The 252130-nt window shown below is 36.7% G+C and overlaps 8 protein-coding genes and 3 long non-coding RNA genes across 20 annotated transcripts; 7 read left to right on the top strand and 4 right to left on the bottom strand.

Moving 5' to 3' along the window:
• Positions 1 to 1508: 1508 nt before the first annotated feature.
• Positions 1509 to 13220, bottom strand: LOC115924576. Of its 3 annotated transcripts, none has more exons than XR_004064369.1 (7): positions 13108 to 13220; positions 7423 to 7536; positions 5823 to 5912; positions 5062 to 5199; positions 4216 to 4321; positions 3371 to 3508; positions 1509 to 2667 (listed from the first exon to the last, which is right to left on the bottom strand). It is a non-coding gene; the product is annotated as an uncharacterized LOC115924576 (long non-coding RNA). The 3 variants fall into 3 exon arrangements; XR_004064370.1 differs by having other exon boundaries at positions 1509 to 2656; XR_004064372.1 differs by lacking the exon at positions 4216 to 4321.
• A 1373-nt stretch (positions 13221 to 14593) lies between these two features.
• Positions 14594 to 21087, top strand: LOC579848 (ras suppressor protein 1). Its single transcript, XM_779942.5, has 8 exons — positions 14594 to 14816; positions 15676 to 15726; positions 16417 to 16537; positions 17531 to 17649; positions 18079 to 18161; positions 18725 to 18839; positions 19902 to 20034; positions 20642 to 21087. Exons 1-8 carry the CDS (start codon positions 14708 to 14710, stop codon positions 20739 to 20741), a joined length of 831 nt encoding a protein of 276 aa, XP_785035.2. The 5' UTR covers positions 14594 to 14707; the 3' UTR covers positions 20742 to 21087.
• A 5604-nt stretch (positions 21088 to 26691) lies between these two features.
• On the bottom strand, positions 26692 to 29533 carry LOC581354 (HIG1 domain family member 1A, mitochondrial). Its single transcript, XM_781360.5, has 3 exons — positions 29455 to 29533; positions 28635 to 28818; positions 26692 to 27387 (listed from the first exon to the last, which is right to left on the bottom strand). Exons 2-3 carry the CDS (start codon positions 28720 to 28722, stop codon positions 27203 to 27205), a joined length of 273 nt encoding a protein of 90 aa, XP_786453.1. The 5' UTR covers positions 28723 to 28818; positions 29455 to 29533; the 3' UTR covers positions 26692 to 27202.
• A 1934-nt stretch (positions 29534 to 31467) lies between these two features.
• Positions 31468 to 65619, top strand: LOC756083 (WASH complex subunit 4). 2 transcript variants are annotated; one of them, XM_030987039.1, is made up of 36 exons: positions 31468 to 31603; positions 36601 to 36740; positions 37233 to 37286; positions 38920 to 38985; positions 39731 to 39776; positions 41192 to 41259; positions 42763 to 42845; positions 43250 to 43292; positions 43735 to 43838; positions 44353 to 44473; positions 45904 to 46021; positions 47113 to 47240; positions 47849 to 48012; positions 48614 to 48731; positions 49224 to 49349; positions 49792 to 49899; positions 50186 to 50276; positions 50870 to 50925; positions 51103 to 51182; positions 51956 to 52061; positions 52782 to 52898; positions 53450 to 53618; positions 54506 to 54660; positions 55154 to 55228; positions 55701 to 55895; positions 56420 to 56573; positions 56869 to 56935; positions 57362 to 57448; positions 58140 to 58203; positions 58509 to 58592; positions 59120 to 59216; positions 59827 to 59921; positions 60343 to 60429; positions 61183 to 61294; positions 62532 to 62597; positions 63712 to 65619. In XM_030987039.1, the coding sequence occupies exons 1-36, from the start codon at positions 31546 to 31548 to the stop codon at positions 63759 to 63761; spliced, it is 3552 nt and encodes a 1183-aa protein (XP_030842899.1). In that variant the 5' UTR covers positions 31468 to 31545; the 3' UTR covers positions 63762 to 65619. The 2 variants fall into 2 exon arrangements, with proteins under 2 accessions (XP_030842899.1, XP_030842895.1); XM_030987035.1 differs by having other exon boundaries at positions 37233 to 37292.
• Positions 65620 to 85520, bottom strand: LOC755639. The gene is made up of 20 exons (XM_001191000.4): positions 85431 to 85520; positions 84087 to 84402; positions 83574 to 83742; positions 82861 to 83104; positions 82081 to 82382; positions 81124 to 81435; positions 79667 to 79816; positions 77763 to 78065; positions 77126 to 77287; positions 75900 to 76109; positions 75184 to 75314; positions 74540 to 74700; positions 73033 to 73175; positions 72512 to 72702; positions 71818 to 71935; positions 71105 to 71298; positions 70410 to 70568; positions 69582 to 69794; positions 68044 to 68654; positions 65620 to 67616 (listed from the first exon to the last, which is right to left on the bottom strand). Exons 2-20 carry the CDS (start codon positions 84354 to 84356, stop codon positions 67331 to 67333), a joined length of 4329 nt encoding a protein of 1442 aa, XP_001191000.4. The 5' UTR covers positions 84357 to 84402; positions 85431 to 85520; the 3' UTR covers positions 65620 to 67330.
• Positions 85521 to 85635: 115 nt separating this feature from the next.
• On the top strand, positions 85636 to 122607 carry LOC105437219. 2 transcript variants are annotated; one of them, XM_030987015.1, is made up of 6 exons: positions 85636 to 85690; positions 88426 to 88777; positions 100706 to 100807; positions 119901 to 120035; positions 121628 to 121834; positions 122423 to 122607. In XM_030987015.1, exons 2-6 carry the CDS (start codon positions 88445 to 88447, stop codon positions 122597 to 122599), a joined length of 954 nt encoding a protein of 317 aa, XP_030842875.1. In that variant the 5' UTR covers positions 85636 to 85690; positions 88426 to 88444; the 3' UTR covers positions 122600 to 122607. The 2 variants fall into 2 exon arrangements, with proteins under 2 accessions (XP_030842875.1, XP_030842868.1); XM_030987008.1 differs by lacking the exon at positions 85636 to 85690 and adding an exon at positions 87517 to 87720.
• Positions 122608 to 125511: 2904 nt separating this feature from the next.
• On the top strand, positions 125512 to 131290 carry LOC115924564. Of its 3 annotated transcripts, none has more exons than XR_004064360.1 (3): positions 125512 to 126061; positions 128678 to 128904; positions 130921 to 131290. It is a non-coding gene; the product is annotated as an uncharacterized LOC115924564 (long non-coding RNA). The 3 variants fall into 3 exon arrangements; XR_004064358.1 differs by having other exon boundaries at positions 125512 to 126066; XR_004064357.1 differs by lacking the exon at positions 125512 to 126061 and having other exon boundaries at positions 128485 to 128904.
• Positions 131291 to 138066: 6776 nt separating this feature from the next.
• LOC115924561 lies at positions 138067 to 145495 on the top strand. Of its 2 annotated transcripts, none has more exons than XR_004064354.1 (5): positions 138067 to 138186; positions 142520 to 142612; positions 143091 to 143227; positions 144053 to 144169; positions 144918 to 145495. It is a non-coding gene; the product is annotated as an uncharacterized LOC115924561 (long non-coding RNA). The 2 variants fall into 2 exon arrangements; XR_004064355.1 differs by having other exon boundaries at positions 144896 to 145495.
• Positions 145496 to 145874: 379 nt separating this feature from the next.
• LOC115918674 lies at positions 145875 to 193786 on the top strand. The gene is made up of 7 exons (XM_030986573.1): positions 145875 to 145938; positions 160104 to 160281; positions 169541 to 172028; positions 174027 to 174068; positions 177939 to 178165; positions 186443 to 186597; positions 187196 to 193786. Exons 1-7 carry the CDS (start codon positions 145875 to 145877, stop codon positions 187408 to 187410), a joined length of 3369 nt encoding a protein of 1122 aa, XP_030842433.1. The 3' UTR covers positions 187411 to 193786.
• A 7574-nt stretch (positions 193787 to 201360) lies between these two features.
• LOC115918686 (transmembrane protein 209-like) lies at positions 201361 to 215805 on the bottom strand. The gene is made up of 14 exons (XM_030986985.1): positions 215634 to 215805; positions 214431 to 214583; positions 213540 to 213736; positions 212495 to 212793; positions 211668 to 211794; positions 211075 to 211164; positions 210500 to 210744; positions 210029 to 210125; positions 209241 to 209366; positions 208064 to 208161; positions 206140 to 206254; positions 205068 to 205162; positions 204528 to 204601; positions 201361 to 203812 (listed from the first exon to the last, which is right to left on the bottom strand). Exons 2-14 carry the CDS (start codon positions 214571 to 214573, stop codon positions 203758 to 203760), a joined length of 1761 nt encoding a protein of 586 aa, XP_030842845.1. The 5' UTR covers positions 214574 to 214583; positions 215634 to 215805; the 3' UTR covers positions 201361 to 203757.
• A 3234-nt stretch (positions 215806 to 219039) lies between these two features.
• LOC115924548 (E3 ubiquitin-protein ligase MARCH8-like) lies at positions 219040 to 249984 on the top strand. 3 transcript variants are annotated; one of them, XM_030986970.1, is made up of 4 exons: positions 219040 to 219183; positions 242652 to 242850; positions 244261 to 244415; positions 247828 to 249984. In XM_030986970.1, the coding sequence occupies exons 1-4, from the start codon at positions 219139 to 219141 to the stop codon at positions 248359 to 248361; spliced, it is 933 nt and encodes a 310-aa protein (XP_030842830.1). In that variant the 5' UTR covers positions 219040 to 219138; the 3' UTR covers positions 248362 to 249984. The 3 variants fall into 3 exon arrangements, with proteins under 3 accessions (XP_030842830.1, XP_030842822.1, XP_030842835.1); XM_030986962.1 differs by lacking the exon at positions 219040 to 219183 and adding an exon at positions 221824 to 222564; XM_030986975.1 differs by lacking the exon at positions 219040 to 219183 and adding an exon at positions 231994 to 232145.
• The last annotated feature ends 2146 nt before the right edge of the window (positions 249985 to 252130 follow it).

Genomic DNA, 252130 nt, shown 5'->3' with positions numbered 1-252130 from the left:
AATGATATATTAACCCTTTATGAGGTACTTTCACAAAATTTGTGTTTCCTATCGACCATTCATCAGATCTATAAAATATTGAATTTTATCTACTTTGTTACAGAATGAAATTGTGGTCATTCAATATTTAACAAAGCTAATTAAATTTGATGTACAGTTGATATGAAACTTCATTGTTTTGAAAGACCTCACATTAGTTTAAATATTTCATCAAAACACTTGGAATTGACCTTTATGGTTTCTATAATTGATTTTGTACTACATGTGGTAGTACAAAATACAATACCTCAAGGATTAGCAATAGGTGTTTGGAAAGTTTTGTTTTGATGTTGGTGCTGAACGACAATGTATGTGGAATAAGACTGATTGAACAACATTCTCTCGGTTTTTATAATATTTGAAGGCATTATTCTGTCCCACCAATATGATTAGGTTCTCAACTGGTATGCTACGTTACACAACCTGGTTACAATTCATCATTAAAATTTGCGTAATCATGTACAGTATTCAGTTTGTGTGTGCAACAGTTTGTTTATTCTTGTGACATGGTAAAGAATCAATTATATTCATGAAAGCCGATTTTTGAATTTAAGCTCTGGTATTGTAAATGAATATGTTTGGCAATTTGTGCCAGCATGTTGGTCTGGATGACTAGCTAGATTTCCTTTCTTCTCTCTTTGCCAAAATTCTGACCCTATTTTTCCCCATTATTTTCCAATTTTTCTTTCTCAAAAGGGGGGGGGGGGAATGTTGTTAGATGCCATTTTTCCCCAGAATCCTCTTCTTTTTTTTCTACTCAAAGGGGGCATGGTTGAGGGGGAAAAAAAGTACTGGAAATCTCCCATTGACAATTCAGACCAAGTGAGGTGTCGAAAGAATCATCCATTATGTGAGTACAACAAATTTGTACATAATTTCTAAAATAATGCAGTCAAAAATCATATTTTCCAATGTGAAATCAATAAAGGTGCCGAATGATACACTAGAAGCAATCTCGTCAAAGGTAAGATGAAAATCTAAAGCTCGTAATATATCATGGAAAATGTAACATGAAAATAGATGTGAAATTTCGAAGACTTATGAACTGTTGTACAGTTCTTGCAGGTTATACCACATGACCAAATGGCTAATGCGAGATCCCGTGTAGCTACAAAAAAATTGCAACAAAATTAAGTATACATCATTCGTACTCCAACTTACACAAAGCCTGCTTTAGAGTACTACCGTTAAAACAAATAAAATGACTCATACACCCATAATACTTTGATTTCTGACATTTATTGCAGCTAGACCTCGTTTCATTGCTTATGTAACACTTTGAAGAATTAAAATATAATCTGTTTTGTATTGGCCTCTCATTGCCAAGGTTTGGACCACTGGACAGTTCATACACTCATAATAAAATCATGCTAAACACATGTCATTAAAGTAAGGTTGCGTTCATCTAAATAATAGGGCATTTACAATGCATTTAAAGACCCTTGGGGGTTTTTCCCACATTTTTTGAGTTTCATTGGAATTGGAAAGCAATCACTTATAAGCATGAAAAACCTCAAAGATTGGTTTTGGCAAATGCTCACTATCAAAATGCCAGTGAGTTATTCAGGTTTTCACTCGAGTGAGTCTCCCTACTTTTGGGTATGTCCCATGCAACTTACAGCGGCAAAATTGAAATTAAAAGTTGTATTGTTTACTAGCTGTAGGTCTAAAATTCCTACAGCACTGGGGCCGTCCTCTAGATGTCTTCAGTTGAGTTATAAGTCCACTTGCATTTTCTCACAGATAGCTTTAAAATGCCCTCCAGTTCTTTTGAATCAGATCTGATGAACCAGCGATGTTGACCAAGCTTTGGACAGAGAGAAAAATAAAAATAATTTAATGATCAAATAACGAAACGTCAAAGATATCTCATGTGACTTATATAATACCTAAAATCTCACCACATAAGTCGCAACATAATATGAGTGATGTCCCTACAATAACCACATTACAATATTTCGTAATGCACATAAGTCCATTTCGAAATTGGTTTGCAAAATGTGCCCTCAGACATTGATTCTCACCAAACTGGTTCAAACTGCAAACATCCCATAGAGAATGAGAGGGAAAATAAGGAAAGGAAAGAAAAGAGAAACAAGAGCAGGAGAAGAGTAGCATTAGAATGTAAGAAAGGTGTATGATGGGATGTTCACACCCCAGTTTCTGAATAAGGCATCTTTTGTCATCACAGGGCAGTCTCCATACTTCATGATTTTCTGTCACCAGCATTAACAGAATCAGAAGAATATTGCTGTTGTATAATTAATAAGATATCTATTCGTGATTAAAACATTGCCTCACAACATACACACCCCATTTTACCTTGAAATGCTTTGTATATATTTTAGTGTTTGCATATTTTAAAAAATAAATAAAGAATGAAGTGAAATATAAAACATCCAGAATATTTTTGTATGGATCAGGAAAACAATATACTTCTACATTCAGAATTGCATAACGGGTACAACCCCCCCCCCCCCCCCTCAATTTGAAAATGTCAGATTAATTGTAAATATACACTTCTTTGTATGAGTTGAGTTGACAGAAAATGCAACTTGATAGCCCATGGTTTACTAACCTTAGGCAACTGAGACGGGGGGAACAGCTAATCCAAATGCTGTACAGCATCTACAGGGGAAAAAACAAATAAAATACAATGAACATTCAATTTTGAACCAAAAGTGAGATTTCCTGAACGCAAGAAAGTTTTTTCACTTCATGAAATGTCTGTGTCTAAATGCCCTCAGCTCTCATAATCTGAAAATCATTAGCTGCTCAAAGGCAATCCTTTCAGCAAAGACTAAGAAGGGAAGAATACAGAAAGGGAAATCAGAAAATACAGGTAGAATGTAGCTGAGTTCAGAGAGTATATAGAAAGAAAGGGACTTTGCTGTTAGAATCACCAGCTAGCCTCAAGATTGTCATTTACATCATTGGGCACAAAATGTATAATTACAACCTAAATATATAGCGGAGTTGAAAATTGTGTCGATCAGACAGTATGAATACATGTACAATATGGTACCTCCTGTATGTCATGGACAACTGAAGGCATCAATCGGGGGGGGGGGGGGGGGGTACATCTATCCAAGCAATTAGCTTGTCCTTGATTGCAATTTCATTACTTTCATTTAATTCAGGAAGAATAAAAATAGTCTTACTAGGCCAGCAGATTTACTGTGTTTCTTTCTATACGGAATAAAGATAAAGGTAATGTGGAGGGAAATGCATTATCCTTGAGATATATATAGAAATTTCATACTCCAATTTCAATTCTAGGATGAACTTGATAAACAGCAAATCAAATGTAAAGCCATGCCAACCATCTTACCCTGCAATGTAGATCTTCATATTCCCAATGACTCCACAGAGTTGCCATTGATGTGATGTTGTGTCTTCTCTCACATCTCCATTGAGGAGTTTTCATCTCTCGGCTCCATGCCCCGGCATGATGAAGGCAGCCAATCATCTAGATGAGACAGATGGAAGTGATTGGGAAAATTTGTAACCTGCATTTCCATGTAGCTAATGTAGCTAAAGTGGAAGCAAGCGACTTTATTTGCTTCAATGAATGTTCAAAGCTAAACTACAGATTAATCACTACCAATGCCCTCAGCTCTCATAATCTGAAAATCATCAGCTGCTTTTGAGATAGAGCAATCCTTTCAGCAAAGACTAAGAGAAGGGAAGAATACAGACAGGGAAATCAGAAAATACAGAAAGAATGTAGCTGAGTGAAGAAAAGATAAAGAAAATAAGGGACTTTGCTGTTAGAATCACCAGCTAGCCTCAAGATTGTCATTTACATCATTGGGCACAAAATGTATAATTATAACCTAAATATATAGCGGAGTTGAAAATTGTGTCAATCAGAAAGTATGAATACATGTACAATATGGTTCCTCTTATTTGTCATGGACAAGCTTGTCTTTGATTACTATTTCTTTATTTTCATTTAATTCAGGAAGAATACAAATAGTCTTACATTGCCTAGTACTATAAATGGACACCAGATTTACTCTGTTTCACTCTATACGTAATAAAGATAAAGGTAATGTGGGGGGAAATGCATTATACTTGAGATAAAATATTAAAAATGTCATATTCTTTATCAATTTTGGAATGAACTTTATAAATAACATTTAATCAAATGTAAAACCATGCCAATCATCTTACTCTGCAATGTAGATCCTCATATTGCTGATGACTTCACAGAGTCATTGATGTGATGTTGTGTCTTCTCTTGGCGCCATCCTCTGGCATGGTGAAGGCAACCAATCATCTAGATGAGACAGAAGAGAAGAGCTTATGAAAATGTGATAATCTGAATTGTCTAGTAGTAAGTGCTATAGTGGAAACAATAGACTTTATTTGCTTCAATGAATGTCTAAAGCTAAACTACGGATTAATCACCACTAATGCCCTCAGCTCTCATAATCTGAAAATCATCAGCTGCTCTAAGGCAATCCTTTCAGCAAAAGACTAAGAGAAGTAAAGAATACTGACAGGCAAGTCAGAGAATGGAGAAAGAAAGTAGCTGAGTTCAGAGAAAATAAGGAAAGAAAGGGACTTTGCTGTTAGAATCACCAGCTAGCCTCAATATTGTCATTTACATCATTGGGCACAAAATATATAATTATTACCTAAATAAAAGTACAGCAGAGTTGAAAGTCCAGCAGACAGTATGAATCCATGTACAATACGGTTCCCCTGGCCCATAGTTGTCATGGACAACTGAAGCCAACAATGGGGGGGGGGGGGGCAACTGTTGCATCTATCCAAGCAATTGAATTAGCTTACCTTTGAATTAATCTCATTTAATTCAGGAAGAATACAAATAGTCTTACAGGGCCTAGTACTATAAATGGACACCAGATTTACTCTGTTTCACTCTATACGGAATAAAGATAAAGGTAATGTGGGGAAAATGCATTATCCTGGAAATATAATATACTTTTTATCAATTTTTGAAAGATATTTATAAACATTTAATCAAATGTAAAGCCATGCCAACCATCTTACACTGCAATGTAGATCCTCATATTCCTGATGACTTCACAGCGTCATCGATGTGATGTTGTATCGTCTCCTCTCACATCCTCATCCTGGAGTTTTCATCTCTTGGCTCCATCCCCCGGCATGGTGAAGGCAGCCAATCATCTAGATGAGACAGAAAGGAGTGATTGGGAAAAATCAGGTAACCTGCATTTCCACGTAGTTTACGCCAACTGGAAGCACACACAAAATGTACTTGCTTCAATGAATGTACAAAGCTGAACTACAGATTTGCAACCAATGCCCTCAGCTCTCATAATCTGAAAATCATCAGCTGTTTTTGAGAGCAATCCTTTCAGCAAAGACTAAGAAAAGAGAAGAATACCGACAAGGAAGTCAGAAAATACAGGTAGAATATAGCTGAGTGCAGAAAAGATGAAGAAAATAAGGGAATTTGCCGTTAGAATCACCAGCTAGCCTCAAGATTGTCATTTACATCATTGGGCAATGGATTTACGATGTCATATTCTTACTAATACATGTTCATATTGAGATATTTACCCTGTGATGTCTTATAGAAAAACCTGATTTGGTTGAATGTTTTTCATTTTCACAGTTGTGATTTGATATGGAACAAAATGAGTTACCATTACTTTAAAGGTTACTCTGTTTCTGGTAAAGGTCTCTCTGTCATATATTGAAATCATATTGTGAACAAAGATTAAATAGAGTTCTCAGGAAGTCTTGTTACCACTACCCACATCAAAAATAAGAGAATTCATTCTTACCAAACAAGTTCATGGTTCTTTTGGTCTTCCAGCACATTCAATCGCCTCATAGCCAGTAATACATGAATAGTATGCTCTTCCATCATTGACCTAAAAGTAGGGTTTTAAAAAAAAATTGTGCCACATGAGAATACTTTATTTTCCTGAAACTTGGGATATTTAAGCATTTTAAAAGTTTTTTTTTAATAATAAACTCATAATCCTGCTCAACAGAGTTTTTTTTAAGAAGAATGATAGAGAATACCAACTGAAGTAAAAAAAAAAAAAAAAAAAAAAAAAAAAAAAAAATTATGTAAACTCATGATTTAGCTCTAACTTGCATTGTCAGTATATCAATGTCTTTTTGCAAGGACATATTAAAACAACCAATTGTCATGTAAACAAAAAAAGCCCTCAGCTCTCATAATCTGAATGATCAGTGGCTGCTTTACGATCGTCTTTCCAGTAGAGTTAAAAGAATGAAGCATAGTCACAGAATAGATTTTGAAAGGGAGAAAATATGAAAATGGAGGTTACAGAAGAAGGGAACTCTACTGTCAGAACAATCAGCTAGCCTCAACAAATAGGTTAACATCATCGGGCGGTAGGGATATTTTTAAGGTACCTCATACCTGCCAACCTGAGACAAGAGAAATTAGGAGTAAATTTTTCTGGATGGACTACGAGGTTGCGAACCACCGAAGGATCGGGGTAGTAGCCCATAGATTGGGGGGGGGGGGGGGGGGGGGGGGGGGGTACACAGGACTTTAGGGTCTATTTTTTTTTCTCTCCATTTTAATGGTGCAAATGGGCCTTTTCCTTCAACCTTTTCGCCCCACACATAAACAATTTTTGAAATGTGAACACTCACAAAACTACATGTTTCACTACCCACCTCAGTTAGGAGCCCTATTTTGCAAAGGTATATAGTAGTAGTAATCCAAAATAAATCCGAGGAAGTCCGGTAAATAACAAGCTTCCACGATCGCAGTCATCGCACAAGCAATTAAGAAAACACGCCAATGTATACAGTGTTTATGCACGGCGTATCAACTGCACATGTAATATAAATACACGTGGGCTATACGCAGGTATGAATAAACATCCCCAAATTGCTGATGAGAGATGCTTGTAGGATAGTTTACGGGACAGAATGGACATTTTGCCATTGAAAATGGCGGACGCACACACAAAATATTAAATCAAAAAAAAATTATTAAAAAAAAAAAAAAAAAAAATTATTAAAAAAAATTACTAAAAAAAAAAAAAAATCAAAAAAAAAAAAAAATCAGAGTTTTGAGGCATGCACTCGGAATTCGGAGTTGGTATGAAAAATGCGGAGAAACTCCGTCTAAATCGGGGTGGTTGGCAGGTATGGTACCTGTATGCTACATCGTAATATTAACGTCCTTGCGAGTTGGGACACCATTACAAATGTACATTACATGTCTTTTTTCATACATGGTTGAGAGAATGTAAGTTTAGTTCAAATACATCCTAAATGTATAATCACAACAACACAAGTTGCATGAAATCTACATCTTTAAAAGTTCCACATAAAGCATTTCCTACTCATTCACCATCAGGTATCTCTAAAAAAAAATCTAAATTAACTATTTACCTAAAAAGGAGATGTCAGAGAAATCCATATTCAGCTGTTAAAACTTGTTGAGTTACATTTTCAAGTGTTTCAACTGGGCTCTGCCAAAACTGCCTTAGGTGTCCTTTTCACTTCCTGCATTCAAGATAAAAAAGAAAGTAATTAAAACAATCGTTATACTATGTAAAGCGGCTTTCAAGAGATAAAATACTGTTTCTTTAAAAACAGACAATCAATTGCTGTTGGTTCAAAATATCTTTCCCCCACATTTGACTCTAATGAATCACAGTTAACATTAGCCCAAGTATGAGTCATTTATTGCTCCTCTCGGTATTCCAGATTTAATTTCCATCCACTCCATGCAATCGGTTGGATTGGATAGCTACATTATACATTGTGCATGAAAACAGCTGAAAAATTTAGAAGCATACTGGCTTGAATAAACAGATCAAATACAAGAATAAACTATGTATCACTTTCAGCAGCACATGCTACACACAAATTGTAGCCCTATAATAACATTCCCCTTACATGGGTCTGCAGATTTAGACTATCCATCAACACAAATGGTGACATGTATGGAATGTATGAGCTTGGGTATAGGAATGCAATGGATACAACATGTATGCACCTGCCAAGGGACTGTGTTAGTGTCAGCATATTTGGGTAATGGACATTGGTGCACTGACCAGTCAAAAATCTACTCAAGATGTTGAAACATTTTTTCTTTAAATTCAAAGATACATTATGCCACTTCCAATTTGTACAATTTTTCACATATTTAGATGCTTCATGAAACATGTCTTTCTTTCCAAATCTCTTTTATTACTTTACAGATTGATACAGAGAATCCAACAAATATATATGTATGCATTATTGCATTTTCAAACAATATAATTCAGCAAGATAAGGAGGGGTCTCTAGACCCTTTGACCATTAGTCCACTACATTTCAATATTGATGTAAAACGTTTTTCTTCTCACAAACGACACGAACAGTGAACCACACAATTTCCCCATATCCATGAACAAAAGCCTGAAAGCTAGACAAAAGCTATCAACAAGAGTTAAAAGGATTACACCAGCATGCCTCTCCCATTTGTCAACATTGCCTTGCTTTCAATGTAGGAGTAAATTAGTGTCACACTCCCTGAGGCACCCTACATTAATTCAGCAATAAAGTTGAATACCCTGGCTTCATGTTATGATGTACTACATGAATTCCTCAGTAATCCGCACAGCAAAATGGATTTTGCGATACCAGCCCCCTGCCTTATGAGAGAGTAATTGATGGGGCATGTGCAGGCTTTCTATAAGAAATGGGGACATGAAGGCCTAGATGTACATTGTAGATGTGGTAGAAAATGATGGAAATGGATTACCCAGTACCGGTACATTGAATTCTGAACTTAACATCTGCTTTCACACTCATGTATTATATACCACATACTAATTGCTTCGAACAGTGCACTCATCAATGTGAAATCAATTAACTTTGATGAATGTAAAAAATTTATTTTCAATCCCATGAACTCTGTTTGCTAATGTGAAGTTAAAGCAAGATCTTCTCACATGTTATATATCTCCATTGTCTTTTTTTTTTTTTTTTTTTCATTCTAAAAAAAAGAATTCCAAACCCCCCCCCCAAAAAAAAACAACAATAGGAGCAGTGTAGCTCTAAAATGCCTTTGAAGAGGTCAATTGTTGACATGGAAGGGGGTGGGGGTGGTATATGCTTCTACCACAGTTCGATCCATACAAATTAGTACCTAAACAATTTTAATTCTAAGTTGGCTCCTGATACTTCTGGAGAGAGAGAAAAAAATCTATACATAAGGCCCTAATATTGCAAATAAAGTATTGATTAATAATTTTGTTGATTTTCCTGTTGATAATATGGAATTATGCCTAGAAAGTAGAAATCATCTACATCCACACTTCACAAATAGCTATAAACAAAACAAATTAAATTACATGGCTGCAAACCCTGTGTATCTCCTGCTTCCTTCCCCCATTAATAACACCTTACACACACTTTAGACTTTCTTGTCAACACCATCATCATGCACACAGACGATACTTTGGAAGACACTCTCTCGTCCAACCAACCTGATCCCAAATTAATCACCACCTAAATCCATCCTGCGGAATAAAGTGCTTTCCCATTCATAACAGGATAGCGTCTCCTCCCTCCTCCCCCTCTCGCTCACTGTCACTCTCATCTGGAGAATTGGAGAGGCTCTCCTCGTATTGTTTATACAGTAATGATGATCATATCTGACCATTAGGACATGTATGGACTGCCACAGCAGGGGATGGAATTAAGGGGGACCGCTCTTTGACAATCAGACCGAGTGATATAATAAGTTGTTTGTAGAAGCGAATTTAACTGCATGACTCCATCATCAAATTGATTAAACTATAATCATACATTTCTGTAGTTCTGCCATTCTAATATTCTACCGTGGACATATGATTTGGATTTAACAAGTCGGATTATCATTCACATCTAGCAGCAAACCAACGAAGATGACATCACTCAATTGTTTCAGAGGGGTAAGTTATCTTGTCGATACATGATGTTATCTGAGTTCTAGATAACACTTAGCTAAGTGACTTTAGAGAAGTGTTTGCCTGTAATATCAACAATACAGCTGATGGTAACAAATAAAAGGAGAGTTTAAAACCCTTATGCTCATTATGAATGATATTAATACATTTTCCTTATGAAATTGAATGTGAATCGTCAAGTTTTAAAAGAAACTTTCCATTTTACTAACCCGATCATTGGCCGATCAGGTGACATTGGATAATAAATTCTGATTGCAGATCAGTGAAGTTGATTGGGATTTTTTTTTTTTTTTTTAATGCTGAAAATGTTCAAGTTTTTGGCTATCAAATACTAAACAACATGCATAGCTGGGATTATTGTGTCATTTGGAGTTGTTGTAGACCTTGTTTGTTGAATATCAAATGCCAATCATGACTTTTTGAAATTGATAATATTAGTCTAAGAGAAGAGGCAAAACAAGCGAGCCGCCATCTTGGACCCAACCAGCTGTTTGAATCGTTTTCATAAACAGGCTCTGGAGCTCCGATGCCTTCGGCATTTGAGCTCCCTAGAGTTCGCCCAACTAAAGCTTCGGGGTCTTAATTCATGAAAGTGGTGAATTTCTGAGCTACGATGGAAACGATGTTTAAATCGCTGTTTTGATCAAGATATTTTTAGAGTTCTGAGTTGAGCCCCTTTGGGGAATATGGAGAAAAACCTGTTCTTTCATATGAAACCTCATTTAATGAGTATCACCTTCAAGGGTCAAACTCAGAACGCTCAGAAAAGGCCCAGTTTTGGAGCTGTATTGCGCAACTGTTTATGACGTCACAGCAGGAGCCTCTCTGGTTGAAAAGGAGGGTGATTTAGGCATTAAAATGTCTTTAAAAATGCAAACTATGATATTAATTGGAAAAAAAAACACATTCATCTGAAAAATAATATGTAGTTGTGATAATCCCAGTACGTTTCATTTATGAATGACAATGAGATTGTAAGATCCTTAGTTGTAGGACAAATCAGACATGCCCGTGATGCGTCATCAAGCCACTCGACCGTATTACCTTTTTTCGAGGGGCGTAGCCCAGCAAGCGTGAGATCTGTGAAAAATGGATGGTTGTTATCATTTTTGGTCAATTTAAACATTTTCTGAAAAATCAGAGGCTGGAATATTAATAAGTAGAGGTGTATTCATGTTTTGAAAGGCTATGTTAGTTGGGTTAGAGTGGCCCTTTCAAGATCACGAGCGGTAAAGGTTAGAATCTCAATTTGGTAATAAAAACATTGACCAATATTGTATGAGCACGCCATGCACGTAAACTGCATAGGGATGCGTGCAATCTGGAGTTGGGCTAACTCCGACCAGGGGCCAACTCAACCCAGCTACAAAAACGGTCAGTTTTGCATGTTTAGGGTTAGGTTAAAGGTAAAGACCAGTTTTGGAAACACCTTCCTTTCAAAAAATGAAATGGAAGCTCTTATTACCAATCATGTGAAAGAATTTGTTTGACTAATACGTGGTCATACAAATTTTGACAAGAAGCCGCCTACTTATTGATATATTTGGTAAATTAGTATATCTATTTGGACCTGATAGATATAACGCACATGTCCCGCACGTGTGCGTAGTCCCATATTTATCTTTCCGTGTACGGTGCTTGTAACTTTACCAAGACTGGGCCAAATTTCTTATCATTTTGATGATTCCAGAACCTTGCAGTACACACCAATACTTCAACCTTTTCTGATCGATTCCACAATGTTTCTTTCTCATGACCAGAACTGATCTTTATCTTTAAGGGTTAGGGTTACACAACGGTTTGCATCCCATGCCCTGTGTACAGAGTTTAACACTTCTGCATTGAGCTACACCACATGCATAAAATCATGTATAATTCATGAGGCAGCTTACATTCATAAGCAACATTTCATCGCATGTGCAATAATCTCTTCTCGCACATGCCTTGCACACACTCGCACTTGGAAAAACTAACATCAACCGATAGATAAACATGTCAAGAATACATACAAATAAATCACAATATTTCACAAATTATACAAAATCAGCCAAAATTACTGTTTAAGAACACATTTTTTAGACGCTATGGCTGCTAAAACTCAAATTAACAGGTTAGAATTATCCAGAAAAATGATGATGCTCGAACGATCTCGGTATCAACGTATGGGGAACGAGGTAAATAATTAGGCCTGTAACCGATCATCAGATCGAGGGTCGATCTTGAGCCGATCAGGGATGATCGGATAATAATTTCCGATCGCCGATCAATAAATGCATGTGGCATGCCTACATTACATGTATAATCAAAGATGGCGGCCCGCATGTTTTGCCTCTTCTCTTAGACCATTATTATTAATTTCAAAGTCATGAAAAGGCACTAAATATCAACAAACATGGTCTACAACAACTCCAAATGACAAAATAATCCCAAGCATGAATTTTTTTTGAGCATTTGATAGCCAAAAACATTGAAAAATAATTTAAAATAATGCAAGCTTCGCGTATAGTTTATGGTATTACGCACATGCACGATACCATAAAGCATACACAAAGTTTGCATAATTTTAGACTGATATGATAGCTTCAGTTTGAGTTGCAGAGCTATAGCGCGGAGACCGTACTAAGCGACGACGTCGACATCGAAGCCCTAAACGGAGGCTTCCCGATGTCGGATGCGATCTAAATTCAGGTGGAAAATGCAATATATGATTATGATTAAAATCAGTAAAAAATTGGGCTAAAATTCCTTTGCTAAGAATCGATATTAAACTGCTAAAAAAAACGGATACGGAACTACACTAGCGCCCTTTATTTGGACATTAAGATTTAATGAATATTTACTTCATTTTTGGTATGTTTTAGGGTATCTCCAGGCCGGAGTTACGGGACAAATTTTGGATAGGTTTCTGAACAAACGCCCAAAAGCCCACCACCAGGCATGCACCACACCACGCCCAAGTCCGCGATCCTACCACGACCATTTGCATTGGAAAGGTATAGGATTAGGTGTTGCGCGCGGTCTATCAATTATCATTCTGCCTAACCTCTCTCTCTCTCTCTCTCTCTCTCGAATTGACCTTCACGGCTTCAACCTTTTCTTCTTTTTTTTCCTCTTTAATTCTTTGTTAAACACATACCATGTCCACATCAACCATCCTCGTAGTCCTATGGTTCCTATGTCCTAGAAAATTATGTCTTTTTCTGGGGTCTCACAACTCGGACAACATTGCTTTTCCCTTGCCTGGCCTGGCCGGGCAGGGCAGCTAGCTAAACGTACAAGTATCATATACCTTCTGCTGGATTTACACACAAAAGACCAGAATGTGTTACACACACACGTGTACGTACTGTACGTACAGTATACCCATCCATTCCCTGTCCTGTAATGTTAAAATTATGTATCCTGTCACAATGATATCAATTAAAGTGTAAATTTGTTAGTTGCTCATTTGTATTTTTTGTGACTACTTCAAACTATCTTTCAACAAAATAAATTGCTATTCAATTAAATCTAAAAAGGTAGTAATTATTTATGGTTACACAAAGTATCCAAATTAACCCAAGCCCCACACTTTAATTAATAGGTCCCATCCAAGGGGCGGGGGCAAACGCAGGAATTTTTTGAGGGGGGGGGGGGTTGAAAATTTGAAAATTAAAAATTTCGCAACGACTCAGCCAGCCACTGAATAGGCGGGGGGGGGGGGGGGGGGGGGGAGTAAGAGCACATTTTTTTCCCCCAAAAAAATTTGGTCGACCGATATTTCGTTCAGTTTGAGGGGGGGGGGGGGGTAAGATCACCTTTTTTTGGTCACCCTTTAGCACGAAAAAAAAAGAGAACAGTTTCTTTTAAATTTATTTTTTATTAAAAACTAAATTTGAGGGGGGGGGGGGGGTTTCCTCTAAAATACACATGTTAAAAAAAATCCAATCCCCCCCCCCCCCCCCCCCCAGCGTTAGCGCCTGCATCCATCCATGTGTGATAATACTTTTAATGTCCATTTCGGAAAATTTGCGATATGCCATTATTAGGGTCTTTTTTTTGGGGGGGGGGGGGCATTAAATAAATCTGCATCACCACCACTCTTACATGTTACATGCAGACCCCGCGGAATGTTTTACAAAGTGGAAGGGGGGCGGGGGGCTAAGCCGCTAAAATATATAGGATCAGGTAGAGCGAAATGGAGCGTAAATTGATGTGGTGTCCAGGGGCGGAGCGACATGAAGCTCAGGGGATTTAGGCATTTAATTATGGTCAGATGAGCAGTCAGGGGCCCGCCATAGGGCTCCTGATGGGGTCCAGGGGGCAGAGGCCTATTTACATTGTTTATCAGCCGTTTTACATTCGACTCTGATATCTACCGTAATGTGACAGAAAACACAATTTTCGATTACATGAGCGTGCATACCATAAGATTATTCAAGACCCATGTTGTTTTTAATTTTGAACTTGTACATACAAAACCCATATCTGAACATTTCGGAACATTTCATATGTATCAAATACTTATATATACCATTTTTCAATTTGATAAAAATGAAAGTATAGCATGCTAATTGCTTTATAAGGATGAAAGATCTTTGAATAACATACTCTTTTTTTACGGAGTAGCCTATCCAATTATTGAATTAGATTGACAAGATAGAAGAAGTAACTTCCGGTTTACACCCTTCTGAGTCGAAGCTTGCGAAGCTAAATGTCAATATTTTAATCAATAATACAGTAAATTAGTCATAACAATGTCTAAATCTGTCAAAAAACAGGTCGATGATGCAAGAGACAACAAGCATCAGGACCTAGATTTGTCGGACAAGAGCATTTCAAAACTGCACGACATTCCAGAGCTGTGTAAGTATTATTCTACAGTCCCATTGATTTATTTTGATGTCGTCTAGACTCTAGAAGTCTTGTCTAGCTTGGCTTGTCTCTTGAGAAGATTGAACTTCATTGTCATATTGTCATTGTAAAGAAATATTAACAGATCGAGACTTTCTAATTTCTTCCTGGTGCTGGTCTCTTTGACATATTTGTTTAGTGTATTTGATGTATGAATAGATCTAGTCTATGTTAGACTAAGTTTTACTTTATTTTCAATTTTAACTGACTTTAATTTATTGTTATTTCCAATAATCTTAAAAGTTAAACTAAAGTTAAGTAACTTGTGTACACTAATAAAGTAATAATAACTAATATGACAAATGAATAAATGTGATCATTAATATTTTTAATGATGTTTGTTCACAGAGAGACCGTTCCCTTTTTTTAGGCCACAATTACAAGTGCTACTTTTCCAAAATGATAATTGATTGATGATTTTTTTGTTGTGCCTAAATTAATTTCAATCTTTTAAATTTATACAAATAGACTAGGCCTAGGCCTATATAAATGGTATGATACATAAATATATTGAATACTATTTGTAGAAATTTCATATTATGTGCTTAGTCATGTATTATGACTGTGCCTGTTTAATTTATCAACTTTAAAACTCTTTCATCATAATTCTTTGTTGGTACATTAATTTTGTCTATTGAATTTAAAATTCTGAATTGAATAATGTTAAGTATGACCTACCGGGTATTAAATCTGGTATCCATTATGTTTACATCTTCTCAAGGTTTTTAAGGAAATATCCATGGCATATAATTAATCAATGTTGATTAGATATATTTTTATAATGAAAAATATTCTATATATTCTCTCATAGTTTCTCTAAGTAACCTTGTGAGGCTGACTTTGAGTCACAATAAGATCGATGGTGAGTACTAAAAAGATGATTCCCTCTCTTTCTCTCTCACTCCCTCCCTCTCTCTATCTCTCTCTCTCTCTCTTTCTCTTTCTCTCTTTCTCTTTCATTCTCTCTCTTTCTATCATTCCCACTTGTTTCTTTGTGTTGCTATCTGTCTAGCTTGCTCTCACAAGACTTGCATACTATTACTGTTTTGTAACTACTCCTGTTTTCTTCCTGTCTATGGCCCGTGTAATTGGAGTAAATGTGGTAGAGGAAGAGCAGATCAAATGTTCCCTACTTCCTGTTATATTAAACCTTGAGGAAATTGGTAGCCTAAATCATGATAATAAATCTCTTTGTACAACTCTTTTTATATATATGATTGAAGTTTTTTTTACTGCAGCAGAAATTGGATGATATATACTAAACATGTTTATTTTGTAATAAAAGGTGATGTTGTTTAAATATAGGCCTGTTTTTCAATCTAAGCATTTGTTTTTACAAGGCACAAGGGCAGGCAGTTTTCCTTCCATGCCGTCTGCTCTGTTCATAGTTTATAGGGAATATGAAGTGGGTGGACAATGTGAGTTAATAAATGAAAAGTTTAGATATTGACCATTTCTTTGCAGATACTGTAATAATTATTGGCTTTATTGAAATTAATTGTAGAATATGTTATGTTAAGTCATGTGATTCATGTCATGTTATTTTCTCCAGTTGTCCCACCACATTTAGTAGAGCTGACAAGTCTGGAAGTACTCAATCTGTTCAACAACCACATAGAGGAGCTTCCTACAAACATCAGCTCTATGCAAAATCTCAAAATTCTAAATGTTGGGTAAGTGTCTGCGTACATGTATATTGCATTTCTATGGTCTTTTTGCCTACTGTTGACAAACTTGACATTATGTCACAATTATTTGAATCCTTTTGGGTTCTGGTGATGATACTGTATATCCAGAGAAAGTGTAAAACTCATTCCTAATTGAATTATAGTATGGTGCATACTACACATATTTAGAAGGAACATGTAGTTTGCATCAGTGTAATGGATATTGCAAGAAGAAAAACAATAGAAATAGACTGTGAAAGTGCTGGCAGATGGTTATCTCATCAAATGAGCTCTCAATTAGCATAAGAAAAAGGGGATCATTCATGGGGGACCAATGGGTACCGCTTAATACACTGTATAACCGTATGACTATGAAATGTAACTGTGTAAGACTGAAAATTGCACCCCATGTGCCCTGTAATACTTAACCGTTGGGGAGCTTAATTGGGTTCGATGAATTTTATAAATGTGTCAAGAATTTTTGCTTGCATATTATCAAGGCATATAAAGCAGATGAATTCCAAAACATGGAATTATCAAAATCATTCATCAGTCATTTAAAACTGAAGACTGAAGAGTAGTGCAAATAATTTACCCTGTAGATTAAGAAAGAAGGAAAACAACACCTGACAGACTGTATTGCCGATGTCTCAATCATTCTACTTAAAATTACCAGGCTAATTAAGATAACTAACATACTTTCTATTGAATTCCTCTGTCCGATAATTAATTTGTATTTTTAATGGTTATTTATACATTTATTGAGATCTTTGATAATTATTTGTTTCTGATAATTCCCTTTTATCGTTTTTGAATTGGTAACTGACATTTATGATTTAAAACAGTTATTACAATAGTAATGAGTGATCCATATGTAATATATGTATGTCTATATAGTTATTTTGTTTTAATACGCTATGATCTATCCTAATTGTGGTATATGAGATTTGTAAAATTGATTAAATGGGATGAACTTGACTGAATATAATTCAATCACAGCATGAACAGACTGTACAGCTTGCCAAGAGGATTCGGATCATTTCCCAAATTAGAAATATTGGATCTCACATACAACAACCTCAATGAGAATAGCTTGCCTGGAAATTTCTTCTTATTGGGTAAGTGATAAATAGGTACTATCTCTTTCTGTCTCTCTTTTACCTTTCTTTCCCTCTCTTTCTTTCTTTCTTACTTTCTTTCTCATTCTCCTTGTCTTGTATTCTGAAAATGTGTCATTTTTGTTTTAGATGAAATTTCATTATTTCTCTGTGAATATACTCTTCCAAATTTCCAACATTAACTCTGTCAACAATTCTGTAATTATATTTTAAATCTTTTCTTTCAGTCTTCCTGCTCCATCAATCTCATGTAGCTTCTGTAATATCATTTAATTTTCTAAAAATACAATTATTGTGCAACAAAATGAGCAGAATTGTTGGTGATATTACAGGTACTCCAAATCTTATTATATCATTTTTAGGAGGCAGGTTTAGTTAATGTGTGATGCGTTCAATGTTTTCATAGCTGTTAATACTTTTCCATTTTAGACACACTGAGGGCTCTATATTTGAGCGACAATGACTTTGAATTACTTCCTGAAGAAATTGGTCAACTCACTAAGTTGGAAGTGGTAAGTAATAAACTACATGTGTTTTAAAATGATAAACTTACTTAATGGTCCAAAAATTGGTTCTGATTCAATTACATTTGTACTGTGCCTCTAGATGCAATTTTTCAGTATATTTGTTATTGGAAAATAAAAGATAACCTGTTTGAATATCGTTATGTCTTTTTTTGTGCAAGGTTCTTATTATTTACCTAAATAGATGTCCTTGCAGTAATTTTTATAAACTGTGAATTAAATAGAGTATGAATAATCTTGCATGACATTTTTTCACATCAGGACCCTGTTTTATAAAACTTGTTATCAATAACAAGTTACAAGCTACTGTTATAAGCTACTGAAATCATGGCATCTGATTGGCTGAGAGCAAATTTGTCATAGAAAATTAGCAATTGTTATAGATAACAAGTTTAATGAAATGGGCCCCCGTTCATGATTTCATCACGTATGCTATCATAAACTATAATTTTTCCTCATTATTCTGATAAACTCTATGACATTATTCTGTTTTCAATTGCATTCTTTGAGCTGATCAATGACAAGTTGTTACCTTGGTTACCTAAATATAGTTGGGTGTAAGAGACAATGACCTCATCGCTCTCCCTAAAGCCATTGGACAGCTTGTGAAGCTCAAGGAGCTTCATATTCAAGGCAACAGAATCACAGTTCTGCCCCCAGAGCTCGGTAAGTTTCAAACCTGATAATTACCCAATTTTTTCCCGATTTTAACCTATTTTTCCTGATTTTTTTCCTGATTTTTTCCCTCAATTTTCTTACTCAAAAGAGGGGGGGGGGGGGGGGAATGTTGTTGGATGCAATCCCCCCCCCCCCCCCCGATTTTTTTTATTGATTTTTTGTCGGGGGGGGGAGGGGTTGAGGAAAAAAAAATGTCTAGAAATAATTATGCTAGGAAGTCAGGAAAGTGGATGATAAACATTTTGATCAGCTTACTTCTGTACACAAAGTCCTAAAATGTACACATTTTAGAGCTTACATCTTGACTTTCTTACTGGTTAAAAGGTGTTGGTTTGATAGACTGGTGAATATGTTGTGTACATAAAAGGATTTTTGTTTTGTTTTTTGTAACATTGATATGAAATCGAATAATCAGAGGAAGGATTCTTCTATTTCATATGACTTTGGTGTGACTTTGTGTTACATACAACAGAGATGTTTAATTAAAGTGTTTATTATTTTCAGGATTACCGGTATATGTACAATAGACTTCATAAGAGTGATGTCCAACAGTAATCTCTGCAGTAATCTTTGACTCATCTTTTCATCTCTTACACTGGGCCATATTACTTTTCTTAAAGGCATCGTTTAACACTGAAAATCTGAGATGCATTGCCCTACGTGTTATTAGTGTCTGTGATATGGTGTAATATTGAAGCTCTAAAAAAATTGCACTTCAACATGATCATGAAGTGCCTCAAAAAAGTAAAAATCTTGGAGTGACCGGTTTTACCATACTCATTTTCCCCAATAGTCTGTAGTGTCATAAAAACTGTTAGGAAAAGGAAAAATGAAATTTCGATTTCCAATCTTAAATATCTTGATAATCAGACAGGCGATCGGCTTGTAAAATTCATGGGATTCCTGACTGACCTAAAGGTTTATAGTTATGAATGCAGCATGAGCTAAATCCAGGATTTTGTTTCACATTTTGAGGCCATGTTACTGTGTCACTTTAATTTCTTCATGATAATGTTTGGTGAGCACTATGCATGTCTTTTGTATTTTCAGGTAAACTTGATCTGTACACTGGTAGGAACATCATGAAAGCAGAGCACAATCCTTGGGTACCACCAATTGCTGACCAGTTCCAAGTGGGCGCGTCGCATGTCTTTGATTACATCAGATCAGAAACATACAAGTAGTAAGTAACCTAATGCATATCATTGTTTAACAAACCAGGGGTTGATATTAATGGGTTTGGTGCACACGGGATCCCAAATTTCAACTCCAAACCCTCCAAACCCTAAAACTTTGCAGGCCAAATCTCTGTGAAAAAGGGATATGTGGAGCCATGTCAACTCTCAAAACTGCAGAAAAAAAAACATGTAACGGGTAGTTGATTATTTAAAATCAAAATGGAGCTGGGTAGACTTTGTGAATTAGTATTTGTGAATTTCGGTTGTCATGATTGTGTCCCAAGAAATCACATAAGATTATACAGACAAACCTGCTTTAGTGACCACCTGTCTACAAAAATCACATTTTTTGGTTCCCCTTGAAAATGGTTTCTCATCGAAACATGTACTAAAGGTACCTGTCTACAAAGACCACTTTTTGTATTTCCCTTGGGCGTTCGCGGTAGACAGGTTTCACTGTATATATATACATTCTGTCAAAACTTCTATGTTTAGTTGTCGAGTCATTTGTCTAAGAAAACTTCGAAAATAAGTTAGAATATGATTTACAGTAGCTAGAAGCTTCATGATCTGGAGCTCAAAGCGTGTCATCTGCTTTTGTTTCCCGTCCAGTTTGTACGGCAGACATGTTCAAGCAGGAGCAGCACCTCCTCCTAAGACCAACGCCAAGGCTAAGAAGATCAGCAGGAGGGAGATCTATGGCAAGAAGTGAAAATTGATGGAACATCTCATTATAGAACAATATAATACAGGCCAGTAGGTTCCCCCTTGGTCTAAACCCCCCTTTTATAATGTCGGAATACAACACCAACTCATCTATGATCATACAATGTAAACATGGAGCTGGAAGCCGGCGGCTGCTTACAGTCTTGCAGATCACTTGGTATTAGACACTAGCTAGTTTTCGCAAGCGGCGACGTGGCCTTCTACAACGCCAATCTTAGCCGGTGGTCGCACTCAGAGCGAAAATTTTCACGTAGCGTCCAAACCTATGACGGTATTCAGCCGTATTAGCCTCGGGAGTACAGAGTGGCGAGCTCATTTAAATACCCCATAGTCAGCACTTGCGTCGCCGTAAGAAAACTTGCTAATGGTGCTTGGGCGGCAGGGGTCCTGTGAGTGCAAAGGCATCCTTCAGTATCCCTACTTTAAAAGTCTCTCCCGGGTTCCTGGATGCAATGATCTTCTTGTCTAATAGTAAATTTGTCCAATACCGGTAGTAAATTTGTCCAACAGTAAAAAAGGGTAATGACTTGATGTCTACAGGTAATCAAATTGTGTAATACCGGGTAGCCATTTCTGTATATATTACTGACAAATTGTTAGGTACCCACTGTGCATGATTGAACAAGGTGGTAGTAGACAACATGAGGATTACTGGTTATTACAGACAATGGTTATTCAAGGTAATGGATTATTATTTAACAAATTGAATTAGATAAGATGAGTTGGATAAATAGATAAATCAGTTAAAAGACCAATAAGTTACATACAGGCAGGACAATGGTTGACATATTTCATGATGTCATTTGGTAAAGAAAGGACATTTTTCAGCAAAGCAAAATTTGAAGCAAAATTGTAAGCAGTAAGGTGAAAAGTGCCAAATAGAATTGAGAGATAGATGTTAACCATGTGCAAAGTCAGGAATAGGCTTTTGTCCATTCTTAACACACTTTTGTCCTGCTAATTATCCTCCCTCCCCCCTCTCTCTCTCTCTCTCTCTCCCTCTCCCTCTTTCTCTTTCTCTCCCTCTCCCCTCCCTCCCTCCCTCCCTCCCTCTCTCTTTGTCTCTATCTCTGTCTCTCTATCTCCGTCTCTCTTTCTATCTCTTTTCCCCCAGTTTGTATCTACTTTCCCCTGTAATTCTATGTGTATTTGTAAATCAAGTATAACAATCAATATTCTCATCTTCAAAATGATGTATGTTTACCCTCATAATATTTATTTGCATCAAATTTTGAGTGATTTTCCCCTTTTATACCACCATCTTCTGTGTCAGTAACTTGCCTAGTGACATGTAATCATGTCTTTCTTTTATTATTATCTTGATGTATTGATTGAAAGATATTTGTTCTGAATGATAATTGTACCTTATGATATTTAAGTATTCTTGTTTAGATAGAAATAGAAGGAACTTCTAGAAAGAAATTTAGTTACTTTACACGTTATTGTAGATCAAGCTTCATATTGATTTATTTTTCCTCTTCTTTCTCATCTAATCTTTATATTAAGGTACATGTTAGTGGTTCTTCAGATTACAATCAAAAAATATATATGTATTTTATTTTTATCAAAATGAAGTGTGTGTGGGCTTCCTTTTCTATTTATATAGCAGATGAGTCAGGATTTTGGGTTAACACTTGATGATTTAAGTCTTAATGTTTGACTATTTGATGAAAAATTGTTGGTTTTACTTATGTATTTTGATTATTAAAAATAGTTTTTGACAAAATAAAGTTGCATGGCACACCATACTGCCAACTTATATATTTTATAGAAAATTGAATGATGTGCAAGCATAATGTTACATACAATCTATCATTAGGTTCTACGTACAAGTTAAAGACTAAAGAGTAAAATTGTAGTATTGGAATAAAAATGCTACATCAATTCTTGTGTTTGATTGACTAAGAGGAAAAGTGTAGTATTGGAATAAAAATGCTACATACATTTTGGGTTTGATCGACAGAGCATTCACCTGACATACCTACTAAGTGCTGTCACTTTAAAAATATCATGATATTTTGTGCTTTGATTTCCTTAAAGTCAACAATGTGTATGTATAGGCATTTAATTACTGTGAAGGAACTTTGTCTCTAACAATGTCACACTCAAACTGTATCTTGTATTGCACAGAGATGAGAAGAACAACATACCATTCTATTATGATAGAAATGGTAATATTCATTTAGTTGGCTTCCCGATTTTGTATTTCTACCAGTTCAATTTGTTTACATTCAAGTTAGAGTTCATTTAATATATGATCATAAGTTGTTAAATTACAATGGAGAAGATTAATTAGCTTTTTTTTTTTTTCTTTCCTAAAAGCTGTTTGTAAATATTAGTAGAATCCCAACTTAAATTATTGTGTTTGTTAGCTGTCAAATTATAGCAATATTTATTGTTTGCCTGTCTTTTTGCATGCCCTATTGTGTATTTAGAAGTTTCTTTCATTGAAATTATGTAAATTATATTCTTTAGCGAATACAAAAAAAATCCCATATCAGGTCATCAGTATTACAGAATATGTAAATCAATTTAATTCAAATTGATACAAATTTAAGGGGGTACAATTGATTTTGAAGAGCTGATTCTACATGAAAAAGAAAGGATTTGTCAAATATACATTTGTTAATTTTACAGCTAAGCTCATAATTTGCAACCCAAACACTGCTGCAGTATGTGGTTGAAACTTAACTCCCAAATATGATGCAGAGACTTTGCTTAGAGAAATATGATAGTGAGAAAGTTAGCTTTTGCAAAAGATTGTGAGCATGATCATCAGGAACAATTACAATGGGGAATTTTTGTTTAGATGTCTAGTTTTTGTAAGTATTTGCTTTAACTTTTTGTGATTGATATTTATGTAGCATGAACAAGTGAAGGACATTTTTGTAAATTAATTTTTTAAATGATTTTGCATGGGGGCATAGATTTTTTTAAAGATCAGAGATCTTGACACAGAAAATCTGGCGTGTGAGGTATATCTTGAATTAAGATTTATTTTTATGGTGCTATTTCATAAGTTAATTCATTATTCATCTCATCTGAATAATTTTGATGCAAGAGTGTGACACTTTTTGACTGCAGGTTCCAGGCAAATGTTTGGTATTCATTAAGGCTATATGCCTCTTTTCACCCCCCGACACATATTGGGATTGCAATTAACTACAGCAAATTATATGTCACCTTTGTGGATTCTTTGATCGATGTAATAATGTCCCAAATGTAATTAACGTATTCCCTTATATTGAGTTTGTTTTATTGGAGAAAAATTTGAAACAATTTTATAACATAGTAAATATCTATTTTTGGAATACAGCTGGTTTAAAATGAACCTATATCCTTGGCTTCTGCTTGACGTGAGATGATGAGTGGCAATTACATGTACATGGACATTATGCTATTTGAAGTTTTGAACAATCTTGTACTTTTAAGTAATTGTAACAAATAGAAACCTTATTATTATTCTCCAATATTCTGATCAGAGATATAATGTAGCTATATGCAATTAATCTGTTTATTGAGATCTGATAAAGCATGCCAGTGAAATTTTTTCTGTATTGAAAAGCAATAGAAATTTGAGAATGTCTTAGGAATACATACTTTCGTGTATTTCCAACTTGTACCTACAGCTAGACAAATGCCTACACATATCTGCTGATAATTATGTATATAATCCTCCTTATTGATCTAGAATTATAAACTATGTGAGCATGCTTTCTAATATTTCACTTATTTTGTAGCAATCAAATAAATTTTCTAGTCACTTTTGTGTAATATTCCTTTGTGTCCGACTTTTCTTTTGGTTTATTCCATACTGTGTATTACTTTCAAAGTAACTGCTGTGAATTTATTAGGAAGGTAAAGTACCAGAATTATATATTTATACCACCCTCCCCCCTTCTCAATCTCTTTCTGCAAATCTCACACACAAGCACACACACGCAATAAAGAACATTGCTTATAATCTGAACCCTTCTTCCACTCATTGCTTATAATAGAAGAAAATAAACAAACTTTTTGTTCATTAGCTCTCTATTTTATAGCATATGCACAAAATTATATAAGTACAGTCATACTATACTACCATAAAAACAGATCCATTTTGGTAACCAATATAGAGCCATGTACATATACATGTATATTCTATGAAAATACATTCACAAGCGAATCCTGCTAAAATACAATGAGATATATACTGGATACTACTGGAAAAGGTACATGTTTTACATGTCTCATCTTTATAAGTTTACATTGTTTTAAAATGCCTTCTGAAATCAAGTGTAGGCCTTAATTTTCAGAATACTGGGATTTTCTGAACCTTATTCTCTGCAGTAAATTGCATTAAATTACCTTTGCAAAGCAAAGCTGATAGACATTGTAGCATCGGCTATAATAACTGGTTGAGCATGTTGGCCAAAAGCAGAATTTGACTGTTCAGTCTTCCAGCTCCCCTACTCTTTATAGAATTTGCTTACAAGCAGTAATGAAGTAAAATATTGAGATGGTTCATTTAGGCCTTACAGCGCAACCAATTTTACAAACGTGTGTACTCGGATTTTATGAAGAAAGTTGGAAACCATGCTTCTTTTTAAAGTCTCAATCTTGAATATATGCAAGTTTTCTGCAAGGAATGAAAATCATATCTCCCTGCTTTCTGCAAATGTAAATAATCAGAAAGAATAGTAGAATTTGGCTGGTCAAAACTGACAATGGCACTCTTTACATGAATAAAGAAAACATTATTTGCTGATTACATGAACATTCAAATAACTAAAAACAAAATTAAAGATTTGCACAAAGCATGATTAATACTAGATGTAATCGTATTGCAATATTTCTTTAGCATGGCATAAGCAACAGAAATACCGGTACGGGAAACAGCACCTAAAATCTTACATCATCACTGACATTTCTCTTGATATTTACTGAATGCTGAAAAATTGTGGTACATACAATGTTGGCAAATTATTAAAATTCAAGAGCTATTTCCTGAATAAGTTTCCATATTTTATTCTATTCAGCAATTACACACTCACACACACATTCATTAAAAGTAATGTACAAGGTGATTATACATTAAATGAGATGGATAGGATTCAACTTCCATTCAGCTGAATCATAAAAATATCTTGCTCAATGCATACTTCCATTTCTCTTTCACGGGAACATTCCATCATGAGTCGGTCTGCACGGTATTTCGTAAAATAACTTTTAGTAAGAATATCTTATCACGCAGCATACGAATGACAATGCTAAACTTGGAAGATGAAAACATGTTAAAGTTAACAAAACCTTACATATACATGAACATCAATCTCATTTCAGCCAACTGTATCCTACATACTTCTTAATTTTCATCTCATTTCTCAATACATTTTTTTCACTGCAACCATTATTATCCATTTGGTCTCATTTCAAACAAACTATGCAACTACATGTATATATCCTTTCTGCAAACAGTCATCAAAGTTCTAAAGTCTTGCCTCATAAAAACTGTCAGGGAAAATGACATTTTTCAGGCAACCTGTCTCATGGTAGATATCATTCATGTTTGATGGCCTCTGTGCGATCAGGCCATTACAATATTTCAGGATGCTTCCTAAGTTCTACTGAGATTCCTGTTTGTCACAATGACAGGAAACATATAGTTCTGGCAAGAAAAGCACATGATATATTCATGTTATTGTGCTTTTATCTCCCCCTCCATTTTGAAGTCTCCTGCATAGAATTTGCACAAAAAGGAATCACTAAAAAATGGGATAAGTATGACTCGACTCAAAACATTAAAAAAAAATCAGCATGTTGCCCTAAACATGAGCCTTAAAGAATGCTCACTTTATTCAAATAAATAATTATAAAATTTTTTAATTAGCTCTTACACATTTTATGTCAGTGCAGTTTCTTACAGGTTGTACATTAATGTAGACTAACACGTCTTTTACTTTTGAGCTGTTTCTCTTTATTGGTTTGTAAATCATAAATAGCAATTACCTTTTTCTGAATGTTCATCACCATAAAGATATTAAAAGAGTTTTATTGCTGTCAAAGCAAGGAAATAAATATGCATCAAGCAGACTTTGAAATTATATAACTTTTGTAACTTTGATCTCTCTGTGGCATTAAAAATAAAAATCATGTTTTTTTTATCACTCTACTTAATTTAATATGCCATAAATGTGCACATGCAAGCTATGATTTCTTCATATACTACAGAAATAAAAGTTATGAATAAAACTGAAATTCAATTGTCCCTGGTGTTACAAATCTACATCAAAACTTGACAGAAAAATGTTAGGTCTTTTACATTTAAGAAAACACACAGAGACCGGCACTTCATTTTAGCAACAGGTGACACAAATGAAGTTTGTAACTTCGTTTTTCCTATCCCTCAATTTGGCAATCCTAGCATATCTTTCACATACATGTACATGTATGTGATCTCTAGAATTATGTCTCCTTATCTGGAGAACTTCTCTTCCACATCGTCACTCCTGCCCCAACGGCCATGGCTCCCACCACACAAGTCTGGGCCACAACTCGAAGCCTCATCAGGAAGATGGATGTGGACGTGTTCCCACGGCTCTTGTACGAGTAGGCACCCCATGCTAAGGCACCAACGAATCCCAAGATACCTGTGGAAGTGGAAACAAATACAAAAGATACATCGATAAAGATCTGCACTGAAATATGACATTTAAGTTGAAATTGATAATGTATAAATGATGGTACATAATAAAGGTAAATATCAAAAGTACCCCAAAAGCATTTTTTTTTTTTTTTTAATTCTGTTTTTTCTACCTATATATATATATATATATATATATCTCAATGTGATTTTATGTGAAATTTGTTAAAATAACTAAATTAGTTTTCAATCTTTATCAAGAACCACTTCTAAGAAGACAAAGAGACACTTTATTCAAGGCATATACATGTATGTATATACACTATAATTTATAAATTGTCCTTATTATGCTGAAAGTGCAACATGCATCGAGGCAACATGGTATGCTAATAACGTTAATGATCGAGTGTGTTTTTTAAGAATTATAATTCATAGTTATTCTACTGGCACTATCACACATTTATTCCACGCGATCTATCTACCAAATCATATATTACATTGAAGCTGTCTCAAGATCGAGACAAACCCTTGTAGGGTTTTTGAACAGCTATACCAAATTTTTGTTATATCATCATTCATAATCATGTAAAATTTATGTTTATGCTGTTTCATATGTATTTATTTGTAATATAATACAGAATTTGAATGTTTTATATTGTACACCTTTTTTCTTAAGAAGGAATTAAATTGAAAAAAAATATTGAACTGAACTAAGGCCATGTAAAATTGATTACATGTTGATCGTCCGGATTTTTTGAAAAAGAGGAGGAGGGTGTACCATGTTATTTGATATTTGATATTTCAAAATGGCCGCTCAAAATGGCTGCTCGGTACATTTTCCCTGACAGTCGAGGCTATTTTTTTTCAAGATGGCCGCCGACAATTTTTTTTTTTTTAAATCAGAAATAGAGCCATTTTAGCAGTGTTTTTCATGTTTTTTTTCTTTCAAAAAAAAAAAAAAATCAAAAAAAAAAAAAAAAAAAAAAAAAAAAAAAAAAAAAAAAAAAATAACAAATAACAAAAAATAGGAGGCGGCCCCCAAAAAGGAAGCGGGCGGGGACGATCAACATGAAATCAATTTTACATGGCCTAAGACCAAGCAGGTTGTGAGCTCTGTGTCAAAGCTAACATCTGTTTGTCTCTCAACAGAATTATAAGTAATAAGATCAAGTGCATCTCTCCTTTATTTAATGTATACATTTGTTTTTAAAATTATTAAAAAAGATTAAATTTGAACCAAAATTTGAACCTCACCAACTGGTACATATGGATCGGCAAGGGCTTTCCTTTTCAGCTTGTCAGTCGCCGACTCAGTTTCATATTCTATTACAGGCCTGGACATTTTGAAACGATGATCGATGGAAAGACAAACTCCTTAAATTGGTTCAATATATTTCCAAACTTCAGATTTTTGCAAGATGTCGAGGACAGGATATGCCTGGAATTTTGAAAAGAGGGAAAATATATGCATAAAATACAGTAATAACTTTTTTAACATATTTATAAAAGTTGATGTTGATGTCAGTAATTTTAATACAATTTATAATCAAGGGTCTAGATGAACCAAAATAAAATATGATTATGAAATTACATTTTACCTAAAATGAAACTGAAAGTCATAGACCTAAAGTAAAAAAAAAATTATTCATGAAAAGATATAGATCTAGAGGTCTAGATTTATATTTATCAATTTTCATTAGAAACTCATCACTTACATTAGATCAACTTCATGGTGACTGATTAGCATGCCAAATTGTCATCCAGGACTTAAGGGGTTACTGACAGAAAAGCCTTTAAAAGTTATATCTCACAAATTATATTACTTCACTCAAACTTGCATCACCAACTCGACCTTGGTAACACACATTATAGGTACACGAGATTGCACGTACGCACAATGACGCAACAAAAGCCTCATTCATGATCATGCATGACTCTGCACCGGCAGCGAGAGCTACGTCTCGAATGCATTTTTGTGTTCTACAAAGTTAATTTACAACAGGAGTTTATACTTTTAACATTTCGAATCATAATCGAGTAAGACAATGGTGTTTTAAATAAAGGTAATACTCACGAGCAAGACCGGCACGGCTAAAGAAACAAGATAAATTCAGCTTCGGCGAGATTGATGTAGGCTGCTAGCTACTAGCTGATACTTGCTGCTGCTGCTTCTGCACTGTACTGCTGCTAAATGTTAACTGATTTAAGACGTAGATGGCGCAGTACCTTTTTCTTTTCTGAGTGTAAAACAGATATCGACCCCTAAAAACTCAGTCAAAGTTTTGATGACAACTCGTTCCACTTAAAAGCATGCATAACACTTATTAATCAACCCACTCATTATATCGATCATAGGCCCAAAGATATATGGGACCATTGGCGTATCAAGAAGGGGGAGGAGGGGGGGGGGGGGAAGGGTATTTTAGGTGTTTGGCAAACAGGGGGTGTTTTAGGTGTTCTTAGCATTTTAAAGACTCCCTTTATCTGAGTTTAATCTATGCCCCCCGGCCCCCCCCCGGCCCCCCACCCCATTGAGGAAACAAAATTAGTTGTCCCCATGCAGAACCCCTGCTTATTCACCGGCTGGCTAATTCGCCGCTTCATATTTTCGCAGGAATTGGGGAGAGAAAAACAAATCAGTGCTCGTGACCCCCCCTCCCATTTTATTCGCTGCTCTAAATGTTTTCTCACGAATTGAGGAAAAAACACCTCGGATATTCCCTTATATGGGACTATGTGGATCATTCACTGCTGCACTAATAAAACATACTTGTTGATTAAACTGAGAAATTCCCGGGAGAAATCAATTATTTCACTAATTTATGTTTAACTCAGTAATTTCCTTTTTTATTTTAATGACATAATTTGAATGGGCGGCACCTGATCAAATCCGAAGATCCATTAGAATATAGGCCTACAAAAATAATCTACCGGTACCTTATGATAAAGTTTGATATAGAAATAGGCAAAAGATAAGTGGGTAACTTTAGGACATGAATGCGATGATCAGCTTAAAAAATAATTTGGCCAAGTTAGGGGGGGGTGCAGGACTAAAGAAAAACAGATTTACAAAAGAAATTAAGAAAGAATGAAACATTTGAAAAAATAAAATAAAACACTGAAAAAAAAACTTTAAAAAATTGAACTTCACAATGTGGTTTTTATAAGAGCTGCAAGGGCATGGGCGGGCTCCACGGGAATTTGCACTGACCAAAATATGCTTGTTGTTGTGCAACAACATTGATGATAAATCATAAAGAAAGGCCTATAGCCAAAGCCTTGTGATAATCATTAATATAAACGGTCTGCACATGCAAGCAGTCTCATCAACTTACACCAACAAAACAAAAGGGGTGGGGGAAACCCACCTAGTCATGTTAAACCAATGCTCTTACTGCTTAATTGCATGGGATATCATAATCTTGACGCCCATTTATGGCTTTGAAACTTCTGATGCACATGTAGATCAGCCTGAGCGGTTGTGACGGCTACATCGACCTGTGGTACATAATAATTATGATAGCATTCGAAGAGAAATTCAGTCTTCAATCAATGTAGCTCATATCCAATAAACCTATTTTAATGATACATTTTAACATAATTACCATTTATTATATAGGGCTATTTTTTATATGCGAAATGTTATACGTATATAGGGCTAGCTAGGCTATATCATTTCTTTCACGGTTAGTTCTAAAATACTAGTAGTCGTCTCTCACTCCTTTTGAAGTGGTATTTGAGATCGAGAGAGGGAAAAGGAGGAGAGGGAATTTAAAGGAAATTGAGAGTGTGAGGTAGATATATAAAAAAAGACTGGAGAGAAATAGAGAGAAAAAGAGAGAGAAAGAGAGAAAGAGAGAGAGAGAGAGACAGAGAGACAGACAGAGAGAGAAAGAGAGGGGGAGAGAGAGAGAGAGAGATAGAGAGAGAGAGAGAGAGATAGAGAGAGAGAGAGAGAGAGACAGACAGACAGACAGACAGACAGAGAAAGAGGGGGTTGAGGGGGCGGGACGAGACGCAGCTTTCCGAATAGTCTTCGTTCAAGCCGAGTTTATATTGGCCGAGTCAAATATATAGTGAATTTCCTGTGGGCAAAAATTTGTACCGGATCCCGTGATCTATTTTTGCAGAGCCTGAGAATTGAAGTCTGCACATTTAACTTAAAATGACGGGAGAATCTATATCTGGTTGGGAGTTCGATAAATTTGACGACGGTTCTTTGAGTGAGTATTTCATTCCTTTTATATGTGTGGCATACAGGCAAAAATATCGTCTCTGTGCTCAGTGTGCTATGTTGAAAACGAGCCGATTTCACGGGCCGTAGACGCCCGTGCTGTAAGTGTAAGCATAGCGCATAGGCATAGAGAAATCTAAAATGTTATTGTGTATGGATGCGGAGGCTCGGATGTTGAGGCTGAATTAAAGGGGGTGGTTCCCCGGGGGCCCGTTTCTCGAAACCAGCGACAAGACAGTCATAACCTTATCCGCCAACTACAGTACAGAGATGTCCCTGATCTTCTTAAACCATTTCAAGGAGAGCTTACTAGCTAGACATCTTGTGAAATTGATTCTATTGCCTATTGTCATGATTGTCGAGTAACTCCCAGCCCCAGGAAGCTCCGGAGCTTCAGATGGTGCATCAGGTGCATCAGGTGCATAGGAAAGCAATTTAAACAGCGGATTGGGTGACATTATCTCAAAATATGCAAAGGGAGTTTTCCAATTTTGACTTACTAGGTTGCTCCGACTCCTCTGGGCATCTCGCAGACCACTTGAAATTATATTTTGAAGAAGTCTTTGAAGGGAAAAAGGGGGTGATTCTTCGTCCTACCCTGACGATTCATTTATGCATTGTTGATTCATTATGGTGAAGACTTCTTCAAATTATAATTTTAAGTGGCCTGCGAGATGCCCAGAGGAGTCGAGCAACCTAGTAAGTCAAAATTGGAATCACTCCCTTTGCATATTTTGAGATAATGTCGCCAAATCCGCTGTTTAAATCGCTTGCCGGTGCACCCTCTGAAAGGCGTCGGCGTCGGAGCTTCCTGGAGTTAATTGTCGAGGAGCCAACACAAAGTGACTTGGTTAATAGTAGAATGTCTGAACGATTTTTCAATTTTTCAATTTTTTTTAGTACAGGGCAAAAGGAAGGGGAACTCGCAAGACACGTCACAGAGTTTCCAATTTGTATTTGATTGATTGCGCTTTCAAAAAATGCATAGTCTAACTCTCTCATTTTTAATCTTTTTTTGCTCAAACTTTCACTGACCTGTTCCTCTCATTTTTCTGCTTCTTTTAAAACCAACTTAACATCAGGATGGACTTCCCCCTTAATCCTAATGCTAACCTTAGGCTTGACCCCAAGTCAAGTGAGGAATTGATGGTGGAATAGACAGGTTTACTAACCCAAATCACGTTTGTATGATGGGGAGCCTAGGTATGCCTGCGCACCTAACATTTCACTTAAAATGGACAAGACACTCTATTGTATTACATTTACGCTTGATCTGATTTAATTCCTTATATTCTATTCTGTTGCTGAATTTAGCAAATTTTCAGGGTACGTCTGATCACACTCAACTAATGATGCTATATTGAAGATAAACTTCAACCATCGTTGTTGATGAATCCATTTTATATAGTCCAGTCCAGAGTCCAGAGTCAAAGACTTGCAATCCTCCCTCCATTACCATTATTTCCCAAATAATTTGTTAATGTTGAGTCCTCAATGCTTTTCACGCGAGGTTTATCCTTAGTGTGTGTGGGGGGGGGGGGGGGGGGGGGGGTCAGCCACCAATGTGAAATATATGTGTCTAACCTTTGTAATGAGTTCATTTGTTTGACTGCAGAAAAAATAGGAGAAACAGAATGTGAAAGTTTGAAATAAATAGGACCAGGCAGTAAGACAAAAATTAAGAGTGTTTGAAATGTAAGATAACCAATAATATATGCAAATCTCAAATTGGTAATTTGGTCAGTGAATGGTGATTCATATGTATGCATGGACAACTCTCTAATTGTTGTGTATAAAAAGTTAAAAACATCATTTAATACTAGTTTTTCTCCTTCAGGTAAGCATTTTCTCCCTTGGGGCACTACTCAAAATATATTATGGACAACATATTATTACAAGTCCACTGAAAAGAATAGACCCTCCTGTGTCATATATTTTGACATTTTTGTGTGTGTTTGAACAAATGGTAAAGTTGTCCTGCAGTATGTCACAGTGATATTACCAGTTCAAAATTTGAAATTTGAAATTAAAAACAATGTCAACTACATTTGTACATGCGCAATGAAAAAATTACTTTAACTAGCAGTGTCTTAGATCAACTGTGTATGAGATGATGAGTGAAGAAAAATGTGTACATTGGTATTTTACATGATGGAATAAAGAAAGATTGAGTAAAAGAGTCTTGCATCAGAATGAGACAAATTAGAAAAAGGAATAATTTCATACTACTTTGTCACAAGCAAAATATTTCAATATACATGTATATGCATCAGCAGTACTGTAAAATTTACACTGAAATGTTGATTTTTTTTTTTATAGGAAAGAATATAAAAACTTATGAAACCTCCATTATCTTATATTGTGCAAGCACTCTCTCATGTGGTTTTTCTCTGTAGATCTGTAGTAAAAAGAAGAACAATTTCAAAAAAGTTCAAAGTTGACTTCCTGGATTTACACTGGTCAGACTGGTTTACAGTATAATTCAAATTAGACAGACTTTTACAAATTTAAGATTGGATGGAATTTGTCTGGTAGAATGCAGGCTTATGAGATTAACAAGATGCTGGGAGTATTACTAATCTTTTTGTGTAATGTCATTATAAAAGGGTTTAAAAATTTTGAACATACTTCAAGATCAGTTCTTGTTTAAAGGAAGGAATGTAAATTATATGTATATTTGTGAATGATAGATATATTTTATGTACATGTGTGATCAAGAATTGAATATTTTAAATTATGTTTAAAAAATAAAGTTTATGTTTAAAAAAAAAAGGGAATGCTTGCAATTTTTTCAAATATGACAGGAGACGGAGTAATTTAGTTAAAAAGTTAGGATAAAAAATTACCTTTAATTTAGGGCAGTATATTTCAATCAAAATCAATTTTTTGAGTGACGCTAATAAAACAATGACAAAAAGGTATTATCAAGGCTGTTTGATTTCAAAGGAGATGACTTACTATATTATACATTAGTTCTAATTCTAATACCATAGCTTCATCAAGAGAAAATTGATACCAGCATGCATTGTATTATTGTGTCTAAATAGTGTAGGGTTACCTGTACATTTTCATCAGTTGTGGATTTTTTTTTTTTTTTTTTTTTACATTTCTCAATGGAAGTAGTATTGTATGAACATTTGCCATTTCCAAACATGGATGATCTTGGTACATTTACCTAATTATGTTAAATGAATTATCTAGCAAATATTACAAGTTCAATCAAGGATTTTATTTTAGTATAAATGTAGTTTTTGTCATGGATGATTGGTGCTTGTTCTTTTGAAGATTCATTTTGTTAATGCAATATGATGTGGTGGTAATCTGCACCTACTTTTAAAACTGGATGTGTTGATTTGAGTCAAGCCTCATGTAAAAGAAAATGCCGTAAATATGTTTGTTGGTGACTCAGTGCAACTTCACTTTGACCACTAGGCTATACATAGTGATTAGTCTTATTGAGATATTGAGTTCGTCATCCAAGGATGTGAGCACACATGTATCATTCAAACTACGGTACATTGATATTAAACGAAGCAGGGAGCATACATGTACAAGACACCATAAGGTTGTTCCCTGTGCACGTCCCTACGCCCTAATTGTAGCTTCCTGTGACAAAACGCTCTGCTCCGGTTGATGTTAACACAGAAACTATCAGACAAGACAGGTCTGTCAGAGTGCAGAGATATGTGGGACCTTTGTGTTGAACTGCAGTGTACTTGTAATATGGTATTCTAACTAATCCAAGGGTGGAAGAGGTAAAGGGAAAGTCAACCCTGATATTAAGTTAAGTTGGCTGTAATAGGAGCAGAAAAATTTGAGAAATAGATCAGTGAAATTTTGAGCAAAAATAATTTAAATTAAGAAATTTATGAATTTTTGAAAGTGCAATCAATCAATCACGAATTGGCAACTCTTCGACTTATCTTGCTCTGTACTAAAAAGCTTCAATTCTTCTTTTTTTTTTGCTTTTGTCGATTATGCATTCACCCTAAATATAATTTGCAAGTTTTTCTACAACACTTGTATGAAACTAATGCCATGACTAAGGAAATGTACAGAGCAAATTTGGGGAGGAGCTCGCAAGATACATGTATGTCACAATTTAAAAAATTCATAACTTTAATTGGATATTACGGTAGTTAAACTTTCTCCTATTTGTTTCTCATATTTTTCTGCTTTTATTAAAACCAACTTGATATTAGGGTGGACTGCCCATATATTGATTGTCTGAATGACAGTAAATATAAAGTAACACAAGTGATCTCTTATTTTAAAGTCTGCGATTACAAAAAATGTACATGTAATTGTTAGATGTTAGGTGTAAGATTAAAAAAAAGGTATAATAATGATATATCTGTAAAGTGCTTAGAGACATCATTGATGTATTAAACGCTATGTAAAAGTGGAATATTATTATCAATTAAACAAATTAGAATTGATTTATATTCTGAAATTGAAGTAGTTATGGACCAATCCTGAAGAAACAAACAGAATACTTTTTGTCCATTATATACAAGTACCTACTTGTGTATGTTTTTATGTCTTTCGTATGCATTAGAAGTGTTCTATGCCACTGAATTACCATGGGGTAAAAGTCTTTTTACAGACATCATCGTTAACTTGAGCAGTGATATGAACGACGATACTACAAAGAAATCACATCTCTTTGAGGGTGAATGAAGTCAGGATAGAATATATTTTCAAGTTCAATTGAAAATTTGACAGTATTTACCTGTGTTGATATTTCCTTTTGGGCATTGTGGCGTGCACCTGTATGTAATCCAGCTAACAATATAAGTTACAAATTGATTCAGCCGAGGACGCAGGTTCGAAACTGACTCACGTCTTTCGGATGGTGACGTTTAAAGGTCGGTCCCCAGACGTAAATAGTCATATCTGATTGATACACGTCTGTAAAAACTCAATACACACTTTGAGTGACAACATCATGATAAAGAAATTTTTTGAAATTTATATTTTGAACAGAAATTGTTGGTGAGGTGCAGCTCAGGAAGTATGGCAAGTTTCTTGAAGAGTATGCCACCCAGTTGAAAGGAATTGAAGATGCCTTAGACGAATCCGTAGGGGATGTGTGGGACTTTACACTAGATCCTATCTCACTACAAGTAAGTACATGCAATACACTGTATTTCTTGGTAAAACTGCAGTTTGTTTAGTTTCATTATGTTTTAATAAGTTTCAATTACTTTTCAAAGAGCATTGTGACCTTAAACTGGTCTTAAACTGTATCATATTCCCTACTAATATCAGTTAAAATTATATTTGTTGTGTTAACATGGTCAAGAATTTAACGCTATTGACAATTATTGTGATTCTTTAAATCTTAGAGATATATTGCAGGTGACTCAAGGCATGTTCGCTGATTAACAAACAGTCTTGGATCAAGACACTTAATTTTTATGATTTTTAGAACAATGAATTTAGGTCAGATATTTTGAATAGACTAGAAGGGTTTTAACTGTTTAACTTGATCTAGTGCTGAGCCTTTTAATTGTAAGAGGATATGATCAATGAGAGTGCTGACAAGGACAAAATTCTATCATGCAATATCCAAACAGTCCTATAACTTGTGTGTATATGTTTGATCTTTAATACAGTACTTGCCGTGTGAACAGACTTCATTGCTGGACCTCATCAAGACTGACAACAAGGTATATGTAAGAAACACATTTCCATTCTATTCCTTGCATGTCCAGTAGACGACAAGTGCATGGAATGGAATGGAGGACCGCGCCCTGAGGACCGCGCCCTGGTATTTTTGGGGTAAAAGCATGAACAAATCAACATTTTCCTGGACAATGATTAAAAAATCATAAGAAACACATTCTCTTTCTATTCCTTGCATGTCTAATAGACAAATAATGCATGGAATGGAATGGAGGACTGCCCCTCGACTGCGCCTTGATGCCAAGCAATCAAACAAGTTGCGTTAGCACTGTTTAGGTATTGAAATAGCATGAACAAACCAACACTTCCTGGACAATGATTATAAAAACGATGATCATGAGATAGTTTATGTGGAGCTGATAAATGTTGCGTTGGCGCCGTTTGGTTAACAGTGCATGAATGAACCAACAATTTCATGGATAATGATTAAAAAAACGATAACAAAAACGATGAGATAGTTTATGTAAGAAACACATTTCCATTCTATTCCTTGCATGTCCAGTAGACAACAAGTGCAAGGAATGGAATGGAGGACTGTGCCTCAATGCCGACTAATTGACACGTAATACGTTGGCACTGTTTGGGTATTAAAAGAGCATGAATGAAGCAACGTTTTCCTGGACATTCATTAAAAAAACGATAAGATAGTTTATGCAAGAAACACAAGTTCTTTCTATTCCTTGCATGTCAAGTATACAACAAGTGCATGGAATGGAATGGAGGACTGCGCCTCGAAGCCCTCGATGCGGACTAAACGACACGTTGCGTTGGCACTGTTTGGGTATTAAAAGAGCATGAATGAAGCAACGATTTCCTGGACAATGATGAAAAAAGATTAGATAGTTGATGAAGGAGTACTATACTTAAGTTGCTCATTATTGAACAGCGTGTATCTGGTATGGCAACCAGGTTGATGGTTTGATACAATAGTCAATGGAAAATACATATACCAACTTTCACCAAATATAAATTGAGTCAACACACATGTCTATGTTAAAGAAAAAGAATGTATGACCATTTGAATAAATGGCCAGTATTGTTTCACCAAAAAAAAGAAAGAAAAAAAGTGGAAGATGAGATTGGACATTTGATGCTGCAATCATTTTGTTTTTTATTGTTTGAACTGCTAGATTGATGTGCTTCTTGAAAATAAGTGAACTTGGTATTTAACTGCTTGACCCAACCCATGAATCATGAATCCCCTAGTTCCATTGCCCTCCAAAATCAGACAATATTTGAAGCATGCATCTAATCTATGGAGATTGGACGTTTGATCCTGCAATCTTTTTTGTTGTTATTTTTTGAATTTCTAAAATGTTATCAGATTTGCTGCTTGAAAATAAGTGAACTTGTTATTCAACTGTTTGACTCAACCATTGCCACCCAGAATCAGACAATATTTGAAGCATGCATCCAATCTATTGACCCTCCAGTGGCATGCATACACGTAGATAAAAATGAAGTACACATCGCTGGTCATATAAAAGAGGGTTTCATGTTTCTTTTTGTAATGATGTAGAATATTTACATGCATCTATTTTTCCATGTGATTTTTTTTGTTAAGTTTGCTATATTCTTGGTGAACTTTGTTTCTTGGATCCTTGTGTCTATGTACAGATCTTCAACAAAGTCATCACTGTATTTGCATCTCTTTGTTGTGAGGTTGAGCAGCTGAAATATGAGGTAGGTTTACAGGAGAGATGTCTGTCTCATCATGCAAATAGACTTCTGTTCATTTTGATAGGGGTTGTCAAGGATCAGGGGCCCTCAACAACTTCAGTTGGTTTCAGGACCCTGTTTCATAAAACTTGTTATCAATAACCAATTTTAAATTTCTATGACAAATTTGCTCTCAGCCGGCAATCAAATGCCACGCTTTCAGTAGATTACAGCAGTTATTGTTACTGTTATTGATAACAAGTTTTTGTGAATTATAGTGAAATGCGATGAAGTTGAACCTAAATAATCCCGTACAGTGCAACACTTTTTTCGTTGGTTAGAATGAAAGATTTTCTCTAAATCATTGACAAATTTTATAAGCAAAATCTACTTTTGGTAAGCCTTTTAGTATTGTGTTCATAATGATTATTAGATATTTTGTTATTAGTATATAAAATGACCAAAAAAACCCAAAAAAACATTTTGACAATATTTGTTTAAATTTAAATTTTTGTTTGTATTATCAGTATTTTTTTCATTAGCGTACACTAAAAAAATAGAAAGAGCTAGTTATCTTGAAGTCCTTAAATATCATGTCTAAGTTCAATTCCATATATGTAAGGATGGTTTGCATTACCAATGGAACAAAGCAACTTCATTGAAGGAGAATAATACATGTATTCTGTAGTACCTAGCTCGATCATCTTGTCTTTATTGTAAGGGCATTTTAAGCATAATTTAAAAATACTTTTTTACCCATTTTTTCAAGGCTCAACATAAATTCTACCCTGCACTTATCTTCTATGGAGAAGGAGGTGAGTGTCAATCAATTTGTTTTAGTTTGTTCAAAAAAAATAGTTTATGACTGATGATCTTTGTACAGTATGAGATATATATGTGAATCTTTACCCAAATCATTTACGGTGCACCTGTTAACTTTTTTCAAATAAATTTTATGGTAGTGTAAAACCATCAATAAAAATATAAAAACAGAAAAGATAGATTTATGAATCAGTGTCCTTGAACACTTGCATTTATATTCTGCATATTCAGACACATTTGAGTGTCATAGTTACAGCCCTTTGCATGGAAATTGTCTGTATTATTATTATTAAAAAACACCAGAGATACTTCATAATGTGTGTTTTGAAAAACCTTTAACTCAACATTTTCACTTTTTTTGTTTCAAAAAAGAATTTTCTGTCACTGAAGTGAAGTTACAAATGTATGTAAGAATAGGGAATCTTTAAAAAACTGTTCAAATACCATTCATTTGGGGAGTGTTTAGGGTTGTTTCAAAGAAATAGCTGGAAAATGTCGCTGAATTAAGTAGCTGGTCAATTGAAAAATGTCCTAAAATATATTTCAGTTAGGTGTTAATTAATTAGCAAGGAGATGAAAGACAATTGCCAATCATGAGAGGGCTTGGAAAAGGTACTGAAATCTCGAGATAACCCCAGTTGATTTATGACACATGTTAGTCGTGGTCATAGGGGATTGCAAATCTTGACTCATGTACCCCGTTTGGCATCATGTCAGGTGTGGGGGAGGGGGGGGGGGGGGGGGTGTCATGAGGTCATATTGAGATATACATGTAGGATGTACATGTAACAAGGGGCCAATTTGTGTAGGATTTAGGATGTTAATCCATAAACTATGAGATTTAATCTCAAAATGGCTCTATATTTTACCATACATATATGGAATGTATTGTGAAATGAAATGTGTGTCATCTGCCCTGCAAATGTACCCCATTAAAATCAACCTGGCTTGTTGTATACCGATTTCAAACTTTTGAAGTTTTCATTGTTTTTAATTAATACTTCTTTATGCTAAACTAAATGTTGCTACATGAGTGAAAATAATTGTCAAAAATTATATTCAATTGAGAAACATGTGTGTTTTAATAGCTTGTAAGTATAAAATATTTCATTAAAAGGGTGCTAAGAATTCCAAATGATCAAATTCAACTTGTCTTACTCTCATACTCAATTTGAATTATTTCTAAAGATCAATGCTGCTTTTAAGTTGCCACATTTTAAAGTATTATTTAGTTGGTATGAATGTTGTAAGTCCAGATAAGTCTTTACAATTTTATTTCCAATTTGCTGCAAACTGTTTTGGATTTGTAAAAGCAATCCTACATTACTGATGAAAAAAAGGAATAAGATATATAAGAGAGATTTCCCAACATGCACACTATATTCATTTTTTTTTTTTAAATGAGCAGAACCTGAGACAGGCTTGGAGGAAGGAGAGGCACAGGTTCAGATGGGACGTCTTATGCCCTTCTTACAGGTGAGAAAACTATATTACTTTACCCACTTAATCTTAATTACCCTTTCCTTATGACAGGGAGGGGGGGGGGGGCGGTAGTCACATTAATCATGTCATGTATGATACGGTCAAAATGAAAGGATGTGTGAGGATTATAATTGTGTATGTTAACCAATTGTTATGTAAATAAAAAGTTGTAGTCTTGTAGGTAACTTTTATGGATGTTCTTATAAGTGCACACATGCATGTGTGAACAATGGTGGTAAGATGAGCTTTTCCTATATGTTCAATGAATGATGGGTAAAATTTAAAAAAAAATCATATTTCTATGATTTGCTTAAAGTTATCTAGTTGTGGAATTATCCATTGCAACCTTTGTTTGGAATTTCATACTAATGAAAAATATAATCACTATGTTATTCTAGAAATGTACATGCTAGACAGATGGTCATGATTTCATGCATGTGAAACTCATATGCCGTCATACATTCATGTGTATAGATTGTTTACTCTCGACCTTCATCGTAAGGCTTACCTAGGCCCAGCATACCAGTAGTACATGCCTTGTACATAGAAGTTGATGTATACAGATAAACAATCAGGGTTACATACGTGTCGGCGTTGAGTGACGGCTTGTATATCATAAAGGAAGCTGTGTGTCACTGCGTTGACATTTAAGAACGTGGCCTCATGGCTGCAAGACAAAGTTAAGTCTACTCCCAAGGACATGGAGGTGTATGGAGTAAGCGATATAACCCACCCACGCATATAACGAAGAGCTCATGTGTTTATACCCATGTAGGTCATGTCTTCATGTGGAAATGCGTTAATCCCAGTGTGCCACCAAGTTTTTTTAGCAGCTGTCATAAAATGAACTTTAAAATGTTAAATTTTGATTTATAGTGCTTCTTGCATTGCTAAAGTGGTCATGGAATATGTTCCATGGGAACGATTTCACAGCGTGGGTATTGCTTTTACTTCATGAAGTAAGACCTGGCTGTGCTTAGTCCAAACAAATTATTGAACACTCAAAATTCTCAGTCAGGATTTCCTATGGCATGGAAGTGATTTTCAAAGATTATTAAACATCATGCTTTCCAGATGCTGCAGATCTTAAAGTAGTCATAAAGGGGCATAATTCATCCTTCCCCCTTGACGTGCTCAGCAGTATGATATAAGCTAATCTTTTTCTTTTTAATATTTTGCTACTTGTATTAATTTTTAGTAAGTTAATTAGTTTTCATTTGAAACTACTTATAAAAAAGCTTATAAGGGAAATAGCTTAGGAAAATGTTGAATGAGAGTTACCAAAAAAAAATCATTTTGTTTGAGATATCAAGATAGTGTTGTTATCATTGCTGCTAGCATTAATAATTTTGCAAAACGATTTGTTAATTTGCACAATGATGTTTACCTATGTTCATGTTGATGTCCCATAAGATGGCATCGTCAAGAGAAATGATTGCAGGTGTTGCCCGTGTCATTCATGAAATTTCCCTTTTTTGTCGACTTTTAAAAATTTAGGAGCTGTCTTGCTACGTGAACCGTTGCTATGAAGTTGTCAAGAACATGGTGGACCAACTTGCTGCCTTGTACAACAATGCAAAGTAAGTTGATAAATGAGATGTCATCGTACAAACTGTACTCTGCTATTTTGTGAGAAGGTTGGCAGGAAATGTCTATGTAAATTTATGTTATATATTTTAATTTAAAAAAAAAAATTACTGACTGAAATCATGATATACAACCAAAAAAAAGAATCAAAGTCAGTTTTGACAATTTTCTAGCTAAAAGCTTCTTTGTTCAGCATTGTCATATGCATGAATAATTAATTGTACTATGATCCCTTTGTCATGCCTGAAATACGACTGTGTAATTAATAATATACTCTTTTGTATGATTAGTAGCATATATTTGTCATTAAAAGACAAGTGAGATGAATATAGAATATTGTAACTGAATGTATTATCATTCAATTTCTCATTTATTCATTTTTCTCATTATTTTGCAGGACTGCACCCAAGATCATTGATGTTACTCATGTCCATTTTCTTGTAAGTATAAGTCCTTTGAATGTACTAAACTTCTTCAAATGTATTACGTTTTATCTTGAGAAATTTGTGAACTGAAAAACAAGTAAATTTGCTCAACTACTGAAGAAGCAGAGAAAGCAGTTTTTGCAAATGTGCTATATCACTACAACTTAAATACCTAAGTTGTTTACAAAGACTGGAATCAAGAATATTCTGGGTTTCACTCTTTTGAAATTAAGATAAAATGATATTAAGTTGATAGCTTTTCATTACCTGTAATTAATGAGTCTGGAGGAAAGAATGACAGAAAATAGGTCACAAATATGTAGAACAAAAAAAGGAATCTCAGAATATGAAAGTGATCTGAGTTGAATACCTTTAATTGTCAGATTATCATAGCTTGAATTTATAAGAAGGTATACTTCACTGGTTGTGCAATACTCTTACTTAATATTTCTTCCAGACAACCTATGAGTACCTGGGTGAGCTCCTGCGTATCTTGATCACACTCGATGAGATAGTTGCCAATCAAGCAACACTCAGGGATCACTGGACGCTCTACAAGAGGTAAGTTAGAAATTAAATATGTTTTCATATTGTGTACCATTTTATATCGAGGTGATGTTCAGTAAATAAATGTGAGGAGAAAGAGACATACAGAGAGACAGACAGAGAGAGAGAGAAGAGAAGGATAGAGATAGAGACAGAGACAGAGAGAGAGACATAGACAGAGAGACAGAGAAAGAGAGAGAGAGAGAGAGAGAGACACACACACACACACAGACAGACAGACAAACAAACAAAGTGATAAAAAAGGAAGATGGAAGAAGGAAAGAAACTAGAATATAAAATAGGTACACATTCATAAAACAAATCAAAAATTTTGTTGATACAATTTTTTTTCTAAATCAAGAAATATTTATAGATTATTGTTTCTCTATATTTATAAAGTTGAAATTTAAAAAAAGATACATTTACAAAGCTAAAATAATATATAGATATTTAGAAATGAATGCATCATCATCATTTCATATTTATCTTTGTAGTATATTTTAATGTTTCCTATGAACTTTCTTTTTAGGATGTTGAAGTCGGTGCATCACAACCCTCAGAGGTTTGGGATGGAGGAATCCAAGCTGAGACCGTTTGAGAAGCTCCTCATGGGACTCCAGGGTCAACTCTTAGATGGCATGATCTTCCAGGTTAGTATCGTAGCAGCAGACCTGTCAGTTCGCCTACAGGACACTTGCATATATATCCCTTCCTATTAGGCCTTTAAAAGAAAGATGTTGTATTGCCCTTTGGAACTGACCCAAAAATCTTGAAATCTATGTTCGGCTTTTTTTTACCGTTTTTTTTTTTGTTACCGTTTTTTTGAAAAAAAATGTATTAAAGCATTCAAAACTGAGAAACATCAGCCCAAAGCAAAGAGGGAGTAAAAAATATTTTTAAAAGTTAAAAAAAAAAAGGAAAAATTTCCGACCCACCGACCCATGTTTTGGCATCTAAAGGGCAATACAACATCTTTTATCAGATTTAACCTGTTGACTACTGAATTATCACTTTCCAATAGATTTAGTACAGGAACTACCCAGTTTAGCCAGTGGGTTAAGAAAGTGAATTGAAATATGAGATGAGACAGCTCAGTGGTAGAGCAAAAGCCAGTGATAGAGCAGTGGTCTTGTACTGATATATTTAGGTCCCAATTTTGAAATGAAGTTGATGCACTGATGCTCGTTGGCAGGGGCGTACGCAGGATTTTTTCAAGGGGGGTTTTAAAATATTTTGCTCCCGAAAATTTGAAAATCGCGCCGGCCGAAAAGTCGCTCAGTGGGGGGGGGGGGGGGGGGGTGGGGGGGGTAAGCGGACATTTTTTTTTTTTTTTTTTTGGTGTCTCGAAATTTTAAAATTTGACATTTTTCTTCGTTGGGGGGGGGGGGGGGGGGTAAGGTCACCTTATTTAGGTTTGCCGTGGGTATATTTTTTTATTTTTTTTTTCAAAGGGGGGGGGGGGGGGGGTTTGAACCCCCAAACCCCCCCCCCCCCCCCCCCCCCCCCTGCGTACGCCCCTGCTCGTTGGTCATGTATTGACCCTTAATTTCCAAGTCCTGGGCCTATTTCATAAAACTTGTTATCAATAACAAGTGTCTAATTGCTATAACAAATTTGCTCTCAGCCAATCAAAATGCAATGATTTCAATATATTATAAGAGTTCTTGAAACTCATTATTGATAAAAAAAAATTATGAAACAGGGCCTTGGTAGGAATTTAAGCCTAAAGTCATCTCAAAGCCAAGTTCTAAAACATGCTATTGTGGCATAGCCATTCTGTCTGTTGCACAAAATGTAAGACAAATTTGAAAGCATGCAAATTCATATATTACTCTGAAATGTAAGTTATAATTGATATATGAAATATCAAACATGTATTGTACCTTATAGTTAAATTTTAGATTTTGCTCAATGTAGATACACTGAGGCTAATGAGGAGATCAATTGATTTCATACAGTGGGGCAGCTTTTAAGTGAATCATGAAAGTATGATTTAAATAGAAAAAAAAGGACACCTCCATATTCATGAAAGAAATGGGGAGTAAAGGTAATTTCTGATCATTTTTTTTTACATGAACAGAACTGTGTTGAGCAGAACTTTGATGACTGTGGAGTGACAGTGTCGAAGAATACCTACTTCGCCGAGGAGTTTGCTTACAATATCAGAACCATGTTTGCCAACACTGATCCAAGGATTGGTAAGTCTCCACTATTCATCTCATTTATGATGCTACTTAAAAACAAGCTAGCCAATTACCTGGATTGAATCCCAAAATGTTTTTATAGAATATTGTTTTATTGGGGTTACTGAAGGTTTCGTGTATTCTGTCATAAACAAACGCTAATATTGAGTATGTGTTCTTTTAAATTTATGAAATCAATAAAAACTTGATATATAGATAAAGATGTCAAAAATAGTTTATGCTACATCATTTAAAATATTCATTTATTCATTTGGCCTTGGGAAAAAGTCTATACAGCTGATATAAAACATCTACTGGTGTTCGCAAGGTCATTACTGATGTTACATTGTTAACATTACAATGTGATCTTTTGAACAAATAGAATCAACAAAAAATGTAATAAATAAATAAAAATGAAACATTTTATCACTATGTTATTTGAATTATTCAATAATGTGACTATAGAAATACAATCACTTGCTCTGTCATATCCAGAGCAAATAATGACATGATTACGATGTGATCTTTTACATAAACTGAATTAATTGAAAAAGGTAACAGCGACTAAGATCAAACATTTGCCAATATTTTATGTACATGTTCATTTATTGAGCTAATATAAAACTTTAATTGCTCTGTCATAACGGAAGCAAACATTAGCATCTAATCTAGGGCATCTGCCAAAGTACAGGACAAAGGTCACGAATGACTTTTTTGTCAGTGAAGAAATGAATCAATTCTAGCTAGTGGATACCTTTTCATAATTCCTGCAGTAGCCTGATAAAAGTGACTCCCTAAACTTCTAAATGATCCCCAAACTGGCCCAATGTTTAATTATTCCAGGAGATGACCAATGTGTTTGAAATTACGTTACCCTTACAAGAAGTTGGTATTCTTACATTTGTACTCTTCCCTGTATAAATCTTGTTCCCAACGTGGTGCATGCAAGCTGATGTGAAAATTTGGAATCCGTAGACAATGTTGAAAGAGGAAGAGTATTATTGTCCTCTTATAATTAACCCTTTTAAAAAAATATGTCATGCATGATTAAGGTATGAGAAATTTGAGCACAAGGTAAATTGCTTTTATCCACTTTCATTGAACAGGTGAGGTGAATGAGACAGACCAAAGACTGAAGTATGTTGGTATATGTGGTCTCTATGTACTCCACTATCAGATCTTCAGAGTCATCGACAAAAAGGTCTTCAAATCTCTCTGGGATGTCTACAAAAAGGTAAGCTTGCATACTGTAATTTGTGTGTGTCTTGAAGATGTGGCTTTGTGTTTTTAGATGCTTATTACTACCAAGAATTGATGGTAATGCCTGTTAAAAGCCAGAAGGGTATTAACTTATAGGTTATGTTTTGTTGCTAACTTGTAGGTTGTCAAATCAGATCTTACTCTTTTGTTGCTAACTTGTAGGTTGTCAAATCAGATCTTACTCTTTTGTTGCTAACTTGTAGGTTGTCAAATCAGATCTTACTCTTTTGTTGCTAACTTGTAGGTTGTCAAATCTGATTTTAGTATTTTTTAGCAAACCTGTAGGTTGTCAAATCAGATTTTAGTGTTTTGTAACTAGTCTTCCATTTTATTGCACCTTTTCTGAAGTACATATACCCATAGTATATCATTTATATACAGGTTGACATCAGGGCCCATCTTATACAAAGTTGCGATTGATCTAAATCTAGATTTGCAAGTCCTCCAATTAATCGCATGTTTACAGTCTCCTATCTCTTATGTACATAGTTGCGATTTATATCAATCGCAAATAATTTGCGATTAACATCGACCCTTTATAAGACGCGGCCCTGATGTAACCATTTTATGATACTCTTTCAGATTCCAGCCATCACATTGACAGCGAACATCGTCTGGTCAGCCAACCAGTTCTTACTCAAGAGTCTCTCACCTCATGTAGCTAGGTTGATTGACAGGAAGGCACAGCATCATGTCCTACAGCAGACCAGTCTCTTCTTACAACAGAAGAGCCAGAATCTACTCAAGTAAGTTACAAAATCCTGAATGTTACTATTTGTGGTAGCATTGTCAACAATCCAGTGTAAATGAAACACACAATTATTGATGAGTCTATCCATATAACACTAATAAGATTGAAATATAACATATTTTGACAGATGAGCATAGTAATATTCCAAGTATAACCTGATCACTTTGCTCAATCAATGTATTAATCAATTCTTTTTTTGCAACACTAAATCATTAAAAAAAAAATGGTCCAAAAAAAAAAAAGTCCCCCTTTTGTTGTTGCATTACATTTCTAAACATATTGTCATGTAGAAAGAAGCATGAACTAAAAGGATTCAATCAACACCACAGTGCCTTATCACAGCAACAGGGACACAGCTGATTAATAATTCCTAAAGTCTTTACAGGCTTATAGAGATGATGAGGTATGAGCTATATAACAACTGATAAAACAGTGCAGGATCCACCATTCAAGATCACATCCACGAACTGTCTCTAAAATCACTATAACAATTCATAAGGTAACTAACAATAGCTTTAAACTTATATCCTCTCTGTATGATATATAACATGTCATAGTAACCTTTCAAACATTCGCCCAAAATTCTTGTCCTACAGGGAGGTACAGGTGTACTACATGCAGGTGTGTTCCTGGATGGTTCGTATGGAATCCAGTCTAACTCAAGCCAATACTGTCATAGAGGACCTCACACACAAGTGCACTCTCTTCATACATGTGAGTTAGATATGTTACTTCTTGGTTTGTAATGGCTCTTTCTATTACACATCAAGGAACATTGGCTGTAATATGTGGAATGCACTTTTCAGGATTTGTGTAATTAAAAACATTTCTGATATATCGCTTGTGTGGAGCTAGAAGGGTGTTAATTCATCTTTTGACACAGAGTTAGTTCCCTTTCGGCTTTAAGTAGACAATATATGGGACAGATATACAGATGTGGGTAAATCGTTAAAGGAGTATAGTATTGTATGTAAAGCCATGTTTACTATTAAAGTCACTTTCTTTGGATAATATGTCATTTTGTATTGTGTGACAGTTTTATATATCCTTAACGTCTTTTAGTAAATACAAACCAAGCAATTGTTGTCTGTGATAAATATATTCCAAAAGCGATAACTCTTTACTGTTGTGAAAGTATAAATCCATGAACTTTTACATAGTGTGGACACAACCTTCATCATGATATTGTATGTTTCTGTCTTGCAGGGGTTGCTGTTTGCATACAACATCAGCAACCTTGTTCACACTGTGATGAACCTTCATGCTCACATGAACAAACCTATGACCAAAACAGCCGTCCTTGCTCTGTGCAGACTCATCGAGATGCTTAAGGTCGGTATAGTTGACTGTTCTAGGACCTAGATCATTCAATATGATATATATATAATACAATATTGTAAAATATAGATTGATGTGAAATTTTGTTCCAATATAATGCCATTTGTGATAAATGTGACTTTCTGTCAAATTCTATGTGACATTTTGATACTAATACAAGTAGGTTAAAAGTATTTATTATGATATTTAGTATTATATGTTATATTGCATGCACACTATACAGGATTAACACTTTTTTTCTTTAGTGATTTCTTATCACTAATCAGCAGCATACAAATGTAATCAAAGTGCATTTTTTGCACAATGGTTCTAGGTCCTAGGTAGGAGAGGGAAAATGTTAAAAGCTGTCCACCTATCAACCTTTCTGAAGCAAACTCAATCTGTCGCATTGTTTTGTAGAAAATGAATTTTTACTCATCACTTTTTTCTTTGACAGAGCATTGAGCACACCTTCCATCGTCGTACCATGCTTGTAGCTGAGTCTGTCACACACATCATACAGCATCTTCAGTTCATGGCCTTGGCGTCAGTCAACACAGCAAAGGTAGTTTATCACAGAAGATTCAAGAAGTTACTTTTAAAAAAATAATCTTGTTTTACATCAGAACAGTAAGAAACCTTTTAAACATGTACTAAAGGAACCTGCACATGAAGACCACCTGCCTATAAAGACCCTTGAAAATGGTTTCTCATTGAAACATGTACTAAAGGGAACCTGTCTACAAAGACCACTGTTTGTGTTTCCCTTAGGCGGTCGCTATAGACAGGTTCGACTGTATAATAAGTTCATACTTAAATAATGCCTATATGCTACATTCTTATGTTTGCAGAAACGTATCATCTCAGACAAGAAGTACAGTGAGAAGAGGTTGGATGCTCTCTCTGCCTTGGTGCTGGTGGAGAACGCTCTCAATGGTCCATGTAAGTAAAGACCTGGGATCCGTTTCTCAAAGCCTTTTTTCAATGACAAATGACAAAAATCAGTGACAAATCTGCTGATAACCAATCAAAAGCAAGGATTTCAGTAGCTTATAACAAAAACTGTCATTTGTCTCTGATGAAAAATTTTGTGAAACGGGCCCTGCTTTGTCATGTTCAATAAATGGGAGGGGGGGGGGGGGGGTAATTTGACTTCTATTGATTTGTTTTCATGCTGCAGAATGAATCATAACACTGATTTTGTGCACTTCCCCAAGATTCTTGCCCAGAAAACTGCCGTATTAAACAATTTGTGAAAGTTTCTGGTTTGGCTGTTCGTGAAGCAAAGTGGGCAACATTAACTACATGACTAAACCAGTGTAACTTATTTGCACACCAGATTGAGCTACTTCATTAATCAGGAAATATCTTTCTGAAAATTATGATTTCTTCCCAAGATGCTTAGCTACTTTTTAAATCTAATAAGTGTTTAATTGTAAGAACTTAACACTGATGTTTTTCTTATTAATACTGTCTGCATTATGCATAAGATGTGTTTATTTCACATTGATTGTTTATTGTTTTGTCTTTTACAGCCACCAAAGAGAGGAGGTTGATTGCCAATCTTTCCCTTGCTGTAGGCACTCAAATGGTGAGTCTATAACAATACTACTATGGAATTATAAGACTTTTAACGGGATTAAGGTAACATCATGCCAACTTTATAAAAAATATGCTATGTATTCATATCATTATGTTCAATTTGGCTGTATAGTAACGTGCAACATTGATTTAAAACCAACTATTGCTTTGATATGCCGATTTTCAGAAATGCTTCAAGGACGATGAGCTGGTGTCCTTCAAGAGTTTGATGAACAAGCTTGCTGCCATCAGTGACCTCAGAACAAGGTAGGGCCTCAAGGCAATCCCGACTAGCACTCGCGCTAACTTTTGGTTCTCCCTTAAGTTTTTAAGTTTAAAATATCCTTTATTTGAATCACTTATATGCCATCACCATTGGAACTCTGTGAATTTCAATTCCAGCCACACTTTTATGAATCTTTAAAGAATTCAACCAAATCTGTATGTATTATTAAGTTGTGGCTAATTCACAGGTTTGCTATGACATGATATATACGATTTATTTAATTTGTACATTTGGTTCGACTATAGATATTTTTGTTTGTTTTTGTAACTCATGTACAGGGATATGTATACAACATCAACTGTTTAATTGTTGTTATTTTGTTACCCACTTGAATACATTTGTAACATTTTGTTATGTTGTTAATAAATTCAAATTCAAAGGCACTTGTAGATTTGTAACTTGTCAAGAGGGAGAAATACAGTATAGAGATACATTTGAAGGGATGTTCATCATGAGCAATTCATCGCAGAGCATTTTATTGTGAATGGCGAAGGAAAATAACACTCATCTCTGGGACCATTGAAAAAGTTGCTTATTCATTTCAATTTCTTGCAACGTCACTGTTCCTTACCTTTGACTAGATATTGGGCGATGGAACAATGCTCTTCACATTCATGGTTGTGATCTAGGATATGGTTTTCTACAAATTGTTAATTAAACCTTTTCAGGTTTTTTAAAATCTGCCTTTTCACCTCTAATTACTATAAAGCAATATTTGTATAATTTGTTATGTATATGTCTTTGTATATGACAGATTGCGGGAAGCATGTAACTGCAGTTTCCTGTACTGGCATCGTGTAGTCTTCCCTCTCTACCTGGCAGATAGGTTTGAGAATGCAGTGGATGCTCATAGGTTACATGTAAGTATTATTATGAAACGACCCCCCCCCTCCCTCCCCCTCCCTATCTGTGCCATTTTTTCTCACTCCCTGTCCATCCCTATCTGCCATATGACACTGTTTGATCTTTGCACTGTTTCTGTCTCTTTCGCAAAAGAAGATGATAATACAAGTCTTTCATGTGCATATTGTGGAAGTGGCTACTACATCATGGAATATATCAGTGACCTGGGTCAGACCAAATAACACCAAGCACGTTAAGGTTGCACATATTACATGATCATCTGTCAGTTTATAACAGGTTCAGTGACCCAATCAGAATTCTACATCAAGTGTCTCTCCAAGTACCTTGGTCTTCAGCATTTCATATCCTGTTGCACCACATATCACATAATCCTTTTAATTTTTTTGGGTGAAAATATGTTTGGTGAAACAGTCATCATGTGTGAAGCACAACAATTATATCTCCATGACGATGATGATGATGACAATGACAAAGATGACGAAGATGCTGACGATGATGAAGATGATGACGATGGGGATAATGACGTCATCATCTTCATCGTCATCATCTTCATCGACGTCAATGTAATCGTCCTCATCGACATCGTCATAGTCATCGTCGTCATCATCATCGTCATCATTGTCTGATGGTGTTCATCTTGAGGTGTTTTCTTGCTAACAGTGCCATACTTTGAGCCTTGTTCCTGACATGAATGTATTTCTCCCTTTTATTCGTAGTACATGATGGGTGCCTTAGCGGACTGTGTAGCACCCATGAAACAGACCAGACATCTAGACTCTAATGGAGTGCTATTGAATTGCTTTGATAGGGAAATCAATGGACAACTCAAAGAGGTAAGTGTGCTTATCTGATAAAAATGGGATTTTCATCATTTAGCTGTTATAAAAACAATCCTAGCTTAAGATACATTCTGTGGTCAGTTTTTCAGCTATTTCAGATGTTAATCAAATTGATCCATACTGCAAGGAAAATATTTTGTTGCAGTCAAACTTGAGGATTTCATTATGGAATTTGAGCACTTTACATTATCCTATTTGTCTAGTGTAGTCAACACTTTTTATATAAAGAGCACTTAAATTTGTATAGGAAGATGATCATTCTAAGGTTCCGTTTGATACATTTCTTAGTGGGAAATTCTTTTTGAGGGAAACAGAAACAGGCTAGTGAAAGTGGTTTTTATGCCCAGGTGGCTGCTAAAGCAGGTTCAATTGTGTTTCCTTCAGATCAATTATTAGCACAATAAATGTGTTCATATGACTTGATAGGAATATCTGGCTTGAGGTCATGAAGCAGAAGACATCACACATCTCCCAGATGGTGCGGAAGGCTTAGGTTAAGGAAGGTCAAATGTTTTCATATTATTTGCTTTTATTCTTGAATCCAGCATCTGCTGGAGCCACTGTGCCGTGCCGTTGAGACTGATCTGCGTCTCTCGATACACAACCACCTCCAGCTTGATGATAGGAATCCGTTCAAGGTCACCCTGAAGGACATCTCACACTTCCTCAAGATGAAACCTATCAGGTTCTTCAGCTACTTCATCGACATCAAAGGTAAGGTGTCCAAGGAGTCAGTAAAACAGTCAGAAAAGTGGGAAGGTAACTACAGTTAAAGCTGATTTAGTGACCACTTGTCTACATAGACCACAATTTTTGTTTCCCTTGCAAATGGTTTCTCATTGAAACATGTACCGTAAATCTCTGTGTATGAGGGGTACCCCTATTTTGAAGACAAAAAACAAAAAACAAAAAACAAATTGGGGAAAAACAAAATTCTGTCATCTTTAGTTTTAAAAACAATATTATTACTAGGTCTAACTTAGTTCACAAGCTAGGGCTTTGGAGATGGAACAGACACAGAATGGGAAAAAAAAGTACAATCCATGCCATGTGTCTACAAATATACCTTCTCTCTTGGTGAATAATCTTATGTGGCAAGTTCTTTTGATGGCCAATGTAAAGGCTGTTCACTGTGGATGAGACTGTCTAAATACTTGTAAATAATATCTAAGTACTTGGATGATGGAAGCAAAGGAGAAGACCTTGTCCTACAATCTGAGACTGGGTGGATAAGTGAATAAACAACAATCAGATGGTCAAAGAATGTAAAGAAATAGATACAAGGATGCAAGGGAAGAATACTATGTGTGTATTCTGGAGCATGGAAATAGGGTTATGATGAATGATCTGGGCCCCGTCTTATAAAGAGTTACGATTGATCCAAATTAATTAATTAGTCCTCCAATCAATCGCAAGTTTGCTGTCTCCTATCTCTTATGTACATAGTTACGATTAATATCATCACACAAAACTTGCGATTGATATCAACTCTTTATAAGATGGGGCCCCCGTTTTGTATGTTTTCTCAAGGTTTTCAACTTTTTTCTTTGTTGACAACCATTTTTGTCATGAATAATTTTCTCTTTCTGTTCTCTCTGTAGCCCATGTAACGCACTACCTGGACAAGACCTTCTACAATCTGACCACGGTGGCGCTGCATGACTGGAAGACGTATGCCGAGATGCGTAACCTGGCAGCACAGAAGTACGGTCTGGCGATGACAGAGGCTCATCTACCTACACAGACTCTGGAACAAGTAAGTATAGATGTTTGTTAGTATAGATGTTTTTTTTGTTTGTTTGATGTTGTTTGATGTTTGTTTGATATTTGTTTTATTATTACCAAACAGGGCCTCATGGAAGACCACCAAATTGGTGATATGTGCCACCCTGTATAAATATCAGAAATAAATAAATAAATAAATAAATAAATAAGTATTAAAGTTGCATAATCAACAAAAATACTTGAGTGTACATGTAGAGAGACATTATATATGGAAGGAAATGATTAAAGATGAAAGTGAATTGAAGATGAGTGTTAAAAGAGGGAAAAGGAAATGGGGAAAATAATGATACAGCGATACAACGGAAGTTGTATTTGATTGTAAAGGAAAGTAATGTTGTGGAATGAAAAGGTAAATACCACAGAGTATTGCTAGGAAGAGAGATTGTATTTCACTGTGACAGTGATGTTTGACAATGTGTGGTACCTTGGTTAGTGATGTATTTCAAACGCTTTTTCCTGTGTAGGGTTTGGATGTGTTGGAGATCATGAGGAACATTCACATCTTTGTGTCCAAGTATCTCTACAACGTCAACAATCAGGTAAACTATTTTCTATGCATATTCTCTACTCATTTTATTAGAAGCAAAGTAGGGAGAGTGACTAATGACATCACAAACCAAATAGTTAGAAATGTTCAGATTTTGTTTGTACTGTAGAGGTATATAGTTGGTGGGAATTATGGAATCCATAATTTAATCATCTTCTTGTTGGGCTGTATGTGTTCACAATTGATACAATATTGTGGTATAAAGAAATATTGTGAGAAAGTTAAAACGGTAATGCCCCCCCCCCCCCCCCTTGGATAACATTATATGTGCCAAATTTGGATCATTGTATGTGCAAATGCTATTTCACTGCCTTCTAGTAAAGCCAAGTATTAGTCTGCCAAGTATCATAATAACTCAGTTTTGCTTTCATCCCTTTCTCAATAAGCCAGAGAGAAGATGTGACCCATTATTTAGAAAGTGCTTATAATTGTCTGTATTTCATCCTCTTCTCTCATATGATTAGATCTTTGTGGAACGTTCCAGCAACAACAAACATCTCAACACCATCAACATCCGTCACATTGCCAACTCTATCCGTACCCACGGTACAGGGATCATGAACACCACGGTCAACTTCACCTATCAGTTCCTTCGGAAGAAGTTCTTCATCTTCTCTCAGTTCATGTACGATGAACACATCAAGTCTAAACTCATCAAGGTTGGTATATAGTCATGGAGAATATCTAACATTCTTTAATACCCAAATGTAGGTGTGAGGTTAAGTGAATGGAAAAACCTTTTTTTTTCTTCTTCACATATAAATCTTGTGAAGTGAATAAACACTGTTGAAAAAAGAATTATCCTATTAGTTGTAGTTTGAAGTTCGGTTGTAAAGACATACAGGCATTTGAAGGAAGTATAGTAAAACATTTTTCATTTTCCATATGGCCACTAAAAACTTGAAAAGGTATTCCCTCATCAGTTGTAATCAAAGTAGCTGAAATGATGGTGCAAGAATATTCCTTTGCAGATATGTCCCAGAATCTATATTTTAGCTTTTTTGAAATTGCTGATACAGTTTTGTTATTGTTCATGGTATTATGTATTCATATTGTTGCCTTTGTGATGAGCATATGAAAATTAACCATATGTGGCATTATAAAGTACTTAAATCCCCTCTTGAACTCAAACTAGAGGTAGATGAGGTATACACATGTATAATGACAATGTTTTTATCTGTAGGACTTGAGGTACTTCAGAGAGAACAAACAGGAGATGAACCAGATGTACCCCTTTGACCGAGCAGACAAGTTCAACAAGGGCATCAGGAAGCTAGGTCTGACACCAGAGGGCGACAGTTATCTGGATCAGTTCAGGAACCTTCTCAGTCAGATTGGTGAGTCTGTTCTCTAATATTACCTTGAGGTCATGGGGGTGGGGGGGAAAGAGGTGGGGGCATCTGGTCCCTGCTTCCCCTACCCCCCCCCCCTTAACCACAAACAAATATTGCTTTATACAATAAATCCATGCTGGTATTATACCATACTGATGGTTTGCAGTTACAGTAATGATGTAGTGGGGTATGAAAGGCCAATAGGTAAAATCATTGAAGGTGGCATGCTAATGTTATGAATGGGTAGTTTAACATCTTCTAAGATTTCTTCCTTTAATCACCTTCTTTCTCTGCATAGGTAATGCGATGGGGTACATCAGGATGATCCGATCAGGTGGTCTAAGATGCTGCAGTAATGCCATCAGGTATGTACTAGAGCCTTTTTTCTGTCCATATGACTTATGTCATGTAGAATGCAAGAACTAGACTTAAACATTATCAGGGATTGGTTATCGCCCAGATAGATGAGTCTATTGTGTTTGTACTTAATAGGGAAAGTGTAATTTTGTGGTTAAGGCTCATTGACTCTTATGTTTAATAGATTTATACCTTAAATGGAATGATATACTATTTGTAAATTTACACTTGTATTGCCAAATGTATTTCATTTGATTAATTTTCCATTGGGGTTACCATTATAAAGAAACTGTTCTTGTAAAGGATAAATTTCAAGGAACAAAAAGAAATTATTCTTCATTTTTGTCAGTGAGTGTTGAAACCAACTTGGCATTCATATGTTTAGTTGGTGCATTAGTGTCATACTAAGAAACTCATTTTGATTAATGTTGTAGGTTTGTACCAGACCTGGAGGATATTGTAAGCTTTGAAGAACTGGTTGGAGAAGAGAAGCTATCACCTGAAGTCACACAAGCTGCAAGGTAACGCTATCCATGCTGATGTCTGCTTTATTGTTATCCTAATTATAAGTTTTTATTTCACTTCAGAAAAGGGCTTTGATGTAGATTCATGAAAGTAAACACTGATTTATATCAAGTTTTGGTTCTAGGCTTTCATATCAAAAGTCCAGGTTCTACCTCAAAATGTGTTATACCAGTCTGTTATGGAAGTTAGTGACATGGTCATATTTATCTCTATGCATTCTATTTTTAAGATGTTATGTGATATACTATTCAAATATTGTACTGTTTAATGAAATATTTAAATATTTTACTACTTCACACACATTATTACATTTTTTAAAATCACCTTATCAAACTACAATATAATACTGTATTATACTTTATTACTGTTTTGGTGGCAGCACCAATAAAGCCCTTGACTTTCCTACTAGCTGTCTCCACATTCATATATATTTTTGTTGTTGTATTGTATTGTAAATGTTTCTCTTTAACTTGTACGCTATGTTTTGTATTTTATATGTTTGTTATGATGTTTTTATGATGATTGAAATAAAGATCAATTCAATTCAATTCAATTACCGTGAAACAGTAAAATACTCATTTTTCTTTTCTTTTTTGAGAAAGAAGGAACATGAAATGAACACCTGTTTTGTCAGTGGCAGTAATTAACATCGCTCTTTTCATTTGTCTGTCTTTCTTTCTTGCTCAGGAATCTTGACAATGTAATCGGAAACCTGACAAAGAACTTTGCTGAGGGAACTGAGTACTTCAAGGTGAGATTTTTATCGAACTCATATTCCAGTGAATATGTCAACCTGTTTAGCATTCATGTATTTCATAGAAATAGGAAAGTAATTTTGACTCTGTAGTTTCATTATGCAGTACATATGATGAAAGTGTTGGAGCAAGATGAAACAGTTATCATCAGTTAGTTAATGAAATAAAAAGTGTAGCTTGGCTAGTAAAGTTCATATGAAAGAACCATAAAGGTCAGTTTCAAGCAAGATTGTGACCACGTTGTCTATATCCAATTGATTTTAGTTACATATGGTTTCATTTGTTATTTCTTTGATTTCAGATGTTGGTGGATGTGTTCTCACCAGAGTTCAGGAATCCTAAGAACATGCATCTCAGGAACTTCTACACCATCCTTCCTGCCTTGGTAAGAATACAAATAATTATAGATTCCTCCAGAGTCCATACTGATTGTAACATTTAGGGGTAAAACTCTGGTTTAGGTTTCCTCTACTCCAGGACCCTGTTTCATAAAACTTGTTATCGATAACAAATGCTAAGATACTATGACAAATTGGATCGCAGCCAATCAAATACAAGGATTTCAGTAGCTTGTAACAATTATTGTAGCTTGTTATTGATAAAAAAAAATTATGAAACAGGGCTCAGACTTTCATGAATCAAAACATGATGAAAGAAAAAGCTTTTTATGTAAAAACAGAGGATCAGTGAAGAAAATTTCAAGGTACACAATTTACATTTAAGATTCCCTTATAATATCTGAATGATCTCCAGCAATAAAAAATCTGAATTCTACATCAAAAAGTCTTTGAATAGTAGAACCTTTTCACCCGAAATTGTGTAGGTGATAAACTAGCTTATACTTTCCAAGAAATACTTAATTAATTGTTTTCCACCAAGATGTAATTGATTCTATTTTTATTTTTGCTGCAGACACTCAACTTTGTAGAGTACTCTGTGAGCTCCAAGGAAAAGTTGAACAAGAAGAACAAGATGGGAGCAGCTTTCACCGATGATGGGTTTGCCATGGGTAAGCATGAAATAAGGAGCAATGATCAAATCTAGGTAACGGTGATCAAATTCTATGTTAAAATTCAACCAGTTAAACAGTTGGTCTAGTGGCACGTTCACCTGGTCAGCTCTCTGTCTTCGCCTACAAACAAACTCAGACGACTCCGGTTCAAAACTGAGTCACGTCTTTTGGATGGTGACATTAAAGGTCGGTCCCCAGACGTGAATAATCATATCTGACTGATACACATCTTTAATCAACCGAACCCAATTACACACACACACAAATGACTTGATGATATTCTTATGGCATGACTGATTACAGTGTTTGTGCCAAGCAATGATCATGAAAAAATGATTTATCATGGTATTCTATCTTACGCGGTACTTGAAGCAAGCAAGAGCATAATCTCAGCAAATAAATGCAAATCCAGTCTGTTGATGATGATGATGATGAATAGTTTGTGTTTTAAAGTTTCCATATTGACATAGTTTAGGGACTATCAGAGTTCAACATACTCTTGTTCACAGTGTTTTATCTTCTTCCTTAAATGTCTCTATTGGGGTACCCCAGGGATCAATACTTGGCCCCTTGCTATTTATTTTATACATAAATGTTTCATTTGAAGGCGTGGCATACATTCTGAAGCTGCTAGACCAGTACCAAGAGTTTGATTCCCTTCACTGGTTCCACTCGGTCAAGTTCAAGTACAACAAGGACAAGGTAAGACTTGGCAGGATGTCACAGAATACGACCTTACCTGATCAAACCAAATTCGTAGATTAGACATTAGAAATATGATGTGTATAGTCCTGTATTGCCTCTTTTCTTTTAAAGCCCCACTGTACTACTTGTAAATACTTGCTCCCTCTATATAGAGAACAACCCCTAAGTGGTGTCCATTGGTCCCCCATTGTCCTCTTTGTCTTATGTTAATTTAGAGCTGAGTTGATGACCTGTTTAGAGAACATGCTGGGTGGTCTAATCCCTCCTGGCCAAACTAGTACAGACAGGCTCTAAACTAACATTGCCTCAGATGAAAGAAGAGAGAGAGAGATTTACACAAATGGTACGAGAGTGTAAAGTAGACTAAAATTTTGAACAAAGCATGGTATCCATCTTTGATTTTTTTTCGTGTGAACAGGAGACAGTAAGGAAGCAGATGGGAGGAGATGAGAAGCTACATAACACAGCACAACTCACCATCAAGAGACTGGACACATACCAAAGGGTAAGAATCATATTAAAGGGGGTGTAGCATGGCAAATACTGGTTAATGTCATCTACAACTCTCTTTTGAACAACTGCACGAGTTTGCAAAACAGACCGAAGTTCTCCTCATGCTTCGATTTTGCGTAGGTTGCACGCAAGTGAAGACTGCGGTTGCGTCGTCCGTAGTCATATTATACCTGATTGGCCCCGAGTCAGGCCATGGGAAAGACACGTAGTCTCGTCATGCTACACCCCCTTTAATAGGCTACATTTATATTGTACACACATCCATCCCAAGTGATGCTCAAGGTGGATACAAAGTGCTACCATGCTTGCTTTTGCACTTTTTGCACTTGCTTTTAGCTAAACTGCCTTAAGGCCATGGTAGCATTAACAAAATCACATCCTGCAAGATATTCACTGGATTCATTCTGAAATGTCTTTCACTGATCTGTATTATGAGCAAATTTCGTAGCTTGCAATCAAACCAATTCTGTGCAATTAGAGTTTTTAGCAGTACTATATATCTAAAGGGGTTATTACTCATTGTCTTCTAATGTTCTTTGTTCCCTTCTTTTTTAACATTGGAAATAAAATATTGCATACTTTTACGACATGTTTAACATTTCAGAATGCATCAATATTGATGAAATAGAAGCATTTATCAGCTCAATATTCAAAGCTACTGATTGCAACATTTGGTATGACTATTTCAGGCCCTTTCTTTATGATTTCGCTAACATTAGTTGATTTAATTTTTTATTTGGTATAGGAGTTTGATCTGCTGTACTACAGTTGGAGCAGTGCAAGGATCTTCTTCAGAGCTGACAAGACAGCCGCTGAAGAGCAGGAGGAGAAGATTGAGAAGGAAGAGAGAGAAAACAGTGAGTCAAATCTCCTTAGATCTGGGGGGTGTTTCACAAAGATCCTAAGTCAAACTTATCTCTAAGTTGGACTTAAAAATTATGGAGAGCCAATTGTAGCCTTAAAATAAAATATAATACAAAGCGAAAATTCAAGTATTTAGACTTTTCATAAATTCCACATCAAGAACATGAAATCTCCCATGATAATAGAAAATATAAATGATTTAGATCAACAATTTAAGCCTTTTAAGATAACTTTTACAAAACATTTTCATAGATGCTACCGGCTTTCCATAATTGTTAAGTCCAACTTAGAGATAAGTTCAACTTAGGATCTCTGTGAAACACCCCCCAAATCTTTTATATTATTGTTGTAAAACAAAACATCGTCCCTCATTAAAAAATTAAAATTTGGTTGAAACTAAGTTAAACAAGTTTACAATTAAATTTTCAATTTACAAGTAAGACTTACAAACACTCATTGAAAGTCATGATCACCAATTAAAGGGATCTATAGTTGGACAATTAGTCATTGCTGTTAGATGTGTTATATTGTTGGCAATATATTTTTGTCCCCCAAGATATCCTGAATTCTCTGTTCTTGAATTGTTTAAGAATACATCAATTTTGATATATATAAAGGTAGACTATTCAACATTACACATTACAAGTTATTGTATTTAGAATGTGTTGGAACTCTCTGGGAAATCTTAAAACAAGATGACATCTAAAGAATAATCTTATGGTGGGTAACATAATCAGTAGTGAATAGTTAAAGGTAAAGACCAGTTATGGTCATGCGATTGCATTGTGAAAGAAACGTTGTGGAATCGATCAGAAAAGGTTGATCATCTAGCATCTAGCATCTGCAAGGTTCTGGAATCATCAAAATGATAAGAAATTTGACCCATTCTTCGTAAAGTTACAAGCACTATACACAGAAAGATGTACATGGGACTACCCTATATCTCTCACAGACCATGACAGAAACAAATTTACCAAATATATGAATTAGTAGGTGGTTTCCTGGCAAATTTTTTATCATCATGTATTAGTCAAAACATATTCTTTCACATGATTGGTAATGAGAGCTTCCATTTCATTTTTTGAAATTTGGGCGTTTCCAATACTGGTCTTTACCTTTAAGTGCCTTGACTCTGAGCATCTGTGCTGGTGAAAACATCTAGAATCTATCAGTGATATTACTTTGCATCCATTGTTCCACCATCATTCATGTTTGTCTCTTATTCATCAGAAGCCATAGAGGGCGCACCACAAGAGAGACTAGCCCTGACTGCACCAGCGACCAACAATACACCAGGTAAGGAAGGATGCATCACTTGCTATCTCTTGTGTATTGTAGAAGAGAAATGTTTTTTATAGGCCTGTCTTCACTTCATCAGCTCGAGATTTCCAAATAGCCCGCTATTTCTGATTTGGGAAGTAAATCCGAAGTTACAAATCGCGTCTTCATCAGCTCGAGATTTGACCTCAAAATTAGAAACTTGAGCTCAAGAAATTAGCTCAATATATTTTTCTCAGCGTTCGCGCATAGTACGAGTCTTCGGGCTGGTGAAGACGCAACGGACAAATAGTGGGATATTTTGCAAACTAGTCAAAGATATCTTGGGATGATTATCTCAACCAAATGTCCCGCTAATTGCAACTTTGGGCTGATGAAGACGCAAATTAACTGGATAATTTGCGATCGGAATAGTTCAAATAGCAGGATATTTGGCAATCTCGAACTGATGAATACAGGCCTAACGTATCCGATGCTGTGCCTGCTTTTGGACGATGTTAGATTTGACCATATTAAATTTGTCCATGCTAGATTTATTATTCATACTCCATATTCACAAATTCAAACACTCTTTTCTTGTTCCTGTGTTGTGTTCTCTCCCTTTGTGAGCCATGCCGGTACAAAGGGAAAGAAAAGATATGACATAATTGGATCATTTGGGTTAATCGCTATGAGATATTGTTTAACAATGCAAAATCTAAGATGCATGACCCTACGTGTTATCAGCGTCTGTGATATGGTGTAATATTGAAGCCCTAAAAAAAAATTGTGCTTCAAATCGCGATCATGAAGTGCCTCAAAAAAGTAAAAATCTTTGAGTGACCGGTTTTACCATACTCATTTTCCCCAGTGTTATAAAAAACATAAAAAAATGAAATTTCTATTTTCCAAATCACAAATATCTTGATAATCAAACAGGCGATTGGCTTGTAAAAGTCATGGGATTCCTGACTTACCTCAAGGTTTATAATTATGAATGCAGCATGAGCTAAATGTAGAATTTTTTTCTTCAGAATCTGAGGCAATGTTACCAAATCACTTTAAAGGTTGTTGGGCGGAGGAGAGATTGCATATCATGATAAATGCTGGACATAACCATATTTTACACCATCTCTGTTCTTTTTTTCCTTAGCTATCGCAGCACCGCCAACTTCCAACTTACCTGCCATTATGGCCAGCTAGGTTCGTCATACTAACAGGAGAAATGGCACAGCTTGCTTAGATCTGGTACATGCACCAAATCTACCTATTCAAGGATGATACAATATACATCGCCCGTCGTGATATATAGGCTTTGCAGGGAATGAGTACCCTCTAAAATAGTAATGAGTTTTACAAGTTAGAGTTTATCATGTTAGAAACTGCACATGTAGAAAGGGATGAAGGTAAGGCAACCTCCTTCTATAGAGTAAAATTCAGTGGAAGGGGTCAATTCGTTTATTTTAAGTTGTGCCATTATCTATCTTGTATTGCACAATGCACATGGTCCATTACCAAAACTGTATTACTTTGTGGTGGATAAGACTGCTGCATTCATATCAATTACAGATTATAAGAGTGCTTTAACTAACAAATTTTATTGTGGCAGTTATTATTTTACCTTTGAATTTAAAAATTTGAAAAATTACTGTATTGAAAGTGCTTTACGTCACCTTGCTTTGCGGATGTATATGATTCATACCGACAAAATATGTTATATGCTTTTACAGTTGATGAGGAGTAAATTATTCAATCATATTTGCCTGTAGAAAATAAGTGCAACTAAACTGTACCTCAGATGATCTACCGGTAAGTGATTATCAACAGGGTTGAATTTAGATCGAGTACATGGTAGTTTTATGATCAAGAAGTCTGGCATGTGAACTGTTTTTTTTACAGTTTTTACAGTTTTTGAAAGTGAAATATATGGTCACAAATATAGCATTCCTTTCTTACTGTTTAATTTAATTTGTCTGTGGAATAAGCTTCACAACGAATATTTGTAGATTTGAAAACTGAAGAGAAGAATCTCCACCAATCTTCAAGTTTTTTAGTATGAATGATATCATGTATTTAAATTGTGTTGTACAATGTTGTAAATATCAAATTTCAAATGTAACAGAGATATATAAACATTGTTTTATACCATAGACTAAATTGCATGAAATATAATCTAAAGAATGCATGAAGAAAGAAGCATTATTTAATTCTAAACTGAAGCCTGAAGCCAAATATATACTTATTGCAAGAAACCATTTATTCTTTGATATAACACTGTATTACTACATGTACTTGTGTGAAGCCAAGAAAGATTGTTTAAATCACTGGTATGCGAAATAAGAGAAAGCTCAGTATCATCCCAACAGTTTTATCTGGTCATCTGAATTTGTAGTCAAATCAAACAATCTATTAAGTTCTGAAATATTAGACAAACTCTTTAACTTCCAAAACTTGAAGAAGAAAAAAAAATTGCCCTAAAATATAAAAATATAGTAGATGCAGAAGATTTTATCAATTTTGAGGAAGCTTTTCAAGAGTACATTGTGCAATCCACTGTTTTAATAGGGAAAATTGGTAAAAGAAAAGAAAAAACAGTGCTTTTGTAATAGAAAGTGTGACCAAAATGAAGACATTATTTGTTGGCCATTGTATTGTTTATCACAGTAAGTTTGTTTAAGTCCATTGAAAAGGAGAGACTTTATTTGAGAAGTTTTATCGCTTTCACCCTAATGAATTTTCTTCAGAAACATGTGTGATAATTGAGTATTTCATTGTACTCAACCACTACCACCATCCCTCCCCCCTCCACGAAAAATTCTTAATATACACAATGTATAACATGCTTACCATGTGCAACATACAGTGTATATTGTAAAGAACCACTTTGCCAATTTCTGTACGATATTTTTGTACTGGTTTCTACTCCCATTGTAATAAGTCAAGATTATGGACACTTTGATGGAAAATATGTTACTTTAGAAAGATATAGAATCTGTATTTTCAAGGAAGATGCAGTCTTTATTAAATGCTTGAAATAAAGAGACAAATGAATGCAATCGGATATCTTTTTGTTAGCATTTCTTTTATTACATATACTGTACAAGGTGTGCTGGAAATGTATGAAGCTCTGAACAATGGTGGGTTAAAGTTAGCACTGTGTGTAGCATCATCAAGGTGACATGCAATCATACAACAACAAAAAAGATTTATCTAAACAATGGAAGAATATACTGATAGGCGATTCAGTGCATCTATTGAATTTAACCCCCTTCAACATGATGGGCTATGATGCTGAACATTTTCATTTTAAATAGATTCGTTCATCACATAACACATGTCAAAGTTGAAGAGGATGCTCTATGTTCACAAAAGGTTTCACTTTCAGGAATAGACTTACTTCGACAAAAAGTATTGCACCAACATTTTAAAGTGATATAAGGAAGAATCCAAGTGCATATGAAATATATTCTCAAGTAAATAGTTCTATCTTTTAATTTCAAGCTAATATATGACATTTTTAAACGAGATATGAATGGAAGCAATACAGTCTATGTGTGTTCAGGCAATAAAACAAGTTCAACAGCTGTGCATAAATAGACAATGGACGGAAATTGAAGAATATGTATGTTGCAGAATCAAAAGGTTTCATGGAAGTGAAAAGTTCAAGAAAATATTCCACTCTTATAGAGTATCTCATTCATTATATAATATGTACATTATACAGAAATATATATTCAAATCGACATATTTAATATAACAATATACATAATTTTTACAAATATATACAAATCTACACTTCTCTTTATATCAATACTTGAGTAACTTCAGTTATTTCCCCCAAAGTATTCAAGATTGTTATGCGCTTTTCATGTAATGTGCAAAGCTAAAAGAAGCAAATCAGAACGTTTTTACGTTGAATTCGATGATGATATATTACGCTGCGTTTCGAAAAGGATGGTATGAAGACTGTATAGGAAGAAACATGATGATGGCATAAACCAATCAAAAGATGGAAAGGCAAAATTTCAAAGTGATTGCTGCTTTAAACTTTACACTGCTTATCATTTTTTTAATCCACTGCTTGAGACTCTTCAAGCTGATATTGAAGAGATGATGAAACATCAATATCTTTCTTTCCAACCTTCTTAATCAAATTGAGTATGTATAAAAAGCACAAACTTGAAGTAGAAAAACTTTTTTTCTCCAAATATTAGAGGTCACTTGAAGCAATAGCATACAGTAAAATGCAAATAATTGTTATGGAAAAAATTGAATTCATTGTCTTATTTGTATGGCTGCTACCCTGATATAAACAATACAGGAGAACTCTTTGAAACCATTTCTTAGTCCTGACAATTCTTTCCACACTACCATCACTTGCACCTTAGTAACCTGAAACATTTGAAGTGAGTTTGGTAAGACTGAAAATCAGGCACATTGATACTACAAACAGTACGTTCAAGATCTCGACATTTCAAGACTGTTGTAATTGTATTCTTTGGAAACTCTCTTTCTCCTTCAAACTGAATTCCACAAACTCCATGATCTATAAGTTGCACCATAAAAACTTGAAGCATTCATGTCACATAGTAAAGTAAAGGCACATTTATATATAATATTAGTTGCTGGCATGATATGACTGTTGCAGTTGCATTTTTTAAACAGTATCTTCCTAAAACTCCTTCCCCTTGCACCTTAAATGGGTGAAGTATTCTTTTAAAAGGCCAAGAAAATAGACAAATTTATATTATCAACTTTTAAGTTAACACAGTCTACATGGCCGACTCAAGTACTTTCTTCTTCTGTGTCACATTCTTCTGTGTGTCGCCCATGGCAAGGAACTTCTCCCTGTCGGGGTAGTAGAACTCTGTATGCACATGGGCAGGGTAGATGCCTGGTGGGGGGTTCCGGAAGCATTCGTTGCCCGGTCTTGGCTTGCTAGTCTCAGCTTTGTAAGGCTTAGAAGGCAAGTTCCTGAACAGATGGTTGTCCCTCTCTGCTGTGGCGAGGGGCTGGATGAGACGCTTGTGGACGGGTCCTCGATCTTTGTGGTAAAGTCTGTCCAGTCAGTGATACAAAAACGAGGGCGAAAGATGCAATCAACAATTCAAGTGGAAAAACCGAAGGGGGATGAGGTGGTGTGAATATCTACAAGTTGACTTTGGGTGACTCTTAAATTATTAAACACAAAAACAGTACAGAGGTGTTTTTTATTGTGTTAATAAATCTTTGCATTAAATTAATTGTTTATTAGCAATTTTACATCGCCTTAGAGGCTTGAACAATACTATATTCAACTTTAAAAAATGAAAAGCATGTTTACACCTTGTGGCAATTTCAAACAAAATACTGCAATCCCTAAAATTTTGGATACTGTTTTGATGAATTTGCTGGGAAATTATTCATTAGTACTCTTAACTAGTTCAACAATTATCAATGAATATACTTTAAGTTTATTGTCCAGATTTGTAAGCCCAATATTTACCTGAAGTCGTATCCTTTGAGTTCTTCAAACTTGGCATGCTCCATATCTTTGATTGGTATCCTATTACTGGACAATGCTAGGCTGGCATGAGGGAAGGCACCAGGCATGAAGATGGGTCTCTGTCCAAGCATAGATGCTCTATCATCATTCATCTCAGGGATAGGTAGTCCGGCCTCCCTGGCTGCCGTATCAACCGACGGGTTCATGACAACCGACAGAGCAGGCATGTCCTGGAAGTTCGCCTGCCGCAGGGCCAGCTTCTCAGCCTCGTCCTTGAGCAGGCCACGAAGACGATCAATCTGGTTGCTGGACTTGAATCCTTCGGCCATGAGCTCCGTCTCGGTGGCCACCCTGTGGAAGTGCATCTGGGTATCGTAGACCTTGACCTTTGACCTCCAGACGTCTTGCTCGGTGTTCTTGACGGCCTGTTTCTCGGCTTTGAGGGTGTCACCGGCGAGGTGGATGGTGATGGGCGGGACAGGTTGGAAGCCACTTGGGAGAGGTTTCCGCCAAAGGTTCATATCCTGCTCCCGTTGCTCCCATTCATAACGGCTGCGGTACTCCAGGGTTGGCTTCAGGACATTGTCATGCAGGATGTTCTCAATCCAGGACTGTCAATAGAAAATGTGTTTCACAATATTAAGATAGGACAACAGGCAAAACACACTACAAATCTTGAGGAGTGTTTCACAATTAAAGACTAAGGTCGACTTTAATTTGGACTTAACCATGGCAGGACATTTATGCCACTCGTTGCTCTCACTATTGGTCTTTTAATCAAGATCTTTTGACAATATTTTTTCCTTCAATAATGAACTATCAAAAAATGTAATTCTGTAGATTTGTGACGATTTATACGTCCCTTGAGAGACCTGCTAGTAAATGGTGAGAGCAAACAATGGCATATTTGAATGGCCTGCCATAGTTTAGTCCTACTTAAAGTCGATCTTAGTCTTTGTGAAACATCCCCCTGTTGTAAGGTCTCTATCAATAGCTTTTTAATATTTTACATATACAGATACAATGAACAATATAATTCAGAGTTTGTGTAAAGAGAATTGAGATTTTGACCCAAATAAAAGGCTGTCAATTCCAAACATTATTATTCTGTTGAGATCTACCATCCATCAATGGAATATAGAGGAGTTCAATTCTGTGCCAAATGCAATCTGGCTGGGCTCATAGGGAAACCTAATATCCCTGAGGTCATTGTTTTTCAAGTTAACATAAGAAAAAGCTACAAGAATTAACCTGCAACTAGCATCTCCTCTGAAAGCATATCAAATCTTATCGATTCCTGAAGCTGCATTCAGATATACAGACAACATGTAACTACAGTCAAACCTGTCTATAGTGACCGCCAAAGGGAAACACAAAAAATGGTCTTTATAGACAGGTTCCTTCAGTGCATGTTTCAATGAGAAACCATTTTCAAGGGAAGCAGAAAATGTGGTCTTTGTAGACAGGTGGTCATTAAAGCAGGATTGACTGTATCAGGTGGGATCAAACTGACCAATCCCATCCTGTGTTCCACTCACCTCCTTCAGCTCATCCCTCCTTGCAGGGTCTGGTTTCATGGGATGTACATTGCTTTCCATGGATATCGGTATCCCTGGATAGACAAAACCATCGTCGGTCTGATACGCGCCCTTTGACCTCTGCTCCTCTGCCTTCTTGACGGCTTCCACATTGACGGGGACGACGGAGGCGGAGTTGAAATCCTTGCAGTAGGTGAACCGTCTGTCTGGCTCCTGCAGAATCAAAATATAGAACGTGAATTTTATATAGGCAGTAATTAAATCCTTGAAATGCTAGAGCGCCGCAATGGCCGCCTTGCTTAATCCAGGTTAATAATTGGGCAGCGCCAGGAGCTTCACAAAACGTTGCGGACATGTGCGCTATATAAGAAGCCATTAATATTATTATTATTATTATTATAGGATGGGAAACTATCAAGAAAAGTAATAGATAAGAACCTTCAAACATATTCATCATTTTTGAATTTTTTTCTTGAACACTAACTATCATGGAAGCTGCGATCCCAAAGGAGATTATTTGGACATGGGTTTTGGTATTGATTTGGATTTGGGGTTGGCTTGGTTATTTTAAGGGGAGGGGGTGAAGTAAAACAAAGGGGTCTTACATGGAAAATAGTTAACAAATCCAATTGAATCTTTAAAAATTTGCAGTTTAAGGCGTAACTGACCAAGAATTTCATTTAAAGGTTATTACTGCAATGACAAAGACTGCAGGATGAATTCACAGGGCTAAAATGTGAAGAGCCTCTGACCAACCTAAACTTTATGACATCATTTATCTACAAGAAACATACGAGTATGACCTCATGAAACACTATCAATACTTACTTGTGCAAGCTCCTGTCTGAGTAGCTCCTTGGCTTGTTCTGTAGCATTGAGTGTCTGTGAGCTGTAATTATGAGCCACACCATTGACAGGTTCAATGCGAATGGTACGTGGTTTCACCTTCTTAGCTGTATTCTCTTCGCTTATTTGGTTCACATGGTTCTGTTTTAAAAATATAAAAAATATTTATTTTCATTTTTAAAAAATAGATAATTTTTTTTTTTAAATAGATAAATAAAAAAAAGTAAAAAAAAATCATAATAGATATTACAATTTAAATTCAACCGTGTGGTCCAAAATTAAGATCTATTAAGCTTAAAAAAGAGTAAAACATCTTTAATGTTCTATTAAAGTCTAGCTGTTTTAAAAACTTTGAACATTTCCACACAACCCTGAAGAAGACATAATTTTCAAATATGAAAGAATGATGGCACCACTTGATTTACCAGATTTGAAAAAAAAAAAAGTTTTCTTGTTACAAAAGAACAGTAGGCACCAGTCTTTAATGGTACAGAGCTAAAATAATATTCAATACAAATTTTAAAAACCCAATTGATTCATTGGTGAAATTCTTATCAAAACTTTCTGCCATAACCAGTTTTTCTTCTATGATCTATGCAATGGACTTGCAAGAAAAGAGGACAACAAAAAATTTGTTTGTTTTAATTAAAAAAGAAGGAGGAGGTATGTTGACTTACAATGTTCTCTTTGATGAAGTCATGCATGGGACCCATGAGATCCATCTGCTCCTTGTACATGATGTAGTCTGGATTGTAGATCTCTAGCGGGGTCCAGATCCTACGATGTCTGAGACTGGGCAGGACCTGGGAGGCCGAGTGGGATCGGATCGCATCCTCACTCAGGTATACCGGCTCATCACGCTCCTTCAAATCTGGAGGAAAAAAAAGATGTGTGATTAATTGGAAATTTAGTTTACAGAATATTGAAGGAGACGATAGCTTACAATCCATGATTTTTCTTGATAATGTACTTACGGATCTGTTCAACAAAACAAGACATAATTAATCTTACTAAGATATCAACTGATTGGAAAGTTGGGAGTAAGAGTTGAGTGGTTAGAGCACTTGACTTGAAATTCAAAGGTCATGGGTTCAATTTCCGACATTTTACTAATGTCCTTTGGCAAGGCATTAATCTACATTTGCCCAGGAGAGAAATATGGACCTGGTAGCATGATGAAAGCCTTTGTGTAAGGGAATGCCATATATGCCCTTACGATGGTTATAATGGTATGGAATACTCCCCAGGGAGTAGAGATGGTGCACATTGTGCATGAACGAATCAGATGACCCGGGAAGTGATATCTGTAAAGTGCTTACAGATGGTATTTCGTATTGAGCGCTATATAAATCCAGATTATAATCATTAGTAGAATTGTGAAGTAACTCACCTTCAAAGTCAGCTGTAGTGAGAGGAACACCAAACTCTCTACTCAATGATATGATGGACTCGGCTGAGGGGTACAGGTCATTCTTATTCACATTCCTCAGTTTATCTTGACCGACCAACTGTTTAAATGAAAAGAAAATGGAATATTTTATCCTTGGTTTAATTCTTACTGTATGAAGAATGGAGCGATAAAAGTTTTGAAAACCAATCATAAATGCTTCTGTTGAAAAAATATATATCTCTTTCTGTTTAATAAATCTCAAAAACCTTGAAAATTAATTTCAATTCATAGTAGACACTGTTCAGTAGTTTACTCTGCACGATCAAAGAGGCATGAAACTGTCAATAATTTAAAAAAAAAACGTTTTTAAAAGGACAAGAACGTGCATGCTTTCCTTTTTAGATATACCAGTATGTATTTTCATTACAGGATCTGTGATGCAGTAGCAATTAAATGAAAATCAAATAATTTCCACTTTATGCACATGAAAGAATCAGAAATAAAATATGCATGCTTCTTACAATTTCTTTTTAATAGTTCCATTTCAGGCACTGTTTCTATCATTTATAGTGTCCTAACATTTCAGAGACAAAATTCTATCCAGCATACATACATTAGATTCGTTATTAATATTGGGCATCTCTCTTTTCTTCACTATATAAGCTCAAAAATATATTATTCAAAACATCCTTACCTGATCAAGTTTGATGAGTGCCTCAAAGCAAGGCCTTGGCACCATGTCTCTGACATACAGCAACGGCTGCTTGACGATTACAGACATGGGCTCGTGCAGCTTGATGCGACACAGGTCAACATCGAGGGCAGCATACTTCCTCTCACTGAACATCATATCAGAATTGTACAGGGCCTCAAAGATTACTCCATCTGTAGAAAGAAAGAAAAATAGATATTAATATAATGAAGATTTTAGGGCAAGCTAGGTCATGGATTTGCGATAACATTTATTGCTCTGTACATTTAAGCATAAGCTGAAGTCACACAACTTCTGTCAAAACTGAAATATTACTTGTTTTTCAGAAGTTTTTAATGGCTAAAACAGTTACTAAACCATTATATAAGTCAGTATATTATAAGATTTTTCTTTCTTTAAAAAATATCTCATCAAAACAGTTCTTAATTTCCAAAATATTTTCTAATCCTTCTTTTTCAACTATGTTTGCTAAATGCACTATAAAATAGACAAAAGATAATTACCTTGTTTCTGTGGTCTAGGTAGACTGGACCACAGCTTATTGATTGAATGATCTCTTAGTCCCTCTAACACAAAAATGTGTTTCTCTCCATCAAGAATCTGGAAACCAGTCACGATGTCCAGGTCTGAACTCTTCTGCTGAGCCCTGAAAATGAAGAATTGATTACAAAACAATCACAATGAAAACTTGCTTGTCAACATGTCTCTAGACACATTTTAACTTACACAAATCTGTACTAGCAAATACAAAGACTACTATATCTATTCTGATCGGTTAACTTAAATATATAGATATATACCTTAGGCCTCTGCATATTCTAACCAACCTGTTAAAAAATGCATAACCTTCTATAATGCCACCAGTGGCAATGTTCAGGGCCCCATTTCACAAAACTTGTCATCAGTGACAAATGACATTTTTTGTTATAAGCTAGTGAAATAATTGCTTCTGATTGGTTATCAGCAGATTTGTCACTGATTTTTGTCATATATGTCATTAAAAAAGGCTTGATGAAACGGGTCCCAGATGATAGTCAAAAGTATATATTTTAATTGATAGTTCACTTCAAATTCATATTCTCTCACAAAAGTAAGACAAAAGCATGACTATATTTTTATGACAAATTCAAAATATTTCCTTATGGTACTAGCTAGGCTCTCTAATCAGTATGACTTGGAGTCATTGTTCAGGCCCCAAAGGAGTGTCACGTAAAAGGCAGCTTAATGCAAAAAAGCTTCTTCTTCAAAGCAATACTGGGTAATTTGTTCACAAAATGTTTCCCTTCCCTGTAATACAAGGGCCCCGTCTTACAAAGAGTCTCCTATCTCTTATGTACATTGTTGTGATTGATATCAACTCTTTGTAAGACATGGCCCTGGTAAGGTTTTAAAAAAGCCTCCACATAAGGGTTATTCATAAATACAGTCAAACCTGTCTATAAAGCCACCAGCCCAAGGGAAACACAGAAAGTGGCCACTGTAGACAGGTTGCCTTCTACACAGGTTCTTCAACACACGTTTCTTCCAAGAGGGAGGCTATACAAGTGACTACTATAGAGAGGTGGTCTTTATATAGAGGTGGCCGCTAAGACAGCTTCGACAGTCTCACCTACCATTCCAGTATAGCTTTCTGAGTGAGCTGCCAAAAGGATTACCCAACCAAGTACCAAGACTGTATGCCACATATACATAGATATTGAGTATTGGGGACTTTTAGATTGAGTGGACGAGAACGGCGTGAACGTCCACTGATCATGCGTGTCTATGGCAAGCCGTTTTAACATTTATTCCTATTTCTTGATATCAAGAATTACCATTGCTTTACAACAGGAAGTAATTTCTTGATATCAAGAAATAGTAATAAATGTTAAAACGGCTTGCCATGGACACGTATGATCAGTGGACGTTCACACCGTTCTCGTCCACTCAATCTAAAAGTCCCTAATGACTCTGATTAGAAAGCCTCATGAAGCACAAGAAATGGGTTTCAGAATTGCATGGTAAACTTACGTTGAGAGTTTGTAGGTTGATAAAGCTGCTTCTACGATATGATCTGGTAGATGTCCCAGGTCCAAGGCCTCGGCATTGATTGATATTACTAGTCTCAGAAGCTGGTGAAGGAACTTGGTGTTCTTGTAGCCAAAGACATAGACGAGACAAGAGAATGGGCACTGCATTGGGAAGGCAAAGGAATAACAATGCAATAAAGTTATAGCCAAAGACAATGGGGATACATGAGACCATTAACATGATTTCATGATTTGTCTTGCATTACAACGGTAATCTTTTCCAATTTTCAAACCCTTTTTTTTAAGAACAGTTCTCAACATACATTGATTTTAGATTTGATTGAATCACATCGGCTAATATGGGTAAGAATGGCTATGGGGAATTAATAGTTCCTTTTCCCCAAACTTTTGGCAGGTTAATCTAGGACGCTTGCCATATTAAATAGGTGTCATGTCTTAAGTCAACATGTGCATCATTTCATCCATAAAATACCAAATATTACAATAACAATAATGAAGAAAATAAAAAAGAATGATATCTGCAAGTTTTCTTTAATGATCCCAACATCATGCAGTGAATATCACAAGCAGAGCTCTTACAGCACATGCTACTATTTGTCACAAAGAACTGGAACAATTTCTCACCTCTGAGTGAGTTTCCACTGCTGGTTTGGATTGCACTTCCTGTGGGGTCGTGATGGCATGCGCGACCTCCAGTCTGACCTTTAACCTCGCCCCTGAATCGATGTAGTGACCAACAGGCAATGGCTCATCCTCTGTTAAATCATAATGGATGGTGAGATTATAACAATGTGAATGTGCTGACATTTTGTATAACAGCCAAGCTAGTTTTTAATCTGTTATAATCTGAACTTATCTTAAAGGTAAAGACCAGTTCTGGAAACGCCCCCCTCTCAAAAAATGAAATGGAAGCTCTTATTACCAATCATGCGAAAGAATATGTTTTTACTAATACGTGATCATACAAATTTTGCAGAGAAACCGCCTACTAATTGATATATTTGGTACATTATTATATCTATTTGGACCTGATAGATATAACGCATGTGTTGCGTAGTCCCATATACATCTTTCTGTGTACAGTGCTTGTAACTTTACCAAGACTGAGCCAAATTTCTTATCATTTTGATGATTCCAGAACCTTGCAGTACACACCAATACTTACATGCTAGATGATCAACCTTTTCTGAATTCCACAACGTTTCTTTCACAATGCAATCGCATGACCATAACTGGTCTTTATCTTTAAGTTCAAATTAAGTGCCTCAAATTTCTTAATTTTAAAATCCTTAGAAGGTACAATTACTCAATATAAATATGAAAAATCGGTAGGTACTCACTTGGTCCATCAGCTGCGTTGGACACACCCATAAGCCTATTGTTCTTCACACCCCTCCCTAATAGATCAGGGAGGGGGCAGTTATGGATGGGTGATGTCTGGTAGATGATCTTCTCACCAAGGAGCAAGCCAGACAGGTCGATCTTAGCGATGCCATAAGGATCCCATGGTTTGATTCTTCCCTTGAAAGGATTGTGTGTTGTTCTCTTACCTGAGAGCAAGTATAAAAGACGAGAGTGATTTAGATTTCTTGGGCGTGAACTCAGAGACACATAAAGACATGCCTTTTACAAAACTATACAAGGATTTTGAAGCATCTTGTGAAAGGCATTATATGCTATTGATAAGATTTTTTTTAAGACAGGGAATGTGTGTAGTTTTCTAACTTTAAAGCAAGAAAATAAAAGACAAGAGTTTTTAATATTTTTAGTACTGACTAAAAGAGTAGCAACACACACAATTCTTGGGCATAAACTCACAGACTCATACAGACATGCATTTTACAACTATACAAGTATTTTAAAGCATCTTGTGAAAAGCATTATGCCATTATGCCAAGATGTCCATCAAGACATGTCTTTTACTTTTTATAACAATACTCTCAAATGTCAGTTCCAAACAAGGAATCGCTAAAAACTATATGAAATGCAAGCACAGCTTTCAATACAAATCCTTTCTGTTAAACATTATTCAACAAAACATCATTAGCACTTGAGCTATAGTCAGGGCCCCATTTTTACAAAACTTGTCATCAGTGACAAATGACAGTTTTTGTTATAAGATAGTGAAATCCTTGCTTCTGATTGGTTATCAGCAAATTTGTCACTGATTTTTGTCATTTGTCATTGAAAAAAGGCTTTGTGAAACGAATCCTAGGTCTCACTACACCACCCTTGACAATGTACATCAATCTTAGACATACTTCTTGTAACCAGGTACTGCTTTGTTGTGGGTGAATTTTGATTCGAATTCAGTTCATACTGGGATCAAAACTCAAAACACTCGGACTACAAAACATGGATTAAAGCCCCACTGCTACTTGCGCCCTCTATATAGCAAACAATGCCTAATCGATGCCTGTTGGTCCCCCATGATCCTCTTTTTCTTATGTTAATTGAGAGCTGATTAGATGAGATAACCACCTGTCAGTGACCTTGCAGGGAGGTCTAATCCCCCTGGCCAAACTAGTGCAGACAGGCTTTAAAATGTTTTAAAAGCTGTACTTACTTGCTACCATGCCTACATTGCTGATTTTGTCATCCTCTGTATCTTCACCAAACAGGGTTGGTTTCTGTTTGATGTCTTCGGGCCTCCTGTCTCGATCATGAACCTGGATCTCAAGAGGAGCTCCACGTAGGTACTCCAGCAGCTCGCCCTTAGGAATGATACCTGAAGAGAACACAAAGATGCAGAACACTGAGTTTATTTGGCATATTCAAAGCAAGCATTAAATGGAGAAAGTATGGTTCTTATGCTGTCAAATTTATATTGAATGGCCTTGAGTGGGGTACAAGTGTTTGTAGCATGAGCTGATTTCACAAGTCGGAATGATGAACAAAATGTTTTCAAAGTGACTGCGATATACAGTGTCCTACAAAAGGAATCCATTTCATATCAATCCACATACATTTCATTTAAAGACAACATTCTCTGTTGCATGCGCATTCCTAAATATAAAACCAAGTCAAAGAGCTTGGATGCCATTGGAAATAAGAGGCATTCAATAACCTATTTCTTTAAACAAAATGATCCTATCAATGATTACCCTCAAACTATTCATGTTTGTTAGCAACCTTTAATATAACAGACATCACTAAAGCAAGTGATCAATGGAGCATTCTACAGCTGCCTTCATTCAACTCACCCAGTAATTCTACATTGATGTCATCCCAGTAGATGTTCTTACTGTGCTCCCTCCTCCTGCTCTTGTACTCGGGTTGCTTGCAGAACTTGTACGACGTATGTACAGGCATACATCTCCTCCCCAGCTCGGCATGGCTCAGCGGCGTTTCAGGCATACCTAAGGCAGAGACTACCTTGAGGACCAAGGGGTTAAGTTCTAATCGTTGGTCTGGGGACATGAGAGGGCCGTCCAGAGATACAGTGATGAAGACGTCCTTGATTCCTACCACAGGTGACTCCAGGCGATTGGTGACGGTCTTCAAATCTACAAAATATTCAAAATTATTATAGCTAACATATGTAATGAATAACAAAATTAGAATTAAAAATAACAAGAATATAAATCTAATTCCAATTAAAGAACAAAATCTTTTGCTGGTAGCCTCTAAAATCAATTACATTAGTAATCAGAAAGATAAAACAAATTCTGAACTAAGGAATACATATTTCAAATTTCATTTAATAGATGTATCTGCACACAACAGATTGTTTAAAGCAACAATATTTACCAGAATCTATTATTTCTTTTATCCCATTTTTTTTTTAAAATATCTTTTTTCAATGCCAAGCTAAACAATAGAACCACACTTTTAGCAACTCGTCATGAGATAATAATTCAGGTGCCCCTGTTATTGATACTAGGAAGGTACATGGGGTATTGGGGTTTCACCAGAGGTCAAAGATTTCTTTTCAAAAGTGCATTGAGAATTAATGTACGATGGCAGATCTACAGAGGAATTTTGATCAATAACATTTTGTGTTTCTACGTGTTTTCTTTGGATGGTCATATATCTGAAAGTTTCTGCGAGGACATCATCTTTCAAGCATTTACAAATTTTGCAAAATTAAAGTTCTCTATCCTTCAAAAGTGGAAGGTGAGATCTTATACAATCAAATTTAAAAACAATTTATGGGCTTTCCAATGCTGCATGGTTAATATAGCATCTATTGTTGCGATAGACATTTCTAAAAGTGTCTTTGAAATATTGCCAGGAGACTACTTCCTGATCAAACTTCCCATGAGCTATCAACCAATATCCTCTTTTGGGCTTGAAATAAAATGTTGGTATTTCCCCAGGATATGGCTCCCATTGTGTCAAGTTTCACTTATAGTTGCTGTCATAAATGTGACATTTGGGACAAAAAAAGCTAACTTGTCCATTTCTATTACATATGGAAAAGCTAAGACAGATGTTTAGCAGCACCACCGGTGAGCTGAAGCTTAATAAGGGTAAGAGGTTTTTTTTTCTTTCTTTCTATTTTTTCTTTCCTGTTCCTGATTTTTGCATAACCAATGACAATTCATTTAGATTTAAACCGACAATTATGGCTTGGATGATGATCTTTAATCAATGGTGCATGTGTACATTATGTATATTTCAAGATTTCAAGATTTTTTAAGATTTCAAGATAATTTATTGTCATGTAAAAAATATGTAAAATTTGTTTTTGGACATTTGAAGGTGCATACATGTAAATAAATATATAAATACATACAGAATAGTTACATTTTAACATAACATTTAACAATCATCACAATTTTAAGTATTTTGCATTAAAAGAATAAGATAATACTGAGGGAGGCAGTGCAATTAAAATGCTTGTTTTGAGCTTGTCCATCCACTCCAGGCACTTCAACGCCAGAACATCTCTCCAGCTAAGACTCTCCAGCTAAGACATATTATGCATCACTAACAAAAAGTGTGATGATATACACAAATTATTGCCCTGTGGGTTACATGAGGAGCTAATGCCTCCATGAATTCAAAATGCAACTTCTTGTGCTACTAAACAAGGAACATTTTCTTTTTAAAGCTGAGAATGAATATAGACGTGGAATGAAGATGAACTACAAATTTGTTTTACCTGCAAAGAGTAGCTTCATTCTGATAGGGATGCAGGCATTGCCATACTTCTTGATGTGTGCAGCATTGGCTGCTGCTGCTTGCTCGGCTTTATAGGATTTCCTCTTGGCTTCTCTCTGCATAGGAGAGTCCTTGAACACCCTCCGCGTACCTGACAGATTAAAAGTATTAAAATAAGGATAAATATGTAAATAAATAAATCAAAGCCCCGCTGTACTACTTGTAGCTACTTGCTCCATCTATATAGAAAACTTCCCCAATTGGTGCCTGTTGGTCCCCCATGATCCTTTTTTTCTTATATTAATTGAGAGCTGAGTTAATGAGATAGCCACCTGTCAGTGACCTCATTGGGTGGTCTAATCCCTTTTGGCTGAACTAGTACAGCCGGCCTTTAAGATATCTTCTCTCTTGTATGTATTTGTAATGAGATTAGTCACTATGTCCCAAAATTAATAGTGAAATGGCGCCACCTTGTGACAGACTTGTAACAGTGAAATACATGCAGTAAATGAAGAACCGTGGTAGCGCTCTCGTGAAGCACATAACCTTGGTGTAACATGTTTTTATTTAAGCCTCCTATAAAGTATAAATAATATTGTACCTCCTGTATTAAGGATAGGATACTAATAGTATTCATCTTACAATGTTTTTGAAAGGCTACTGACAATTTTTTTAACGGTTATTCCTCGTCTCTCTCTACTTGACTCTGCAAGTTTCCTGTCTTTGTCTTTGGCTATCTGAAGGTTCATTGACCATGCTCCTTGTTTATCCATTCTAATGGCTTAGTTCTCTTTGCATTGTCCTACTTGTAAAAGCTCTGAGTATAATATATGTTTCATTCTCCCTTAATCTACTGGGAAACTCTCATCATAATGACTGGTCTAATAATGCCTTCAGAATACTCAAGCAGAAGATGTTTTCAATAGACGTGCAGGATGCAAAAAAAGATGCACAATTGAAAACTTGTTACTTGAAAATGTTATCTATACACTTCTAAAATCAGCCAATCATATAAAGCCTTTAATTTCTCTAGCCTGCTGGATATAGAACATAATTTTTTTGTTTTTAATTATTATTATTTATTCAGTAAAAACAAAGAAAATCATTGAATATAAAACAAGAGTACATTTGGAAAAGAGTCACATGTTTGTTCATGTTGGCATCGAAAAAGGCAAAAGACAAGACATGAAATGTGGAAATTCATAGTCTATGTAACATGAACATAATCAGACTAAACTTATCAATCGTTTGTTTCTATGGGGATTATCAAAATAATAATAATATTTTTGCTTATATATAGCGCTTAATACATCGGGAATGTCCGAGTTTCTAAGCGCTTTACATTATTACCCCAGTCATCGGATTCTGGCTTGCCCGCACAATGTATGCACTTTCTCCACTCCCTGGGGAGCATTACAACTCACGCTACTCGGCTCAAAAGTGTCAGTGATCACATACCTGACCGAGGAGTTCCTCCATCGACTCCATTGACTCCATCTTTTCCCTGCACGGCTGACGACAAGCTCTCTTTCTTAGCCTGCGTGCTATCCTTGCTGTGTGGAGGTGAACTGGCTGCTCTCTGGGAGAGTTTGGATGTAGTGGTGCTCTCTGCCTTACTTGTTTTCCTTGCCGATTGGGATTCATGGTGTGAATGATGGAGCTTGACCGTGTGTTCAGAAGCAAAAGGCGGCTTTGGCAGCAGTGCCTTGGAACCTTCGTTTGAGTGTGAACGACTGGGCTTTGCATCAGGAAGTAACCTCCCCTTTTCATCTGCAAAACATGAACGATTTAAGAATTAGATATTAAACATGAACTGATTGGTTATATGGTCCGTAATACATTGAAAAAGGCTGATGAAACAAAATTACATTATTTAATGGATCTATTCTATTCATCATCATCACCACCACCACCACCACCACCACCACCACCACCACCACCATCATCATCTTCATCATCATCATCATCATCATCATCATCATCATCATCATCATCATCATCATCATCATCATCATCATCATCTTCATCATCATCATCATCATCATCATCATCATCATCATCATCATCATCATCATCATCATCATCATCTTCATCATCATCACCACCACCACCACCACCATTATCATCATCATCATCATCATCATCATCATCATCATCATCATCATCATCATCACCACCACCACCACCACCACCACCACCACCACCACCCCACCACCACCACCATCATCATCATCATCATCATCATCATCATCATCATCATCATCATCATCATCATCATCTTCATCATCATCATCATCACCATCATCATCATCATCATCATCATCATCATCATCATCATCATCATCATCATCACCACCATCATCATCACCATCATCATCATCACCACCACCACCATCATCATACACCACATCATACCTCTTTTCTGGTACTGCTTCATATCTCCCATTTCAGGTGGTCCCTTTGTTGGTACAGGTCTGTCAAGGCAGGACTTCCTAGGCTGCAAGGCCTCATAACTCATGGACTGCTTGAGGACCAGAGACCTCACTCCACCTATGTCTTGTGCATCCTCTCCTGGCTTCCCGTGGGGCAAGCGGAATGCCTTTGGGCGGTCAAAGCGGGCTTTCGGAGCAACCTTCTCTCTAGATTCCCACACCCGTAGCTCTAGGTTATGGTTAAAGAGCTTTAGGAGAACATCCTTGGTGACATGAAGTTTGTGGCTGGGTAAAAGAGAGGCGAAATGATACTAACATCAGTACATTGATCAAAAAAGTTGTTAGACTTCAATTCTAATAAGACCCCAGAAATGTTGTGATGCATGAACAATGTGACACAGGTCATGGTAACTTTTTAAATTCACATCTTGTGCATCTTTTGATACCAAGTGTATGAAAATCAAGCACACCATTACAAAGTCATAGGACATATCATTTGTCAACCCCAGAATAGAATATGTCAGTGCTAATTTCAATCTGTTTCATCTAAAATTATACACTAGGGGGTGTTTCACCAAGTCTTTTTTCAATGACAAGTGACAAAAATCTGTGACAAATCTGCTGATAACAAATCAGAAGCAAGGATTTCACTAGCTTATAACCAAAAACTGTCATTTGTCACTGATGACAGGTTTGTGAAACACCCACCAGATGAAGCCTCAAATTTAAAAACTCAACAAAACAATGATTCCAAACATGTTACCTATGTGACCAAGCAACCCATGTCAGATCTCCCTCCTGCCACGTCTTTAGCACCTTCGAATCATGCTCTGTGTAGATCTTAGCTGCCATACCAAACGTCACCACATCCGTTCTGATGGGCTCGGCATCATCGGGAAGCAGGTAGTATTGGCAGTGGTAGTAGCCCTGTGCCTTGGGCGCCTCCACGATCCTCTGCTTCTTCTTCTTCATCACATCCTCCAACTTTGGCATGTCTGGGTCATCCACTGTTGAATAAAATATAGATGAAAATGACATGATGTTGGATTTTTTAACTTTCTCTCTTACAATTAACAAGGTCCGATACATTGAAAATGAGTGAATAAGAGTTTGAAACAACTTTTTTTTTAAATATAAAATCTAATGCAGCTATAATCAGGACAATAAAAAGTTTAACGTGGTCAGAATATGAAATATTTGATTTGACATTATTAGGAATCTGCAAATGAGCTAAATTCAACATTAACATTGGTCTGTTACAATGACAGATCTAAATGGAAGTCAAACAGCCTTCAATGCTCATAGACCCTCACCTGCAACCTTGTGCAGATGAAGGATATAGTCATCTCTAAGAGCTGCAAGGAACCTTATGGTTCAAACCCCTCGATATATACTTACATGTATTGTGAGGAAATTTTGCATTTAACCCCCTTTAATGACAGACTTGATCCGATTCATAAATTTGTACCGATTTACCTGTTGGTATGGCCTTAGCAATCACAACTGAGAGTGTAACAGTATGTTCTCCTTCCGGTATAACAGGTTCATCTTTCTTCTTCCTGGACCGTCCTCTTCTTGAAGCATGAATCTCAGCAGAGCTGAAAGAGTCGGCCGTTTCTGTTTCTTCTGATGTTTCTGTACTTATCTGAAGGAGGGGGAGGGGATTATGCAAATAATTGAACTGTAACACTACATGTACATGTGTACTTATGGCTGCAAATCTGTAGATCTGATAAAAACAAACTAATATGGATCATTCCAGTAGCCTAGATTTCAATCAAAATACTTTGTTTGCAATATAAATTGATATATTACCGGTATATATAAATTTTGTTTGATTTGTGACACCTTGCTAATAGTGGACACATCTACTTCATGTGAAATAAATGAAGGAATCTTTTACAATTATCTTTTACATTTCAAAGAACAATTTATATTTTTCAATGCATACAACTCTCATCAGTAGAAAACAACAAGACTGTTTCAAACCTGAGATCCAGCCTGCTCATCTGATCCTTCCTTCCCTCCATCAGCACCATCTTCCTTTACGCTCTCCACTTCTTGACCACTAGTTTCTGACTTTCCAGCGGTGGAACCACTCCTTTCTTGAGAGTCTGACTTCAAACTTTCTTCCTCCGCTTGAAGGCTTTCTCTCTCTCCTTCTAGAGATGGAATGGAGCCATCTGGTTGTTTCTCACTCTCCCCTTCTGTTGTTTCACTGCCGTTGGACGGCTTCCCTTCTTGCTCTGTGGCTGACATCTTGATGTGTTTTTTCTTTTTTCATTGAAGTTTCATGCTGTTATTCCTGATGAGCGGAAAAATGATTTGTTATGGTTCTAATCTTATACACAAAAGGCAAATCTGTTTGCATGTTTTCTCAATTACATATACATTGTTTATTTATCTGATTTACCTGGATGGTTGATTTCAAACAGTGCACCTCTAGATCTTGATCAAAATTAGAAGTTAGTCTAGATCTACTCTAGACTGTAATTCCTTGTGCCAGAAAGTCGCAACCAACAACTTTGCCCCCCACTGTTGAACCTATAGTATCAAAACCTTCCTGGAATGAACTCCCCCAGGACATCATCAAGGCCAATACTATTGGCAACTTTGTGTCAAGGGCCTCAAGACAGGATTAATAGCTCAACCAGCAACATCTTTGACTTTATTTATTAACTTTTTTCAATATCATATCATTTGTTTTATTTAATCACCCTCCACACAAGATAAGTCACATAATTCAAAAAGAAAATAAATTACTGCAATGTGACAGACCTTCTTTAAAAGCGACATAATAATCAGTTGTTTGCAGTCACTCATCACTCAGGAAGAAGATAAAGTTAAGACTACATTTAAATGCATCCTGCATTGCATGATCATCATGCATGATCAGGATGATGCAATTTGATAATCTTCCTGTAGTCTACACTTCAAATCTATAATTTTCCTCATATTTGGTATATAAATTACAAATATTCATGTTGTTTAGTGCTACTTGATGCATGTTTTCTTTAAATCCACAGGGGAAATGGACAGCTTTATTTTGGCCAGACACCCCTACCCCCCTTCATCATTACCAGTCATACATCCCAGTCACTGCCCGAAGTTCGGCGGTCGCATGTCTCACATGTGGTGGTGACAGCGGTCTTTTCGTTGTTCAGCGACATCAAATAACATTAACGGACACAACGATAGACTTAGTACAATATCCAACTTTTTAACATTCCATATCACATGCAATGCATATTAGTAGAAACGGTACAATATTTATAATTCTATCAGAATTGACATAGATTTCTTTATTCTTCAACAATCAATTAGTTAACTTACAGATTTATTGATCAAAATCGTGTCTGCTCAGGCACAAGTTGATATGACAACGCACAAGCTTCACTAATATTGAACACGAGATGGCGCCATAAAAGTAAACAAGTTGTCACATCACATGCATGAAAAAAGTAATCTTTTGCTCTGAGCTGTTTTGGGGCAGTGTGTTCTAATATTAGTAGGCCTACTCGCGACTACTCTAGTTCTACCGTCAACTTCTAACAAGTTACATGTGAAGGACGTACGAAGGAAATGGGAAACAGGTAAATAAGAACAATATCTGGTAACTTCATTTTTCTTTTGTTGACCTTTTCCCCTAATTCAGTGGCAGGTTTTCTCTCTTTTGGAGCTGGAGTTGGAGTCGTCTGCTTCCGAGTTCCGACCACTGCAATGGCAATAGGCCTCTAACAGTTAAATGTCAGACTAGGCCAAGGTGGAATCAATACGCATCTAAAATAGCATTGACTCTCTATGCTTTGCTGGAGTGGGTGGAATTGGTGATAACATATGAACAAATTTGACCCACATTCGGCCAAAAGATCAATGAGGCATTTTGTGTACCTCCCACACAGACAGAAAATAAGGTTATTTAATAAAAGCACCATGTGACAAATAATCATTGTGATTCAAATTGATGCAAGGATTTTTTTTGAATAAGCAATGCTTTTCACCAGAATCTTCTTGGTAAAAACGACTTTTACAAATCTCAGCCATGCAATTCTGCCACTGTAAATTGAATGGAACGTCTCAACTCAGTAAGCATGGCTGAGATTTGTAAAAGTTGTTTTTACAAAGAAGATTCGGGTGAATAGCAGTGCTTATTCAAACAAATATTCGCATCAATTTGAATCACAATCATTATTTGTCGCTTAATCCCTGTTAATGACCATGTTTTCTTTTTCGTTTGCAAGGGGAGAAGAAGATATGTCACGTTAAAGACATCATAAAGATCAGTGTTGTATGCGTATATATTATATACACAGGCCAGTAACAGCTATGTTGCTTGTAAATTTGTAAGAGGGAAAATGCTGATTGAAATGATAATGATTAAATAGCAAATAATTGAGGAGTATCATAGGTACCAATTAAATGGATATTTGTATAAAAAAGAGCCCCCGTCAGTAATAAAAGAGCCCCCGTGAGAAGGCTCACGGGGGCTCTTTTTTCGGGGGAAGAGCCCCCGTGGACAAAAAATTAATTTGAGCCCTGCTAGTAATACTACATTGTATACAGGAGTTTGAAAGTCTGTTTACCGTAGTTTACCATAATACTGGAGGAAGTGTTCATTTTTTTATGTCTATAGATTAGGGTTGACAGTCTGACACATATTGAGTAGCTAGACGCTTGTCGTCTGGATCGAGGCTTTATGACATGACATTGTTGTACTGTTGCATAAAGGAGCGGTTCTCTATGTCCAACTTGTCTAAGAATAATTTTTGGTGGGGGATTTTTCATGGATTCATATACTTCAATACTTGTTCACCTTGCAAAAATATTTGTTGGCTTGTGCATGGTTTTGGTTTTGCGTAAAAAATGTAAGAAAGGAATAGTTCAAAGAATAATGAAATTGTGAAATACCTGTACATGTAGTCATTGTGATCCAGGGGAAAAAAATGAAATTTTTGCTGCAGCCTGAAAAGAATTTTGAAAGAAAATGTATATAATAATATGGTTCATTAAACACTGTAAATTATAAAATTTGGTTCTTGATTCATCCTATAACATTTATCATGTACCTATTCCTCTAGACTCTAGATGGTTCTTGACTTAATGTATAAATGTAATATATGAAGCAGTGTCAAATTTGTACCCTGTTCAAAAGTTATGAGAGTAAGTTGAGTTCAACTTGATTGTCATGATGAGGCCCTCTTTTGGCGGGCTTGCCATCAGAGCTCATGGAAACGCTCTATGCAAAGAACTTGACGGGAAACAGGTTTTGAGCCAGCAGAAGCGCGTAGCAGGCTAAGCAGGGGTGAATCGTATGACTCATTCAGGTGTACAGGTGGTGGGGGAATATTCAGCCAAGGCTCGATCAAACTTAGCAGCAGTATCAGCACACTTTCTGCACCATCAGTGCTTATACGCAGTGTCTGGCTGTGTAGCGGTGCATTCACGTTTGCCCCTATGCATGCTGAGTTAGACTGAAGAGCTGGAGCAAGGCAAGGAGAGTGGTGGGCGAGACTAAGTAAGAGGGCCCCCCTTGACGTCGGTAGCGCTGACTTTTACAACCCGTTTCTTGAGCCATCTGGTTCTGTGGATTCTTAATGTGGAGTTCCTCCCTGCTCTTTACAAGGTGGTGATAAACTCATTTCAGTCTTCGTAATTCATTTGTGCCTTATCTTGTCTCTTGGTCTCCTGAGGATATATCTGTCAAGATTTTTTTTTCTTTTCTGCCCTGTCTTCTGGTTTGAAAGTGGAATACATCCTAGGCTTAATGACATGATCCAGGGTGAACATTCATTTGGCAATTTGTGAGATGAAGTAATATCTGATTTCATTTGGACCTCTTAAAATCGTTTGTGATTGATTTTATTTTTACTCTTCAGCTGACCATCTTTTGATCTGTAGCAGGATTATATTGCTTTTCCTAAGCTGGCTATTAATGTTGTCTCTTGAATAAATGAAAGACATTGTTTTCCACTTTGTGATATCTACTTGTTCAAAAGAAATTGTTACTTGCAACCAAGACGACTTTACTTCGCTTTTATCTTTAATCTGTCTCTTGAATAAAAGAAAGACATAGTTTTCCACTTTGTGATATCTACTTGTTCAAAAGAAATTGTTAGACTTGCAACGAAGGTGACTTTACTTCGCTTTTATCTTTGATAGTTTGATCTGTTTTTTTTCTCATTGGGGTTGCAGATTATTTTTCTATTAGGAATGTACAAATGTTACTTTAATATGTAGAGGGTTTCAATTAGTCTCTTTCATAATGGTCATAGTGACCAAAGTAGTCATAAGTCTATTGACTAATTGTTCTCTCTCTCTCTTCCTGTAGACGTCATCGCCCTGTCTAAATGTTAGGAACTATACCAGCCATGGACGAGGAGCTAGCTCGTGCAGTAGTGCGGTGTGATGCGGGATCAGAGGGGTGCACCATACAGGATGCTGCCCCAGAGAGAGATAAGATACCATCCCTGGAGGAACATTCTAAGGAGGAAGGTGATGGGAGACAGAAGAAAGGGGGCAATGTGATGAACGATGATGATGATGAGGATGATGCTTCCTCTGGCCCAAGTAGGGAAAGGATAAATACAGCAACAAGCGGTGGATCGCTGGATGAGTGGTGTGTTATGTCAGAGGCATCGGTGAATCGAGAGATTTTTCAGGATCTTCAGTCTCATGATGAGGTGAGAAAAGCTTGCTTTTATGTTTTTAATCATTTGTGAGTCGTTCGCATTAGTGGAGTAAGAATCCACCCTAAGACATCTATAGCGTTGGATTTGGGTAAAACGGAAATATCCCTAAGTAGAACATTCTTACATTTTTACACCAAATATGTCTTGAGCTAGTATTTTTATGTGAAGCTTGATAAAAGTAAAATAATTAAGATCTAGGGTAAATTATGGAATTCAAAATTTTGCAACGGGTATGTAGGATGTATATCTTGCTTCATTTGTAATTGTGAGTGTAGTCAAGTTGAAGAAAGATTTTCTTTCATTAGGAATAAAAAGCTGGATGATGCTATTCATATTTGCAACAAAAAAACAATACATAACAATTCCAAAAAACAAAAACAAAAATCAGATTTATGCTAAACTTGATGATGGGGAGCTTTTTGAATCTAGAAATCAAATTATGAATAAGAATTTTAAATATACCCTGCAGCAATTTTGAAAATCCTAGATGTGTAACCTGCTCTAGTATCCATGTTTTTCTTCAAGATCAAATTTTATTAAAAGGGAATAGTTTTCATAATATATTAGTATACTATCTAAAGCATGTTGAAGAGTTACAAGCTTAGTTTTTGTTGAAAAGTTGGATCAAATTTTCTGACGCTGCTGGGTCCCATTATGAACAAGACAGGTGCTTGATCTTCACACATCGGACAGCAGGTCTAATTAGCGTACAACGTTTGAACAGGAGATGCTCTGTAGAAAGCTCCCAGGAGGGGTGTGATCATCAACATGAGGCTTGAAGGGGGGCTAACAAGAACAGGGTGGGAGACAAAATATGATTAATCAGACATTATTAACATCATGGGTGTTGGCAATATGAGTCATTGAATTTGACACTGGTTCATGTTGTAATGAGAGCTTCAGAAGGTCTTAGGAATGTTCCTCCTTATCGCGTGTCTAGATTGACTTCGTATGGAGGCTCGATTTCATTTAATTGTACAGACACCATAGAGATGAAACCCAAATAAAATTAATTTTAGGAGATTGTTGCTAGTTTGGTTATGTACATTGTTTAGTATATTTTGGGAGATGGACACTTATCAAAGAAGCAACATATTTTTTCTTTTCTAGACTTTCATGTAATATATTTTATAATGTTTTTTTCCCCCCTCAGGTGTAGCATTCTAGTATACGTTAGGATATGATTGATAAGGAGATCAAAAGAGAATTCATATCAATTGATTATAGCTAATTTAATTTTTAGCATCCATTCACTGTAAAAATTTTGATGACAAAAATGTATGAAGTTTATATAGTGACACAAAAATGATGCCCTGTCGCTTAGCTATTTTGCAGTAGCGGTGATTAACTCACCTTCATTTAATGTGAAATCCTGTACTTTAAATAATCCCATTTGGGCATTATTCTACCCTGTTGCTGCTACTGCAACAGCAGCAACAGCAGCAGGATAGCATGGGCAGGGTTAGCACAGCTAGGGCAGCATTGCCGAAGTGAACGGCGGGGGATTAAAAGCTGTAATGGGATATTTCCTTTTGGTGTGATTACAGGGACTTACGCTGCAAAAATAGCCGCTGTCAAGGCGCATCTGACTAAAACAGAGCCACATGAGCAAAACATGGCTTCTTGTGTTCCAATCTGTTGCTCAGAGATTGTCAGAATATATCAGTAAAACATTTTATATAGCGTGTTGCATTATAAATGCTCGGATACTTTCATTGCAATTTCAGGAGAATTGCTTTGGAAAGTCTTAATTTCCTTAATTCTAGGGTATTTGTACTCATCCCACTTTTAATCATGGCAAGGTTTGAATAGTGAATGCGTAGGCACTAAATACCTCTCATGACCCAGCCTTGAATGCACAGTTTATGAATTTATAAATGATATTACTGGTTATTTTATTGACAGGTCTGACAGGTTTGTGTAGGGCACACATAAGGAACAACTTTTTGTGTAGATACTTGTTATTTTTGTCATTTAGATTAAAGTGAAATATTAATTTGTACTGTCATCTCATGTACAGGTAGCTCAGCAAAACAATTTCACAAATTAATAACATTTTGTTTAACAACAAAACTTAATGCTGAAGTAACTTATTCTGTTTAATACTTGACAGTAATGCTTTATAACCGGAAATGAGTATATCATTTACACTCATTTTGGTGACTTCCTGACTAGTTATAACAATGCCCAGAACCAGATATTCCTTGATTTATAGCTGGGTTTCACTTTTAGTTTTGACATTATTCTGTTGTCATTCAAACTGTCAATACTTGGAAGTCATAATGCTTAAACTACATACCTATTTGAAAGATGGAAGGGGGGGGGGGCGTATTTTTGTCTGTATGTAATGTTTTTAATGCCATATTCTTGTACAACTGTTGATATGTTTGCTGCAAATCATTTTCATTGAGGGCATATTTTACATATTGTAATGGGAGAAAAATAAACTATCCTGATATGCAGTAGTTATGTATAGTTAAGTAAATTGTTGATGCCTCCTTTTGACACAGAAAATGAAGTATTGTTGTGTTGAACAATATAAAAAAAGGGGTCAAGGCATTGATATTGAATTTGATGTCATTGTGTCATGAAGGTTGGCCAATTAAGAATGGGGAATTTTTTATCATTTGAGCTGATATTATGATTTATGAATTCAAGGAAATGATAAACTGTGAAACAGGAAGTCCATCCTGATATTAAATTGGTGTTAAAACAGGTCGAAGCAGAAAAGTGAGAAAAACAGATCCATGCGAGTTTGAGCAAAATGCTATGAAAAAAAGAAAATTATGAATTTTTAAAGTTGCTTTGCTTGCTATGTACAGAATACTTCATAAACTTTTATTTCCTTAGTTCATTATTGATGACAGAATAGACCTGTTTCATATAGGGGTTGTATAAAGACATATTGGCAATAATTATATCTAGGTTGAATGTACATGTATGATTAAAAGGGAAAATATAAAGTTTTGAAGTCTTTTTAGTACAGGGCAAATTGGAAGCGAGCTCGCAAGATATGTCACAGAGTTGCCAATTTGTGTTTGATTGATCACACCTTCAAATATTCATAATTTTCTTATTTCTAATTTTTTTTTGTTTAAAATTTCACTGACCCATTTCTCTCATTGTTGTGCTTCTATTAAATCCAACTTAATACCAGGGTGGCCTACCCCTTTTAAGAGTACAAAAGCTGAAAATCACTGTGTATTGTGATGGTTTTATAGGAATGAAAACTGTTTAGGAATAAAAGCTGTGAATATCTTCAAAGAACTTCTGTATGGATCTTCAAAGAACTTCTGTATTAAGTTGGTGGGGCAAGATTTATACGTGTTTATGGGGAGGGGTAAACTGTGAAAGGATAGAGGGCAGGATGTCAAAGAAAGTAGGGTAACAGGGATCAGGTGTTCCTTTCAAGGTTTCCATAGGGTGTAGGTCGGTCAAGTACAAACACATCTGGTGAATTAATGCATACAAGAGAAGTGGTAAGGTATCCACTTCCAAGGGGAAAAAATATTGAATTTTTACTTGGTAACTCCTGTACAGGTGGGTAGAACCAGGGATCAAAACTAACAGGCACCCAGGACACACTGGTGCTCAAAATATAGGCCCGGACCGCCAAATTTCATTTCTTAATTAAAAAAAAACAAAAACAACATATGACTCGATGCATACAGATTCTAAAAAGTTAAATCCAGATCCCCTTCCCCCCAAATAGTGTAAAGCTCTGGTAAAAGGGAAAGGGCTACACCATTTTTTCTTTCATTTGGGGGTGTGACTGTATGGAGAAAAAAAATTTGGTTTGTATGCATGATCGAGCCCAATATTAAAATTTTGAAATGATGTGATCCAGAGTTAGAATTGGGGGCTATACATCCTTGGCACATGTCAGTATCAAGCATTGCATATTATAGTCACATACATAAACATGTAGTAGAGTGATGGTTAATTCACATAATATGCAATTAGATAAACAAAGTCAACCATGTATATAAAGTAATCGTTCAGTGTACAGTTTGATTGCAACTCCCGTCTGTAAAGCAAGGTGGTAACACTTTGAAGAATTGATAGCAGATCAAGAAGGGTACATGACCTGGCACTCAGGGGGTAAGGATGGGATGAGAGGAGTGGTGAAAAACAGTGCTCCAGCAGGGAGACGAGGAAACAGGATGTTTAGTAAGGGAGGCTAGAGGATCATCAAACGGCCTTGGGAGAGGACCCAGCACAGGTGTTTTGATTTCAAGAGATAAATATATAATATCTCCCCTTAAATATGAAATATCCAATCTGTGTCATTTTGAATTGGGTACAAAGTTTAAGTTACTGGTAATATTAATTGTCACTAGTGGATTTTCACATTCTCAAAATATTGAATTAAAGAAATGGTGAACAGAAATTAGTTGAAAATAATTGCAGATTTAGTCTTCATAAATTACCGTAAGACGTCTTATTCAATTATTATTGATTAATATGACAGATGATTAAAAACATGCCTTCTTGGGAGTTGCACATAAGTTTAAACGTGTATACATGTACATGTACATGTTATATGATAGCCTTGAAATGGTAGATTTACATATATATATATATATATATACAACTTTTACTGTGCCATTTCAAAAAGCAAACATATTGCATGGATACAAGGTCCAAAAAATTGTATTTGTATATCATAAAGGATTGTTTGGTCCTTCAAATATTGTCTCAGGTATTTTCCATAGCCACATCCTCTTTGTGTATTTAATCATGTGCTTCATGACGCAAATGCCATGATCACGATGATTACGATGAAAACAAGGGGGATTTACCATATTGTTTTGATGGCAAGACAAAAGACATCCTTTGGCTTATTATTTTAAATTGTGAAATTTTGTACAGTAGAATGTTTCCTATTTAACCTCAGAGAGTTGCTTCATGACGCAAATGCCATGAATACTATGATTACAATGAAAACAAGGGGATTTACCAAATTGTTTTGAAAACAAGACAATAGACATCCTAAATGGTTTATTATTTTGAATTGTGGAATTTTGTACAGTAGAATGTTTCCTATTTAACCTCAGAGAGTTTCCTTATTGCTTTGTATGATTTCCTGCTTTGAGAAAGAGAAAGTAAAAAGCTGAAGAACAGATGCAGTTGTTTTGGTCAAATACAGCTCTAAAGTGGCTCCACACACAATATACATTTTCAAAGGTATATGTGATTTTACCAGTAAACTGGGGACATCTTTTGAAATACTGTCACGCTCAGTTTGAAATTCTTGGAATTATGAGTACATAATAGTTCCTGCTGGAAAGAGATTTTACCCGTCATTTGATTTATTGTCTGCTTGTATGGCCATGCAATGGTGCATTTGATGAGTCGTTCGCACATCTGTTTTACCTCTACTTAGCAGTTATTAAACATGCAGAAGTAGTATTGGAAGCCAATATTTTGAATATTGTATAATTATAGTAATGATCGAACCCCAAATATCTACATGTAGAGCAAAACAGCTTTGGATGATCAGTCCTTTTTTAATACAGACTTGTAAGAAATTGAACTAAAAAATAGAATAATCCATTGCCTCCTAGAACCAGAAGATTTATCTATTAAGAAATTCAGTAGTGAATGGGTTAAAATTACTGAGGAATCTAGACTCAAGTAGTTGTTTAGGTCTTACTTCTGAGAAATCATGAGGAATCAACTGTGAATTAATTCACAGTGTAAATAATTAAGTGACATGTTAGTTTTGATTAGTACTTCTTTTGATCATAGAAACTGAAAGGTTGGGAAAAACAATTTAAGTGCTGTAAAACTAGTGAAAAACGACCTCTTGTCCTTTTGGATATATAGCCAGCCAGGTTTTGACTCGAACAATAGCCACTTGTAATCATGAGAAAGTGAGGGAAACTGTGACATTTTCTAATATCAGCTTGAAGTATGCAGTCATAGTATTAGATTCTCAGGGTAGATCAATTTGTCTATAGATCTATACAGACTGCACGGTTGTTCCCCGGTCTTACTTGTACAGTAACTATAGTGAAAAATAGGAATAGAAAATATTGAAGTCAAGATAGGCAGGATATTGAGGTAAGCTGTCCAATGTTTACTACTATTTTTGAGTGCCTTTTAGAGTCTCTATTTAAAATGTGAAGTTGAGTTATAAGAATATGTTGCATTTGTAATTGTAGGTAATAGAGTTCTGCTTGGCGTATTAAACCTACTTGTACAATGGTTCAATGGGAATAGTTTTTTTTTAAATCCATTTTCAAATGATTATTCATCATGGTAATTTCAAAATACATAATGGTCTGATTTGACATGTACAAGTATTAGTGGAAGAATAAAATTGTCTTTCATTTTTCATAAAAATCCTGTCAAGCTTTTGTATGGGAAACAAATTCCAGACATTATACAAATAATGAATGTTTGCAAGTGCATTGGTTAAGTCAAGGTAGGACAATGAACAAGGCTTGTTAAGTTTATTATCCGTCTCTTTGTGACTCAACCAAGTGCAGTGCATATCACTAATGGAGGTGCTAAAAACATGTATTATTTGTTTTATAAGATGGGTCTACAATATGAGTATAAAGTTGAGAAATAAACGGTTGTTATCACCAAAATGCACTCCCCATGCATCAAAAACTAATGCACGGACACGCAATCAATTTCGACGCTTCTCATTGGCTACATTCTGCAACCCATTTTATAAGAGCTTTAAGAAATTATATTGGCAATAAGTAGACTCTAGTCAGTTATGAGAGAATTTATATTATAAAACTGCTTTACTCGTACATTACGTGTAGTTTATGAGTGCAAGGGTCATGTCGCATGTAAGCACAATAAATATTTGCATTTACATGACAAAGTGTGACATATGGTGCCCAAGTCCAAACCAATCCCAATATTAGTACAGAGAAGGAAATATGTTTTTTTTTAAACAAAAGCACATCTTCACTGCTATAATAATTGTAAAAGAAACGTTGTGAAATCGATCAGAAAAGGTTGATCATCTAGCATCTAGCATCTGCAAGGTTCTGGAATCATCTAAATGATAAAAAATTGGCCCATTCTTCATAAAGTTACAAGCACTATACACAGAAAGATGTATATGGGACTACCCTATATCTCTCACAGACCATGAGAGAAACAAATTTACCAAATATATGAATTAGTAGGCGGTTTCCTGGCAAATTTTGTATCATCATGTATTAGTCAAAACATATTCTTTCACATGATTGGTAATGAGAGCTTCCATTTCATTTTTTGAAATTGGAGCGTTTCCAATACTGGTCTTTACCTTTAAGGCTTCCCAGTTTTAACATTGAGTAATGTTTCTTCAACATATAATTTTCAGCATTTTTAACTTGGGCCGTGGACCTTTTATTATTTACACAAAGGTAAAAGTGTATAGCAAGAATCCCTATCCAGTGAAGGATTCATCTTTTTTATGCAGATGCTTCTTCTACCATTCTTGACCAGAAGTGCGTTTCAAACTCAATGATATGGGCATCACCCATTGAATGTTGTGTCCAGTGTTACGGGTTTGTTTTGCTACTTGCTGCCTAATCTGAGGGCTCTGTTTTGCTCTTTAAAAAGAGGACACAATAGGGGCAGCGCAATTTAAATATCAAGGAATGTATTAGAGTTTATTTCTAAAATGAAATGAAAGGGATATTTGACTTTCAAGAGCAATAAAAACTCTAATCCATCCCTTGAAATTTAAATTGCACTGCCCCCATTCAGTGTGCTATTTTCAAAGAGCACAAAAAGGCTTCAGATTAAAGATTCCATCTCATAAAATTTTCTATAAGAGAGAAAGAGAGCCTTATTTCTGAAATGAAAGGGCTATTTGACTTTCAAGAGCGATAAAAACTCTAATCCATCCCTTGGAATTTAAATTGCACTGCCCCCATTCAGTGTGCCATTTTCAAAGAGCACAAAAAGGCTTCAGATTGAAGATTCCATCTCATAAATTTGTCTATAAGAGAGAAAGAGAGTTTATTTCGAGAGAAAAAATGAAATGAAAGGGCAATTTGACAAGAGCCCTTTCATTTCATTTAAGAAATAACCTCTCTTCCTCTCTTATAGACAATTTTCTCTCTTGAAAGTCAATAACCCTTTCATTTCATTTTAGAATAACCTCTTTTTTTCTCCTAAAGACAATTTCTCTCTTGAAAAGGCTCTGCCAGGCCCCTCAAGCTCTGCCGTGTTGTATGGATCCACTAGAAAGCAAAATAAGCCCACTCAATAATTAATATATATTAAAACGTCATAGCGATTCATCCAAATAAGAAATCCACGTAAGAGGCATTTTGAAAGTTTTAAGAAAATTCCTTCAAATTCCAGGATATTGGATGTTATTTTTCAGGAAAATCTATTTTTAAACGAGTGGAAGCACTGGCGGTTCTGTTTTTTTTAAACTCTAACAATTCTCCTTGGATCAGATATAGACCAAAAACAAGCCTCATTATCTTCAGTATACAAGTGTCATTTCGGACCTAACAGCTTTCATAGAAATCGCTTCTGGACCGTCAAAGAAAAAGTTTGAGAACCCCTGGTCTACGCATTATACACATCAGGACCAACTTGACAACTTGACAAAAATTTGAGGGGGGTTCGACCCCCCCCCCCCCCCCCCCCTGCGTACGCGCCTGCATGTGCATCCCTTCCTCCTTATTCTCTTATCCATCGTTACCGTCACTACCATTTTAGTAGGGCCGGCCCCCTCCTTTTAACGACTCCCAAGCCATCAAGAATGACCACATAATTTATAGATTACCATTCTGCAGTTCTTTGGAGGGGCCGGGCGCGGCCTTTTCAGAAGTGTTTCTACACTAACCTTTTCATGCACTACGGCTTAACATTAAAAAGCATGCTAAGATTTTTTTGAAAAGAAGCATAATTTCGACTCAGTTTCGCATAACCTAAAAATAAGAATACAGCCAGTCACCCCTCCCCCCCCCCCTCCCCTCAATGCATCCGCCTTTACGCACCCCCTTCCCCTTGTCTTTCCCTTATTCGTCGTTACTGTCACTAATTTTTAGTGCCATTTCGTTGTCTTTCTTTCTCCCCGGCTCCTCTCTTCTTTTTCTTTCCTCTTTTTTGAACTCTCTCTCTCTTTTCTTTACTTTTTTGTTCTCTTTTCTTTTATCTTCTCCTTTTCCCCCTTTTTTTTTTTTTTTTTTTTCTTCCTCTTTTTTCCTTCTCAATTTTTTTGCGCCGCCAATAGGGGGGGCCGCGGCCGTTTCGGCCCACCCCTGGATCCGCCACTGTCATTAAGATTGTTTCCTGGTCAGGAAGAACAGGAATTTCACACCCGTCAATCACTCACATCTACTGACCAGAGTACAAACCTTTAACTGCTAGATCGAACCAATGAACAACAGAAAAATGAGTGGTGAGCAACTTAGCTCAGGATCGGATCGCCCCCAAATGATAGTCCCATATTTGGGGGCAAACATACCCTACTTACATCATGCTGTAAACTTGAAAGTCATTGTTTTGTACAAATTACTCATTCTCATCCTTCAGATTTATCTTACCCTCTACAGTTGCTTAGAAACTCTGTTTGGTGTGTCATCTAACTGTTCATATTTTTCTCACATTAAATGTCTTGCCCTTTTTCCTTAGTCCCAAAAGACTCCTGTTTTATAATTCAACGATGAGTACCTATTTCTTTCTCCCTGCTACCAAACATTAAACGATAATCACAAGCTTGAATTTGTGTTGACAAGAACTATCAGTTCCCCCTCTCTTTGCCTAATTGGCCAGCCATTGTATTGAGCTTATTACTTTGATTCTGGAGCCATTCTCAGCAGTGAGTAAGTCTTGACAACAGAGGCATATGGCCTTCGGGGAACCACAAATTTGCTCAGTCATTACAGAAAATGTTGGAAATGATGGTTCATATCCCACGTTGAAATGTCAGAGATCAAACTGAGGATTTTGTGATTACGAATATTTGCTGAATGAAATTGTGATTTTGTTAACAAATGCTTTTAAATGAAAAATGGAGATGTCAATGTTGGCCTTTTACATTTTAGTGTAAAATCATCTGTTTGAAGCCAGAAGGGCATTAACTCTTATATACTTTAACACAGAAATAACATCCTGAATACACAAGAAGAAGAAGAAGAAGAAGAAGAAGAAGAAGAAGAAGAAGAAGAAGAAGAAGAAGAAGAAGAAGAAGAAGAAGAAGAAGAAGAAGAAGAAGAAGAAGAAGAAGAAGAAGAAGAAGAAGAAGAAGAAGAAGAAGAAGAAGAAGAAGAAGAAGAAGAAGAAGAAGAAAGAAGAAGAAGAAGAAGAAGAAGAAGAAGAAGAAGAAGAAGAAGAAGAAGAAGAAGAAGAAGAAGAAGAAGAAGAAGAAGAAGAAGAAGAAGAAGAAGAAGAAGAAGAAGAAAAGGAGAAGGAATAGGAGAAGAAGAGGAAGATTTTGTATTGATATAGCACCTTTTTCAGAGGATATAAGGTGTTGATGATATGATAAAAACTTATCCTATAGCTATAAGCACAGCATGAAACTGGCAAGAAAACATCTGTTTATAATACACACATGGAGTCATTATTGAGCGGATATGTTTGATAATAGACATGCAATGAAGCTTAAAAGAAACCTCACTCCACATAATAAGTGGAAGTATGCTGAAAAATGAGATGTATTCTTTGGTGAGGAATCTTGTAGATTAATGGGCAAGAATACTATATACTGTACATGTATCTCTTAAAATAACTAAAGCTATTTCTTGGGGTGAGGTCTCCTTTTATACTCTCCCATATTCCATCAATCTATTCAAATAGACTAAAATTAGGTGTGTAGGTGTGCATAATCCTTTTACAAACATTAATGTTGTTATTTTTCTTTTTAGACGGGATAATCCGAATTAATAATTGTGGTTTTGCAGTTCAAATAACATGGAATTAATTATGAAAAGATTTGCAGCTACGGAATTACGAAATGGATATATTCCTATTTCCTGTGATCTTTGATCAAGTGATTTGCATTAAGGGATCAACATGAATAGCATAAAAACAACTCACGTACAAATAACATCTGTTACTTATGAATGTAGAGGTTTCACTTGTACTTTCTGATAAAATGTTGTGCACAGTGAAGTAAGTAGTACAAGTTTCTTGTGGAGATGATAGCATCTTTATGTAGAGTGCTCTTCTGTTTCACGACTGGAAATTTACAATATGGAACGGCTACATTGTAATTGTATTTGTAATTGTACGGTAAGATATCCTGGAAAATATTTGTGGTGAGATCCAAAATAGTATGGAAGACCTGCTTGACATGGAGCAAATGCATGAGTTTTCTAGTGTCTAGGAATTGCTGTATGTAGATCGACGTTCATGTTGATAAAAATACAGTCTAATTTGACATATACCAAGATATACTGCATTCATTAAATGTTTCATCATGACTTTATATCTTCCCCCTGAAAGCCAGAAGGGTGATATGTATTTTTTTTCCATATATTTAATGCTCTTCTGGATACAACAGATGATATTTTGTTCTTATATAGCTACAAGATCTGTACAAAAAAGTTTTGTAACTGGGTTTTCTGAGTGTATTTTCTAAAAAGCTTGATATATTCCATATATTATTTGTTTTTGTATTCATGAATCTGTTATCTTTGTCATATCATCTGAGGGGACCTTAACAAGCTGTGCTTCAACCAAGATCTCCTCGTCTTTCTTTATTCTACATTGTACTGTTACATGCATGATTATACTCTATTATATTTTGTTACATGTGATTTCTGGAAGACAAATAAACTTGATTCTTGATGTATGTATACATTGTAATATTTGATGTGTACAACATACGCTGGCAGCTTTTAGTCGTCAAGGATGTTAGTCAAAGGATTTCTCTTTCCTGGAGGTGTCTTTGTCATGATTCTTTATTTATTTTCCTTCCCCTTGGCTTTCTATTTTCAGATATCCCAGCTTGCCTCATCCCTTGTCACGAGAGATTTACTGAAGCAAGCAGAGGATCAGGTCTCCACCAAACTAGTCGATCAAATCTTCAGAAGTATACAGGTAAGGAAGATTAATAATGATAAAAATATTAATAATAATCTTTTAAAGTCCACTCCAAAGTATATTAAGTTAAACCAAAACGAAAATTATCTCATTGAGTTTGTCATGTTAACAAAGAAGAGAAAAGATTCAAGAACTGAACAGAGGTCAGTGAAGAGTAGAATTGATTATCTATTACTTAAGAGGGTGGGCCTTGAGAAGTAGACTTAACAAAGGATTGCATATTTTTGGAAGGGGGGGGGGGGCGGGGAAAATTGGTGTACAAACTCTTTTTATTTTAATATCTATACTGGCCTCAAGATAAAATAGAGGGAATCGATCAAAAGAAATGGAATGAATAGGGAAACCATGTAGAATAGTATATTCCATTTTAGCTTCAATCTCTTTTCCATAAAATATGAATTAGCCCTCCCCCTTTCATTTACTGTCAGGATTTGTTACAATAGCAAAAAGAATGACAGTAGCATGTTTGTACATATTATAGGCAATATTACTCTCAAAGTAAACAATCCTCTTTGAACTTAGCGGGATGTATATTAGCGGGATATGTTCAATAACTTGGACAATAGATTCCTGATCTTTGTCCACTGTTTAGGTTAAAGCATATGACCCAGATGTGGTAGCTCTGAATTAATTAATTTTGTGATGCGGAAGTTAGATTATAGTTTAATCCCAATCGGTCATGTCATAGAAGCTTGACAGATGGTCATTAGCAAGTCACTGAAGGAAGAAAGCCACCCCTGAAAACTCACTAAAGACGTAAACAGTTTCCTGTCCCCCATCATTTACTGACAAAAGAAAATGGGAGGGGGGGGGGGTCAATAAATCAAAGAGATTCTTTTCAGCAGCAATGATGAACTTAATTACTTCTCAAGGTGGCCTTTGTCTTTGTCCAGAATATGAAACAGACAAAGAAGTAGCAAAATTCAAAGAAATTAAAAATAGCAGAATTTAAATAGAGGTAACCTTTGACCCATGGTAATCCATGGTAACCCATGATAATTTGCTTCTTGGAATGCATGAACTAGATCTACAGTATTCATTTAATCTTTGTGTAAGGATTTTTTTTTTGAAGTAGATGTAAAAATATTGAACTATATAATCCAACAATGTCGTCAGTAAAGTGTAGATTCAGCAATGTATACATATTCCCTTTGATTGTGTTTTTGTCATATATAAGTCTTTTTGTTGGTTAAACTCAGCAGCGTACATGTACTTCGATCTTCAGCTGACCTCTTTGATTGAGAAACATAATAGATTTATGTTTACTTACTTCTATTTACGACTTTGCAGGTAATATATCAAAATATGCGGCCATTGAAATATTACTTGCTTCCAAAGATAGACTTTTTTAATACTGGAAGAAGCAGTGTGCAACCAGGCATTCAGGTGCACTTCATCAGGGTTTACTGATGCTTGACGTCACTGCCTTGCTAGGCTAGATGCTATTCAAGACCTTATTAGTTTGTCCTCGAGCTTGCTGTAAATTATTCCTATTGTGCTCAGTGTATCCATTCCAACCATTTATTGTTTAGGTTAGCAATACATCAGATTGTGTTATCACAGCAACTTTGTTTTTTACATTAATGTTTTATCAGAAGTAGATATTAAAACATTGATTTGGGATGATATTAGGGACTAATAAATGCTTGAACAAAAAAGGGATGTCAGGCCTCCTTTAAACAAAAATAGTATTCTGGTACATGAATGAAAGTGTAATCACTTCATGTAACAATAATAATAACTCCCCTTTTATATAGCGCTTAATACATCTATGATGTCTCTAAGCGCTTTACAGATATACGGTTAGTCTCCTTAAAAAGTATCATAAGGTGTGAAGATCTAAATCAGCATGGCTAAACTCCGGTTGCTACGATAAGATGACCGTGATTGAATATCAACGGGAGATCGTTTCAGAGACTATTCACGTTAAGCCCCCAAATGCTCACACGCGTAATAAATCACGTGCGTGACGTCAGGAATCTTGGTCCACGACAATCTGTCTCGCTTTAAAAGCCTTGAACGAGATTTTCAAGAATATTGGTAGCAACAACAGTGGTTTCCGGAGATTGTATGCTAAGTTGTTTGACAGCCAATCAACTTAGGACACCTTCAGTAGTCACAATTTAGACCGGAAGTGTAATCACATCACGTTGTCTTTTTTGTATCTTTTGCTCAAAAAGGAACCTCTGTACAACTCTATTTCATTTGTCCTTCTTTAAGGGATTTAGGCAAGCTAATATTTTAACCCATTTATGACAGTGATCGACATATCTCTGGCTTTGTCCTTTGGAAAATGAGTGTATACTCCAATGGAAACATATGAATTATGAAACCGGTTGAAACGCTTGTATTTAGTTGTAAAAGATCATAGATAAAGAGAATCTGATTCATGCCGGCAATATAGCTGTGATGGAAAGCATCCATCAGTATTAAAGGCATCGTTTAACAATGACCAGACAGGCAATCGGCTTGTAAAAGTCATGGGATTCCTGACTTACCTAAAGGTTTATAATTATGATCGCAGCATGAGCTAAACCCAGGATTTTGTTTCTGAGGCAATGTTACCAAGTCACTATGAAGAGCATCCCACTGCTATCGTTCATATGAAAAAAGGTAGGTTTATGAAAGACATGCCATAGTTTGACAGGAGGAAAAGGAAATTGAATTAGGTAGAACAACAAAGATCTGGTAATAGAGTAGCCCACTTCGTAGGGTATCTATTAGAAGAAAGATAATGATGGGTGCTCCAATGTGTCATTTTCCTGTAACAGATCAGCTTTGGTTGTGATTTTCTGAAGCCATTCCAAAAGTGAAGGTACAGAGAGAGAGGGGGGGGGGGGAGATAGATAGAGAAAGTGATTGAGAGAGGGAGAGAGAGAGAGAGAGAGAGAGAGAGAAATAGAGAGAGAGAGAGAGAAACAGTGATTGACTGAGAGAGTAAGAGAGAGAGAGAAAGAGATAGATAGAGAGAGAAGAGAGAGAGAGAGAGAGAGAGAGAGAGAGAGAGAGAGAGAGAGAGAAAGTGATTGACTGAGAGAGTGAGAAAGGGAAAGAGAGAGAGAGGGAGAGAGAGCTTTTCTTGAACGCACTGAGTATGTTCCCTGTCTTTGAGCATGTGTCATCTTTGATTTCCGATTGTTCTATATGCCCCAATACCTTCACTTGCATTATCTGCTGGTGGCATGTTTAAATCTGATTACTTGAATAATAGGACTTTCAAAGGTAATGTTGCTTAATCTGAACAACTTTATGTCTGTATGGCTACAAGCCAAGCAAGGTTCTGTGGGATCCTGTACTGATAAGTCCTTACCTTGTCTTTCATAAGCAGATTAGGACGGATTCAATCGTCTTAAATGACACATACTCAAAAGTTAGATGTATACAGATGTTTGAAGGGAAGTAGGAACACTACAAAGTGCAATGTAATTATTCTTTAGGAATCACAGTAAGTCTATCCAATTGCAAAACCGAGCAATGATCTCTTTCAAGCAATGAATTCTGTATTTATAGATCAAATACATATAGTGAGCCATCGGGTAGTTTAAAACTTCTAGTGATACTGGGATAATTTAATATTTAATACTGATAACTTTTTAGTAGCTGAGTTCCGCCTACTACAGTGTGTTATCAATGTTAGATGTGAAAATACCACCCCATAAATGAATTATTAATTACCGGTATAAGCTAGGTCACTGTAAATGTTATATAATTTCTGTGACCTCTGTATCTAATCATGAACAGCAGCAGTATTTTAAATTGGTGAACCTTAGTCTGGAAGTCGATGACAGTGATTCACATAACCTATGGTCTTCACATGCAGTCCCGTGTATGCCTATCCACGTAACCCTTCTTCCCTACATCCACGATCCCTACATCCACAACCCATCTCCTTCCTTCCAATCCAAAACTTCCTCAGTGGGTGCCAGCATGTCTAGCCCTGCACCCCTCTCCACCCTATTCTATACCCCTCAGTGATGTCAGGGTATTCTCCCACTTCCTATTTTAATTATCGCACCACCCGGGGCAACAAACTCTCTTTTCGTCGCATCGCAGGTGATAATTCGTAAGATATCGGCTTGCTTGGTTACTGAACATCGCAAGCTATTTTTGACAGTTGCTAACATAATGCTGCACTTGAAATTCCTTGGCAATGTGAGCCCTTTTAATGATTGAATGTGCTCATGATCAGATACCATTTTTACGATACTTCCTGTAATTAGAGTTGACGCCTTATTACGAGAACGTCTGCAGGCTCAGCTGTTACTGTTGAAAAGATATCTATTCTTTTGATAATTTGTGCTTAATTAGTAATAAGCTTGGTAGTGAAAGAGTGTGATATTCAGGCTGCAATCAATTTAGTTTGCTACAAAAAAACAGTAATAACCAGCATTTAAAGGGATAGATGTAATTTGAACTTGATAACCATCCTTTTTTTAATATCAATCAGTGTTCATAATTAATGCCCCTTCAAATGAAAATTGAAGATATTCTGTCTTGGACAATTAGTCCTAATACAATATGATTGGATGATTGGATCTATATTCAAACTTATCAAAATACTCATTTGTTCCTTTTCAAATACTTTTAAATCAGCTTACTCTTCTGTTTCATCACTTTGATTAATTTGATCTTAAGGGTCTTCCTTTTCCCCAACTCAAACTAAAATCAACTGTTGATATCTGTTTGATGCTAACCAAATTAATTCAATCTTAAATCATACATTGTTCACAAACAAGAACGTGCTCCTTGCTAATTAATGACTCAGGGAAGCCACTGCACACCAGTGACTCTTCACTTTGAGTCCTCAAGGGTAAATTGATGTAATTTGGTGCAATTAATTGCCAGACAGTTAGAATGGGGCTCCCTGATCTTACATTTCCTCCCCCTCTTCCTTCCAAACAGTCAGTTATTTTAAACCGAGAGGCTTTCATCGGCTTGAATAATGATAGGGGGAGAAGAAGTATGTCAAGTTTGAGTACGGTAGAGGCAAGGTGTCGTTACTCAATCAAATTATCAATTTTCTGTTGGCACCAGCACTTCGCACTCTGGATGAGTAAGGAGGATTTGATTACTGTTAGTGTTAGGAGCAACCTCTTAATCCTACCCTTACTGACAAATCAATGCTTTCAAGACTCACCTATCACCTATAGAAACAAATTTTAGTAGTTTGTGATTCATTTATACCAATCATTAATCTCTTATTCAGAGGATAGTTCAGGGAGATGACTTGGGAAATGATTCTATTATTTAAGGACAATTTGATTACCGTTAGTGTTAGGAGCAACCTCTTAATCCTACCCTTACTGACAAATCAATGGTTTCAAGACTCAGCTATCCCTATAGATACACATTTTAATGTTTTGTGATTCATTTAATATCAATCATCCATCTCTTATTCAGAGGATAGTTCAGGGAGATGACTTGGGAAATGATTCTATTATTTAAGGACAATTTGATTACCGTTAGTGTTAGGAGCAACCTCTTAATCCTACCCTTACTGACAAATCAATGGTTTCAAGACTCAGCTATCCCTATAGATACACATTTTAATGTTTTGTGATTCATTTAATGTCAATCATCCATCTCTTATTCAGAGGATAGTTCAGGGAGATGACTTGGGAAATGATCCTATGATTTAAGGACAATTTGATTACCGTTAGTGTTAGGAGCAACCTCTTAATCCTGCCCTTACTGACAAATCAATGGTTTCATGCAAGGACCAGCTATCACCTATACAAAAACATATTTTAGTAGTTTGTGATTCATTTATATCAATCATTTATCTCTTATTGAGAGGATAGTTCAGGAAGATGACTTGGGAAATGATTCTATGATTTAAGGACGATTTGATTACTGTTAGTGTTAGGAGCAACCTCTTAATGTTGCTCTTACTGACATATCAATTGTTTCAAGGCTCAGCTATCACCTATAGAAACATATTTTAGTACTTTGTGATTCATTTATATCAATCATTAATCTCTTATTCAGAGGATAGTTCAGGAAGATGAATTGGGAAATGATTCTATGATTTAAGGACGATTTGATTACTGTAAATGTTAGGAGAAACCTCTTAATTTTGCTCTTACTGACAAATCAATGGTTTGAAGGCTCAGCTATCACCTATAGAAACATATTTTATTAGTATGTGATTCATTTATATCAATCATTAATCTCTTATTCAGAGGATAGTTCAGGAAGATGACTTGGGAAATAACTCCTATGATTTATTGAGACTAGAGAGAAAAGGATTCTTCAGTCTTTTCTGTTTTTGGTCCATCATGTCGTTTCCTGCTAATTAGCTTTTCAGGAAATATAGTGAAACTGAAATTTATCGATTTGCCTTTTTGATTGAGTGAAAAGTTCTTATTGTTTTGTTTTGTTTGTCGTTAAATCACAGAAAAAGAAAAACTTCAAAATAAGTTGAGAAAATAGTATTTACCGGTAGTAGTATTTACAGAAGATTTTAGCAGATGATTTGGAGACTCTGATTCTTTATAACAACTTGAGCTTTATAACCATTTAACAAATCTTAGGTGCTTTTGATAAACTAACTTTGATGTTATCAAATCCTAATTTCACAAAATCAACATAATTTGCTAAAAACATAGTGATGTTTTTGTATATTGCAAAGATTGTTGAAATGTGATCATCATGTTTTTGTTCTCAAGAACAGGGTATTCATCCATATCAACCAAAAAATTACTTTTTTTTTTACGAGGGCTCTTTTCAGATTTTCCCTTAAAAAAATAGCCCCCCTTAATTATTTTGCGGTGGCTATTTTGGAGCTCAGGGGGGCTTTTTTTTTTAAAGGTTGTATTTTTTTTAAACGCGGTTTTACCTAATTAAATTCCAAGCAAAGGCAAATATAGATACAATTGTAGCGTACATATGTCATGTAGAGTATTGCAGACATTCAGATACCCATGATTTATTCACTTTGTGTTAAACGTGTGGCTTTATGATTTACATATACATGTAACTAAAACTTGTCAAAAGGAGTGTTTTGTTTAACTGTTCGTTTTTCATATCCTAAGAAAATATTATCACTGACACGCGGGCTAGGAATTAATTTTTTTATGGGGGCTACTTTTCCCCATTGCCTAAAAAAAACCAAGGGGCTACTTCCTTAAAGCCATATTGTAAGCTGTAACAATAAGTTGTGTTTTTCCTTAGCCATCATACTACTAGCAACCAAATTGGTAGGTAATATGTTATTTAGTCTTTTTTTCTGTCCCAAATTTAATTGTTATCATAGACAATGCAATCCCATTAAAAAAAAATGTAGACCAACTCCCTTTAAAATTGTGTTATTTAGACCATTTATAACCATTAAATGTGAGTAAATATTTTTACTGTTGTCCCACATACCGATGTAGGGTCCATTTGTTATGCCGAAACATGCAAAGTCATGGCCTTATTTTTTTTTTATAGACTCTAATTCTAAAGGCCAAGCCAAAGCTAGTTTCATTTCGTAGACAGAAATTGATGTCATCATCACTCATGACAATTGGCCTGGCATCGATCGTATATAAATAATTTAATTTAATTAAACAGTTGTAAGAAAGATTCTGAGGAGTAGGAACATCCTTTATATATTTATTTACGGTTTTTTTATAACAAAATTCAATTTCTGTGTACGAAACTTGCTTTATACCGATTTTACAGGAAAAAATCCGGCATTGATTTTGCACGTTTCGTTATTACAAATATATCAGTATGTGGGACAACAGTAAAAATATACTCGCATTTAAGGGTTTTAACTTATAAATAACACAATTTTAGACGGAATAACATTTTTTTTAATGGGATTGCATTGTCCATGATAAAAATTGGGGCCAGAAAAAAGACTAAATAAACATATTACGTACCAATTTGGTCGCTAGCAGTTGAGCTCTCGTCACTCGCAAATGCTTATTTGCTTCATACAAGGAGCGTGCGGGCGCGCGCTGGAGCTGAGCTAGTACGTTTCTGTGTATTGTGAACGTGTGCGAACTGCGTATGCATTAATGCTGTGCACGAAACTACATCGGGGCCGGTGGCCTGTCCGGCCGCCGGGAGCTTAGGCGCAGGCAGGCGGATACCGCTGTAGATCTAGCTACAGTAGGTACGACCGCCGATCCGCTGCAACTCACAAAACTTTTAAAATGTTGATGGAAGTTTCTAGTTTTGGAGTTGGTAGTTGGAACGGAGATTTCACTCAGACACATCAATAAATTGGTTTATTAATTCATAGGGAATATCAATTTATGGCGGGGGCGATTTTTCAAGATATATTGATTTTTTTTCGCCCTCGTCTTGATTTTTACCGTGGCGATTTCAGAGGTTTAGGGGGCGAATCGCCCGTCGCCACCGTGTATTTTTTTCGTTGATCCATATTCTGGGCTCATTTATATTGTTATCAATCTTTTTTCTTTCTAACGGATTATCCTATTGGTTCATTTATACAGCAATTCATGTTGTATTTAGCTCATCAATATGGTGGGAATAAGAGGGGACGAAAATAGCGGATGAGAGCATCGTCACTACTTTCCATAGACCTTGAATGCATTAATACAAGCCAAAATAATTCATCAGATATGACAAGCCCTGTGCCAACATCACATGGGTGTTTTGGAAACATTCAACCACATTGCTCAGCAGGTTTTATTGGAACACTCTCCAAAACATTATCACCATCTAATGAACATTGCCAGTGACATTTCTGAGCCAAAAATATGGGATTCAGGAAACTCATGGTGTAAGAAATGTCCAACTATCTGTAGGAAGAGTAAATAAGTAATTTAGGGAGAACAAATTATGTGATGGAGCTGAACAGCCGTTTGTGATGTATGGCATTTGTATTGACATCCTAGGTGGAAAGATTCGTTAAAGAATCAGAAACATTAGTTTCTTTTACTTGTACATTACTTTCGTGTTTGATGTGTCAAGAATGGAAATAGTCAGTCTGTATACCGTAAATCTCCATGTATAAGGCGCACCTGTGTATAAGGCGCACGCTTATTTTTGTTGTTGTTTTGTTGCCGAAAACCCACGCGGGGAAGGACCTTCATTTTACATCGAGGTGCAGTAGAAGTTGTGAACTTGTCACAAATAATAGTAACAACAGTCTAAGGCTTCATGATACCAAGTGTCCCACACCAGCCTCTTCACATCACCTAGTAGAAGCACTGTGTTCTATGCCAAACATCAATAGTCATGCATGATATGAATAGCATCCTCTATCTTTCTAATAATGGAGTACCTAGGATAGAACCTTGTGGTACACCATTTGTTATAGAAAACATATGCGACATTGCCAGGCATAGCGCCATAAATCGAAACTAAAAAAAAACTATAAAAAAAAACTAAAAAAAAAAAAACTAAAAAAAAAAAAAAACTTTTTTTTTTCTGTACCTGTGTATAAGACGCACCCCCGACTTTCAAATTTTTTCGGCGGCAAAAAAGTGCGCCTTATACACGGAGATTTACGGTATGTGTGTGGTGGAAAGACAATTACTCCCCCTTTTGTTTGAGTTAGTGTTTATGCAGCACTCCAGAGTTAAGGAACACAGCTTTTATTGTCACACTCATCTTTATTTCATGCACATAATAAGAGCATAAGTTTGCAAAGGGATAATATCAGAGTATTCCCTGCAAGCTTAGCAAGAATACTAGGGTATTTCTTGCATTCAGCCAAGGAATTAGCAGCCACTTATCACATGTCATAAAGAAACATCTGTATTGTTAAGATTTGTCATCATGTGTCGCATAGTCCCATATACATCTTTCTGTGTACAGTGCTTGTAACTTTACCAAGACTGGGCCAGATTTCTTATCATTTGGATGATTCCAGAACCTTACAGTACACACCAATACTTATATGCTAGATGATCAACCTTTTCTGATCAGTTCCACAATGTTTCTTTCACAATGCATTCGCATGACTATAACTGGTCTTTATCTTTAAGATTTGTTAACATATACTAAAGAAGCCATGATATATTTATGGGCTTGTAATGCACAAAGAACATCATGTTTTACCTTCATCTATCTATTTAGTTATTTCATCATGATATCATGTCACACGGAGAGAGGGATCCCTTAGGTCTATGACTGACGATTACGAGGCATCAGTTCTGAAGAGTGAAATTGAGCAAGGTCGATGGTTGGAAATTAATGGTAATGGGCCATAAATGAGGCGACTTGGCACAGGGGGAAAGATCACTAAAGAGACTGAGAGAAATGAACCTCAGTATGTCATTACTTGATCAAGAATATTTTGACTGATGGATCATTGACCATGGATGAACTTAGCAGGCTTGATATAGATCGTGTTCATATATTTAGGCACCCATGGAAATGTGTGTGTTGGCGGAGGAGGGGGTCGTGGTTCATCTGGACACTTCTGGCATCCTGTCTTTGTTTTAGACTTTCTGCTGAATCACTTTGGATTAAGAATTGATCAATCTTACCTCCAGATCAAATTTTTAAAAGCAGGACTTAACTGTGCATGGACTCCATTATTTTTCTAACACTGACCCCAAACATTTGAGTTAGAATAGGGGCCATGCATACAAACCCTAAAAGGTTTTTTTTAAATCAAGACCCCCTGTGAGCAAAAGTTAGTGTGAAACCAAATTGGGAAAGATTATGTAATAAATGACACCTTTAGTTTTATAGGGATATTCGATCGATGGCAATTGGATACTAAAAACGATGTTCATTAAGTTAGATGTATTGCCAATAGATGTAATATCCCATAGAATTGGTATTGACTGCATGATTTTAATGGTGCATACATTACATATTTTGTCCTCTCCGCCGATATTTTTATGCCCGCAAATTACAATGAATAGCCCAGATTTATGTATTGTTAAATGTTGAATAAACCAAATATTCAAGCTATCCAGATAACTATTATATGGTAAACATATACAAATGTTTTAAGTTTATATCTCTCTCAATATTAAAAGGGTCTTATAGTTTTGTTTTGTTTTTGTTAATTCAAAGAACACTTGACTGAAAATAAAATCAGCCAGTAAAACATATTTACACAATCCTTGAGTGATTTATGACTGGTCATCACTTTATGAACATGCATAGTTTTTACTTCTGAGAGCAATCAATGTCGGCAGGTATTACCACGTCTCTGGTTTCGATGAATCTTTCAGACTTTTTAATGGGGCTTGCACCTTTTGTGGTTTTTCCTGCCATGTTAGTTTGCGTTTCTCTTGGTTGGGATTCCCACCTCCCCGGGTAAAGGGAAAGTTGGAGAGCATCCAGACATACACAGGAGCTCCTTCCTTTGGAGTCGCCACAGACGCTGAATCACTGACCATAGACGGCCATTTTTAGATGTCCACTGAGGAATATAACTGTTCTCTTCTGAGGATTCAATTACATATGTGATTAGTGAATAACTTTTGTTCACATGATCGTATTCGTCAGCACCTTTAATCACCTCCGACAGTTATCATTGGATTTCCATGAGTGTGAAGCTATATTTTGATATGAGCCTCAAGGGATTTGGCCATTGGCTCTTATACATATTGTACATCATGGCCAGTAAAGGTCGGTTTATTGGTTTCTCAATCTTATGGAGATTTGTGCAAATCATCTAATCAATCTATTTGCTTGTTGAATAAAATAGGCAGTAACCAGCATAATACATTGCTACCCATGTGAATGTTGAATAGCTGGTGATTCTGATAAGATTTCAGGCAGCCCTATCACTTTTATTAAAATCATAAATTGGCAGGGATTACACTGATATCTTACATACTATGTCCTTCGTTACTAGGTTCCCCCCTAATCTTTTCCATTGAAATGCTAAAAACAAGAAATGTTGTGAAAATGTAACATCATCCTGCCCCATCTACAAGCTTAAGGGTGCATCTTCAGGACAAGATGCAAAAACATTAATTCTGTGTGGTTCATCTCCATATCTACCTGGATGCTTTTAGCATTCTTTGTCTCTGAAAACAAATACTCTTCAAAGAGAGCTGAATACTTCTTTCAACTTTGCCCCCTTTTCTTGTATAATGATTCTTGTCAGCAGCAAGTGACAGGGCCTGTGTATTGACTTCACAGGACCACTCTGTACTTCTGCTTGCGGTACACATCAAGAGGGGTTAAACATACGTGAAGGAGAATCAGGAAACAGCTACCCTTGCAATGTGACAAGGGAGCTGTTCCTTCTGATTCATAGCGAAGAGATTCTGATCAACTGTAAAATAGAGTGAGTGAGTGGGTTCGTGACATTGAAATGCTTAATATGTGTACATACTTTGAAGATTGCTGGCACATACATGCACAAATTGTGCTGTCAAGTTTGTTTCATTAAGGGCAACTTATGCAGCAAAGGTGTTTGTCTTTAAGTCATGTCAAGAAATGACAGTTTCCAGGCAAAATCACAAGGCAAAGTCATTTTTAGAAGAAAGTGATGAAGAAGGAGGGATTAGTTTAGCATCCAAAGGCTCGAAAGCAACTTAATACTCCAAAAGGAGAGATGAGTTAAACCTTTAAAGCAACTTAATACTGATGTGGTTTCACAGGTAGCAATGACTCACCTCCTGGTCACCTTCTCACCTTAGACTATCAGCCATCATTGGACCCTCCCAACCAGGGACCAAGATGGCAGACGACAATTGCTCACGTCAGGTCGTAAAACAAAGGGAAATACAGAACAGCCTTCAAACGAGGTTGAAAAAATCACCTATTCTTAACTGTAAGCAAGATAATTGATTATGAGGGCTTTTCCTTTGTTGTGCCTGCTAGAGTAAACTGTTTTTGCTAGGTGCATCCCGTGAGTGTTCCTGTACGTGGGGGTGCAGTCACTTGAGTGGTGTGTTCTGGAGGTTTCTAGAGGCATGCCCTCATCAGCTCGAGATTGCCAAATAGCCCGCCATTTCTGATTTGGGAAATAATCCCGAAGTTACAAATCGCATATTCATCAGCTCCAGATTCGACCTCGAAACTTGAAACTCAACCTTGAGAAATTCGCTCGAGATATTTTGCCCAGCGTTCGCGCATAGTGCGAGTCTTCAGGCTGGTGAAGACGCACCAGACAAATAGCAGGATATTTTGCAAACTATCCCAAGATATCTAGGGATGATTATCCTGACCAAATATCCCGCTAATTGCAACTTTGGGCTGATGAAGACGCAAACTAGCTGGATAATTTGTGATCGGTATAGTTGAAATAGCGGGATATTTGGCATTCTCGAGCTGATGAAGACAGGCCTCTAATAGGAGAGTCAGGGGGATGTGATGTTGACTCTTACCAAATGTTTGATAGGCATGCCACCGGAGAGAAAGAGAATCTTGATACTTCTTTTCATTTTGTTTATATGACATTTGCTCAAAGGAAACTTAGTCAATAATACAAGCTTTATACAAATCAAAACACTAACAAGCATGTCCTGAGCGTCACAGAGTGATTCACAGCTATCAAGCACATGCAACATAAAGAAGAACAAAAGAAGCTAAAAAGAAATAAAAGGAGACAACTTTAAAGTAACTTGGGAGAGACATTAATTCAACAGCGATTATTAAAGACACAAAGGGAAATTAAACTTAAAATACTTCTACATCTTGATTCTTTGACAACCAGAATTAATTAGACAGTGTTATCAAAGTTGGTATACTGGTTATGAGAATGATTCGTCACTTGATTTAAATTTTTGGGAATGAGAGAATTTGTTAATCAACAAGTTGATGCAGACATTTTCAGAATTTGTCAGAGATATAGTGAGGAGATAGTCAGACAACGTGCAAATAGTGAATTGCCCAAAGTCAGTGCAAACCACAAATTTTATTGCTGTTGATAAAATCAAGCTATAATCATTACCAATTAGCCCAGGATTGCTGAACTGACAGCAATAACCGTCATGGCTTTAATTAGAAGTTAATGTCTTCAAAGCATTTCATCTGGTTCTATTACAATTGCATCTATTTTTAACCCAATTTGTTGCCCTGGTAACCACACCTGCACCGTAGGTTAGATATACTTCCCTTTGGATTATATCTCCATTTAGCCCTAGAATGTGATAGTTTCTATAATTGAAGGAAAGAAGCAATTTTCTAGTTATGTTTGTGATGATGAGTAAGCACAATTTTAAGATGTGTTCCCTCCTTCCATTTAAAACATTGCTCTTTTAGTTATCACCGTACTCGTCTTTGGGCAATTTTACATCAAATTTAAGAGTTTGGAGGTTATATCGTTCGTAACAGAATGAGTAGGAGGAGGGCCAAGTTTTATGTGCTGTTTAAAAGCTTTCTGAACATGAATGGGATGCTGTGCTCAGCTTGAGATTCCTGGAGAAGGATGTGATGAACTACAAGGTCAAAGATGAACTTTAAATTCAATAGGCCTGTCGTCATCAGCTTGAGTTTGCCAAATAAACCGCTATTTTCAGACTCAGGATATTATCCCAAAGCTCGAAATTGTGTCTTCACCAGATTGATACCCTCATCCGCTAGCCCGCTATTTCCCAAATAGCGGGATATTTTGAAAACAAGACCAAGATATCTTGAGATATTTCCTTGACCAAATATCACGCTAATTGCAACTGCAGGTTGATGCAGATGCAAATTAGCTGGATAATTTGTGATCAAGATAGTTAACATAGCGGGTTATTTGGCAAACTCGAGCTGATGGAGATAGACATCCTTTGTATTCTGAGAATACTGATCTGGGCCCCAGTCAATGAACTTGTTATCGATAGAAACTTATACTAATTGTCATAAGCAACTATAATTGTTGCAATTAAGTGGATGCATGTGAGCAAATTAGTCAAAGAAATGTGACACTGGTTTTTTATTAAAGACTTTAATGAAACAGGACCCTGGTGTAATACATACATGAACAGGATTAGAAACAAAGATGAATCAATCTTATCTTACACTGTTTTAGAGTTTGAACAGAAACGGAATCGTTTTTCTATGGTTTTTCTATCAGGGTTGATTGTAGATAGAAATAGGCATTTACATGCAGCTTGAGATTTCAAAGTAGCACACAACACTTTGATGAGTAGATCTCCAGCTTGAAATTTCAAGTCGATCTGTAGATTTCCTTTCTACTAGTTTACCCTCTCACTGACTCCTCTATGATCAAGACAAGGTCAGACAACATTTGCTCCTCAGGTTTCATGAAGAAGTATTCATGATATTGTAAATTTTCTACTTTGCCAAGGTAAAATAAGAATTTAAGGAACATAGGAGAGGGGTAAAGGGTTCATTTTGATCAGCTGACTTATGAATCATCAGCAGTGACCACTACGATTTACGAAGTAATTGAAGACTCCTGAAATATAATTGCAGTAACTTAAATTGAACGGGAGGGGCAGCCCAGTTACTTTGTACACTCAATCTAGATGTATGCACTCCTTGAAATTGTCCAGCAATACAGAAAAATAGATTGACTCACATATTTTGAGCATGAATTAAAAATGTTTAATTAGTTTAATATTATTGGATAATGAAAACAAACATACATAGAAGCTCAATATAAAAGAAAAGGAGACTGAAAATGAGGGGAGAGTTGTATGTAAGAATGAAGGATTGAGAGGGAAACGAGTAACAAGAAACAAGTACCAGTGAACAGAAAAGCGTGGTAGCTAGATGAAGAAACAGGCTGATCATGAAGAAAATAGACACTTCTCTTAATTCTATTTAATCGGCACTCCTGATTTGGCCCTGCCCTCTCTTGAGAATAATTCCTTGTGTTTCCTGAGAGAAATATAGTAATCAAAATGTCTGAGTCCGAATTAACTTATCAAAACTCTCTCCACTGAAATGATTTCACTTAGATTAGCTTAATGAGATTACAAAGGCTTCGATCTAAGATATCTTCATACTGTACAGGATTCCCCCCAGACGGGTAGCTGGGATTCAGAAATGCCTGACAAGGTCTCTGGAAATCACTCAAAGGTCCAGCTTTTTTAAGGGTTCATGAATGGAACAGTGAGCCCTAAATCTCTATGAAGCCTTCTGTGCTTGGCTTGGTTTTTGTAGATTTGATATGTTTAATCTTCAGTTAAGGACTAGGACAAGTGGATGAGCAAGATTATTTATTGCATATTTTGATCAGTTTTGTTCTTTAGAGCTAGCTGTAGAGCACCCCCCCCCCACTCTTTCTGTCTCCATCTCTCTTTCTCTTTTGCTCTCCTCTCCTCCTCTCTCTCATTCTCTCTCTCTCTCTCTGGTTTATTTTTTTGTGTTGAGATATACAGTAGTTTAATTTCAGTATTTGGCGATTCGCATGGAAACTTCATTGCAGGAGTGACATTTTAAACATGGATCATGAATCTGAAAATGATTATCTGGAGCTGTTTGGGCCAGTTTAATTAACATAAACATTTTATTTCAGTCGCTGAAGGTCATTCATTGTTCTTAATTAATTTAAATCTTATTTTATGCGACAACATGGAATGTGTTTATTGTCCCTCATTGTGAGAACTGACGTCAAGATCAATTTTGCTAAGAACTAATTTGAAGACCCTGCAGAATTATGGTATTGAAAATATGTATCAATACATGGAGAGAGAGAATTGGAGTGAGATCATGAGATAAGATGGATCTGTCACGGATAGTATGGTTCAGTGAAGGAGATTAGTAACTTTTTTTCACAAATCAAAACCGATTACAGCAGATGACAAAGATTGTAAAAAGAGGAGTTATGGATTGCACCAGGGTGGGTTAATTGGGAGCGTGATGAAAGCCTGGTAAAGGAAGGAGTGCTTTGACTTGTAACTCACCCTGCAAGTCATAACACCCGACCCTAGATGTGCATTTAACTCCGCTTACTCACAAGGACATGAGATCAGACTTACTTGAAGCTAGCTATGTGAAGTGGGTAATATAAGAAGAAAAAGGAATATTCATAAGTTTCAGAAGCACTTTCATGATGCGATGAGCTTAGAATGATGAAACAGCCATTTCTACACCTGTTAGTTGAACGTTGAGGAACAGGATACTTTAAGAGGCAATTTTATTGCAGGAGCCCTCCTAACATAGAGTAGAAAGCAAGTTGTATTTATTTTGAATTCATCATTGAAGGAAATATCTTTAAAAGATATGCATTCAAGGACATACAACTTAAAGGGGCAAATTTCCATTCAATTTTACCAGAGACATGCCAGTATCCCTGATCTCACATAATCCCTGATCTTTACAAATGAAATAATTTGGATGAATGGCAGTCTGTTTGGAAAGCTTGGAAGTTATCCTGAACCAAAGGATTCATGAGTTTCATCCTAATATCACAGGGGTAAGATACAGACCCTCCAAGTGATAAAATGTGACCTCTTGGTCATTTTCAAAATCTAGTGACCCAATTAGCAAATTATGATCATCGGGTTCTCAATTTAGAGACTTCCAGAAGATTAAAGTTTTAATGGTGAGATTAACCATCCATCTTGGCTTATTTCCACCCCTGGTTTCATGCTCGTTTCAAAATTCTATTCTTGAGAGCTATCAAGTTGAAATAATATTTTGCTTTTAAGCTAAAGATTATAAGTGTATCCGGACAATGGCCGACATGAAATGATCCGTAGAAGATGTTAAACAATTATTTTACTCACATGACCTGTTACTTCTGTGAACTACCCTTTCTTGATGTTTATGGCTTAATAAAATTTACCATAAACAGTTGAAATTAATCATAGGTAAATAATGAGGAAATGGTGGACAAAAATACATGTATACCACATTTGACGAGAACATGTCAAGACTTGCTTTAATACCTTGTAAAGTAAACATTTTATGACAGTCACTGAATGGATTATATGTTGTAGTGCAGGAAATGCGAGCTATGGTGAAATTCAATTAGCAAATTCAAGTTGATAATCTTTAATTTTGCAATAAAGCATTGGTTTACAAAGAAGCATATCTACTTCCAAGTCCATACATTTTGGAGAGTTTTCCTGTTTCTTAGCACAGAGTTCCCTCCCTCATTTCACCCCAAGGACCAAGTCTGTATGAGGAAGGCATGAGAAGTTGAGATAGTGGAGAGTTTCCTGACCCAAAGGGGATGTCCAGCAAGGCACTCCTGACCATTTAACGATTCTCTTGGGGCAGTGGCCATGTGATTGAAGAGAAATTGGATACCTTTCATGAAAATAAGGTTTTTTGTAAAAAGAGAATTACGAGAAAAAAAATGTAGCCCCTCCCAGTTCTAATTAAACAATTAGTAGATCAAAAGATAAACCACTTTTCATTATTGCGTTAATATTTCACAAAACGACTGTCACCTTGTACACAATATAATCATGCTTCCTTCAAATGTTTATAATGAGAGAAGCTGCATGGCCAGCAATGCAGATTAATTAATATTTATGTTATCTTGATTAATGAAAACTTAATAAAAGAAGAGTACAAAGACATGTAGGTTAGAATTAAGAACTTGATATGGCTCAGTAGAAGTTCAATGTAGACTGTTGATTAATCAACACATTGAGCCACCTTTGGTCAGTTGTTATCATGCGGCAAGTTATGTCTAATTAATGAGCTGGCAGTACTCTCTTAGGAGGAAATTCATGATAATTAAATCAATCAAACTAAGACAACAGTTCATGTACATGTATGTCCCTTTGGGGGGTATTTCTTATCAGAGTAATGACCTAACATCTGAACGATGTTGACATGTCTATGCCATCTGTTCTGTTATTCGAGAATCTAAGTAGAACCTATATTTTTAATTATAATATATTATTTTTATGATATGTTTTAAAGATATTTGACACAATTCCCAAAAGTGTGAGCTACTTTTTCTTCTTCTATGGGCAAGAAGTGGAATGTGTAGTTTCATTTTACTTTTAAGATCAGGTATTTGCATAAAAGCTAATTTCGGGCTCTGTAGAAAGTTACCCTGACAGCTGCCCTTAATGTAGAGGTTCATGTTTAATAGTTATGTGACCCTATTTTATAAGGGGACAACTTTATTGACCTGTCTAGTGCCTAGGCAGGGGAATGTTTTGTAATGTCAGCCTCCATAAGAATAGATTTCATTTTACAGTACTACTCTTTAGAAACAGTGTTGTTGCCAAGTTATGTGCTTGGCAGACCTACTTATCTCAATCTCTCTCATTGTTTTTATCTTCTGTACTAACAGGAGGTCACAGAGCTGGATCCACAGATTGTGAAGAGCTTTCTGTTGTCACACAGCCATCCACAGGGTGGGGGAGAGAAACCCGATGACATCACTTTATTGGTCGATCTGTTTATGGAACTTCTTCAGTGTTCTCCTGTAAGTATACCCTTCCAGATTTATTGAAGTGTACCAGTATGCACCATTTCCAAAACAGCCAAAGTGATGTAGTGGCCACCTGCCCACAGAGTCCACCTTCATTATTTGATTGTTACTCTTTAGTCTTCATGTCCATGTTTCTTTGTACTCTTACTTCATGAGGTATAATTTGTCTCTAAAAGGAAATCATATTAATTAGTAATTGTCTGAAATCTCAGACTATTTTTATCAAAGGTGTAGTTTTATCTTAACCTTTGATATTCCACAATTAGACAAAATGCCTAATGACAAATTTGTTGGTAACACTGTTGTCCTTTTATTCCCTAAAATTTCTTTCATAACATACCTCTTATGATAATAAAAACAATTATAGGTACAGTTTCCTTGAAGCCTTTGCTGCGCTATTCCATGGATTTTCTTAAATTCAGGTACCATATACTCCAAAGCTGTCTTGTTTTCATGGTTAGTGCTCCTATTCCTTATTGATTGTTACTGATACAGTCAATGTTATAGGGTAATGCAGTAAATTTTCTTCAGGTTTCTTTGTTGCCAAACCGAATACCATGCGTAGGAAAGAGATACCCCTTCTTTCATTCAGATCATGCCAAAACCAAAGAAAAATCTCTGCTGCTTAAAATAACTCCCATTCCCTGAACTCTTGCCAAAACATCACTAAATTTATTCCATCAACATATAACCTGGCTAAAGAGCAGCAAGTAGGACCAAATTACTGTGATTTAAAACATTTATGATAAGCTAAATCATGAATTTTGCCGTGACCCAAATCTTTTGTTTGTGTTTAACTTGCCTTGAAAAGAAATATTGAACTTCAAGATTTGTGTCATGTAATCCAAGCTTATTATCAAATTCTTCTCTCATATAAAGAAGCTATTGAATTTTGACTAAAAATTAAAGTGTCCCGCAGTGTACTTTTTTGCTTGGGAACAGGAGGAAAACATTTCCACATTTCCAAAACTCATAAACACATGATTTTCTGCTTCTGATGAAAACCAGATGAAAGTCACATGTTTTTCATTCATTTTCTGTGAACGCAAAGTTGTGTGTTTAATTTTGTCCATTTTTATTTCTTAGATCAAAACAGAAATACATTTTTACTTCCATATATCCTTCAAATGTTGCTTTGCTCAAACGAGCTTAAGTCTGTAAGCACAGGAAATGAGCTGTTATAGTATGTGATGGTTTAGGAGAGATTTCATGTGAATTCTATTACTGCTGGCAAGAATATGTATTGTAAGAATAGGGGATGAAATTACTGCAGCTCGCTGACAACTCGGTTTTGTCAGATCAAGTTCTATAATACAAAGAAGTTTAATCAACATGAATTTCCCTGTTTTTCATTGAATCTGTGAATCTGCAGATCCTGGTTTAGTGTATCAATGTGCTACTATGTGTATTATTATGTTCAACATGGAACGCAGTGCTGATTAAATTGAAGTGTATTGCATTTATATCTTTCTGAGTCTCTGATGGTATTGTATGGTGATGATTATAACAAATTTATCATCTTGACATGCTCAGTGTTTGCTCTTGTTATTCATTCTAAATAATACCAATGTTGTGTGTATCTCCAGTTGCCGGTAGAACACAACCACCTGTGGCTGCAACTCCTATATGTCCTCATCCTCGATGGTAGCAACCTGTTGCTCTTCATCAAGAAGAAGGTGGCAGCCACCGTCTTAGGCACCATGGCAGTTCACAGACCACAGGCTTCGATACAAGAGATTGGCTGCACTGTACTTTATCCACTGGCAAAGTTTAATCAGATTCCAGACTTGAAGGTATGTTTGTTTTTTCCACCGCATACATATTTTAGAATATTTGAAGAAAGTTGAATGCATTTTCAATTAATCAGTACTAGCAACAACAAAAAACTCCAAAAAAGAATTCATAAGTTACAGTACAAGTGATTAAAGATTAAGTGGCAGCAGTAACAGTAGGAGCAGTGGCTACAGCAGCCACTGAAAGAGTTGTAGTCGTTGTAAAAGTTGTCATTATAATTGTACTAGACAGCAGTGCAATTTGATCAACACTAATAGGTTTGACCTAAAAACAATTTAAAAACTACCCTGTTTGAATTGAGTTTGGCTCCATTACAAATCAATTTCCGGAGGTATGCTAAATTTAGATTTCATGTTTATTGAATAATTTGAATGATATGGTTGTGACCATACATGCAGAAAAACAGGAAATATTAGATAATTTTGAACTCAATGAATCAATTAAGAATAATTTGAATTTAAATAAGGTCAATAACATGTCCATGTAAAAGTATGTAATTTATCTTTATTATAACTGATTCATCTATAGAATAATATTTGCAATTTTATGTGTTTGATAATGTTTCCTTCCTTTCCCTCTTTTGGCAGGCGCCAATCCGCGAGAGTGGAATACAGGTCATTCTTCAGTCCATGGAGAAACATAGAAAGAGTGAAAAGCTGATGATCAAATCCCTGCAGGTCCTTGCCAATGTGGCATGCACAATGTCAAGTTATAGCAGTTGGGCTATACAGCAAGGTAGGTTTCAATATCCTTTCATCTCGTGAGTGTATCAACTCCCTATCCACCCCCTTCCCCCGTTTACGCCAAGACTCTGATATGGCCATCTTTAGACAGTTTGAACAGTTTTTTCTTTGAACACACATGTTATATTTGGATATATACGTTTTTGCATGACTGAAGTAGAGTCCCCATAAATTCAACTATGATACTAACCTGTGTTCTAGCTTTGTATTCTCGTAAGGAAGTAGGAACCCCTGAGTCAATGGAGTAACTTTCACAGTCATATTTATCGATATATGTACTACTTGCAGAGAAGAACGATGAAAGTGAAATAGTGCTTCTCATTTTTGTTTGAATCAAAGTTATTTTACTTTTTTTTTAAGGAGGGGGAGGGGGGCAATTTTCCTGAGGTGCCAGATACATTTGCCTTGGATATATTTACTGTAAATGTTAGTCCTAACATCTTGAACAGAGCAGTAGTTTCAAGCATTCCAGATTTGAATGAAAATAGGAATCCCTGTGCGAATGGAGTGACTTTCACAGAGATCATGATGTGACTTTACCTTTTGTTTAGGGAGGGGGAGGGGACGCATTTTCCTGAGGTGTCAAATACATTTGCTTTGGATGTATATTTACTGCAAATTTTAGTTCTAACATCTTGAACAGTGCAGTAGTTTCAAGCATTCCAGATTTGAATGAAAGTAGGAATCCCTGTGTGAATGGAGTGACTTTCACAGGGATCATGATGTGATATACGTGCACTGTTGGTACTGCCTGTTGGATATAAAATAGGAACAAAAGCAGTATTCATCATTTGTGTGAATGCTTAATTAAATCATATTCAAAATTCTGATTTTCTTTATTGTTCTGATGCTTTTTCTACCCTTACATGTAGATCCAAAATAGGTTTAAGTTCATGTACTTGCTTGTATTTGAGGTTTCTTTTGTCATGAAAGAAGGTTCCCTTGGCCAAGTTTCAACTTTGTTTAATAGAGAATCAAGGACTCTGGGTGTAGTAGAGTGACCTTCACCTAGCTATGCAATTTTTTCATTGAACTTTAATATGAGTGTAGTTCAGTTTCTCACTTCCAGGTGACCGAGTATATATTGTTTTTATTGAAGAACTCTTCCCAATGTATCTAGATCATTCTCTGCCCTTCTGTCTTAGAAGGTTGAATGCCTTGAACTTTATTTGACTTGCTGGTTTTCCAGCATCCTTTTGTTTAAAGAAAGTAGGGATCCTTGGGGCAATGGAGTGACTTTAACAGAGATCCTTGAATGATTCACATATCCTCGTAAGCCTTGCACAAAAGGAAATAAAACCCAGACATCAGGATAGATATCAATTTCTTGGGATCCCTCATTTTCTTCATTTTTCATCTACTTCACATAGTAATGGAATTATACATGCCTTAGGGCAAGTTCCAGTTTACCAAATGTGCTTACGGTAGGACAAAAAGCTTTTTTACTTGCTTATTGGAAACAAGCTGATCATCGTTTCAGATACCTGCATTTCTTAGTGATGATTATCTCCCTTGAACTCGTCTGCTTACAAGCAGACGGACACAAGTAACTCTGCGTCAATCGTCATTCCAGTCGAGTGCGATAAGAGACGCCACCAGCCAGCAAAAATCAAAACAAATGTGCGCTCTGATGCGGATTCATCGTCACACTGGATAGCAATCGATGGAGGGTGCCCCCAAGCTATACCACACTTCCGCCAAAGGTCATCGTGTGAACGTCTGGCATGGCATTGACATTTGACTGTGAGACAAATTTTCCCTTTCGTCTTTGTTGTAATCACGTTACCTTTACCTTGTCACATGATCATGCTCTGATGAAATTATAACCACCGTAAAATTTCCACTTGGTTGCAAAAGATGAGAGGTGATTGAGTTGATGACAGACACGTCTCTAACATAATAATATTGTTTAGCAGAAGTGTTGAAGCCTTTTACTACGCTCGACCAATCAGAAATGGGTATTGCCTTCTATCAAAACTACAGCTAAACATTGTCTTCCTCAACCTTAATGAAACACAGTGATCTCAAAAGTGAGATATAATGGGAGGCCAAGAATAGTAGACATTTAGTTTCATTTGCCATGTGTAATCTTACATTTCTTAGTGCCCTCTGCCCAGTGCTTCATCCATGTATTGCTGAGATAAGCCTGAAAGTTTCTTGAACTTTTGTGAGATTGTTGACAATCTAAGTTGCCAATTGTTTTTGCTCCCATTGCTAAACACTCTAATGTACTGTATTATGCAGACTATTTGCTGTATTCACTCTAGAAGTATTAACTGCCTTTATGCTTAGTTTGACTTCTGTTATTGAGCCAGTTAGTTGACTATACTGTCCAATATTTTAATTTTGGAATTCCATGGCTTTTTTATATCCTCATCTGTACATGGGAGTAGCTGCCAATCTTTGTCAATATCAGCATTATTTGGCGCCTTTTGCATTGATTTTTCTTCATAATAGTGCAACAAAAATCTTCTTCTTCAGATATAATAATTGATGTAACTCCATTTATTGAATCTAATTAATCTAATGTTATCCTTACTTTGTTTTAGTTTTTTATGTTTCATTATGACGAATGACGGAACCTGTAAGCACCTGTGCATTAGACTTTGTCAGTTAATTTGATAGAACCATGCTAAATCTTATTAATAACAAAATAAGGACAGAAAAAGGAGAGAAATCATATGAATAAACGGGCACCTGATACCAATAATCGAGCCAGTAAGGTATCGAAGCAGGTGACCCAAAGTCGCTCAGTATATATCAGAGCAGAATATATATTCTGTAACCCAGGTGACATAGTTACAATAGTAATGGACTGGAAAGCTCCTGGATTATACTGATGACCCAGTAAGATACTGTTAAAACTAGTCGTCCAGCGCGCGCGCGCTACTCAGCTACTGTAGATCACCGCCTCTGGATTATATTCTGTAACAGTAACTTACTGTGGAAGGCTTGTGCGGAATACGCGTGCGTACCATTAGGCAGCCTATGCCATACATGCTCGACCGGCTAGCGGCGGATCCAAGAGTTTTTTTTTCAAAGGAGGGGCATGAAGTGTTATATCGGCATGGGTCCCGGGGCCAAAGGGCCCCGGAAAAAAAAATTGAACTATAAGATGCTTTATGGTACATTCTGAGGCATTTCTGAATGCGTAAACTGAACATTTATTTGAAAATTCTGGGCTTTTCCCTGTTTTTTCGGAAGGAAAAGGGGGCATGCACCCCAACGCTCCCCATGGGTCCGGCCCTGGCAAGGCTAGCTAGCTCGACGCGATCCGGCAGGGCTAGCTCTCTGCAGTACTCCCAGGACTGGCGTCGACCACCGGCGCCGCCGCTAGACCCGCCACGCCAGAGCGCCTAGCTAGATACCGTACCTGGAGCTAGCATCAGCTACAGTTTCAGCTGGTCGTCGCAGCTTTTTAGCCTTGCCTATGCTGCTGGTGGTTCCTTTGTCTTCACTCCAAAAATATCTACAATGTATACGGTACCGTAAGTTTTAAATATGTCTATAGATATTCATCTTAGAGGAATAATCGATAAGGACTAGACTCTAGATCTAGGCCTAGACTCTAGTCTGATATTGTTTGAAAAACATTTGCCTTTGTATTTCATGAATAGTCCCAAATATAAACTTTTCTGTGTGTGATTCCATCGTTATTTGTGTGTGTGTGTGTTGGCAATTTTTCTACGAAAAAGTGTTGTACAATCAAAATTCATCCAACTTGAGCATACCAAATTCCACTTCACACTCCTATAATTTCAATGCATAAGGTCTAGCCATTAATTAACCGGTATCAACCTCATGAAACTCATTGGATTTTACTAAGTTAAACTAACATTAACAAATTACTTTTCCACACACTGGCATGCATGTAGGTCTAACGGGTCTACAAAACGAATACCGGTAGCCTAGATCTAGATCTAGATCTAGGCCTACTAAATTATAAATAGATCTAGGAGAAAATGTAAATTATTGTTCAATTGAATATTGAATATGAATCATTATGATGCTTCAAAATCATACTGCAGTTTAAATAACCTAAAAAAATCAGTTCTCTTATTTAATTTCATGATTCACACTCACAGCTCAAAATCGCGTTGAAAAACTGAAGAAACTGCCCCTTGATTTTATTCCATTGCACTTTGTTTCACTAGCGTTTGCGCATCGATAGACTTTATGATAGACTCTGTCTAGATCAACAGAAAATTCAAAGAAATTTTGGGCAAACCTTGATGAAACTGCGGCTATTTGTGCTGCTCACTCTCCTCATTTGGCATGTTTGGCGCTATAGCCAATGTACTATGTAGGTATTTCATTTAAAATAATTATTATAAAGTCAAAATGACTATATTGTCTACACATTCTTGGCATGCTTGTGAAATATTCCACCACTCATTCAAGGACTCTGCACAGTAAAGCCTAACGGTTCATTGTGCGCAATGCTTGCACATGTTATGTCTGTAGATTATATAGGCCTACACGAAGAAAAAAAAATGGTTTATTCACAAAATCAGTAGGGGTGCTAGTACGAGAATAAGCATTGTCCGCATAAACGACAATACCCTCGTAAATGCAGACCATTCGCATCCAGAAAAATAAGGATCATCCGCATTTTCGTGAAGGATCCGGATTCCCGATCCGCGCGTTGGTGATGCGAAAAACGGATTCCGCGATGATGCTCCATAATGCATTTTACACTTACGCAGAGACTTTCACGTTATGAACAATAAATCCTAGGGAAGACGGACAACCCATAGAAAGTATAGACGGTGAACTGGAGGTATTTTATTACGCGGAATCCGTTTTTCGCATTAATTGCCAGCACGCGGATCAGGAACCCTGTACCTGCAGAACATCGAAGAAGAAAAAACGTCCGTGAAAATTGCAGACAATCCTTATTTTTTTAGGTCGAGACTTGTCCGCGTTTACCAGGATATTTTCGTTTATGCGGACAATCTTCATTCTCAGACCAGTGCCCCTATAGAAAATGGCAATATTCCTCACATCAATTCCACTCTTAGAGAAATAACTTGGCACAAAGTACCCTGCAGGAAGTCAAGCTAGGGCCATGCAAGGACAAGTAAAAGGGCCACATCCAATCCATTGTAATTTGCAATTATAATTTTTTTTTCTTTTTCATAAAGATAGAGAATAATAGGAATAACTCATTGTTAAAAATACACATCACATATGATTTGAACAAAAATACCATGCAAACAAATTTCTATTTTTCTATTTGGGACTATTAAATGGCAAAATGGAATGATGATGCATTTTGGAGCAGGCAGCATGTTCTTGGCCATCAACACATAATTACCAGGATTTTTCACTGAATATTTTTTAGATGGAATATATTAATTGTTCTTTATGTTATCATTTCATTATATTTTAATCAATCAGATTTTATATGTTTTCATTGAAATGAGTTATCAATGTAATTTTTTTGGGGTAAAATTGTTTCTTAGGATCATACACTGGCCCAACTTTATTTTTGAAGAAAAATATGTTATTGTTTTGGTAATTACTGTTGTAATCTAACAATACGAACAAGCAAAGGGCATATACAGTAGTACACAATAAGCACTGACTTGAACAATTCAGGGAAAGCTAATGATCCTATGCACCTAATTCTGCATTGGTGTAGTACGTAGTTCCCATCATTTGCTTGCATCTTCACATTGGAGTGAATGTTGTTATAGGGTTCTATAGACTATTACCCCCCCCCCCCGGACAATCACCCCTGACAATTACCGCAAAAGAACATTTTACCCCCCCCCCCTTAAAAATTGGCCCCCCCCCCCTAACCCTCAATTGAAGCTGTTATTCAACCCTTACACTGACAGCAGTGATCACGGTTGACCTCTCAGTCATGAATATAAGCCATAAGGGGGAGGGGGGGGGTTATACTTTGCACCATACAAGTAGGGTGATCCTATACACCCAATTTTGCATCCAGTGGTTCCTATCATTTGTGATTTTTCCAAACATTATTTAAGTCAATTTTATAAATTCGCTTGCATCTTCAAATTGGAGTGATCGAATGCTGTTTTAGCAATATTTTAATTTTATTTTCATATTGCATCTTTTTAATACAAACAGAAAACCTAACATGCTTGAAGATGTAGAAGATCCTCGCTATCCATCCACCTTCGCAGCTTCTTTTGCCTCACAATTACCTCTGTCACAAGTCCTATCAAACACCGTGCCCGATTCTGGTGAAGCTGACAGCACTGGGGACACTTCGCCTCAATTGAAGCTGTTATTCAACCCTTAGACACAACCACTTGCCTCCTAATTACCTGCTATGAAAGAAATTACATATTGTGGTAAGTACATTAAAGCAGCAATGGGAATGTGGGGCTGTCTCACTGACAGCAGTGACCACAGTTGACGTACTCTCAGTCGTATAATCATCAGGGGCGGGGGTCATACGTTGACGCTATACAAGTAGCATGATCCTATACACCTAATTCTACATCCAGTGTTCCAATCATTTGTGATTTTCCCAGAGATTAAGTCAATTTTATAAATTTCCTTGCATCTTCACATTTGAGTATAATTTGTTTTAGCATGGGGCGTGGGAGGGGGAGGGGGGGGGGTCATACTTTGATGTCATACAAGTAGCATGATTCTGTACACCCTATTCTGTTTTAAGTTACGTTTATGAATTTGATTGCATCTTCACATTGTTTTGAATGATAGCTGTCATAAAATTAGTGATATTTCATGTTAATATTGCATCTATTATGAACAGAAACCAAACATGCTTGAAGATGTAGGAGATCCTCGCTATCCATCCACCTTCGCAGCTTCTTTTGCCTCCCAATTACCTCTGTCACAAGTCCTATTAAACACCGTGCCTGATTCTGGTGCAGATGACAGCACTGGGGACACTTCGCCTCAATTGAAGCTGCTATGAAGAAATTACATATTGTGGTGAGTACATTAAAGCAGCAATGGGAATGTGGGGCTGTCTCACTGACAGCAGTGATCATGGTTGACGTACTCTCAGTCGTATAATCATCATGGGCGGGGGTCATACGTTGATGCTATACAAGTAGCATGAACCTATACACCTAATTCTACATCCAGTGTTCCCATCATTTGTGATTTTCCCAGAGATTAAGTCAATTTTATAAATTTCCTTGCATCTTCACATTTGAGTGAATTTTGTTTTAGCATGGGGCATGGGGGGGGGGGGGGTCATACTTTGATGTCATACAAGTAGCATGATTATGTACACCCAATTCTGTTTTAAGTTTCGTTTATAGATTTGATTGCATTTGACATTCTTGAACATGTACGATATCCTCGCTATCCTTCCACCTTCACAGCTTCTTTTTCCTCACAATTACTTCTGTCACATCTAACACCATGCCTACTTTTGGTGCAGGGAGCCTAAAGGGCATTTCCAATTTCCTTTGGTTGTTGCCACTTTTTTTTTAATGAATGCGTTTTAAGCCTTGTAATTGCGATATCTTAGTAATCATTTGAGGTATGACCTTCAAACCTGCTAATAGTATGTATCACTTTAGGAAGACAATCTGATTATATTTTGCGGTAAGTAGGTCAAAGGTCACATAAGGATTTCTCTTTATGCCAATAGAAAAAACTCTCACATTGTTTAATACAGATAACGTTATAGAATTACACAATGGAGGGATTTTATTTTTTATTTTTTAATCTCTGAAACCCAAAACTGTACAAAATCCAGGAATGAAAATTTAATCTAATGATACTTTGATCTCAAGATGTTTTGGCGGACCCACCTCCCACTAGCATAGAGTGTTGAAAGAGTCACATACTTTTTACAGCAAACGTTATTGCTGAGGCATAACATAAACTGTTTTGCGAGAACGTGCAGTTTTCTTCATGTTGGACTGTTTTCAAGATATGTAATTTTCGATCTTTACCAATTAGTATTGCATCTGTTGGATCATTTAGAAGAAACACCTACTTATGATATTCATATTAAGGTTTATATGTGCCACATTAATCTGTACAAAGTAAAAAGGATATTTATTCAAGATTAAAATGATAGTGTTTAAGCCTATATTATACACTATTTATTTAAAAAAAAAATCAGTAATGTGAAGATAAGTTGAGGCTAGCAGTCTGCAATACTTTGAAACAGATAAAGTCCTGCAAACGAAACAAAATAGAGCCTCAAGCACGTTAGGAAATGTGTGTCGAAGTGTTGAAATGAAAAATTATCTTACAGTAGTCTGATTGGTGTCCCTTTTTTTATCTCCTTTGCAGCTTTGCTCAAGCTCAGCATCCATTATTTTTTATCAAAATTTAATGAATTTTTTCTTTTCTCTTTTGTTTCTTTTATTTGATAGAGCTACTAGCAAAGGAACAACTTCAACACTGCATCAAATGGCTCGACCAAAGTTATCAGTGGAGCAATATTCACCTGGTTTCCCCAAAACAAAACAGCACATCCCAAAGAATGGTGAACTCCAGTTGAAAAGACATGCGATTCTGAAATAACCATGGTCATTTCAGACATCTTGCGGGAGAATTAAAAGGGGCAAGAACATTCAGTGATTTAGATACATTTTACCATCAGGAGCATTCACTGCATTGCACAGTATGTTACTGAATAGTTGGAGAGAAACTGGACTCTGTGTAACTATACTAGACATGACAAGTACAGAAGTACTAGCTAGTAATGGACAAGGAATTTTACTCACGTGAGCAGTTCAAAACCGAATCCAAGTAAGTTTTCCTCAAGTGTATCCAACCAGCCCTTCAAATGCTGCACCTAGACCACAAGGCCATCCAAAACTGCACCACTCCGACAGTTCTGGGAGTTATATTACAGTCAGATCTCAAATGGAATTTCCAAGTGTTTGATATGATATCAAGTGCCGGCAAGCGACTATACATTTACGACATCTCAGAGTATCATGTGAAGATCTAGCAGACTTCTTCTTGACATATATCCGATCTTCGCTAGAATACGCTTCTCCAGTTTGGTCCACATCAATTTCCCGAACAGTTATCTTGAAGAAAGTGCAGAAACGTGTCTACTGTATTATCCTTGGATAAGAACAGTTGTATGAAACCACTCGTTTCTCTCCAGAGTCTAACTTCTTGCCATCTTGCCCTTCTTGAATCCTTTTCTCTCAAACTGTTTAAGTCATCACGAGATCGAATTATGTTCTACCGCCAACTCGTCGCCAAACCTCTTAATTGCCATGAACTCTGAAACTCTCTACACATAACTATACCCTATTGTAGAACTGAGAGACACCGCACTTCAATTATTCCCTTTATCGTACGACTCCTTAACAACTAACTGTGATTTTAATTATCTTTGTCATGTTTGTATTTATTTATTTTTGCTTACCATATTATTGTTTTTCATTCTTCTCTTTTCCATTCTTCATTCTTTTATCCTCCCCTCTCATGTACTTTTTCTCCTTCTCTATAAATCAGCAATTAAAGTACTTACAATAAGTCTTACATGCATTATGATTATTATTACAATTTTGATTAATTACAAAAGAGTCATCTCAGAATAAAGTATCTTTTTAAAGGTAAAGACCAGTATTGGACACGCCCCAATTTCAAAAAATGAAATGGAAACTCTCATTACCAATCATGTGAAAGAATATGTTTTGACTAATACATGTACATGATGATAAAAAATTTGCCGGGAACCGCCTACTAATTCATATATTTGGTAAATTTGTTTCTCTCGTGGTCGTGTGAGAGATATAGGGTAGTCCCATATACATCTTTCTGTGTATAGTGCTTGTAACTTTACGAAGAATGGGCCAAATTTCTTATCACTTTGATGATTCCAGAACTTTGCAGATGCTAGATGCTAGATGATCAACCTTTTCTGATCGATTCCACAACGTTTCTTTCACAATGCGATCGCATGACCATTACTGGTCTCTACCTTTAATCAATCTTTTTATTCATTATGTTTAGCTTGTATTTAGGTTGTTCACACCAATTAACCAATGTATCGGTTATTACAGAATTTTAAAATCACAATTATAGGCATGTATTTTCTGAGAGGGTGGTGTTGACTTTTTGTGACTGCTTTTATTTGTGTTTGCGATCATGGGATTTCATTTCTTTCATTACCCATTGTCGGTTTAATTCAAAACTGTATGAGTTTTAGAGCTCAATAAGTAATAAGTCTTATTTAGGTATCAACAAAAGCTTATACTCTGAACATAATTGTTTAAATATAAGGTTATACTATTTACAATTGCTATACAATTTCTATTTGGAGCATTTTTGGGGTACTAAAGTTCTTGCTAGATGTTAACCCAATGAAAAGTCATGCGTAAACAATTTTCAATATTATTATTCTACTCAAAGAAAAGAACGGGGTGATTTGTTTCCTTTTTTATACCTTTTTTCCTGTGTTTGGTACTAAATTTGTCATTATAGGAAATATATATTTTTGAAGTCATTGCCAATTTTCATGAGTTCGGCTCATGGTCAATTTTAGTTGAATTGCCCACATTCAAATGTATATAATTCTTTAAAATCATATTGATTTTATTTTGGCATGTATTCTTTGGTAGCAAAAATACACCCATCACATTAGGTAATTAAGCTAAGGGTAATTGCTGGTAAATTTTCGAATTCTCTGGTGTGCAAGTTTTATATAATCTCTCTATCTTTTATGAGGGAAAAGGTTAAACAAGTACCTACAGTCTTCTCAGAAAATACATAGTGCATGTACAGTGTAAGTTTAACTTAAATAATTGATATTCCTGTTATAGGCAGTTTAAGACTTTTCAACTGATATCTTGTCATGATCTTGGTTTTTGATAATTAATCGGTAGTGTTAATAGTTTAACATGGGTTGAGTTACTGAGAGGGCACTGATGTCATGGGGGGGGGGGGGCTGCTGCTCTTATTAATTGAATTAATTGTTTAGACAGATAACTGGAATCTCAAGTTGGAGCATATGTGGGAGGGGTCATGTTGCATTCCTTTACTTTTCTTTTCACTCCTTGATGGGATGTCACATATCATTTCAGATACCCCTCCCCCCCCCCCTATAGGTATTCCTCTCAAGCAAATCAATCGATAGAGGAATGTGTTATTGGGTTAGTTCAGCAATTACATAATGATGCCTTTTGTCTCAAATTTTCAGACTTGTTGGATTGGATAGGAAAGGATCTTAACCCTAATAAGGCCGGGGGGGGGGGGGGGCATTATGCCCCCCCCCCCCTCCACGATTTTTCCAATTGCTCGTGAACGCATATGGATGGCGCCCCGCCGCTCGCTGACTTTTTTCTTTCAAATCTTGCGCAACTTTTAAAAGAATTTTTTTGAAAATCGGACCTACGGTTACAAGGTCACGCGACCTTTTGTCTTTGCATGTCAGCCCGAAAATCGCTCATTTTCGTGATTTGTGTACAAAACATATGGAAAAGTCATTTTTCCTAAAAAAACAGATCAGACATGGGTTATTGGGTCTTGTTTAAAGTTAAGGTGGTTGTTTTGGGAGACAAAATAGTTGAATTGTAGTAAGAAATGAAATAGAACAACAAAACAATGAAATACATAAGAAATTATCAAAACAAGGGATAACATAAGGAATAAGCTGGCTCTTCCGAATTTTTTTGTCGTATTATTATTCAGAATGGTCTAATGAATATATGCAGTGAAAAAGAATGCATTAATATGAATAATATATGATTTATGGGTAAAAATGTGATTTGTATGACTTTATTTGCACAAATTACCATAAATATGCAAATGAGTGAATTTTTCAAAAAAAAATTGAAATTATCATATTATTCTATATACTTCACTTGACAGGCGTGCAAATTTTCGCGGCGATCGGCCGCTTTGCGGCCGAGATCTTAAGGGGGGCCATAATGCCCCCCCCCCCGGCCGTACTAAGACCTCAAATAGCCCGGCCTTATTAGGGTTAAAGTAGTATAGTTATTTTGGCTCTATGTTCTCCAGTTTCGCTCTGATGACTGCGAGGTTATGTCTTTTGTATGTCTTTTTTGAGAGGCATGTGCATTAGTCTTTTCTCTCTTTCATAGTATCAACTTGTATTGACATCTTTATATTAATTGCAATCATGTGATGTGTAATAACGAGTACATTTGTAGGTCCTATTATAATTCGTTTTTTTTCCTTTGGTGATGGATCCTTTCTCTGAATGCAATTTGTACTTTTTTTGCCTGTATAAACATCTATGTGTTTTTACATTTGTTGTTGTTCAGCTACCCTAAATACCCGACGTTATATTATTACCAAGAATGTGTTTCTTCTAACAATATTGACAGAAGAATTATATCTTTAATAAACGATTTTATCAGTATTGTACAGATGTACTTCAAACTGGATGAGATTTATTCTTTTGCAATTTCATGTCTTTGAATTGTTCGTTTGTGCCATTAAGTCAGTGTAGACAGACGTGGATGCACGTGGCGATTTTTCGGGCCCGGCTCCCCCCCCCCCCCCCCCACCCCCTAGTCTAAAAAAATGTTTAAAAAAATAGGATAATAACATAAATTTAACCTTTTTTTAAACAAAAACAAAAGCGGCGCCCCCCCCCCCCCCTGCATATTCACCGACTGGATGAATCGCTGCTAAATATTTTCTCACGAATTGGGCCCCAAAAAAATATATTAAAAAAAAATATATATATATATATATATATATGTGCTCTTACCCCCCCCCCCCCCCCCCCCCCCGCCGCTTATTAACAGCCGGCTTAGTCGGCGCTAAATTTTTCCTCTAAAACTGTACCCAAAAAAAAAAATGTGCTTCTACACCCAGCTCCCCCCCCCCCCCCCCCGTTTTTTTCATTTTTCACCGGCCGGCTTAGTCGGCGCTAAATTGTTTTCTCAAGATTTGCCCCCCCCCCCCACTCTTTTCGCCGGCTGGATCCGCCCCTGAGTGTAGACGCCACATACTTTAAGTATAATGGCTGCCAGCTGTGCCTTGGTGTGATTAAGAGAGACTTGATGTGAAATGGGTTGTTTGGAGAGGGAAGTCCTGGTCCATCATATTACGAGAAACCGGTAGGACGCCGCTAAAGTAAAGTAAAAATATTTGGACTAATTGCTGTAAGATGCCGAGAAAAGTAAAACATCTGCTCAGAGCTAGATTATATTCTGGATCTCCACAGAAACATGATAGCTGTTCAAAACACATCGGTGTTCTCTACTCTATGTCGCAAATTGGGAACTAGAAGGGCATTGATATAACCCTGTGATTTCACTGCATGTCATGAAAATCCTCTTATGTCACAACAAAATCAAAAACTATATTCCAGGGCTAAAATTGTCAAGCTTTTCATTACAATGCTGCCCCTCATCACTCATACAATGTACATTTTATAAACTGATGCACAATATTTTGTCAAATACTATTTTTCACATTTTCCTGCAATGCCCCGTTAAAATTAAAATTACATCTATGATTTAAGACATTCAATATATCTTACTAAGGCAATTCTACTGAATGTATGGGCATGGCTACATTTTATTTTCAATAATCTATAATCATTTTTGGTAATTCTCCTTGATAAATTTCCTAAATTATTACACTGTTTTAATATAGTTTGTAGATAATCCGTCTTATATTTAAAAGGGAGCAGTAGCTACAAGAAGCCTCCATTGACAAAACATGGCAAACATATTAAGAACAATGCGCTATTTAAGCACATTTTCCGTTTAGGGACAAACATCTGAATCCAATCAGTTGCAAGACCAATTTGAAAGAAGGTTGAATGGACACGAAAGGAATCTAGCTGAAAGAAACCTCTATTATTGACCAGAAAAAAAACTGACATAAAAGTAAAGTGCAATATTATTAGGTACGTCGATACGAGGATAAAAGCGAGGGCGCTCTTCAAAATAGATTAGGTTAATTAATTTTTAAAATATGTTTTTAATGTAACCGTGTTTCAAAAATTGATTCTAAAAATATGTAATGGCATGAACTATCACTCTACAAAGTTTGAATCATCAATTTAAAGCGCAAGACAAAAAGTTGAACAAACTACCTAAACAGGACAATAACACCATCTCGAACTATAGACCTTCGTACATACACATTTTGCCATTCAGGATGGATCCCATTCGTGACAGATTGTGTGGAAATCGATTTACACGTCGTGTATTTTACATGCAGGAAAGGGTGTATCACGCCGTTTAATTCCGTTTAATTAAAGGTAGAATTTGCGTAGCAATTAGACGAATTCAGATTTTTTTTTCCTGCCGTTTATTTATTATGCAGTTCATATGCAAAGTTGAACCTAATACGTTCTTATGTCTTTCCATAATACTAAGTGTAAAACCAGGGACTTGGGATACTAAAGTCCCTGGTAAAACTAACAAAATTATACACATTATGTGGTGAATATTCTAACACAAGAAATCTATAGAAGATTATAGCTGCAATATGTGACAAATAGATGTAAGAGCTGTTGTGTGTGTAGGAAGTTTGCCACTGCTTAGTGTGTATAATATTATGAAACTATTTTTATTGGATATCACGATATTAACAATGTTTATGTATACCCATTTCATGTTAAATAAATCATTCGCATAATAGGAATTTATTTAATCCTGCAGTCGTTTTAGAACAATGAAACCTTGGTATTCATCTATATGGTATAGATTTGGGCTTTTTGGGTTTACCTTGCATATGTTATTATTCATTATCTCCATAATTATGTTTTTTTTTAATGCACCCCCTCAATAAACTTTATTTTCAGCACAATTAACTTTGAGGTATATATATGCTATTATGTTTCTTGTAAATTGATCCTCAGCATGAGTGTTCAAGCAGTATTAATTCTGGGGCGATGAATTGTAGTTCCGCTATTCAATTTTGTTTTTAAATACATGATACAAAGTTTGAAAAATATATATTCAATATGTCTGATCTGGCGAGAGCATAATTTAACCAAAACTGTCAAATGGTGCGAACTGAATTGAAGTGACATAAAAGCTCCAAGCCTCAAACATATGGTTTATTATCATTATTGTAAGTTTTTATTGTTGTTATTATCATTATTATTACTATTATTATTATTATCGTTATACTGACCTTAGTTTCACTGTATAGTGTAATTGAGCTGTATCTCTGCACCATCTAACATTCTTCTGAATTCGACTTAATTGGCTGATGAAGATAATTGTTTCCCTTTGAAACAGAACTTTAACAAACAAAACTGCCTACAACTTAAATGACAACGTGAGCGACACAAAGCAGTCGTTGACAATTGCGGATATTTTCTTTAAGAACAGCTACCAAGGGGTAGCGTCTGGATAGTCTTGTTCAAGACTCAAATGCACCAGATGTCTTAAGAGACTCGAATATATCCGCAGCATTGAACTCAGAATCGAATTAATATAAAAAAATTGTTATTTATAACACATCTAATTAAGAATTCAATCTGCGATAGAAGTAAAAATCCGTTTCATAAAACAAATAACAAGTTTATATAGTCAATAATGTATTGATAGTTCGCGAACGAGTCTAATTGCACTGTCGCACTCTGCGTCTATATACCACAAGGCTAAATATAGACCTTATCTGTGACAATGAACCTAACACAGGCAACTTCGGTGCTGGACACGGTTTTCTGTAGAAATCCTGTAAGTACATGTCATATTTATTCCGTAATTTCGTATTCATAAGGTGATATTTATGTGTTTTTTGATATTTGAATACTTTCCGGAGGTTAAACAAAGATTGATCCTGAGAGTTAGAGCTCGTGTGCCGGGGCGAGTGCATGAGTAGGCCTAAGTTAGACGGATCTAATTAAATTGCCCAATTTCAGGCGCGACCTGAGAGCGGAAGTTGCGTGTAGTGCCCGCCCTAGAACTCCCGGGCATTTTCGCAACAGTCCCTACGGCCTACTGTCTACTGCACACACATAGCTGCATTAATAATAATAAATAATATTTAATTTTTATATATGATTATACTATAGGTCTAGCGCTTAATACAAATGTCTCTCAGCGCCTTTAGGCCTAGTGCTTTACAACAAGTAGGCCCTAGATCTATATAAATATTACTATCCTTCTTCTTCTTCAAGATAATCTGCCTCCGGCCTCCTTCAATAGTCAATACTCAAAGTCATAGATCTACTGAAGATTCTTCAAGATGCCTGCCCTAGAATCTAGATCTAGATCTATACCATGTATACTACTAGTAGTAGTACTAGGCCTGATTGGGGTGTGCATGTGGACCATTACACTAGGGTCTAGATTTTACTACTTACTAGACCTCTAGATCTAGCTATAATATAATTTATAGCTACGAATAGTGCAATGAAATGGTTCTTTGCAAGGGTGGTGACTCTCCTGTACACGGGGCCTCCATTTAACGTCCTATCCTGTTTTCCACTTGACATAACCTGCGCCTATGAACAAGGGAAGGGGAACGTTAACACACTTCAGTCATCCGCCTGGGTTGGGGTCGAACCAGGGATCTCCCTTCTTAGATCTAGACTAGACGTGACCTACAACTTCATGTTTGCTTCGACAGGCAGACGCTTTACTTACTGAGCAAACTCGCCTCCTGCATCCTGGCTGTGTATTAAAAGCTGTGCTGTTGATTCTCAACATTTCACACAGCACTGTACAAAACTCAGCTGATTTCACTCAAAATTCGTACTTTACTTACATGTAGATCTAGTGACAATTGATGACACCCCTACTTCTAATACTAGGCTACTAGTCTAAAATAGCAGTAAAATATAATTTACAGAAGTTAGAAAGAATAATTTAAAGATTTTAAGCGAGGGCTTACTGTCAAAATTGCCAATCAGCCACTTCGCATCATCTTTATTGCGTGCATTCGTTTGTTAGGTGTGTATGGACTATTTGTGTGTGCAATTCTGCCTATTAAAGTATTAACACGTAGTGCAGTGCTAAATAGCTAAGGTCAATACGCATTAGCATTGACTCTCTATCCTGCCCCCCCCCCCCATTCCGAAAACGGAGGGATACCATGCGTGTTACCAAAATGTCCGGTAACGGGGTACTTTTTGTGCGACAAGGTCCAGCCCGAGAATTCTAAAAAAAAGGGGTGTATTTGACTTTTCACCTCGGAGATTTCTTTAAGAAGGGGGTGTTTTTTCTTTTTTCTCTCATCTCTTTGGACTCCTGAGAAATTAAAAAAGGGGATTATAAAATATCTCGAACATAGAAAAATCGATCAAATCCAGGGATTGATGTAGACTGTTTTTATACTGTCCTAATTCACACACAGCTGCATTACTATCCTGGCTGTGTCCTGTGTATTGAACCTATATTCTCAACATTTCAAACACCACTGTACAAAACTCAACTGATTTCACTCAAAATCAGTACTTTAGTTTAGTGACGATTGATGATACCTAAAATTAAATAGCAGTAATTACTGATTCATTAAATCTAAAGAGTATCTTTACGAGGATAAAGTACTTAGTTACAGAGTTTGATTACAAAGTCATTCATTATGACAGGTACAAACATTAGTAGGCCTATGTGAAAGGACACAGTTATGCAGGCACAGGTGATGTCAGTTAAGAATAGTGGAAGGCTTATTTCTAACTAAGTCTCAATATCAGGCACTAAATTAATTATTCGGTAGTGATATATTATGCAGATAAGTGAGCATAGAACTAATTTGCAGACTTTGTTTATTCTTACAAGGTACATGTACAGTGTATGAATGAAAACAGGAGCACAGAAATTTTGTATGTATTTCATGTGCTAAATGTACGTAATGCAGGCTAAGTTCTTTGGGGTATTCCCTGGGTGTGTGAGCCAACCAGTAATGACAGCTTATCTGAGTAAAGGGGGGGGGGGAGGGGTTGGTCTGCTTTTTCTGAGATAGGGGGTTCATTGAGCAGTGTTCCGGATTTAGGGGGGTCTCAAAGGCAGGAAAAGCCCGCATAAGGGGCGTCCAGAAATTTTGGCAGTCCTCAGATAGGGGGTGCTTTCAAAAAGAGGGAACAAGCATATGTGTACCCTAAATAACACTGAGGGGGGGGGGGGGTTCTCTATCAGTCTTAGACAGAAATAACCGTCTGATATGGGTCATTTCTTTAATAAAACTGACATTTGTCGACATTCCCCATACACAGATCGTAACCCAGACGACTCACACAGGGGGGGGGGGGGATAGATTGAGCCTATTCTGTACCTCTTTTTACTCTGAAATCTGCTCCCCCGATTTTCTATATTTAGATCTAATTTTCTGATTTATAAAGCAAATAGAAAAAAAGCTAGACCCTATGTATATTTTTCTCCTATTCACAGTTATTTGTTATGACTTATTTTCAAAGTGAAATTTACCGACGTACATGTACAGTACGTGTATGAGTTATCCAATTTTGATTTCAGAACCGTGAAACGGTACCTTCATGCATTCATTCTGGTAATCTATGACATGACCCGGCCGATATATTTCCGGGTCAACCTACCAAAACATAGCCAATGGCTAATCAGAGCACTCGTTTAATATTGGGTTTATGAAATATGCATACGTCACTGGGTCAAGACGGGCTGACTCATACGTAGCTATTGGACGTTCAAAAAGAAAAAAATGATTATTCATCATCTAAAAACCAGGTGGCTGACAACGAATCATGTTGACTACGAGACTTTCTCGGATTAATCATTATCCCCTAGCAACGAAGTTGGAGGGGATATAGAAACACTGCCGTCCGTCCTTCCGTGCGTCCGTCCGTCCGTAACAATTTTGGATTCCGATCAATAACTTCGGTAATGTTTGACGGATTTTAATGAAATTTGATATGAAGGTACATGATATCAAAATACAGGCTAAGTTAAATTTCCGAGTATGTAGGTGAAAGGTGAAAGGTCATATCTCATTAAATATGCAAAAGCACATAATTATATATGTGAAAATGTGGTTAACTTCCTTGCCTAGTAATATAATAGTATAGTCCAATGGAGGTAACTTGTTCTGATGTACATGTACATGTATATATAGGCCATTTGTACCCTGCGAGGGGATGCTACGCTTTGCGTTGACTTGTTAATGTAGGATCTAAATGAGCAAGCTATCGTAAGTCAAAGTAGATATTTCTGTGTTATTTTTTATTTGTTAATATAATCAAATGTAATTTTACAGCCAAAGTGAATATATGAGGATGTAAAGAGTAAAAATCTTGTTGCATATCTCATTCATCGCGGTCCTGCCGAACCAAACCATTTGTTCCACTCAGTCACCATACGGAGCTCCCTGGAGTAAAGATTTCACTAGACTTTAGTTAAGTTAGAATTAAAATAGAAATGTAAATAATCTAGAGTCTAGTCGGTAGACAGTAGGAGGACTAGGATGCGAATTGGCTCAGTCGGTAAAGCGTCTGCCTGTCGGCCCAAAGATCTTGGGTTCGAATCTCACCCAGGCGGATGACTGAAGCAAGCGTTGTGTGTTAACGTGCCCCTCCCCTTGTTGTTTCATAGACGCAGGCTATGTTACATGGAAAACAATCCGTCTCTCGGATAGGATGTTAAAAGGAGACCCCGTGTACAGGATAGTCACTACCCTTGCACGTTAAGAACCCACGGCACTATTCGTATAAGAATAGGGGAAAAACCTGGTGTAGTGGTCTACCTGCACACCCACTCAGGCCGAATACATGTATATACGGCATCTGCAAGAATCTTCAGTACCGGTGTTGAAGGATAGGAGGCAGATTATCTTCAAGAAGGAGAAGAAGTATACTGCACTCTGCAGTGTAGTGTAGTCTAGTGCCTAGTCATGCTAGTGGTTTCTAAATTTACTCTAGAGTATTGATCTTTTTTTGGCGCAGTCTTGACTCTATGTCTCTTAGTTTACGTCAAGACTCTGTCTCTGCTCTCAGTCTTTAGAATGGAAACATTGTAGCAGTGACTGTTGTTTTCAGTCACTGAGTCTGAATGTGAACCTAGCTATTTTAAGAATAAATTTTCCCCCTCTCTTTTACAGGAAATATACAGAGTGTATTACCATATGCTTGCTTCTTTGAGTATGTGCCTGAAACAAGAATGTCCTGGAGAAAACAGACCACAACAAGAAAAGGTAATTTTTTTTTTTTTTTTTTTTTTTTTTAACTTGGACTTTTTAAAACTTGACCTGTTTAGTTTGTCAAGTAAAAGGAAATTTTTAAATGGGTGAGGGCATTAAATAAGGCCAAGTTGGAGGGGTGTGCAAAGGGCTGGTTTGAGAAGTATCGATTCAGGGGTGGCTATATGGTATGTGTGCAACAAGATGTCTACTAACAAGTTGCTGTAGTGTTTATTTAAAGTGTATTTTAACTTCCAATATATATTTTTATAATTAACATTTGAAGGTCTTGAAGAATGGATTGGGGGGGGGGGGGGGGGAGTCCTATACACGAAACAGAATGACAAGCAAAAAGAAAATAATTGACCTTCATATTTTGCTGAAAAAGAAAGTAAACATTGAAGACAATTGAAGAAAAAAAAATAATGCAATTTTTGCGTATTCTTACATATTTGGTTAAAATTTATTGAATATTTTTATAATTCGGTTCCAGGGATGGAGAGGAAGGGCTTGCTGTTGAGAGATCATGGAGTGCCTTGAGGTTCCACCTTCAGTCTTGATGTTCTGCCCCTTACCTCAAAGCGATGGCCTCTTGTGCCTGGCAATATATGAGCGAAGCACAATGGACTGGTAATTCATAATGCATATTACAATGTTTTTTTAACAAATCGGGGAAAGAAACAGAGATAAATTCATAGCATATGAGTCTGTCATGGCATTTTTAGTAACTCAACATTTGCTCCTGCAACGACTACTCTAGGCTTTATTTTGTCAAAGGTGTAGGGTTAGACTGAGGGTTGGAATTGTGATTAAGGTGGTTTAGGTTTAGTGTTAGGCCTAGGGATGAAGTTTAATAGTGTAGAAAAATTATGTGAAGCAATTGTCTCAGGAGAAGGTGTTGTACAACTGGATTTTCCAGGTGCTGGTGGAGCTGCATGTACATTATCTTTTACTCATCAATGGTAGTTTTAAAATCTTCCTCTGTATTGTGAAAGCAGAAACATGATGTAGAGTGGAAGGGAAAAAAGTATATAACACAGTATCATTTACAATAGATTTTATAAAGTAAAAACACACTGGCCTGCAGTTTGTGAAACATGTAGCACTGTATTACCAATCAAAAGAATTCAGCGATTTTTACAACGTGCTCTATTGGCATTTATGTACTGGTTATGTTGTAACACAAAATGAATTCTTAACTTTAATCCTGAATCCATTGCTAAACATAATGTCAACCCTAAATGTATTAAACATTGCCAGACCCAATTTCGGGCTACCCTAAATCCCTTTCTACATACCAGTATTGTTCAAAGTTTATATTTATTACACCCTTACTGCGAGTTCTAGAAATTCTGCAAGAACCCTACCCTGCTGTTCACTTTATAATTAGTACTGTACATTGCTTTCACGAACATGCCATAAAAGCGAATTTATTTTATGTTTCTATACAAACAGGTGCCTGTACATGTAATGTATTTCATGCAAATGAAGGGTAGAATGAGAAGCTCACAATGATATGGTAGACAAGGACCTTGCTGTCTAAAGCTCGGAGGCCAGATGACAGTGTCTGAAGTAAGTCACCCCATAGAATAGCGAGAACTTTTTGTTGCAATTGTTAACCAACACATCCTTACCACATGCAACCCATCCCACTTTCACAATATATTTTCTTAACAACAGTAACCCAAGTTCAACGTTTGGATTGGTGATTTTAAACAAAAATGGGGGTGGTAGGGCGGTCAGCCTAGCAGTACAAGATCTAATTATGTCATATGGCTGTATCTTGGATGTCCTGGAGGTAGTTGCCCGAGAAGTGTGATAAAGAAAAATATGTTTGCATACTAACAGTAAAAAAAATAAAAATGATTGGACACCTTTGGTTGTAACAACTCAGATCAGAATGAGATTTTTACACTGTAAAGTTGCCGGTGTCAAGTATTTTTGGAATTCAATTCTATGATTTCTCTGTGAATGCCATTTTAAAAACAATGGTCTGAATGTTTAATTAGATCTTTTACACAAACGTAGTATATTAGTAATGAAAGGCATGTTTGGTAATACAGTAATTTCATTTCAGACCATGAAGACCATGTATTATTATAATTATCTGGGATGTGTCGTTGGGCTGATAAGCATGGAAAACAAGCAATGTACTCCTGTCGAGCGAACAATATGTTTATATAAAACGAATAACTCTTTGAAGATTACTTACTAGAAGAAGTAGAACAAGAAAAAGAAGAAGAAATACACTGATGATGTCAGCTTTACTTCCTAAAGTTGTATACTATTTGAAAATAGTTTATATTTTATTCATGAACAGCCGGCTTGTCAGAATTGCGTACAAGGATGCCATTGGACTTTTCTGTACTAAAAGCTGAAGGGGAGCAGTCACCAGAAGGAACATGCAACTCCAAAACAATGTGGATACTTCTACCGAGTTCATCTCAAGAATCGAGATGTGACAGTGGATGTACATGTAGAGGGGTTTGTGACCCTCCTGACTGGACTACTTGCAATACACATAAACTCAATCAATGGATTGTAGAGGAGTAATGGTGGGTCCGGTGAGCTCAACTCTGGAGGTTAAGTTCGGAAAATTAATAAAGTTCCTTTTAATATGGGTGTATATGGTTCCAGGGATTAATTTGACGCAATGCCTCGTAGTGACACGCCCTTTTAAGGGGCAACACACGTGTCAGAAGGTATAAAATGGGAAGCAGTTCCTGAATTGGCACGAGCTTTTACTTTTCGGATGACTTCCTCATTTTGTTTCATACCTCATTTCCTTTGCCGCCATGAGGTGCTAAAGTTTTAGCAGAGTTGGGGGCTTCCACCCCATAGATGTGACTTTTCATGATTAAATGTAATAAATTGTAATAAAGTTACTATCCACTTCAACATTTGTCGAGACTTTTATTTCTTTGTGTGGACTTTGATCTTCTCTGGAACGCGATTTGGGCAGTGTGATAGGCGGCCACCGGCCACTCAGTTGCCGGGGCTGTTTCATATATAAAGAATGTGTGAAGACAAGCGACTGCATTATAAGCTCAGCATGATCAGTAACATTGATTCCTTTTATGAGGAAATTTAAATTTTTGTTCCTCCCAACCATGAGTTGTACATATTCTTTGATTCGGGGAGGGGTTGGTGAAGAGGGATAAGTGCCCCATATTTTGTATTGTAACGGGTTTTGTTTTCTACATAAGGAGACAAGGATAATATAGTAATATATCACCTATATCAACACGATGAGCAAGACGGCGAATGAGGCGATAGAATGAGTTTAGAGAGGGTGGGGAAGGAGGATCGAGAGAATAGAAGGGGACGAGGTGAGAAGGAGAGTGAGTGTGGAAAACAGAATTGGAGGGGTAAAGGAGGGCGGGAGCAGGAGGTAGAAGAGAGAGGTATATAGAGTAGAATAGGGAAGAAGGGAGGAGATGGATTGAGTGAGGAAAAAGAGGATGAAATGGGGAAGAAAATGGAGGAAGGGCTAGAAATGAGTGGGACAATAATAATGATATATGCCCGATATATAATGTTAGGCTGAAAGAGGAGGAAGGCCAAGAAATGGGAGTTGATATAATATACAATGAGGAGACTCTGTGAAAGCAGGGGGAAAAAGAGGAATTAATGGGGGGGGGGGGGGTTAACTGGTTAAAGGGAGAACAGAAAGTAGAGGAAACAGAGAGGAATGGTGGAGCTGAGAGAGCGAGGTTAGAGAGGGGCAGTGGCGGATTGGGGGAGGGCCGTCCCTTCAAAAATAAAACGTGTAAAAACACGTCAATTTAACCTTTTGGGGGAGATGCCCCACCCCCCCCCCCTGGCGCTCAAGGGGGGGGGGGAATTTAGAGGGCCCCCCCCAAAAAAAAAATGTGGTAACTACCCACTAAGGGGAGGACAAAGGGGGAAAGTAGAGGAAACAGAGAGAAACGGTGGAGCTGAGAGAGCGAGGTAAGAGAGGGGCAGTGGCGGATCTGGGTTGGGTGGGGGGGGGGGGGCCATTCCCCTCCCCCCCCCTTTGAAAATAAAAATGTAAAAACACGTTAATTTTACCTTTTTGGGGAGATTCCGCACCCCCCACCCCACCCCTCGCCCCCTGGCGCTCAAGGGGGGGGGGGGCAAAATTTAGAGGGCCCCCCCCAAAAAAATGTGCTCACTACCCCACTAAGGGGAGGTTTAAGGGGGAACAAAAAGTAGAGAAAACAGAGAGGAACGGTGGAGCTGAGAGAGCGAGGTAAGAGAGGGGCAGTGGCGGATCCGGGTGAGGGGGGGGGGGGAGGGGGGGGGGGGGGGGCTTTAACCCCCTCTTCGAAAATAAAAATGTAAAAACACGTTAATTTTACCTTTTGGGGGAGATGCCGCATCCCCCAGCCCCCCCCCTGGCGCTCAAGGGGGGGATGCAAAATTTAGAGGGCCCCCCCCCCCCAAAAAAAAAATGTGCTCACTACCCCACTAAGGGGAGGTTAAAAGGGGAACAAAAAGTAGATGAAACAGAGAGGAACGGTGGAGCTGAGAGAGCGATGTAAGAGAGGGGCAGTGGCAGATCGGGGGGGGGGGCCGTCCCCCGCCCCCCTTCAAAAATATTTTACCTTTTTGGGGAGATTCCCGCCCCCCTCCCAACCCCCTGGTGCTCAAGGGAGAGGGGGGGGGGATGCAAATTTTAGAGGGCCCCCCTCAAAAAAAAAATTGTGCTCACTACCCCCCCCCCCCCCCCCCCCCCCCCCCAACTGAGCGCATTTTCGGCTGGCGCGATTTTCAAATTTCCGGGAGCAAAAATAAAAAAAATTGGGCCCCCACCCCTAAGAAATCCTGGATCCGCGCCTGGAGAGGGGAAGCAGGGAGAAAGGGGGATCGAGAGAGGGACCAACATTAATGAGACGCGGAGAAAAGGGAGCGTAGGTGGGGAGAAGGCGAAAGGGGGCATTCTTTGGGATTTAAGAGGGCGGCCGGCCGGGTAAGGGAATAAGGGCGTATACTCCGTGGAGCGTTTAGGAAATGAGGGGAAATAAGAAGAGCTAGCGCAGGATAGTGAAGGGAAAGAGAGAGGGAGAAAGAGCGCGTGCGGGATGGAGGGAAGGAAGATTGAGGAGGGGGGGGGGGGGTGGCGGAATAAGCAGGCCGACCGGAGAATGAGTTGATGAAGGTTTGGGAAAAGGGAGTGAATGAACTAGGGGAAAGGATTGGATAAACTGGGATTAACGGATAAGAGCGAATTAAAGGCGGTGAAAAAGAAGGTAGAAGACGAAAGTTGGAGGTGAATGAGGAAGGAGAGAATGAAAGGGGAGAGAAGAAAGAAGGAGAGAGTGGTAAACAGAGAGCTAGAGAGGGGAAGCGGTAAGGCAAGGGGAGAAGGGGAGGGGAGAGATGAGCAAGCAAACCGGCGGAAGAACGAGTTTAGAGAGGATGGGGGAAAGATGATTGGGTTTATGGCGAAGAGAGGGAAATGGCTGAAGGGGTGCATGGGGGGCGGGGGGGGGGGGCAGGGGAAAATCAAAGGAGAATGGGGATGAGGGATTGAGACAATAGAAGGGGACGAGGAAAGAAGGAGAGACACTATAATACTCAGGTGATAAAGAGGAACAGTGCGTTACTGTGGCAACCGTAATCTGGATAACATTAAAGTAAGAGGTAATAGTCTACTCACAAGACGATTTTATGTTAATCGAGGGTCTATAAATAGGGATAATATCAATCTATAGCTCTTTTAAAATGTTATACAATCGGCCTATAATCAAATGAAACTCCTAACTTCACTACAACCTTTGTTTTGGTGATTAATTGGTACTCTTTACCGCTAGGTTCTTTTAAAGCTATGATCTTGCTTAACTCGTTGTTTATGCATGCATGAAGCATTGCCCCTACCCCCCTAAAAATATTTTAAAAAGTGAATTAAAAAAAGTTATGTCAGTGCCAACAAAATCTAAATTAATAAGTGAACATTAAACAACATGAACAGCCTACACAGAGGAGCATGCACGCGTTTTATTTTATATCATTTATATTTTCATTGCCCATGCGATTAAAAATAGGTAAAGTCTGGAGTAAAGAAAACTCATCAGACCAGTGTACTATCAGGGCGCAAAAATTACTCAATCCTACAGTTCACTACTGTTCTAAAAATCTAACCTAGGTGACAATAGTTCCAGTACATGACCATAGCAACCTTGTCACCTGGGTTTCAGATTACATATTCTGCTCTGATATTACTGAGCAACTTTGGGTAATCTCCTTCGATACTTTACTGTTACTGTATTGGTATCGGGTGAAACGGGAGCCTGAACAGAAATTAGGTTTCGACTGATAGATAGTGACAAGTTGAGCGTCATTACTCTGTCTGGGGACAAAGTCTGCTGTATGTCAGCTTGAGTTGGCATGTAAATCATCTTTCCAAGGAAACCCTCAGGAAACCTCCTCAAAATTGCCTAATTGTATCCTGATTTTCTTCTCCCATTTTTACCCGGGTCTATATTTGAAGTCCTTTATGCTGTCTTTGCATATCCAACCATATGCTAGTTTTCTCCAGGCTGGTTAAAATAAAATTGTTTTGGTGAGCAGTTGACGTTCTTGTCTAAACGTTTGAAATTGATCAGCTTCTAATGAGTAGCGTCTTCTTATAAATGAGGTTGGACATGTGACAAACATTCATGGTACTAAATACTGCAGAGGGTAGTTTCAAAGTTTTGTTCTTTAAGTTAAAGGGATCTGGTAACTTTGTCTTAGATCCTTTAGAAATAATCCTTGATTTAGCTCATGCTGCAATGAAAATTATAAACCTTTAGGTCAGTCAGGAACTCCATGACTTTTACAAGCCGATCGCTTGTCTGATTATCAAGATATTAATGATTGGAATAACAATTTTTGAAAACCGTTCGCTGGACGGTTTTCATAACACTACAGTCTATTGGGGAAAACGAGTATGGTAAAACCGGTCACTCAAAGATTTTTACTTTTTTGAGGCACTTCTTGATCATTTTGTGGCGCGATTTTTTTAGGACTTCAATATTACACCATATCACGGACACTAGTAACATGTAGGACCGTGTATCTCAGATTTAACATTGTTAAACAATCCCTTTAAGTGTACAATTTTGTTTTTTAAATGTGCAAAATGAATTGTGACTGAGTATTACCTAAAGAAAAAGATGTTTCATGGAGAAAATTCAAAGAAAATACAACTTCTAGAGGTTAAAACAAATTCAGATTGTGCTTTCATCATAGTATGCCGATGGTCCAGATGAAAATGTAGTATTGGTGCAAGATAGGGATGTTGGCTTTCTTGATGCTTGTAACCCCTGGTTACCATATTCTGTCAATACATTGACCAAATCAATACTGAAAGGGCGTTAGAGGGAAACACCACTTTGCCACAAGCATTCACTGATGATAATCTCTACCCCTCCTTTCAAAAATAGGAGTTGGCTATTGATGAAAATTTTGATGAGTTAGTCTGAACATGCAGACATTTTCTGCTTTCAACATCACTGTATATTTGTTTCTTGCTGAATGAAATGCTTTTGAAACAGTCGAAGGAGGATTCAAGCAGCATGAATGTTAACAGGCTCAACAATACATCTGTTCTGGGGTGAATGTTCAAGCATAACATGCCCCTTCATGGGGAATGATCTCACGTAGGCAGGAAAGCGCTCGTACAAGAAAACTAGATTCGGCAAGTTTGACGCATGTTTACATTTGCCGCTCCAGTTCACGTGGGAGGACCTGAGATTTAAGTGAGCATGATGCGACCGCTGCCATTTGATGAGGGCAGAACATGGTTCTCAGCTGACATACATGATGAGAGGGGGAAGTCGTCAGACAGGTCTTAGGAACCCCCTCCCAGTTTAGATGGACACCTACCCAAAGTGCATCTTGTTGCACCATATGAGTGATAGGCAGTTCCTTTTTATATAAAATTCCAGATGTATAGCTTCATGACGTCTGTTTTGTTTATTTTTATATTTGTTTATTGCTGATGGTAGTAACAAGAATGTGAAGTAAGAAAGTTGCCAACTACTTCAGTCACTTTTAGATATGTTTTGATCATCAAAGCATGCCATCCTTTTGTATTGTGCTTAAGCTATGGGTGAAAATTAGGCCTAGTAAGGAATTCAAATTCAAGCCTTTTCTAGAAAAAGTGTAATAGAAATGTTCAAGACCCTAAATTTGTATTTATAAATATTATATCTGGAGAGTTAACTTCATATTTGAGGATAAGTACGTTTCGCATAATGATTTTAAGACCTTTTCCTTTTCATGATATGATTTGAGTTGTACAAAATAATGATCATATCCTTTTGACATGATCTGACGGGATATAAATAATCATAGAGTAAGATAAATCCCTTAAAATAGGTTTGAATAGTGTAGGCAATTATGATATTGGGTAGGTTATACTTTGCATCTATTGGGTATAATTTTATGTATTGTAATGTGAAGAGGTAGAGCCTGTGGGGTTTAGGTAACTGCTATGTTACATCTATCTGCAGCTACTATTAGTCAAAGATCTCTTGCAATGCTCCTTTAGTCACTTACGGTAGTCCCTTATATTGTGTCTCCTATATTGTGTCCAAAAGCATATCCCCTGGATTCTTGGCTATTGGGGGCTTATAGTGTGTGAAATACCCCCTTTTCTCACTTCAAGGCATGCTTATGTGCCAGCAACTACTACTGTTCATTGAAGAAGTTTCAATGTGGAATAGATTGAAATAATGATCCTAGAATTCGTAAACATCATCAGGAAAAATCAAGAATAAATCAGAGATTAATTATTTTCGACATGAAATGTACGGAAGCCTGTGCTAATCCATCTCACCATGTGCAGGGTCATTTTTGGACGCATGCCATAACTGACGATGTTCAAGTCTTGTTTGTATCATGTCGGTCAACCAATCACAAGTTTGCAGAATGGTTGCATCCCTTTCTCTCGTCCATGAGTCATGAGCCGGCTAATTATAGCAGTCCGAGGAGTAATTCGATTTATGGGACCTAATCTTCCTCAGATTTTGTTGTCCTATAATTTGTTGATGTTTCCCTTTTACTAGCCCTCTCTCAGCTGGTTAGATACATACGGAAAGCAGCTTTGCAATTGATTTTCAATTGCAGCTTTTTGCTGCATTATTAGGTCAATTTGTTTGTAGTAAATAGGGATGTTTATTAATCTGGAACTTTATCAAAATAACTTTATAATTGCGTACTTCTGACATGTGTTGTTTATCCTATTTGACCTATATAATCACAACTAAGTTACAAGCTTTCATTGGTTTTCATCCGGTTTAATAGGCCACACTTGACTAATAGTGTGAGCAGGTAAATTGTTTTTACTTTAAAAGTCTTTTTCCAACATAATTAGCAAACCTAGGTGAAGTTCTTTGGTGATTTGTTGGTATGGCTTTTGTTTTTAATTGTTTTTATTTTTTAATTTATTCTAAACTTCCAATGCTTATTGGATAAGAGGTTAAATGATGCTTTTAAAGTGGTGAATAAAAAGTTAGTGCTATGCTTGGCTTGGACCACAAGTAATCTTATATTTGGGTAGACTTGTTGAAATTTGTATGAAGGGATTAGATTTACACCGGATTTCAATTAGTGTTGTGAACATTCTTTTCTTCTCCTTCTCATTATTTTAGAAAAACTAGTCGTTGAAAGGAAAATAATGAATTTTCATATTTCGGTGACAAAAGAAATCTGTGCATGTATGACATGACATTTTCAAGACAATAACAAGTGAAAAAGAAGTGGTGAAAGAATGGGACATCTGTGTGAAGAACATAGAAATAGAACACCTAGAAGAAACATGATGAACTTGATTTGATTTTCTACATCTGTCTTGCGTCCTAGATCATGTAAACGAGAAATAGAGAGAAAAAAGAGTGAGTGAACTTGATATGTGAAACAGCTGAAACTTAAACTGTGTTAGGTGTGGTAGCAGAATCCTTAGGTGTAAAGTTCAGAGTCAACCGCAGTGTCAAATTAGGTTTCACTTAGAGAAAGTAACACAAAAAAGTGGCTGATATGTTGGAATGGGAAGAAGTGTGATTACTTCAAGAGATAGGTCTCCAAGTTATATTTATAAATATTGCTAGAAAAGGGACAGGGTAAAAAGTTGTATACTGTTTCTTTATCCTTTTAGTGTTTTGTCTCCTCCTTCAAAGCTTCATCAATTGAATCATAACGTCATTTGTATCCCTTATGTTTAGTCTTTTGCTTCTTTACCATTTCTAAATATCAAGAACATGTTTTTAATGCATTTTAGAATCTTTTGTCTTGACAGTTTTCACCCAACATATAAATTAACTCAGAAAATGGAAAGCATTTTTAACATCAATAACCATGTCATATACCTATATATCCCATAACCTGGAGGCCATTAAGGCGACAATGAAATGGACCATTTACACACGTTCTCTCATATCTCTGTATCTTTTTGTCAATATATACAGGTAAAAATATCCTATAGAATATTTTATTCATAGAATAAGAAATACTTGCCTGAGTTATTGTTCCTGATAGCTTGTTATAGAATGCTTGGGTTTGTAAAGACCTTTTCCCTTTAAACATGCTTATTTTACTTGCTATGTAATATTTGATTTTTAATTTCTTGCGTATGATTATATCAAAATAATTCTCAACTTGAAGTCCATAAACTCATTTTAGAATAATAGCCTTCAAATTGTTAAGTTTTTTTACAATAAATTATTTTTTGCATAGAATTATTCTAAAGTGTTGCAGGTGGATGTAAAGTGCTCATTCATGTTTAAGGCAGGGGCTATTTAGGGACCTTGAAGTCGGGATGGAGAGGAAGAGGAAGGGGTAGAGGAAAGAGAATTATGTTAAGGAGGGAAGGAAACATGGAAGATTAGACCCGGACGGTGACTCGGCAACGTCGGACGTCTACCTCAAGTTGAAGGGTCCATCATTTGAGTGATCCCCCACTGTGATCCCTTGTCACCCTTCTCAAGCATTGAAGACCACCATTTTTTTGTCAGTACCTGGGTTGCAGTGTCTTGAAGTATGCAAGTAGCTTTTCACATTTTTCCAATCGTCCAATTATATGCCATAGTTGAAGAGAAGCTTATTTACCCTTGATATTATATGGGTGACCTATTTTCTGGTATATGTCTTTTAAAGATAATTGGCAAATTGAATTGACTAACTGAATGTGCAAGAGTCTCTCTCTCTCTCTCTGTATCCTCTTAAAGACATAACTGTTCCTAACACTAACAGTGTAACGGTAATTGCCTCTTGAGGATCCGAGAGGCAATGGATAGGGTAAGGTGGGAGCAGGGGGAAGGGGGGCAATGGTGAGGGGGGGGGGAGAGGATCGAGGGGTGAGGGAGATTGTCCTTAGACCCTCAGATGAGCTACATGTAGAACCATCTTTAAGCAGTACATAGCAGACCATTACATATGACAACTAGACCTGGGAGTGTTTCACAAAGATTCTAAGTCGAACTTAACTCTAAGTTGGACTTAAATATTATGGAGAGCTATTTGAAGTCTTTTAACGAAATACGTTCAAAAGCAAAATTCAAGTAGTTTAGACTTTTCATAAATTCCACATCAAGAACATGAAATCTCCCATGATAATAAAAAAATATGAATGATTTGAATCAACATTTTATGTCTTTTCAAATAACTTTTACAAAATATTTTCAAGGATGCTAACAGCTTTCCATAGTTGTTTAGTCCAACTTAGAGATAAGTTCAACTTAGGATCTTTGTGAAACACCCCCTGTTTGGTTCTCTCCTGTGGATCTTACCAATGACTTGACTCAAGTGCCTCCAGAGGATGCTAGGGCCAGGATGAGGGATTTGGGGGCATGGTTAAAGGGGATTGCCTTTAGACCCTCAGATGTGATGCTACATGTCGAACCATCCTCAAGCAGCAGGGGCAGACCATTAAATGTGACAGCTAGACCTGTTTGGCTCTCTCCCGTGGAACACACGACTGACTTGACTCAAGCGCTCAGGAGTCGAGCAAGGAAATGAAAGGAAATGGCCCAGGAAATTGGCACAGGCTAGAAGTCCTGAAGTCAATCAAGAAATGCTCCCAGAGTTATTTTTGCACCATCCGATGAGCAGAAAGCTATATTTTGCCTCACCAAGAGAATTTCTTGTTGTTTTTGTAGTATTTGGGCATCTATAGTGTCCAATTGTCTGTAACATATTAGTACAGGCTTCAGTTGTGTAAATATGGCTAGAGAATCTTGATTGCAGGTGATGAAACAGGGAAGCCTCTCTTACATACCATCTACTGAGGGCAACACGCTTTAATTCTGTGTCGTTGGATGAACTTGTGCCCTTATTGCTCTCAGTAGATGACATACAGAAGTGATTCATTTACAGCAGAGTTGTATACATGCAAATGATTACGAGAAGTCAAGTGACAAACTTAAGTATCTATACAATGAAATTGAAGAAAATGTCATCATATCCCATTCCAATAAAAAAAATTAAAAAATTGATATTTCTTACTTCGGAATTGACATTTACACATTGATCTTAGGATGGGAAAACTGTTAAAAAGAGCAGGGATATGTTGCAAAGGGCACAGAAAATGTGTTGGCTGGACACCAATACCCAAACAAGAACAAACTTGTACAGGAATTACTCATCCTTCCCCCCTGCCTTACCTCCTTTTGTGATGGAACATAGGAGCGGAAACCATTTCTCTCGTGGGAGGATGGTTTTAGCATCTCCTGCCCACACAGAAACATTGTCACTCTTCGCTTCACTGCGAAAGATCATGACTGGGGAGAATCGGCAGAAAAACATCGAGATGAGCTGTTGACATTTTCAAATGTTAACCACATGAATGTGTTAGTGTGGGGATAAGGGGTTTATAGGAACCCCCCATCAACATGTATTCACATTCTCATGAAAGGTGTATACATGTATTGATGTTTTAAAGCCATTCGTTAAGATTCAGTGTGGTGCATATTACTTTTTAAATGCACTAATCAACATAATGATTTATGTTGATTAGTGCATGTATTACTATACCTTCTTTTCATCAAATGGGTCAATTCTTTTACCAGATTCTATGTTTATAATTTAAATAAACAGAATTTAAACTTGTTTCCATATGCACTGAATTCAGACCTTTAGAGAAATTTGATTATTTATTGCATTGCTTGTACCAGCGGATATTGCATTTCTTGAATATCACTTTCCATTAATTGAGCTCATTAGTTTAAAAAAAAACAAGACCAAAGATACTTTTTCATCATTGTTCATAATGTCTTTACAACATTTTTGTATTGTGTATTAATTAATCTATTAATAAATGCAATTTTCTTTTGATAAAAGTATATATATGTAATCAATTTCAAATCCAAGACGAAAGAATTGCTTTGCAAAAACAGGAGTATTAAGACATATAAAGTTAAAATCCCCACTCCAGATCAGTATGCTTCCTTTTGCAAAGTGCAGTCTACTTCTTGCGAAGTTTGGAGCATATTTTAGTGCTACCTAATTGTCTTCCGCTGTAAATGAATCCAATCATGCTATTTCTCTTTACTTTTTAGATATATTTTGCTTACTGTTGGGGATTGACTGATCCTTTCTGTCTAATCCCGGCTCCCCTTTCTCAAGGTTGTCTTCCAACTGTCTCCTCCTAAAGCAACCCATTTCTTCCCGAAAGATAGAAAACCTCTAAATAGAGATACAGACAGGGCTTCCGTAGCCTAAAGCTAGGTACCCCCTCTTCTCTCTCTCTCTCTCTCTCTCTCTCTCTCTCTCTCTCTATTTCTATTTCTCTTTCTATTTCTCTCTCTCTCTCTCTTGATTTCAGGTTTTCTCTCTTAATTTCTCTTTTTCTCTTTCTCTCTCTTTCTCTCTTTTTCTCTCTATTTCTCTCCTCCCCTTTCTGTCCCTATGTTATTCTCTTTTTATATCTCTCTGGTTTTCTCTTTTCATATCTCTCTGTCTATATTGTTCTGCCTTTTTGATTGTGTATCTTTCATCCCCCCTATCCCCTCTCTCTTTCTCTCTCTCTCTTTCTCTCTCTCTCTCTCTCTCTCTCTCTCTCTCTCTCTCTCTCACTGCCTTGCTTGATGATCCTCTTGTCTTATTCAAGCATAGCTCTAATGAATTCATCTTCCTCTCCTGATCCTGTTCCAAATTAATATCTTGAACATCTCTTTGATTATCTCTTTGATTGATCTTGGAGATGCAGGTTGTAAATTAACAGGTTCCTTGAAGCATTGAAATCCACCTTTTCAACACTTTATGGAATTATGAGCTTCCTTTTGTTCTATTCAGCTCCCCTTTTGAGAAAAAAAGCATTTTCAAGTGCTAAGGTATAGAAGGCAATATAATCATCTAAAGTACTTCTACCCTCTCTTAGCAATTTAGATACATTTTCCACTACTACTACCTGTGTTATAATTCTCATCAATCACGTATATCCATATTTCTGATTAGGGTTATCATATATGTTATGAAAACAATTGTAGGTCAATAAAAAAAAAAAGTTAATGAGAAGCATGATTTCATGGATAGTGAGATTAATTCTTGCTTTTGTCTGAATAGTGATAAATTTTTGTAATACTGTCATTTTTCTTAAAACTTTTCTAGATGTTTTAACTCTTCAAAAAAATGTTAAAATGTTGAATAACACATTTAAGATATTTTGAAAAGAAGTATTTAGGTTATCTCCATATCCATGTATCAAACTATACCAGGAATAGTTGAAAATCTGATGGATTGGATTTTAGGATTGTGTACAATGTACTTCCTGGTGTTCCCCCTTCTCTATCCCCACCTGTGCTGTAATAACTGTGTGATGATGGTGCAAATTTGTGCACAATGTTTCTTTTGAAATGGCTACTTCCTGGATAGGTTATGATCCCTACTAAAGTCACAGCTATCAACAACTCACAATGCAGAACACGTACATATCAAACCTGCTGGATTAGAGCAAAGACATTATGTTGGAGGAAAAAAATTAGGCCAGAAATATTACCAGAGTATCTGGCTTGATTGAAGAGCCTAGTGAAAGTAGGCTGTACTCAGAAAGCATTGACAGCTAGCACAGATTCCAGCATCCGTTTCCAGGGGAAAAAGTCCCCAAAATCTCATGGGGTTTGAAATCATGTGGGACACCTGAGAAATTATGTTGCTGTGACTATGCAATATAATCACTTTAATGAGTAGATATAATTGTTTTGTCTTTATTGAAGAAAAGTACATGAAACCTTGATATTCGGGGGATGACTAGCTCATCATTGTCATTCTTTTGCCAAATGTCAGTCCATTTTGTGAAAATGCGAACAATCAACATATGAACAATGAAAGACAAGGTCAGCACTCGATCATTCAATGGCATGATTCTTTCCAGGGTCGCTTAGGGAATTTCTCTGTGAATTTCAAAATTTGATTTGGAAGAGGAAAAGACTCTGAACCTTAATGTACGTGACATTCTAACGCAAGGAAGAAGCGCTTGACATTTAGGATCTGTGCACACTCAGTTACTTTCCAATTTGATGTATTTGAGGTATTCCTTTGTTTGTAGAAACAATGCTCCGACTAAACTCACTGTCTCTGTAAACTGCCTTTCTAGGTACAATCTGTAAGATGTATATTGTTGTGATGGGATCTCTGTTGGCAAGTTAAGATGCTGAAAACTTCTGTCCTTTAAGATTGGATGCTGCATCGCTTCTTGGAAATTTGCGGTCAAGTGGTTGCTACTGTGTCATGGTTTTCTTTTACAGAAGACACTTGAAAAGTTCATCTGGGGAATAAAGTTTCATCAAGAATGCTTCCTTGCCCATTTTCTGTGATTCAACCATAAATTTTTCAACAGTATTCCACATGGAGTATTCTTCTGAGACTTTGTCTCCACTTTTCTGTTCCAGGACATGTTCTTCAAGCTATTATTCCTATGAATGTCGCTGAAGGGATTGTGCAAGATTTCACTGTTTCTTCGTACCTTTTACGGATCAGAGAATAATATACGTCAAACTATTGATATAATACAAGCTCAATCTGTTACTAAAAATTAAGAAGACATTGATGTATGTCAATCTCTCTCTCAATCTTGTACCATCCATATTGACTTTGCTGCTTTGTCAGTGCTCTGATTTGAGATATTCCTGACATACCTTAATGAGGTAAGATCCTTGGTTTAGACCCATCACTAAGAGGAATTGGTCTTGACATGTTTCGTCAACTGCACATTTCCCTCTGAAATTGTCTTCCCTGGTGTTCTTCCTTCCATGTTTCGGTGGTGTGTGGAGTGAGACTGTGATGTGCAACTGATATCAAGATTAGTGCAATTTTCATCTGTTAACACATGAATTTCATGCAAGTCTTCATTTCATAGGAAATTTGCTAAGCAGAAATCTGAGGAATATAAAATATATTAGGGACTTATTTAAATTGTTCAATCAAACCACTTCCTTTTGTTATTGGGCAAAAGCAAAAACAGCAGGTCAAATGATGGAGGGCACAGTTTATGTCATTATGGTCTGTTTGCTTGTATCCGTTTGGTACAGTTGACTGTATCATGCCAGCTAGTCCAAAGTATTGGAGATCCATCACATTTTCTAGGTATCATTATGATTGTGAGTCCTGCATATCCTTTGCGTGAAATTGTGAATAGTGTCGATACTTCTTGCCCTTTAAATTGAAACAGGAGCAATACTGTAGACCTGATTATTACATTTAAATTCCATTTGACTCTTTTTAGTACTAAGTTGTGCACCTGTGGAGTAACAAATCTTTTCCAGACGAAAATGGCTGCTGGGTTTTTCTGTTCTTTCCTTTTTTTCTCATGTTGAGATGCTCCCCCATATTTGAATGGAGACACACTTGAATGGTTGGGAATACATGCTCTGAATGATTGGATTTCAATCACAGTTTTCCTCTCACCAGATGCAGAGCTTCTTGAGGACAAGCTAGAAGGGACTTGTGTCGTCTGTCGGCTTTATGCCTCACCGAGCCAGACATGAAAATAACAATGTTGTACACGTGGAGAACTTTATTTAACATTTGGTTTTCCTGATGTTAGGCATCTGTTTCGTTTCTTGTTAGCAGACGAAGGAAAGAACGATCATGTGTCCTCCCATATGCATGTATAGAATCTTGAGAAAAACTTAGAGGATTTGGTCATCCAAGTGTGATTTAAAAAAAATCATGTGTGTAAATGCTGAAAGTTGATATCTACCACTTGTTGACAGATATGCTGTATTCTATAATATGAAAAGTGCTGACATTACATAAAACCATCTGATCTTAAAATAGAATTTTAGCTAAAAGAACACATGATGTAGATCATTGAACTAATGATATCTTCATTGCTTTGCAAAATTGTCTTATATGGAGCCAGAAGGATGTTTTTCTCTTTCAAAAGTTTATGAGCCAATGGCCTTCTGGCTCTCAGTATTAAAATGACATGATGATATCACAAAAGGGTCAAGAAGTTACAGGGATTTTGCCTTCACACCTCTCAGCATAAAGGTCAATTTCTTTAAAAACACTCTTTCTTATCGTCCTTGTTCTCCTGTAGAGTTTACTGAGGAGCAGTTGGACCGACTGATGTTGTCCGCCAGTGAGACCCTAGACTACATCAAGACGGAGGCGGTTCCCTTCATCCAGATGGTTATGGAAGACTTCATCAAGAATGATGAGATTCAGATGGAAGGGAGGAGGATCGTGGCCTGCTTCGGGTATCACTCTCCGAGAAGGTAGGTCATCCCGCACACAAACATTAACCCTTTGGATAATGCATTCTCTCATTCTCACAAGTTTTAATACAGGGACCACACGGTTACTGGAGGCAAAGGGTTAATACCTCAGTCACACCAAAAAGACCAAGACCACCTAACAACAGACCGAACAAACAATTATGTTACCCCCTATGGCCAAAGTTAAGTTGGTTTGGAGTTGGTTTGGAGTCGGTGTGGCAGCAAGTGTGACTGAGGTATAAGACCTGTGTTCATAATGGCAGACTAACTTTAGTCCAGGTTTAAACCCCAGCAGTATTTTAAGATAGTCCCCCAATTTATAAAGAGCTGAGTGGTCCACCCCTTCATCGCTTAAACATTGCAATTCTGTCACTAACTGAACAAACAGAACTCATGTCAGTATGAAAACTTGCTTCTTGTCATTTTTGTGACTTTATTTATTTTGTTTATTAATTTTTTTAAAGGTTTTCACTAACTTGCACAAAAGAAAGATTGACATTTTGACTTGTTTAAACCGGGTTCCACTTATTAGGTTTAATGGGCAGAATAGCCATGAAAAAATGTAACCGGCATTCCATAAGATTAACCATTGATAGCAAAAGGACATTTAAAAAACGGATCTTAAAACCAGGATAAGAAAAAATCCTGCTTAGAGTTATAGAGACTGGAAAAACACAAAAGTAGGCAGAAAGAAGAAAAAATTAAGAAGGAAGAAAAGGCTTGTGTTGGGATTTTTTCCCAGGGTTAGGATATTAATTGGGGTGAGCCAGCTAAGAGCAGGAAGGCTTACTCTTGAAACAAAGAGTAGCAACAGGCTGCTAGGGGGGATCATCCTCTCAAAGACACCCCTGACGATAGCTGCGCTGCCTGCCCTGGAAGAAAGGCCGATGGAAACTCCCTAATCCCAAGCAGACAGTGAATCATAGTTCCTCCACTAAAATTTCTTGTATTAACCCTCCCTCACCATCCCTCCTTCCTCCAACCTAGCTTGCAAGCTCGGTCCTAAATACTAAAAGTTCTTCAGTTGAGAACATGATGTGCCTCCTTGCAGTAGACCTGTTTATAGTTACCTCATCCCAAAAGGATCGATGTCTAAATAACAAAAGACTTTACAAATATGAAAAGCTCCCTCTCTTTGTATTTTGAAGTGACTTCCTTCAACGTTGCAACGTCCTAGATACTACAAGTTCTTTAGTTGAGAAAATGATGTGCCTCCTTGCTATAGACCTGGTTGCATTTACCTCATCCCCACAGGATGTCTAAATAACCGGAGACTTTACAAACATGAAAAGCTCCCTCTCTGTGTATTGTGAAGTGACTTCTGATGTAGATCCCCTGCACATGCCTTTTCTTTTGCATCTGGTAAACATTATAGTTTGATCATGGAGACAATGTGCAAGGTGCAGTATAAGTGGAATTCGTATTTAGATCAACCCTTTCTCCTGAAGGCAGTATTAGTAGGGAAAGTAGAATGCTTTATAACAGTTGAACATTATATAAGCTATCAGTTCAAGAAACTTTAAAATTGAATTTTGGGGTCAAAATGAAAGAAAAAACAGATTTGTTTTCTTCTCCTCGAGTCTTAAAACAAAAAATAACTTGAAAGGGCTTGTGACATTTCTTATTTGTTTACCTGTTGGGGCAAAATCCTTTAAAGGTGAACAAATTACTGTGTGCCTCAGAAGATAATTCTTCGGAGCCCTCACCTTTTTGGGGCCATTGATGTAAATGATAAAAAAACAAATCATTGTACCAGGAGACCTGACATTAAGATGATCAAAGAGAGAGATTGGCATTCACAAGACTTGCCTTGAATGTTTTTCACATTTCGATGAATGGTGACGAAAGAAGAGCATCGAAACTGCTCGGTCTAGTAATTGTTCGCGTAATGGGATTGTGTCCCTGTTGAAGCGTTCTTCCTCTTTCTATGCACATCTCTTGTTGCTTATTTGTGCGATATGTTTATCATATCTTATCAAGAGTGTCTTTAGGCCTCATTGTCTGTTCTGTCAAATAGTTCATTCAATGTGACCTTTCAGTTGATGATATGTACATCCTGACACTATAAGTAGTGCATAGAAATGTGCATGAAAAAAAATCACAAGTGAGATAAAGAGGGTATTTGCGATACACGTGTGATAAGAAATGCTGATTTAAAAAAGTGCAATATCTCACCTTAAAATATACTTTAGGGCTAGTTTATCTATGAGGAACAGAAAGTTTCATCTTGACATCAATATGATAATTCTTTGCAAATTTATCCCCTGCCAAAGCTTAAAATGATACAATTGTAGACTATTGCCAGACAGACATAGCACTCAAAGCATATAAACAATGAGGTTTTGTGCAAGTATGATTCAGTCAAGTTACAAAGAAAGAGAAATATTGGTAGCTATCATCACTCTGAAATTTGGACGATGGAATGAGACAGGGTCTACTTGATGAAAGATTGGCACTTTCAAGTCGAGTACAAGGAGTGACAACACGCCTTGTCAACATGTGTAACAAGCTCCATCGTGTGATGGTATAAGAAGCTGAGAGGGATTATCTCAAACTGACCCTTCCCGTGAATCACTTCGGGTTTCCATGACGACTCGTGAATCAGCAGCCCCAAACCATATTTTGCCGAACAAAATTATAAAAAAGTAGAAAGTTTCCAAGATAAGATCCAAAGGAGCAGAAAAGATGAAAAGTGTGAAGTTTTTGAGAGAAAAAAGTTCCAATTATCTAGAGACTGGCCGGTCAGAAACAATCAGGGTCGTACGGTCAGAGATGCAATCCTTGTGGGTACAGAACATTAGGAGCTTGTGGATAGAAACCAGTCCCAAGAAGAGAACCACTGTCACTAGAAATTACATGGAGATTACCATTGGAACTCTTTTGTGGACTTTAGTGTCTCCATGAATCAACATCAGAAGTCTAGATAATAATCAAATTGCCTTTCTTGTTTGCTTTTTGTCCTTCTCTTTGTAAGGTCTGATATTTTGCACCCCCCGAAATTGATAAATCCTGATACTATTTTGTGGGATAAAAATTCTGCTAAAATTGCCTGAATACTCACTGACAGATGCAAATTGAATTATGACCAACAATAGCATCATCTTTGTTGTAAGTTGTCTTCTCTAATGCAAAGTGTCATATAAACACCATTCAATTGAATTATGGGATAAAAGCCTGTTGTTGGAAATAAATTTACCCTTTGTATTCCGATAGTCTGGTTTTTAGAATTTGTCTTTGATAACAGGAAGGAATTCAACATCATTGATGTGATTAGATTAATCCTCTATTGTGAATATTGGAAATTATGTTTCCTAGTTTAGAAGATTCTAAATTAACATTAATTGGATCTGTACATATCTGTTCCAAGGAAATGTATTTCTGTTGGCTTGCAGTCACAACACCAAATTATTGAAAAAAATATTAGAAGCAATAGAACAATCTAACTTTGTTTTGCCAAAAACTTATGTTTTTATAGTGGAGGGTATTCATAATGGGGTGGTAATGATATTGTAGTTACCATTATTTTGTATACAGCTGTTACACAGACATGTAACCTAATTGTTTTAATCAAATCACAAGTAAATCTTCCCTTTTGTTATTGAAACCCTGTTAATGTAGAGGAAGATACATTTTATGCAGTGCATTGGCAAAAGTGGCAAAATGTCAGGAAAAAAATATGAGAACAGGAAAGGGGAGTATTTTAAACAAGGGAGATTCATAATTAATTGAGTTGATTAGTGATTGGTACGTGCAGAAGCAAGCTCCCATTATTTGATGTCAATAAAACTTAAGGAAAAAATGAGAGGATTAAGTAATGAGAAAATATCAGTGAGATGACTTAAGGATTAGGAAAGTTTCCTTCGCATAATGATTTTTGTTAAAGATTCCATATGTTCGGAGGATTGAGAATTTCTTGTAGATGATTAAAAGGAAGTAGAGGGGAAAGTGTAACGTTACGTACAGTGTGAGCCAGCACGATCCCGAGAATTTAGCCTAATCTTCTGTGGATTAAGATGAGGATATCTTAATCTTCACCTGGTTGAAATCATCTTTCATCTTCCTTGCTTCTTTCCTATTCCACTGTCTGTGATGAATTACTCATTCTTTATATGATGCCTCCAAGATCATGTCGGGAGGGAAGGAAACTCGATCGTAGCGATGGGAGAAGGAAAAAAAGTACAAAGAAATAGGAAAAGCAAACAATTCTGAAGATAATTTTTGTCCGGGAAGTTCCACATCAAGTCAAGTTTCAACAAGCTGATTAAGACATCAGGAAATGAGCAGACAGAATAAGGACAAAAATAGGAGTAAATTCTAACCAATAGTCATCAGGTTAGCACAGGCAGTCATATACATATAGGGTGGACATGCTGTAGCATTTCAACCAAAGATGGTTGTAGTAAACACTTTAAATATGTCGGAGGAAAGACTTTGTGTATATTTTTCATTGATTATTGTGGATCCTTATCCATTAAAAAAAAAACGTCATTAGTTTGATAAAAACGAATTTGTAACAAACCTTAACACTTTTAAAGGTATTGCAAAGTTTTGGGAAATTTTGAAAATTGAATATATAGTAATTCTTTGAAATGTTGATATATTTGGATGCCCCTGTGTATGTATTATAAGCACTAGAAAATTTAGCCCCTAAAACAGTTCTGCTTTCGAGAAATTGACTTAATCAAAATTTAGTCAATATGGCCCGAATTCACAAAGCAAGGTTTGAGCTCAAACCTCCTTTTGTTTCGCCAAACCTCCTTTTGTTCTTTACAAACCAGGTTTGTAAAAAACGCGTAAAACGCGTCATATGACGTACGAAAACCAAGGTTTGTCGACAAACCTCCTTTGTGAATTCGGGCCTATGAGTTTAACTATATTCTTGCTCCTATTCATAAATGTCACATGATCATTTCATTACACCATTCATTTGTATTATTGTTCAAAATGTAGTATCCAATGAAAATAAATACATTCATTTTAGTGAGCATATCCCTCTCTACAGGCTTTAAAAAGATATGTTCCTCTGTTTGACTTTTTTTTCCTTCTTCATTCTATGTCTCCTTCTTTTTGGTTCTATTCCTTGTGCATGGGCTAGGATATGGATGGATTAGCATTATAAAATTTTGATCTGTTTAGTCTGCGCACCCCACCCATTTAATAGATACAGTTCTATTAATCCTCTAGACGACTGCCGAGGATGTTGACAACATCAGTAAAAGGATGAAGGGTGGAATTAAAGATTTTTCTCCCTGTCAATGTTGGTGGCACCATGTATACTTGTATAGTTGGGAGAAATATTGAGACTGCATGTTTTGTAGAGACCAAATGATAGCTAGGCTTATTTCCTAGATTTAGTGATCACAGACTTGACATTCCATTGACATTCAGCGAGTTAATAATATGATGGTCAGGCCTCTCTGTCTATTAATTTCCCTATCCTATAAAGTAGCATAAAAGCTCATCATGAATTCTGGTAAATGAAATTGCATTTTGATAGCAACTGGCTAAAAAATAATAATTCTAAACAGTAGAAAGTTTGTTTTGACTTTCAATATATCATTTGACAAAATCTTGCTGGAAGGCATATTTATGTTCAAATAACATTTGCACAAAGGAGGTCATGTTTATTTATTATTTATTCATTTATTGGTATATAATGATCGACCAGCAGCACAAGGCTGAAAGGGTCAATTTACAAAGGTACAGTGATGTATATATATACATGTACAATAGTATTAACATAGCTTAATTATTAACATGATTCGGTTGAAATGTTACACATAAGTACAAAAAAACTCAAGATTAACTGTAATCTGTAGGAGTAAAGAATAATGCATTTGTATTCCTCTCATCAACCAAAGTCAATTTCTTACAAAATCAGTGGATGTTTGTTCTTAGTTTTGAGTCATCATTATCATTATTCAGACAATGCTGTGGTTTAGGGTCAAGGTAGATCAAGGCTAATTTGACAATAATCTTCCTTGTCAGGTTGATTCTTAAAACAAACTTTAATGGAGTAAAAGTACATAGATGGGTTAATTGGTTCTTACCACAAACATTGACTTTTGATGACTTTTGATGAAAATGGCCAAGGAAGGGGATTAAGAGGGATCAAATTTACATCTTAGGGTTCGATGACGTGATTCTGCTTCATAAATGAGAAATTATCACCTGTTGCATTCTGGGATTGTCGAATTCCATCATGCGAAACCTGTGGTTCCTTAAAGTTTGCTCTCAAGTAACAAGGTGACCATGATTCTGATCATAGCTGATGGGGATACAATCATTTATTCTTTCGCAAATTACACCTGCTTAATGGTCATGGTTATGGGACAGACTCTTTCTTAAATTGTGTGGGATTAACTTTTGATATGTGAGGTCAGCTTTATTTCCGAATCCATAAGTCTTCCTGTGGACGGTGTATAATAAGTTTTCAACCTAGATTGTAAATGTTAGGTTAGATTTTGTAGGTGATCTTGTTATTTGCCATCATCCAAAAGTATCAAAAGTATCAATTTAGGATGATGAGAATGCTGGTTATTAAATGAGATGTGATGGTGTATCATTGGCTATCCTAGATTAATTCTAATTACCTCTTGTTATATTGAAGGAAACAACAGCTTTGCCTGAAAATTACCCAAGTTTACCCAAGTTTACCCCATGCTATCTGTGTCCCTTCCATCAAATCCTTTTCAGTAAAGCCAATAGGGGTCTCTGATAACTATATTATAGCACTGTATTCTTTCTGTTTGTCTGTCTGTAAGTCTGTTGCCCTCTCTTTCTATTTTATCTCCCTCTTGATCTCATTTTACTCTCATTACTCATTATTTTGCCTGTACCTCTCTCTCTCTCTCTCTCCCTCTCTCTCTCTATTTCTCTCTTTCCTCAACTATCTTTAACTCTCCCTCCCTCCCTTTCTTTTCGCATTCTGACATCATGATATAAATAGAGGTAGATGCCTGCAATGTATCACAGAATCGTGATAACATGCAAGATCAATACATTCAAGATACAGCAGACAATTAATAACAGCCCCTTTTTTCCAGTCCACCCGTTTCACACACTCCGAACCCTTCCCTGCCCAATTATATCACTGCCCCCTCCCGACACAGGGAGAGACACTTTCCTCTCCTGAGCACAGGATATGAATCAGGCCCACTCACATAACCCTCTTATACGTTTGTCCCAAATTATGACAGCCTAACTGGCAGGTGATGACCCTGTCCTGCGTGCTTCCCCCCTTGTTCCTCATTTTTGTTTTTCACTTTCAGCGGGCGGCCTAAAAATAGACTTTGTTTGCGTACGCTGAGCTACCGATTCACGCATTCAGAACTTCCAACAAAAGATTTTAATCCCACTTACTAAAAGAAAAATCCATGCAATTGTCGTGAATCATATTTATATCAGCCGATTCAATATGATATCATTACTGGATATTAATTGTCATTTTTTTGGTATGGTGTTAGATTTATATATGAGTCCTCTTTCAGTAATAGTTTGTTGTAATATTTGGCATTTCGATTCATTTCCTGTTTTGCACATACAGCAAATTGATCAATAGATAATAAATTAAAGGTACTTTTGAAATGTTTTCATCAAGTAAAATGCATCCATAGTATTATGGCAACAGTGTATTTTATTATGTGTGCAATGAAATCTTCAGAACTACAGCAAGCTTCATTTTATATATGTTACTCTTTAACATACCATGCATGTACAAGCCCAAAGTTACATCAGTTTGACTTTTCTTGCAAGTGTCCCTAACTTGTTTTGATCAGGATTTGTATCTTGTTCGGTCTGATGATTTTTCACTTTGAAACCTGAAATTTTCTTGACTGAGACAAGCTCTTATATACATGTAGAAATCAATGATTCATTGCAGTGATGCGTCATTTTTATTTTGAATGTCAATTATTGAAATTTTGGATTTTAAAGATTTGATTCTTCATCTTTGTAGTAGCTTAATTTGCACATTTTTCTAAAAAAAAGAGAGAGAAAACAAGTAACAAAATATCAGCAAAATTAACCCCCAAAATACACAAGCCAGTATGCAGTTCTGATGACCTATAAAAGTTAAAGGATATGTTTGCATTATGATGGATGAGGCCTTTGCTATTGTGAATGACAGCAGCACCTTGACACTTTATAGAATATATACTTCACTATTTCACTGCTAACTATATATAGGTAAAGAATGACCTTGACTTATTTAACGAGTGATGCTTACTGGTGCATTGCTTTCTCTCAGCATGTTACAATCATATAGTAGTTATTGACCCCCCCCCCCCCCCCCCCAATCAGGAACCTATACAACAGTAGACTTTTGTACATGATATTGCACCCATGGTAATAAAGTGATGGTGATGGTTTCTCCTATCGATAGGGTGTTCATTTCATTATTGTATTATTTAACAGATTTCTTTTATTTATCCTTTCTCTAATTATGACTACCCATTTGACTTTTATAAAAAATTATCCCTCTTTTTGTTATTATTCTGTCTTTTACTGGGATTTTTATACAGAGTCCTTTAAGTTCTTGCTTCTGTTACTTGCTGTGAGCTGTCTAATACAATCTTTCACTCATACTATGTTGCTATCTTTCCATCTTATTTTGAGTTTTGAACACGCCCTCTGAGAGTCTGTCCCTCACCCCACGCTCTTGTTGTGTTTTTGTTGGCGCGTCTCTCCCCTCGTGTCCAGTGTCTGACAACTGCGGGGCAGCGAGGGCTTGACAAGTTAAAATCCAATCAAAAATAAAATTCAAGTACAGAAGGCTTAGTGATTAGGGGGGCAGGATGCAAATTATAGGTCTTCAAAGTGAAAAACTAAGTGAGTCGTTAAGAGCAGTGCAGCCTGTTTTCACTCATGATTCTGCAATAGGTGTGGTGCGCTGATAAAATGAGAATGCCTTAGGGTACGGGCTGAATATGCACACATAGGAATACTGCAAGAGTGTACATGCCTAGACTGCGATAGTGTAAGGCTTATAGTTGCCATTTTAACTGCTGTGTCATTAATAAAAAATCTTGTATATGTGACTATGCAGTGTTATTAATTGCCTTTTTGCTTCATGTTATTTACTAAACTACACAAGTCTCAGCAAAAGCTTGTAGTAATTCAGTGGCAAGGTAATGTATTACGGCAGCATGCAATCTAATTTATGCCATTCTGACTAATATAATAGACGTTAATTGTCAGGTCACTATTTTGAAAGGTATATTAACATTTATTTTCTATTCTATTCCTGTCTTCTCTGCAGTATTTTGGGGACTCCAAAGAAGTCGCATTCCATGCCAAGGACCAAGAAGGCTAAAGTAGATCTGGGCCCTTCCAAGGAATACCTGCAGACACGGAGAGTCACCTTTTCCAACGTGTTGGATGTGAACGCCATTGAGACCGTAGAGCTCGAGGACGACGGGAGCCCGAATTATCGCAGGAGACACTCTTTCTGCGTAGGAGACATCAAGATCGCCCAACAACGACTTCAGGAGAAGGACAGCGAGATGGGTAAGACCGTCTCAAGAGCTGTGGATGACTCCAACATCAAGTACCAGTGCCCAACACCATCTGCACCGTATGAGGACAGCGATATGGAATCGAGTCAATGGAAAGTGCCACTGATTCAGATAAAGGAGTGGAGAACTGTCGAAGGAGAGGACGATGATCATGGTTACGAACGAGTTATCAACATTGATCATGATACTGGTGGAGATGAGGCGGGCAGTCCTTCGAAACCCGAGAGAGGAAATTTAGAGGAAGAGGATGATGAGGATATAAATGCTTATGAAAAGGTGGAGGTAGATGAAGGGAAGCAGACTGATGCCAATGAGAATGACTATACAGAGCTTGAAGCTCTAATGGCTCAGCTTGAAGAGATTGCTGGACATGAAAATGCAGCTGATAGAAAGGCATCGGGAGAGGATTATGATCAAGTTTTTGATGAGGCTGAAGGATCTGAGGTAGATGGATACGAAGTGCCTATGACTGAGGAGGAAGTTTTAAAAAGCCGAAGTGCAAGCATGGAGAATCTTGTGGACTCCATGGAAGAAGACGATTTTGGGGTTTCCCTCGCGATTCTGTTTGATGACTTAGGGGAGGATGACGATGGATATGAAAAAATTGAAATTGGAGCTCAGGAAGCTTGTCCGGTAACAGGTGAGGCAGGAATTGAAGACGAGTGTGTGAAAAGTGAAGTGGAAGCAACAGAACAATGTATTCCCAAACAGGAAGAAGAGGAAAGCATGGAGGATGAAAGGAGCCGTTTCTCTGAGTATTCAGAGATAGACATTGTAGAGGCACTGGTAAAGTCTGGGCTTATGAATGCTCACACGGACAAAAACAATTCAGGTCAAACTTCTTCCAGTGTAGATGCAATTGAAAGTGAAATGTCGCAAACTGTTAAATGTGAAGTTGAGACGCCTCGTCCAGACTCGGGGGAAACCAGACTCAAGGAGCAGGCTTCCACCGAGAGTTGTGAGGAGTCCGTCTTCAGCGATGAATCAACATGTATGCTTCTTAGGACAGAAGAAGATATCAAAGTAGACATGGAACATGATGGAAATATGAAAGAAAGTTGTGAGATGGAGACCAGTGAATCAGACATTAGCAATGCTGATGACAACATCAATAATGTCAATGAGAATGAAGAGGTTCAGCCAGAGGAGAAGAAGGACAATGGCGATGAAAAGGGGAAAGTCACCACCCGGTCTTTCAAAAAGTCTTTAAACAGCTCCTATAATTCTATCACAGCAAACCTTTTGCGCAAGAAAAGAACTGCTGAGAAACGTCAAGGTAGTGTCTTCGGTGAGGATATCAGAATAGAGAACGTGAACTTCCGTGGTGACTCATTGGACTCAGATGATGGTTACCAGGATAGTGGTGACTATAAGGAAACGACTTGCAGTGATGTCAACAACTCGTTTGGGTTTCCAGCTCCAGCAGCTGAAGATGGACAGTCTGTGGATTTGGAGTATGCCAGTGACTCTAGCGCAGGTCAGAATGGTCTCTGTGATGATCCAGTGTACGACAACGTGTGCATGGACGATGATGACAATCTGGATAGGAATGTATTCAATAGCAGTCCGGTCAGTTCGGTCAGTGCCACGTTCACAGAGGGTAGCGAGGATGCTGTCCAAGAAGAGAAGCAGGAGACACAGTCCATGGGTTCCCTTGAGAACATCTGTAACCTTGGTGAACTCCGAATGCGTAATGTCATCTCTAAAAGCATCCACTGCCTCCCGAGTGGGGACAGACAGCTGATGAAAGAAGCAGAGGAAGGTACACCACCTAAGCCACGCAGGACATGGTACTATCGCTCCAGCGCCGACGTCCGCAAGAGCCTCATCCGTAGCTTCGGCTTGGACACGGATGGAATCATGCGCAACCCCACCTACGCACAGGTTTCCAAACCGAACTCCCGCGTGATCCATGGAAGCCTCCCGGGCCGTTCCAATCACGGAGCAGGTCACAGGACGATGAAGCGTATCCCTTTGACTCTGAGCCGACACAGCAAGATGATCTACAAGGAGAGGTTCTCATCAAACTCCTCTAAGCTTGGTAGGAACACCTCCCATGATTCAGGGGTCCTGACTGGAGATGAAGATTCCAGATCGACCATCAGAGATAATGAGATTAACCAAACACATCTCTATGAGGAGGTCGCTACCATTACCAGCAGAGGTGGGGATCGCTCTGGAGCTAAATCAGAAGTCAGGAAGACCCTCACTATGGATGAGGATACTACTGAGGTGAGAAATAAACAAGTTTGACTATTGTTACATTTCTTGCTCTCACTAACATTTTTACCCTACATTTATTGTCTTCTTTTAAGAGTATTACCCCATCAGTAATCAAGCACTTTTTCATCAAGCCATGTTTAAACATAGCATGATATCATATAACGTATACAAATGTTACCGCATATAAAATGGGAATTAAGATTACTAGAACACTATGGAAGCATTCTTATCTCCTATTTGTAAATCATATAAATGCAGAAACAGAATTGTCTATAACCATAAGTTTTCTTTATTTTGGTGAAAAGTTGACATTCCTACTTCTTTTTACTTGAACCACCATTGTTTGTAACTACAGATACTGAAATGTAAGTTTGAATATTGAACACCAAGTGATATTGTTATAAAACAAATTACTTTACTTAATGTTATTCTATGATCATGTACGTCATTTGAAAGGACTTATTGGCAATGGAAGAATAGACATTATATTACTTCCTGTGCAAAACCCCTTGGTAGACAACACGTGTTGATTGCATGACCAAAATTCCCCTTCTTTGAGGGTAGACAAAAAATTGTTTAGCCTCAGACAAGTCCAAATTGGCGACACCCCAAGGGACGTCACAATAAGACGCTTCCTCAATGACCTTTAAGGTCTTCCTCTAAACTTCCCATGGCCGTAGTTTACATCCTACTGGTCAGCCCACGTCCAGCCACTGTGTGTTTTTCTCTTTAGGCCTGTCCTCATCAGCTAGAGATTGCCAAATATCCCACTATTTTAACTATCCCGATCGCAAATTATCCAGTTAATTTGCGTCTTCATCAGCCCGCAGTTGCAATTAGCGGGATATTTGGTCGAGATAATCATCCCAAGATATCCCGCTATTTGTTCGGTGCATCTTAACCTGCCTGAAGACTCGCAATATGCGCGAACACTGAGCAAAATATCTCAAGCTAAGTTCCTGAGCTCGAGTTTCAAGTTTCGAGGTCAAGTCTCGAGCTGATGAAGATGCGATTTGTAACTTCTGGCTTATTTCCCAAATCAGAAATAGCAGTTATTTGGCGATCTCGAGCTGATGAAGACATACCTTTTGAGAGACAAAGTTTTCCCTGCAGTGTCCTATAGACTGTCATAGAATGAAGGAAGATCGATGCCTCCAGTGTACCCCCGTTCTCTTGCCCTTCCCATAATCCAATTTTATGGCCATGTATTGTGATTGTGGTTGGGTTAGATCCATGTATAGCATCCAAGGTGTACAAGTGTTATGTAAGCCCTACCATGTGAGGGTTGTAGGCCGCATGGGCAAAGTGCCATTACATCATTAGAATCACTTCCCATTGTCCATCAAATTTTCTTATTTCTTGTGACCTGATTAGAAAGTGTCTCTTTCCTGCTTTCCCCTTTAAAAGTTAATATGCCAGTTTCCATTTCAAGAAGGGATTGATATTAATTAATCATAAAGTTTCAATTTCAAAAAGTGATAGATATTCGTGTTAGCTAGGACTATCCATACAATCTACAAGTCTGACAGAAAGTTATCCCATTAATGGGAATGTTGAACCTGATATCAATTTAAATATAAGTATTAATTTTAAAGCATAAAATGGTTAGTGAAAGAGTAGGAGAGCTCAACAACTTTGGAGTGTAGAAGATCGCTAAACAAATTCTACAATTTCCTGTGTAAAAAGCTACTGTTCCAATAGTTTGTAATTGTAAAAGGGAATTTAAAAATAAAATTTACTAGAGGGAAATGTTTTTTGAACATGTGATAATGAAAAGAGAATGATCTTTCTTTTTTGTTGTGCCATATTTTATGTATTTAGTGTATAGAATGTAGATATGGAAACTATCATGCTCTATTAGACTTATGATTTTACTAATTTCTTCCACATATGATTTGTGTTATTGCCATTTTAATGCACCACGTATCGGTACTTTGTTGTGCACTATTAATTGGTTTTATTATGATTTCTTTCCTGCTTTAACTCATAATTTTATGGTTTATACAGAAGGTTCAAAAGCCCAGTATTGAGACTGAACGTTTCTCTGAGGTGAGACGATGAAATAGATATTTTTTCTAATATCAAAACTTTGCTTGTTAATTCTTCGCCTTACAGTTTCTACTCATTGAAATCACTTATCTTCTGCATTTTCACTTGCTTGCAGTGTACACGATAACAAACTTGTATTCATACTTTCAAAAGAAAATCAGTGTGTATTGCAATGCTGGCACTATTGTATGATGTCTTTTTTTTGCGCTTCTTTTCCCTCTACAAATATTAGTTCCCTTCATGTCATTTCCTTGTCTTTATATTTCTGAAACAATATCTGTATGCTTGAACTTGGCACTTTATCCGGTTTTTTGTTACTAATATATTCCAAATTTGCGTGTAACCTTTTAAAAGTTGGTCCATGCTTAACCATGTAATTTATTTTCCATCAGCAAAAGAATGTCCTGTTTACTTCCCTTTTTGCCTTTGAATCCTACTCCTACTTTTCTTTAATTGTGCTGCTTCTCTTTGAAATGAAAATATAATTGTTTAGAATAGTAAATTGTTTGCATTATTCCTTTCTAAGAAGTGACATATGATAATAATCAAAATAGGGATGGGTTTAAAAATTAAAATCCTTACTCGTGCGATAGTCTGTGAAATTAAGTGTCATATTCAATGCATTATTATATATTTTAAGTTATCTGCATAGATTCACCCATTATCACCATTTACTTAAATCATTCTTTCTGATTTCACTCTATAATGAACAGACAACAATTCCTCCTTGTTTTCACGAAGTGACGGTAGTGAGGAAAATCGTAACGCAAAGTGAATGCAATTTTTTTTCACTACCGTCACTTCGTGAAAACAGCGACGAATTGTCATCAGTTATGTGTACTGTCAGTAGGGTGGAAATGTTGTCTTTGTCTCTCATACAACACATATGGAATCACTCTAATGAGTATATTCCTTGCCTGTGGTAGCTTTATCAGCAAGATATTGAACGGTTTGACCTGTCTAGCCTTCCACTCATCTTATCTTTGATCCGAAAGAGAATTAAACCAGACTATAATCAATCCTCGACAGGGCAATAATTGTATCCAAACCCGATCCGAGTTCATTCGTCCTCGATTGGTCTGGTGATTCTGATGTCACGCTGACCTGCTCACCTCCTCGGTGCAGATCCTGTTTACGTCAAGATGAATTTAGATTCTCCACCTCTTCTCCTTCTCCGTCTTGGCCAGGCCAAAGACGGTCCCCCCTCGTGCTTAAAATAGGCGCAAACTGTCTGTATGTTGAGGTGGTCGATGTAAACCACGCTTGGACGCTGCTATGATTCAAGATAGGGATCATCTGAAAGGATATGAATGTGTCAACATCACTCGCCAGCATCACAGACCTGTAGATTGTTAACTCCAAGAATTATTAGCCTGGCTCTCCCACAGTAAAGTATTCTTTATTGCTTGTTGCTAGGGTTACCCGGGGAAGCAAGAAACAAGAAGTGGAGATAGGAAAAAGCATATAACAGAAGCAGTCATCACTTTCGGCACTTGCGCATCATGACCAATTAACTTGCTGACAAGCGCCTTTAACTTTAATTCGCTTTTTGATCAGTTAGGGTTCTTCTGTTATGTCTGTAATAAGGATGATGAACTTGCATTTTGAACAAGTTGAGATACACATGCCTGTCATCCTGTGCCTTTTTGGTAGAAAGATTATAAGAATGACTTTGAATGTACTTGTCTCTCAAATTATCATTATCATTCCTCTCACAATCCTAACTTTCCTACATATTGTAAAGCTCATTTTCTCAATAACACAAGTTTCTTATATTTCCATTGTCACTTTGAAACATTTTTGGAGTGGTCAACATGTAAAATATCCTTGGTTATTTTTTTAAAACCATTTGTATAAATATAAATTAGTAGCCATAAATTGAGAAGTATTTTTAGTATAAATTGTGATATCCTTTTATGAATTCAGACGTCATTGTAATAGTGATTGACAAGAGAGTAGTGGAAAGTTGGCAAGGAACAACATTGTTGTGATATTGGCAGATTTTATGTTCCTGTGACCTATTTTTTAATTATAGGTTATTTATTTTAGAAAAATTTGATCCATTTCCTTTCTAGTCAAGGGAACAAAGCTCAGTCTGTATCCTTGTCTATGAAGGCTGCATTCATTGTTCTATTTCTTTTCTTCTGTATTATCATTCTTAGTGAGGGAGGGAGCAGTTAACAGGAAAGGAAAAAAAGAGAATTAAGTTCTTGAAGGATTTGTGTTGGCATATGGTTTGTGTAGAAATAAAGTGAGTTTTCACTTCTTAAAGATTCCTAGCAATGATATTATGTTGACATTTTGAGCCCCGATAGTTTCATGTTGTGTTTCTGCATGAATGCAACATGAATGTTTCTCACTCTATCATGCCATGATATACCTCATTGTAATCTCCGATCAGAATTCAATTAATGCTCCATGGTAATTCATAAGAGTTGAGTACTAGCCTGATGTGTTCTTTGCTCTGTCTCATGCCTACTTCTTTCAACTTAAATGTCTTTAAAATATTTGTGTTTTTTTTGCTCATTTCCCATTCTCTCTTGTGCTATGTGTAACAAAATGAGAGTGTATGTGTTGTGGTTACTACTATTGTGTAAGAGAGACCCTTTTTATAAATGATATCAATGTATGGCCATTTAAAAAAATATACATGTTTAGCGTCCCCGCCTGCTTCCTTTTTGGGGGCCGCCTCCTATTTTTTTTTTTTTGAAAATTTTAATTTTTTTTTTTTTTGAAATTTTTTTTTTTTTAAAGAAAAAACAACATGAAAAACACTGCTAAAATGAGTCTATTTCTAATTTTGGGCGGCCATTTTGAAAGGAAAAAAAAAAGGGCTTCCTCCTTCCTATTTGTCAAAAAAATAGGACGCTAAACATGTTTTTTTTTTTTTTTTTTGGCCTATAGGCCAATTTACTCATCCCAAACACCATTTACCAAAATCATTGATTTTTTTTTTGGTCTACTATTTACACTACTGGAAATACCCATTAAAAAATGTTGAAGTTTGCTCATACTGATTTTTTTGGTGAGCAAAGAGCATGTGCAACTCGTCGGTGCCCTGCATGCATATCAACACTGAAGCGAGGAGAGTCACGTGAGCAAAAATCAGTGCCTTACCACAGTTTGCTTTTACACCGCAAAAATTTGGTGAAATCTTTGGCAGGCGTTTAAAGAAACCACAATCCAGAGGTGGATTTTGCGTTGTGTTTGCCGGAGTTGCTATGTTAATATGCAATTACCGGCACCGGAATGTGAGAAAAATTGATGATTTTTGGTTGCAGTGTAAATGTTGCTTTTGTTAACAGTTTCTGTGTCTCCTATTCAGCCTAATCCTGTATGGCCTTCATATAGCACAAAATCATGTACTTTATGTAATTACATGTACATTCATGTTGTACTTGGAATTCTGCATTAGATATATGTCATTGTGGTTTTTGGTCTGTATTTTCAATAGAATAACATTCTTTTGAAATAGATGAACAAGTTGATGTACAAGCAGTCATCAAATTGAAAATTGAAGCTGTCAATAGTCAGTTCCAAATGAAGTGTTTTCATATATAGGTGATGAGTGAATCATACATGTAGCAAAGTGTTAATGATATTCTTGTAACATCTTTGTTGCTCTTTTTTTTCCCATTTTTTACTGATGATAGTTTGTCTCATGTATGAATGAAAGGTGTATGTAGCAGGGCAATCCACAACAGTCAGGTATATATTGAAAATTGGCCTACTCATTAATGCCGTTTTTGCAGATTCGAGATGAGTTATATATATTTATCATATTTCTTGTCAACGTAATAGATGAACAGTGGACACAGTTGATAATATCTCACTCTCTCTTTCTCTCCTCCCCCTCCCCCTATTTCACAGACTACCTATGAGGTTTGCACCCATTGGGTCAATGACCAGACCTCGGAAGCCATCAGTATCTTTGACCGACTGACCAAGAAGCTCATGTCCCCATACTCCATCATTCCCATGGTGCGAGAGGTGGAAGGCATCCGGCGGAAGAGCCTGGGTAATGCCATAGAGCAGGAGGAGGATGGCATCGACTTCCCAGCCTGGACCAGTATCCTCAATGTCCTTGCCGCAGATGAGTAAGTACCCCTTTGTTATCATTTTTATTTCTTTTTCACACAGTCCAGTCTACTGAAATCACTTTCTAGTGATTGGGAATGTCTTTTGAACATCTTTGATAAAGAGTTATGGAGAAACAATGTCTCAGGGTTTATCACTTCGCGACTCAAAAGCAGCCAAGCTATGAGACATACAGCTTATTTCTATTAGTTATACTGAATTTATCCGTTTAAAAGGTTTCGTAGAAAATAGCGTGTAGTGCCAGGGAAGGGTAGTTTCTATCTATGCGCATTATCCGGATAAATATGGTACTCTTCTCTGATTACGCTGGTTAAAAGGCCGTGAATAAAAGTTCTTCGAACTCTGGCTAAGGTCACCGGAAAGTATTGTGGGACTGCTAGGTGAACCTGGGATTTTAGTGTCGCGCGCGTCGGGGTAAAATATTCTGATCACGTGATCACTCCGATTTCCGGTTTCTCTCCGCTATGTGCACTCAATCGGAACGGCGTGAGTTTCTACTTACGTTATCCGGTTAGCTTCCCCTGCATTATAATTTTGCCCGTGACCACATCACAGCTCTCATGGCCATTATCCGGATAATGGCGGAGAAAGTCAGTTTCTATTAAGCAAAATTTATCCCTTATCGGTCATTAACCGGATAATGGCTACTTATAGAAGCATGCGGATAGATAGATAGATAATACATAAAGATACAGATAGATTGATAGATAACTGGCTGGATAGATAAAGATATGAACTACATTGACCCCTAAAGACTGGGAGGGAGACACTTTCGTGTAAGGGTCCATTTTCTAGTTCACAATTTTTATACCCACTTTTCAAAATTTCTGTTTAAAATGTAGCTTGCAAGTAGCTTACCATAGAAATAAATTGAAGAAAAAGAAGGAAGAAGAAACCAATGATAAGGGGATATAATCAATTAGTGTATGCTTTTTTGTATGCCTTTCATCAGTAGCAGAGAACAAAAAGACTTTTAACTTGATATCTGTCTGGTTTATAAGCACTTCAGTATTCATGACTTAGAACATCCAAGCGACTCCATATTGTCTGATCTAAGTGGATTCAAGCATGGTTCTTGCTAGAGTCAAATGAGTGATAGTGACAAGAAGGGAAGTAACTGCTTTCTGACTTCTGTTCATGATGATCCAACAAAGCAATCATGTTTTAAAATCAATAGTGCATTACATATCGCCAAAAGACATGTAGTCTTCCTTGAAAGTTAACATGAAATCTAAGTGATTGAAAGATCTCCTGTAAAACTGATTACTAGAAGTGAGTGAGTGTATGGGAGAGAGAGAGAGATAGAGAGGAGAGAGAGAGGGAGTGAGAGAGAACCAAAGAGAGAGAGAGGAAGAGTGTGTGAGAGAGGGGGGAGAGAGAGAGAGGAGAGGGGTGCCCATCCCCCCCCCTTTAGCCCCTGTATATTTAGATGCATAGAATCAACAGCCGTAGACTGATCAGAACATTGTGAGAGATTCATTGTGGTTATTCAGAGATACGTTGTAATTGCACTTCCTTTTAAGATTTCTGCAGCTGATCTGCCTGGGTGGTTGAGTACATTCACCCCCTTCACATGAAAAAATGAAGAAAGGTTACATGATACCATGTACTAGCTTCAACACTTAAGCAACCCGTACATGTAGTTTCAATACAGGGGCTGCAGACAGTTTTAATTGTTTGATTTTAATCATTATTTCTATATTCCTATCATATTTCATATACTCCTACTATTAAAGTATGCATATAATGTTTCAAACAGTTGATAAAAGTGGCCTCTTTGTATGAGACTAGTGATCAAATATTTGTACAAACTTGTAATGTTGTTGCACCCTATATAGCATGCATGTTATCAGTAAGAAAACCATCAGACCCTTGTAATGCTAGACAACATCTGTCCTTGTTTTTTTATCATTTCATTTTTTGTGTAGGTCATTAAAGAATATCAATCTGCTGTTGATTATTCTCACCCCCGCCCCCAGGAAATTTACTGCTATAACTTTTAACTAAATAAATATAACTTTGGATCTGTATTTGGTTTCCATTGTGTTATAGGTTTCGGAAGTTTGATATTTTGTTTATTCAAGTCTTGTGATTTAAGATAAAAAAAGTGAATAAAGCTGCTTGCCAGATATAATTAAAATATTTATGATCTAAATTCATTGTAAACAAACTTTAGACATGATGGAACATATGGATTTATTCTTCATCGTATTAGGATTTTTAATAGAGTGTGAAAGAATTTTAACTCGGGGTATTTACGTCAAGGTTGCGACAAACACCAGGTCGGTCCCACCCTAGCTGCTCCACGTCACCACGAACGGCAGTCTATTTTCACAACCCAGAGGACCAAGATTCAATTTCCCTTTGGGTGATGAAGCCTAGTGTCCTAATTTAAGCATAGACCAGCTCTGATCATCCATTGCTCTTAAAGGTCACGCATGTGATCTTGACATTACCAGTGTAATTATCCTGCCCCTTGAATATTTTTTGGCTTTTGTGGCTTAGCGTATATCAAGAATGTCAGATTCACGCTCAGGAATTTTTGATACCACAACTTCCACTCTTAATAATCCATATTTGGATCATTAATGATATAGCTGTAATTTTATTTAGATTGTCTAAAAATAGACATGTATAACATGAGTTTGTTTGTACATGTATGTTATAGAAATATATACCATATTTTGATAAGGGGATGCATGTTTGTAAGTAAATTCATTTTAAAAGAAAATGCATGGTTTAACTTTGAGGGCACAGACATATGCACTCCAAATTATAAGATTTGTTGCATAATTTTGTAATTAAAGTGGCAAGTAATGTGATAATGTGAATGTAGTTTGTATCTAGTACATATATCCCTTGGCCTTTAAGTCTGTATACTGAATTCATGTGCGGTGTCTTTGGGTCCCTGTGCAGGAAACTTAACACTGTTCACATTCTCATTACATTGGTTGACATCCTTCTGTTTCAAATTAACTCCCTATCATGTTCCGATCGCCTCGCTTCCTGCGTTCCTGTGTGCCCTCATTTTTTGAAGTCATTTTCCTCCATCATGTGGGTGGTATAGATGAAGATAGAACACCTTTCAGCCATAGCTCCCATGGATGTGGTTTTGTAAGGATTCTTCACCTAATGGAGGTACCTGTATGGATCTTCTTTCCCTTGGAATGTGATTAATTCTGACTTTCAGTGTTTAAATCTCAGTTTTTGACTCATTTTGAATCTCATGATAAAGTTCAGTACCTGCACCGTATAGGTGAAGATGAAACACTTTTCAATCTTCTGTGGATTTAATGATCTTCTAAGGATCCCTCACCTAATGGGGAAACCCATGTGGATCTTCTACACATCTCGATTCAAATGATCCCAACATGAAATGCATATGTCCCCATCTGCCTTCCTTCTTTAAGTCCTGTTCCTTCATCCTTTGTGTGATATAACTGAAGATGGAACACTTTTCACCCCCTACTTGTGTAGATATGGTCTTGTAATGATCCCTCCCCGAATGGAGGTACCTACATGGACCCTCTACCCCTTGGGATGTAACTAATCCCAAACTGTCTGTGCCTAAATTCGTTTGAACCCCACCCTCTGATCCTTAGCACCCTCCAACCCCTCCCTTGCTTGTTCATTATCCTTGTTTCCTAGAATTTCTGACGCAGAGAACTTGGATAAGACTCAAGCAAATCCTTAGTGCCAATACTATTCTTAGGAGTATAAACCATTAATAATATACAAATACAAATAAATACAAATAAAACTGTCTGTATGCCTTTATTAGACAAGTGTAACGATACAATATATATAATAAAGGACATTCATTAATGAATCGCTAAAGTTCAACTGTTCAAGATTTGACCCTGCATACTGACCTTTCTATCCTAAAATTTCACAGACATTTCCAGGGATCCATTAAGGACCTCCCAAGAGTTTTACTCACAATACAATACAAAGCAGTCCATCCCTTCATGGCTTTCTTGTCATCTGCGTTGCCCCTGGCCTTATTCCACCTGGAACATTGTAGACCAGTACCTCCTTTCATTCATTAACTGTTCCTTCCTGGACAGTGGAAAGTTTGCTGAGATATAAAAGATTCAGCCTCAGTCCCACCTACAGCAAACTGTGTGAGTAATCAAGGAGTGCCAGGCAGACAGACAGTTGGGACCCTACCGGTCACCGTCACAAAACAATTCCATCCATGCGCATGTCATTTCAATTCTCAGGAGGACTAAAACTTGACAGATTAAAAGCCCATGAAGTTGTGTATTTTTTTCTATTCTGTCTGGAAGAAGTACTTACTTTGCTTTTGATATTGGATGTTTTTAGACTAGTTGCATCTCCCCATATAATTTTAGATAATCACTTGTTTGTTTGTTACCCTTTATAGACATGAATATTTCACTGAAACATAACATTAAAATTGTGCATTTCTAGAATATTGTGTCCATTCCAAAGTCTTTTTTGGTATTGTCACACATGAGAATTGAAAATACAGGATTTTTTTACAACTTAGAGCTTGCATTTATATAACTTCTTTAATTTGTTTAAAGAATCTATATTACCTCAGAATAATTATATTGATCCATCAATCAAAGGTAGATGTGAAGTTAGTAATCATAAGATAATAATTTATCAAACAATAATTCAGTCACTTTTAGTACTGTTTACAAACTGCCCACTTCTGTTTGATAATCATAGCAGTGTATCATCTTTATCATTTCCACATGTGAAGTGAAGAGAAAGGTGAAATCAAAACTAAATTTATTTGTATTTCATAACAAGACATCCGATGCGAATCCTAAAATAGCAAGCATTCTGTCAGCTTCCTGAAATCTTCAAATTGGTAGCATGTGCTTGATGGACTTTGTTGTATAAGGTGATAATCCTTGCCTAATCTATCAGCAAGGGTGTGTCTGTGCTTTAAAACTGCCTTGTAATCTGCTCATCATAACACATCCCCACCCCTTGTGATCTGTGTGTGTAACTTGATTAAAGCAAGCTGTGGGAGGTGTGTAGGCTGCTAATTAGGGGACCTCCTGAGTCTTTTAATGTGTTTATCATTTAAATCTTGAGATGTGAGTTTGTGGCCCTAAATGTAAGCAGATAAGTTTATTTGGGGGGATGGTCATTTTACATGAAATTAAAATGAAGTTACTTTGTGATTGTAGTCTCTGTCTTAATTGTTACATACTTTGCAAAAGGCAGTTCAAAAGTCTTTACCTTTCTAAAAAAAAATTGTCAGTAAAGTAAATTTCATATTCATCCACTAATTTAGTGATCTTTTAGGTTTTTTAGAGATGAATTGTTCTTAATTATCCTGGATTTATTTCTTTGCTTATCACAAAAATAGAGTGTAAGTCAGATCCCCCTTAAGACAATGAATCATATTTTCGTTCAAAACTCTCCCATGTTTCAAACCTAAATACGGTATGATAAATTTATCCACCACTCAACAAAGACAAGGTCAGGAAAATTAAAACACCTACATAAAATAACATATTAAATAGTTCAATAGACGCCAGAGCTTTTCTGTGGTTGATGAACTTCCTGCGTGTGCATAAATTTCACTGGTTTGTCTATTTTAAAGCTGTGACAGAGTGGTTCTACCTAAGACATCTTGTGCAGCCTCATTTTACAGTGGGAACAAACACTTTTACAAAGATGTCGCGTGTTGTGGTTTGTTATTATTGCATCCTTGATTGAGTTAGGAGCATACACTAAGGAATATGGTCATTCTGGTCACTGCATCTTTATACCAGGAATTGTGGAAAACCTAGAAATGAGATTTGGTTTCGTATTTCCCGATATTGTTAACAAATTACAGGCTGGTTATAAAAGTTTATGCTAATTGAATCCTTCCTCTGCCATGCAGTCTGTTAAATGATTATGTATAAAGTATAGAGGCCAATTATCTTATGTTTTAGCACCGTCCGTTATTTATTTCTTGACAAAGAGGGCAGCAATTCATCTCAGGCCATTGGGAATGCATGCTGCTTCTGTGTTTGAATACTGAGAGAAAGGCCAAGTTATTTTAGTATCATAATATGTTCTCTGCAAAAGTAAAGTATGAAAATTGCTTTTACTTAGAGCAAGTTGATAAAGTTACGAATCCATTCCCAATTCCTTTCCCCCCTGCAGCAATAACTGAATTTACTGTAATAACAATTACCCTTGTTTCCTTCTGAGTCACATAACCTGAAAATCCTGTGGTTTGTAGGGCTCGGATTATAGTATCTAGTAAAGGAGGAATATTTATGAAAAACTTTAGATGTTATCAATAATAGTTTAAGAGCCATTTCCCATCAAGACACTTCCCATCAATCCTTAAAATCATGTCCTTTGTGCTGCCGATTGTGTAGAGAGAGGAGGTAGATTGTTGAGTCGTAATTAAAAAGGTCATTTTCCTGCTGAAGGGTAAGACATGTACGTACTTGAGACCCAGCATGCCAAGGACAAGAGGGAATGCCTCATCACTCCATGACTCACCTGTCAACATTGATTGTGTCTTCTAGTGTCTGAAGAGGGGTAAAATCGGAGAGAGAAAAAAACTCTAAAGAGTTTATAAGGACATTGTGACATGGAGAGACAGATTGACAGACAGAAGGAGCAGTAGGCAGCATGAGACAGTGAGTGTGATCAGGGGGTGAGAGAGAAGAGAGAAAGAGAGAGAGAGAAAGAGAAACAGAGAGAAAGAGAGAGACAGAGAGACAGACAGAGAGAAAGAGAGACAGACACAGAGCAAGAGAAACAGATAGAGAGAGGCAGTGTGTGTGTGTGTGTGTGTGTGTGGCATATGAGAGTATCCTACAAAAGTGAAATACCAGTTACACAAATATTGATGTTTAAATTCAGATGCTATACATAGTTTTATCAGTTTTTATGGAAAACTGTTTTGAGCTTTCGTGTATTTGATAATTAATAATAATCATGATAATAATTTGATTTATGTAGTGCCATTTCCAGAGGATACAAAGTGCTGTCCATCAATCTAATAACAAATTAAGTATCCATCACAGTATATCTCCTTTATAGTGATGACTATGTACATGATGATGTTTTTATGAACATGCTTGCATTAACAACAAGGAGCTGTGACAATACGCTGATATATGAAGGTACAATAAGTTCAGACCTATAGAGAGGTAACTTGAAAGAAAAGATCAGTCAGTATAAAGACTCTACTGGAGTGATGAGTTAACGCAAATCTTTAAACTCGTCGTAAGATCCTTCACCCCCTTGAGGTATCTGTGTCATAGTTTTCACTTTATGTTCTTTGCTCAAGGTGAATAGTAATTGTACCTGACATATCGAGGGGTCGGTGACACAAAAACGTAACTCCATTTTGGCCATTTTGAGAAAAAGTGGTTTATATATCACTGAGCACTTGGGCCTTAAGGAGTTAAGTCTATGTTTCACCAGCCATTAAATTCAATGGGGTGTTGGGTGGAGTTAAAACTTTGTGTTTCCTGGAAAGCCCACATTTGTCTGAAAATTTTGACTCACTTTGGAAAAAATATGGAGTTACGTCTTTGAGTCACTGAACCCTCGATATGTTCTTTGCTCGAGGTGAATAGTAATTGTACCTGACATATATCACTATTGTCTAGGAGATGGATGATGATGAATGACAATGGCCCAGGTAGTTTGATATCTTACCTTGCTTACTCAATCATTAAGAGGTCTTTTCCCATGACAACATTTATCAAGATATTTGCATTCTTTAAGTTGTTTTTACAGATATCTTAAAGATGTGATATGAGAACGGTTAATGCATACTGATAAATGTTAGTAAGTAATGGTACTGTTGATGAAGAAATTACAATGTTGTGATAATGAATATTGATATTAACGTCCATACTGCCGCCGTACATGCATATAGGATGTCAAGATCAATTTTGCCAAATGTCGAACTAAAGATTTTTTCTGGGCATGGGTATGGGCATGAAGTTTCTTCGATGGGTCCAAATCTTAAGGTGTATGCAAGTTTTTTGGGTGTTTGAGGTAAAAAGTTTACTCGTTTAAAAATGTAATTTTACCAGCTCATATTCTCAGGTAGGGACAGGTAAGGGTTATCATTAAGTACCGGTAATACCATTCTTTCTCATTTGCACCAAAAGAGCACCTAGAAGAATAACCCTTCTGTATTGATGAAGCATACCCTGTATTAAGATCATTTGACAGTGGCATGATCTGATGAGAATTGTTATAAAGATTAGAAATACCATATTTTTCATTGTCCACCTTTCTTTCTTCTTCCCTTAATCCATCTTCTTTAGGGAGAAGTGGAGCCTGATATTAGCAACTCAAGTCTTACCCGTGATTGACAGACTCTTCTACACCAAAGACGAAGCCATCATGGATGCTGCCATTGAGCTTGTCCATGTCCTGCTCAAGAAGTTCGCCAAAGAAATTCAGAAGAATCACCATGGAGGTCAGTATAAAGGATTAAAAACTTTGACAATTATTGGAGGCTGAATAAAGTCTTCCTTTTGGTGGATTTTTATCCCTGTGATTAGATATACTTGTAATTGTATTTGACATCTAGACTTCAATAAGTTCTTTTAAATGCTCTGTGAATTCATATTGTAATGGAATGTGAATCGTATTTCCATTTTGTATTTGTTTAATGGAAATCAAGTACCATTTTTATGGTGTCCCAGTGAATGTCATATACCGGTACTCAAAAAAATTGGTACACATATCTTGAAGTGTGTCACCTACACCTTATGAAGCTTGTAAAGGCTATTCACATGTCATCTTTTGGTGATTCAATATTTGATCTGCAACCGCAAGCCTACTGTATATCTACATCACCATGCAAGCCGATACTTATAAGCAGCATCTAATAATTGATCTGTTCTTTATTTGGTTGAAAATATAAGGCGTCAATTTTGATTAGGTTTTAGGTTACCTCGAGGGTTAGGTGTAGTGCTTATTACGACGACAAAACTTTGTTTGCATACCTATTCCACCCTCTTCCTTTTCCTAACTAACCCCTTTCACATAATTACTCTCCTCCCTGCCTTTAGGTCTGTTCCGCACCAAGTTCCGGGACGACTGCCGAACGTGCTACCACTGGTTGGGCAAGCTGCACACCAGGGTCAAGGACCTGGTGCGTAAGGAGACGGAAGCAGGGGAGATTGACCTGGATGATATGCTGCATGCCTCTCTGCTCTGCTCCTTGAGCGATGCCCTCAAGCCCTTCACCAGCAAGACCTACTCGGTCAAGGAGTCCAGCAAGTGAACGGGCGGGGAGCGAGGATGGGTCAATTCCCATAAGGAACATTTGTCATGGTCAGAGAGTCCAAGACAGAGGGTGGTTGGGTGGATGTAGACAGGCTCAGAGAACATCCAAGAGTGCCTACCTGGAGCAACTATGTGCCAACGTGCAGTGAATCTGAATCTGCAAGAATGGACGCACACCAAAGCAGCTCAAGAACTATGTATATGTAGCCAGGGATGGGAAAGCTGCTTGATGGGCACCACGTAGCCTTCTGGATATCCTAAGAATCAATTGCAGATCCAAAGAGTATTCAGTAGGCAAGGATAGAGATTGAGAGAACAATGTTGTGCAATGTACTGCCATTGAGGCTGGGTAGTGGAATGGACATTCATTTGCCATTCATTACCCAACATTCTGAAATTGAGGGGGATCACTTAGATAGGTGGGGCCATCGCTGAGCTAGCTGAACTGATCTCATGATATACCAAATAAAAATAAGAGAGTTCAGTTTCAGAAGCAATGGACACAAGTCAAGTATAGATAAAGCTTCAAAACTGCGACAGTTATACAAAGTTAAAATGGCCAAAGTATGTGGACAAATAACTCTATCAGCAGCTCTGACAAGAGGATTTCATCTCAAGTACCTAGTAGATTGATTTACTTTACCTTAATATTTTCATTATATGATATAGTTTAATCATTCTTTCACAAACATATACTCTCTTGCGCTTGATATATAAAGAATACTTCTGTTTCTAGTTGTTGCATTTTCACCCTCGCAAGGACTCCATTTTATTGTGTTGTCCATCTCATCTTATCTTATCTCATCATATATGCCACATAGTGTACACATCTCATCAGAGTTCTGTTGTACTGTAGTCGTTCCTAGGTTACGTATAGAAGACATGTACAAAGCTGTCCAACCTCTTAACCCATTAACTACTGAGTTATCCCATTTCACTAGGCTTATCACAAGAACTATCCAATTCTGTAGGTAATGGATTAATCCCATAAACATAAAGGGTTGAATTCACTCTAGAAGATTTAATCCACAGTCTAATCCATGGTTTTAAACCTCCCCCTGAACTAAAAGAAGTAACAACAAAAAATTGTTTCAATATCACTTTATTTACAATCACGATTATTATCAAAGGAAGTTTTGGTAAAAACAATTGTATAGATACTTCCAAAAATAGTGTAGAAAAGTAGAAAAGAGAAAAAAGCCAAGGTACGTCTCACTATTTATGATGAAATGCGCTATATTCAACTTAACTTAAAACACACAAAAAATCCAGTTCTGTAGGTAATGGCTTAATCCTACAGACATAAATGGTCGAATTCACTCACACGATACAAAAGCATATATTATTGCCCAATCGTTGGAAAGGAGGACACACATTTACTACGCTTACAAAGGTTTAAACCATAACTTAAGATTAACCACGATCTTGAATTTGGACCAATCTTTGTGATCCATTCTGGTGTTTGTGAAAGTGGGATATTTTGGAGTTTTGTGACCTTTCTCTGCAAAGTGGGTTAAGGTTGGACAGTTTAGCTAGAAGTAGATTGTATATTGTGGATGTGATAGTAGGATGTACCTTGGAGACACACTATCGGTTTATTCATTACGCTGAGTTTTTTCTACCATTTTTGTTTGCAATATCTGTTACAATAATGACTAACAACTCTTCTAGATTTGTAAAACTTGTGAGGTAGATTTTGTGTTTGAAAGTGTACAATGGGAATTATCCTTTAAGATTTAATAGGATATTCTAGATTTGTATGATATTTTAGCCTGCTGAAGATTTATCGCCATCATAATCATCATCATCATCATCATCATCATCATCATCAACATCAACATCATCATCATCATCTTAGCTTGCATCATCATCATCATCATCATCATCTTTTCTCCCATAATTTCATAAATACCACCCAATAAAGATTCCTTGTAATTGTAATCTTTGTCCACATTTCATTTACTTTTGATAAACAACCATTATCTATGTTCTGCATAAAAAAATGCAGGTGAGTTACAGAATGGACTCTATGTATAGCTCTGTAAATTTGTTTATATCGTCAAGATGGTGTATATTTTGAATTTTTTGTTGTAAATTTTGTTTACATGTCAATTATGGACCAAAAGGACTTTAGTATATTAATCTGCTCAGGATGTGTGAGGAATGTGCAAAGCAATGCTGTCTAGAAGTTATATCATTCCTTCATTGAAATAGATTCAATAATTAAATTTTCAGATAAAAATTGATCTTCTATTTTAGCTTCATTTTCTTACAAAGGAATTTTGTAAATTACTTTGAATCTGTGCAATAAATGTGGACATATTTTAGAGCTTTTGAAATCATAAATGACTAAGTAGAGGATTTTTCGCATTTTCACATTGTGAAATACAGAATACAAATATATATTATGAAACTTTCTAATACAAACATTTTCACTTCAATATTTTTATGATGTATTCTGAATAATGTACATGTAGATTTTTTTTTGTTTAATTGTGTGCATTTAATAGATGGTATAAATGGTCCAGGTGGTATTGAAAGAAGGAAACAAAGAGATATAGACATATTTTTCAGAAGGATGCACTTATCATTCAATTTGATTTGGGAATATTTCTCCCAATTAGGAGCTTGAAAGTAGCACCATTGTATCAAAATGGGGAGTACATCACCCCTCTTCACACCACAATGGAATCCACTTCCAAATGATTTAATATTTGTTTTCAATCAAAACTTTCATGTGAGATATGTCAACACCAAACAGGTGACCAATTTTAGACGCTCGATGATTCATATTTCGAAGGGGGTTACAGAGGGCTGCTTAAAGTGAGAAAAACATGAACTTCATTGTGGTATGACACTGCGACCGATTGTTGTCTCATGTTTCATCAAGGGTATGAGGAGCTGTTAATAAAATTGGGGAATTTCAATCAATTTTTTCCTGCCAAGTTATGGCATCAGCCACTTACATAGTGGTAGATGGATCACTTTTAAAAAAATTGTTCACCTACAGAAAATTTGATTTTGAAGGGGAACAGCTGTGAGCGCAACAACTGTATAGGGTAGATTTCTCATTGTCCACAGGATGAATAATCTTGTGATAGACTGATGATAATGCTCAGTGTTTTGATAAAGACTCCAAAGAATGATTGAAGAATTACAGAGTTCAAAACATTGGAGTAAGGTTAGGGCTTAACATTTATATTGGTATATTATTGGCAAAGTTACCCATGATACCCGACTTGCTGTGTAAAATCCTGTACTTACTAATAATGTGTACCTAACAAAGCGACAAATTATGATAGAGTTGGGTTGTGTCTATATTTTGATAGACAAAATTGCTGCTCATGTTACTCTTATACCATCCGTTTGGGGCCAGTAGGGCCTTCACTCTTATATTTTTACACATAGGTAATGCCCTTCTGGCTCCAAACAGACAAAAATGTCATTCAATATTTGATCTAGGAAGCTCTTCCAAAGGGTTCCTAGTAGTTTCTCATCAAGTAGAGTCATGCATGGGTTTCTTAGTAGGTCCATGGTTTGATCAAGCCTTTATGATAGATTCCTAGTTATGTCTGGCGAGTGAACTGCTTGACCACTGGACCTTCCTGGTCACTCATTGAGGTCAGGTTACTGTCCTGTAATAGTAGGCAGGGAGGTGAGATGACCAAGGGAAAATACACCAAGGTGATGGTGACAGATAGGTGAGGTGTTGTTGTTGTAAAGAATCTTCTAGTGTCTTATGGAACAGCCAAAAAAAATATCCAATAAATATAGTAGTCTTTTCTCAGAGAACAGATCCTTGGATTACACATAGCACAACCTTTTCTAAAAGAGCATAAGAAGAAAAAATAATATATCTTGAAGTGTGTATCATTGTCATACACTTTCCAATGATTCGATGAACAATTGCATCAACAATCTGGCTTAATTGTGTGTGGTCACTTCATTATCTTTCATTTCATCGATTCAAAAAGTCTAAGCCTGCAGACTAGACATATGTTTGTGTTTTGGAATATAATATCTGAGATAAAGGATGTACAATTGGTGAGTTAGATAGGTGATCCCAAACCTCCACTCCTTACCTCTTATCACCTTCACCGATCATCATCGTTGGTCACTATCTTGGGAAACAACTTGACCTGGTTTAGGAAATATCATGATTTAGCAGAAATATTAAAAGCATTTGGCTCTAGAAGAAACTCCTTGAGTATATAAACATTTGTGTTTGTAACATGGACACTTATGAATATATTTGTATTTAAACCTTAGTCATGTTCATTTTTTCCTCACTATTTAAGCTTTGAAGAAATGTTTCTCTGAAATTAATATCCCTGTAGTCCCACATCCTTCTCTCTGCGTTAGTCATACGGTAAAAGCACCCACACACATGTTCGGTGTGCAGCAGATGATATTATGCATGTGCCCATGGGATTCTTTGTGTTGTACGCTTGACTGATTGAGTGACGTTGACGGATCCCGTAAATTCAAACCCGACACCATATGGTAGGCGAATATTTAGGGCAGATAATTGATAGAAATTGGAAACAAAATGCGAAACAAGATGAGTATGCTAGTTTTGAAAGTGTTCGCAATATTTCTACAGATGTGTAATATAGTAACATGTGTGTGAAAATGTATTCATAACATGACAGCTTAATTAAATTGACCGCAGTTTACTTGGGGGATTAGGAATGACGTCAATTACATCATAGGATTTCAAGGCAGTCACGTGATTGGATGTTTTATTTATCCCTTTATGCCTGTATCATTGTGCAAGAACATGTTTCATTGTATGAATTATTTATGTGGGTTATAACTAACACTAAGATCAAGTAGTCATATAATCAATGAGCACCTCAGTTTTGTCCTTCGAGAATAAATCTTGTCATAACTCAGGAGACAGATTATCTAAGATCTTTTACCTTTTCACACTTAAATGCCCATTTAATAAGTTGACGTAGGATAAAAGAAAGGAAGTTGAGGAGAAAAGAGGCCAGATGTTGGACGTGACCCAGAGACGTAATCCCAAGGGAACCCAGCTCCAGGCAGATTAGATTTCATGAAAGAAGAAAGATAAAAAATGTCCGGGTTTCCCTCTCATTTCTTGACAGGTGCGTTTCAGTGCCTCAGAGGAAATCTTATTGTCTGGCTTTTATTCAATTCAACCTTTAAAACACAAACTGACATCATGAGACACTTCTGCAAGTACCTACGTGTAAATGCACCTCAACACAAATTCACATCGTGAGAAACTTCTGGAAGTGAATGCACCTCAAGACACCTTGTACTGTGTATGATGTTTTGAGGGTTTGTTTCAAAATAAAAAAGATTCTAAGTTTTTTTTACATGTCGTTTAAACAATAACAATTCTCTGAATATGCATAGTGGAATCAATCTGTTTATGTGTATAAATGCATTTTCAGATTATAGACTTCCACAGTGCACCTATTTTCCTGTTGGATGTATATGTATATGAGTGGGGTATCGAGTATTGGTTGACCTGGTATATACATGTATATTTTACATCTGTTTTAGATAAGCATGAGTTGTAATTAGTACTTTAGTTTCTACTAAAATACATACTTAGAATAGAAACTAAACTGTCATAAAGATATAACTCTGTTTTAGATCATAATTAGTGCCCTATTGGTTCTGAGCAGAGGATATTTCCTGTTCTTAAATAGTGTTCTCAGTATTCATTATTTCAATCTTTCAATTCAGATCATCTTTTTGTATTCCTACCTTGTAAATATATAAATATATAGGACATATTTTCCATGTATATTGTTGGTCATGTATAAATTGTGAATATATATTCTATATTTGGCAGATTCATCTTTTTGTTGAATACTCTAATTCTCAGTGTGAATAGATTATATTTTAAAATTGATGTAAAGAGTATCCCTATAGGATACATTCAATTCATACAATGTGAATAATTTTATGTATGATAACAGATGTAGATATATTTTTGTATTATATCAGCTGTATTGACTGTTGTGTATATGGGTTTCGCGGTTCTGAACATTGCTTCCAGAAAAAATATATATAAATTGTAAATATTGCAACTTGTAGAGAAAGGAGACATTTATTATCATGGATTATATTTCAGTCAAGATAGATTACATGTAATAAAGGCATATTGTTACTTCATCTATTTTTAATGCATGCCATTTTTATATATCATCCTCATGAAAAGTGTAGCTTAGCGACAAGGATAAATCTAATGCAATGTGTCAGATGTTTTCAGAACAGATTTTGTTTCTATTTTCTGTGCATATACTCCAGTACATGGGCCTTTTTCTGCAATATATATTTTGTATGATCGGAGAGATCTAAGTGATTTTAATAATAAAAATGAATCATGCAATTGACTTGGAAAGTGGCAAGCTTTGTTTATTGGTGTTTGATGATATGAGAGTGGATGTGATTGTGCTAAGAATGAAACATATTTCTCTCTCTCTCTCTCTCTCTCTCTCTATTTATATTGTCTGATAAGAACGAGAAGGACATTAACACTATGTTAATTGATGTGAGGTAATGTCCTTCTTGCTCTCAGGAGATGAGATGAGAAGTTTAACATGATTTTGAAAAAGACACATATGAAAGCTGTAATGTTTTGTTTGTTTCTTTGTTTTGGACGGGTTTTTTTTCATTTGTGGAGGGATGATAATATGCTTAAATCACAACAGTTTTTTTTTGTTTTACTATTATCGTCTGTTTGGAACCAGAAGGGCATAAACTCTGTGTTAATTTATTTAAGCAGATGAGTTAATGCCCTTCTGGCTCCAAGCAGATAATATATACTATAATCTTGTCTATATATTGTGAGTAACGTGTGAAATGTGAAATAGCCTTACCTTGAATGAAAGTCCTTTATTCTATCAAAAGAGTACATATCAAATACAGTGAGAAAACTAATGTTCTAATGGCCTGAATGAGATAATAGCGAAAATTAATTTATCCGTTACAATTGATTGTTCTCCATAATATTAATTCTATATCTTTCAAGCAATTATATCACACTGCCAGAGTGCCAGTAACTTACAATCCCATTTGTTACAGATCAATCAAGAGTTGAAGTGTTGAGAGCCCCAACATTTTGATGGCAAAATTTCACTTAAATCTCGTGAAATGTGAAAGAGGATGTCATTTGAGACAGATTTCGGCAAGGATTTTCAAAACAAATGTGTTTGAAGTGGAATATTGATGAAAATACAACATTTAGGTATTCCCAAATTATGTATTCTTTTATCATAAATTTGTCTCCAAACGCATTTTTGGGGCAGAACTGTGTCTTAAATGTCATCCTCTTTCACATGGTGATACAATTTAAGTGAAATTTTGCCATCAAATTGGTTGGCGAATATGGGGCTCCAAACACTTTAGAGGGGCTTTAAGAATATAGTTTCGCAATTAATTGTGAGTCAATAATGTTATAAGACCCTGGATCCCTGCCATTACTTTTTAGTATGTGTGAGAGTGAAACTGAATGTGTGAAGTAGGCACTTAATATTGGTAAAGTGTTCTTAACTCAAGAAAGGGAAATTAATCAGAAAATGATAGCATGTCACATTCAATGACTTTCAATCAATGAATCATAACTGATACAAAAGAGTAACTCTAATCGTAAGGTAAAAAAGAAAATGGCTCCTGCATCTAAGTTCTTCTTGTAGAACAAAAATAACGGTGAACAATGCAGGTCTAAAGAATCGTGTGCTGCCTGGCAGGTTTCTATACGAGACATCCATTTTGAAGTGATTCACTCCCCGTCTCATAATGAGTGTATTTCCTCTGTGGCTTTTCCCCAGATAAATCCCCTCGCTAATCCCAATATCTAATCCAGTGCTATGTTCATGCCAAATGCGTATAACTAGCCCCCCTGTACTGCCTGTTTCTGATCCCTTTCTATAAATGGATATGATTTGTTATTCCTTATGTTGTTTATAAGTTTGTTTGTTTTTATAGATGATACACAAAGCATAGAATTAATCCATTTTTCCCTCCCTACAAATCGACTTATTTTATCTCTTGATCAGAGATATTCAAAGGGCCTCAAACATGTCTGGATATTTTTCGTAATATGTTTGCTTCTCTTTCTTTCTCATTCTCTCTCAAGCTACCTCATTTCCGATATCATCCTTTCTGAACCCACCCCCATTCTCTCTCTCTCTCTCTCTCTCTCTCTCTCTCTCTCTCTCTCTCTCTCTCTCTCTCTTTCTCTCTCTCTCTCTCTCTCTCCCCCCTCTCTCTCTCTCTTTCCCTCTCATTCTCATTCTATCTTTATCTATCTATCTATCTCTCTCTCTCCTCCTTCTCTCTCTCTATTTCTTTCTCTATCTCTCTCTCATTTTTTCTTTCTCTATCTCTCTCTCTCTCACTCTCTCACACACTCTCTCTCTCTCCTTCCCTCTTCCTCTCTCATTTTTCTCTCTCTCTCTCTCTCTCTCTCCCCCACTCTCTCCCTCAGGCCTGTATCCCTTTCTGTCAGACGACGTCATCATTAATGATATAACATGTTATACCTACATATCTTATTTACTGTACTTCCCTTACACCTGTTGTTTCTTTCTATATTACCCACAGTAAGAAATTTAATTTATAAGGATTTACGTCATCAGAATAACACTTTAAGTAAGCAGATGAATTCAATGAATAAGGCAACTTATCAGAGATGAATCTGACTATTTGCCAAAATCGTGCACGTTGTGAACTGCTTTTCTTCTTCTAAAGTTAATGTTGTTGTTTGTGTGTTTACTTAATTTTTTTTTTTTTTTTTTTTTTGGTTGGTTGGGTGGTTCGGTTCCTTTTTCTTTTTTCTTTTTTGTTTTGTTTGTTATTGTTGCTTGTTTGTGATGAGAAACAGTCGCAAGCTTTGTCTAATTCTATTCATGCTTTACTCATATCGAAAAGAGAGCCTCATCATTTTATGCCTTGATACGTAAGTTTGTTGAAGACGCAATTGTTTTCAGAATCTTTTGAATAGTTTTTTTTCTTTTAACTGTGTGTCTGTAAAGTTGCACTGTTAGGAGTTTTGTTTTTATCACAGCGAAGTAGAGAACTTAGCATAGTAGCTGCGCTATAGAAATTGATCTAATGATGATTAATGATATATTTTTGTGCTTCTAATTGATTATTTGTTAGTTAAAAAAAAAAGGACAAAAGGGTTCCATTAACCATTCCGTCTCCGCCAAGTAAATAACCAAACAAAGTTTGATTTAAAAAAGGGCCACATAAAGCGATTAATTTTTTTTACAGTATTTACAGATTACAGATATTTAAGGCTGGGAAATAGGAAAATGTTGAATCAAGATATCAACAAGATAATAATAGTAGGTTTGAAAATATAAGACTTCTTTTTTTATATAAATACAGAGGTGATTATGTTATTATTAGAACAACAAACAAAAATACTAAAAAATAAAGAAACTATGAGGAAGATCGTTGCATCTTTCGACGCAGCAGTAATAAGAGACCGTGATGAGACTCTATAGAATGACATATAGCCCTGGATTTTAGGATGACAAATCAGTTAATTTAGAACATCCTATGATGTATGGCTGGAACAGGTCTGTCTTAGATCTGACCCCTACCCTATTTTTATTTTGTTTCACTCTCTAAAAAAGACCCTGTCCACCATATCACAACCTACTTGGGGAGGGGGAGGGTGGGGTTGGGTAGGGGTATGGTTATTTTAGCTGCGTGCATAGTTACAGGCCTATCACTTTTATCATTTTGTAATTAGCCAGCGGTAATCATGATGCGGCTAGTCGTCTAGAATCTAGATAATTTGATTTTGATTTTATTTGATTTGATTATCTTCTGCATTCATGTAAGCATACAGTTTTTCGATAACAAAAACAATAACAAAGGTTTTTTGTTAAATGTATCATGCATGATTTCGATCTGTGGGGAGCAGAGCCAAATAGCCCTTAGCGCCAATTTTACTCGACGATGAAAGTGCACTAAAATTCAAACTTTAATTTAAGCTCAGCTAGATCATTGGTAGGACATTTTCCTTGCATGCTTCAAGTTAACGGTTCCGATATCAATAGCCAGGCCATTACAGTTATTAAAGTAAGAGAAAGTTATTAACTTGGTGCTCAGAAGCTCAGATTTACTTGGGCCCCGTCTAATAAACACTTGGATCAATTGGAAGACTTTAAATGGATTCGGATCGATCGCAACTCTTTATAAGACGAGGCCCAAACTGTACTTGTATTGGTATTTATTCCCTTGTTCATTACCAAAAAAAAACAAATACAATTATACAGAGTATATACTTAACTGCGATTTCGCTCTTTCTAATGAAAAGAGCGCCAAAATTAAGATGCGAAGCTCGGTTTTCGCATTGGTTGAGCATTGGCTTTATATAATTTAAGTCCACTGTTTGCAAATCAACCTGATTTTCTTTTCCAGGATTTATTAATTTGAAAATCGCTTAGAGTAGAAATTGCAGTTTTGCAGAATAGCAGTCTAGGTACCATCGAAGGCAGGAGTCCGAGATCCATGGTAGACCTTTACCCCACTCTGATCGTCGATATTCAGTTTCAGTTTCAGTTTCAGTTTTATTTTTCATTTCCAACAGAACAGTGCTTTTGACAAGAAATCAGATATACAATTCAATATTCAATAATATAAAACATTTTACATGGTTTAAAGTTATCAAAAATAAAGTATACATAAATATCCAGTATAATAGTTCTTTTGTTATTAGTTTTTAAGTTAAACCTGTGGAATGGAAGGATCCACTGAAAAGAAGAGCTTGTAAAATGTGGATCCCTCAAAATAATGACAAAATCTTACATTATTACATTGCTCCGGTCATTATTTCGTCAACGATAATGTTGGAGTTTCGATTGACTTTTAGGATATGTTTAGGATTAGGTATTATGTTTATTTAAGAGTTGAAAGTACGAATTTAGTTAATGTAGGAAACGGACCGCGAAGTAATTGTCGCCTGACATCGTTTTGTAGAACCTCTTCCTTTTAACATCAGAAAACTGTTTATACTAAACAGTATCAAGGTCAAGTTCAGGTTCAATTCTATTTAATTCCAATTAAAGCATATACACATACATTATCAGCAATATTGAGCAGATGCAAATAATTATACATGGAATCTAGGGTACCATGAACAAAAACATATGAAAAATATATGGTTACGATGACAATGGTTTTATTTTGTTTTGTTTTTTGTTCAAGCTAGTACGTCATACCAAAATTTCGAGTTTAATTCAGAATTTATTTTCGTAATTATTTTGGGGGTAATCTCGAAAGGAGGTCAAAGGGTCAGTTAATTCAGCTCGATCTGGATCAATTCTGTACATATTGCAAACAACACATTTACCAGTATAACGTTTAAAAACTTGAATTTATATACCATTTAAAAAATATTGTTTGTGTATATGAGAAAAGCATGTGGTTTATATATCAAGTAAACTAAATATATGGACTTTAAATAGCGTCGCGAATTACAATTGATCTCACATTACAAACACAAACTAATCCATACTTCCGAATTCCAACATCGAGATTATTGGTAGCTACGTGTACCAATTATAGGGATATCATGAATATGGATTGTTTACAGAGATATTGGAATTAAGTGATTGATGAAATCCGGTTGTCAGTGATCGTATTAAGTCATCGTTTTTGTTGACGAAGGGCCTTGAGGTGTAATGTATCATCGTGACTGAACCGTTTCTTTACAAAGGCTTAGACTCAATTTTCTTCTACATATTTCATACTTTTTTTTGTATCTTTCTCTCACAAGATGATAATCTCCCAGGAAACATCATGATGATCGCAGATTGTACCAAGGTACTCACTTAATTCTTATCCTAAAAAGTATGTTTTAAAATGGTGGAGATGTCGTTAGCGGAAGGGACAAAAAGAACATGCCTGATAAGTAATGTTTTGTAGCGTATATTTTTATTTAAACGATAAATTTTCCTCCTTATATGTACTCCTCTTGATCTGTCTTTGAAAAAAATGTCCTTCACATTCCCCATTCCAACGCTCTTCCTCCATCCGTCTCTCTCTCTCTCTCTCTCTCTCTCTCTCTCTCTCTCTCTCTCTCTCTCTCTTCCTCTCTCTTTCTCTCTCTCTCTCTCACTCTTTCTCTCTCTCTCACTCTCTCTCTCTCTCTCTCTCTCTCCATTCCTCCCTCTCTCCCCCTCTCTGAACGCATCTTTGATTCGTTTATAACCTTCTTTTCACTCTCTCTCTCTCTCTCTCTCTCTCTCTCTCTCTCTCCATTCCTCCCCCTCTCCTCCTCCTTTTTCTCCATTCCTCTCTCTCTCCCCCTCTCTGAACGCATCTTTGATTCGTTTATAACCTTCTTTTCACTCTCTCCATTCCTCCCCCTCTCCTCCTCCTCCTTTCTCTCCATTCCTCCCTCTCTCCCCCTCTCTGAACGCATCTTTGATTCGTTTATAACCTTCTTTTCACTCTCTCCATTCCTCCCCCTCTCCACCTCCTCCTTTCTCTCCCCCTCTCTGAACGCATCTTTGATTCGTTTATAACCTTCTTTTCACTCTCTCTCTCTCTCTCTCTCTCTCTCTCTCTCTCTCTCCATTCCTCCCCCTCTCCTCCTCCTTTTTCTCCATTCCTCTCTCTCTCCCCCTCTCTGAACGCATCTTTGATTCGTTTATAACCTTCTTTTCACTCTCTCCATTCCTCCCCCTCTCCACCTCCTCCTTTCTCTCCATTCCTCTCTCTCTCTCCCCCTCTCTGAACGCATCTTTGATTCGTTTATAACCTTCTTTTCACTCTCTCCATTCCTCTCTCTCTCTCCCCCTCTCTGAACGCATCTTTGATTCGTTTATAACCTTCTTTTCACTCTCTCCATTCCTCCCCCTCTCCTCCTCCTCCTTTCTCTCCATTCCTCCCTCTCTCCCCTCTCCGAACGCATCTTTATTTCGTTTATCTCCTTCTTTTCATACTCTGTTGTTTTGCAAATCCTTCGTCTATTCAACCCTAAGTTTCATCATATCTGACTATTTTTGGTAGTCATCTTCTAAATGGGAGGTTTAGCCGTGACAGTAAAGAAAATGATCATCTTGAACCAAGTGCTTTGCACAAGGTATAACTTATTCTTCAACCGATTCTCCCTATATGCTTTCCACACTTAAAATAGATAAGAATAGTCCTATATATAATAGGACCAGTAAGTTAATTCTTATGGGGCAAATTGTGCACAAAAGTGATCTAGAGATATTTTCACTTCGTATCTAATAGATATGAGGTGATTATGCAAAACCATACGCACATTACCTTCATCTGAGATCAATTACATGAGTAATATACCTGTCAAAATAAATTATAAGTATTGACAAACAAAACACAATCATCATCTTCATTCATCACTCAACAATCCACTTAGCATCATCCATGCAATGAGATAAACCAAATGACGCAACTCCAGAAATTCTTCATCCCGGCATCTAATCTCATCTATCCATCAAAGAGGGGGCCCTCTTCGCCTGGTATCCCAAAGTGGGACAGATTCGCCGTCACTCAAAAACAATAGCACAAGACAGGTGTGGCGAGGGTTTAATTGTGCATTTCCTATGTCCACACAACATACCACCTATTTGTTTTGAATGCTGTCCCTTAGTCATGGTCCAAATCAGGTCAAAACTGATCACTTTTGAGATTTTTTTCATTAAAAAATAAAAAAAATCAACAAAAAAAAATCACAGGATTTGAAGAACAGACTTTAGTAGGTCATGGTCTTTATTGATTGCTCAGTGGAACTATAAAAGGCATTTACCTTCACCCCCTTCCCCCTCCCACACACACATGGTGCAAAGCGTAACCAAGATATATATATACCATACCACCTTACTATGCTGGAATGAATACTGGCACAATATGAAATATTTCCTTTGTGATTTGTTCCAATTTGCTAGAATACAACAAAAACAAGATGAAAACCTTCTCATAACATTACATTCAGATTTATTTTCTTACAGTAGACATACATGAACATACAACACGTTAACAAGCACGAATATCAAAGGCACATATTTTCTTTAAACTTTGAACATATAAGTGATGAGGTAAAGCTTAGCTGTTTAAGTAATGTAATGCATGCATTTCACATCCATTAAATTCTTTATCTTGGTGTCAGCAAATCGTAAAAGAGGAGGAAAAAATATTTGAAATTTGGTAGAAATTGTGGCACCATTCATTGCGTTGATGAATCTCATCTGACACTGAAGCAAATTTAAAATCAAATACATGTATCTTACTCCCACCTCTCAACATTTTCAAAGAAATATATTCATGCTCTCCTTAAATAGAACTCATGTTAAAAGGGGGGAAAACAGAGGAATAAATTTAATCACAATACCGGTAATTCATTTGGGAAATTGGCAGTCGTAACCTAAATATAAATAAAATGAATTCTAATCAAAATTCCATTCTCTAAATTATTATATATGAAAATTATGAATGACTCAAGAGATTCAAACATTTTCAATTAGATTTTAAATTGTATTAAGTAAATGTTATACAGATATAATTTGTATACCGGTAGATTTACTATCTAGTCGTGAAATATTCACTGATGTCTCATTAAATGAAGAATGAATATCTACTAGGATTATCTACACCTTGGGTCATTTCTTAACTTAGGTTATTGCAGTAATCAGTTTTTCAACAAGATTCTTCTGTTCCTTCATACTTTTATACACTTATATCATCTAAAAATAGGAATGTCTTTATATGGCCACAGGCTAGTGATTCTCCTGGTAACACGACCATCAGTCAGTGGTCATAAGGGATGCATTGCACAGAATCGCCTTTATGTGTTGTTATGTTATATTTTAAGGACATTCCACAGTAATTTTTGTGCATTGTACTGTTTGTACATATGAAATATACAACCAAGCTGGCCCTGCGCAGTGAAATTGTCTACAAACAATGCTGCAGAATGTCCTTAAAGGGCTATCAAAGTCAACAACTTGTTAAAATTCTGTAACAGTTCCATGAATCCATAACCACAACAAAAAGATTACCGGTATTTAAATTGAACAATTATTTCATCCCTCCGATTTACAATAATCACATTTAACAATTAAAAAAAAGATGTGATTACAAACACTTCCATACAGTATATTTATACAGAGGAATTTTTTTTTTTGGGGGGGGGGGGGGGGGGGGGGGAGGAAATATAACCCAATAATCTGCAATTGATGCTGACCACATGTCAACTCACATCCTGCAATTAATGAATGCACTTTACTGTAAAACTGCACAAAATATTAATGGGACCGACTCTTTTGGTTTTTGAAAATAAATCTTTCGTCAACAAATCTAAGCAATAAACTTGAAGAGCTACATCTGAATTTTTGAGATCTCGAAGTGGTTAACTAGAATGATATATTATGTCATGTTCTACTGAAATTTAACCCTATGACAGATTAAATTCTGAAGAAGTTAAAGACTAAGGTCCCATCTAATTTTATTTTGTTGAACTTGACTTAGATCCTCACATCAGGTTCAACTGAATAAGCAGAATAGACTGGGCACTCTGATGTGTCACACGCACCATAGAATGTAAACAATCTCATTTCAGTCATGTTGTTATACCCAAAGACATATATGTTTTAAAGCTATAATTGGGTTTGAGCTCTTTTAGTACGTTTTCGGTATTTCATAAATCATATCTGTGCTAACAGCTCTGATTTGGGGGATAACAATTCAAATATCAGGAAAATTTATCTAAAATAAAAAGGAAAGGGTTGGGGTCACAACAAGACAACAAATATCTCAGGTACCACAGTCATTTATTTTTTAGGGCGTTACTCTCCGCAAATATTGTATATATTGTCTGTTTTGGAGCAAGAAGGGGCATTACTTTGTGTACAATGAAATAAGTGTAATGCCCTTCTGGCTCCAAAAAGACGATATCATATTATTGTGGTCAATCTGCTAGATTCCAGCCCACAATATTTGAACAAATATTTTTGGCAAGGGCAACCCTTCTCTCTAGATATCACCATGATTCTCTTGTCACTAATATTTTCACCTCCAAACCAGGGTCTCTTTCTTTATATTAATTCATCTTTTTTTTCTCCTTACTTTATCTTTTATTCCAACATCAGGCTCGGTGGCTCCTTCCTTCATCATCCTTCTCTCATCCAAATCTCAGTCTAATAAAATAGTCCCATCAGCATTTCTGAAACTTTGCTTGTTCCATTAAGTATATCTTCAAAACCAAATACAGCCAATGTTTTTTTTTTCAGTCTCATACTCTTTAAACTTTGGTATTGGTTGCTTGTTGATCAGAAGCTTTACCTACTTTCTGTCCTTCACGAGCTGTGATTGGTCCATCTCAGCTGTCAATCACCCACAGTATGTTGACCCCCGATAGTCCAAGGTTCACCCTCCTAAAAATGCAATGACAAAAACAGACCAGAATTATTTTTCTTGTCAATAGTCATACTGTAGTTAGTGTTGTAAATACTTAGCAGTTAGGTTAAAAGGGTCAATCGGGCATTTTCTTTAATCTAGCTTGTTCACTTTTGCAATCTTGAATATGGTCTTTTAATTATTTTCAAATGTAAATATTAAGCATCATCCCAACTTTTTCACATCACCATGTTAGTGTGACTATCAATATTATAAAGACTATTGAAATATAAATGCCTTTGATGAAATAAAAATATAATGTGCTTGGAATGTCGTAAACAGACCCAGTTCCCTTAAAAAATATCCATCTAGAGAAGTTTGATTAAAAACTGTTTTAAGCCTTTGTGCGCCGTAGCCCTGCATTTCACCAATTATGTACCAAGACCTGTCTTTGTCTCAGCTTTTCAATGTGTAAGTCTTGATTTTGACCATGAAATGTAATGCTGAATGAACTTAATCAAACACTTTCCTCCTGATGTTAAACAAAATAATTATGTGTTATTTATTTTATTTATTCTATTTTTTTATCTATACAATTTTTTTTTTTTTTAATGGGGGTGGGGGAGGGGGGGGGGGGATAGCTGATGTCTCAACTACAACGATATTCACTACTCTCCTTGCTATAGGAGGTCACACATGACTGCCAAATAGGCGAGAGGGCTTTTTAAATGACAAAGAGATATCTGTACTAACCCCAGCATTCCATTCTCCTTGGTCTTGATGTGACGCAAAAACAGCAGGATAGCTTGGAACATGTTGTTTCTACCCTGTATGTTTAGGAAAAAAAGATATGCAAGACAGCTTTAAATCATATCCAAGGACATTAAAGGTACAAATTTATTATCATACATATTAACATACATATATATATATATAAATATGAATAAGTGTGCTAAGGTTTGCTTCATATCAAATATACATATCTTGTTGTTTATCAAAATATTAAAACCTATATCTTTCCCAAAACATATAATAGAATATACATACATGCAAGCATATAAGTAATAACGATATATATATATATATATATAAAATACTGGCAGCATTTCATCATATGCTTTAAATAATGTGACTGACAAAGAATGAAAAGAAAAAAGAGAGCAGTAACTTTCATAACCTGAAATGAATTGATGATTGTAGCATTTTTTTTTGGAGCAAGACTTTTTCCACTTCAAATTAAAAAAATAAATAGAAAAATTACTCCATGTAATGAAATGATTCGTATGAACTCACCTTTGGAAGATCCCATGTATCATCACCTAGAATAACCTTGTAGTGAGGAGGGTTGATCTTGGAATGGAAGAGAAGCAAATTCTCCCTCTTCAGATCTAAAAACAAAAAAATGTAAGATAAATAAAAACTGGTCAGCTAATACACAACAATATACAGTACAAGAAGTCATGATGTAAGTCAGGCCTCAAAACCCATCTTTTCAAGCAAATGTGTAGTACATGACTATTGGAGGAGCGGGGGGCATTGAATGTTTGAAACAGATAAATGGCACCATACAAGTGCTGTGGATCATCATCATCATCATCATGTAACCTTTGAAATAGATGGTGGTTGTTGGTGATGTTCATCTTATTAGACCAAATATTGTTCCCGGTATTCATGATATGTACTGTAAAAATGCCTTATTGTTTGAATTCTAATAGTAATTTCTAGTATCCAAAACATAAAACAATATCTGATTAATAAACCATCTTTCAGCCAACAAACGGGAACACACATCTAGACTCACATACCTTTATAAACTTCAAGTATTAATAGATAGTTGGGTGGAACATTTTTATTCTATAAAATATATTTACTCATTTCCTCATTACACAGCTACATTTCAAAATTAAACGTAACCATCAAAATTAAATTTTCTTTTTACAGATTAAAGGAATGAAACAGAGAAATTCCCTAAAAGGAGGAATATTTAATGGGGGTCCGGGGGCAAGGCCCCTAGCAGGATAAAAGGGGGTCACGCCCCCTTTCTGCAGAAAACTTTTAGAATATATCAACTTAAAAGGACACAATTTCCTTGCATTTGAATTCTAAATTTGAGAAATATTTGTTACCTATCTTGTTAGAGGGACTCTATAACATTCTCAACTTTATTTTGTTTAATTTAATTTTCTGGTTTTGTTTCTGTCTTGAAATCTCAAAATTGGCGGAGGAATCTCATCTTGTAAGCCCGACAGTTTCTGCAGCAACAGACCTTCTTCATGCTACCAGACGGTGGACCCAAGAGTTTCCATTCATCTCCCTTTTTCACTTGGATACCTTAAAAAGATGATAAAATCATCTGTTATCATACCTGGTTTGTCGGGCGTCTTCATGAAGTACTGATCGGTGAAGATCTTTCCGTCAGGATGCTTAGGGTGGGGCGGAAGGCAAGAGTCCAAGTAGGTACACAAGGCATGCAGTACAAGCTGTAAAAAGGAAGGCATAACAGGTCAAAATTCTTTAAAGTAGCTGTGCAAAGATTTAAAAAAAAAACTAACTTTATTTTCATTATTGCAAAGGTGCAACTTTGATTGGACAATTTCATCAAAATTTAATGCACCTGAAGAGCTCTCCGAACACTGCTGATACGTGTGACATCACATGTTGGGCATGATTTGCACAATCAATCGCACAGCTACTTTAAACAGTAAGTTAATTTGTCCTAGTACAAAGGTGTGTGCGTATTCAGATGTTCTAATGCATGGAATCAATTAACTTGGAAAATGAAAAAGTTGCTATATATTCGGATTAGCAAGAATTCCATCTGACAATGAAACTTGTAAACTTAAAAATATTAAAGCATCATCATATATTAAATGAGTGATAGGATACTATGGGAGAATATGTATTTCTCGATACTCCCCAAGAGACAGATAAATGTAAAATAGTGCTCTTGAACTCAGCTTTACATACATTTATTTTTCTAGTGTCACTCTCTCCAACCACATTCTAGAACTAGATGGAATTTTGACTGCGCGCAGTCGAAAATGATGCCTCCACCATAGAGCAATTTAAACAAGTTTGGAGTTTAAATCTCCAGTGGTTCTTGAGATATCATGATAACAATCTCAATGTATGGAATTTCATAAGTTGACCTCTGTGACCCTTGACCTTTGACCTACGTGCTCCAAAATCTAATCAGATTGTCTTCCTATGGTGATACACACTATCATTAAGTTTGAAGTTTAAATCTCCAGTGGTTCTTGAGATATTATGATATGGTGATACATACTATCATTAAGTTTGAAGTGAAAATTCTCCAGTGGTTCTTGAGATATCGCGATAACGATCTCAATGTATGGAATTTCATAAGTTGACCTCTGTGACCCTTGACCTTTGACCTACGTGCTCCAAAATCTAATCAGATTGTCTTCCTATGGTGATACACACTATCATTAAGTTTGAAGTTTAAATCTCCAGTGGTTCTTGAGATATTATGATAACAATCTCAATGTATGGAATTTCATAAGTTGACCTCTGTGACCCTTGACCTTTGACCTACGTGCTCCAAAATCTAATCAGATCGTCTTCCTATGGTGATACATACTATCCTTAAGTTTGAAGTTTTTACATCTCCAGTGGTTCTTGAGATATCATGATAACAATCTCAATGTATGAAATTTCATAAGTTGACCTCTATGACCCTTGACCTTTGACCTACGTGCTCCAAAATGTAATCAGATTGTTTTCCTATAGTGATACACACTATCACTAAGTTTGAAGTTTAAATCTCCAGTGGTTCTTGAGATATCATGATAACAATCTCAATGTATGGAATTTCATAAGTTGACCTCTGTGACCCTTGACCTTTGACATACGTGCTCCAAAATCTAATCAGATCGTCTTCCTATGGTGATACATACTATCCTTAAGTTTGAAGTTTAAATCTCAAATGGTTCTTGAGATATCGCGCTAACAAACTCAATACAAGGAATTTCATAAGTTGACCTCTGTGACCTGTGACCTTTGACCTACGTACTCCAAAATCTAATCAGATCGTCTTCCTATGGTGATAAATACTATTCCCGAGTCTTAAGTTTAAATCTTAAATGGTTCTTGAGATATTGTGATAACGGTCAAACGGGACGTACGTACGGACGGACAACCCGAAAACATGATGCCTCCGGCACCACCTTCGGTGGCGGAGGCATAAAAATTTATTTTTCAGCTAGTAATGCTTCTTATTTTTTTTAATCTTTCACCCAAATTTAGGGTGAATATCTCTTGATACTAACCACACAGTCTGTAGGCAAGTCCTTCTGCCATTTACGGCCCTTATACTCTCCACCCTGGTCCCATCGAAACTCACAGATGTATCCTCCTCGAGCAAGGTCTAAAGAAAAGACAATGACAAATTATAAAATGAAAATTATTGACTACAATAGAAATAGTTTTTACAACAAGAAAAGCATTTATCTACAAATCATTTCAACTGTGGGGGGATCGTTGATAGTAAATTGTAGTTCATCATAGGTCTGATGGAATGATACTAAAGTACAGGTTTGGTATGGTCCCTGAAACTTTGCGACTGATTCGTTTGATAAGAGTTGAGAAACAGCAAGATACCATCGAACATCAGCTGCTGTAAATTTCTGTCTTCTTCATGTGGAATAATAGACAAATGAGACTAATGAAAATATTAAATATGTCTAAAAAAGCAAATACATGTAAAACAGTTAAAGATAATGCAAAGTTTTGGGGAATTTGAAAATTGGATTGATAGTAATTCTTTAAAATTTTGATGTATTTGGGTGACCCTGTGGATGAACTATAAGCACTTAACAATTTAGCCCCTTTAACACTTCAGCTTTCGATAAATTGAATAATCAAAAATTCACTGGTGCTTCCGGTAAATATCGAATACTTCAAATAGCGCCTAAGGCCATTCCATGGTAGCTGCGACCATGACAATTTCAGAATATGCAGCTCTGATATATAATTTCAAAACGGGAATAGCAAATCGGTCGATTGCAGTCCAGAAACAAAGTAAAATCAGTCTTGAGAGGGAGCTATACAACATAAAGAGTTTACTATTTACAATGTCATCACTTTAGACTCAATTTCAACTGCGACAACGATCATTGAATATTGTAAAATCGCATATGCTTCCAATATGTTCATTTGATCTGACTCATGACCCCATAACAAAACTTTGAATTACCTTTATAGCTATGTGCAGAGATTCTAATAAAGCCCTTCTGGTTGATTTTAGGATTAAGTACCTTCCAAAGCCCAATAAATTTGAAATATTTTGAAAGAAAAACTGTAGATATAAAATATTAGTTAAAGGGGTACTAATTGTAACCCCAAAAAAGTTTCCTATACTGCAGTGATTCTACAACAACATCAACCATTAAAAAAAAATCTATCACAACAGTTTTCATTTATGTAGACTGAAACTTAAGAGCTCACCTCTGTATCTCTGTATAATGTATTCTTGATTAGATGATATATCTAGGTAGGAGAGTAGTACATTGAGGGAAGGTACATGCTGGCTCTTGAGAATGGCTACCTGACGAAGAGCTGATATACTCGTATCTGCAGCAAGTGTAGGGAAGAAAAAGCAGTGAGATTTTAAAAAGGGACAATGAAAATGAATCTTAGACTAATGTCATCATACAATCATACAACTGTTTTGTATCGATATCCGCAACCTTAACTAATACAAGGCAAGTTCAAGCTATTTGCTCATTTGGTGTCTACCATACATAACCAAGTACAATGGTATTATGAAAATAAACTGACAAAAGTATTGTTTCACTTGATATTTGGTCTAATCCAAAGCTGCAGTTGAGCTTGCAAACAAATACAATCTTCAGATAAACTGAAACTGTGGATTTGGTCAGTAAAGTATGGGGCAAAAGAGCTTATACTTGCCCGCCAACAGGCACCAGCAGGCTTAGCTAGCAGAAGTTCTGGCTAACAAACTTGGCTAAATAAAATATGTAACAAATAATCAATTTTCTTGTTGCCTTTCAAGGCTTGTGTGTTTGTACATTCTTACACAAATGCTAAGAAAGCTCAATAAGTCTTAAAACGTCAAATTCTATCCAAGGTGACAATGTAATGCATGATAGATGCCTTTATGACCGAGGACAATAGCCCACCTAGTTGGTCTCAAATACATTTTGTCTCTTTGAAAGATCATCAAAGCCCCACACCATCTTTGTAATCTCTATTCTTATCTTATGTGTACATACCTCCAATTTGAAGGTCCCCATGGCCAAGCCTCTGCAGTTTTTTGTTGACGTTGTCTATCTCTTTGATGATAGGAACCAACACTGTCTGGCTCAACCACTGCAGACGATTTCATAGAAGGTAAACAAATACAAATCAAATGGTTTTATTCAATGTTATTCTGTATAATTGTGAACTAGAATTAGATGTCTTCGAGTATGCTTTTACATGGTCAAACAATCACTGGTATTAAAAAGGATAGACCCTTTGCAAATGATTTTGTCCAATAGTTGCTCATTATTAAACTTGGATTGCACTTCTCTTGAATATTGAATGAGGATTAATACAAAGTAAATGACTGAAAATTAATCCATCAAGAAATAATGTGACTAACATAGTTACTTTAAAACCCCTAAGAAGAAGTGATATGTCGGACGCAATCACAGAAACAAAATGACGTAGAGATTATCAAGATAATTTAAAGAAGAACAAACCTGTCTTAGATTGGCAATCCAGCGGTCAAGCGTCTCTCTGTCCACCTCCAGCTTGTCCCAGGCCTCCTCTGCTCCATATGTGGCCGGATAGTCCTGGTCGTCCTTGCCCCGTCCAGTGGCTGGCGACTGGGGCGACCTACTGGCTAGCTGGTACTGGTACTTGCCCAAGAGATAGTTGAAGTCTGCAGCAGAACGGTTGTAAGCCCAGAAGGACGGGCTACTGTTCGGTGATTGGTCTGGCATTCCTGTGGTCAGACGGTCAATAACACATGTTACATCACATCATCAACCGATATATATTTTCTCAACTGTATGCTTCTAGACTGGTGCAATGTTTGCATGAAATTGCAACACTCTTATAGTTGGTGAAAGTGTGATAAAAAAAGGGTAAATTTCCACGTTTTTAGACATTATGCCTGAGATTTATAAAAAAAAATAATTCACCAGTAGAAAACAAAATTGTATCATTACACAAATAATGAGTATATAAAGTGATAGGTTTTAAAGTGTAAGGTTACCAGGGAAAATAAATTACAAATTTCATCTGAATAAAACACAATGTTGAATTTTCTTACCCAGCATATTTCTCTTTTCCTTCTCATCGTATGAAGACAAGTAGCTCCTTAGAGAAGCTTCATCAGAAATAACTGTTTCTGGTGTCACCACTAGAAGAACATAATGCAGAGATCAGAAATGTATCAGATATCAAGCACGTTATACATTACTTTATAATTTCTCCCTCAAACAAAGGATAATCTATAGTTGATTATACACGATTGTCCTTGACTTCTTGTATTTCTACTTTACATCAACCAACTATTATTTTGAAATACATTCCCTTCTTTCACAGATTTTCACCCCTCATTAATGCACATGGTATATAGTAATCTAAGATCCTAAATCACTTCATACCGGTAATCACAATTGGCCCTCTCCCTCTACCTCCCTACTCAATTTGATACGTGGCTAAAAGTTCAAACTACAATCATTGTCTCTAAGACATACATGTACATTCATATATCAGATCTTATCTCAAAATTTCTCAAAATACTGCATATGCTCATCGATTTTTAAAAAACTACTCTGTCAAACATTGAAATAATTAATGACTTTGATTCTCCTTTGGATTTGCATCACTTTTTTGTGCATATTAATAAGACTGTATTACATGGAGAATGTCTTGCAACAGGAGAAGATTTGTGTCTCGGTCTAAGAAGGCTTCCTCCGCTTCCACTTGTATCTCTGAACAGAACTGAAGATGAAACAGCTGGAGTGTGAGGGGTGCTCCCTGGAGTCTGTTAAAGGAAAAAAGCAAACAAAATGTGACTGGTTATTGGTGCTAGTGGTTTGTGTGCATACTATGTGGCCATTCTCATAAACAATTGCCAGTTTCTTTCAAGCTGTTGGATCTCATACACTGGTGTCTTGAGACAGCACTTTATAAATTAGTACTTTTGGTTGTCAAAACTGTAATCTCAATATCAAAATCAAATGGATTCCAAGCATGCCATAACTGCATATGGCAATACCAGGGTGGTTCTACAACATATGCTCCAGCAGTCAATATCCCACACTAATAAAAATATTTCTGCTTATATAGCGCTCAATACATCGGCAATGTCCGACTTTATAAGCGCTTTACAGTTATTACCATTGTCATCGGATTCTGGCTTGCCTGCACACAATGTATGCACTTTCTCCACTCCCTGGGGAGCATTCCAGCAAGAGCTACTAGGCTCAAATTGCTAAGCATACTACATTGGCTTTCGCATCCTACCAGGTACCTATTTAACACCTGGGTGGAGAGTGGCAAATGCAGATCAATGTCTTGCCAAAGGACATTAGTGCCTAACCTGAACCCTAGACCAAACACTAGGCCTAACCCTAACCCTATATCTTTTTAAAATTGTGGTTCGTCGCACATCTCTGGTAACCACAAGGGTAGCCTTTCTGAACATTCATTCCATACATTGCCTCATCAAAAAGCTGCCCTACCTGATTAAAGGAATGTCCATTGATTGAGAGGAAGCTCCCCTGGGAGGAAGGGGATGCCCCTGGAGAGTACTGGCCCTTGTATGCACTGTTTGGAGTCAGCTTGGGGGACCCGTACGCACCCATCAAGGATGGGCTACCCCCGGGACTGGCTGCAGAGGTCGGGGTGGCAGGGTAGAGGTAATGGCTAGGAGGTTTCACGGAGCAGGGAGATGAGGATAAGGGTGGTGTGTGGTGGTGTGAGCCGTAGAGGTTGGCTGGAGCAGACGCTATCCTGTGACGGGACATCTTAAAGCCAATCGCTGCAGAGATAGAAAAGAGATACCATCCTAATATCATAGATAATATGACGATCATTTACATTTACAAATATTCAAATAGGCATGCAGTTAAAAAAAATATTCACATAACACTTCATTTGTGCATGAATCTTACAGTAGTTTGAAAACAATTAAATTAAGTCTTCTCAACATATGTTCAAGATAAATTGCTCCAATTGGTAAAATGTTTGTGCATGCATTTCTCTGGAAAATATTTTGTTCATTCATTTGACCACAGGGATGTCATTTGCAAGGTGAGAAATATTCAAATATAAATAACAATTAATTTGCAGTATATCAGTACACGAATCTTACAGTAATTTGAAAACTACTTCAATTAAGTCTTCTAAACATATATGTTCAAGATACATTGATTCAGTGGGTAAAAGGTTCTTGCATGCACTTCTCTGAAAATAGTTTGTCCTTCATTTGACAAAAGGGATGTTATTCAACAATGCAAGGTAAGAACATTTTGTTGAAAATATGTGATCAAACTCGTGTGAAAAATTTGTCAAGTAGTTTTTTCTGATATGCAATATGCAAGAAAATCTTTTTCTCTCTGGTCTCATTTTGAAATACCATTTCTCTGTCTGATTTTTCCCTTCTAAATGCTTTCATTCAACATTTTAAACAAGAGATGTGCAAAGAGACAGCATGCTAAGTAGCATCGACTAAAAATAAGCAACAAAAAAAAAAAAAAAAAAAAGAAAAATGCATAGAGTTCCTACCATTGTCTCCGACTCCGAGCATATCCTTCTCCACCGGTGACAGGGCAATGGGATGCCGCATACCCTGCAGGGTGGGGATGACATAGCGCCACAGATCCACCAAGGAATTGAACGTGAAGAGCACGGTGAAGGCACATTTCACATACCACACGGACGGATGGCTCAGATCAAAGTAATCCGATGTAGAGCTGAATGTCCTGCGGATGTCAGAAATTTCAATGTCATTACTACATTTGTTAATGTCGACATGTTACACATTTCCAACACAGAAACATAAGAAAAATATCAGGACAGGTTACTTTGTCATAATTTGTAAGGACTTATGAATGCAGCTGATAAATCTCATTTCATTGTGCATTCCTCTAGAAATGGAAGAATGAAAGTAAAATCTCCAAAATTTCAAAAATGAAAATAAAAATACTGTTCCTGCACAATTTTTAGTAATCATACAGTGTAGACAATCTTTGACTGAAAACTTCTTGCAAAAGACAAAGATTTTCCTAGACTACTTGATCGAGATTTTTAATTATTACCTACAAAAACAGTGTTTTAGGAGCAAATGAGATAAATGGTTTACTCTATCCTTCATATCCCATGAATGTGAATTTCAAAATAGATTTTTTTTTCTTCAGAGCACATAATGCTAGCTCTCGAAAAGTAACATCTGATTACCGTAGTCTGCATCGTTATCTAAAACTCATCTAACCAGATAGTGAATCACCCGCACTAATCCAATCTATCCCCCAATCGTTCCTTTTTCACAAACTGTGTACATGTCACATGACTGTTGAGTTTAACTCTAATCTATCAAACCATAATCACATCCACATTTGTGGTCTTCAGAGTACAATTTTTTATACAGAAAACTGAAATAACTTGTTATTAGCTCACATTTCCAGAAAAAAGAAAACGGCCAAACAGAGGTTGACGACAAACCACAGCAGAGCTCTGTTAGCCGACTGATTCTCAACCTTGCGTTTCAAAGTCTTCTCTGTTACAGGGGTGGCAGCACTCCCAAGTCCTGCTCGCAACATGATGTGCTTTCTATAATTATTTAAAAAAAAATAAAGAGCAAAGGAGATAGAAACAATCAATGCAATCTGTAATTAAAGATGATGAAATAATTTGTCTTCAAACCTAGTATTATACAATAGTAATACATCAAGGTCAAATCATTGTCACATTACAAAGATAAAAACGAGTTTTAATGTTGCTTCTCAATTGCAATCTCAATCAACTCTCAAGCCTCAATTCCTTATATTTGGTTCCAAAGTACAGCTTAGTAAAGTTAATATCAATTGCATTTCATTTTCTGGCCACATAATTCACTTGTCACAAACGTGTCGCAATCTCGGTGTTATGTTTGACTCACATATGACAATGTCTAACCAAGTTCTTAATATTTGTCCAAGTCTGCCACCGAAAAATTAGTTCATGCTCTGATTTCCTCCCGTCTTGATTTTGCCAATGCCCTCCTAATCAATCTACCCCAGAATCTAGTGTCCAAGCTTCAGAAGCTTCAAAACGCTGCAGCTCGTATTGTTTCTCTGACCACCAAGCGTACCCACATTTCCCCAGTTTTGCAGTCGCTACACTGGCTCCCAGTAAAAGATCGCATTGTTTTCAAAATTTTGTTGCTTACCTTTCATTGTGTTCACGGCTCTGCTCCTCAATACCTTATCTCTCTAATCCAAAACTACACTCCTGCAAGACCTCTACGCTCATCCACTTCCAATTCTCTTGTAACCCCCAAAATTACCAAAACGTGGGGGGAAAGATCTTTTGCATACTCAGTCTAGTCTAGTCCTAAATTATGGAATGGCCTTCCTGAAGACATCAAAAAATGTTTATCCTCTGATTCTTTCAAAACTCATCTCAAAACATTTCTTTTCAAGTCTTGATCTTTTTTCCTGTTTACACGCGCCTTGAGCACTCCACAGAGTGGATTTGGCGCGATATAAGTTACATTATTATTATTATTATTATTAAGCCATGTCAAATCTCATTTCACACACAACAAAATATATATTTGGGACATTATAGATCTAGATCAGCACATTAAAGCACGACACAGAAGAAATTCATATAACTTACTTTAATGGTTAAAAGTGTTTCAGTACAGCTCAAAGAAATATAGAACCGCTACAATGTCCAAAATGATCAGGAACATAAGAAATTCACAGGCAAAAGTGATATAACGGAACACTAGCCACATTCCGCGGTCAGGCGTTTTGAATTTCTGCTATGCATACGGCGTAAAAGTGCGTACGGTATCTTCGAAAAAACGCGCGGGGAATTGGGAACTTTTTTTTTTTGGGGGGGGGGGGGGTTACTTTCCTCCCGGCAATGATATAAAACAAGAAAGAAAGAAAGTAATAGGCCCAGGGTTGTAGTGAATTGTATAAATACTTTACTATTGTTATTGTTTTGAATTTAGAAAAAAGAAATTCTTAAGCATAATATCTCGTATTCTAGCGACGCCCTAGTTAGTAAGTTTTATTTTGCGAAGTGGCGTAGCGCGATTGAGCGAATTTTTGCTTTTTATTGTGATTTAGAGCACTCTTGCTCACACAGTAGGATATTAGTTAAAACTTTAAAGTATGGCTTTTTTCAGTTGCCACTGACCACCAGCTATGATCGTCTCTAGTGGTGATTTTTTGTTTCTTTCTATTTTGACGGAACCCCCATAAGTGATGTTTTCCTGGCATCTACTACTAACATCTACTTATACTGTGTGGGGCTGGACACATGATGGCATTTTCTATGCACATCACATTTCACTTGGCAGCCCAAGGGGCGGGGGGGGGGGGTAAATCCCCTAACCCCCCCCCCCCCGCGCCCCGTAGATCCGCCCCTGGTTATTAGAAAAGTAAAGGTGCTCGTGTCAAAGTAATAAGGGCAGTTATCAGAGGTGAAAATGGCACTTGTTGCACCTGAAAAGGGACACTCAACAAAAATGAAAAAAGGCATTTGTGAGAATGGAAATCGGGCATCTGTTGAAGGAAAAGGGCACGTACCAGATTTTAATAGGGGCATTTATCAAATGTTAAAAGTGAAATTTTGAAAAGGAGGAGGGGCTCATATAAAAAGGAAAAGGGGCACTTGTCAAAATAAAAGTGGCACTTATCAGAGTTGAAAAGTGGCATTTGAGAGAAAGGGAAGCGGGTTCTTTTTATGAAGGAAAAAGTACACTTATTGAAAAAGGAAAAGGGACACGAGTCAAAAATAAAAAGAGGGCAGAAATATCAGAGGTGAAAAGGGAATTTCTCGTTACTGGAAAGAGGTACTCGTCAGAGATGAAAAGGGAGGAAAAGGACAGTTATTAGACAAGAAAAGGGGCACTTGTCCTATGTACAAAGGGGGCACTTTGGGGAAAACTGAAAAAGTGGCGGCACAGTGCCACCCCCCCCCCCCCCCCATCCTGGAGTGCCGCCTCTGGCATAATGGGCAAAAATGAGGGGGGGAGAAATCATGTCATTTTAGCAACATTTTGTAAATCACCAGTGATTGTCTCATTGCCAATCTGAAATATTTCTTCCAAACGGCAAAAATTAAGATTCTTCGCCATATCAAGCTTCACATCGGCCTATTGCATTTCCATTTGGATGGAATTTTTTTTTCTCGCTTCGATTCATTAAAAAAAAAATCTTCCTTAATGTCTATATCTCAAGAAGAATGAAACTAAAGTTTTGAAACAGTTAAAAATGAGCTAGTGGAAAAAAATACTTCCAAGGCTACTCAGGTTTTATATTCATTTACTTATTTCTTGGGTTTTCTTGAATTACATAAATGAAGTTTAGCACGATAAGCATTTTGCTTTTGAGTTTTTAAAGAAATAGATAAAAAGAGATAACAAACTGATTGTGTGCGCTTCACAAACTTTGACTATGAAGATCAATGTAAATTTGTTGACAATATAATTATGCTGCCACCTATCGATATACTTAAGCGCATCGGTCTGACAACGTATTTAAACATTCATCTATACATACCTTCAAGAGGGCAGAGATCTAAACATAATCGATTTTTTGTTTTAAACTTCGAATTCTTCCATATAGACAGTTTATTGACCTTAATAATTAATTTAAAAAGAAACTGCAGCAATATAGTATACCTGGGACAACATTAGGCTTGGAACTAATAATTCACGAACAACAAATTTGATTACAATCTTGGACTACTACCAGGACATCTTTAGGGAAATGATGATATACATTCCGTTACAAAAATAAAATAAAAACAAATTGTAGGTAAATGCCATAGGGTGTACAACCCACGAGCCTCCTCTGGTGACTTATAGGTCTAATATTGTCGTAGCCAGAAAATATCAAGGATTTGGATGAAATGCTCGGCTGTGTTCGAACACACGTATGGATATCACATTGAAAAGCGTTGACTTTTGAGATAAAAGATGGTGAATGAGAGATATAGAGAGAGAGAGAGAGAGAGAGAGAAAAAAAAGAGGAAACAAGAGAGGACGAAAAAGAGATAATGAAAGAGATGGGAGAGAAATGGGAGAGAAATGAGAGAGCGCCTGAGAGAGAGAGAGAGAGAGGAGGGGGGGGGGGGTGTTGGGGTCGGGGGCATCACTGGAAAAAAACACAACAAACTAGACAATAGCGTATTCGTTATTACGATTACAGATTAAAAGATAGAACATAAATATCATGGCTTTCAGCAATATAGCTTCTTGTTTCGGGCGGGGGGGGGGGGGAGTGACCCCCAATCTGATGGTCCGCCAATTTATGTTTCATGACTTTGTTTTGTTTGAGGATTTTCTTCCTATACATTTTGTTTTACTTTGTTGTCTTGTCTTATCTTGTTTGCCTAGACGATAATCCTTTCATGTCACAAATTTTAATGCAATGTGTTGACTTGTTTCATGTCTATTTGTTAATTCAATAAGAGTCTATATAATTATTATAATAACAGTTTTTGTTTTCTTCTTCTTTTTTAAAACATTTTATAGTTGAGTAAACGCCCTCTAGTTTACATGATAATGATATATATTCAAATTAAATTAAATTTAGTTTTGTAGGTGATTATTGGTTTCAAGCACAGGATAATTAGTTTTCGCTTTCAGCTGGTATCATGGTCGGACACCTTCTTCTGGATCCAACGAGCCGTACACAAAACCAGGCGTTCTTTGTTCGCGGCAACTGTAAAAACATATGTGTCCCGTGGTCGAGGTTCTAACAAAGAACAAGGTCGTGTCGTCTGCTACGGTTTCTGGAGTCGGGTTGAACGCCAATCGTTGTCGTTTAATTCAGTCATAATTTTGGTTACAGGTGACTACTAAAAGAGCTTTAAATGTGAGAATTTATTACTGTGCTGTTAGTCGATAAGGATACACATAATTTTGATTTTTGGATCGGAATTAGGTTGTCTGATTTTAATCATTTGTGAGTAATAATTAAATTTTTTGCTCTTTGCTAGATCAGGTGCCACAAAAGAGTATGCATCAAGAGACTATACCGGTAAACGAGCAAGTTTTTCTTCCAGTCGCAGTCCCATCAAACGTGCTCTCAAGCTCTAGTGGCAGTTTATCAACATACTGAGAGAAGTTTGGATGTAAAACATCACTGGAACACATATTAGAATGCCGTTTATCTCATTTGGGTTTTCATTCTTCCAAGATACTGTGGTAAGTATCCAGAAATGTTTGTGATTTAAGTTTCGGCGTTGCAATTGTGAGCTTTCTTTCCTATAGTATTGAACTTGAAGTTCAAGTCATGCATAAGCATAATTATGCTGAAGCATCGTGATACACGAGGCATGATGATGGCGAGGGAAAGTTAGGAGCAGTATAGGGTAGTATAGACCAACACCAATTTGCAACACAAGTATAGAAGATCGTGACCTATGGCTATAAAAACCTATACATAATTATATAATCAAGGTCAGTTCCACTTTTATGTCATTTTGCATTCATAGATCAGAATACTTGAAACAATTAATAAACCTTGATTACAATCATGACGTATGGTTCATCAGCCAGGTTGGATGACCGATAAAATTTAATGGGGAAACAAACTGCAGATGACAGGGTCCTTTGTGATAGAGTACAAAGCAATGAAACACGAAAGGGGTTCATTAACAAATAATTCATTGTTTATCACCATGATCAAGCAGAAATATAGATTATTATGGCAATTGTTAACAAACAAAATATGTAAACAGGATGTCATTGTTTCTAAAAATGTATAGACTATATTATTGTGGCTGTGACGATGTTACCGCTAGCGTGATGATGGTGAAGGGTATAGGATAGGTCAAGAAACTCCATGCTGTATCATGCATGGGGTGAAACATGCATATCAAATTGTTTATAATCATGGTAATCAATTTTGTTTATGAACTGCACTATTTATAGTATTTGATTATGCACCATGCATCAAGAGGTTACATGCGGATTGACGTTGTTTCTATACTCATTTATCGTAGTTTCTATTTCTAATATGTTTCTATCTCTATTTCTGTCGTAGTTTGTCCCCAAGTATTTGTGTGATTTGCATGAATGCCGTAGGAATGCATGCGTAAAGACAAAAATAAAACACTGTTTCCTGTTACAGAGCTAATTGAAAGATCAGATATAAAGGTACACCGAATTTATTTGAATCTCTCATCATGCATACCGTCACCGTGTATAGAATAATAATATACCTTATATTATATTGTTTCCATCGATATGACCAATTGTTATATTTAGAAACCGTGAAGATTCATGCTGAAGGAATGTTTTGAAAAAGGATTAGAATTTTCTATATATAAGTTTCCGCCATGGAACGTTTATGTTTTTTGAACAAAACAAACAAAAACATGTACCGAAATTACACAAACCCTCTTCATTCAACCAATTATTGAACACTATTATAGTTTCCATAATTAGTATTTTGCCCATCAGTGTCCATGTATTGTTATTTTTTTGTTTGTTGAATAGAAACCAAAACAAATTTATCTACCAAATGACGTTTTTCAAGGTTCATGCGTGCCAATTAAACCTACGCATGTTTAATTATAAATGTTATAGCAAGGTTAGGAATGAATGTTATTGTGTGCACATTTCCCGCAGAAGGATATCATGTAGCAGACGCTTCTTCGCATAATGCATCAAAACAAGACAAAAGGCGAGCAATGAATGAAAACAGCAATGCAATGTTAGCGAATATACTTGGGGAAATGGTTCTACAGCTCCGAAACTATATAAATTAAACAAAGCAACATCGCGATAAAGGGAAAGGGTTTGACTTGGGATTGTTACGCCGAGAGTGAAACTTAATCGTTAATAATCAAACCGAGACCGTACTACTCATTAGACCTATTGGAAGAATTGAAAACCTTTTTGATTCAATTTAGAGAGGTCATAATCATGATGTCAACGTTAATAATGAGGCAGGCGTGTTCATAATTATTCTTAATGTGTATGCGTACGTGAAGAAATGTATTTATAAAGATTTAAAATCGGTCAAAGAAACCAGTTTTCGACGACTTATGTGGAACATATTTTGATTTTAATTTTAGGATCACGTATTATGCTAACTCACATAATCAGTAGCTCTGAAACTCGTTTGATACTTGATAGTTATGACTTTTTATCATAACTGTTCGTCAAGTGATATGTGATGCAGGTATTTATATATAGCAGTTGGAAAATGTGATTTGTAATAGGTGACTTTCAGTGGATTTGGAGTAAACTAAATATGGTTAATTAGACAAATTGCGTCATTTAGTTCTGTTCCCGAATTTCTTTGCTCTGACCCATAAATGTCTGTTGGTGCCCACATTAGATCAGCTAGGAGGAGATGGAATATCCCTCATAAAATAGACAAAAGAAAATGTTCCGATGTGAGAACGGCCTTGAGGCTTGACAGGGGCAGTGTAAACATCACTAGGCCATAAATTATACCAAAACAAAAAACAAAAACAAAAAACGTATTAACGAGTACCACATGTACTTTCTATATTCAGCATCATCTTAAAGTTTAACAATAGAATACCAGAAACCAGTTGGTTCGGTATTTTGGGGGTCATTGGTGTTTGAATTAAGCCATCTTTTTTCCCCTCCAACTTTAACAAACCGAACTAGCACGGCAGCAATCGAAAATCGGTAGGTTTTTCTTTATTTTATCTGTTTCATGATGAAATTCAATAAAACTCAGTATATACAATCTATATAACGAAAGTGTATCATGTGAATATGCATCGTGATTGGGCAGCGTAGATGTGACGTCATAATTATATGAGAGCGGTGAATCAAAACAGGGATGTCTCACCTCTCTGATCAAAGCGAGCTATCGAATGATAATTATGATCGTACCAGCAAACCCGGACTGTCTGCACAAGACTCGCCGCCAGCAGGAGAGCAACACCGTTTCGTCACATCGTTGTACATAGGTCTGTACATGTTCTACTCCATGTTCTCATTATTCCTTCTACAGAATTTCTTTTTGAAGTTGTGAAAGTCATCATCCCTGAGAAGGTCAAACTAAGTTGATAATCACGGTGTTGTCACGGTCCAGTGTTTCGTCTGAATAGTGTGAACACTGAACACAACGGAATCGCGAGCATTGCATGAACGCTGCTCGTGGAGAATAAAGAGAAATAAAGCTACCGGCTAATATCTGTCTGGTACTTGGTGATACGGGAAAACTTCTCTTCTGCGCAGTATGCAGGCTTCAGTAAAAAAATGCTGACGATACATGAGTGGATGAAAAGTGACTAAGTAATTATATAATAATAAATATTCTGGAAAATCGTATTAGTTTCGCCGTCAGTTCATGCATCGTAGCTCGTTCAAGAGAGACAAACACTTCGCTTTTAATCCACACTTTTCTGCTAAGATGCATCTACGTAACCAATAATCTACATTAAATTGTGATATTTCATAACTGTGCTCAGTGACCGAATTTTATCGACGAAAACCCCTCAAGCTGTCAACATGGCTCAAACGCAATTCGAGAAATCAAACTCTAGAAAATGGAGAGAGTCCGTCAGCAGTTTCATATCACCGCACCTACCTTCTTTTGTAAGTATACTTATATTAGAATATTGGAAGGATAGCATCATCATTAAGCCGTCGTGAGACCTTAATCTATTTTGTTCATTATGCTTAATATAATTATGAGCAAAGAAAAGTAAAATGATTATCGTGTAATGCAACAAGAAGGAATACTGAGATGACTGACTCTTTAATTTGCCTTGGTGTACGTTTTTATGAACAAAACATTAGCAAAATGTGGGGGGGGGGGGGGGGGCTAAGCAAATTTTCTAACATTAAACATGAGTAACAGCTTCTCTTGGACAGGAATAACAGGCTCTTATTTTCTGAAAATAGTCTTTAAGTACTGACAGAATGTAGGAGTGCCAGTAATATCATCGAAAAATCCGTCATGGGATCTAAGGACGGCTGTTGCTCCTGCCCCATACCCTTTGGAATATATGCTAAGGATTGCTACTAATATTTAAAATGAGTAACAGCTTGTCTTGGACAGGACTAAAAGGCTCGTATTTTCTGGAAATAGTCTACTGACATAATGTTTAAAGTGTCAGAAATAACATCGAAAATGCGTCATAGGATCTAGGGATGGCTGTTTCTCCTGCCCCATACCCTTTGGCATATGCTGAGGATTGTTACTAATATTGAACATTATGAGCAACAGCTTCTCTCGGACAGGACTAAAAGGCTCTTATTTTCTTTACATAGTCTTTAAAATACTGTCAGAACGTTTAAAATGTCAGCAAAATCATTGCAAATCCGTCATAGGATCTAGGGACGGCTGTTGCTTCTGCCCCATCTATATTATACCCATTGGCATAGCATATGCTAAGGATTGTTTTTGTGGTGGGGTTTGATAAACCACACGAATAATAATTATGTTTTGTTCACGGGATTGTACAAAACATGTAACAAACAATGCTTGGCTGCCAATCCAATTTCCTCTGTAACATACACCTGGTAGAAGGAGGAAGTTTGTCGTGTAATCATGTAAGGATCGGTGTGACGTCCTCGATAACAGACGATAAGTGTGGCTTCTCAGGAATTGGACATAGGACACCTTTAAGTGCCATCTTCCTTCCGCTTTCAACGTCATGTCATGGGAAAAGAGACAAACACCAAATAGTCGGGTCGTTTTTCCACTGATACCACTAGCACTGATTATGCAAATGCAAAGTAGCTGGTATGTAGTCAATTTCAGAGAAGTATTATTCGGTGTGCTTTTTAAATAGTGTCTTGTATGTTACCACCCGTTCACAATGCTTAAGTCATATTATAATGTCTTTGCATCATTATAAAAGGCTTTTGTTTAAATGTTTGAAAAGTAGAAATCATGCTGTTGTTTATATACCTTTAACCATCGGTTGTTATGCATCTCTAATATATTTAAAGGTCACATGCGAACTTGGCTGAAGTTTAGTGAAAAGGGAGAATATTAGGCTCATTGTTGCACAAGATTGCATGGTCTCCCGTCGAGCTTCGTTCTTGTAAAACAGAAAATCGCGGAGATTTCAAAATTATGAGCGGTTTATTAGTATCATAATAATGGATATGACGTTGATAATGATGATAATAATAATGCTACTACGACTACTACTATACTACTTATGATAATAATGATAATGATGATAATAATAATGATAATCATAATGATGATAATAGCAACGACAATAATAATAGGCCTAGTGTTAATAATAATAATAATAATAATAATAATAATAATGATAATAATAACAGTAATAACAACAACAATATTAATAGTCAAGCCTGACGTGGCACGTCTAATTTCTTTAGATTAAGACCTGCGAGACAGACCTGCTGAGATTTATTTTTAGTCATCTGAACACGTGCAGGCGAGTAGCACGACTCAAAAATAGCCCCCAGACTTAATTTCCAACTACTGCATGCACGTTGGATAGTGTGAAAGAGAACATATATTTATGACATGGTGTTTGAAACGTCGCCGTTTAAACGATAGTAATTCAATTATCTCGAGTCTAGACTTGTTATTTTGCAGTCACGTTGTATATCATTTGCATTTCACTGAGAATCTGCATGACACAAGCTCTTCTTTATAATTTCATTGAATACAAGTAACATCCAAAATTTGTCTTGAATGAAATCACCGTCCCGTATATATATTAAATGTTAGTATAATTACAGGTTTATTCATTGCTATGCGTTTATCCTGCTTTTCATTGCCATTAATTTAGAGAATGATATTATAGTAAGTTCAACACAATGCAAATTATTATTTCGGTGGAATTTTTGAATATACTATTTGGATGCCGGGGTTATAGGATGGAGGGGGGTACTCATTTTGGTTTCAACGGGGTGTGCCGATCAAAAAACCTCGAAACCTCTACCCACTTTTGGGTATTGATGTCGTCAAATAATATTTGTATAATACATTCAGATGTAACCATACGGAATTGGGGTTTTGTGAAAACATTATACTCGCAAGGTATACCCTTTTGTTCAATAGACCTTCCCTTGGACCTGGACCGATGTAGCTTTTATAACAAGGGAGTTTTGTTCGCTTTTGTTCTCCCATCAGCTGGGGGTTGGTGATTCAAATCAAAGAACTTTGGACAACCACTCCCTACATGGACCTACCATAGAATGGGACAACCATAGAAAAAAACAGTTGGAGACATGCCAAGTACGTGCAGTGTCCTTTATACCAAAAAAGTATAGCAGATCTTTCCAAAAATATATGTATTGTTTAGAATAATAAACTCTTGTTCCTTTTGGCGTCCTCTAGAGTTGTTCTAAAAATAATACTTACTTAAGATTTATGAAATCCTATACAGCCTTCTTGCTACTATTGATTGGGACTCGATATGGTTTACATATGCAATTTAGTCTTTCACATACATTGGCAAAAATAGCATTTAATAAGGTAAAATAATCTATACGCTCTTCCTCCTCCTCCTCCTCCTCCTCCTCCTCCTCTTATATTAATACTACTATTACTGCTACTGCTGCTGCTGATGATGATGATGCTACTTTTATTACCATTATTGATGTTGATGAGAATTTCAATGTATGCATTGTATTTTTTTTTACCAAAAAGAAAGCCAATCTTGATATCAGCATGACCAGGATGACATCGTTTGCCCTACTCTAGCAATAAGACCTTGGTAGTGTCCGGGTCATGGCGTTATTTTCGAAGTTCATTACACTCATAAACCATGAATGTATATATATATATTTATCATACCATTGTTCTTTGGCTTAATTGTTTGATTCAACCAAGGATTTATTAAGTCACCTCCCTGATTATACAAACTACTATGTAGATAATAAGGCCCAAAATGATAACAAACATTGCGCCTATACTCTCGATTACTGTGTTCTTCTGTTCTTGATGAAAGCATGCAGCAATGCAATGCGGGTTAGTTAAAAGTATTTCAATCCTGATGTAGCAAATTGCAAATTTTGTTTCTGTAGTTTTCTGCCTCTAGACAAAATGAAATAAAAGTTAGAATAAGAGAGAAAATAGAGAATCAAAACCCCAAACTCTAGGACCTACCGATATCGGGGTCAGTCAGGATGCGTGTCACAATCATAACCGATATCCTTTGTTGAACGATTGTTGTATAACTGAAAGAATGTTTGACCAAAATATTAATATTTGTCGTATTATACTTGACGCGAAGGCGTCCAAGCAAATTATAAGAATAGATGTAGAAGAAAATATCAAAAGATCTTAGGGCAAGTTGTGAAAGGATACGTCTTTGAAGCAGGTCAGAACGTCCATGGGTCAGGGTAAACTTGTCATAATTCATATCACGCTGTTTATTGAACACTGAAAATGAATACTCTTAAGAATAAATTGGCTCTGTCATCTAGCTTAAAGGCCCCGGACTTCCTCCTTTTGACAAGTGAGGACGCGTGGTAAGTGGCATAATCAGACCAGCATTGGCCCGGAGAAGGGGGACTATTAGGAGGTTGGCTTGCTCTTGCAAACTGAGAAGAGAGGCCAACATTATCCACTTCCCTAGATAGTTGAGGTTCGGTTTAGGGTCTAGGGCGTTTTTTTTGTTGTTGTTGCAAGAACAAAGAACCAAATTTAGGAATATGGTATAAACATTTAGTCGAAATATTGAAAGCGTTTGAATGCTGCGAAAATAATTATGTAGGCCTCTATGTTGGGAGTAAACGGATTACAATCTTTCCAATGAATTTATTTTCGGTTAATCGATATAGTGGTTTTACTTCTGTTTTCTAAATAACGTTAATGAAACGCACGAAGCCGAAACATATAATTGTATACAATATTTTCATACAAGGGAGAAACATCAAAGGTGATTGTTTCTTTGTCTACCTTACCATGAATTTGCCTCATAAAGAATAAACAAATTAATTTCTCACGATCGAAACTTATCTCAAATTAATTTATCAAGATTTGCAGAGACGACACGACATCCTTCATATAGGCATAGATTAGTTTTGTAGATCGCTTTCCACAACAGTACAATATACCTTGACAAGGTTACAGGCAGGGCTCAAATTAATTTTTTGTCCACGGGGGCTCTTCCCCCCCCCCCCAAAAAAAAGAGCCCCCGCGAGCCTTCTCACGGGGGCTCTTTTAGTACTGACGGGGGCTCTTTTTTATACAAATATCCATTGAATTGGTATCTATGATACTCCTCAATTATTTGCTATTTCATCATTATTATTTCAATCAGCATTTTCCCTCTTACAAATTTACAAGCTACATAGCTGTTACTGGCCTGTGTATATAATATATACGCATACAACACTGATCTTTATGATGTCTTTAACGTGACATATCTTCTTCTCTCCTTGCAAACGAGAAAGAAAACAAAGTCATTAAAAGGGATTAGGCGACAAATAATGATTGTGATTCAAAGTGATGCGAATATTTGTTTGAATAAGCACTGCTTTTTACCCGAATCTTCTTTGTAAAAAGAACTTTTACAAATCTCAGCCATGCTTACTGAGTTGAGACGTTCCATTCAATGTAAAATACTCATTAAAGAATACACCTCTCCTATTTAAATCTGAAAGTGATCTTACAACAAAGTGGCAGATTTGCATGGCTGAGATTTGTAAAAGTCGTTTTTACAAAGAAGATTCTGGTGAAAAGCATTGCTTATTCAAAAAAATCCTTGCATCAATTTGAATTACAATGATTATTTGTCGCATGATCCTTTTATTAAATAACCTTGTTTTCTTTTTTGTTTGCAGGGGGAAAAGAAGCTATGTCACGTTAAGAAATCATAAAGATCAGTTGTATTATGCGTATATACATTATGATACCAGAACAAATGTTGATTATCAGAATGTCATTTTGGAATACCTCTATACAAATACCACATTGTCTTTAGCCCGTATCAGTATTAGTATGATCCAATATAAAGCTATTATTCTTTATTTAATTCAGTATAATGCTTTTCCTCAAAAATAGTTTTGCCATTTTGTTAGGGTTGAGACGCTAAGAAATGGTTTCAAATGTACATTACACGAACCCTGAACCATTGCAAAATGAAGGTGGTTCTCTCTCTCTCTCTCTCTCTCTCTTTACTTTAATCATGCATTATCATCAACTACATATAAAGCAGCAACCACTTAGGGTTATCTGAGATAGGTGAAAGTAAGAGTTAAAAAGTAAGTCATGCTAAAACGGCGCTTCACTTCCCCCCCCCCCCCCATGAAAAAAATAAAATAGATTAGTAGTCCTCCTCTCCAGCATCCCCCCCCCCGCTTTAATATCACATTTTCACTTGGCAGCCCAAGGGGGCCGGGGGTGGGAGGAGGGGGTTAAACCCCTAACCCCCCCCCCCCCGTAGATCTGCCCATGTTACCATATCATTCCACGACATCTTGGTCTTCCTCTTCTTCTCAATAGGGACTTTTAGATTTGCGTGGACGTGGACGTGTTACGTCCTTTTAAGGCACTGGCAGTCACATGTGACGTCCTTTTAAGCACTGGCACTGCCTTAAAAGGAGGTCACACGTTTCAGTCCACGTTCCCATCGTGCAAATCTAAAATCTAAAAGTCCCTAATATTGATTTACTGGTCTAGGTTCATTATTTGCTAATCATTTGAAATCACCAGATTTCAGCGGGTTAACGCTTTCACAACGAAAAACTTCTCCATGACCATGTTTCTGCCCTTGCGCGATCGCCTCCAGCTCCAGCAGACATAGCGCGGCAGCGTGCACACGTACCGCTACTAAGGGCGCAGTAGGCCTATAACCACTGCTGACGGCGGCACTGCACTGTGAGCTGAATCGGTAATAATAGGCCTACTCATAAAACAAGAAATCTTGCACGCTAATCTAAGTTCCATTTCATTTGAAAATTGAAACTCAATATTGTGTTAAAGTTATAACAGAAAAGATAATCTTTATTTCATAATTCCACGGGGGCGATTTTTAATTTTGCAATCGCCCCCGTGAGCAACCTGACGGGGGCGATTATGTAGCTCACGGGGGCGAATCGCCCACCGCCCCCGTGTATTTTGAGCGCTGGTTACAGGGGCCTGGGATGACTTACGTAATAGTCGATATTCTTGGTCCAATGGGACAATAAATAAGTAAGTATACACGGACGAGTAAACAAAAATAGAGAGTAAAAGACCATAATACTTTTCAAGGAACTTGCTGAACGGAGGCCACTGCGATTAAATCATGTTTTAATAAAGACTGATCTCCTTTCAATAAGTTTGCTAAAATCTAATGGTTGGCTAGCAGCCAGACTAGCAGCCAGACAAGAAATTCTCCGAGGAAATGAAATGAAAATGATTTTAAAACAAGCTTTTTCTGAATCCTGAAACTTTGACCACATTTCGTTGCCCTCATGAAGTTTGAAATTTCATCTTATTTACTGGGTGATCTATATACTAAGAATTACATACATTCTAAACAGCAATTTTGCATTTTTTAACGATGATACGGCCCCACGTGACAAGGGGTGGAATCCCCTCCGGAGGGGGGGGGGGGGATCTGTCATCCCCATATACTGCAAGCAGTATTGCATTTCCTAAGGCTCTGTCTAACAATAGGGGGCATACGCCAGCTTCATCGTGGATACGCCACTGACCCCCCCCCCCCCCCCAGCCCCCGCATCTGCTTTGCACCAAGAGCATTAGCTGGAATGTCATGCAAGTTTTTTCTCTCGTTTTCTTACGCTGCCCCACATCATCTATGCAAGGCATGAATGGAATGCTCTCGAGAAATGAAAAAAAAATGTCGAAGCACCCGGTGACAATCTTGAGAGAATACACCACAGAGCTGGATGTTGCACGCAATGTTTGGCACACAATATTAAAGACCTCAAACGAGAGTCACAAGGGGGAAAAAGAAACTGTGAGATTTGTTAATCCTCTGGATAGAAATTACGTTTATAAAAATTCAAAAATTGTTGAGGATATTAATTGAAATCTTATGCGTACAATAAATATGGACAGGCAAGTTCAAGGTCGTTTTGTGTATCATAAGATGTAATGAAGACTGAAGCGTTGTCGATAACGTGGCGCAAAATAGCTTGGAATTGTACCCCCCCCCCCCCCAAAATAGGGAATGACTCAATCATGGTAATAATATATAGATCATGTTCATGTTTATACCTCCGTTGCTCAATCGTTACCGTAGGTGTGCGAAAACACTTTATTGCATCTTAGAATGCATGTACATGTATTTATTGACAAGTGTTTTGGAAACATGGTCCTATTTCTTATGTTTTCAGTGGAGTGGGGCTTCACTAAGGTATACATGAGCTTTAACCCCGCTTTATTATCAATGACATCATCGTGTACAGTCTGGGCTCTTTACTTTGATTGCTAATGCGAGTGTTGTTTATATATTTCCTGTAGTTCCTGTCATGGAAGCGACCGCTTGATGACTAACTGTTTGAGAGCCTTTGTTGGACCGTGGATCCTTGTGGTATAGGGTCCATGGTTGGATTGACTTTGGTTCTAGGCCAATACAGATTAAGATGATGATTCATAAGATGACAGGTCAACTTCATGGTTGAGGTCCACTGAGGACAATGGGGTGGAAGAAACCTTGGAAGACATGACAAAATCTCAGGAACTGGGAACCATGAGATACTAACACCCGATAAGTGCGCGTGAAACACGTGAAAGGAGGCATCTGTGATAGTGCATACACGATCACTGACTGGTACGAGGGTCCAGTATTAAAGAAGTAAGATTTATGAATCAAGAAAATATACCGACTCATTAACGTTTCAGCTTATATCGTTAGGTTATGTAACATGGTACGTTAACTGATTATAAAGGCCATTTTGAAAGGTGAAAAAAAATGTTCTTCCATAATAAAGAGTTTCGAAGTAAATAAAGATAATCATGGTCACCGTATTATGGCAAAGTACAATCACCTTATTTGGAGTCCGGGGGGAGAACGAAATGTTTATTGACTTCCTTGTCCATAAATTATGTTTATTGCCTCGTTATCTCGTTGAAGCATTTTGTTTGTATATGCTTTTGACATACTGCAAATGAAGGTAGGAAAGATTAATTGTGTTTATCTTTTGTGCCTGATTTCTAGATTTCACTTCCCCCTGGTTGCTTCAGAAGGTCTTTTTATGTAGCTGCTTGTTTTGGAGAAAAGCATACCCTACCCGTATTATGAATTGTAACAAAACAAATAAATACTAAGTGCCTGGTATGGTACAGTAATTAACTGCGATTATTAAGTGACTGGAACGGTCTAAATTATTCACTGCGATGATAATAATCTAAACTGCATGAGTCCATTTTGAAGTAACGTACTTTGTTATTCTTTCTTTATGTTGGCCTCAGTCTCGACTTATACGATTGCTGTTAATCCACTCTTCCTATTTTCGCTATTATTGTTGCTCTACTATCCCTATTAATCCGATTTAATTGGACGTTGTATCATTATGATGTCTATTGGCATACATTTCGGTTACATATAATTTTTTGAGCTATTTTTATCTTGTGAACGTTTCGTGATTGGGCTCTTGGCCTCCTTTATTGACCGCAAAACTCCCATTTTTGGTTTCAACTCAATTAATTATCGAACTTCAGTTCATCAAAAACATCATTCTTTCATTAGTTTACAATCCGGTTTATAGTTCTGTAGACAGAAAATCCGTCTGCTTGGAGAAGGTTTTAAAAACGTTCTTCTCCGAGAATTTTGTGAGCCCAGACATACGGAACAAACGAAATAGATTGATTTTTCGGTCTAATAGTTTAGTAAACACGCTGTTTACTTTGAATTTTACAGGAAAATAGATATCATGTTTACAAAACCACTGTACAAAATGGAAGAGAAAGAAAGAAAACGAAAACTAAACGAAAGTACAGAATACACATGCACGGGCTCCAGAGTCTTCCGGCAGGATTTCCTCTGCAGAGTAAATCTCACACGCACAACCCGTGAAAAGTCTTAGCCTAATTACTAATTGGTCATGATAAGCATGTAGCCGTTAGAGCTGTATAAATTATATTGACATCGAGAATGATTGCTTACAAAATGTGATCATTGATAGCGCTATATTACTAACCGTGGATTGGCATTTAATACTCGAATTGGTGAGTGATTGGACAGAGACTCGCATTCCTGGAGCATATAGCAGCAGTGATAGGTCTCGTAAGTTACTATCTCACTTCTTTTGCTTATTTCTTGCAATGGGAAGGGGGAGGCCGGTCACAATATACCACTTAATATATCTGTATGTTGTGAGTGGATTTGTCAATCTCCACAAAACCTTGCAGTAAAAACAACAGGTTGAATTTGAACAAAATTATCAGTGGTTAGACTTAATTCACCAAGCGACCTTAATCCTTTGCCCGATACTGATTACCAGTTCTTGTATTATATCGTGACTGCATATTTGATATTCTTCACACGATTGGTATAAATAATCATAGTTTACTTCCTTAATTGTGCTGCTAATATTATGTTATTGTTGGTATAATGATGTTTTGTTTCATCATGTTGTTGTCTTGTTGATATCAAATCGTATTATAAGTTCAATGTTGCTTAAATTGAGTTTAAATTATAATTATGTCAACTTCAGATTCATTGCTCTCTCAGACACGCAAATACACATTCCATAATAATATTATGCCTTAAAATGAAATGCCAATTTTGTTTTCTCTTCCAATTCGCGTATATCAACAAGCGAGGGGGAAATGTCCTTCAGTCAATATTGATACTTTTCATTCGATATGTGTTTTCAACGTCATATGGTTAGTGTGGGGGTATCGGTTTGCCACCATTAACGAAACAGATACCAGTATAATAATGAGCTAGAAACTCTACTTTTGTGCCAGTGTATCGAGTTGCCTATGATGCATGATGTCGGTCTGAATATGATTTGATACACGATTATTCGTGGTTTAATCGAAACCAATTAATGCAGAGTCACACAGGAGGATATTAAACAAAAAGAAATCATACATAAATATTATAGACTGGACGCCCCTGACATCGAATAGGGCCTCTGGACTAAAGAAGATGTTGATTATTTGAAATCTACACTATTATTAATGTAATATTTCATCATAGTTTCCTTCTTTAACCGAACCAAACTAAACGTTGCCACGCGCGCATTGGTTGTGATGATTGTGAATATTACAGATGTCAGCTGGTTAATCAGCTGTTCAATCCGCGCAGGAATCGATACCATGCTATGTGCTTAAATTCTGGTTGACGACAATGAATTGTTTGATTATTAAAATAAAATTGATTGGACAATATACGTTTTGTTTGTTTGTGAACACTCCTTGTGAATGGGACATTGTTTGAAGCCCTACTTTCGAGTTCAGTCCACATTCGTATTTGGACTAGGGAGCTGAATTTCCCCTCTTCTTGCTTAAGCATATACCATTATAAATTTTGTATTTATTTGTCACAGCATGATCAACCATTTTTTTTCTGAACGAAAACAGCTTTTATAGAGTATTTTTCATGTTCTCTTTTTGATTGCCATTCATTACAAACCATATCGTATTCGATTGTGTCCCCCTCCCCCCCTTTTTTTTTTGGGGGGGGGGGGTGGGGAGGGCAGGGCGATGGAGGATTCTCCTTCATTTGCGTTGTCAGCCCCTGCCCCCCCCCCCCTGGAAAGCATGTATTCCCTACTCTACCATACACAGCTGCATGGTGATGGTAACAGACTTGTGTTTTCTCAAAGTTTGGCGAAAAATGCAATAATGCAGCTATAAAATTGCCCTAATATCTGACAAAAACCAAATGCATGTACGTATATTGTACCGGTAGGGTTTGTTTCACACAACGGCGGAAATTAAATTTTTAATTAACACTCTCGTCTCTCCCTTTGTCTCTCTCTCTCTCTCTTTCTCTCTCTCTCTCTCTCCCTCTCTCTCTTTCCTCTTTCTCTCTTTCCTCTCTCTCACTCCCTCAACTCTGTGTCCTTTGTTCGACCTCTACCAATGATTAACATGCAATGTATATTAAATGATGTCCATGCACGATTAATGATGATGCAAAATTGATGTCAAAGTAATGACGTATTACATCCCCATCTCATTTCGACTAGCTGGTAGGGGTGTTGAAATTAAAAGAGGCAAGATGGTAGTTAAACTAAATTTGAAGTTCACTATGATGTATGCATGTATGTGGTGTATGTGGCGTTGAACGGGTCAGCGCCCTTTTATAGCGAAGGCCACTATTTAACCTTATCGGTTATGCTACATCGGTAAATTATATTTTCCCTATATAGTCAGAAAGAGAGGGACGGAGAAGGAACTAAAGAGGGCTCTGCATGGCGTGTGGACCTGCCAGTGGCAATACACCTGAGAGAGATATTCACGACGCGTTGCGCAGGTCCCTTTAAAGTTCGATTTTTGGTCATTTTTTCCCCATTCGTTTATTTTAATAGTAAGATGACGTATTCTTTGGCAGACATCACCTGTTGTATTTGGGTCGGAAGTGAGTCTGTTTCCGGACTGATGACTGATGACGAAAAAAAAAATCGATAACATGAATCCTGCATGAATGTGAATATTTGTACTGAAACTATTCACACTTATCGCTGACCAATAAAACTCGTATTGATTATAAGTAATCAAAGCCGACGTGTTTTGGGTCATAGATAAAAATTGGTTGTGATTAAGCACAAATTTGAGTTAACTCTGTACTTATGCAGGCCACCGGAACATCAACGTCGGACTAAGATAACCATCCGGGAAGGGGGCTGGGGTCATCTTTTTTTTCGGAAAACGTGTATTCTGTCAAGAAAGTGCATCGGCGGGTGAAAACGTATATTATATCTTAGCTGTTTTCTTCAACGTACTTATCCAGTTTTTAACGCTCTTGTCCTTAAATCAGTTACACGGATCCATTTTGTTGTTGTTCTAAGAAATCTATTTTACACTCAGTGGTAAATGCAAGAATTTTCAAAATATCAAGGAAGAAACTCCGTTCCCCCACCACTTTAAACAAAAAGTCATGAAAATTATACATTCTAAGGGACAAAATATGTTGGCAGCCTTAGAATAGTTGGTTAGGGAATATTGTTTCCGAAAAGAAATGTGAAAACCGGGGTCATAATTATTGTTTGGTGACCAGGGACCCGTTTCACAAAGCCCTTTTTAATAACAAATGACAACAATCAGTGACGAATCTGCTGATAACCAATCAGAAGCAAGGATTTCACTAGGTTATAACAAAAACTGTCATTTGTCACTGATGACAAGTTTTGTGAAATGAGGCCCTGGAGAATGAAACCTCACTGAATCATAGGATCTGATATTTTCTTCTAGATCATTGCTTTTAATTCAGGCTGTAGTGCAAACCGCTTTGGTCATGTTGCCGCCGCATTTTCTCCAACAATATGATAATGTATGAGACAGTATTGTAAGTACCTGCATAAATGTTGAAAGGCAGTGTCGCAATATTGAGTCACGTATAATAATACCTTTATCAATTTCTATGCAGGCAGTGCACATAATTATACTCGAGACCCAATAACATCCTATCTGAGTATGCTACACAAGGTTTTTAACAAATTATGAAATACATGTCGGCTACTTGTCATAATTATTTTTTATCGTTTATCCTGCATGTCCCAAATCAAAAATAAGAAAGAAATTTTAAAAAAGTGTTCTCCTAAAATATGTTTCCTTGAGAAAGTACTTGAGCCTAAATAGTGCCTATCTGTAGAAATGTTATATAGAAGTCTATATCACAAGAAAGTGTAATCATCGACAGTATCGTGGTAAACTATCATAGTAGATTAATTCAATACACATACGAATTCGGGATTGTCTGAAAGGGGCTGGGGCGAAATGTTATATTAGAGCGCAAATTTTTTTTTCGCGACATTATTCCTGTCCCCAACTTTTCAAAAGTCCCAGCTAGTCCCAACTCTAACAGCTAGTGGGAGGCAGTAGTGATGCGGAAAGGGGGAGGGGGGGGGGGATAGATCCCCGACATGAGTTTTTAGAAGAGGGATCTGCCCCTTGTAAACCCATGCGTACGAGGGGGAACCAACCGATATCAAACGACCCCGGTCATTAGCTCAATTATAAAGCTAAGCTTATATCTTGTCTACTCTACATCATGGCTCAATAATTAATGGTGGCCTTCGTCTCAAAAAGCAAGAAGGTTATAACTCACAAATCAACTCATTTCGGTATTTCATAAAATAAACGGAGCAGACTTGAAAGGGCGTGGAGTAATACTACTAATAATATGTTACGATTTTAACGTAGGAAATCGTATATTTATGACGTCATATCATTTGGACGTAATTATGTGGTTGGTTGGTTGGTTGAGTTTTTGAATAAAAACGGTGAATACCTGTATTCGCATGATAGAATATACACAATGGTAGAATTAGTTTGCAACTTTTCAGAATGTTATATAGAGAGTCTGAAAGGGCGTGGAGTAATGCTAATAATATGTTATGATTTTAACGTATACGGGAAATCGTATATTTATGACGTCATCAGTTGCGCGTAATAGTATGTGGTTGGTAGGCTGGTTGGTTGGTTGAATGGAAACAGCAAATACCTGTATTCGCATGATGACTAAAATACACACACTGGTAAAAGTGGTCGGTTAACTTTTGAGGATATTAAATAGCAGCGCTCAAAATACACGGGGGCGGTGGGCGATTCGCCCCCGTGAGCTACATAATCGCCCCCGTCAGGTTGCTCACGGGGGCGATTGCAAAATTAAAAATCGCCCCGGTGGAATTATAAAATGAAGATTATCTTTTCTGTTATAACTTTAACACAATATTGAGTTTCAATTTTGTTACATGCATATTTAGAATATGAAATGGAACTAAGATTAGCGTGCAAGATTTCTCGTTTCATGAGTAGGCCTATTATTACCGATTCAGCTCGCGGTGAGGTGCCGCCGTCAGCAGTGGTTATAGGCCTACTGCGCCGTTAGTAGCGGTGCGTGTGCACGCTGCCGCGCCATGTCTGCTGGAGCTGGAGGCGATCGCGCAAGGGCAGAAACATGGTCATGGCCTGGAGAAGTTTTTCGTTCAGCAAATAATGGACCTCGACCAGTAAATCAATATTAGGGACTTTTAGATTTGCACGATGAGAACGTGGACTGCAACGTGTGACCTCCTTTTAAGGCACTGCCAGTGCTTTAAAAGGACGTCACATGTGACTGCCAGTGCCTTAAAAGGACGTAACACGTCCACGTCCACGCAAATCTAAAAGTCCCTTTTGAGGAGAAGAGAAAGACCAAAATGTCGTGGAATGTTATGGTAACATGGGCAGATCTACGGGGGGGGGGGGTTAGGGGGTTTAACCCCCTCCTCCCACCCCCGGCCCTCTTGGGCTGCCAAGTGAAAATGTGATATTAAAGCGGGGGGGGGGATGCTGGAGAGGAGGACTACTAATCTATTTTATTTTTTTCAGGGAGCGGGGGGAAGTGAAGCGCCGTTTTAGCATGACTTTCTTTTTAACTCTTACTTTCACCTATCTCAGATAACCCTAAGTTTTTGGTTGCTGCTTTATATGTAGTTGATAATGCATGATTAAAATAAAGAGAGAGAGAGAGAGAGAGAGAACCACCATCATTTTGCAATGGTTCAGGATTCGTGTAATGTACATTTGAAACCATTTCTTAGCGTCTCAACCATAAAAAAATAGCAAAACTATTTTTGAGGAAAAGCATTATACTGAATTAAATAAAGAATAATAGCTTTTTATTGGATCATACTAATACTGATACGGGCTAAAGACAATGTGGTATTTGTATAGAGGTATTCCAAAATGACATTCTGATAATCAACATTTGTTCTGTTATCATATGTATATACAAACAACTGATCTTTATGATTTCTTAACGTGACATAGCTTCTTCTCCCTCTGCAAACAAAACAGAAAACAAGGTTATATGCGACAAATAATCATTGTGATTCAAATTGATGCAAGGATTTTTTTTTTAATAAGCAATGCTTTTCACCAGAATCTTCTTTGTAAAAACGACTTTTATAAATCTCAGCCATGCAATTCTGCCACTGTGCTGTAAGATCACTTTGAGATTAGGAGAAGTGTAATATGTAATAGGTATTTTAAATTGAATGGAACGTCTCAATTCAGTAAGCATGGCTGAAATTTGTAAAAGTTGTTTTTACAAAGAAGATTCGGGTGAAAAGCAGTGCTTATTCAAACAAATATTCGCATCATTTTGAATCACAATCATTATTTGTCGCTTAATCCCTTTTAATGACCTTGTTTTCTTTTTCGTTTGCAAGGGGAGAAGAAGATATTTCATGTTAAAGACATCATAAAGATCAGTGTTGTATGCGTATATATATGATATACACAGGCCAGTAACAGCTATGTAGCTTGTAAATTTTTAAGAGGGAAAATGCTGATTGAAATGATAATGACGAAATAGCAAATAATTGAGGAGTATCATAGGTACCAATTCAATGGATATTTGTATAAAAAAAGAGCCCCCGTCAGTAATAAAAGAGCCCCCGTGAGAAGGCTCACGGGGGCTCTTTTTTTTTGGGGGGGGGGGGGAAGCCCCCGTGGACAAACAATTAATTTGAGCCCTGTTAAATAGAGAGTCTCTTTGGGCATTTCTCTGGACGCTGAAAGGCCATGTATATATAGGCCTATAAGGAAATAAAAGTCACTATCGTCAGGAAAAGTTACGTAAAGATAATCCTGTGAAATCATCCATGTAAACATAATAACAGAGAAGGAAGACATTAGAATCCGAGACAAGAAGGATACTCTATATTCGCTTTTCATTTCCCTGTATATGACTCAACATCCATAGAGGGTATATTTTTTTTAAATCCACAAAAGCGTGGAAATTGGATTATTTACCGCCATTAATAAAATTAGCATAGCACCATATCTCAAGCTTTTTGAGAATGTATATAGGCTAGTATTGCCCTACCACGCATTGTTATAACATACTCCCCCCCCCCCACTTCTATCTCTTGTCCCTCCTCTCCCCTCCCTATGTCTGTTTATCCATTTATCTACATGTATCTATCTATTTATCTATCCTGGATCTATCTATCTCTCTCTCTCTACTTCGTCCTGTCGCTTCTTCATCAACACAATAGTACGCTCATCCTGCAAATTCTTGATCAATTTCGGCGTCAATCATTAAACACATTTACGGCATGATTAAAGTACGTCCTCATGCGACTGTTATCAATACAGACCTAATTAAGTTTTGATCTTATATTAGTGCCCCTCGAAGCTGTCTATATTTGCCAAAAATAAGTCAACAGACCGATTTATAGACGGTTATCAACTTTAGGGTTTCCAAGAAATGTAAGAAACAGAACTACCCGTCTTTTTCCCGTCGTAAGCATGATGTAGCTTTATTATCTCAATCAGTATATAAAGTTGACACCATGAATTCGCAAAGACGATATGCATGCCTATTTCCGTGTTCCTCTAAAATTGACCTTTCCCCCGTAAATTCCTGAATAGTGATTATATTGTATTTATAGATTTCTGTGGGATTAATAGGCATTCATTGATTACGAACCCTGTGACAAATAAATTGAATGCCAAATTACATCTCAAGTCTGCACTTTAGCAGTGACTAAACATAATAACACATAGCCACGATTAGAAAAGATGAAGGCACATTGCATTTTTTCCTCATAACTTATACCTTTCCTCAGAATAACTGATATATTAATAATCTTGTGATATATTAATAATCTCGTGATATATTAACAATCTTTTCCGATGTGCGTTAGATTCATGTGAGATATTACTGACACCAAACAAATGATATTAAAATGTTATAAACACTTAATTTTTTCTTTATTGACAGAAAGAGATGCATGTGTAAGGTGGATGGCTGGCAGCGACTTTGACGTGCACGCGCCATGCAAATGCAAGTGCAACGACCAACAATGACCCCAAAATACCCAGCAAATATTAGAAGAAATAATGCCAAAGATTCGTTCTCTTGATCCTAAAATGATTGTGTTTATTATTAGATTTTTAGGCAGTGTACTGCCACGATACTACCACGAAGACCGGGAAGGGTGATGAATCAAAGAACGCGTGATCGCCCAAAGACTAACATTCACCCTTTTGTTGAAGACCCATAATAATGTGTGTCAATCCGATTATGTAAAACCGTCACTTCATTTTATGAATGCATTTGTTACCATCATCACGTTTTGGTCCGGTCCCTAATTTGCTCTTGTCACGTGTTCCGATCATGTTATGAACTTTATGGTAACGAAGACGCCACGCACCGCTGACGATTTATGGAAGAAAAGAAAAAAAAGAAACTCCCAAAAAAAAGTATTCATTACTTGATAAATCTGTCCTTTGATACTTGTCAAATGCAAAAAAGATTTGGAATTTGTCCAACTTTTCTTTTATTGTTTCTATTCTGTTGTTGATTAATAAATATATTTGTAACAAGATGCACATGACTGAAAGGGTCAACCCCCCCCCCCCCCCCATTTGGTAAAAGTCATTCACTGGGATCCAAAAGATATTTTACATTTTTCTTTAATAATCGGTGAATTAATTTGTAAAACTGATGGGTCCATTAAACTGCATTGTACTAATTCAAGGATGATCATACGCTTTGAAACCTAATAATAGTAATATCGCTGATAGACCCCAAATATCAGTCTATCGCGTTCTTTGATAATCTCTCTTTTGTAAACCTCCAAGCAGAGGGATTTTCTGACTGCATGCAAAGATCAATAGCTCCAATCCGAAAGATATGGTAGCTGCGTGAACTACTGGGATCAAACATGACTGGATTACAGCAATTTTAATTAACTGTACATTAACCTTAATCTCATCAAATTCAAAGTATTTGATGAGTCATTGTTGGTCACAATGAAACTGAAATTAATTTAGAAAAAAAAAAATCATATTTAATTATGAAGCAACTAGTATTAGTCTAATTAGACCTATGGTTGGAATCTAGGGGTGGTGATGACTCTCCTCAATAATTAATATTTGGTGATTTTGGGATTAATGTTAACCTTCTCATTGCTTCCGTCGGCAAAATAATATTCTATCGCACTCGCTTCGACTGCTTCCCTATAAATAAAAAGCTAACTTTGTAAATGCCAAAATGGATAGGACACAGTTCGCAAAGCTATTTGTCATAAGTTGTTTGTAATCGAGAATATAAATTGACGAAGTCATCTTCCTAGATTGGTGTACGCGAGTCACCTTTTTTCGCAGAGCGTATACAGATTCACCCTTGAAAGTGTGGTGTTTTGAATAGGTATGCAGGCAGCGTCAAGATGAACAATTATTAATAATTACACCATTTGTTGTTTTTAGCCCCTGATGGAGACCGTGGGAATATATAGTTCTGGTGGTTACTTATACCAGGAAGAACTACCATAACAATGATGTCGGCGGAAAGATAGAATAGTGCGAGCCTTAAAATGTCACATGAGTATGCCCTAATATAGTAAAGGTTGGGGGGAAAATCCCTAATTCTAAATTTGGATTTACGTCATATTATACACGATGCGATGCCGGTTAGTGAGGTTAAAGATCGAACCCAGATAATAATGATCATTTTTGATTGATACAGGTTTCAAACAATCAAGAAAGGAATATATATAAACAGTCGTGTGGCCACATGAACATCGTAAACATTGTTCCTTCATCTATTTAATATCTAATTGAGTGTGTTTTGGATATTATGTGAAGAGGTAAAAAGGGAAAGTTAATTAACAAAATGATAGAAAAGGAAAGAAACAAAGAAACAAAGCAAACGCCAACGACAATAAACCCATGTTTTAACAGCCATTCTCAGTTGTTGGCCCGTTCTTCCATCGAAAAATGAATTCGATCCGATATGTGAAAAAACCCATGTTAACCAAAATGAAAAGATTCTACAATAGGTTTGTGACAACCCATAATTAAGACACGCGTCACGCCTGGTCATTGTTAGGGTAGGCTATGCTGAAGGTAAGTCAACGGCTCAATTCGGGAGGATTACACTACACTCTTGATTCATAGGAGTGGAATTAATCCACTAACTCTCGGAGCGATATTAGGAATCACTATTTGGATTTGAATCCATTCCAGATTTGAGTGGAATCCACTCCAAACTAGTGGTTGAATCACTCTTTCGAGAGTGGATTTCACTTTCTTTAGCTTGTGTTTCAACTCTAAAACGAAGTGAATCCCAACGATAGGCTTGTGACTTTTTAAAAGTTCATTTCCTCCTGTTGTGCGTTTATGGAGTACAATCCCGACGTGGTAAACCCTGAGAAAGCTAAATGTAGTCTACTTCAGAAATACCTACAATAAAGTGTTTATGGAAGTGACAATTATTTACATTCTAAGAATGTGTAGATAAGCGTTTTGTTTGACTGAAAACACCGCCGGGAAGCGGTATTAATGACTACCATTGTTATTTGCTTAAAGTGGTATCCGAACAGGAAGTTGGCGCCTTCATTATCCAATGAGTGCTAACATTTAGCCTGGATATTCCGTCTTTATGTTACGCAGTGATCACGTGGTCACAACATTGAAGACAGGTACTATTTTAGTTCAAGCTGTACTGGTAGCAGCTCATTCTCCACTGCATATTCACTCTGTAAAGGACGGTGAACACTAATATCTCCAGCTCCTGGCTAATTTTGAGTAAAACTAGACATTTTCTATCTTTTATCGCCAGGCAAACCGCATGATGCCGCCAACCAATCTTCACGACAACACGAGTCGCCTACCCGTGTATTCCATCTCAGGGAGTGGAACCACGCCCATTGCTGGCGCCAAGACGCCAGAACCTGAGCCCAAATCGCCCACCGCTTTCTCCGCCTACTCCTACGACGGGCCAGTTTGCAGAATATGCCACGATGTCACTGATGTTTCAGGTAAGATTTTGTTAACACGAGAATGTTTTCTTATTCTATACCCATTAGACTTTATATATATATACATTCTAATGAACATGTAGTCAAAAAATAAGGCCAGTAAAAAATAAACATGTTTAGCGTCCCCGCCCGCTTCCTTTTTGGGGGCCGTCTCCTTTATTTTTTTTTTGAAAGAAAAAAAGCCATGAAAAACACTGCTAAAATGGATCTATTTCTGATTAAAAATTTTTTTTTTTAAATGTCGGCGGCCATCTTGAAAAATAGCTAGGCTGTCAGGGAAAATGTACCGAGGGGCCATTTTGAAGAAAAAAAAGGGCCTCCTCGTTTCTATTTTTCAAAAAGGCAGGACGCTACACATTTTTTTTTTAATTTGGCCTAAATAAATTACAAAGATGTAAACTGTAGTTGCGCCTCATGCAATGAAGCCTGTATGAACCCAAACCTTGATTGCGCTATTCGACAGGCAGTCTAATTATAAAGATTATGATTAACCGAGGAGGAATTTATGAGCGGATGTTCAGTAAATTGATAATAATTAAATTGCTTTGTACAATACATAAAACAGTTTTTCTGACGTAAATATCAAAGGTGCAATAGTTCACCCATTGCTGGTGTTGTGTTGTTGGTCACCAAGTTGTCGGAGCAGGAAGGCATATAAATTATCCTATCAAATTAATGATACTAAAGTCTATTGATAATTATCTCTTTTAAACTTAGAAAGTGTATCGTAAACAAAGTACCAACAAAGCTAATTACATCTCCTGTTTCTCATGAAAATCACAATCTGTCTATCTCTATTTCTGTCTGCGTGTGCCTTGCCCCCCTCCTCCCCCCCCCCCCCCCCCCCTCTCTCTATCTCACTATATCTCTTTGGCTCTTTCTGCATGACTGTTTGCGTCTGTTCGGCTCCCCTTCTCTGTCTCTCTCTCTCTCTCTCTTTCTTTCTCTCTCTCTCTCTCTCTCTTTTTCTCTCTTCTCTCTCTCTCTCTCTCTATCTCTCTCTCGCCCATATCACTCTCTCCCTCTCCCACGCTCTCTCGCTCTCTCTCTCATTCTCTCTCTATCTCCCTTCCTGCTTACTCCGCACACCATTATCTATTTGTATCTTTAATAATGATAATAATACTTATTTTTTTATATAGCGCTTAATACAAATGTCTCTAAGCGCTTTACAAATATACTATTATCCCGGTCATTGGATTCAGTGCTTGCCCGCACACAATGTGTGCACAATCTCCACTCCCTGGGGAGCATTCCTTCCTTCTTATTGTGCGCTTTTCATGCAGAGATAATTGTGTTTAGTGGAAAATATGCCGATGATCTTATAGGGCGTGTAAATCCCTACACCCTGGTTAATCCTGGATTAATAAAAAAATTACGATATCATAAATTATTGTCTTCCGCATGCAGGTAGCAATAAGCTCATCACACCATGCGGCTGCACGGGCTCAGCTCAGCACATCCACAAGCAATGTCTGCAGAAATGGACCAGGTTAAAAGGAGCCTCCACCTGCGAGATCTGCCACAAGTCCTACCAGAAGAGATACGTCAAATTCAAAATGACGGTAAGTAAGCCAATCATTAAAAAACAAAGTACAACTTAATTCACGTCCTTGCTGCAAATTCCAATGAAGGAAATGCGTCATTTCAATCGAGTGTGCTTTTGTTTTCAAGCCTGGATCTTATCAAGAAAGTGATTCAAACTATTACCAAAGTATACTATCGAACGCCATCCAAGGTTTTGATTAGTTTTGATTAAAACAAAAATCGAATCACCCAAACAAGAAAAGAGATCATGCCAGCCAATTTTTACTGCATACATTAGATAAACAATTATGTTTGCTAGTCTATGGAGTATCATAAGAGGTGTATGGGCACTTATGATCAGACAGCTAGACGTCTAAAAAGTGTATATCATTTCCCCCATATCCCCAAAAGAGCGATTGAATGTTCACTGTTGTCGTAGAAACGAACATTAACCGGTGCCTGAAAGGATATTTGTCTACTCTGGAACGCTAACTTGCCAGCAGAAAGTGCGAAAACAATCAAGAAAACAAAGTTTTGGGTTATAAAACAGTGGTCTAACACAATCTTTTTTAAACTTTTGTTTAAACGGAGAGTTAAAAAAGCGAACTGACAGCTTATAGAGTGAAGGACTCACAATCACCTTCACCACCACAACCAAAAAAACCTCGCTACCATTATAAGACTGCATTTTGACAGCCGCAAATAGGGTCACTGTCCGTCGACTCGCGGGATGAATAAAATGTTAAACATTAGGTATCAATCATTTGTATGATGCCTTGGTAAAAGAAGTATTCCTTAAGCATCTTAACTTTTATTGAAACCCTCAATTTAATAACCCTTTAATGGTCTGTTGACTTATCCTCGGCAAAGATAGACAGCTTCGAGGGGCACTGACATAAGATTAAAACTTAAATTGACGACCGACATCATCGTATCAAAGAATTGTTTAAAAGAAGCCTTGAATTTATTTATCGAGGTACGCTAGACATTTTGGTATGTGTGCCAACTTAAGTCGTGTCCACAAAAGGGGAGAAATTGAAAGAAACAGAAACAGACGAAAGAGACGAAAAATGGGCCTGTTCGTTTGCAATCCTTGACACAACAGCTGTTGATCACACCCTTTTTGTTCTTGAGACCTGTGTCATTCCTGCAGTGTCATTTTCCTCTATAAGAAGGCTTGTCTAAAGCCTTTTATCCATTCTATTTGCATCATCGGGAAACGTGGTGTGATAGACGACATGGTCATATTCCATCCGTCGGTCCTCTGGTTGCTTGGTAACAAGCATTTTATTTATGCTTTCTTAGCAGTCAGGTAAAATAACCACCACCACTAAACCCGTAAAGCAGGTAGACATGACCAGGGCCCGTCTTATAAAGAGTTGCGATTGATCTGAATCGACCGTCCTCTAATCAATCGCAAGTTTGTAGTCCCCTCTTAAGTACATAGTTAATATTGATATCAATCGCAAAAAAAACAAGATGCGATTAATCGCAACTTTTTATAAGTCGGGGCCCAGGTGTGTGTCTAGTTCATTTTAAGGGAGTGGGATGAGTAGGTGTTTTTATCCAATTCTGCTGAAAAGTTATCTTACATTTTCAACCAGAAGGAAAAGAGGTCATCTACATTTCCGTATACCCTATTTCAAAAATTAATTTCACCTGATTGACCTACTCGGCTTGCGAAAAAGTTTGCTAATTTTGTTACATAATAATCGTGACTGTTATATAATTACTTATTGATTTTGTGAGGTTTCACGTGCATGAGAATATTACATGCAGACAGCAAGCATAACCCTACCAAATGTTAGATACAAAAAACTTTCAATGATCTAAAAGTGTATAAAAAGCACTAGGTCTATTTAGCAAGGATTTGAACACTTTCGCATGGATTTCCCAGTGTGACCGGATGCTGTTCATGTGTCATGTGATGTCTTGTGATAGAGCTCGGTTTCTCGTCTCTATTTCGGCTCGATTTTCAGACCCTTTTCGGTTCATAACGCCTTTGAATTATTATGTAAATCAAAAGACACTGGAAAGGCATCAGAATGGTTAATACGTCTGATAAACACGAAAACGTCTCGTAACATTGACACTACTTATGTCCATTCTTATCCATTTGGCAATAACTGTAGCTTGTTTTCAATTGTTTCATGTTCTGCAATTCTCACTTACTAAATACAATGGATAAGAGAAAATCAATGACCAATAAACAAGATGGATGCATTGTATTATACTAGTATAGTGGTTACTATACATCTTGCCCATCCTCTGAAATGATAACTCTTCCGCAAGACTTTTAGAAAGATTGTTGATTGATGATTCAGTTATTTATCCAATGCGGCGATGAGAAATATGAATTTCTAACAGTGCCCTGGACATATAATACCAAACGGAAACATCTCGTGACAGGTCCTAGTCATTGTTTCATGACAATCCAAATTAGGGATGATGACAATGTTGCGGTTCGAGCTAAATTTTCCGACTTTTTCTTCTCGTTTTCATCTAAAATCGAAAGTAATCAGTGTTGATGTTGAGTGCTATAAATCCTCATGGGTAGACCTTTTTTTGAGTGATGATTAAGGGCTCAGAAATGGCCGCGAACCTCGAGCGAGTACGGACGGAAATAGGGTTAGATCGATAATGGCATCATCTTGGGGAAAGACTTGAAAGTTCCTTGCCTTCTCAGAATAAACAAAAGTACGGAAACTGTGATTCAAAATTGCCTTGGAGATATGTCCAATTTCCTATCCTTTAAGAGAATATACAAGATCAAACGCAATCTGAGAGGCATTTGTACTTTTAAAATGGACAGTACCCAATCCAACCCAAAATATATCAAGATTTTCTTGATGACCTTCCATGATTTGACAGTTTGGCTAGCTTCGAACTTAATCTTAACTGCGATCGCGAACGAATTTGGCAATGTGAGTTTTACGTTTCCGTAATCCACAAAACAGAATTCAAAGTCATGATTTGATTTTATACTACCGTCAAATACCTAATTTGATCAATATCGCCATTACGATCGACCCCCGTGTATAGAGAGTAGAGAAAGACTGCAATGTTTTACCACATTGCAATTTGTAAACTTGCAAATTCCTACTGGCTTTAGAGAGTATTTTGATTCATAATAAAGACATGCATACCAATCTAAGAATGCTTTGTATTAAATTCTGTTAATTCAAAATTACACATTAATCACAGTTAATTTGGGGAACCTGACACTCGTAACTATAAACGATACAAATATTATTAGACTGCATTTGTATCATTTTGAATATACCATGGGGAGGGTTGAGAGGGAGAGGAAAAAAACACAAGGTCTTTCAAAAGAACTTGGTCATTGTCTTGTAGGCTTGTTAATGTGTTTATAGAGAAAAGATATTTTGTTAGCATTCCAAGAGCTTTCTTCTCATATTAATTTTTTGTTCTATCTCGTTTAATTTACAGTCCTCCGAAGAGAACACGGTAGCGTCTGCAATCACTATCCTGCTCCTACTGATCGGTGTCTTATCTGTCGGTATCTACCTCCTCGCCGAGTACCTGGTCAAAGTTCAAAGTGATCCAACGACGCGTGGTTCCAACGAGCTCTGGGTGTCCATAAGCCTTGTCATCATCGGCTTCCTAGGCATGCTCGTCTTCTTACCGTGGTTCATTTGCTTCTGCGCGAAGACGGGAAAGACGCCGAGGTCGACAGCCAACCGCGACGGCGGATCGACAGCGGATACGTCACAGGGCACCTCGGTCGAGTCATCAGTGGTCAATCTTTCGGAGGTCGAGTCGGGAGTGGACAACGCGCAATTGGCGTACGAGCAGCAGAGCTTTGAAGCAAGCGGCTACGCAGAAGACGCGAGCGACGCGCGGACGTCCAGTGACGAAGTGAGGGGAACGGGCGCGTACGTCAATCAAGTGGTCCAGGTGGATGGATTAGAAGAAGATTATGGCAACTTTGAGAAAGACAATCCAGCGGTCTTATTCGTTTGATGATAGATCATTAAGAACTTGATGAAAAACTTCTTTCTGCATTGAACATTGTTTATTTATTGAGTCAATAAAGACGTTTTTACTTGTATTTTTGCTACTTGAAAAGAACCTTTTGAGGCCTTATTACAGTGGCCTATGAATCAGAGACGGAAATATGCTGCCCTTGGAGGACAGGTTTGGTAAGATGAAAAGGAGATATGAACAATAATGAATAATCACGTGTAATTGAAAACGAGTGATAGTGGCTTGAAAGGAGAGATCAACTAATTGCAACCGCGACACAAAATCTGGAAAATGTATATCAGTCAAACATCAAAAGACAAAATGATTCGGTTGCCAACTCCTGAAGGGAAGTTGCCCTACAAATCTTTACGGTCATCTTGCATTTCGTCCAAGGGTTGTGGACCTTAAAGAGGGCATCCAGTTGATTGAGTTCCAACAGGATTTCTCTCGGAGACGATGGTTTCACGGAAAGTGTTTTCGAACTCCTAAAGCCTTTTCATGTTTTTTGCTTCATGAACTTTTGAAGACCTTATCAGTGTCATGTGTTCCAGACACTTTACTTCCTGAAAACTGTATGTTGTTGATAACAAAATGTGCAATACATCTTGTTCTTTTTTTTTATTAGTACAATTACGTTTTGAAAATTATTTGTTATGCTTACTTTTTGCATTTTCTTTCACTTTCTCTTACATGTTAGATTCAAATTTCCTGTACTTTCAAAACAAATATTTAATGTTTAGTCTTCAAATATATTGATATATAGTTCGTATCTGTTTATCTTTCATTTCCAAATTGATACTTCAACAGTAGTGTCATCTGATCTCTATCAATTACACAAAATTGAAAATTCATTGCTTGATCATGATGATTGCAGTTTCGCTTTAGGTAAGAGTTAAATGAAGCACTTCACACACGTTTTTCTTGCAGGAAATGCAATAACGTCGCATGTCTCTAGTGTATTAAGTTTACAGGCCTAAGTACACAGTATACCTGCTAGATGCTTTTGTACTAACAAAGGAAAAGGATCATTGTGGAGTGATGATGGGTCAGGTTGTGTTTGTTCGGGAACATTTCGCTTTTTGAAAAGTGAATCTTAACCAACCTAATCTTCCATTATCAGTCCATTAAAGAGCATGCTATTGTTTTTAACTACCGAATAATTGGAGTAATTAGGTTGAAAACAAGGACCGTAATTCCTGTCATGAGTAATACCGTCTTGTTTTATTATCCATGTAATGGTTAAATTACTTGCCAGTGATTTTTAACTTCTCTGAAATTTCCATACGAAAATTTGCTCTGCTTTGAAATATTACAGCGTGTAATTCCCCTCCCCCCGAACATTTCGATGGAACTATGATAATATATTCTACTTTTCTGTTATAATTTTTTATTGATTTTCCCATGTGTTATCTATTCAACATGTAATATAATTATTATTTGCCTTTCCATTATGAGTTAGATATTTGTTGATTGCCTATTTATTGTTTGTGATCGGGTTATGTGAGATGTAGAAGAAGTATCACCTCCTTCTACCATTTCCATATAACCAGAAAGTAATATGTTTGTGATTGTTTGTATGAAATTGAAGTACAATTTATAATAAAATATCAAAGAAAAATATATTTTGTTTCCACTATCATTCTTTCTGATGTTGTTCTTTCCATCATAACAATTCCTCAAAACTCATTCCGTGGGAGACCGTGTTTAATTTACTGCTTGGCCTCCGATGTAGGCCCATTAAGAATTACCGGTTCATGATTTTGTTGCAAGAGAGAAGAGTTTAATCAATATCGTTCCCTAGATAACTCAAAATGGATGAATGAATTCATGATAAGAAAGGGGTACAAAATAAGGGATGTGGATTATTAATGTAAGCACAATGACAACACAGTTTTCTAGCTTGTCATATGTAACCATGTACAAATATTGTAAATACCAACACAGCGACAACAAAGCACGATTTGGTATAAAATGAAAATTACTTTATTCTGATTGCTTAAAAGGTATATATTATCACCAAAAGAGCTGGGTATGCGATATTAAACTAGACTCCTTTCAACATTTCTGTAGGCAAATAGCCCAAAATCGATGACCCTTTATCCTCGCCTCTTCTTTTTTCGTCTCCTTCTTCTTCTTTTTCTTCTTTTTTCCTTCTTTTTTGTTTTTTGTCTTCTTCTTCTTCTTCTTCTTTGTCTTCTCCTTCTTCCTCTTCTTCTTCTTTGTCTTCTCCTTCTTCTTCCTCTTCTTCTTCTTTGTCTTCCCCTTCTTCTCCCTCTTCTTCTTCTTTGTCTTCCCCCTTCTTCTCCCTCTTCTTCTTCTCCTCCATCTTCTTCTTCTATTTCTTCTTCTACCTTTTTGGTTGTTCGAAAAGTTTCGGTTAACTTGTTGGCATAGTCTGTCCAATACCCCCACAGTCATAATGGTATATATACGGTAGTGCCGCTCACAGGGAGTTGATGGCTGTCACGTGGTATTCATAAGCATATTGCTTGTCTTACGACGTACCACGGAGAAAAACAAGGCTTGTAATTTCTTTCCAATCCATGAATTTACTAGTATCACGGAGTTTCCTTCCTTGCATATTAGTCAACAGGTAAACAGTTTCCTGTCGTAAAGTCGTTCACCTCCAGTTTTTCTACCTTCGATTATACGATAATCTCTAAAAGCTTCAGTCCCAGGTTGTGTTTTTAAAACGGCATACAACTTTATATACATAATAGAGGTTTTCAAGAAGAATTTTGTATAATATGGAGGCGTGGGTGTGTGAGCATTTTGTGAGGGGTACTTTGGTGCGAGGGGTGCTTTTAGGGATGTTATACGTTTGAATAATCTAGCTCAAGACCGTAGAAGGACTGTTAAGAATTGTGCTTTTTTGAAAATTCAGTAAGATCCACATGATTGAAGACAAAAAATAATAAGATAGGAAAAGTGAGTATAGGCCTAAGAATTGAGAGGAGACAAGTTAAAAGTGACAAAGATGAGGCAGAGACTGGTACAAAAAAAAGAAAACATATAGAGACAGAGAGGGAAAGAGAGAGAGAGAGAGAGAGAGAGAGAGAGAGAGAGAGAAAGATTAAATGGACATAGAAGGTGAGAAACTGAGAAGCAGGAAAAGTGACAAAGATGTGGCAGGGACTGGCCAAAAAAATAGAGAGAGAGATAGAGGGAGAGAGAGAGAGAGAGAGAGAGAGGGAGGGAGGGAGAGACAGACAGACAGAGACAGATTAAAAAGACATAAAACGTGAAAAGCTGAGAAGCAGGAAAAGTGACAAAGATGAGGCAGAGACTGGCACACACAAAAAGAATATAGAGAGTGAAAGATATTTACTATTTAGAAAAGCATATACATGTATTTAAATTTCCGATTATATTTTTGACATATACTTTTTATAAATCATGATAATATTGCTGGGAGACATAGTTTTACACACAAAAAAAATCCTCCTTCACTTATTCTGTCATCTCAAACCAAAAGCAGTAGTTCGCCCTTGAGAATATGCAAAACGCAAAAATTGTATATTTAAACACTTACTCTATGCTCTCTATAATCTTGTATATAAGGCATTATTTAAAGGCAGTTTGTCTGTCAGTATGCCGGATAGGTGTGCAGATTGTTGTGTGTTGAAGAAAGGGGAAGGGGTGCTCCCGTAAAGTGTTTAATCCCCCCTCCACCCTTTAGCCTCCCCCTGCGGAAACCAATGTTCTTTGCTATGACCGGGTCATGGGAGGAGGGGCATGCTATTTTTGGGGGCACGGTGGGAAGGTC

The sequence above is a fragment of the Strongylocentrotus purpuratus genome, unplaced genomic scaffold, assembly GCF_000002235.5.
Source record: "Strongylocentrotus purpuratus isolate Spur 01 unplaced genomic scaffold, Spur_5.0 spur5_contig_838, whole genome shotgun sequence".
Classification (NCBI taxonomy): domain Eukaryota; kingdom Metazoa; phylum Echinodermata; class Echinoidea; order Camarodonta; family Strongylocentrotidae; genus Strongylocentrotus; species Strongylocentrotus purpuratus.
This window is presented reverse-complemented; position numbering and strand designations above follow the sequence as displayed.

Bases quoted from the DNA above. Each gene is read 5' to 3' on its own strand.
- LOC579848 (XM_779942.5), top strand. From the start codon at position 14,708: ATGTCTAAATCTGTCAAAAAACAGGTCGATGATGCAAGAGACAACAAG. The intron at 17,650-18,078 runs GTAAGTGATAAA...TTTCCATTTTAG, and splicing joins TGGAAATTTCTTCTTATTGG to ACACACTGAGGGCTCTATAT. The intron at 18,840-19,901 runs GTAAGTTTCAAA...TTGTATTTTCAG, and splicing joins AGTTCTGCCCCCAGAGCTCG to GTAAACTTGATCTGTACACT.
- LOC581354 (XM_781360.5), bottom strand. From the start codon at position 28,722: ATGTCCAGGCCTGTAATAGAATATGAAACTGAGTCGGCGACTGACAAG. The intron at 27,388-28,634 runs GTGAGGTTCAAA...CCACTTCCACAG, and splicing joins CGATCCATATGTACCAGTTG to GTATCTTGGGATTCGTTGGT.
- LOC756083 (XM_030987035.1), top strand. From the start codon at position 31,546: ATGACGGGAGAATCTATATCTGGTTGGGAGTTCGATAAATTTGACGAC. The intron at 37,293-38,919 runs GTAAGAAACACA...GTCTATGTACAG, and splicing joins AGACTGACAACAAGGTATAT to ATCTTCAACAAAGTCATCAC. The intron at 52,899-53,449 runs GTAAGTGTGCTT...TCTTGAATCCAG, and splicing joins TCAATGGACAACTCAAAGAG to CATCTGCTGGAGCCACTGTG.
- LOC755639 (XM_001191000.4), bottom strand. From the start codon at position 84,356: ATGTCAGCCACAGAGCAAGAAGGGAAGCCGTCCAACGGCAGTGAAACA. The intron at 79,817-81,123 runs GTATGTGATCAC...TTAATCTGTCAG, and splicing joins TGGAGGAACTCCTCGGTCAG to GTACGCGGAGGGTGTTCAAG. The intron at 73,176-74,539 runs GTAAGTTTACCA...CTTCATTTTCAG, and splicing joins TCAACCTACAAACTCTCAAC to GGCTCAGCAGAAGAGTTCAG.
- LOC105437219 (XM_030987015.1), top strand. From the start codon at position 88,445: ATGTTAGGAACTATACCAGCCATGGACGAGGAGCTAGCTCGTGCAGTA. The intron at 120,036-121,627 runs GTAAGTATACCC...GTGTATCTCCAG, and splicing joins AACTTCTTCAGTGTTCTCCT to TTGCCGGTAGAACACAACCA. The intron at 121,835-122,422 runs GTATGTTTGTTT...CTCTTTTGGCAG, and splicing joins ATCAGATTCCAGACTTGAAG to GCGCCAATCCGCGAGAGTGG.
- LOC115918674 (XM_030986573.1), top strand. From the start codon at position 145,875: ATGAGTTTAGAGAGGGTGGGGAAGGAGGATCGAGAGAATAGAAGGGGA. The intron at 160,282-169,540 runs GTAGGTCATCCC...TCTTCTCTGCAG, and splicing joins GGGTATCACTCTCCGAGAAG to TATTTTGGGGACTCCAAAGA. The intron at 172,029-174,026 runs GTGAGAAATAAA...TGGTTTATACAG, and splicing joins TGGATGAGGATACTACTGAG to AAGGTTCAAAAGCCCAGTAT.
- LOC115918686 (XM_030986985.1), bottom strand. From the start codon at position 214,573: ATGTTGCGAGCAGGACTTGGGAGTGCTGCCACCCCTGTAACAGAGAAG. The intron at 209,367-210,028 runs GTATGTACACAT...CACTTGCTGCAG, and splicing joins TGGGGACCTTCAAATTGGAG to ATACGAGTATATCAGCTCTT. The intron at 205,163-206,139 runs GTATGATAACAG...TTTTGTTTTTAG, and splicing joins GAAGACGCCCGACAAACCAG to ATCTGAAGAGGGAGAATTTG.
- LOC115924548 (XM_030986962.1), top strand. From the start codon at position 222,478: ATGGCTCAAACGCAATTCGAGAAATCAAACTCTAGAAAATGGAGAGAG. The intron at 242,851-244,260 runs GTAAGATTTTGT...TTCCGCATGCAG, and splicing joins CGATGTCACTGATGTTTCAG to GTAGCAATAAGCTCATCACA. The intron at 244,416-247,827 runs GTAAGTAAGCCA...TTTAATTTACAG, and splicing joins ACGTCAAATTCAAAATGACG to TCCTCCGAAGAGAACACGGT.